A 282,111-nucleotide genomic window follows, 5' to 3' on the forward strand; every position below is an offset into this window, starting at 1 on the left:
ATAAAAATACATCTGAGGTAAAGCCTTAAATCATACAGGGATGAAGGGACACAGGAAAGCATGTGGGTGAGAAATTAAAGAGAGAGAGTGTGAGAGAGGTGGACAGAGAGAGAGAGAGAGCAGGATGGAGTGTAGATGGAAAGGTGCAGGAGGGGGTGATATTTTTAACATGTTCCAATCAGAGCGAGCACATCAAATGTGGCCTGCTGCGAAAAAAGGAAGAAGAAAAATACACCCTCTCAGTTAATCAGAGCGAAGAAACGCAGAGAAAAGTCGGTTAGTGATGCCAGAACACTTCTGTGGGAAGATATGCAGCAAAAAAAAGAGAGAAAAAAGAAAGAGACCAGGATTTGGTGTGTACAGAATCCAGAAATGAGGACAGAATGGAGTAAATGCTTAAGTCTTTTCCACATGAAAGGCTCTTCCTGTGGACTCAGGGGCTTAATAAGCTTGGAGGGGATGTGGTGTGTGTTCAGCCCCATCTTGTCCTCACCCAGTTCAGTTGAGCTGGGGACGGGAGTTTTTTTGTGTGTGTGTGTGTGTGTGTGAGGACACGGTGAGCGCGGACTCACGGAGGATAAACCCGCCCCTCCTTCCGTGTTTGCTGGAGTTCTGCGAGGCTGCGGCTCGAGCCGTTCCCACTCCTCACTTTGTAATCCTGGCAGGTGGAGCTGAACTATGTGACCCACTCTAATGAGTCCCTGCAGATTAGCCCAGACAATTATTCTAATCCAGAAAAGTGAACATGGCCATCTTTGCTTTTTCACCAGGCTTTCACAGAGTAACATTCTATTTCACTTTTCTGCAAATAAATAAAATATAGTTGTGCATTTGTACATTCTGTGCAGAAAATGTTTTTTATTTATTAGTATTAAGTATTAGGCCGGATATGAAAAGTGGGCCGAGTCGTCCAGTTGTCCTGAGGACGCCAATGCAGAAGCAAAAATATACTGAATAGCCACTAGGGACTAACTCTGCTGGTTGCAAAAACAAATCCATTTAAATAGAAGTCTATGGGAAAATGAGCCTATTTCTCACTTGATTTATATCATCAGTAAACCTTTTTTTTCTGGGCAGTTATAGGTCTCACACTCTAGTTTCAGGTCTTTTCCAACAGATCACAATGTTGATTTTGGTAATTAAGTTCCAATTTAGTGGAAAATAGTGTGATTGACAGCTGGTATCGACCAATAGGAGCCTGGTTGCAGATGACGCCTCTCAACGTATATTTGCAAAACATCATGTTCAATTGAAAAAATACCTGAAACTAGTGATTGAGACCATTGAGGGTGTAGACTTCCATTCTCGCTGAGTTCTTACTACAACCAGCAGACGGTGCACCGGTGCGGAGGGCATCAAGCTTTGTTTGAGAATAGACTGCGGACATTGAAGAAACACCGGTTGCAAGGGAGTGACACTTTCATGTCGCCCAGTCAGGTGACTGTCAGGGGTCGAGCACCACATGTACTGTACTGTAGCATTACTCTGGTTCCCCTAAGAAGGAAGGGTACCAAAAAAATGTAATGGTTGGCGCCGGTTATTTTGGTACTATTGAAATGCAAACAAATACCGTACCATACCGAACTGTTCATCGTAAAAGCTACAAACCAAGCTGGAAACAAAGAGCTGCTGGATGTCGTGTCGCGTTCAATGTCTTTGCACCAGTGCGACATCAGGCACAGGCCACTCTCTAGAACACAAGTCTGCCCCCAAGGCTTTACTATTCCAAACTGTACCATACTGTGCCAAAATGAACCATGCCATTATGGAAACACAGCATTAGGATCCTACCAGATAGCAGACATCCTATCTCTGCAGCTCACTGGCGTGCCGCGCGTTTGAATTACAGCCTTGTTTTGAAAATTGTTGGCCCCTGCCTGTTTTCTGTGTCGCATAAATTGTTTCCCCCTGCCTTTTTATGGCTTTGATAAATATTCATCTTCGCTGATGCCTACGTCCTGCTGCAGTGCAGCGTGTTACAGGGATACTGATGAGCTGGGAGTCTGCGGACGCTCAAATCACACAGCAATCAGGCCTCATCATGGCTCCCATGGACAGACGATTAGTGCCGGCTTAGCAGTCAGCTACAGTTTGTGTCCTTTCTTAAAGCAGGCATGACTTCAGCCGGCCATTAGACTGATAAAGCCACGCTCGGAATGGCCGCTGCTGACCGTTCCACATACTGATGGGATGCATTGTGGTGTTTTCTATGCTCTGCTCAAGGGACAGGAAGTTTAATCCAATACAGAGGCATTAAGTAGCATCCAGCGAGTGGTGGGACAGTGCTTTATGCAGTTTTGCTCTTCCAGCCAGTAAAATCGGTTGGGGGTGGCATTGTGCGAGACTTTAAATGCTTCTTTGGCACTGAGTAGTGGAGGTTATTATCCAAAGAATCCTGACAGGAATTCAATAACAGGCTTTTTGTCCTATGAAATTTCACTCTTCCCATAAGAATCCCTCTGTTTCTTCATCCCTCTCCCCTACCTCCTCCCTCTTTTTTTCCTTAGCTCGTCTAGGGGGAATGATTTAAAAGCATAATAGTGAGAGTACTTGAGTGCCGAGGATTCCTCTTGAATGCTAAACAGCCTGATCAAATAGCACACACTGCAGCACAGGATCTAGGGTATGGATGGGCAGCGAGGAGCAGACCTACTGATCATGCATGCAGCATATATTACACATAAAAAGGCTTGCTTGTGTCTGTTGTCTTTGTTTGAGGCAGCACTGCACTGTCCACACATTAGTATTGCAAGTGAGTAAAAAATGTACATTAGAAAATTAAAAAAAAACATTGTCATTGAAAATAGGATCTTGTTGTTGTGGAAAAACCTTCATAAGCTTTTGGGTGAGTGTAGAAATAAAGGCTATAGAACAGCAGCTGTCTCTGTCTCTGTGTGTTTTATTCTTGTTGCAGGAGGAAGAGGCAGCACGGAGCGTGAAAGCTGTCTGTGCAGTAGTTCAGTAGGAAGAGAGTGACTGTTTGGGTTTTTATCTCCTGGAACAGCCCACAACAACACCATGGACAACAGATGGTTAGACAGAGTGTGAAAATCTGCTGATTCCACGCAAAGAGTAGAATGATGGATCCTGCGGAAGGAAAGTTAAGACACATGTCGCTGCAGGTTTGTTATAAGGTTATGAGTTATCAGAATTTGTTATTTTTACACACACACACACACCTCTGAATTTATCCCATCCTATAGTTAACACCAGTCCTCAATCAATCTATTGTTTTGATTTTGCTGACATCATGTTCTCCTCTTAATAATGTATCCTTTTGAATATGAAATGAAAATCAACACAGGATCTTTCCTCTGATTTTGCTCCCATTTAAGATTAAAGCTAATTTCACATGCTGGGCTGACATTGGAATTATGTAAGCAACACATTCATAACCATATGCAGAATTTCCCCAGGAAGCGTTATGTAATTTACTGCTTTATTATTGATAAAGAGCCCCAAGATCCAACTTTGCTTAGGGCATCATGGAAGTTTGGGTCGGCCCTGAGGAAGTGTGTGGTTTACATAGAGGAAAACTAGTTTAGTTTCCAGTCAGACTATCCCTTTAAACCACTAAAGCTGTGAATCCAGCAACATAAAACTGTAAATGAACAAATCAAAAGATACCCGACTAATGTGGAACTATAAAAAGAGAGCACTGACAGCAAAAGTCCTCAGTACTTTTATTCCTTCTCCTAATGACTGAAAGATTTTAATCAGGCATATAAAAGGACAGTTTCTCCCCGTTAGCGGTTCCATGTACTCGCTGACTTTTCTTTTCTTTTAAAATAGGCTGAAAATGTGTGACATGGAAGTGTGAAGAAGTAAATGGTAATGTAGGAACCATGAATCTTCTCTTTATTTGACCTGACAGGTGATTTGTTTTAACCTTTTTTCAGTGGGAGGCCCAGCGGCTAACAGTTAGCGCTAAATGGGGACAGGGAGCTCCCGTTTATGTGCCTGATTAAAATAAAACTCCATTGTAAATTCAGTTTGTGAATGCAGTCATTTACTTTTTAATCTGCCTTTTCAAACACCACATTTCAAATTCCATCATTTATGCATGAATTAACTCTTATTCTCTTATTTATTTTTAATTGCTGTTTTTATTGACTATTTCACATGAAAATCCCTCTTTCATGTGAAGCACTGATTGGAATTCCATTTGTAAATTCTCTTTATACTTTGTCTTTTGAAATATTGTCAGTGTATTTATAAATGAATGTGTGTATAAGTGTATTAATATTTCTATGTTCAAATAATTCCATATATATATATATATATACACACATATATCCTTATATGTACACTGGCCTACAAGAACAATGTATGAATATTCAGATTTTCTTACGTTAATATTACTGTGTGTTGGCATAATAGGTAAATTATTGAGTGTTTATGTGCTGCCTTATGAATTGTAAATGGAAGGATATTAAACAGAGTGGATTTTCCACAGTTTATCCAGTTACTTTCTGTCCATAATGTCATATCTGTTTCCGCTTGTTAGCTCTACTGTGTCAGCTGCACATTTACTGTTTATCAATAAGCCAATGTAGTGAAAAAAGCTGCAGAAAATAAACCAAGCAGTGCAACAAACAAACGTCAGACACACATACACAGTAAAATGATCTGATGAAGTGGAGAGGCCTGACAGTTGATTACAGCTCTGTATCTCTGGGCATTTCCCTCTAAATGAGTTGACTCATTAGTGTTGATGTTCGTATACAAACCAAAACATTAAATATGTGTCAAAACAGTCTCTGGTAAAAAGCTCGGGTCAGTGGAAAAGACTTAAATAAAACATGTGCACGTTTTACTGTAAACCCTGTAAGTTCTTATTTTTGCCTCCTGATAAAGGTCACATTTGTTCACTGGATCCGTCAAACAAACTGTTTTATGTGAAGTATTTTGTTAAAAGTTGGCAGTTTGGCATTTAGAACCGAGGTAACGTGTCACTCTCACACTCACACACACACACACACACACACACACATTTCATCTCGATAATAATCTGCCCACATTGTTATTATCTGAGTGCTTAAATAAGTACAGAGATGTAGTGGGAGTAATAGTCCTGACTAATTGCTTGTACAGGATGGGATGGTGTGTGTGTCAGTGTGTGTCAGTGTGTGTCAGTGAGTGTGTGTGTGTGTACTTGCAACTGACCTTCTCTGCCATAAACACTGACCTTGTCATCCAGTCATTTCATCCAGGGTGAATAAAATGACTGGATAAGACTTTTATTTATCCGTCGCTGTCAGGGCGTGACGAGAATGTCACAAGATGGAAAATAAAAGAGCCTTCTTTTTTTTTTTTGCCGTTACAGATGCCAACCAAAAACCCAGATTAAGACTACAAACAGAAAACTGAAAGTACAAATAGCAAACTTCCCCCTATTTTAACTTCACAGACGCACTCAGCAGGACTTTTGGTACTGTAAGACAAGCTCAGTATAAAGATTTAATGAAACAGGAGGGGGGTGTCGCCGCTGTGTTCGGGTTTAAATATTTAAAAATTGCTATTTCTTGCTGCTACAGCAGGAAAAGTGTGCTTCCTGTGGTAATCCCTGTGTCAATGGTCTTTTCCCCCCTTTTTCCCACGAGCATAAATACAGCAATGACTGCATGATGTAAGCTTTGCATAACCCAAAGGCTGCTGCTAATGCAAAGGGGCTTAATGGAAGAAAAAAAAAAAAGAGGAGGACTAACACGAGAAACAAAACTTGCAAATGCGACGAGCCAGAGATCTATTCAAATAAGCAGAAAAACAATAATTAAAAAGTCTAAAAAAGACAATTTAATCCTTGAGGGTAGTGTGTTATACAGCGTGTGCCGGGATGAGTTGTTGTGCCACCTGTTCGTAGATGTATTTGTGTTCCTGCAGGTTCTCAGTGGAGCTCAGCTCTCACACACACACACACACACACAGACAGGGAGAACACGGAGGCTACGGCTCAGGTTGAAATGATTTCTGGTATCGTCAGGCGGCACAAGAAGAAGAAGATGTTGTGGCAGAAAAACCTGGCTGCAGGCTTAATTTAACATCTAAGAAAAACAGTGGTATTGACATAGATTTCATTTGACAGCCACCACCCACTCACACTCCACTACTCTCTCTCTCTCTCACTTATTTTAACACATTTTCTCTCTCACCACTGTCGCCATCTGACAGATACACACACATTTACAAAATGTGATGCAACAGCCGCCCAGAGCTGTAATCCACGGTGAGCATCCATAAAGAAGGCTTGTTAAGATGTTCAAAGGAATATCACAAGAAGAAAAAAATATGATGCAGGCGTGTGAGCAATGCCATTAACCTGTGTGTGGTGTGTGTGTCTGTGTGTGTGTGTGTGTGTGTGTCTGTGTGTGACTTTCTAACAATAATGTGTGTCTTCAGTCCTCACGACTTCAAAGAACTCTTTGAATTATGATGAGGCAGTTATTTGACATAGTTAAAGGGATCATGCAGATTTTGTTTTTCCTGCAGGCAGTGCATTTACATGTTAAAGGCAGATTTTAGTCGGACTAAAGGCCTTTGTACTCCGGACATTGGCTGCGTAATTCACCCCTGCGTGAAAATGCGACTTTTCCAATGAATTCACAGCTTTTTAACATGAAAAAATATGAGGTCTAATAACAGGCTGCTTTTAGATTTTAGTGCCAAAATCCCAACTAAAAACCCTCATAGAAGACCTTAAGACAGACTAAGGCGGTTTTCTGAGTGTCATGTAAACATGTTAGCACCAAAATTCCCTCTTCAATCTTTGACTTTGAAGTAGAAGGAGATGATGTATAAATGAAGTTCCAAATTAGCCTTGGTTAGAAATCTTACATACAATGCATCTGTGTTGTGTTCATTTTAACAATGTGGGGTTTTTGGGATTGTCCTTGACAAATAAAAATGAAGAAGACACACGTTTGGACTGAAGAAGAGGCGACTTTCATGCTTGGGCAGCTGAAGGAACTAAATATTCCATCTTACTGTTTGCTGTTGTTTGTCTGTGACGTAAAAGGTCAGGAAACTTATTCAACAGCACTCGCTTATAGAGAAATAGATGCTCCAATTTCATTGTACTGCTGTATAATGACAATAAAGGCATTCAATTCAATTCAATTCAAACGTACATACAACAGATTTTTAGCAAATTTACTTAAGGTTCAATCTAATAACATCTACAACTGTCTACTGCTCACACTCCTGCATAAACATAACCTTTGATGGGGTTTGAATGAGGTTTATGTCATTTTATAAAATGTTAACTCCTCATTCCACACACCACTGAAGTCCATAGAGGAAGTTTTTGCTTGTGTGGACCCAGGACCTGCTGGTCTGCTGTTGCCTCATTTAGTGAGTGTGGTATGGATTTTATAGACCAAAGTCACAATCTGTTCAGTAGAATTGGGTGCACGCCGGTCCCTCAGACTGGTTCTCAGCGATAACGGCGCACTCAGTGAAGTCAGCAGTGTATCTTGTTTAACCAGAAAACCTGAACTTCAAGGTAAGGGAAAGGTCTTTGGGGATAAGTGTTCTCACAGAGACAGAAGTGTGACGGCGTGTTTGTTTGTGTTCGCTTTATGGCGCGTTTCCATTTTGTAGCAACCTCCCAAACCTTCACATAAGATTCCAAAACCACCTATACAAACACGGCTACTTTTACAGTTAATAGCACTTATTTGTTTCACAGTAAATCTGTGGCACATGCAGTTCATGTCACTCTCACTTCCACCAAACACAAGTCAAACTGTTTAAATGGCAAAAGTTAGTTAAAGTCAAGAGATTTGTCCAGGTAGTGTCAGAGACATAAAGGCATGAAAAGAAAATGACTAGACCTGGACAACGGACCGAAAAGGGCAAAGTAAACAATCTGAAGCAGAGGAGGACAAAATGAGGCAATGTGGCTGCATGGCACGAGGCAAAAATACACTGAGTTCGTCTATGACGTCACCAAACGAGGATAAACAATGCAGCTGATCAAGGCTGGAGCTGAAGACCTGGATTCTATAGCAGGTGGTGAAGCGTGGCAATCAGTGCACAACGAGCAGCAGGTGTGTTGGTAGGTTTCAGGAGCAGGAAAATGGGTCAGCCACGCCCAGCAGGCACAAACAGACAGTGGGAGACATGAGAGCAAATATGCTGATAAAAAAGGGGGAGAATAACAGATATAAATATAACAGATATATAATATAACAGATATTTTTATTTTATTTAATCCCTGCCAGTTTCGCTCGCCGGGCATTACTACTTCATGTGTCCTCATGGTGTCGCTGCACAAATGAATGACGGGAATTCGGGGTGGAAGTTACCTGGCTTAAGAAGAGGGAGTTTACAGCGGGATAATGGTGGAGGAAGCTACGTTAAGAGATGCTCCATCCATGTTCAATACATAGACTTTATGCACTTTGTTGTGAATAAATAGAGAAATCCTGTTGCAATATATTGATCCTAACAGAATCGTTGTATCGTGATATTATTGGTATCGCGGACCATGTATCGCACATCGTATCGCGAGGTACCCCGTGATTCCTACCCCTAATACGCACTAATAAAATTGACGATGACTCAAAACATAAATAATTATCACACTAAATCAGCAGATATGGGGTTAGGTTCTGCTGGGTCAGCCACGCCCAGCAGGCACAAACAGATAGTGGGAGACATGAGAGCAAATATGCTGATAAAAAAGGGGGAGAATAACAGGCATTGTGTCGGTGAAGGTTCTCTGTCTTCCACGTCATTATCTTCTTCAGTAGTCAGCTGTGGGCGATTGTGACCTCTCATCCAAGAGGCTTCCTCAGTTCTGACTATCTCACCATAGACAGTCGTCAAGTTCAACAATGGTGTGAACGGGTCATTAGGGAGGCAGAGTCCACTCTTGTGTGGGTGTTGGACTTCACGGTTGTCGTTTTGTGTTTGCTTGATTCTTTTTGGAAAAGGTATTGTAGGTGTCTTAGTCCGCCTCCTCAGTTGAGTGATGGTTTCTCCAGGTCCACACAGACGGCTTCCTTCACCCCTCTTCCAAACCACCCGTCTTCGCTGGCCAGAATGTGAACATTCTCACCCAGAAAAGAAACGTATTCAACTTAACTCGAGCAAGTCCACAGCTAACGACTGAAGAATAAAATCAGACAAAGCTAACAGGAGCCGCTCATGTAATTGTCTGTGTGCGTGCGTTCCAATAACGGCAGCCAAATAAAGAACAAACAGGAACATCCGGGTTGACCCATTTAATTGTGTGACGTTTTGTTTGACATTTAATTTGCAGTGAAGCATAATAGGAACGGAAGGAAAGTCATTGTGTCAAGATTGATCAATATTTATACTGGGTAGAGTATACAAGACGTCAATGGTCCGTTTACACGGTGGATATTTTGACAGGTGTTACTGATAATATTAACGATGGCTGTGCGCGAGCGAAATGGAACGCAGTGATTTGATTATTTGCACCTGTTAATTTCTCCACTGTCAAAATGTCTGCCGAGTAAAGACTCCATTCTGACATGTTCTCTTTTTTGTTGGTGTACTTGTTCTCCTCAACATAACAGTGGAAAATACTGCGCATATTATTCCAGTAGGTTTTGCCATTTGACGGCTGGTGTTAATTGGATTTTTGAAAATAATTATATGCGCTAGGCGTCGGTCAAAATATCCATTTGGTGATATATCGTCATCCACGTGCAATACGATAATCTATGCACCAGGGCAATTATCGATATTTTATTTTATTTAATCCCTGCCAGTTTCGCTCGCCAGGCGTCACTACTTCATGTGTCCTCATGGTGTCGCTGCTCAAATGAATGAGGGGAATTCGGGGTGGAAGTTACCTGGCTTAAGAAGAGGGAGTTTACAGCGGGATAATGGTGGAGGAAGCTACGTTTAGAGATGCTCCATCCATGTTCAATATATAGACTTTATGCACTTTGTTCTCTATGTTGTGAATAAATAGAGAAATCCTGTTGTAATTGATTGTAACAGAATCGTTGTATCGTGATATTATTGGTATCGCGGACCATGTATCGCGTATCATATCGCGAGGTACCCCGTGATTCCTACCCCTAATATGCACTAATAAAATTGACGATGACTCAAAACATAAATAATTATCAAACTAAATCAACAGATATGGGGTTAGGTTCTCTACGAAAACTGGAACAACTCGACATAGTTGATAAATATTATTCAAGCTGTTAATTATTCATAACAACTGAAATGGAAAGGTTGTCATTCATGTGCTTATGACACAATGTTTTACACACATAAATGATAACGTCATATCCCAGCTTCCTTGAAAATACACAACTACTGACCAGATTTGTGTTTCTGTCAAGGTGCACATACTGAGAATGATTAATAGATTAGCCGGTGTCCTTCCTCACTGCTGGATTGATCCGAGAGGTCTTAGCTATCGAGCCAACATAATAGCGGATCAATAGGACGCACTCCATGTGATCATCAGAGAGGGTTATGACCGAGTACGAGAATAGATCTCCTGTGCACACACTCTTTGCACTGTAGCGAGAAAAGCTCATATGCACCAGCCACACGCCAACACAACTGAGATTTAAAGCACAAAGTGAAGGCACCGGCGCTGCGTCTTCATTAAAAACGCATGGAAGTGAAACTGTCAGCAAACAGAGCTCCTCAAGACTTTTAATTTATGTGAGCTGCAGTGAGAAGAATGATGAGTACAAAGGCAGGAGAACAACAGAGCCACTGTTCACAGACAAATAATAGACAAAGGCTGGCATCTTCGCTGTTGTGTGTGTGTGTGTGGGCCCATACAGTAACACCTAGTGTATAAACATGCAGTCAGTGCTGTAGTGCCATCTTGTGGTCAAAATTGTGTGCACCTCCAAAGAGCTGCTCTATTTAAAAAAATGATTACATTGCGGAATAGAAAAATTGTGCATTTAAAGATTCCTAATATTTAGCTTTATAGTGGTCTCCGGAAAAGGCAAAAGACAAAAGACAAATAAGACAGACAAATATACCACATAAGAACAGGATATGACTTTTCCACTGTGCCAGTTTGTTTGTTTGTCAGTGAGCAGTAATAACCAGTGTCATATAATCATGTTTGTACAAGACATTTTTTATAAAATAAACCCCTCTGTTTCTTACATGTTTTTCTAATATGAGGGAAAAACAGAGGCAGAACATGTGGAAAATCACCTAAATCCACATAAAAAAAAAAGAAATCATCATTCAATAAATAATGAATGTCTCTGTGACAGTGTGTTTACAGGAGGGCAGGTATGAGCTAAATGCTAATGTGCTCACAACATGTCTTCACTATATTCTTATACATATACAGTATACAGATACTTAAATATCTGTACACGTATATAACTGTATATACATATATGTATGTATATCTCAGTACAGCCGTGGCTAACTATGACAATGCTAACATGCTATTGTTTTGCTATGTTGTCCCCGTTTGCTAGCTTAACTGTGCACGACACATGCTAATGTTTTGCTCACTAAACATGAGGCTGATGCATATTTGGTGATAAACCAGGGGAGCGTTGTGTTTGTTGTGATTTAAAAAATGATTAAAGCAACTATGATAAGAAAATACAATGAAAGAGGTTCATTTGTTGTTTGTGTTGTGGTGACGTGTAGTTATATTAAATGAACTGTAAATTATGAAGTATTTGTCATGAGTGGCATGTTGGTCTGCAGCTGTTTTTAGTTAAAGTTTATTACATGTTTGGCTAATTAATGTTTCATGAGAATATGAGAATGTTTCATGAAAAATAGATTATTTTTATTACTGAAGAAGAATGATGACAGGCAGCAGTCTCAATATTTCCATATGTCCATCGCCGCTTTTGATAAGTTTCACTGCTGTAGAAACATGGCGATATATGGAAACAATGCTCTTGCTTCCCATATAACCTCAAGGGTATACACAAATCTAATTATTTGTATTGCAAAGCAATTATACACCGATACAAACAAACTAATGACTATTATATTCTGCCAATAAACCCACTTGAATGTCACACATTGGATCTTTAACGTTTAGATAAATAACAGATTTGGAAGTCAGACTTGTGAGAGGTTTGTCAAATGTGGTGTTTTAAGTTTCCCTGCAGCCTTTGAGTACTGGCATGAGAAAATAATAAACCAATAAATTTAGCCAATAAACCAGTTATCTCTACAAGCTGAATACAACATGCACATTTTTTTTTCATATTCCTTTATTATTATGAAATAGACTTGGTATCAAAGATTTCAAAAGAATTTGAAGCATCGTTCAGTGCGTGTAGACACCTGTTCATTTATCACTCAACTCATCTCATCGTGTAAAATTTCTACAACCGAAATGAAATGAAATGAGATAAAACATGACATAAAAACACAAACACGTTTACAAAATATATAAAATTGACAAAGGATAAAAAGAAAAAAAAACTTTGGAAACATACATTTGTGACACAATAAATTTACAATCTTTGGCATATCTTTTGTGGATAGTTACAAATACTGGCCTATAGGTGACATAAGAGAACCAACAAAAAAACATTAAAACTCATAGAAAAAGTAAGAATACAACAAGCCTTTCAAATGTCACACTAAACACACCAAAGAAAAAAGACGATAATGAAATATATTACACAGCATTTAAAAAATAATTACAGTACTGTGAGTGTGTATTTGTGTACAGGAAGACTCCTCCAAACTGGCAACACAAAACTACTGGAGTAAAAACTGTTTTGCTCTTTGGGTTGATATTTGATGTGTCGGTCCAAGGCAGAGACAAGCAGATGTCCAAAAGCACGGCGACAGCCAGTCTCCAGTGCCAGATACACTTCAGATATTGGATTTTGGACCGAGGAAGCCATCGTGCCTCAGATCATGAAGGACTGGGCTTGTTTGTAGTGCTTGAGCTGCAGAGAAGGAACGGAGACGTACACTGAGCCACTTCCTTCAATTTGCCAAGGACTGGCGTTATCAGCCGCATTTAATGGCAAACCCAAAAATTCATAGCAGCAAAGAACAACAAGCCGCGACATGATAACACCGCCTTTGATCACTCACGTTACGGGTGGGAGGAAGAGGAGGAGGTGGAGGGTTGTAGGGCATGGTGCTGAAAGACAAAGGGCAGCAGTTGAGCACCAACTCATTACAACTCACACACACAGAGGAAAACAGAGTCGGGCTGAGAAGTGAGACGCTCACCTTTTTGTGTGTTTCCCTTCTGTTCAAAGACACAAAAAGAGACAGAGGTCAGTGAAAACTTTCTACCGTCAATCCACACAAATATTTACCTCTTACGTCTCCTAGTCCTTGGAAATTTCCTTGAAAACACACATTATCGGCTTATATAAAATATGATGCATTCACTGAACTACAGAAGGAAATTGCTGCACATACACAAACTTTTCCAGTTTTACTTTTCTTATTTTTGCCTTCCTGGTTGAAGCGTGGAGCCAAAGACATAAATAAATAATGTGTTGATACAATACTTCCTGGTAGGGCTGGGGCAGTAAATCAATAACAGTGTATACTGTGTGGTGCTGTGCAATATAACAAAACACCAATAAATTGTGCAGTGATATAAACATTTATTTTTATGGATTGCTCAAACACACTTTCAGATACTGTGTAACAAATTTGTGTATTACATTTTACATATCTGAAATTTATTGTCATAATTATCAATATCAGGGATGTGAAGGATGTGAAGTTCTACACAGCTACATTGTAAATGGTGGCGGAAATCATAAAATGATTAGTCATGTTGTTTGATCCTGGAATTTAAGTTGGAAAAACAAGTCTGAAGCACTGAATATCGATAATAAGTGGATGCAATGGGACAATATTTTATTTGTATTATTTTATGTTTGAAAGCGACACAACGTAGGATTTCAACCTTCAAATATTTTTTTTCTACAAATATATTTAATATTAATGATGCTGCTGCCCTCTTGGCCAGGTTCCCCGTTGTTAAAGAGATATTTGACCTCAGTGAGACTAATCTGGTAAAATAAATGTTAAAGAAAATGAATAAATAAATATTGTATGTGTCACACAAACTCACTGTTGCGGCAGTCTCGATGTCGACACACGCACATACAGATGCAGCAAAAGAGGACGAGCGCCAGCAAACCTGCAGCGCCTGCGATCACGACGGTCATGTTCAAGGGATCTAGAAGATAAGGTAGACGGATCATTTCATCGGTCTCCAGTGAGTGGAGCGGGAAATGTAAATAAAACAAAACCACTTACAGTCCGTAACTTTCAGTTGTTGGGCCACACAACTCTTGGGCGCCCCCACACTGTTGGAGGACTCACAGCGGTACATCCCCGTGTCCATTTTGGACACACTGTTAATCTTCTGCTCCAAACAGACCGAAGAGAGGTGGGAGGTGAAGCTGAATCTCTACAGTTTGTGCAGGAGGATGTCTTAGATACTGCGGCGCATGCTCACCAGTGTGCCCTTGTTTGTGTCAATGCTGTAAGGAGTGTCTGTCGTGGCCATCAGCACCTTGTTGTCTTTGTACCAGCGGTAGGTGGCAGGAGGGACGCTCAATTTGTCCTTACAGAGGAGCTCCAGGCCCGAGCCGACAAATATGGAGCTCGGCACCTCGCAGGACGGCACATGAGGAGGCACTGAGAGGACAGAGGTCACAGCTTCAGTACATGTGGATATTCAAGGAAAATGTATTTTTAATTACAAAAACTGCCTGAAAGCATTTAAAATTCAGATCTTTTTTTTGACTGGATCACATCAAATCACCATTTATAGATAGATAGATAGATAGATAAGTTATGGGCGATCAGCTGGTGGGTTGGTTGTATGGTTTATTTTTGGGTAGTATGGGTAAGGTGGTAGTTTGGGTCAGTCTCAGATTGGTTGGTTGGTTCGTGGGCAGAGTTAGTTGTTTTACTGGGTTGAATTGTTTTGTTATCTCGTTGGTTGGTTGGTTGGTGGTTGTTTCGTTGGTTGCTTGCTTGCTTGCTTGCTTGGGTTGTTTCATTGGTTGGTTGGTTCGTTGGGTGGTTGTTTCGTTGGTTGCTTGCTTGGGTTGTTTCATTGGTTGGTTGGTTGGTTGGGTGGTTGTTTCGTTGGTTGCTTGCTTGCTTGGCGGGTTGAATTGGTTGGTTGGTTGGTGTGTAGGGTCGTAAGATTGGTTGGTGGGTAGAGTTGCTTGGGTTAAATTGGTTGGTTATCTGGTTAGTTGTTTGAGTCAGTTGGCAATGGGTTGTTTGGTTGGTGTGTAGGGTTGGTTGGTTGGGTCAGTTGGGGGATGGGTTGTTTGGTTGGTGTCTAGGGTTGGTTGGTTTGAATTGGTTGGGTCAGTTGGGGGATGGGTTGTTTGGTTGGTGTGTAGGGTTGGTTGGTTTGAATTGGTTGCTTGGTTGGGTCAGTTGGGGGATAGGTTGTTTGGTTGGTGTGCAGGGTTGGTTGGTTGGGTTCGGTAAGTTGCTTGGTCAGTCGATTGGTTGGTTGATACATAGATTGATTGACTGACTGACAGACCAACCAGCCTATAGATTCATCGGACACAAACACATACCGAGCACATTGAGGGTTACAGTTGCTTCTCCCAGGCTGACATGGTCTTCACTGGCAGTCACCTCACAGCGATACTCCCCTGAGTCTTTCTGAGTGACCGAATGTATCGTCAGCGTCGCGCCTTCTATATTGGCCCGTTCTGCATAAGGCCCTGAGGTGTAAGATAATATTTCAGAGAGAGAAATTTCAGCAGTTAGGCAAATGAAAAGATGATGGTAAAAAAGAGCAGTGAAAATATTGGAACATTTTCATTTCATTGGAGTCACTCACCAGTGAATTTGTGATTGAAGTACACAAACGTCACACCCTTTCCTTTCTTCTTCCACTCGATTCGAGGGTTCTGGTCTTTTTCTGTCCTGAACTCACAATTCAGTACTGCATCTGTGAGGACAGACAGCACAGAATCACTACCGGATAGTGTTGTTTGCTTTTGATTTTCTGGGGGTTTTTTGTCTAAAAACATGCAGGTTAGGTAAACTTTGAAAACTGCCTGTAGGGGTGGATGTAACCACCGAGGCTTGTTTGTAACTGTGTGTCAGTGCTGTGATGGACAGCTGACGTGTCCAGTGTGCACCCTGCCTCGTGCCCAACATCAGCTGAGTTTGACTTAAAGCAGATGATGGATGGATGAATAGATGGACGGGAGGATCGATAAGAAATTCAAAGATAAGAAAAATATGTCTCACCTGTGTGCTCGTGGACTTCTACATTGGGTTTGCTGCTGCTCACAGTCACTGACAGACAGACAGGACCTGGTGGGACAAAAATCATCAATCAACCTTCTAAAAACAAGAGAAAAACCCTTCGCTTGCCCCATTCTGACGAATAAATGAATGACCTCGCTCTGTATTTAATGCAACACCATGAATTTTTCTGATCAGCTGCATCCACTAGGTGTCAAACTGGCGGCCCACGGGCCAAATGTGCCCCCCAGTTCACAATGGCACAATGGCAATGGCAGCTCACTGCACAGCTGCCATTAAGTCATTATAATATGTTATTCAGTTATAAACATTGTGTTAACATTAATATATTTATTTTGCATTAAAAATAAATGTTTTTATTGTGAAGTATACATCATTCCATATCAACACTTTTACTTTGAAATTCTGTGGAATTTTATCATGAATATATTTATTGTGATGAAAACGCGATGAAGTTGCTCTATAGGAACAAGCTGCTACAGTGAGACGGTTTCCATGGTAATCACATAGAATCGTGCTGTTGCTGAATATCAACAGGTCATATGTGCGACTACTTTGGTCAAGAAATGTGTAGTTAGGAAAATAAAAGTCGACAAACAGGAACAATGTGTGTAAACTTATCATAAAGAAGTGTCCGACACAGATGGTACAAACTCCAAATTAGGCCAACACATCTGCACACACAAACGCGTGCACACACCCACACACACTCACACACACACACGAGCGTGACTCCAACCTATATCCTGGTGGTACCAGGAGCGGTGGTGAGTAGGAATGCCAGTGATGGATGACTCCCTGACAAGCTGCTCTACCCCGACCTGATAACCTCTTTTTAGTAGTGATAGGTCCCTTCAGCACACACACACACACACACACACACACACATTTATACACAGCTTTACAGAAAGTCACTATATCACACTCCCCAAAAGAACAAAACAAACAGACAAAAGAACATGACGTTTCTTGGCTATATCAAGTTGTGTGTGTGTGTGTGTGTGTGTGTGTGTGTGTGTGTGTGTGTGTGTGTTGTGTGTGTGTGTGTGTGTGTGCACATGTCTTTAGTCGGCGGTGTGGACCAAGTGTCAAGCAATCCTATCTTTGTGAGGACATTTTGGCTGGTCCTCACATTCTTACACCCTTCTCACCCCTTAAAAGGCCTTTTTAAGGGTTAATACTTGGGTTTAGGTTAAGGGTTAGGGTAAGGCACTTAGTTGTGATGGTTAAGATTAGGGGTAAGGGGTTATAGGGAATGCATGAAGTCTGTGATGTGTCCTTACGATGAATGCTGCAACGTGTGTGTGAGTGAGTGAGTGCGAGTGTGTGTGTGTGTGTGTGTTTGGGGGGGGGGGGGCATGTTATAGTGGTAACCTTACCCTTCTCAGCTGGCACACACACACACACACACACTTGTACAATGATTACAACATTAACAGTAATCCCTCTGCATCGTATTCTTTACATTGACCTACAGCCTGGTTGGTTGGACCTAAACCTTAACATCAAGACCAGAATTATAGAAATGAATTCATTAAAACATGTGCACTAACAAACTACAGTATTTAAATGTGATTAATAACACTGATATTTCTGATGCAATGAAAGTAAAAAGGCCTCTATGTAGATATTGTGCTGTAATCTTCCACCTCACAGGAAACTGATGATCTTTACTTAATCTAAAGTGAGGATGAAGATTTCATCTCTTGACCCCTGTGAGATCCTCGTGTGTAAAGTCAACAAAGATCAAAAACACACGCAGCAATTATTGACATACTGACAAAAGCCTCTGTGATCCTCAAAGCAAAGCTTCAAATGCATGTTCTAGATAGCAAGTGGCTGTTTTCGTCTCTGTCCAGGGTCATTCAGGGGCCACAATCATCATCATCATCATCATCATCATCATCATCGTCGTCGTCCTCACACTGAAACAGATGGATCTCAAACCTGTCCACTGGGTCATGTGACACGTCGCATCAGTGTGGGGATCTCGGGTTCAAACGGCATCAGTGTTAACACGAGAGTCTTTGACCACAACCACTCCCTGGACATGAAGTCCTGGGACTCCTCACACCTCCTCCTCCCTCCTCCTCCCCCTCTTTCACCTCCTCCTCCTCCTCCTCCTCCTCTGTGAGTGTGTGAGGTCACCCACTGAACAAAACCCCTTCACTTCCCAACACCAGAGATATGCAGTGTATAAAACACCACATCATACGTTTGGTTTTTAAATAAATGGCACAAAAACACAGTTGATTGCACAGAAATCACACAATGATGCTGCATTTCTAAAGGGACTCTATGGAAAATGGGCTTTTCCTCAAATTATATTAAACTCATTAAAACACATTAAAATTAAATGTGTAGGGACATGATAGAGAATATGCTGTGAATGCATAACGACCTTTAATTTTAAGTGTTAAATTGAATCATTGAAATACTGAGGGTAAAGTTATTGTAGTTGTTTTTCTTAAGAAAAATGTCGAAGAAAAAGGTAATAAAGGCAAATTATGATTAGTTTTCATATTATTTATTGCACACTTTACATTAGTTATTTGCAAAACTCCAAAAAACATTGTATTTTTTTAATAAATTAACTAAAACAATCAGACACAATGTTTTAAGCAGTTTATAATCTAAGTGTAGCGATAAAGGTGAAGATAAGGAACTAAATAAAATATTTTAGTCTGTAAGGATGGATTTTGATTCTAAATTATAGCTTTCTGCACGAAACAGAGATTATCTCCCAGATTATTTGCAGTGGCTCTGTTGCAATAAATCCTACTTTTCCCGTTTGTTTAAAAAACGCCACAGTTGACTTTTGTTTTTGTTTTTTTAAAAAAGCAGGAAAGACCAACTCACTGTGCAGTAAAGTGATGACGAGAGGCAGCGTCCACAGCTTCATGTTGTTTCTCATTAAACTCCTGAGCTCAGTGTGTGTGTGAGTGTGTGTGAGTGTCCGCTGAGTCTGGATGGAGACAAGTTTTAGTCCAAATAAAAAACTCCCTGCAGGGTCCTGCACTCTGCGCGCGCACGCGCGTCCACGTGGAGCGGACAACTGACGGGAGCGCGCGCACAGGCGGTATAGAGTAGATGAGACCACGGTCCTCTCTAAAGACTGAGACAGCAGTTTTGTAACTGTAGAACGCTCAAAAAACCCTTAAATATAAGTATTAGCTATTTGTACTTCAGTACGAACTTCTGCTCCATTATTGTACACATGTAGGCTTGTCTAAAGTACCTTAAAGGGATACTTTTACAGTAAAAGTACAAGTATGTTACCAGAAAATGACTTGAGTAGAAGTTGAAGTCACTTTTTTATAATATTACTTAAGTCTCAAAAGTCATTTTCTGATAAATTGGACTTAAGTTTTAGAAGTAAAAGTACTAACAATAGTGAGGGGTTAGACTTGAGCTCAGTGGTAGGGCGAATTGTCTTTCAACTGGAAGGTTGTGGGTTCAAATCCTGGCTGTGCTGAGTCTGTCCTCGAGCAAGACACTTAACCCCATGTTGCAGCGTGTGATCGGGTGAAAACTGTTGTGTAAAGCAGTTCATCAGGACTAGAAAAGCTCTATATAAATACAGACCATAATACCAACTCTTCTTCTTCTGATTTTATTTGGTAGTAATGAGTAACAAAGAGAGTTGGAGGAAATGTAGTGGAGTAAAAGTAAAAGTTTTTAGAAAAATAAATAAAGTAAAGTACAGCAGATTTTACCAAGAAAAACATGATTCTTTTATAAAATGTCACACAATGTTTTCAATTAAGGTAAAGTTACTCACATCCAGACCATCTGCAAAGTTGAAAATACCTAAAACCTAATATACTGCTAATGTAAAGTAATAATTGTGTAGTATATCCATTATTTTAGGTATTTTTTGGGTTAATTCATCATAAAAAAACATATTTGATTATTTATTTATTTATTTGCAAAAGTATTTGAAAAAGTTTCAAAATAAAAAGCATGAGAGGTGAATAAATAAGAGTGGAATCATAAAACTATAAATATATGGTACAGTAAAGAGGATTTTACTTTGACAGTGATGTTGCTGGCTCATTTCAATCCTCAATGTTTATTATATACATATATACACATTTTTTTTCATAATTATTATTAGAAATCATTTGACAATGGTTGGAACTCTTGCGACTTTTCCACACACATGCGTAACCCGAGGTGCAGAGATGAAGCAGCTGCGGCCTGAGCTACTGTGTCCTTGGATATTAGGTTTCTGTCGAGCAGCAGTGGCCACACAACAGAACATTGTAGCTCACGCCGGCTAATGTGCACACATGTGTGCGTCTGTGAACATATGCACACACAAAAGAGCCACAGAGAGACGCATACATGCAGACACGTGTGCACCAACACACTAACTCAGTCAAATCTCAGCTGCGGCACCTGTTCACCATCGACACAAGCAGCTGCCGAGTGTGTGTGTGTGTGTGTGTGTGACCGGGGACACACTGATGTCATGTAACACATGAGTATACATCACACACGTCCATCACAGCACAAGCAGCTCAGTGTCAACATGACATGATTCACATAAATAAACTCTCATATCCACCTCGTGTTCGTCGTCTTATGGACAAAAACATTTTACACAATATATTAACTTTGTTCCATATATATGCAGAAGCTATAAGAATGTGCAACATCGAGTGTCTTACATCCTTTTTTTCATCACAACCAAGGCAATCTTATGAAAGAAAAACACACACACCTGAGCAAAAAAGTACTAAAAATGTTTAAAACCAGACTGAATTTGTGAAATCTGGAAATACGTCACAGTTCAAAGTTCACTTGGCTCGTTTTTGAACAAAAAGAAAAGAAATGGAAAACAGAAAAAAAGGTGTAATTTTGTGACTTTTTTGTGAATCATAACTTGAATATGTGCCTGAATATGTGACTTAGAAACACACACACACACACTAACACCAAAATAACGTCCAAACTACCAAACTTCTAAAAGAACAACACTAACCAGTTTTTGAGGTTTTTATTTTGTACTTTAATACAAACGTCTACACAATTACTGTACGTGTGTGACTCAAATAAAGCTCTTATAGAGCATTTTTTTATAGATTTGATTTAAATCAAGATATTTTACACATTTTTACCAATAAAACATGATTCTTTAATAAAATATTTAAACACAATATTTTCAATTAAGGCAAAGTTAGTGATATCCAGACCAGCTGCAATGTTAAAATATCAAATACTTAATTTATTGCTAACATAAAATAATAATTGAGTCATGACTTTGTTTCTACATAAAGAGCAACAGAAAACACGCTAATTCACAAAAAACTGGAATAAAAGCTTCTTGTGCTGCCTCTGTATGCACACAAACGCTCCCTCAGTTAGGAGCTGATAGTTTTGCTTGACAAATCCTGTATTTTTTCAAATGAAAGACAAAAACAGAAGCAGAATAACAACACCAAATAACAACGCAGTGGAGCTTTGAAAGTTTTGCAGAGTTTGGACATGTTAGTCTAAGCAAATACTCATTCATCAACACTGACGGACATTTATGCTCCTTTTTTGTTATTTACAGTGTCTTTAAATAATGATTAATTAGTGTAGAACAAGTCAGAGTCCACGTTACACAACAACAACATGACTGGAACAGTGTTTTATTTATTACCTTTCAAACTTGACTCTACTTTGTTTCTAGCAGACATTAATGTCTCTCTGATCAATTTTTTTGATTATTGAAGTCACTGCTCTGCATTTAAAGTCAGAAAAAGACTTATTGTTCACCTTTGTGTTAAGGCCTCGTCACCTTGAACGTGAACTTTTTTTGCTGCCTGCTTAATTATTACCGACTTCATGTCATAAGGAAACAACACAGGGCAAAAATAAGGAGCAGATAAGACTGCGGGAAGTTTTTTATAACTTACAGAAAGAGAGAAAAGGGGGCAGGACTGATCAAGATTAACCATGTAAAAGGCAATAAATAGAAGAGAGAAATAAAAGGGTTCGAGAACAGGTGGAAATAAAACGGTTCCACGAGGAGCGTCGACAAAGAAAATATTCAGATTTTTACACTTCTTACACCTGAAGATGAAGACACTGGTGTTTGTCTCACTGTGTCTAACAGGTAAGACGTTCTTTTTCAAGTTTAGTCTCCAGACAGTTTGATTTTCCAGTCATATTTCATTTAATAAGATGATACAATGATTAGGCTTAAAAATGTTGTTTTAATGAGAGCAAAAAACTCGACTTATTCGAGTTATCGTCGTTAAAAAACATAAATAAAAAAAGTGAGGAGTAGCTTTTCCTTTTCTCGAGTGTTGTTGTTGTTGTTGTTGTTGTTGTTGTTGTTGTTTGTGACTGAAAACACACTGATCTCCGAGTCCGATCTTTTCTTATATTCCCATTTTTTATTGTATGTCAACATGGATTTGAGCCTGAGCAGATGTGTATCTGCAGCAGGAAATGAATGTTTGCATGTGTGGATGAATAACAGAGACAGACCAGTGGGTTCTTATAATCTGTGCGATGTGACTGTTGATTATTGATAAATTAATCAGCCGATCGACTGATTGAAACACATACTGTATAGCACAACCAAACTTGACTTAAAACAGTTCCAGTCAAATTTCAAGAGCAGTCAATATTTGTGTCTTTTATGTTTTTTGTAACCTTTATTTAACCAGGAAGTTGAGTTTAAAAGTCCTTTTACAAAAGATTATTTTGAGAGTCTGTGTCTCCATCCACAACTGGACAGGATCAAGTGGACCTTTTTCACTCATTTTGTGTCCGTTGTGTCATAAAAATGCTAAATTATGAAGATCAGAGATATAAAATTACAGCAACAGAGACAAGAGAATGCAGTAAAGGGAAGGCACAGGCAGGTTGTTGATGGATCCAGGTTAGAGAATCTGTCTACCAATACCAAAAATGAACGTTCCTTATTTACTCGACAGTGACTCTTGCCATGCCTCCAAATCCTGGTCTGACTAAGGGAAACCAGAGCCCTCTGGTGGGAGACAAAGTTCCTCTACAGGGTCATGTGGAGGTGGAGGTTCCTGCACCACAGGCTGAACTGAGACCCAAGGAGCAGCAGGAGAAGATGTCTCTAGTGGTGGAAGTAGAGGATGAAGCTAAGCCACAAGTTAAGGTGGAGCAAGAGGTTAAAGAGGAACCGGAGATGAAAGTGGAGTTAGAGCTTGAAGCAAAACCAGAGGTGAAGGTGGAGCAAGATGTTCAAGAGGAACCAGAGATGAAAGTAGAGTTAGAGCTTGAAGCAAAACCAGAGGTGAAGGTGGAGCAAGAGATTAAAGAGGAACCAGAGATGAAGGTGGAGCAAGAGCTTCATGAAGAACCAGAGATAAAGGTGGAGCAAGAGGTTAAAGAAGAACCAGAGGTGAAGGTGGAGCAAGAGGTTAAAGAGGAACCAGAGATGAAAGTAGAGTTAGAGCTTGAAGCAAAACCAGAGGTGAAGGTGGAGCAAGATGTTAAAGAGGAACCAGAGATGAAGGTGGAGCAAGAGCTTCATGAAGAACCAGAGATGAAGGTGGAACAAGAGGTTAAAGAAGAACCAGAGGCGAAGGTAGAGCAAGAGGTTAAAGAATTACCAGAGATTAAAGTAGAGCTAGAGCTTGAAGCAAAACCAGAGGTGAAGGTGGAGCAAGATGTTAAAGAGGAACCAGATGTGAAGGCGGAGCAAGAGCTTCAAGAAGAACCAGATTTTGAGAAGGAGCAGGAACGTATGATGGAGCTAGAGCTTAAATTGAGAAGAGATATGAATGCGGGGCAAGAGGCTAAGGAAGAGCCAGAGGTGAAGATGGAGCAAGAGGTTAAAGAGGAACCAAATGTGAAGGCGGAGCAAGAGCTTCAAGAAGAACCAGATTTTGAGAAGGAGCAGGAACGTATGATGGAGCTAGAGCTTAAATTGAGAAGAGATATGAATGCGGGGCAAGAGGCTAAGGAAGAGCCAGAGGTGAAGATGGAGCAAGAGGTTAAAGAGGAACCAAATGTGAAGGCGGAGCAAGAGCTTCAAGAAGAACCAGATTTTGAGAAAGAGCAGGAGCGTATGATGGAGCTAGAGCTTAAATTCAGACGAGATGCAAATGCAGGGCAGGAGCTTCAAACAGGGCAAGACACTGAAGATGGGTTGGAGGTCGAGGTGGTGCCAGAGGATGTAGACCAACCAGAAGGAGCAGCTCACACTGAAGGTTTGGACGAGCCACTGGACGATGACAGTGTCATGTTCCCAGAGGAAGAGAACGATCCTGCTGATGGAATTCTGCCAGTAGTAGAGGAGGAGGAGGGGCGTCAAGTGAGGAACGCCGAATTGGTTTCAGATGAAGATCCATTCACAGAACTGAAGCCCGAGATGATGAAAGAGACCTTACAAAATGAAGAACACATATCATACATGGGTATCATGGATGAAGGGCCAGCGCTGGACTCTCTGGGTCAGCCGATGTTATCTTCAGAGAGCTATTTCCCAGAGGTGGAGTCGGGGAGGGAGGCCTTCACACTGCAAGATGTTCCTCCAGCAGAAGAACCTGGCCGTGGGATTGTCAGAGAGTTGCAGGTCTCTGATCAGGGGGAGAAAACATCTCAAGGTAAGAAGAAAAAAAAACCTGCAGAAAGAAGATCAGTTTGCTGCTTTTCCTAAACAAGTGATTAGATTAGATTATATTAGATTAGATAGAACTTTATTAATCCCCCTGGGAGATTAAGGCTCCAGCAGCACCATAAAATGTACATAAAAAAAACGAATTTACAACAAAAAAAGAAGAAGAAATAGCAGCACACCATGACATACCCAAACAACGCCCAACGGTAGATATAATATAAGATGTATACGATTTACAGATACATCATTATTTTTTATTAATTGTATGTGTATATATATATATATATATATATATAGTTTATCATATTATATTTAACATATCGTATTTTAATATAAATGAACAGACATATATGTATTTATATCAATAGTAAAAAGATAGATTATTTAGTTTTAACTATATATATATATACATACATACACACACACACACTTTGTACACATGTTAAATCTTTTAAATTATAAACAGCAAAGCAAAAGGATTTAAAAAAATGTTATAATAGATTACAGAAGCATATAAGTGTCACAAATCTTTGTTCATCGTTTTTAATTATTATAATAAATTATAAATCTCTATAAAGACATTATACAGAAACAGTATATAACATAAATGAACACTGCTATTAAAATAAGGATCTTTACATACATACTGTATATTCTATTTACTTGCTTTATTTAGTTTTTAAACAAAAAAAGAAAAACAAGATATTTATTTCATGTCTTGTGATTGTGACTCCTGTGAAAAACAGATCATTAATTATAACTTTAATCCAAAGCTTTATAATTTATACATTCAACCTGGGTTATTATTATTTAAAACATTTCAGTTCATTTGTCTCCATGTTAAGTTTTGTCCATTTAAAATGAACCTCAGAGTTCATGTGTATCATGAGCATGTAATTTCTCCTTTTGGCCACAGGGGGGAGCTGTTCCTCTGGTGTCGTGCTCGAGGGCAAGTGTTACCAGTTCTTCAAGGAACCAAAGGTGGCTGCAGATGCAGAGGTAGTCACCGTGTTCTCCACTATAACACCACAATAACTTTGTTTTACATTATGTTTTATTTATTTGACTAAGATGTTGAATCCTTTGCCTTTGGTTCCTCACAGTTCTTCTGCCAGAGAAGCTTCTCCGGAGGTCACCTGGCCTCCATCACGAGCCAGAGCGCCCACATGGAGATGATGAACTTAATGATGAGACACAATGGCAGATACACGCGCACCTGGATTGGAGGCTTACGATATTTGGACGTGTGTAGTTTTCTCTGGAGAGTGTTATAAATATAAGACAGTGTGAATAACATTAAAGAACCTTATGTTTTGTTTTCAGACCGGTCGCTTCCTCTGGTTGGATGGAGCTGAGTGGATTTATGCAGACTGGCTGTTAGGAGAACCCAGCCACACAGCAAACGTGGAGAATTGTGTGGAAGTTCTGGGTACGACTGTTTTCCTCTGTACAAATTTGGTTGGATTGTAGTTTTCTTCTTTTCCACCTATGGTCCCAGCTCGACTTGCCTCAGCACGGCTCGGTTTATGTTGGTTTTCCACTACAAAAATAAGACCTACTCAACTCAAGATTTTTTATTATTATTTTATTTATATTATTATTTCCCTGGTAATTGTTGGAGATTAAACACGCCATAAATGTATCAAAATAAAGTAGAAAACACAGCAGCCACACTGTGCATCAAGATAAGGAAGTCCTGGTCAAGATAGCAGCACAAATAGTCCAAATTGTGATGGAGACAAAACAATTCTTACAACAGAATATTAACGCTAAATAAAGTAATATGTTATATATTGTTTTCCACCATATTGCCCACCCTTATATCTATGTCTGCACTGTCATCACTACATCATGACATCAGCAAACTGACTTTCCTTCTCCACAAAAGTGGATTTTAGTGATTTTAAATTGTTAAAATGACTCTAAATATCGTGCACAGATGTCATGTTCTGCCTTTCACATTGCTAAACATTGGTCTTTCTCTCTCTGTCTTTCAGCAAATGGAAAGTTTAATGACTTCACGTGTTGGGAGCCTCAGCCTTTCATCTGCTCCTTCCCTCTTCAGTGAAAGTGCAGCGACACACACAGTTTCTTTTCGTGTCCAACAACAAACACACGTACACTTGGGAAAAGAAAAAGTGATGTTATATAACCTCAACTCATTCGTGTTGATAAAATGAATGAATAAGCCTCTGGTTGAAATGACTTGTATATAAGAATTATTTTGGTTTTTATTTGGTTTGGATATTTTCTTTTGTTTTGTGTTTTTTTAAACAAATGTTGTGTTGCTAAAGAAAGCAAGATGGTTTAGTCTTGATTTGTGATTATTTTCCCGCTGAAAAACTCATAATAAACTGAATTTAAATTTGATCCCAACTGCTTTCATTTTATATATCAATGTATTTATGTTGGTCTAGTTTCTAGAAAATAAAACACTTTATTAATTTTGTTCAAATTCTAGTATAACTAATAACAACATTATAAGAGAGAGAGAGAGAGAGAGAACTTATACAGAGATTGAGATGGTAACATCTTATAAGTACCTGGGTATTCACATAAATAATAAACTGATCGTATTGTAAGCATTGTAAGTTGTTTTGTTTGTTTGTTTTAGAAAAAAACAACCTAATTTGTTCCTAAGGACAAAAATAGTCCAATTGAAAAAATATTATTTTTGATTCCACATTTATATTAACATTAAATATTGCTTTTATTTATTTCATGTTGGACTACTAGCATTACATTTTTAGTTTTTATATTTGTCCACCAGGTGGCGCTACCTTTTCCCATTCAAAGCATGTAGCAAAGCTTCTGTCTATTTTACGTTTGGTCTCTTTGTAAATGTGCTGTTATGTTTGTAATCTGGTGAACGTGTTTCTGAACATGTGACACCTACTGCATGTCTGGCTTCTTCCTGAGGGTTCTCCCAGTGTGTTTGTGGAAAATCGATGGTGTCAGACTGTAAAGCTGTGTCTGTGATGTTGGGCTTTGTTGTGTTTAGTCGCGGTGCCACCTGAAAACAGGGATCCCCCCAAATGCCACGGTGCAATTGGAACACCGATTGGCACCATGTTGATGTGTGTGGGTGTTTATCAGTAAACAGTAATACATCCAGGACTCATTTACACCATCCCTCAACTCACTGAGCTCAGGAGACTCCCGACATTAACCAGAACATTTTGTTCTGACGCCAACAATCTGTCATTGTCGTAAAAGTTGCTTAGAATCATATTTGTGATAAAAAAAACAAACAAAATGATACGTTTGTGCTGTAAATGTGTCATCTCCACTCACTGAGCACATTCACAACCTGCTCTTTAACATTTCAGGAGCTTAGCACCCAGTAAGTGTTGGCTTCAAACACTGGCGCTGTGCATGCGGCTACTGTAAAGCCTCACATGTTACTGTGTTTGACTGTGACTCATTTTCCACTGGCCGGCACAAGCTTTCCCCGACCTTTGCACATGGAGATGAGGATTAGCGACACTCAGGTGATGAGTGGCAGCTCCTTATCCGTCTGCTGTCAGTTCTCTTCACAGGTTGTTGAAGATGGAGCTGCTTGGGCAGCGAGAGAAGATGAAGACCATGGACATGAGGACAGCTGGTGTAACAGAAGAGGACAAAGTGGAGATAGATGAGCCACTGTGGCAACCCCTAAGAAGCCGAAAGAATGAGGACACCCTACTCAATATGCTATTAAGTAACCTTAATCTAATAACAATCCAAGTTTTAGCGATAACCTTAACCAGCCCCTCAGAAATAAAGTTCTGCCTCATGAGGACCAGGTTTTGGTCTCCATGAGGACGACCGCTCTGAACAGGGTCAGTCTTAACCTAAACCTAACTCGAAAAACGCTAAAACCAGGTCTTAAACAACCCTGCTAAGGCGTGACAGCAGGTGAGGACCAACGTCTATTTCTTTCCTCAAGTTTCAATAAATCACGTTTGACCAAGTTTGACCAAGTTTCAGCAGCACAACTCAAAAAGTAAACAATAAAAAGGGATGGCATTTTCTGGGGATGTAGGTTATGACCCTCTTCTTCTTCAGCTTCTCCCTTTAGGAGGCACCACAGAGGATCATCTACCTCCATCCTGTCCTCTTCCCCCTGTGTCCTCTTCCATTACACCAACTGTCCTCATGTCCTCCTTCACAACATCCATGAATCTTCTCTGTGGTCTTCCTCACTTTTCCTCTTGTCCACCATCTTCAACATCACTTTCCCTCTTCTGCACGTGACCAAACCATCTCAACCTTGACTCTCCAACTTCATCTCCATCTCACCGTTCAAACTGAGCTGTCGCTGGAATATATAGTCATTTCTTATCCTGTCCATCCTGGTCACTCCCAATGAAAATCTCAGCATGGAGGTTATGACCCAGGTCTCGTTTTAATACTTGTGAGACGGTTATGGTAAAATAATTAAAAACCACTGTCAGGGGATAAGGTTTCTTGGCAAAAACCAGACGGTCATGAGCCGTGATTGACGAGTGACATGGAATCCTGGAGTGGAGATCCTGATGATCTGGAAATAACCTCATTCCTCTGCTGATTATCAGTGTTGCTGTTTACATGCGAGTGACTCAACGCTGCCGTTTGCCATCTGTCAGTTCAAGTCATTTTCTGGGTTCATGCAGCACAACCAGTTGTTTCCTGGCATCCGTGTGTGTGTGTGTGTGCACTGAGGCGGTGAATCCTCCAATCTAAAGCCCCCACAGCCCGGCTTACAAGCAGCGAATGGCCCCCATATCCATGTTCGGTCGTTAGCCCTGCACAGGCAGATGGACTCTGCCAGCGGTTTGAAAAACAGGTTTAAATGTTTACACCATCAGCCTTTTATAGTACAGACACATACCAGGCACCAGACGTTTATCTCCACAGTCGATGGACGCAGCTACGTGAATGGATGAGCGTGAGATTTAGCTGGTTTGAAATGCTCTTCCATGTGTGTGTTGTCAGGTGGCCAAGAATTTGGCGACATGGGTGTTTAATGCACTCAAAGATCTGCACCGCTGTGTTTCTGAGAAGTTTTATTTTCTTTCTCTTTCTTTCTTTCGTGCAGTAAAATCAACGATTTTGAATCACAAGAGTTTTTAATCTAACACTGCCTCTTTCAGTCAGGTCAGTTCTGCTATCCTGTGACTTTAAAATCCCTTTCTCAGATTTACCCTAGTGACATGGATTTACCAAACAAGGCAACAGTAGATTAGCAGCTGCTGAGTCGCTGCAGAGTAAAAACTGATTTTTCCAATGGGCTTTGGTGTGGGAGAGTGAGCCGTTTAATAACTTCAGCTTCCAGCCAGAAACGATGCAAAAAAAACACATTAAGATATCATAAACTTAAGCAGGCAAAGATTTTTTTAGGTGAGCCCATTGTTAAAGGTACAGTGTGTAAAAATTAGTTTCATATTGCAGCTGAATATCCCTCACCTTATTCTTCTCGTCTAAGTGTGTCAATTAGCATCGAAATCTAAAAGATGTGTATTTTGTCCATCGTGGGCTACTGTACAAACATGGTGGTCCAAACCTGCAGCCTCAGTAGAGCTGACCCGGTTCCTGATATACAGTAAATATAAAGGCTAATTCATACAATCAATCAATCTTCAGTTTCTGCCAAATTAAAAATAATTTCACCTTAATCTTACACACTGGACCTTTAAGCGGTTTTATTTAAGTATTGGTAATGTGTTTACTGTCCTTTTAAATTGTTGATTTTAAAACCGAATCCCGAAAAATTGTGTCTTGATACGGACAGTAAAAGATTACATGTGCAAAGAATCTCAAATTAATTTGCTAATTAATTTTATTTTGTAGGGAAACGTGCTTGAAAATAGATTAAAGCTATTTGAGTGGAATATTGACACTCAAACACATTTGAGTCCATTAAAGGAGCTGCATTTAAAACAGATCTGTCGAGCATTAAGTTGGTTTAGAGTATTACTGTCATATGGGCAACATAATGATGGAGCATCTTTTGTTCATGTGGTCAAACAGCCTCATTTTTAACTGTCCACATGCCTGCTGGTGCATCAGTCTGTTCCTCTGTGCTCATGCAGTGGGTCGACATATGTTGTTTTCCTCTCATCACAGTAAGGGACCGTGTAAATAAAAACCAAAAAAAAAAGAGGGCATAATCACAAAATCATTGCAAGACACGAAAACATTAGAAGTTTTGTGACAATCCTTCACTCATCCATGTGGTGGCTGCTCATTGTCATATCACAATAACATGGATTTATGAGGTTCAGCCGCGCTCACTGCTGTAAACATTACACGCCCCGAAATAGTTCCACGGCTTTTCTGACAGTGACACAGCTGCTCGCTGTATTTTAAACCCCTCAACCTCTGAACTCGCCGCTCAGAACGAATATGACGCTTAAATTCTGCGGTTGATGGACGGAGAAAACCAGCGGCTTTATGAGGGAGGGGAGGGAAAGAGATGTAGGATAAACGGATGGGAGGTGTCAGAGGTCAGACCTTTAGGGAGAAGTTTCCTCACCCTGCAGCTGACTACACTGCAAACCATTTATGATAGAACCCTGGAGAATCGGAAACCCATGGTTCTCAAACTGTGGTACGTGTACCACCAGTGGTACGCGAGCTTCCTCTAGTGAAAATCAGAAATACTGTTCTTGCTGTATATACCAGGGAGTTCCATCTTAATCTAATGTCACTATACTAGTGTGTGAAGTATATGCGAGGAAGAGGATGATGATGATGATTGGGAACAAATCTGTGAAATCCTGTGAAAACTTTGCTCGACTATTTACACCATTGTATTTTAACCTTGGTGATAATGCTGTTACTTCAAGAGATATAAACTACAGAATATACACGGTGCGGCAACAAGGGAGGGGTCTGGAATTAGAAATCCATTTGTTTGCTTCTGCCAGTGACACCAGTAAAGCCCAGTGACCTCCACCTCGCTCAGGGGTGTGTCATAGACGATGCTGCTTCTATAAAGACGAGAACACAAACACAGCAGAGACGTGACCACACAAGAAAGGAGGAAAAAAAACGAAAAGGCAGCTGATTCAGACAGGTAAGTTTCACACAAGTTTCCTCAAAGAAATTCAATTACTTGCATGTTTTAAGAACTGTATTTTTCTTTAAAATGATTAATTGAATCTTTCATTTCACACTGATGTGTTATCTACTCTCTGTATCTCTGTGTGCAGCTTTGTTGACCTTAGGGTTTAACCAGCTGTGTTTCTGGGCTTCACAACAGTCAACGCGACAAATGGACTAAATCCAGTCCAACTTATTTATTTATGCTTTATTTTTTATTAGGGACAGATACAATAACATATACCAGTGGTTCTCAAACTTTTTATACCAAGTACTATTAACACCGTTATCACAAACATTAGAATACAGTGGTGTAAATAGACCGAGCAAAGTCATCATCATCCTCCTCTACCTCACATAAGTCACTCACTGGTATAGCGAAATTAGAGTATGATGAAGCGAGAGATGACTTTTACATTATGATTATTTAATTCATTCATTTATTTTGTTATTTGTTTCATTTTCTACTCACGGCGATCAAAATTCCTCAGCTCCACTCTGATCAAATACCGTGGTATATACAGAGGAACAGTATTTCTGATTTTCCTCCAAGTACCACCAGAGGAAGCTTGCGTACCACAGTTTGAGAACCATGGACATAGCCAGTACCTGCCTACAGTTGTCCAGTGCATGCACCATAGTGTTTCTAGCAGATTCTTAATTTGCAACACCTGTCCCTAGAATGGTTTGTATGGCAAGAATTGACAAAGGTAGATGTAATAATATAAAAACAGTTCCAAGAATTGTTCCTTTTACAGAAAAAACTGTCAAAATGTGCAAAATATGTTTCACAGAATTTGATTTTAACTGTTTCCACTCGATGATGCTCTGTCATCCATGGATGTGTTTGCAAAGACGCTGATATATGTCAAATATATGATTACAGGAAATAATGGCAGAGGGTTATTAGCAACATGAGGTTTGATGTGTTTGTGTATTGTTTGTTTTTAGCAGATAAACTTTTGTGAACAAATTTGTTTATCTAACGAGATATAGTTTAATACAATGTGGGGCGGGGGGAACTAATCATTTTACAGAGTGAAATGTGAATATGTACATAAAAACAAGACTTTGCTAGCTTTATTAGCAGCTGTTTGAGGCAGTGCTTAGCATCACAGTAGCAATGCTAACAAGCTGGTATCAACGTTTTATCTCCATTTCATTTATCATGCTATGGCATGCTAACATCTACTAGTTAGTATGAAACCTGTACAAGTCATTAGCAGTAGTTATGGCATGCTAACATCTGCTAGTCAGCAAGTAAACTTGGGAGAGTCTTTAGCAGTGGTTATGGCTTGCTAATATCTGCTAGTTAGCATGAAACCTGGGACAGCATGAGCAGTGGTTATGGCATGCTAACATCTGTATTGTATTCTTTAATGTGTTTATTAATCCCTTCATTTGAGGTATTTTTTGAGAAAGATAAGTGCACGATTTTCTATAAGTCCCCATATTTTGTTCCCCATTAAAATATTTAAACAACTAATCCATAGAGAATTATGTAGAAGGTCTTTTCTGTCACATTCTGGCAGAAAAGAATCTCAAAGTCTGATAAAACATGATGCAATTCAAGGACATTTCAAATAACATAGTGAGGGTTGAAACAGAACGTCAGTCAAACACACAATACAACAAAGGAAAGGTGAATGTGAACCAGTGTGTGTTTTTATACTGAGGCTCAGACGAGTGAATGAGCTGCAGGTGAGAAGAGGGGAGGGAGAGGGTTCACCAGGTGAGGGGAATGAGCTGATTGCATGGAACTGAAATGACAGCAAAGTTAAAACAAAACCAGTGGAAAACAAACTAAGCGTTTTGTGGCATTAAGATATCGTTAGAATTCAGTCTGTCTGGTCAAATTGGGCTACTGTAGAATCATTGCAGGGCCTCTGTAAAGCAAGGCCCTTGCCCTAAGTACATATTAGTAGTATAGTATGTTGAGTTATTGCAAGGCTACAAAATAAATACAATTATATACACATGCATACATACTTATGGAAGATGAAACAATTATACTTAATTCTTAATAAATGAACAATGACTTGATTGTGGTTCATACAGTCATTGTTTCTTGGAATGGTGATGTGAGGAATACTGAGCACCAATAAATGTTGCTAAACTTGACCAACTTTACCTTTAAGCTGATCTGAAGGCATGTCTGAAGAACTAACAGTGGCTTAAACACAATTAAAAGCATGAAATGCAAGTTCAACAGTTGCACGTCACAGCAATCAGTTAATAAAAGCTTAATGTATCATCATTATTTTAGTTTTGATGGAGGGATTGTCCAAAATCTGCCAGCCAGTCGAACAGAAGAATCCTGGAGACCAGAAGGATGGAGACAAGATCCAGGTTGAAAAGCGTCCAGCAAACCAGGAAACCACAGAAGAAGGTAACATGTGAATGAGTTCTGCACTACTCTCACTAGCCTTGTTTCTATATAGGAGATATTAAGTGGATTAACAGAATTATAATCTATCTTTACAGCTCTAACAGACCAAAAAGCCATGGCGGGCGAAGCTCTGGACAGGAGGAACATCTGGGAACCGAGTGTTTACTACTCGCTGGGGAAGGAGTCCTTTTATTTTGCCGGTCATGACATCAGCATCCGCGAGTCTATAGATACTTACGGTGCCCTGATCTGGCCTGGGGTACGTATGCTCTCCGGCAACGACGTCACGTTCACTGACCTGGTTGTTTTTTGATCTGATAATGAGCCTCTGTTGTGTAGGCAGTGGCTTTGTGCCAGTTCTTGGAGAATAACCAGAGACAAGTGAACCTGATGGACAAAGCCGTGCTGGAGATCGGAGCCGGCACTGGACTACTCTCCATAGTAGCGAGTCTGCTCGGTAAGGCCAGGTCCAGTTTAGCTTCACATCGTCAGTGTCATTGACACGATGACAGAGGAAACGCCATCAACGTTTTATGTTCTATGGTGCATAAATATGTCCTGATTATTCTACAGATATCTGTTCATCTTTTGTGCTAAAGCAACGTTTCAGTGGGGTGGTGAAAGGTCGAGCGAAACATCGGGAACGTGCTAAAAACACTGGGACTCATTGTCTGGACTGACCATGACCATCCACCCACTCTAAATGTCTTGCATTGCAAACAGGTCATTAACTGTAAAGAAAGTGTGAAGACATAGGAATGATACTGTCTTCTTTTGGCTTCTCTATTATGCATAGAGGAAACATGCATGTCAATACATTTTATACATATTTTCAGACAACGAAAACCCTACAATTCTAGAATCCATGATTGTTTAACCGTAGATTTGAGGAACACAAGCATTAGTGACATTATTTTGGTTTTCCACCAAAACACTAATCACAAACCTTTGATTTCTTTCAACAAATTAATACACACATCTTTTGTATGTGTATGTCTTACAGAGCTTCAAATAAACACAACCGTCAGAAGTGTTGGTGTATGTTTAAAAACTAGGGTTTTCTCAATCCTGGTCCTGTTTTAGATGTTTCCCTGCTCCAACACACCTGATTCAAATGGTCAGCTCCATTTGAATCAGGTGTGCTGGAGCAGGGAAACATCTAGAACATGCAGGACAGTGGGTGGAGAAACAATACAATGTAGTTTTAAACTACATGAAGTCATGTTACATATCAAGTCCATACAAGTGTGTAGAAATGTGTTTCTTTTGTCTCATCTTTCTATAAAGTGTAGTTGTTGTTTTGTCCTGAAATAACATCTACAGCTTTACACACACACACACACACACGTTGAAACATCACAGCTTCATGTTTTCAGAATTGTGACTTTAAAAATACATGTAAACATGTTAAGGTCCCATTTATACTCAATTTTCTTAAGTTATACGTCCATCGGTGCTTAACTTTATCTCCGTCACTACCCTACATACCGCTGAGCATCTTTTGCATTGTTATGGAAGTTTACGCAATACTTCCTCTAGAGGGAAGTTGCGGGCATCAACGGACATGGCGACCATTGAATAGGTTATTTTGTTGTGCATTGGTGTAGTAGGTGGGAGATATCAATGATGAGCGGAATTTTCAATATTTCTACTTATATGTCCGCTGTGACTTTTGACATCTCACTTCACCCGAGAGGCCCTCAAGTCAAATATGGGACGTGCCAGTGAGAGCAGTCACTTTCCTTTTCCTGGCTGCAGGGATAATCCATCAAGCTCTGGCAGCCAGTTTTAAAAGCCCAAACAGCCTCTTCCTCATCGTTTTCTTGATTGGACTAATGACTCTATACTGCCCCAAGGATTTCTGATGGTGTTGCCAAAAGGCTCCGTCGGTCTCTGCCTTTTGCGTAAAGTATAAATGGGCCTTTAGTCTGACTGAAATTGTACAAAAGTGTCTTGTCGATGTCTTTTCCTAACTGTACCTTGTTTTTCTTTATTTCCAGGAGCTTGGGTGACGGCCACTGACCTGCCAGACATCTTGTCTAATCTGACCTTTAACCTCCTGCGAAACACCAAAGGCCGCTCCCGGTACAAGCCTCAGGTGGCTGCCCTCGCCTGGGGTCAGGACCTGGAGCGTGATTTCCCTTATCCGTCCTACCACTACGACTACGTGCTGGCAGCTGACGTGGTCTATCACCACAACAGTCTGGAGGATCTGCTGGAGACCATGCATCACTTCTGCCGACCAGGGAGTCGAACGACGCTGCTGTGGGCCAACAAGATCCGGTTTCAGTCGGACATGAGGTTCACAGAGTGCTTCACAAGCGGGTTTGACTCCACGCTGCTCATGGAGCTTCCACAGCAGGAGGTGAGGATATACAAGGCCAAAGCCAAAGAGTGAGGGGCGTGAGTGGGCGGAGTTTCTTTCAAAAGTTCTTTGTTGTGTTTTAAAAACTGTTCAAGAAAACAGGAAATTGCATCTCCTCTCTGTGATTTGAATCTGTTCTCATCTGTGTTTACAAGACATTCCTAGATAGCGCTGTGCTTGTTGTTCCACAGAAAGCAAAGAGTTCCTCACTCAGATTCCATTTTAATAAGCCTTTTTTTATTCACCAGTACTTTTTCCATACACTTGTTTCTGATTCTGACTTCATTCACAACTTTTGTTCCACACTTTGTTTTCAAAAATAAACTGATATTATTGTAAACATTTCTCTTCTATTCAAATATGTCTTGTGGTAATAAACCTACATAAACCATATCAATGTCAAAAGTGCTCTGGCTATTAGTGCAGTCAGTATTTATTAACCATAATTAAATATTTAAAAGGTCCAGTGTGTAAGAATTAGTGACATCTAATGGTTGCAGATTGTAACAAACGGATGATTCCTATGGCCTTTGCATACCAGAAAGGATGTAAATACATGCATTTTAAGCTACAAAAACAAAACTATTTTTTGTGATTAAACAAACATACGTATTGGTAGTATATTCAGTTTGCTACCAAAAAAACCCTCCTAAATTTCACCCACTGGACCTCTGAGAACATTTTAACAAACAGCATAACATTTTGCATTTATCATGGTGCCTCACCTTTTGATAAACTGTAAAATATAGCTTTAAAATCTAGGAAAATAAAAGCACTCACTATAAACAGCATACATGCTACATAAACACAATGGAGGGAAATGAAGATCTTAGATGTTCAACATGTGACTGTCACTTAAAAAGCACTGTAATAACAACATATGTACAAAGCCAGTGGCCAATTCAATTCACACATTCACGGTGGAGGGAGCTTTTCATTCACTTTGAATGGTATCAAATCTTGCTGAAGGGCATTGTGAGTGTATTGCTTTGCTTTGCTAGCACTGCCACTAGAAAAGTTTAGCATTTCCATCTTCTTACACAGCACCAGCCAATCAAATATTTAGCCACCAATTTAGCAACATTAGCGACTCTTGCTGCAAAGTCAACAAAGGCAGACACTGGTCTTCTTACTTCTGCCTCCAGAACCAAGCTTCAACTATGTCCACTGTTAAGCAAGTCAAGTGTACGTGTGAGGAAAATGCAATGTAAGGGTGACGATTTCAGATTTTTCACTCTGGGACACGTTTTCCAAAACTAGTAATTCAGGGATCCCAAAACTGCAGTTCCATGTGGATAGAAAGCTGAAAAAATACAAAAACTTTGCAAATTCTGCTTAACTAGGTGTGATTTGTACGGGTGCTAAATCAATGGTTCAGTCCATTCCAGGTAGAAAATCTGCTTTTTTCTGTTCATTGTGATTCTACAATCAGAAGAGATTAGTGTCTGTTCTGAATTTCTGAGTCTTTCAAGACACGTCATTCACTCTACGACGTGCAGCAGGTCGATGACTTTGGCTGCTCTAGTATGGACTCCCTGCGGAGGTCATTTGGGAGGGTGCCGTCAGGACCCCAAATGTTGAGTTCTCTATAAATACCCATGTCAATCATCTCCTCCTGCCAGGGGATGGCGATGTTGCCAGTGGAGAACTCGTCAAAGAAGGTTTTGTCGGGGTCCTCCAAGGCCACGCCCTTCACCGAAGAGAACGCCCCAACGTCATCCAGACTTTTGGCGTACACCACTTTAGGGTCAGGGACAAAGGGAGGCGGTAGAATACCTGAAGAGGTGAGACATGGAGATTCAACATCTTGAAGACATTGTAAAGATCCAGATAGTAGATAGATAAGTTAAAAAGTAATGGATGATACCTGCGTTCAGTTTCCTCCAGTTGATGTCTTTGAAGAATGGGTGAGCTCTGATCTCGTCACAGGATCCATTCTTAAAACCCATCCTCACATCGACCTGTTTGGCCAGCAGCCCTTCACAGAGCGACTTTGCATTCTCAGTGAAATTGTCCGTATAATCCGCCACCCGCGTCAGCACGCGCTCTTTCATCTCCTCACGGTCGACCTAAACAGGAGACAAATAACCTCTCATCCTCCCATTCATTTATTTCACGGCTTCAGTCGTCATTGTGTACAAGCCCAATAAATCATGGGGTGGACTTAACCTTCTCTCCTCTGTTCCTGTACGGGTTCTTAGCAGCTATGAACTCATACAGAGTCACTCCCAGAGTGAAATAGTCCACCGAGGTGTCATATTTCTCTCCTTTCAACATCTCCGGGGACATGTAGCCTGCAGAATTCAAAGTCAAACAACAATGTAGAAAAAAGAAAGGAATTATTATAAAGTTATAAACTAAGACTACACCTTTAAATGCTGATTAACCCACCTGGTGTCCCAGCGTAGCCTTTGGTCATCGTTTTGCCTTCTTTCAGCTCCACAGCAAGACCCAGGTCAGATATACGTACGTTCCCTGTTCAGCAGTAGAACATCTGCCATTAATTACAGACACAGGTGATCGCAAACTCACCCATGGTTAACTAGAAGCGATGGTTTACCGTCATTATCCAGCAGCACATTTTCTGGTTTGAGGTCCCTGTAGATGATTCTTTTCTGGTGCAGGTGCTCCATGCCCTGAATGATCTGAGCCGTGTAGAAACAGGCTCTGGGTTCTTCAAAGCCCGGCTTGGTCTCATCCACCAGGTAGATGTGGTACCTTCAGTCAACACAGGACAGGTGAGCCTCAACTACAATATACAATGACGGTAGGTAGGTAGGTAGGTAGGTAGGTAGGTGAAAGTAAGGAAGCTAGTAAGGGAGGAAGGAAGGAAGAAACAAAGGTGGGTGAAAGGGAAGGATTCTCAGTTAAGGAGATAAGGAGAAAGGAAGCTAGGTAGGTGGGGGAGGGAGTAAGCTAAGTTGGGAAGGTAGGTAGGTAGGTAGGTAGGTGAAAGTAAGGAAGCTAGTAAGGGAGGAAGGAAGGAAGAAACAATGGTGGGTGAAAGGGAACGATTCTCAGTTGATAAGGAGAAAGGAAGCTAGGTAGGCAGGTAGGTAGGTAGGTAGGCAAGAAAGGTAGGGGGGTAGGTAGGTAGGCAGGCAAGAAAGGTAGGTAGGTAGGTAGGTAGGTAGATAGGTAAGAAAGAAATGTAGGAAGAAATCTCAGTAGATGGGAAAGAGGAAGGAAGCTAAGGTAGGTACCTAGGTAGCTAGGTACGAGAAAGTAAGGAAGCTACTTAGGGAGGAAGAAACAAAAGGTGGGTAAAAAGGAAGGAATCTCAGTTGATAAAAGGAGGAAGGAAGCTGGGTAGGTGAGGAGAGGATGGAACCCAAGTTGGGTAGGTAGGTAGGTAGAAGGAAGGTAGGTAGGTAGGTAGGTAAGAAATGTAGGAATGAATCTCAGTAGATGCGAAGGAGGAGGAAGCTAAGGTAGGTAGGTAGGTAGGTAGGTAGGTAAGAAATGTAGGAATGAATCTCAGTAGATGCGAAGGAGTAGGAAGCTAAGGTAGGTAGGTAGGTAGGTAGGTAGGTAGGTAAGAAATGTAGGAATGAATCTCAGTAGATGCGAAGGCAGAAGAAAGCTAAGGTAGGTAGGTAGAGTGGAAGGCAGGAACAAAGGTAGGTAAGAAAGAATTGATATAGGAAGGAATGGGAGTGCAAACCTGTCAGCACACATTAAAATGTAATTGTGGACAAAGTCACTCTGAACTAATCTCATTAGACAGTTATGGTATTTTAATGTTGTAACTCAAAGCTTGAATTGAAATACTCAGGATTATTCTTGTTGTGCTAAAAATAAATGTTGATATGAAGCATAAAGTCAGACTATCCTCAACAGCTGACTGCCCTCTGAATGTTACTGCAATAAAAAAGCAATGAAAATATTATATGACATACAATCCATCTGAATAGCGATGGACAATGAACGAATAATCCATGTGAATGTGATGACACCGTCCTTCAGAACAACCACCGAGAGATTAATTATACTACATTTTCCAGATGGTTAAATAGATTTCAAATGTTGCATCTGAGAGTGAAGTTACTTGAGGTCTCCTCCATTCATGATGGTCATGACCAGACAAAGTTCGTCCTTTGTCTGGAAGGCGTAGGCCAGAGACACAATGAAGCGACTGTGAACCTTCTCCAGAATCCTCTTCTCCACCATCGCACCCTGCAGGACAAAGGTAGCAAATGCACTTTTGAACGATAACGCACAAGAAAAACAAAGACAACAGTAGAAGAAGTTCTGGGAGAGAGAACAAAACATGTGCGGTATGTTTTCATGTCATTGCCAAATGTTTGAGAGGTCAAAGTCCATTTTAAAAACGACCACCGCAGACAAAGTCAAGGGCAAGATACAACTGTGCCAAGGAGTTCCATTCAGAAGAGCTTTTCACTAAAGCTCCCTGTAATCACTCTATCCCTGTGTCAGTGTTTAATACTGCAGGCTAAAGCCCATCGAGGCAGAGGCAGGGACAAAGTGATTAGCACCCACACCTCAGTGCAGGACACTCTCTCTGGAACAAAAACATGTGTATTCATCAAATCAATACGTGATGACGGATCAATTAGGAGAGTTTTGTGTTTTCCCCTTAAATCATGTGGAAAAATTGCAATCATGTGGTGGGTATAGTGAGTAAATGATTGAAAAACAAGAGCCAAACTTTATAATAAGGAAATATTGATGATATCAATAATCTAAAGGATTTTACAGAAAGATATTTGGTTTGTATAGATTATTTATTACATTTATAGACGAGAGAGGTGGTTCTGCAAACTTGAGAAAAAAATCCTCAGGAGAATTAATTTGCTTTAAATATTCATTTACAAGTTTGATTCTACTTTTCCTTTGTTTTAAGTATTTTTTTAAAGGGTTAGGGTTAAAATGATCTCAATCTAAAGGGAGCAAGTTGTCGTCACATAACTTGCTTATTTTTTTAATGAACTTCATTCAGGCTTGGTTTGTTAGCGATTTTCCATTATCTGTGCGTTTATAGGTAAAGTGAGGGTTGAACTGAATAAATTGATATTAATAGGACGTACATCAACTTCAGATTGATTTAAAAGGATGCTGGTAGGTCAGACACTAAAAAAACAAACAATAAAAACCTGCTTTATGTGTTTTTATTGTGTCCTTAATGGTTGAAAATGTTTATTAACGTTGGCACAAATCTCTTAAAATAATATTACTGGACCTAGAGGCATTAAAAGTAAAGTTTCCTCACCTCATAGCCTTTCCTCTTCTTCAGCCTCTTCTTGTTGAGTTTCTTACAGGCGTACAGTTTCCCCGTGGCTTTCATCTGACACGCAGACACCTCCCCAAACCCACCTTTCCCCAGCACGCGGAAGTCCAGGAACCAGTCGGCGTCCATCTGCTGCATCTCCAGCCACTTCCACTGCAGGAACCTCTTCAGGTACATGCTCTCCAGGTAGAAGATGTAGGGCGCTTCCCGCAGGTAGGCCAACGTCGTGGCCAACGCCGCGGCGAACAGATCGTCCTGTACCGACTCCTGGCCTTGCTTCACCTTAGCGATGATGTCCTCAGACAGGAAGGGACAGTAGTGTTTGGCCGAGGGCTCCATGTACCGCTGGACAATCTTTGAGGCCTTGTTCATCCTCTCCGAGTCCTCTGCCAGGTCATAGCTCTCGATGTCCTTCCACAGACGGCAGGGCCCGTGATACTCTGGATTGGCGTCCAGGAATTCCCGAAAGAGGCGCTTGCCAATGGGCTGCTCCACGCAGATGATGTCAAAGGCCAAATCCAGCGTGTCCCTCAGGCCCTCGCACACGGTGATGTGGGGCAGCTTGAGGCGAGAGTGGTACTTTTTGTCCCGGGCTGTTGCGGCGTTGGAGCCGTCGATGCTCCCGCGGGCGTTGATGTAGGCAGAATTTGCCACCACCGTGGTCAGCCCGCCGATGTCCATGTCGTGGGGGGTCGGTGACTGTTTAGGCGACGCAGAGAGGAGACATGGCGCGCGGAAACGGGGGCAGAAGATGACGAAGATGAGGCCGCAGGAGGAGACAAAGGTGGGACAATACGAAGATCTCAGGAACGTCGCAGAGGAGCATGAGAGGTGGAGAGGGGATGGAGGGCTGGTGCCTAAACTAGATCCCAGCACACTTTGAGCAGTGTACCCACACACACACACACACACACACACACACACACACCTGAGTCAACACCTTTCAGTAATCCATTAACACCCTAATGCCCCAGACAAAGTGTGCGGGCACATGCTGGAACAGTACATAGAACAGACAGCATATGCAGCTGGAACATCACCAGTCCACATTTAGATGAATCATATGTGTCAAAAACATTTTTAACAGTGAGGCCTTCAGGAAATAACTCTCATGTCTAGAATAAGTTATATTAGAAGCAAATGTTGTAAGACAAGGTGCTGAACGTCTAACTTAACACAGTAATATCGTACTCCAGTATAAACTTGTCTTGAGGTTTATTGGACCTCTGCACTCTTAAAGAGATCACAGGAGTAACTGTCCCCACAGACCCAAGACTAGTCTTCCTGGATGACTGGAAAACAAACTCATATTTCTAAAAAAAAAAAAATGACCTAACTACTGCCAACAAGTGTATAGCTATGTAATGGAAAGATTGAAATGACAGAAAGGAAACAGGAACTAAGGTTTGAGGAAGATGCGCCTTTTAGCAGATGTGCTTTCACCACTCCTGCCACTTTATTAGGTTTCTTGTGTACCTAATAAAGTGGCCATTGAGTGTAATTTCAAAGAATATCCATTTGATTTGACTCAACTTCAAATCGCCACAGGAAGTGACCGATTTTAAGCAGATATACTATAGATACAAGTCATGAAATAAGACTCATATGTACATAATAGCAGACTCTGGCAGATTAAATGAAGGGTGTGTTAATGTCAGACATGTGTTACACAGAACACTTCGTCTCACTTCTGTCAGTTTCAGAGAATCAGCTGCAAACGTCAAGCAAACGGAAAATTTCCCAGCTTTTATGCAGGTTGATACATATACTGTATATTTATTTTGCAGTATACCTAAATCCTGATGTGTATAATTGAATTATCTGACCAAAACATAAACTATTCTTTTAGAAAACAGGGAAAAATATCATACACTGTCTGAACTTGCAGGATAACCTTTATTTCTGCAATGTTTCAGACCTAGACCTCCATGAGGCAAAGAAGCCATAAAAGCCAATAAATCATACTTTAAAAGACAAAATGAAAATGTTAATCATTAAAATAAGCTTTTTTTTGTCATTAATTCATTATATTTTTTTTACCTCACTGGTCTCTTGCTACTTTAAAACAATGCATTGACATATTCTCTGTGCTTGTGTGTGTGGACAAAGGTTCCCCACAGCCTCCACAGTCCGCCTGTAAACCAGCCCTCGTCTGTTCTCCATGTCAAAAACATTTGGACACCCTTCATTTAAACACAGGCTCAGTGTGTCAGTGACAGCAGTCACACGAGGATAATCCTCACGTTTAAACCTCGAGTTTAAATGAAATGTAACTTTTAACGACACATGAAACTGAGCTGTGGCTGAACGTATGACACGCAGACACGAGTTAATAAGTCGAAGTTCTCACCTCACACGCAGCCACCGTCTTCATGCAGTTTTCCTCCCTGAGACTTTTTTTTGTCCTCTGAGAGACGCCTCCCCAAACCCACCTTTAACCCCCCCCCACATGGAAATCTACTGTACGAGAGGCAGTGAGCTGCACCAGGCACATCATCATCATCATCATCATCATGAAGAGAGCTGTTCAACATGAGTCTCGACTGCAGAAAGAAATAAACATTTTAAAGGTGTCATTTAAAGTCAAGTGTTTAAAAAGAGTCAGATTTTCATTTGGCAGAAATTTAACATGAAATTACAATCACCGGATTGTACGAATTGCTGTTTTCCATCATCTCAGATTAAGCCTTTTATATTTCTATCGAGCCGGGTCAGCTCTACACTCGCCGCCATTTTGGACCAAGCCTTGTTTTGACTGCAGCCTAAATTGGATTTGTAAGCACGATATATCCAATCAGAATCCAATCTTCCCAACCAACATTTTACGTTAAATAGTGCAAGCAATCAAATCTATTGTGCACTTGTCCACACTGACATCGTCTAGTCCGGTCTTACACATGGATTTCTATAATTACAGGCCACGCCCCCAGAAATCCCAAACATTTCTAAATTGATAAGATTTCTAAACTATTCTCAAAATAAAATCAGATTTCATGTGGGGGTTTCAAAAAAATCTGTCCCGATTTAAAAAAAATAAATAAATCAAGCAAGATACAATGTGGTTTAGGATTAGGGCTGCAGGTTAAACAAGGGCTCATATTCGCCAACACACTTGGAAGAGAAGAGTGAGGTGATGGATATTCAGCTGTTGCCAGTGTTGCTACATTTTACACACTGTACCTTTAAAGCTGCTGCCAGTGAATTACTCTTATTAAAATCTGGGATTAAAAGACAAATATTCTGCCTGCTGTCACTGATCTGGAGCATTTGCTCAGTGACATGTGTTAGTCGAGAAGAAACTTCCAAGGATCCCAAAAACACTTCATCCAACTTTAAATGTAAATCCTGATTTGTCAAACTTGTGTCTCTTCAGTAAGGTGCGGTCCTTAATCAGATATTTATGAATCCGATTCATGGTCATGCAAGTCAGAAGAGGGCGTGGCCTCACCTCCAATTAGACCCATAAAAGTTCAGAAATTGGAGGGTACATGTATGGATTAAAATGAAACAGAATGTGTGTATGATCGACTTAATGCGAGAGAAATAAGACAAAGCCATGTTTTGTTTTGTTTTCTATTAGCGTGAGTGGCAGCCATTTTGGAATCCTATATCGGAGTTTGCAATGTTGGGAAATATCCACCGTCAAACTTCCGACGAGGAACTCTGAAATTCTAACTTGTGGAAAACACTAAAAGCCCAACATGAAAGCCATCAAATCTGATTTGTACTGAATCGGAATACAAATCATAACACGGCCAAAGAGGCGGTCAGATGTACATGAATAAAATAATCTAAACATAATTTCCAAACCTATCAGATCACAGGGACAATTCCACTTCTGAGGTTTGGCCAAGGTTCCAAGAATATGAGCCAACAGCAGCTTTAAGTGTCTGATATTTTGAGAACCGTGTTCAAACCTGATTGAAATATAGATGCAAACTTATTAAAACAATCTATATTTAATTTGCAAACTTATATTAGATTACAGAAAAAGGTATTTGGAAGAGTCAGTACATGTGTTGCTCAGTTTTAAAAGAGATCTTTGAAGGGAGCACATCAAGACCTACACAACCACACATTTTTTTGTTACATCAATAATTTTATCTTTACCACTGGCCTCTAAAGGATACTATAAGCTACAATCGTCATAGGATTCATATATGTAATTACAAACAAAGCTTATTTACCTATCAGGAGCCTGGGTTATGAAAGTCCTTGACCTTGCTGGTGCCATTATTTTTGTAAACACTACCAAGGCGTTAACAGGGTGGTGGTGATGGAGAATTCCTCAACTCCAATACAAATACAAAAAAACAAAAAACAAAACAGAACTAGCAAATGAGATCAGAAAAGCAGCTGCCTACAGAACAGAAGGAAGCCAGTCCAACAAAACCGGGGTGGGAGGTGGGGGGGTGGGAGAAGAAACTATCTCAAATTATTGCCCAGAACAGAAAAACAAAAAAGTATCAACACATCTGATGGAGCCCCATCCTGAGATGACGTGGCAACTGTAATCGGGCCTATTCCCGAAACCATGGTTACGCAGACGTCACGCAGACCTTTACGGCCGTCATGGGACACTTTGAACATCATCACGTCTGTTATACGCAACTGCAAAAATAATAGGAAATAACTATTCAAACAAGTACATTATACATTCTCCAACAGCAGTAGGTTTTACAGAGGGTTGTTTTGTTTTTGTTTTTTTTTACTGGGATGGCTTATTGAGAAGTGGATCGGGACATACAAAGACTTCAGTGTGGTGGCAGCCAAGGCCACAGTTCCCTTGGATGACACCACCCCCCCCAGAGCTGTAGTGCAGGTGCACGTGATTCAGGGGCAGGAAAAAGATGGGTGCCATAAACACACCTCTGTTCAATTTTCATGTACACCCCTGAGAAAGCCAGACAGAAATACAGGCATGGGGGAAACAGGGAGGGGCTGAAGAAGCACACACAGGAAGGGGTGTTTTTTTTTTTAGGACTGTGCTTGTTGGAGCGGCGAGAACGCAGACCCGGTCTAGTCTTCGTCGTCGTTCTCGTCGTATTCGTCCTCGTCGTCCTCGTCGCCCATGTACGACACTGGAGTCTCCACGCGGGAGCCGCTGTAGTGAGAGTCGTTTGAGCTGGAGGCCATCGTCCCGTCAGTGCAGCCGTCACTGCAACAACAACGAGGAGGAGGAGGAGACGGTTAGAAAACAAGACCGTTTGGATTGGGAGGGGTTTTGTTTGTGCAATGACAGGTAAGGCTTCTCTCACCTGCTCGCTGGGTAACGCGCTCCGTTTGCCGAGGATCCTCCAGTGATGTAGACATTACTGATGGGACCCTTTGCCATCTCTGAAAACACAATGAGAGACACAAATGCTTTGATGAGACCCAAATTCATCGCTCTGCTGGAATGAAGACCAGCTGCAAGTGATCGCATCACGTTACGTCTTTGTTTTTCGCAATCAGAGAGCAATTAGTAAACAAAATGACAAATCCTCTAGACATTCATCCACAGCAAGTTAAGATTCAATTTCCTTCCTGCAGTTTTTACCCTCACATCCACTTTAAATCCATCAGAAAAATAAGTGACGTTATGTTGTTCTCAAAAAAGGGATTAACTTTGTGACCTTACGTTTTCCTGTGAAAATGGACACAAGCCAACTAAACGATAATGGCGTGAGTATTTCATCGCAATGCATAAATCCATCAATTTTGGAAGGGTAATAATACATAAATGTTATTTTCCATATTCGATTGATCCATCAATTATTTCCTCGATTAGTCGAGTACTTGTTTGGTCCATAAAATGTTGAAAAATGCCTGACCTGTGTTTCCCAAAACTCAAAAATGATAACGTTCTCAAATTCTCAGTTTCAGCAAAGAAACCATACAATGTTTACATTTGAGAAGCCGAAACATCAAGGAGGTTGTTTTAATTACATATATATTATATATTAAATATTTTTAAATAAAAAAACACTCAAACCGATTACTTGATTATTAAAATAGTTGTAGCCCAAAAACATGTCACGTGTACGTGTGTGTGTGCAGGGAAGATTCAAATATCTTCATAAGGAAAGAATGCCACGTAGTATTCAAACAAAAAGTAACCTAATTCCAAATGACGATATCGGCGTCAGCTACGTTAAAAGCGTGACACACAACACGACCATAAACACTTTTTTTTTTCTGTCTGTGGCCTGTACAGATCGTTATTTTGATTCCCCTCACAATTTTTGATTAAAAAGCAAATGAGTGCGTTATGTGCCAAACTAATGTAAACTGAACTGAACTGCTTCTTGTAACTGTTGACGGACCTGCCGTCGGTGTATCACACTAATCGACTGACGACTTTCAAGTGTTTTAAGTGAACTCAGATCAGCGTTACTCTTTAACTTGTGGAATCTGATTCTGATAGTTTGAGTCACTGACAATCGATCATTACGTTTTATCGAACCAATTCACAAACTTATAGCAAGGACAGCGTTTCAGCGGGAATGAAAAAAGCTCCATACAAGTACAAGTGATCCAACAGTACATTATTAAGAAAGCCAACATTGAAAATGAGTCTAGGAGGCACTGACCTATAACATAGGGCTCCAGAGCTTTGGGCACCAGGTTCCGCGCAACCTTCAGATCCTCTGGAGAACACTTTCCCACCTCCAGACCGCAGGCCATACCCATACGCTTCAACACCTCGATGTCGTCGTGGATCTCAAACATGTTGTCGAAATTGAACAAATATTCAAACCTGCGGACGGGAAAAGACAGAAGCCCATTATTATAATAGTTATTTTTAATACATTTATCAGTGAGATAATGAAAAAAACAGAAAACTTCAACTTAACTGAGGTGTTTGGAAACATGTTTTTATGAGCAGTTAAGTAATCGTGTATGAACACAAACAAATCCGGCTGTACCATAGCAATTGCTATCAAACTGAGGGTAAAAACCAAGAAATGTTCTAAGATTATGGGAGAACATGACTCAAAACTAAATTATACATATAACACACACGTTACCTGACACTTAGTCAGGTTCAGGCATTGCACTTGAGAAAAGTGTGGTTGTCTCACAGGTAAATGGAATTGGCGTCTAACTAGTCTTGTTTTCCTGTTCTTATCAAGCCCCGCTGCGAGTCTAAACATGGACTGCTGTGTTTGCAAAAACAACCGGTGTCCAATAAAACTCTTCGACGCAACAATGGGATTGTGAAACTCCCACATAACAGATGATAGTGTTCAGATAAAGACTCAGTCAGTCAGTAAGTCAGTGGTGTGACAACTCTTCTCTCTGAAAAAATAAAAAAAAACAGTCTGGAGAGAGCGCACACAAACCCAAACACGTTTGATTCCAGCCTGTCAACAAGTTAATTAGTTACAGCAGATACACTGTACCAACTGATATTTAGATAGATAGATAGATAGATAGATAGATAGATAGATACTTTATTCATCTCACAGAGAAATTCACACGGCAACAGCGGCAACAGCGAAAATGAGAAAGCTGTGACGGACATGTTTTCTGTGCTTCTTTGCTCATGATTGTTGGTAATGATCGCTGGTGAAAAAGATGGAGATGAGAGAACAGAGGATGTACTTCTTCTACTCCCACAAGGGGAAAAGTTTGGGTCAATTTCCTTATTTAACTGCATTGACACCTGCTCTGACACCAGGGGGAGTTAAGGGTTAAATTGCTATTACAAATTTCAAGTTAATGTAAGGTTTATTTTTCTAAAAAAAGAAAGTGTCCTCTAAAACAGTGTTTCCCAAACCGTCTACAGGGACCCACTTTTTAAAGAAGGCAAACTACCATGGCCCAAACATAAAGCGTGACAACAACACAGTTATGCATAATGTAGCAACTTATTTCCAGCCATAAATAGAAACATCTCATAAATTAATCATTTCCAAGAGAAGATTAATTTAAACCTAATTTATGTATGTTTTTTTTAATATATAATCAGAAATATTAACTAAAAAGTTTGGGGAAATTCAGAAAAACCCAACCCAGTGCTCGGGAATCCCTAATGCAGTCATAAATGAACACTTAAACTACATGAGAGCGCACTATAAAAACATTAATGGCCTTGATTAACATTAAAAGTCAAACATTTTAATTCTCAAATGGTTGTTTTGCGTTAATATCTACTTCTGAGGTTTATAAAGTATTTAGTAGGACAGTCAGGGTTTGACCTTAAACCTCTGGCTTACAATGACCTCATTTACCCACTGTTTTCTGAGCCATTAATGGTTTAACATGTCTGTGTCTGAATGATCAAATGAAACCTGCTGTAAAAAAAACTTTGTTATGAGCTAATCTGCCAGGGGGAGAAAAACACAGATAAATTATTTCCTGTGACATAAATCATGAGGATGTTGCATTTGGTTCTAAAAGGAGAAGCAGCACTGACGTCGCACCCCTGCTGCACCACATGCTGCTGACTGTTTTTCCCAGGAGGTTAAAAAAACATGTTCAATTTAAAAAGCCTGAAAATAAACCACATACTTGTCATTGGAGATGCTGCAGTCGATGACAGTTTTCTTGCTGGTGTTGACGATAATAAAGGGAAGATGGATGATGGAGTTGGGAGGTGGGGATCTGTTTGCCTGCTGTTCCGCTTGTCTGTTCCTCTGAACCAGGTTTTTAAAAGCTATTTGCTGTGAACAAGAACAGCAAAGAAAGATGAAAACTGTAACCGAAAATGTACAATACTGTAATTTTCATGGTACCAACGGCATTTTTTCATGCATGACAATGAGTGAGGGGTTGAGCGAGCGAGAGGCGCAGTTGTGCGTGCATTACGTGACAAGATTTGAATTAAATCAAATAGAATCTTACAGACGCAGATCCTCTTTTTGGAGAAAATTCTTCTTGTGCTACCATTTCAGTTCTGGAACCTGTCAATTTATGCCTCACCACCTGCTATTACTACCACAGTTCAGCTAAGACCTGAGCATGTGTTTCGGTGGTGCAGCAGTGAAAAGGGTCTCCCCTCGAACAGTGTTTTGGTGCGCCATGTTCCATTTGTCATGCGATATACTGTATGAAAAACGTACATCATAAAAAATAAATAAATACCGGTTTGGTAAACTAAAAAGAGTTTGTTTTGGATTTGTTTAACAAAGTAGACATTATTTCTTGAGCCATGTCGGCAAAATCCAGCAACGCAAATGGTTTGTAGCTCTGGATGTTTTTTGGGGTAAATTCTGCTCACACTACAACAAAATAAAATTAGCTTTATGGTAACATTATCAAGCTTTACTGACAAGTTATCACACACATTCTGCCATTCATGAATGCCACGAGGAAAAGGTAGATGTTACAAAACTCATTCAAGTCTTCCTCACCTGCAGTATGAGCTCCTGAAGTTGTGATTGTTTCTGCTTAATTCTCTCGAGCCGCCTTTGTCTTTCCACCTAAAGTTAACACAACAGTGACAGGTGAAAAGAGGGTAAACAACCTCCAAACAAGCCCATATACAATGTGTATTTACTGAGATTATACCTCTAGATTTTGGCACTCCTGTGCTGAGTTGGTGGGCAGGCCAATCCACTTGATTTCTTTTTTCTCTTTAGAGATAATGTTCATGGCCATGAGCACATTGAGAGCGTCGTACACACGCCGCCGAATGTTCTTCTGGTCATACACATGCTACAAGGGAAAAATCAAAGCTTTAAACTTTGATCAATACAAAGGAACCCTTTTTTTAAACATGCGTATAAGATTCAGATTTGCTCACCGAGTCATTGGGCGACATGTGGTTGTCTGCAGAGCTGAATTCTGCCACCAGTTCATCTGCCACCTCATTATAAGTGGTTACTCCTTTCTTCTGCACCTTCTCACATACTTTCATAGAGAAATGCCTCAAGCCCTTTCCATTCTTGTCCCCTTTCTTCCCCCGTTTTCTGCAGGCAGAGCACATCACCCACATTAAACCAATGATTACTTTGTCAAAAAAAAAGGTATAAAGCATGTTAATTACATGTTTCCTAACCTCCACAGGGTTTGGACTTTTTGAGAACTTACCCTGATGACCAAGGGGAGGCGTCCGATGGTTGACTCTGAGTGAGGAATTGGGAACTTGGTGTGTGTGGACTGTTTACCAAAATTGTACTTGATACTGTGGGCCTCTGGGGTGTTCCAATCACCTGCAAAGAACACGAGAAGAGTTGTAACTTTTCATATAGAGCACTGGAAATGTGAGGCTCACAGTATAAAATAAATAAATGAATCCCCAAAATCTGTTTATTGAAGTCTTGGTAAATTACATGGTGTTACATAAGTAAATGTGAGAAAAATCTATTACTTTTTCTGATAAGAAACAATCTACACAAATCTGACCGTGGCTGCTGATCAACTGAAGACATTGCTTAACTTAAAATTCACATCCCTTGTAATGAAGTATCTAAGAGGTGTGATCTATTCCTTCACTAAAGGTGTTATCTAAGCTGATTCCCGTTCTGTATATATTCCATATATACAGTATAATGAGATGATGGGTGTAATCCTGCTGACTGTAGAGTTGATAAGCTTAGGATCAACTGCCTCCACCTACCTCAGCCCGGTCACCTCACAATGATAATGGAGGGGCTTACACAACAGTAAGACACTGCAGAGACACCCAGTGAGCACATCTACACAAACAAACGCATCTGCAGGACACTGACAATTTACAAAGCAGACCTTAAGGTTCCAAACTCCCGACACAAATGGGGTTGTTACAAAACAGAACCCTGATTTTTGTGGAGCATCACTCACCATGTGTGGCAGATGTTGCATGTGTGCAGCAATGTTCACGTTCGATGGCCCAAGGGTTTTGGGGAGTAGCTGTTTGGCCAAAGGTGCAGCTGTGGGCTGGACAGTTACCAAAGATAGGACGCCTAGAAGAAAATATGAGAACACCAGTAATGAGTAGAGCCCTTGTTTGAAACTCCATTGCCCCCTGTTGTCCAACTACTAGCACACCATACTGGACTAACAGAACACACTTTGATATGTCAGAAAAAACTACTTCCAGTAACTACTTTGTACCTTTGCTGGGGCTCAGATTCTGATCGATGAAAACCTTCAACTCGCCATTTGTTTCAATCAGACCAACCTACAAAAGGTAATACGAAGTTAATATTAGTTCAAAATAAGCAGCAGTAAAACAAAGTTATGGCAGATGATTTAAGTGAGTTACAGCAAAGTGTCAAAATCATTTTCATCTAACTTTAGCCACAGTACCCTTAAAATGACATAAAACCACAATGTTTCCCAAATAATTTTCTTTTTTTATAAAGCAATTAAATAAGTACTTACATCTTTTGCCATGATCCCAAAGGACCGGAGAAGTTGAGATTCAGGTTAAAAAAATATTTTCCTCTTTTTTTACTCTTCAAACTCCTAAAGAGAGAAACACAGAAAACAACATTTTGACATCATATTATCTGGTTTTCAACTTAAATTTTTATGCATTTGCTCAGTCGGATGGCAGAATAAAGTTTTGGTGCCTCTGCAAACATTGATGAAATTTCAGAGAACAATATAAATATCCTCAGCTCATCCCACACTTTCCAAGAGCATGAGGGAACTATGGTAGCCTTTGAAAACCACACCGGGTGTAGCTGCCAGCAAGCACAAATAATGTTGTCCATCAGCTGATAAGAATACCATGGATACAGATGTTTTTACATTGGTTTATGCATCAGGTTTATGTTTTTTTTTTTGTTTGTTTGTTTTTTGTTTGATTGTATAGTAAGCTTCTGCTTCAAAATGCATAACACATGCTCTGACTAGTTTGTCCAGTTGGGCCACTCTAGATACATGCCAGTGCAAGATGGCAGCTGCCATAGAGCAAGGTCCTTGTATAGGTTAAGTATATATAAAACCCTTACCCTCCATTAAACAGCTCCAGCACTACTCAGCTCGACTCGATTTTTTTCCCTCTTCCATTATGGATAGTATCTGGTCCCTGTTGCTTTTGTTGGTACCTGCCCTGGCGAGTTTCCAAGCGAGCTGAGCCGATACTAAACTGTGACGCCAACAGACTGCTGGCCACCTATTGATCAGTGTTGTGACTGGAAGTCATGAGTGTGACGTCCGACACAAGAATCAAACCATACAATGCCGAATCAGTTAAAAAGACTTCAAAATCTCAAAACATCCATTAATCTCCAACATTTAGCAAGAACATTTCTAAAACCTTAATATTAAACAGCAGTCTGGTGTATTTAGCGACAGCAGTGCCAAAAGCCGGCGATCGTGAGCCGAACCACAACCTGTTCAGTCGTATTTCAGTTTAGTGACTGTTAGTTCAGGACTGAACTAAACTTTTTAATGAACCGACTCTAATGATTCAATACACTGAAAACAACTGCCTTGCCCGTCACTAGTTTGTGTCGCATATTAAACAACTTTACAGCAGTTTTACACAGCTGTGCTGTGACGACCCCACCCGCTGTGAGGACATACTACATAATGGAAAACGATGTGCCTGATAACCAAACCGAGTCGAAAAGAGCCAAGTAATGCTACAGTAGAACTTTATATGGCAAAAGCGCCATTACTCCATGGCGACATAAATCCAATGGTTTTTGTGCTACAGCAATAATACACTTTTACAAACATGTGTAGTAAATTTAATTTCTGTAAATAAACCCTCCTACATGATACACACTAGTTGCTATTGAATTTTTAAAAAAGATGCAACTCAATCAAATGAGTCTGTATACCTCTTTTCAAGACATTATTGCATTCTGCATGTTTCCCCAATACTCTACAGGCCTCATTTGAAAAATATTTAGTTTTTGCGTATTTACAAAGCAATTAAACTTGTTTCTGAAGTGAGGCCCATTTGAAGTGCTTGCTGCCAAGCACATTGTGTGTGTGTGTATGTGTGAGCTACATCACTGACGTTCGCTTGAGTTACAATGCGAAAGTAAAGGAAATTTCCACATTTTTGAGAACAAGCTCAACCGTGAGTATCTTGCAGGGTGTGTTCCTGAATGCGGCGTGTGTGCAGAAAAACACATCAAACCAATCCCTCGATGGTCACAACTTTTACCAGGCTAAGTGTGCAGGAGGCCTACTCCAGGTACCGAGCACGTCCTCCACACAAGCATCGTCAAAAACTTCTACTACAGGGCGCACAAACGTGCCAACTTCATCACACCGACCGCAAAAACACATTAACGGGATTTAAACGACTACACAACACGGTTACAGACGTGACGGCTGCATGCATTTATGTGGTACCACGTTAGCACTGGACAGTCTTTTGTTGAGTGCAACGAGCTAACAGTTAGCGTTACATCCAGCTTACGGGCGCAAGCTAGCTGGCTAGCTTGTGCACGCTTTGAGGAGGTTTCCCTTAAAAAAATGTAGCATCCCTTGGTACAGTGCTACAAATCCCGCACAAATTGTGCACGGGGTTAACATTTAGGGAGAGTATGCGGCAGGATAAAGTTTAAATCGTGGTTTGTGTGCACTTACGAGTGCACTCTCCTGTTTCTTCGACGGCTGTTGTTGTTGGCATTTGAGATCGGAGGAAGAGGAGGTCTAAATCCCTTCCAAACAGGAAACAAACTAAGTATTGTCGAAGTACTTTTTTAACATTTCTACACTCGTATCAAGGGATAAAATGCCCTAAGTGTGACGAGCACCTGACAAGTGCGTTTATTGCCGCTACAAGTCTGTGTATTTCACTGTTTACTGCGGTCAGAAAGTAAGGGATTATATACTGGCAGGAGGTTGATGAAAAATGGTCGTTTTCAATTGAAGACAGGCAGAAAAATGAATGGGGTTAAAGAAGAGAAATGACAGCTTCTTTATTCCGACTGATTGCTGATAACTTTACAACACTTTTGATCTGTGAGACAAAACACTGTTATTGGAGCATCCAAATACATGCACCTTCATGACTTTTCACATGCTCTAAGTGCATATTTTTGTTGATGTATCACAATATTTTATTCCATATTCTCTGTATAGCTTTGATGTTTGTCCTTGTATTCAATATTTAACTCATCCTTAGTGTAACTGTTTCGTCTGCTGTACTTACATCTTCTTTTATATAGTAGTATTTTATATTTTTTACCATGTTTTATGTTTGAACGGTTCCCTATGATCCTAAAATCAAGCCACTATGCCACTTTTGGGACCAATAAAATACATCTCTCTATCCATATTTAAAAGAAACACCTCACAGCCAATGTCATTCGCACTTTGCCAGAAAAGCCTGTTGCTGGTAATGGTTTATTTTAATGAATATGTGTTTTATTGACAATCTTGGTCGCCGGTTTAATGCCAAATACAGGTCAGTAAATAAAACAGTGGCTTCGCCGCATTGAGTGAACATAGATTACTTTACAAAACACACAAAGTAATTTACGATTTAACATTTTACTACCTATTAAACTGTCCTGTACGTTCAACTTGAAAACAACACCAAGGTATGTGTAACTACGAAATGATTAACGTTACGGGAGTATCCTCTACGTACAAACAAATTGGCAAATTGTCAAATGACGCATGGAAGTTGAACGGCTGTGGATACTGCTACATTAAAGTGGAAAGTAATGCGTTAATTTTAATTTTGTGACGACAAAAACAAGCTATTACGGTTAGAAAAGCCCCGAACACCTGCGCTTTGTTAGCCCGCTGTTGCTGTGCTAGCCTGGTAGCTAGCCGCTGAGCTAACCCCACAGCTGTCATCGACAACACCACAGTTAGCCGGGCTTTCGCCGCGGCTAGCTGCGCGTTACTACGTGGCTTATTTTAACCACAAGTTGACCAAAGTGATTACTAAAACGTGTGCATAAGTCGGTGAACTGTGTTTTAGGCCGAGCTTGGCAGCGAACACGTCGAGAAGCTTGACTTACCGGTGCACTTCGCAAGTTAGCGTCACCCTGTGTTTAGCCCTTTCTGTCCGCTCCCCGTTAGCCTCGCTACAGCGGCGCGTCTCACAATCTGATCTTGGCGGTGCCTCACTTTCGAGCCGTCTGATTGGGCAACATCGACGTGACGTCAGCAGAGCAGTCAAAGTAGTTCCTGCCCACTTCCTGCATCTCCCGGGTACTGGAAGAGCACCAACCGCCTTCTGAATGTATGTACTGCCACCTGCGGTACAGGAGGGTGGAGGTGATTTTTCACGTTTTTTTCAGTTACCCCTTAACCAACCTTTTTGGGAACTACATGCGGGGTAGAGACAGTTTTGCATAAAGAATCTTACCAGAAAATGAATTTGGTAAAAGTTGAAGTCACTTTTTATCATATTACTTAAGTAAAACACCTTAAAGTATATGACATTTACTGTAATGAAGTATTAAAAGCAATCTTCTGATATAAAATGTAACTAAGTTTAAGAAGTAAAAGTATTTTAAAAACTGAGGATTTAGGATTGAGCAATGGTGGATCAGTGGTACGGCATGTTTTCTTTCAACTGGAAGGTTGTGGGTTCAATTCTTGGCTCTGCTAGTCTATATATGTGTCCTTGAGCAAGACACTGAACCCCATGTTGCAGTGTGTGAATGGGTATGATAGATCATCAAGACTAGAAAAGCTCTATATAAATACAGACCATTACCAAGTCTTCTTCTTCTGATTTTATTTGGTAGTAATGAGTAAAGATAGTTAGAGGAAATGTAGTGGAGTAAAAATAAAAGTTGCTAGAAATATAAATAAGAAAGTCAAGTATTTGTGCTTTGTTACATTACAACACTGGGCAGAGGACAATACTGGAGGACTACCATATTATTTGCATTTTACCATTTAAATTATGAACACTATGCAGTAAATTGTGAACACATTATCACAACGATTATCACAAATTTTTTTGTCAACAATATCAATGATATTTTGAAAATAAAAAAGAACCTTAGTTGTATAAAAATAAAAAAGAAAGAGTCATTAATGGTCAGCATTTTGTTGTGAGGTGCAAGTCTTTGCTTTCCGATGGACAATTCAATGAGCGATCACAATAATCAACCAATTATTCACAGCAATTTTGTCATTATTATGCAGCACACTTGTCATAGAAATGTGCTGTGGGCACCTTATTTCACACTCAGTCAGGTCTAGGGTTTACAGAAAATGAACAAAAAAAGTTAAAATGCCTTGGCATCAAGCCAGAGGTCAGAGGAGAATGACCAAACTGGTTTGAGAGGCAACAGTAACACTGTGTACCTAATAAACTGGCCGGTTTTCCACCTGCAGCAGCTTTCACATTATCAGTTCAACAACAAAACAAAAACACTTCACAATCTGTGAATGAGTTGGTATGAATATAGTAATAGCAATAGTTTTCCCTCAGCAGCAGTAGTAGCAATGTAATAATTGTTTGCTGTACATGCTGCTGTGAGGGTGATTAAGTGGCCTTCCTCACTGTAATCAAACAAGAAAAACGAAAGGCTGGTGCCCCCAGATACTCTATCAGCTGTGTGCGCCATTCAAACTTTCTGAAGGGTGGAGTCGTTTTCATGTGAGATAAAAACACAGCTGAGCAAGAAACCACACACTCTCTCACACCCCACGTGTTATCCTGCTGTACTGAACACATGGTCCCAGGATTTTAAATTTGGGCAAACGTAAAACAATATATATATACACACACACACATATATATACATACATACATATACATATACATATACATATATATGTAAGAAACAAGCACAAAAGTGAAACAAAATGAACATCTTGTAACTGTATCTGACAGACCGTGTATAAAAGGTTAGGGATGTATGGTATTACTGACACAATAAGGCTTCAAATTCTATTATCGCATATCAGCAGTTTTGTAAATGACCTTCTCCTTTAGAGGAAAATCCATGATAAAGTGTGGCACATCATCCAATAGGTGTCCTCCTGGTTGCAGGTGAGGTGACGCCTGTGAACGGAGCCACCAACGTATTTACACTCATGTAGTTGTGAGTGGAGTGGAGACGCATTGGAGACTTGTTGCATTCACACTTCTCTTCAACGTGGTCACAATGTGTCTCCGACCACCTCTCGTTACGGTTTGGCAGATCAGATAAGAATCCGTCCTTGTGTGTATTTACATCTGTACGCACATGTGGTCAGGCACTATCTGATTGCAATCGGATCACAGAAAACACATTTTAATTCCAGGTGTAAAGGGGGTCTATAAGAATAAGTGGGTGGAGTTACAGTGAGGTCTTCTGTTGCTGTTGTTCATCTGCTTCCTCTATATACAATGGTTTTAATGAGTGGATATATGAGTTACTGTTGCCAATCAGAATGCTTCAAAAATAATAAATACTGGACGAAAGACTACCCCAGCTAATACTAACACTGTGCAAATGGACCAGCAGTAAATATGTGCAAAAATATTCCATCATATCTTGTTTACAACTGGTTTTATGTGGATTAACAAGCTTGGAGGGGCTTGAAGAAGCATTCAGTTTCACACTAGGCAGCCATACAAGTCTGTGACAAACCTTGGGTGTTTCCTGCACACGACGAACACCATTCTGAAACGAAAGCAGGTCAAAAGCACTTGTCAATGTGCACGGGGCCTCGGACTGTTTTAGGTAAGTGCCTCGAGTTACATAAGCACCTCACTATGAAGTAGGCCTGGCCACAAAGAAAGAAGTTTGCCATTTCAGATCGCGGTTCAACCAAGGGCCTTTCTGTGTGGATTCTGCCTGTTCTCCCAGTCAGAATTCTGACTTTAATCTCAGAATTCTGACTTTAATCTCAGATTTCTGATTTTTTTTTTTTCCCTATATGGTTCCAAAAAGATTTCCACATGTGACCCTTAAGCTCTTCCACACAATTCAAACACTCTTTTTCTTCTCACAAGAGGTGCAATGCTGCCCTCTGAATGTAAATTGAATACCCCTGCTTTAATAGCTTCTTCTTTTGCGCATGCGCAAATGAGCGACAGTCGGGCTACCAAACTGGTCAAACAGCGGGTGTAAAAATGGTAGGTAACCAAAATAAACAGAAACCCAGACATTAGCTTTACCACCACTCAGTCTAACCTTCGCCGCTCGTGTCGTGGGATTAAAGGACGAGCGGTGTTTTATTTTGACAGCGCTCACAGCGCTCAGTTACTTCTATTCGCTGCTGTTAAACAGGGAAGGTCAGTTGATATTTTGAGAGCAGCTAGCTTGAAGCTACACGTCCCCTTTTTTGGCAGTCTATTAACTTGGGGCTGTGAGCGGGTCAGTGCGTGGACACACGCGGGCCGGTCCGAGTGGGTTTCAGGCATGAGCTCAACCGCAGTGGCAGTGTAATCCAGTGTGCGGGTTTTTTTGTATCTCCATTGTTGCTGTCAGTGACACACAGCCCCGGCTAACATGGCTAATGTTAGCCAGCAGAAGTTACTAGCCGGTGGTATACACTGTGTGCCACTATGCTAACCCTGACGTTGTACCTGCTTTGTTGACACATTAATCCGAGCCGCAGGAGTCAGCACCGGCGTTTGACTTCGTATTGGTCCCGTGTCGATGATTTGAATCGGTATCAGTTGGAGAAGTCATTAGCAGCTCGGGGGAAAGTCTCGGGTTTCAGGAAATGCTGCTCTTCATTGAAGTGCAAGTGCTTTACACTTAGCGGCCACTTTATTAGGCACACCTGTTCAGCTGCTCGTGGGTAATAATTCTATCACGGCTCTCAGTATATAGCGATGACATTTTCCTCAGTAGCAGGATATCTGTTAATTACATAGATATACTTTGAGACATGGTGCATCACTACTCTGTGTTTCACCTTTTAAAAAAAGTTTGTTGTTTTCTGTCCAGACAGAAGTTTAAACCCATAATAAATAGTTTACGTCAACTTCCACTCAGGAGTAAAAAATATTTTTTAAATGTCTGACAATAATTGCATTAATTGGCCTTAAAGACTTTTATTGTGACTTTTATAGTCTTCAGAATGGGGAAGACTTGTGATTTAAAGGTCCATGGTGTAATATTTAGGGGTGGGAATCACAGGGTACCAAACGATATATGATACGTGGTCCATGATACCAGTAATATCTCAATACAATGATTCTGTAATGATCAATTTATTGGGAGACAATCCCATAGCGATACATCACGATATCTGTCAAATTAAAGAAAACAAAATGTCGTGAAAAGTTAAAAAAAAAGTTAAAATTTCTTCACAACATGGAGAACAAAGTGCATAGTCTATGTATTGAACATGGATGGGGCATCTCTTAATGTAACTTTCTCCGCCATTATACCACTGTAAACTTCCTCTTCTTTGGCCAGGTAACTTTCGCCAAAGTTTCCCTGAAGTAGTGATGCCCGGACAGTGAAGCTGGCAGGGGCTGTTTACTTTAGATTTAGATTGTATTCGTATCGACGTTAAAACCAGGCGTCAGAATGGGGAAGACTTGTGATTTAAAGGTCCATGGTGTAATATCCAGGTGGATTATTGGCAGAAATTAAACACCCTACTCAAACGTATCTTTGTGTAAGTGTATTGTCATTCAAAATAATATATTTCAGTCTTTATAATTTTACAAAAAGTTTTTTTTAATGTACATTTGCTTTATAGAGGCTACTATCTGTGGACAAACCAGCCAGAGCATGCGTTTCTTTTTGCTATTTATGAAAATTACACAATGATAATAATAATAATTTTTAATGAATTTTTTCCAAGCCCGACCTAAAGTTTGTCTAATTTATTAATATATAATTTCAAAGTTGTTTCTGATTAATTATTCAGGGGTGCAACAAGCAATCATTTTCATCCTACATTAATCAGGCTGCAATTCATCTTTTCAATAATTTATTTGTTGTTTTGTCTATATGCAAACCATCTTTTCCCATAACTTAAAGTGACAAACTCGTGTCTCGTGTTAATGAAGCAAGCACTGAAAAAGATTAATAGAGAGAGATAAACTCGTCAACTGATTGTTTCATCAGTCCGTCTGTCTGAGTAATCCATTAATAAGTCACTCGTAACATTGATGGAGTGGTAATCAGATATAATCTGGAGATTTAAAGTATGACAGTGACTCTTGTTTATTACTGCTCTTTAATAGCTGCGTTACAATTTCATGACACAGTCTCCCAAATTTACTTGCCCAGCACTGACATGTATAGTGACTCAGTGACTTCTTAAAATCTTTTTATATACGTGTCCTATAAAGTGCACATTTACAGACCTCTAAATCTTTCGCAGAATGACTGTGATGAAAGTGAATCATTTGATTTGTTAAAATAAGAACATTCGCCCAGTATTCCTGGCAGGGTGTTTGTGTTACACTCCAGACTTGTTGCACCTCTGGGTCCTGGTGATGGCATCCCTCCCCTCTCTTTCCCTACTCATGTTACATCTATGAATGTAGTTATCTGAGAGGCCCAGAGGGGTACAACATGTGCTTTAAGAATCCACAACATCCCCCTTCAGCCAGTGACTTTACTTTCGGACAGGACATAATTATCACTGCAGCGTCTTGGCTCACCTCCTGTGCCGTGTGCTCGTCGCTGTGGCAGACTAATGTGTGTCGGGGTGTTTTTAAGCGTCTCCTAGTCTCTCCTGTCCTTCTCACCGTTGCCTGAATGCTCGTAGATGCGTTTGTGTCGCTGTGTGTTTATGTGTGCGTGTCGCTCTGTGTTTGTGCGCTGTTGTCTGTGTTGCCCGGTCTGATCGCGCCGGTCTCTGACAGCCCCTGTCCTGTGCTTGTACAGCATAAGCTGAAATCTTCGCAGAGGGACAAGGTACGGCAGTTCATGTCCTTCACACAGGCTGGGGAGAAGACAGCCGTGTACTGCCTCACACAGAATGACTGGAAACTAGAAGTCGCCACCGACAACTACTTTCAGAACCCGGACCTTTACTGTAAGGACTCTATGAAAACCTCAGTCGACCGGAAAAAGCTGGAGCAGCTCTACAACCGCTATAAAGGTGAGTTGGGAAAACTAATCAACTGTGTATACATATTTATTAGAAAAACAAATGTTTTTTTTAATGATTAAAACAAATTCTCTGATTATTCAGCTTCTTAAATGTGAATATTTTCATTATCAAATCATTAAAACTGAATCATTTTTGGTTTTTGGACAAAACAAGACATTTAAGAACGTCGTGATCTCAAGGGAAACACCGATCAACCTATACTATTTAAGTTGTAGAATAGTATCCACTAATACTGAGTCGGTTAGCTGAACCAGTGCTGTGTTTGTTTCTCTACAGGTGGTTTTTGATCGTAGAGCATTAACATTTATATTCTGCACAAACACTGACTAGTGTCGTTGTAAATTGTTGACTTGAGTTCACCAAACCTGACTGAGACGACTGCTTTTTTTTTTGCTCCAAGCCAGACAAATACCGGACACGGTTAGTAAGCTCAAGCAAAATGTCTCTAAATGTCACCCAGGTTGTTGTTAGCCTGTATTTATGGTTAAGGACAAAATAATCATAACATCCAGGAGGAAGCAAATACTAGCCCCAAGAACACACACACACACAGATACACACAAGTCACACACCAGCACATATTTCAGACTCACCATTAACAACTATCATTTCATCTTTATAGACGTTTGTTGAACTTTAACTGCTGATAAATGTTCACATAATCCAACCAATGTGGTTTAAGTTGTTGTGGAGTTGAAGGATATCGTCCACCGTGTGGTGCGTTCAGTGTACTGCCGTAAATGAGTAAATCCTATTTGACTCACTGAAATATTTGAAATTATTTATAAACGTGACCAAACACGAGCCAAGCCCAATAATAATTGCTGCACTTTTGTCTGAACCCAACCCGGGAGAGAGGATAGAAGGAACTGGAGTGGCATCGTATTAACATATAACCCATTATACCAAACGCAGGTTAAATGAAAGGTTACTTCTCTGCCCCAAATAAAGCCCTGCTACAGTCTACAGCTGTTAAAAACACCCAGGTCAGCTCCAATCTAATACTTGAGACTGGGATTCGGACATCCCTCAAGAGTCTGGGCGAACTCTTAAACATATTTACCAGAATAAAAGGGTCATTATTCCTAAATTATCCTAATAATCGCTTAATTGGTTCAATGATTTCCCAGCTTCTTAAATGTGAATATTTCTTTCTGGTTTCTTTTCTCCATATACAAAGAAACAAGATGAATCATTTTGCTTTGTGTGATATCGATGAATGGATAATGAAAATAATCATTAATGTTGTCTTCTTCCCTGACAGATCCACAGGATGAAAATAAGATCGGTATCGATGGGATCCAGCAGTTCTGTGACGACCTCTCTCTGGACCCGGCCAGCATCTCTGTGCTGGTCGTGGCGTGGAAGTTCCGCGCTGCCACTCAGTGCGAGTTCACGAAGAAGGAGTTTCTGGATGGCATGACGGAGCTGGGGTGAGTGTGGACGCGGGCGGCACGCGGACGCCGTCTGAAGTGTCTCGGCACGGTCGGTCTCCTCATGTCGCTCTAGGGAGGGACGGCCGTCTATATATAGACTCAGTGGACCACAGCTAGGGTGTTCAGTGTCTTCGTGGAATCACTCAGGAGAAGCGCCGCTTGTTTTGACTTCCAAGTTTCATGTGTCAAGACAAGAGTTGCCCATGTGTGATCCTTTTGAACCTGTTTACCTGTTTTTGTTTGTTTTCCAGGTGTGACAGCCCAGAGAAGCTGAAAGCTCTTTTGCCAAGGTTAGAGCAGGAGCTCAAAGACACTGGCAAGTTCAAGGACTTCTACCAGTTCACGTTTAATTTTGCCAAAAATCCCGGACAGAAGGGTCTAGGTAAGCAGAGTGACAACAGTATCAGCCTCCTCACTCAGGTGTTGTTATAGAATTAAACAGGAGTTGTGCTTTGTTTGTGTGTTTGTGTGTGTGTGTTTGTACAGATTTGGACATGGCTGTAGCCTACTGGAACCTGGTTCTCTCGGGACGATTTAAGTTCCTCGATCTTTGGAATAGATTCCTTTTGGTGAGTCGGAGTGAATTTAAGGAGGCACAGACTAAATAAAGGGAATCTGGATTGCATCGGGTGGTTAGTTATTTTCTGCTTTTAGCTGCATTCACTAAGACATAGGATAAGAAAACCAGTTTTGAGACTTCACTATTCTACTATTCAGGAAAAAAACAACAGCCCCTCTCCTTTTGGTGCTCTTGTGAAAGCCCCACACGAACCTGAACACGCCATACCTACACACGCTCACACACGTTGAGCGAACCCTCAAAAACATCCTCACTTTCCCCAAAATATCCTCACTCCCTATGGTTTATAAGCTTTTTTTTAATGAAGAACACACACAGAGCTAATTAAGGAACACACTATGCATCTTTCACACACTCATCTATAACATATTTACCTGTCAACGTCGCTTCAGCTGGTGGTGCCATCGCTGTAAAGCGGGACCGATGTTGCTGTCCATCTCTTTTTTTGTGCAAAGCCGCATCAATAAACTTTCTTCAGGTCAAAGGAACCATGAATTCTGTAGACCTGTTGCTGCTTTCACGCGTCTGGTTTAGTGTTTAGTGTTTCCCGAGTCAGGTAATACTTTCACGGGTCGAGGAAGGCCTGGGAAAAGATCGACAAGTACACAAGCCAGTCAATCAAATTTGCGGATTTTCTCCAGACAGTTATGAGATTTGAAAAGAGTTTAAATGAATAAGATCAAATGTGTTTAAGTAACCAATTACGGAGATATAGAATGTTCATGTGTTGTCATATTTGTCATATTATTATTGAGAAAAAAACTTATATCCATTATAGGAACATCATAAACGATCCATCCCAAAAGACACGTGGAACCTATTGTTGGACTTTGGGAACATGATCGCAGACGACATGTCAAATTATGATGAGGAAGGTGAGTGTGAAATAACAAAGGTGATGAATCAATGTTTTGTCCGTGCCTGTGACACTGATGTCGTGTTGGTGTTTGTTTTTCAGGAGCATGGCCGGTTCTTATAGATGATTTTGTGGAATTTGCTCGACCAATTGTAACAGGATCAAAACGCAAAACTCTCTAAATCCAATCCTGACTCTGGGGAAAAAGCCAGAACCTTGTTTCTTTTACAGTGACTTCATAGTTTTTTTTAAAGACTTGTACACAAAGAAAAAAAAAAAATAAAGGTGAAAAATTGTAGACTTCAGAGAGGAAACAGAAGCACTTGAAACTGTCGGGACACCACGTTCATCAGGGAGCTGAGCAAAAACTGTGACAAAAACAACTGGCCACATTCTTTTCTTTCATTTTCTTTTTTTTGTCCTCGCGGGACTGAGGCGGCGTAAGGACATGGACAGATTCACCCTCATGTCTCACCTGCTGGATTCTCAGTATCGTGGACTTCCCTCTGCTCTGCTCTGCTCTGCTCGGCTCCGGGAGGAGCATCACCTGTCCGGCCTCAGCTCCTGTGGGGGGAGGAGGGACTCTGGCGGCGCTGAGAGGACGTCCACCACCTGTGTGTGTGCACTCTGAAAGGACAGGACAGGAGGAAGCGGTGTGTTGTAGGATTCTTTCTAGTCGGCTTTGTTGTGACGTGTGAAGCTCTGAGCGGCTGCGCAAAGGTTCCACCGTTTTACTCGCAAACTAACAAAAACGGGGACATCGTGCTCGCGACACCAGCACCACCAGAACTGCTGCAGTTTTTACTGTACATACTGTATCTATGGAGACAGTTTACAAAGAGAGCTATATGAAGAATAATATAAATATGTTGAGTTTAATGATGATTTCATTTATGTACAGGAAGTGCTAAGATCTCTACGGGGATGCCTCTGTGTTGTGGATGACGATGATGATGATGATGATGCTGTCAGTTTAAACGTTGGTGGATCTGAGTCATGAGCTTCTCATTGAAAGCATGTTGAACACATTTGTTGCTACACTGTCACACACGGGCTGGTTTCACAAATAAATGACAGGAAAGACAGTGCTTTAATTTAGATCCTGGTTTGTGCGGGGTTCAATTGTTGGAACAATCGCAAGTTGGGGGTGCAGTGGGTTGGAAAAAATTCCCAATTATAATCAGTCCCATCCACAGTATTCATCTTTTTTTGTTTTTAATTTCAATAGATAATGTCTTGAGAGAAAGAAGAAGAAGAAAAAAAAGTGTTTTGTTATTGAATCAAGTCTGTTCAGCAGCAGCAGTCGAATCAAATGTAAAGTGAAGACGTCGCGGGGCGTCAGAATTTGCATGGCACATATCTGTATGTAACGGCGGCGCAGGAGCCAGGACACTACAGGGGACGACAAAAGTAAGCCTTAAGAATGAAATACCTGTCTGTCCTGTACTCATGTTTCTGTTCCAGCCCATCTGCTCAGTGTTACTGAAGGTAGTGAAAACACACATATAATGTCGATACATCTTGTAAGTAGTAAGTATATTGTTCATTTAAGGAAGATGAATAAAGCATGAGTTTTTCCATGACCACACACGGATGGAGCTCTTTTGTTGGGGCAATGGACACGTTTCCATTCTTCACTACACTCACTGACCACTTTATAAGGATCAGAGGACACCTTGAGGAAGTCATGTTTTTGCTGACCTCTAGTGGTGCAAACAGAGACTCGTATGTGTCTTGTTGGAGGTGCAGCAGGAAAAGCCTGACCACACCCACCACTGCTGGGTGGAGTTCATTTGCAAAAACAGGCAAAATTACCTTTAAGCCCAACATTAATAAGATCGTCATTGAGCTGATGCATTTATCATGTAACGGTATTTGTTTTGTTGCTTTAGCAAATGCTACAATGACCAGTATACAGTATAATTATTTCACAACCTCCTCATGTATACACATGCAGAAATATAAGTGTCTTTAGTGTTACTGAGTGGAACTCTAATTAATGCCATGAAAAAGGTCTATTTATTCAAGCTTTACATACACAAAACAGCTTGTTAATACACAGGACCAACGTCCAGTCGCATCATTTCAATCCAAGTGCTAAAGATCACAGAATTTGACTCTTGCACAGTCCTGTATTTGTGGGTCGACACCTTTCACACCTTCTTTTATCTATTATGGAGATGAAACTATTGCATATTGCCACGTTCATTAATTAAAGGACTAGTTTGTAAGATTGAGGTGAACTCATTTACATTAATTTAGTCAGAAATGGAATATAATCAGGACTCCGTGAAAGAAGAGTATGTTGTATCTCAATGGGACCGTCCAGGCTAAATAAAGCATAAAAAAATGTTTGCATTGTGTAAAAAAACAATAAACAAACCTATAAACAATTATTTAAATTGGTATCACCTTAAGGAAATTAAGTTCAGCAGTTATATGAGGACAACTTGCTTATTTTGCCAGTTGAAGTCATTTTTTTACCAAACATGTTTTTCCTCCTCCATTTGCTTTGCATGCAAATAGAGCTCGTACCTGTGGACGTTACCTGGCTGCTCCTTCAACATGGCCCCTCCTCCTCTCCCTCCTCCTCCTCCTCCTCCTCCTCTCTGTAAGATGACACGTTGGAAACTCAGGCCACTTTGTCATTTATCTCGACAGCAGCCGGTTCTTTTCCAACTGATAAAAATGGAGTAACCTCCACGGAGCTGGTCGTTTGTAACCTTCAGTGAACTGCTGCTGCTGTTGTTGCAGCATCAGGTGAGCGCCATGATGATGGAGAGGGAAATGAAAGGAAGAGCTGCTCAGACTCTAACGTGTGGCAGTGAAAGGTGAGTCACCTGTTAATGCCTCACCTCGCTCCACCTGTCATCTCTCTTTTATTCAGTTTTTGAATGTTTCAGTAAACGTATATTCTTGCTTTCTGCCTGGATACTAATACTTTACCTCACCTTACCTTTTCAACATTGACCATATTTGTGCAAATATTGTTCCAAAAAAAGATATATATGTATACAGTTGTACCATGCTAATAAAAGAAAGTGTATTATGTCTGAGTGTTTTGCAGAAAAAAATGCTTTTTTTTTACTTTATGCCACCTGAAAGTAATTTAAACCTTACCCATCACTCAAATAGGGTATATGATCTGCCCACAACAGAAACTCTACCCAGCCGAGGCTGTTGTAGTGTCTATTATCAAAGGACAGGTAAACAGAGAAAGAGAGGAGGGGAGGAAAGTCACCCCACTGTCAGCTCTTTCTGCAGCTCTGCGTATTCCTTTGTTTCGTGATAATGGACGCTGAGTTTGTCCCGGCAGGATCGACCCCTACGGCTTCAGGAGACACGATTTCGATTCGTACACGGAGATGATGAACGAGTACGTCGCGGTCCTCAACAGGAGGTCCATGAGGTGGTCCAAGCTCCTCCAAGAGACACCCCAAATAGAGAAGAACTTGACAGGTAGCTACAACCATAGATTTGCTGTATGTAGACGACACATTAAGTGTGTTTGCCTTGTTGCTACCCGATCCATACCAGGGACCTATAACAGGGACTGTATTCAAATACATACACAGGACTTTAATATGGAGTTGCTCTCTCTTTTTGCAGCTACAACAGCTTCCACTCTTCTTGGAAGGCTGTCCTCGAGATTTTTTAGGTGTTTCTATGTCAATTCGTGTCCATTCATTTATGAGGTCAGTCTCTGATGTTGGACCAGAAGACCTGGCTCACAATGATAGAGTTGCAGGTCAGGGCTCTGTGCAGGCCAGTCATGCTCTTCCACACCAAACCTAAAGTCAAACCATGTCTTTATAGTCCTTGCTTTGTGCACTGGGGAACAGTCATGTTGGAATAGAAAAGGGCCTTCTTCAAACTGTTGGAAGCATAGCATTGTCCAAAATGTCTTGGTATACCAAGATAAAGGGCCTAGAGCCCAAAGCCTGATTGAAACACCTTAATTCACTGCTTACTAGGTGCGGCCAAATACTTTTGTCCATATAGTTTAAGTCTATGGCTACAACTTTCAAACACTGTTTTAGTTTTGTTGCCTTGTGCTTGTGTGGTGTATTAATAAAAGTCTATTTCGGAAGTGAAGCGGTATGTGCGTAAAGGAGTGCCTAATGAGCTCCGAGCCACGATCTGGATGGCAGCGAGTGGCGCCCAGGAGCAACTGGAGAGTAACCCGCAATATTACCAGTCCCTGCTGGCCATAGAACACGACCCCAAACTGAAGGACACCATTGACGCAGGTGAGACAAAACTGTTTCCCGTCATCACAAAAACATTCACACCTCAACATCGAAACCTGGGATGATATGCCTTAGTCACAGTACAATTATATCACGGTACTTGGGTGTCAATTTGATTTGTATTGTGATTGAATAGTATTGATTATTTTGCATTGCAGTCACACAGCTTGACATTTACCTACATTGAATGGGACAGTGGAAAAATTACTACGTTTTTTTAAGTACCCACTTCATTTAGCCATCCCTGCTAATTAAATATATATATAATATACATACATATTTTACATACATAAATTGGTGAATGCTACTTTCAGCTGCTACTAGCCCAATCAAGCTATTAGCACCTTAAATTGGCAACTGCTACTTTTAGCTGCTACTGCGTTTAGCTAGCTTGTAACAGCTTCAATTGGCAAAGTTAAATGTGGTATTTTTAGCTGTAACTAGCTTAATTGAGCTAGTAGCAGCTTAAATTGTCAATTAATACTTTTAGCTGCTACTAGCCCACTCAAGCTTGTAGCAGCTTTAACTGGCAACTGCTACTTTTAGCTGCAACTAGCCCACTCAAGCTTGTAGCAGCTTAAATTGACACAACTTTCTTTAGCTGCTACTAGCCTTATTGAGCTAGTAGCAGCTAAATATATCACAACTCTGGGAGAAAACTATTTCTTAAAATGTTGATATAGTACCATACCTTCATTTAAAAGATTCTCTGTCTTTTCTCGGCAGACATCCACAGAACCTTTCCCGACAACGTCCTCTTCCAGAGCAAAGCTGAGCCGAGCCTGCAGAAGGCTCTGAACAACGTGCTCCTGGCCTATGGACACCATAATAAAGCAGTGGGTTACTGTCAGGTGAGGAAAAACACCATCAAAGACAAGACAAGAGACAATTCCCCTGCTTCATAATAATGTCTTTACGTCTGTTTACATGAAGAACAGGATTGAGGACAGGTTCTTGTTCACGCTAACATGAGTTATCTCTCCACGTACAGCAAATTTAGATAATCAAAATCACATGTCAGTGTTGACACGGCATTAAACTAAAGACACAAGTTGACGGCACGCACTTTGGGTAAACAAAGATAAATGTAAATAACTTGCGTTACTCATTATTAGTCTCTATTATAAAGTCCACATTTAACACTGGTTGAATTGTATATAATGTGTTTTTATCACCTCTAATCTATATTTATGTACGGTTGTAATGCATACATTACCTAACATTATCTCTGCTTATTCCAGGGCATGAACTTCATTGCAGGCTACCTTATCCTTGTCACCAAAGATGAAGAGAAGTCCTTCTGGCTAATGGATGCATTGTTGGGCAGAATACTCCCAGGTTTTTAATTCTTCACACTCACAACTGCACAACCGTATGTACCGATAAACAGGTAGATGCATGAAATATGATGAGAGGTCAGCTCAGGTGCGGTATCTCTCCCTCACAGGTGCCACAAAACAAACAGGAGCGTAAGAGTAGATGTCAATCAAAGTCAGCTGGCAGATTCACATTAGGTCCTGACAATCAGGCAACACAAGTGAAAACACCTGCACAGGTGAAACAAGAACATCATTTATTTAAAGTTAAAGGACTTCAGCCTCCAATTGAGGTCAATGATTTTATGTATTTGTTATTTATAAGGGGAAGAAAGACAACTACAACATTGTAGAGACGAGAAAGTAGATAAAGAAGAAAAGAACGGATGAGCTGTTAAGGATCAAATGTGTGGATGGTATCAGTTTACCCAAATCAACCAATTAACTTTCGTAATAATGATACATAGAATCATGTGTCGTCTGCATAGTAAAGCACAAATTAATAGTGCTTGCTCATGGTGATCTATTGGAATACTCGGCCAAAACAAGTTCAGGTCTGCTCTAAATTTGACCTTTTCATAGATATTCATAAACTACATTTGCCATTTGTTTCATAATTGCATTGTTGCGACCAGGTTTTGAGGAAAACCAGATCCTCTTCCAAATCCCAAGAAAAAGTTCACTAAAACAAGCATGAGATGTCTGCTGGCAATCTTAGTCTGCAAGTGGTTCAAGAACGTCATCTGCAGCTGCGATGATCAGGCCTTTTATACTGGAACCTTCTGTACAGGACCAATCAGCTCCCAGGAAAATGAAATTCAAATGACGACACTTGTACTTACGAATGTGAGCCATCAGATCTGTATTGAATCAGAATTTAATTAAAAATGACAATTACACAGACAAACAAACACCAAAAGCATTACTTTTTTGGCGGGGGTAGCACTTGTGGGCCCAGGGTTGAGCCTTGTGATACTTCGTTAACACTTTTGATACTTTAACATGATGTGAAAAAAGTGTTTTTAATAAAGAGCAACAAAATTCACCACCATGTAGAAAATAACAGTGATCTTATGTTAATGTGGGATATTGTAGACTACTACAAACCTTCCATGTTGGGGCTGAAGACAGACCATGAGGTTCTTGGGGAGCTGGTGAAGGTTAAAGCCCCTGCAATAGGACAACTCATGGACCAGTTTCCTGGCATATGGACCCTGGTCGTCTCACGCTGGTTCATCTGCCTCTACATTGACATTCTCCCCATTGAGGTGAGTTAACACAAATTAGATTATCACCGTGATTTTTGGGAAGTAGACGATTTAACAGACATACCGTCCTCGTTTCTTGTCCTTAAAGACAGTCCTGCGGATCTGGGATTGTCTTTTCTATGAAGGCTCCAAGGTTATTTTCCGTGTCGCTCTGACGCTCATCGTTCACCACCAGCCAGAGATCCTGAGAGCTCGCTCTTTGGGCGATGTGTGCACCTGTTTCAAGGAGATCACCTGTGGAGCTTTCACTCTGGACTGTCACGCATTCATGCAGGTAAGATGAGTAAGACTGAACTAAATGGGATCATAAATTGTAAAACTCAGATCGTGTTCTGTTGAAAAAGAGCCGAAACTTGCGAAGGAGAAGTTGGTTGGTTGTTGGATCTTTTGTTGCCCCCTGGTGGCAATTCAATATATTCTTACTTCCAGGTCTGCCTTCATGTGGCAAACCTGGCAACAGAAATGAACAGGAATGTCCTCATTTTCTGTGCCTAAGACTATTTGAGACTTATTTTAAGATAAAGTATGTCACGAGTGAAATACATACATACAGTATGTCCCTGAAATAGTGATGATAAAAGGCGGCAACATGATAGATAACATGATGAGCACAAACAAACACAAATGATGACTTATGTTTGAGTTGTGTGTTAAAGGTTTTTATGCAAATAGAACTTAGCAACCGTTTGTTTAATTTATGTTACCTAAACATCGTCAAACCTCATCCATTTGTTGACAGTGTCAAATTTTCTCTCGACAGAAAATATTTTCAGAACCTGGAAGTCTCTCCATGGCAACCATCGAGAGACTGAGAGAGAAATACAGACAACGAATCCTCGTGGAAGAATCTGGACAGTCGTAAAAGTTTCTGGTTCTGAATCCACCACCGTGTACTTGTTTATCATGATGGACTCACTGACAGATCTGGAGGATGTTTCTGAAGCTCCTTAAATGAACTTTAAATGGCAGGTTTTTCCTTCTTCTGAAGATCATGGTTCAGCTGTGGATCCTTCACGATCATCACCTGCCTGACACTTTGATCCAAGTGTTTACACTCATCATATCAGAGGACTTTTCGCAGTTACCGTGCATATGCTTTTTGCGTTTCCATTAGAAGTAGTAGTGAAATAACCAGCCCCAACTGTACCCTTCCCTGTTTATGAGTAAATTACCCAGATGTCCACTAGGGGCGATTAACTAACTAATGGAAGACCATTGCCATGGAAAAAAAGGGAATTCAGGGTTCCCACATCTTGATTCCCCTCAAATCCAATGACTTTAAGGACTTTCCTGTTCCCCTCAAATTCACTTGGTGAACTTGTGCAAGTGATTGTCTTTTGGATCTTGGTCAAGGTCAGTCTTTGTCATTTTTTTCAGTGAGACAAAGATATCGGAATTTTCATTTCCCAGCCATCTCCTTATTAACTCTCTCTTGCTCAACTTTACTCGCTCATTTTGTTCGGTCGACGGCGGAGAGAGCGACAGTGGACGGTGTCCACAACACCGCTAGTGATTATGACTCAGTGTTTGTTCTGCGTAGGCCTAGTCAAGTAATGCAGGGCATGAAACAGTAGGTGACATCGTAACAAACAAGGCAGACATTTACCTAAACGTCAACTTTACTTCTTCTTACTTCTGGCACAAAATCCAAGCACTTTCAATGACTTTCAATCTATTTAGGGTGATTTTCACAAACTGTCAAGGATTTCAAGGACCTATGAGAACACTGGGAATTGGACTTTAACCTGAGGGTCACTGGTTTAAATCCTGGGATGGGTCCCCCACCCCCATTGCTCCCTGGGTCAAATGGTTCCACACTAATTCCATAATTTGATTTATGGAAATGGTTATTTACATTATTTTTCATATATTTATATTGTTAAAAAGAAACCAGATAATTACTGCAAATCTGTTTGCTCGTTTAACTGAATTTTAAAAGTGGTTACAAACCGGTTGAACTGCTGTAGGAGCTCCGTTGACTGTTGAGCAAAGTAAAGATACACAACATTATAAAAGACGGAAACGTCGAGTTGTAAAATGATTATAAAACAGAATTTAACAATCAAATTCAGAGCTATACTTTATGGCAGCAATAAACATGTAACCAATTTTTGTGAATTACTTCAGCTATGAGCATTAATTTATTAATATTTATTCTATTTATTTAAATGACTATTCCTGCTTTCTTTGCTCCTCTATAATCATAAGCTGAAAGTTTTTGGTTTGTGGACACAACATACATTTGGTGGAAGATATGAGTTTTTCTCCATTTTTGGACCATAAAAAGGAACTGATGAAGAAAATAGTCGTAAGATGATCAGAGATGAAAATTTACTTTATCCAAAGTTAAAAGGTCAAACTGACGACTGAGACATAACTTCATTTTTCCACGTATAAAAGCTGAATTAAGTCTCACATTTAAGGAGAAATAAACTGTATTTGAACATGTCCGTGTGTTAACGCCACTTAATACTCACATCTCTCTTTAAATAATGAACCCGAGTCCAGCGCAGACCAGACCAGAAACAGGTTTGGCAGCCGACTGTAAAAGTGTCTACGAAAGACAAAAGTCAAGCTGTCATGTTTGTTCACTTTTATTGACTTTTCCTTTAGAAAACAGTTCAAACGAATCCACAGAAACCTTTTTAATGTCACTACACAGATATTTAGATGAGGAGGAAGAAGAAAAAAACCATGACATCAAACAATGCATATTAATGGATGTAACAGTACAGAGCTATGAGGGGGACAAAAGAAATATAAAATGAAACATCCCAAATGGCAGCAGTTGGTGTCAATGAGAGCGCGAGTACCTCTGTGAGTGTCAGCTTCAGTCGCTGTGACGTCCAGGTCACAGCTAGGAAGGCACTGATAAACACTGACCACAGCATTTTGGCCATTTTAACCTTTACATGGGGCTTATTTTTCCATTCCTTCTCGGGACTTTAGTGCAATTCCTGTCCCTGCAGCAACCAAAATCCCAAGAAAAGCAAAAAACAACAACAAATAATAATAATAGACAACACCAGAGTGGATTAACAAAGCAACGTTACGTTCTTACGCCAATGTCCTGAGACTTTTTCATGCACCAAGCCAACAGTACTTTTACAGATTGTTTAAGCTGACATTCATGTAACAGTAGAATGCAAATTGGAGACTGTTGTCACTTTGAGGGGGGGAAACCTTTTGTGCTGAGTAAAATAAGGGAAAAAAAAAAGAAAAAAAAAGAAAAAGGTATATCCAACCATGCGTGTGCAGTAAATAAGGACATTTAAGTTCATCTGAGCATGGAACATCCACATACCAGCACCTCAAAAGCTCAATAAAAGAGAAAACGTGTTGAATCCACTTGACCACTGTGCCTTACTGTACAAAAGAAATGTGTTTAAATGTAGTTTTGTAAAAGAGTCTCCCACTGAAGCTTTCAGTTTCCAACTAAAGAATCAACCTCAACTGAAAGCAATTTGTCCATTTTTACTCTTCAGCACAAAGCAAACGCACATAAACTTTAGAGGCTGTAGTAAGGCAAACTAACCTCACAGTAACATGATATTTTAGAATTACGCTGACCTGTTTATAGAAATCTTGGCAACAAAGCAATAAAAAAAAAAGTACCATACGACTCATCTTTAATGGGAAATGGTGAAAGAAAGAAGCTTAAAATGTCTGAAACCTTCAGAAACAAAGGCCCGACGTACATTCCAAGACTGACTGATCTCTGTGGACAAAAATCTCCTCACACTTCCTTCTTACGGTTAGTTCACTGCGTCTTTAGTGTGTTCCCTATAAGCAGTTAGGTTTTTTTCTTAAAAATGTCAGATCTGTACACCAGGTTTTTTCTAACAGCCCAGAGAAATTCCCTTTTTAATAAGAAAACGTTCAGGTGCGACGACTTCAAGTGGGGCTGAACAGATTTTCACCGTTTTCAAATAGAAATCACAATTTTTTTAAAATCAGCCCGTCACAAAAGCTGCTGCTTTATTTGTTCTAGGTCAGTTTAAATTGATTTTGGTATCAATTACTCTCTCTAGGTTTGTTAATGACGTCTTGTGTTAATGCTACGTCGTGTAAATGTAAATTTCTGTCGGATAGTTTACCCAAAATTGTTCAGCCCCGACTTGAAGTCGCCCCCCAAAACAAACTAAGAAACCCCCACAATCCCTTTTCACAGAAATTATAAATAGCACAAATATGACTCTTCTTTTGTTTCTGGACCCTCTGATCAACATCCTCTGCTTTATGTGGCACCAAAAATAAAGAGATATTCTGTCAATCTCTAAAACACATACCCTCCTCCCTCTCCCGCTGTTTATGAGTGGGTCAGTTCAGAAAGCGCGATAATCAATCTCACAAAGTGATAATAACTAGTGTTACTGATGAGCAATGAAGAATGGAGGGAGGAGCAGAGGGAGGGAACACAGGGTGGGAGTGTTTAGTCTCATTAAACAGTGGTTATTAATAATCATGGGTGGGAGTTACAGGAAGGCGAGCCGCCTCAGATACTTTGGTAGCCCGCGTGGCTCCTCTTCCTGCCGATGAGGTAGGCCAAGAGCACGATCAGGACCAGACCCGCTAAAGCTGCTCCGACTATGATGGGGATCAACATGTCGTCTTCGTCCAGCTGGCATTCCTCAGCTGAGAGACAACGACGACAAAATGACTCTCATCATCCCCTCACTCTTGAAACTCAAACAAAAAAGAAGAAGGAGGTGTTTTTTTTACCTGCTCCAAACTGAGTTCCCACCACACCGAAGGGCTGCACCTGCACCTGGAAGATGTTGATGGACAGATTCTGGGCCACGCTCAGCGTCTGTTTCTCTCGGCACATGTACGAGAATCCCAGGGTTCCTCTCAGGTAGTCCAGAGTGTTGTTACGGAACGAGACGGGACTGACTTTAATGTGGAAGACAGAATCGTTTTAAAAAGGAAACGACACAAACATTAAAGACAGTGAACTTTAAAATTAAGTTCTTTGAAGTTCTGGAGACTCAATAGCCAATTTCCAGCAGGGGTGGATGGATACTGAGGAAGTTCTTTTTACCTTTAATGTCTTTGTAATCTTCTTATAATAATAAAAATAGTAGTCTTTAATTTTTTCTGATTTGCCTCCGACAGCTTTACATCGAACTGATGAAAAAGCAATTATTTTCATAATCGATTAACGTGTCTGCACATGTTTGGTTCACGAAAAGTCCAAAAATGCTGATCAGTGTTCCTCAAACCTGGAAATGATGACTTCCTCTTTGTCCACAAACCACAATGATTCAGTTTTAATGATTTCTTTGTTATAAATTAAAATAATCCAAAGTTTCCTCCACCATATTCACTGTTCCTACAATGTAAATATTTACTGTGCAGCAGCGGCACAACAGTGCAACACTAAGATCACATGACCTCAGACAGAGTCATGTGATAAGAGGAAGATACAAACACTTACTTTTCATGTCTGTCCACGCGGCTGTCAGAGACACTTCACTCAGATGGTATTTGCTGGAAGTCGTGTTCTGTAGAAACAAGTCAGTTACACTCAAGTTATACAGTTTACCAAGCGCTGGGTGCCACCTAGTGGCGGTTCCAGGAAGTACTCAACTGTAAGCAGTTAGGAGAAATAGTGCAAGGTTTTTAAGTTCAGGTTTCAAGTGTAAGCTACGCAGTAACTCACCAGGGTGAAGGTAAAATTGAGGTTGGTTTTCTGCGTTTCCGATGTGAGCTGCAGGGAGGCGCTGTCCGTGTCACACGACCCATCGCTCTTTGTCGTATTGGACTGCAGGTTCACAATCTCCTGCACAGTCTGCGTGTGTGCAAGATTATTTAACATTTAGCATTTAAAATCCCACAAATGTGGCTTTACTGTGAAGGAGTTCAGCTCGAGTCTGGTTAAGTACCTTATTCTGGGACAAAGACATGAAGGTGATGTTGAGCTGGATGCCAATTGAAGCCAGCAAACAGGCTGTGCCGTTGGTGCCGTTGACCACGTAGTGTCCTTTGTCGGGGTTGCTGGGTCCTTTGTGCGGTGCCGGGCTGGTCGGGGCAACCGTGGGCGGGGCGTCAGTCGCAAAACTCTGGTGCAGAACAGCAGCTGCAAAAGGTAAACAAGTGTAAATCAAGTGCAACCTGGCTGCAAGGTGTTCAATTATACATAAATACCCACGTGTGACAATATGAAGGACAATTATTTCATTATATGTATGAACACAAACAGAAAGATTACATATTTTCATTAAAAATGTGCTTCAAACTTCATAGATTTTCCTGCAAGCTGCCCTCTGGAACACACGCACACCTAAGCTTGCATCCTGTTCTCTATTTTAAAGAGAATACTTTTTATTCTGTTGTGTTGTTTTTTTATCATCCTTTATTGTCGTTTGTGTATGGTTGTTCTGCGGGAGCATCCTCAATTTTGTTATAATGACAATAGAGGCTAAAATTCTATTCTGTTTTTTCATGTGAAAATGCAGCAGTCCAAATCCTGGAGAACCCACAGTGAGTGCCGTTTGCCACCCGCTCAGGACAGACAGCACTCACCTCGCCTGGGTCCTCCAGAGATTATCCTGCGGGTGTGAACGGGTCTGACCCGTTCCCTGTCCCCACTGGTCAAAAAAACCAACTATTTAATCCCAGGTTTAAACCAGTTTTTAACAGCGGTGATGCGTTTACTCAGCATTTGCTTCTGGGTCAAATGACTCGATCCAATGCGTGCAGGTTTTTAAGCAGCTTCAGCTCAGATTGAGATCATAAGACTCGGGGTGGTGAACACACTTGTTTCTACTTGTTTCTCCTTCTCTGCTTTTGCCAGTGACGTGCCATTTCTGGCACGACGCTGTCGCACATTCACCTTCTGGCTGTCAGCATTAATATTGTAAGTGATCCTTCCTTGGGACGGCGCTCAGTGTCATTTATTTAATCCATGGGATCATCGAAACAATTGAGTGAAAGAGAGACTCAAAGTAAACGATGCAAAATAGTACCTACTGTAACATGATCACCGAGAGTTTTTTTAACCTGGTCTCATCTGCCCTGGTCTAAACAAACTGTACAACAAAAGTCAGGTCTATAATCTGCGTTTTTGTTTATTTTATCCACCTTATTCCTTTGGCCATGATACCTTTTGCGTGAAATTATGGGCGTCACTTCCCACGTGGCCCGCCCGCTGAGGCTGAACCGGTGTTTTCCCATGGTGACTGGACAACAATCACAGAGAGGGATTATAAAACTGAACATGTGCGAACATGAAACCACTACTGAAATTTAAAGACAGATGATGATGTGATCCATTCACTGCCTTCGTCTGCACAGTAAATTGTCCAAAGTGTCCAACTGTGAAAGTAGCGCTGTAAACACGGATTAGGACAAGATACAAACGATTTGTGTTAAACTAAACTTATTTAATGTTAATAATAACAAAGAATTAAATGTACTCCCTCACTACAGACTGTGAAGCTGTGACCAATATGAAACGCTCTAAGGCGTTTCAGTCTTTACACAGCAATAAGGTCAGGTGCAGTTTGTTAAAAAGGAGGTGGGACACGATCTTATTTGTTCAAATACAGCCTTGGTGATCCACATCACCAAGTAATCAGGTGACAGCGCGATCCTGAAGCCACGCAGCTGCCAGCACCGCCATCACGTCTTATTACCGGAAGGAGACCGCATTCTACCGCTTCCCTTTTTTGCTCTGGAAGTTTCACTCAGTAGCGCGTCCAGGAATAAGGCGGATAATCAGAGACCCAGTCTTGAATGGATAATACGAAAGCAGTGACGTTGCCATTTTCTGGTTTCACAAAAAGACCAATCTTGTGAAAGGCTCAGTTCCGTCTTACGAAAGAGTAAGTTTAAGCAAGATGATTTACAAAATCTGAAACTGTTTTTAAAAGAACAAGTAACTCAGATATAGTCAAGCCCAGATTTATCTTTAAGTAGACATGTATGTAAAATTTCAGAGGCAAATGTTACAGTGAATTTGACTCAGTTGAGCTACTGTTCAGTTAAAAAAAACCACCAGTGACAACTTGTTTTGAAAAGCCACAAGAGCTTTAAGTGAGATGGCGATCTTTACCTAACCCAACCCTTAACAATCTTTTGTTAGATATCATTTATTAATTGGAAACGAACATTTTTGTTAGGCTCCACCCTTCTTTATCCTAAGCTTCTGTAGTTTACTTATTACTTTTTTATAGTGCAGATAATTTATTACATTCCTCAGTTCCTCTTCAACTGTAAACTTAGATTCTTATAAAGTCCACTGACTACCATATCATGTGAGCATGTACTATATATGATTATGTATACCAAGAAGCACCTGAGAAAATATTGAGCTCTTGAAGTAACACCATTATCACCAACATTAAAATCCAGTAGTGTACATAGGTCGAGCAGAGTCAGCTACAGGAGACATTTATTTATTCCCAATTGGATAATTTGCCCTCTCATCAACCTGCTCTTCCTCTTATTTTCGTTATTTGTTTCATTTTCGACACACTCCACAGCTCCACAGCTCCATTCTGGTCACAAACCCTGGTACATACAGTAAAACAGTATTTCTGATTTTCCACCAGAGGAAGCTCGCGTACCACTGGTGTTGCCCGTACCACCGTTTGAGAACCACGGTGTAATATCCCCTGCTTTGTCCCTGGATAAATATGAAGCTTGACTTGTATCTCGCTGCTTCCTGAGTCACTGAACTCGGGTTCGGTGGAGGTCATGGCGCCCAGAGAACCCGGCTAAACTGAACCGGGCTAACCTGCTGTTGTGAACTTAAATCACTGACTCATGTTCACGTGAACTCACCGCGGGCCCCGACAAACTGTCACCTTCAGGGTCGATAATTACAACTTACCCAACAGCAGCTGTAACGTCAGCCCCACGATCCCCGACTTGACACCGGTCTGCTTCATGGTTTTCCTCCGGGTTTCTCCGGGTTTCCCTGCCGCCGCTGCTGCTGCTGCTGCCTCTGTCTCTTCGCTGCTCGGGAAACGATAGCTTCAGCTTAGCTCGGTGAGGGGATGTTGTGCTAGCTGGCTAAGCTAACGTTAGCGACACAACAACTGCGAGGGAAACAAACAAAAAAAAACAACACAAGTCAGTAATTAGTTAGGGTAGGAAGGAAGGAAAACAATCGCTGCTCTTTGGAGGGGAAAACGCGATTTCACGTCTCTGGAGCGCACGTATTTAACGCGTGTATGCCGAATAAAACGCTACCTGCGATGTTAGTTTAGCTCCGGACTCCAGAGTTTATCAGCCAGCGTCGCTAGACAGAAGCAGGGACTGACGTCACAGTCATGTGACACACGGTTTAAGAAACACCCAGAAGGTCACGTGTTTACTCAGCCGTCGACTATTGTCTCATGTCATAAACAAACGTCAAAAAAGTGCAAAAACGCTTATTATATTATGATATATGTGTGTGTTTTAAATCTATTTCTCTTTAAGTTTATTTTTTACTGTCAAAAACACATCTGTTATCAATTTTGGTGGAAATTAACAGAGTAAATGTACTCGAGTGCTGCGTTCAAGTACAATTTTAAGTTGTTTACTGGCTACATGAAAGCAAAACAGTGCTATATATCTATATATCCAGTTAAACCTTTTAAAAATTGTACTGAACGCAGCATTTGAGTAAAACCTAATAGTACATTTACGCTAGTGCTGCTATTATGAAGTACAATCATAATATTGTTTTATATGTTATATATATATATGTTGATTTGTTTTTGTGATGCATTCATGTACAATTTTTTAAACTCTTCTTAGACATTTAAAACAACTTAGCACATTTACTAAAGTGCTGTGTTTCAGTAAACAGTTTATGTATCTCGGTATATTTGAATTTTTACATGGTTTTACTGGATATTCAATAGGCAGGTTTACAAGTACTGTAAGTCCAGATTTAAGAGACTTTTCTGCTCTATTTTAAATTAATTTACATCTTAGCGTCGTCGTAATTAATCATATTCTGTATCTCCAGTGTTTGTACTAGTCACTAGACTTATATAATGTTTGTAAATTAAATTTAGTTGCACACAGGGTCCAAAATGCTTGGACGCAGACGTCTAATTAAAAGGTGGAGTTGGGTCAGGCCTCTGAAGTCGCTGAACATTTTTGCACGCGCGTGTCAAAATAAAGTCTTTGTGCAACTTAACCTACTTTATCTGCCTGTGAGTTCAGTGGAGTCACAGATCAGTGCGATTATGCAACTCAGACCAGACGTTACTCACTCTTTGGAAAGATGCACGGCTCGTGTTTTAAACTCATTCCTTCAAACACACACACACTAACATTTGAGTGTCACGCGGCCGACGCCGGGTTTGACCTTTTGAACACGTGGCTACTCAAACGGTTGCCGTTTATGGGCCGTAAATGTCAAATCATTCTCTAGCCTCTAACGTGTACCTTTAGATTTCCTTATCTTTGCTTGACAGCGTACATGACAACACGCTCTGTGTTTTGTTTTTTTTAGAAACCTGTCACTGATGAGAGTTTGATAATGCAGAATACATAAAATGACTTATATTGCTATCTTGTAGGTTAAAACGGGGGTTTCTGACATTTATTCTCATGGCTTATTTCAACCCAAACAAACTTTTGCCTGAACATTAATTTACAAAATGCAATTTTGCAATAAACATTGTGAGTAAAAATAGTATTGAATTCACGTCCATGTGCATTTCTTTCTAGTGTATCTCACACTAATATTACATTTAAATATTACTGCTGTCAAAACACTACAATATGTTAACAAATACACCAATATTATGGATATTATTATAAATATGTAGTTGTTTTAAACCACTATGATCTTCCTCCTCTGACCTCTGACATAAACAAGGCATATTTTCTCTTTTTTGGACCATTTCCTTTTCACCCTTGAGACTGCGACTGTGCATGAAAATCCAAATATATCAGCAAAAAAGTCACTCCAATCACTTTTTCTTTACACATCCTGAGGCCGATGAGGTCATCTTGACCACGTCTACATGAGTCAGAGTCATGTGATTGACTGTGAGTGTAAAATTGTTTAATTATACCCACGTTTTACTTTATTCTACAGTCATTTTATGCTTAGTTTATATTTATTATTTTTTTCTATTTGTAGTTTTCTATACATTTGGGACAACATTTATATAATATACTGCGTGAAGTGTTCAGAGATTATATATTTAATGTATATTTAGATTATTTTAGATTGCATTAATCTGCTTTGGCTGTAATTATGTATAATGAATAACTGTTGTTGTAGTAATAATAATAATAACAATAATAGTAATAATTGTTTAGTTTATATTGTTTTATATCCTGTCTCTTTTATGTTTTTAATGCGACGTTTTGGTCAAATATGTTGTTTTTTAAAAGTGCTATAGAAATACATTTGGACTGGACAATTCACATAAAAAACGTTTTAAGAACTATGTTAATTTGTGTCCATTGACAAAAGGAAAGAACAATTTAAAAGAACACAAAATGTCCATAATCTGAATGAAAGGGTAATCTCATGAAATCCTATTATACTTACAATACTACAAAGAGAATCATGTATCGCACAAAAAAAGGGAAAAAAAACAAAACAATCATACAAATAAAGCGACTGGAGGAAGAGTTTCTGTCAGGTGTTTGTGTTCAACAGTTGGTGACGGCGAGTGTTCTGTGGGCGTCAAAGGTCACAGCCACCATCCTAGAGTAAACGTCAGTCAGTCATCAGTCAGTCAGTCATCAGTCAGTCGTCAGTCAGTCTGACTGTCAGTCAGTCAGTCATCAGTCATCAGTCATCAGTCAGTCAGTCTGACTGTCAGTGAGTCAGTCAGTCAGTCCACTGACACACAGTCACTTCAGCCACTTCCTGTCACAGAGAGAGTGATGAGGAAAAAGTGACAGAGGCAACAGCGTAGACGGAAACAAAGACAGCGTTTCTGTCTGTACACAGAGAGACAGACAGAGAGACAGAGATGGACAAACTGATGACATGTGTCTTTGCGCTCTCTCTTCTCCTAGCGCCTGTTTCCTGTTTAGGTGAGACAAATTCATGTTTTCCTAAATAATAAGGTGTAAAGTCGCATCATGTTTACGCTCTGATGAGAGTGTACTCTCTGCTCCTGTATATACATTAAGTGATGTCAAATTGTACGCTGTGATTTTGTGCTATATAAGTGAAATTCATTTTACATAATAGACATAATATCTAAAGAGGAGTCAAATAATTCAATTAAATCAATCTAGAGAAGCTCATTTCTGAGGAAAATGCACAGGATTGGCTATTTTTTGTCATTCCACGTGTAAAAAAACACAATTAATGAGATATTAATTACCCCGGTGTCATCTCCTATACTTACAAGTAAAAATAAGTTTGTAAAAATGAGTAAAAGGCATTTAATAGGAAGGAAGGAGATGAATTGAGGAGTTCAAGTTTCTAATTGAGTGTCTGAATGTAGAAACCAGGGCAAAATGAGGGATTTAGAGTCGGAAATGTATCCAAAATTGGAATTTGAATTGAATAAATATTCCAATTTGAATATGCTGATTTATTTTAAAGATTTAAAAGTTTAAAGTTTCTATGTTGAAATATGTGGAATGAGTAAACGGATAAATGATGTCACTTGTATCGCAACATACTTTATCTCGACTGTTGAGAACAAGTAGAAGATGTTTCCTCCACACATGGAAACACTAACCCTTTGTGACAGAAACATTGATTATAAAATACATTATTCCATTCTATTTTCTCAGACTGCACAGTTATGAATAATTTCCATGAATTAATAGGAGGCGTTCAACTGCAGTCGCACAGGAAACAAACTAACAGAGAACAACGTACATGTTAAACATGTTCAAATGAATAAAAGTGTGTGAGATTATTTCCTGTACAAAATAAAAGTCCTCTTTTTCCTTAATTAGACAAATGTGTTTCACAGACTTTGTCTTTTATGTCCAAAGATTATAGGAGAAAAAAGTGATGAAAGGATGAAAGAAAATAAACATCAAAGCCAAACTGTTTTCATGATTGAACAGTGCGATAATGGACGTATTATTTTATTTATTAAATATTTTTTAACTTGGTTTATTACTACGTCTGTGCACGTGCAACACAAGTGACCGTCGTTAGATTTATTTCATTGTCACCTATTGATCCCGTTATGTCCAAGACGCCGACTTCACCAACGCTATTGATTCAGAATTTTGTCAGAACTGAAAAACAGTCACAAAATGAGTCAAAAATTATCCCAAAAAAAGTCAAAGAAATTAGTTTCTCCTTTAAATAAAATTAAAATAGGAAACATAATCATATTCTGCACATGTATGATCTATTGTTTTGGTCAAAATATTTCAAATGTGGTTCTATATGCTAACTGAAATATGTAAATAAATGTCTCCAATGTTACCTTATTTTAATAAAATATGGTTTTGGAGACTGCGTTGCATTTACAACAAAGATTAAATGTTTAGCTGTAGTGACATGATGCGACAAATGCAGTTTCTTAATTGTTATTATTTTAATTCATAAAGGTAACCTCAGTTAAAATACTAGTGTTCATTTGAAGAGAAATCTTATACTATTCTTTGTTTTTAAACTTTAAAGCCGTTCTGCTCAACGACAGTTGATTTAAATGTTCTATCGACAGTAAATGAACTGGTTTTAGCGTCACATAAACATAAGATTATAATAATAAGTCTATTTTTTAATCTATAACTCTCTGTAATAAGGTTTTTCCCAAACATTTGCAACTAATCCTTTAATCATAACGGGCAACCCTTTGAAGCTAAACTTTGTTTTTATTTCAAAATCTACATAAGAAAGTTTTATTATTCAGATTGATTATGTGACCATAAAAACCTTTAAAAAAACAAATGATATTCACACAAACAAGAAAACAATAATAAAAACTTGTAATATTGCAACCATTTTTGTCCAGTCAGGTTCATATAACTCTTTCATTTAATAAATCTATGATCTGGAAATAAGAGGCCGTGTGACGTGATGAAGCGGATAAGATCAGATTGGTGTCAGTGAACAAACAGCACTGGCTGTTTTCTCACAACATTTTTATTTCCAACCACACACTGAGATAAACGTGGGCCTCAAGCCCAGGACCACACACACACACACAGCCACTGCACTGACAGGAAGTCACTCTCACTTCCTGTTTCAGAGGTCGAACTATCTCATCTTTACCTCACCCATTTTCCAAACGCATATGTGGAAAATTGCAACACATCTGCACAGTGAGGCACTGTCACTGTTTTCATTTTTTTGCGTTTTGCAAAAGTGTATAACTGTATGAAAAACGTTTATAAAGAATTATAAAGGCTACATTTTCCATAATAGAATAAAGTGGGGGGAAAAAATAACAACTGACCAATTGCTACAGCATCAACAACAGAAATGAACCGTCATAACATGAATAAATACAAACAGAATAGTTCAGATAATATCAGAAATAAAATCAAAAAATTTAAATAATTAAATTCAGTCATCATGTAATGGATGGACCATAACTACGGCCTATTGTATTCACTTCAAATAAAAAAGAGCTATTTTTCTGAATTAATGAGATTTTCAGGAAAAAGAAATCAAATTGAAAATTGAAAATTCAGACCAAGCTAGTGGAAACATTTTTTTATGCAGAGTTTAATAAAAGGTGTTTTTTTAAAAAACAATTAATTTTTTAAATAAATACAGTGGTTCAAACCAGTTGATATTGTTAATGATTTTGATAAAATGTCAGATATTGAATTAAATCCAAATGAAATTTGCTTGAATGAAAGTTAAAGGGTTGTTTTTTTCCACGTTCCACTTGGTCAAATGAAGAATAAACCTAAGATCCTGAGGATGATGATGATACTGCAGCATTTGTTTTATTTCCACGCTCTCGTTAAAGTGCTGGAATAAATCTGAACTGTTTTCAGTTAAGGTGTAAGTGTAGGTTTCTCCTTATTATAACACGTGTAGGGATTTTATTTTACACTTTGATGTCGACCATATATAAATATATCTCAATGACAGGAAATGAGTAAAAACTTGTGCTGAAGTGGCCCTTTAGATTAATTGTGTTTCTAACATCTTTATGGACATAAAACAGTAATTATATGTTGAGTCTCAAAGTGTGTTTGTACAATACTTACACATTAAATGAATAAACAGTATATTATCATGTTAACGAACCATTTTCCTCACTATAGGGGATGAGAAAAATCTAATAAAAGCATACATTTAAGCTCCATTATTATTGAGCTACAGTTGACACTGTATTTATTTGTTGTTGTCTGGAGTTTAGGATCAGTGAAGCAGCTCTTCTCTGAACCTGTTGTCTGTTATGTCCTGGACGGGATTCTGATGGTTTACTGCGTCGTCGCCACCGCGCTCTTCTTCAGAGAAAAAGTCAGTTAGCTATGAGCTATTTTTATTTTATTCTATTTAGAAATGAATTTCCTGTTTACTTTTTTGTTAAAGTGAAGTTATGAGCATTGTAATTTGATACATTTTAAAATAAATAAACACATTTTTTTATGACGCTAACACCATCAAATTCAACTGTTATCATTATTATAAAAAATATAATTATATACAAGTTTATCACATATAGAAATTTACTGGTGATTAATCGTGTGTGTGTGTGTGTGTGTGTGTGTGTGTGTGTAGTTATCCTGTGCAGAATCTCAGTCTGTCGTAAGTCTCTTTTTATCCGTCCGCACACATCCATTACTATAGTAACAGATCAATATTATAAAATAAATAATAATATGTGTATGAGGATATTTTTACATTTTTGTAACGTGTTTCACTCTCACTTTTTTTCGCTCTTTCATTTGTCTGTGAATAAACAGGAGGAAGATTGCAACATTTATCAGGTAAGGAAGATTCTCTTATAACAACCACACACACACACACGATTACTCTGCCACTATAATAATAATAATATATTTTTTAATATTTTCCCATCTAGGATCTTGGGACAAAGGAGCCTGATCCTTATCAGGTGCTTGAACCAACAAAGACCAAGGTAAGCTGCTTTTATCTGTAAATCGGTGTCACTTTTCCACCTGTTCACAACTGTCCGTCATCATCATCCTCATCATCCTCATCATCATCATCATTATTCATTATTGTGTGTTTTTATCTCTAGAAAAAGCCAAAGAAGAAAAAGAAACCTGAGGTAAGGGAGATTCACTCACTTTTTAAAGAATACACAAGAATAATATCAAATAATAAAAATTCACCATGTGTGTAAACAAAGCTACACAGACAGACCTTTGTTTCAGTATGATTTTAACCTTTTCTGCCTGGAAACCGAGTTTCATCAACTAATCACTCTCCTGCACCAAATCCCATTAAGAAAACTAGTCGTTTAAGCTCACATGGATATGAGCTGCTGGTTAACTGCTGCCTTGTTTCATACGTTTTTGTTGCTTAGGTAAACCTGAACTAAGGATTTAAAACACTTAGTATTAAAAAAGAACACTTTTGGACTTCATGATGAAGGATGAAGGCAGCATTGAATCCTGTGTGCCGTCATGTGAAACTGATGATTTTCTCCATGGACTTTGGTGCAGGGAAAGAACTCTTTATAAAACATTGGTTTCCAGCTGGAAGAGTGGTGAATAGTTAGTTAGTTAGTTAGTTAGTCAGTTAGTTAGTTTTGGTCATGTGATATTCATAAATTGACACATATTAAACATATATTCTTTAAATTAAATAGCAGCGTGACTGTGCCACACAAACACATGCATAATCTCTTTTCTACAGAATAAGTGATGTGTGATCACTCATTGTGAATGAAACATGCCGTTTAGAGTGGAAGTGCAGAAATAATACACCGTCTGTCCGTTGTCCCCACAGTCGGCCAAAGTGGAGACGGTTATTGATCAATACGAGACTTTGGCCCCCACCACCTAACCACCGCCTGTGCTTCCACAGTGAGGTCCAGCAGGGTCAACACTGACCTCAGGAGACAGCACAATAATCAATGAGGACGACATGGTTCATTGATTAATCAATACGTTAATAGGCTTACAATTTGCGTCAAATGTATTTTTATTTGTCATGTAGGCAAAAAAACAACGTTTTTTTATTTTTAGTTCACTATTTTATTACAGTTTTCAAATATAATGATATAAAATGAGTCACTTATCAATAAAGCATCACATTTTGTCCAAAAGGTGAAGCTTAAAGTCATGCTAGTGGCTCTGCATTGACTTGGCTGCAAAAAGGCTAATGCTAACGAAGGTTTTTGTTATCATCTACCAAACAAAGTTTTGTTTTGTTAGCATATATGATATTTAAAGATATGTTAGACATGTAAACATCAATCAGTTGTTAAATACACAGTATAGTAAAGACATAAACAGAGATATACGTTTTGTGTTTGTCCTTTTTCTTTGCTAATCATTGTGAAAGCCTTTTAGCTCAACTGCTACAGGCTATTAATGAATCTGACTCGACAGTTTTGTTATTATAACATTACTGACCAAGTCAAAAGTGAAGTTAAGTGCATTCTGCTTCACAAAGAACTTCCCAAGTGAGGTTAAACCAGTAGAACAGCGTGGAGAGAAGAACGTGATGCTAACAGCAGCCATCTTGAACTGTGATTCTAAAACTACAGGTTCAGCAGATGCTTAACTTTAAACTTCCTGCTCTTAACTGTTAAATATGACCTCAGACTACAACCAGCACACAATATCAAAGGACATATGCCGTGTTCCATTTATGTCAGATAAGAAAATAAGGAACGGATATACTTTACATATTGCACTTTACACACATTGCACCCGCTTCCCCTCCTCGCTATGATACGCAGGACTCGGACGAACAATTAAAAGTGTCCTATTTCTGTTGAATAGTAAGGAATGAAGAAATCAAGAGGGCCTGATGGCAACGGGAAGATTTTATTTTCCCCTTGTTCAAAGGGTGCTAAATCTTCATTGGTGGACTGTATCTGTAACTAATACACCTTGCTATAATAGAAAATAACCATTAAATCAGTCATGGCTCCTAATCCGCAATGTTTCTGTCATGGTTTTACACTGACTTGATAAGGAATAAAGTGTGTTTTTTTTTATTTGTTCAATGTAGAATATGTCTCATCTTTCAAACACGGGAAAAAAATCCTTATTTTACAGAACTATTTACGAAGTGCACAGTGTTTTAGCCGAGAAGTTTTAGAGGCGAAAATATCTCGGGCTAGCCATTGACGGCAATTGCGTAAACAAACAACGTAAGCAACACGTCTACAGCTCAAAAATAACCAATAACAGACAAAGCACATGTCAAAACACTTGGAAAATGGTTTAATGATGTTTACAACAAAAGAGAACTGTACAGTTACAGTAAAAGATTATCTTTATATGTGTATAAAACAAAACAAAAAAATAAAATACAGCAGACAAATGCATCAAAATCTACTATGTATCCTGATTCACATACTTAAAACTCCTACACAATCTTTCAGTTCTATGCCGCCATGACTGGAGGCCTTTTTTTTTGTACTTTTTTCCTTTTTTAAATGTTGTAGTCATATTGGAGCAGTGTCCCTCAGTGTTGTAGTCCAGAATGGAAACCAAAGCTCTTTACGTTAGAGTCCCGGACAGTCAAATCTTATCAGACTGCAGAATAAGAATAAGAATAAAAAATAAAAAAAAGGGAGAGAAACGGGGGACACATTCCTTTAGATGAACCCAAGCCTCCAACATGAGTAGTAAATGTTTTACAGAATGCATTTCTGCAGACACATACTGAATATGTACATGGTTGGCATTTGTTTTTGTTTGTTTTTCTTGTCTTTTTGTTAAAAGCCATGGTCACTTGGGCTATGAACTGATAATCACACACATGACACACCCAAAAAAAAAACAAAATACAAAAATACTATATATCTTCAACCTACCAAGAAGAGTAAGACAGTTTTTGTCAGTTAGTTCCATGCTGTGACAGGAAAGAAGAGATATTACAACAAACAAAATGAGAAACAAAAGCTTTTCACGCAAGTTTTTTTCTTTCTTTCTCAGAAATATACCAAAATATACATCTAAGCTTTGGAATTACTGAGGCTAGGACTAAAGCCAGTGCTGGGTTTGTCTCTTAATACACATGCTGCAGGGTGGAAGGGAAGAAGACAAGAGAAAGAGAGAGAGAGACACAGGACAGAGAGATTTCTTTGGTATCTGCATTTGTCAAAAGTTAAATATTTGGATTTTTTTTTTTGCTTTGGGATAGCGCTTGTGAGGTCCTACAAACCTCACCGAGAGTAAAGCATTACACAGAAAAAGTGTCACTGAAGCCCGGTGGCCAGAGGTCTGAGCCGGAGGGACACAGTCCATGCAGAGTGAAGGACCATGATGCATAGTGTCACAGCTGATCAGAGTCTGTAGTGAAGAGACAATGTCAAAGGAGGAGAAGGGGGAGAGGGGGGAGGGGGGGGAGAATGGGACACAGCAGTGAGTTTGAGTGAGCGCAGGATGTGTATTCCTGGAGACAGCAGGGGTAAAGTCCCGGGACTACAGTGTACGAGGTGGCGAGGAAGAAGAGACGAGACGCGGCCGTGAGAGACGGCAGAGACGGCGTTTTCACCACGGGTCCTTGAGAGTGAGAGGGAAGAGAGAGTGGAGCCTCCTAGCAACAAGTGCTCAAAACATACAGAGTCCTGAGCATGTACAGTGTGCACAGGATTAACCCTCAGTGTGTATTCAACAAACACCACCTGACCACTACCACCACCAGACTGGTTTGTGTTTGCCAGAGAGAGAGAGAGAGAGAGAGAGAGAAAAGCCCGCGCTCAGCTCCCATTCAAACCCTGCCGATCTCCGCCCACAGGCACTGAAACCACTGCAGCGGCTCAACGCCGAAACACATTCGCATGCATTAAAAAAACAAACAAACAAACAAAAAAGAAGCAAACTTTACAGTTTAAAAAAAAGACACTTGTGAGTGTCCTTTATGCTGAGCAGTGAGGCGGCGGATCGGTGGGAGATGGTGTCGCACGTTTACAATCAAGTTACAAGTCTTTGGTTAATGTTGGTACCACAGGGAAGCGAGGACGGGCTGCGATGACAGCGCACCGTCGCGTATCTGAAAAACACCCACATATCTGCACTTGGTCAAAGTGGAAGCAAATAAAAAAAGAATAAAAACTTAAAGATTGTCAAACTTAAACATCAGGGAGGGGTGCGGTGGAGGGAGGTGTTAATAAAAGAAAAGAAAAGAAAAGTCATTGATCCAAGTGGTCAAACGAAAACATTTAACTCAAGTTACAACATATTCATTTCAAACCTAATGCTGCATTATATCAGTGTGTGACAAAAACAGCAGACATTCATCATGAGTACTGGTATATATTATGTCTCCCCCTTGTGGCAGCATGTCCCACAACTGTTTACCGAGTACAGGTATGATGACCAGGCTTCTCCACTGACAACAGTTTGTGTTATTTTTTTCAACTTTTTATGTATTTTTTATTTATGTTTTTTTGTTGAAATTTTATAAAATCTTAGTAGATTAAAGCAGGTTGTTTTTTTTACTCAGTCTTGAGTTAGAAATGAGGTATACAACATTACTCCTTTAACCTTAATGACGACGCCTCCACACTTTCCTTTTTTCTTTTGTCAACATTAAACCCCACCCACCCCCAGCAAACCAGTGTGTGGCAAATCTACAGACGACAAACTTCCGATTCGCCAGGGCATTTTTGAAAATCGATCCAGAGGACACCCGCCGCGACTGGAAGCATCAAAACCAATAAAAAGAGAATCTTTGTAGTTTTTATACATTACGAACCAAATAAACTGGCTTGCTTAAAGGCTCTAGTTGATCAGTAGAAGGAACCCTCACCCTCCTGGACAAAAAACAACAAAACATGTCTCACTATTATTGAAAAATCACTCTCAAAACACCTGCTGGAAGATGGGGAAAATGCACCAAGCTGTCTCTCACACACACACACACACACACATAATAAACACACACACCTGCTGGAATTATTAGTAAAGCTTTTCTCACAGGTTACCTCCACCTGTCCGTGTCGCGCCTAAAAAACAACGCCAAAAATGCCCCAAGTACACTGTACTGTGAAAACAATGCACCGACTCTTACTCATTCACTCACTCACACAACAACGCTACAATGCTCATGTCTTCTATGTAACAATAAGGCAAAAAAAAAAGATAATGTTAATCTTTGTCAAACTAAGAAAGCCAGTGATCTTGCCCTCTCACACTATACAAAACAATTAAAGGCATAAAGTAATAATATAATAATAATAATAATAATAATAACGAAAGAAAACTCAAATGATTGTTAAAGACAGCACAGCAAATCAAGTTTACCAAAAAAAAAAGAAAATCTAATGAAAAGATTTAAGATCAGATGCCTCAGATTTTCCTCCCGAACCTCAGGAGCGAACGTCTCCTTTTTTTCCTTTTAGTTTTTTGGTCTTGACAAACTTTTCATTAAAAAAAGAAGGTTTTTGCAATAATAATAATTAAAAAAGGGGGGAAGGTTTAAGGGAGAATTTGTTTTGAGTAAAGCATGGTGAAATACTACATTCAGTCTTGATAACATACGTGTTCAAATATAAAATATGAATATCTTACAAGTGTTTATATATATATTTATATGTATAGAATAAAGGAGAAAGGGGAGAGAGAGAGAGAGAGAGAAGGAAAAAAAGTTTGTTTTCTCTAATTCTTCCCGAGTCTTTCCTCATAAATATTTCAGTAACATCCTACGGTGCCCGACGGGGCAACTGGAATCGACTCCGTAATAACGCTTGCGCGTGCACGTTTCCCGCTCTTTAGTTAACGACGGACGACACTGGAACAGAAAAGGGCCGCGGCCCCCTTTTTTTAAGGCCCTCGTCGCAGTCGCAGCCTCGGCGTCAGGGGAAGCTGTGAAGCAGCGAGACACCTGCCAAGCTACGAGAGAGAGACAAATGAAGGCTTTTTACTTTGGCAAGAGGATCTCAAAATAATATTCAAACCTGGAAATACCCCCATAAATAGTAGTACTAGAAAATAGCAGTAGTAGGTTGTCTAATGTATGTATGTATGGTTCCTGTGTGTGCGGTTTCATCAGTATAAAGTCTGAATGGCAAGCCAGACAGTACTCATACATTCTACACTGTTCGATACACAGAAATGTTTAAGTGCTGCTGAGGTATATTCAGTCGAAATAAATCAACGAGAGGAAAGGAGTACACAGGAGGAGGACGTGCACAAATTTTTGCTGCTTACAGTTTCAGTGATTTTATAATAATTATAATAATAATAATGATGATGATAATCCCTGTGGTAACTCATTGTGTTATTTGGAAGCAGCAGCAGCACAGCGCTTCTTTTGTTTGGGAGTTGGCATGTTTTCAAAGTCAGGGCGCAAACGTTTTAATGCTTGAAAAAAAAAAAAAAGGTGCCGAGAGGAAAGTGTATGCATTTACAAAGGTGAGCCCTGTAGACGGGGTGTGTCCAGACCACAAACCTGCTTTTTCACAGGTTTGGAGTCGTAAAGCTATAAGAAAAGCATGCAGGCCTGTCGACAGCACAGCTCCACCTGGAGCTTCAGCAGCAAGTTGTTAAAGCTAAGTTTCATCCGATCCTTGTCCAACAGCACCGAAATCACCGACTTTGACCGGGGCGTACACACACACGCACACACCGAGTTGAGAGAATAGGAAAATATGTCGCTTTTAGCAGTTGTGGAGGCTGGAGATCTTCGACAGCGACGCGTGTGCTCGGACAGGCACGGCAACTACTGAGGAAAACCACTTTGGTTCAAGCTGTTGTATTTATGGCTGAATATTAGTACAAAACCAAACAACAGAACCTTTTCTTTTATGCTTCAGAAAAGTCCAAAAACTGCTACCAAGGCGGCCACAACTGATTAACCAAAGGAGAAAAAAACAAGAGCCATCAAATGGCTCAGAGAAATCCAGACTCAGGCATCAGGGGCCGGGGCCCTGGTGGAAAAAAATTATATTAAGATAAAAAAAAGGAAATTTCTCATGACCCAAAACTCCAGTCCTTTCGCTTTTTGGTCAGTTGTGCTGCCAATTAAGTGTTGAGCTATGAGACATTTGGTCAAATTTAAACAAAAGTAAAGAAAAAGGTAATCTTTGGAAAATGATCATCAAAATATTGCATTTCTAAAATCTGTTGACAATGAAGAGAAATTCTGTACTCATAAATATATCGAATAGACTAAGCCACACCGACTACACACAGCAATTATTTTAACAAATATTTTTGGTATATCTGAAAGTACGCAAGTGACTGCAGACAAAACAAAACGAAGAAAAAAAGAAGACAGAACTTCATTCCTCCCAAAAAAGGCAGACTGCAGCTCATCAATCCAGTTTTTGGTACAGATACTGTGCACAAGTAGATACAACGGTACTATTTAAAAAAAAAAAAAACACAACAGAATAACCTTGCCTAGTCAACGCCGACATACGCGTAATATGACGACCGTGTCCCGTGACTAGATTTCCTCACAACAGACCAGTCAGCCGCTGAGCCTTTTTTTCCCCCAACAGTTACTGAACTCTCAGCATCTGCCTGAGCTGAACACAACACACACACACACACACACACACACACACACGCGTGCTCCTACGTTCTACCTCTGAATCCAAACATAATGTACACTTATCCGACGGATCGTCGACCTCGGTCGAGACAACGTGTCTGCAGCTCCTTCTTTTAAAACGCAGCGCTTCTATCAGTGTGTGTATGATCCGCGCGTAGACCATCGTTTTACAAAAGCTCGCCGCCGCCACGGCGCGGCGTAAAACTCAGTGTTTCCACAAAGAGAGAGAGACGAGGAGAGACGCATCCCCCCCGCCCCGTCCCTCCGACCCTTAAAGCAATGATAACCTTTATATCGGCCACTTATTACTTGTTTTTAAAGCCTTATAACCACGATTACAAAGTGATAGTTAAATCTTAACTTAATAATAGACTTACAAAGTTCTGAAAAATGTCCAAAAAATAAAAGAAGAAGAAAGAAAAGAAATTACAGACAGTAACAGTAAAAGGAGAAAAGTCTCGAAAATATAACTTTGATATGATTTACATCAAGGCCTGTCAAAAAACCCAAAAAAGAGATCATTAAAGACGGGGTGTGGACACACAAATCCCCATTAGTGATAACGAATATTGTGAAATTAGTAATAAATCTTGTTTAGGCTGAATGTTAAAAGAGGAAAAATCCTAAAGTTTTTGGTTAGAAGTGTTTCAGAAAGTTCTGACCTGGAAAGAGAAGGATATATATATATATATATGTGTATATATATATATATATATATATATATATATATACACACACACACACGCGCGCGCGCACACATACACACAAAATGTGAACATCTTGATGACGGCGAGGAGATTTTCTTCCCCGACACTTCATCAAGGTTCACGAGGAGCGGCAGGCCCAACAACAGTGTCCACTTGGCTACTGTTAGTGGAAAAAACATCCAAGAATCAAAAGAAAAAGAAGAAAAAAAAAATAATAATAAAAGGTCAACCTCAAACAACACGTTTGAGGTTCTTTTCTTTTTGGTGGCAGCAAAAGGATTAAATAATGATAGATATGATAGAAACAATGGTGGTTAGTGAAGCACAGAGCCTTTTTAACGACCTCCCTGTTCCCTACGTGGCGTGATAGAGAGCGTAGTGCACGACATAAGAAGTAGGGCGTTAACGCAGGAACTGGTGGCCCGGGCCGGCTTCACTGGGCCTTGGAGGCAGTGGAAATGGTGGAGGCTGTTACGGGCACGGCCATCGAGGACTGGTGATGGGCATCGACCTGCAGGCCCGCCCCGGTGGACATCAGGCTGATGGGGCTGTTGAGCAGCGACAGGTTCTGCGGGTTCAGGAAGGTCACCATGTTGGACGCGTTGCCGGAGGCGTTGGCGAACAGCAGGTTACTGGCGTCCAGAGAGGTGATGGGGATTGTGCCGTTCGACGCCAGCGCTGTGGAAGGATTTGGGGGGAAAAAAGAAGAAGCAGATGTGTGTTTTTATCATCAGAGGACAAAGCGGTGGACAGGGTTTGTTTTTACCATCATCAAAGCGTATTAATGCGCAGCAGGATTAAATTAGAGTAATTTTCTCTCAGCAGGATTAACGTCACATGCATGGCCTGAATTATTTTAACTAAAATATGCAAATGTGATGCAGCATGTCGTTGAATTTTCAGATATCTGAACCCATTTCTGCTTCAGAGCCGCAACTAACGATTATCTTCATACTTGATTAATCTGTAGTTTAGTCTGCAAAATGTCAGAAAATGTTGATCGGTGTTTACCAAAGACCTGGAAATGATGATGATTAACCGATTAAAATGATTCAGTTTTAATGATTTCTTTGTAACATTCACATTTAAGAAGCTGAAAAATCGGAGAAACGTGTTTTAATTTTTGAATAAAGGATCAAACCTACTAACCGATGATCAAAATAATTAATAATCGCTGCAGCCCTGTTCTGCTTATCCATATTTCCCTCAATTTATTCTGTAATTTCATGTTTCCTGATGATTTCTATTTGGACCTAAGTCACAGATACAAAATCCCACAGCCAGAGACCAAAACTGTGTTTGTAGAAGATGAGAGAATTAATTTGATTTGAAAGCTAAAATCACATGTGCACGAACCGATCATCAGTATGTGAGCTACCTACTGTGTGTGAGTGCAGTTTTTTTCTTTTTACCTTTCATCATTCAGAGGTATGATGAAAGTTGTATTCAGAAGAAGAAATAAAGTGAAGTCACATTAAAGTTATTCGTTATTCTCATTCATCTCAATTGCAAGGTTTTTACTCAGGAAAGTGAAAAACCAACCAAACAAGACATAAAAACAAAGAGTGGTGTCCTCAGCGGGACACGAGCGCTGTCACTTTTTTTAATCCAAAATTCATTCAGATATCTGATCAAACCCATTCAGATTATAAAAATAAACAGCCTAGAAGCTCATCAGACCATTCCAGGCTTTACTTATCTCATTATATGAGTTAATGTATTGTTGTGAGAGCACATACCTTGAATGGTGGCCAGGGTGCTGTTACTTAAGAATGCAGGACTCAGCGCACTGCCGAGGCCACCAGGGGCCAGACTGAGCAGGGCCCCCCTAAAGACACAAGGCAAAGAACATGTATGTCAGGAGAGAGTAGCCATGTAAAAAAGTTCAACAAAACAAAAAGACCATGTCCTATTACGAACCCTGGAGGGAACTGTGAGGACGCCATGAATCCTGGGTTGAGTCCTGCAGCAGCAGCCATAGCAGCAAAACTAGCACTGGTGGGTAACTGGGCACCCTGCAGCGCCGCCGACAGCCCCGGAGACGCCACCATCACCTGACCCGTCCCTAAAGTGGTGGCTATGGATGTGACGGGTAGCGCATGCATGCCGGCCTTGCTCTCCGTGTTCGTGGACTGAATAGTCGTCAACGGCGAGCTGATGGCTGTGGTGACCATGGGTGCGTTGGAGATGACGGACGTGGTGTTTGTGAGTCCAATTGAGCCTTGGTGAAAAATAATAATATTATATATATATATATATATATATATAATAATGTAACCCTTAAAAAAGGTGCAAATTACAACATTTCTGTAGCACAAGACATCAGGAACTCTGTATGTTATCAGAACACCCTACGCTGTCATATTAACTCTCATCTTTTCTGAAAGCTCAGAAAGTTTATGAGTTTCATGTCAAAGTGTCCAGCTGAAGGTGACTGTCTGGATTCACTTCCAGAGAAAAGGTCATTGCTTGGCTACACATGCTTCAGAACAGTAAAGAAATAAGACCAGGGTTAATATTGGTCAGACATTTCCATGACAGAGAGCTCAACACTGACTCCTACTGGTCTTCTAAGTAACGTTTGCATATATTGTTGGCTATTTTTGCAATAAGAAACACATTTTCATGAAGGTTAACACACACACACACACCTGGGAAAGACAAACTGGAGACACTGGTGCTGGTGAGAGGCATCACTGGGTTTATAGTCAGCGTGGTGGGCGTGTTAATGGTTGAACTGCTCACAAGGCTTGCTGGGCTGGCCACCTGGAGGTCAGAATAACAAGCAGGATTGGACCAACGAACTGCAGCTTTAAAATTCATCTGCAGCTATAATCTACATGTAGCTTGACACACAAGGTGTGTCCGCTCTTACCAGTGGGCTGCTGGGGGTGAAGATGGTTTTGATGGGGGTGCTGCAGCCTCCACTGTTTCCACTACTGGGGGGGTTGATCCTCTTCTCTTTCTGCCGGCGATTGCAGAACCAGACCCGAATAACCTCCTTCTCCATGTTGAGCTGGTCGGCGATCATGGTGATCTCTTCAGAGGTAGGTTTTTGGTTCTGCTGGAAGAGGGCAAAGAAGCCAGGGATTCCCTGTCAGCACTGAGGAGACTAAAACGTTCACTGCCTCCACATCGATATATATATATACTAAAATAAAATATAGTTTGGGTACTGTATCCTTGGAAGAAGCCTTTTTATGTAATTATAGACGAGGGTCTTGCTTTAAAAAGACAACAATCTTTTTGGGTTTAACCTTTTGAAATGGTGCCATCTTTTAATAGGTGACAGCCTCCATAGTTTCTTGACATGCTTGGGAAAGGAAGTGGTGTTAGTTGCAATCTGCAGTTTCACCATTAAATGTCTAATTTTGTAAAAAAAAAAACAACAATAAATATCAGTTTCCTCTGCTCAATGTTGGCAACTTGAGTATGTAAGAGTTTCTCACCTCCAGAAAGCTCTTTTCTAAGGCCACTCGGATGTTGGTCTCGATACTGGTCCTCTTCTTCCGTCTGCGATTTATCCCCTCTATTCCCATGCCTGGTGAGCCCAGGGCACTGGGGCTGGACAGGGCCTGGTCAGAAGTCAGGTTCTCTGCACAAACAGTATCATCACAAAGGAAAGGGAGGAAGGTAAAGACAAGGTACTGGAAAGATACACAAGCTGTCTTTTTGCCTTTTTCTATGAAGTATAGAGAATGCACAGTGATCAAAAGCCACATCTCCTTGTGCCATTTTGCTCCTGTATCATTCATGCAGGTGGGTTCAGGGACAAACCTGCATCATTGAGCCACTTCTCCAGCAGTGGCTTCAGTTTGCACATGTTCTTAAAGCTAAGGTTCAAGGCCTCGAAGCGAGAGATGGTCGTTTGACTGAAGTCGTTTCCGTACAGCTTCCCCATGGCCAGGCCAACATCACCCTGGAGACGGACACAGTTGCGTAAGCACGAGCATCACAGTTCCGTTTTGCCAGCAGCAAAGTCTTTCCTTGCTTAGTCCTACTCACCTGCGTGAAGCCCAGTTTAATGCGTCTCTGTTTGAAGGTCTTGGCGAACTGCTCCAGCTCCTCCAGATCACTGGGCTCCTCCAGAGTGGGGGTGTCCAACCGTTTGGGTGGTGTCTGACTCTGGGGCAGGGAGTGATTAGGTGTGGTTGCTGGTGTGCGGCTTGGAGTTGCAGGCTGCAGTGAACATCAAAACACACAATGTGATCACTTAGATCACTTAGAAGAAAATATATGAGGCATATCTGTAATAGGGCTGCAAAGATTAATCGATTACTAAATTTTGATCATCAAATCGGGGTGATTTTTCAGCTTCTTAAATGTAAATATTTTCTTTTTTCTTTTCATCCATATTTCATCCATATGACAAAGTTAAACTTTTGTGATTTCAGCATCTTAAATATGAATATTGATGGTTTCTTTGCTCTTCTTTGACAGTCACTCAATAATATTTAAGGAGGTTGTCGTTTTTAAGGTTTGGACAAAAACATTCGTTGATTAAATAACACAACATGCAATCATTGCCTCAATTAAAAATTTAAAAAATCTAATTTTAGAAGAGATGCTTGTGTCGTTACCAACCTGAGGTGCAAGGGTGATGCTCGGATGACTCTGCAGGAGGTTACCTTGGTTGTGAGGTAGTTGAAGGGCTGGCAACGTGCCAAAAACATGGGAGGGAAGAGCATTTTTAATTACAATCTAATTCTTGACATGCATCTCTTTCGTTTCATTCTGCACACAAACCACAACGAGTGCGTGTGTTCTTCTTACCCTGTTGGGCCGGTGTCTGTGAGATGATGAACTGATGGGGTGTGCCGATCGGGTGGCCGGGCTGAAGCAGAACAAACTGAGGCAGATTCTGCTGCTGTAGCTAATGGAAAGGGGGAAAAAAAAAGGAGTCAAAAATGTGTGTGCTGGAACAGGTTTCTTTGTGGTGATTTGTCTCCTCTGAAACCAAATATGACATATTCCATTTTCATATAATCCACATTGCAATTAGTGAACAGCTGCCACTGGAAAGACGTCAGCAGTGGATTCATGTGGTAGAAAAACAAAGTGCTCGGAGGCCTGCGCACCATTCGCAAAATCTAGAGCACTTGTTATCTGCATTCACTTGCAACTGCAGGAAATGTTCATAGCTGCAAGTTAATTGTGATCCTGATAAACATCTGTTTTTTATTCGTTACTGCGACACGGGAATAAACCTAAAAGTAAACATGTCGTTCATTCTTTTACTTAATATTTTTAAAGCCAGATGCAAACTTTCTTTGATGTTATCAGGTTTTATTAAACCGATTGAAATTAGATACAAGTCCTAGATTACTGAGGAACAGATCAAAAATGTTAGCACTAAATAGATTCCAATACTTTAGGGGACACAGGAGGTTTAGCAAAAACTCCATGCATGCTTGTGTCTTACTTGGGTGATCTGGATGGGCTGTGACAGGGTAATGGGCGTGGCTGCAGTGGCTGAGATGTTGGCCCCGGTGTTGCTGTTCTGCTGGCTGGCTGATTGTTGCACGGCCAGTCCAGCCAGGAGCTGCTGCTGGAACAACAGCTGCTGGTGTACTGGGGTCAGGGTCAACTGAGGAGAAACCAACAGAGAAGCAGACGGGACACAGAAAGCATGAGATTACAGAAAGATGCAGAGGAGGCAAGACAGGAAGACAATACTCTCCGTTTAGAAAAATCACTTTCAGACTGGACGAGTTAGTGTTGTCACAATACTTGAGTTCTGGCTTTGGTACCTATGCAACATCGCAACTATAACACCATGACAGGACGTTACAGGAACGTGTGTTGCAATAAAGACTTGTAACAAATCTTACAGACTGTTCTTGACATAAGGAACATGCCTTCATTAAATATTTTTAGCTAGACAATTAACTTGTTCCCTCTTGGATCCCGTTACAGTGACAGCAGGTGAATTGCTTAGATTACAAACTATTTAAAACTGTTGCTCCAACCACAGCGCCACATATTTCAAGTTCTTTCTCTCATTATTCCAATCGGCGCACGCCCTTACAGAGGATGCCGATGTGGATTTGTATTTGACGTGTCACAAAAGGTTTTTTTTTTTCGAAGCAGCTTTGAAACTTCAACTATCACGGCAACACTAACAAGAGCCCAGGCAAGCAAATGGAGGGAAAACTCATGCAGCTGAGCCAGTCACAAGTACAAATGAGCATGTTGATGTCATGTTCAAACTCAGACATGCAAGCAAACACACACAAACACATACTCCACATGCACAGGGGCCAATCACTCCTGCATTGCACAATAGCAGCCGCATTCAATCTCGCCTGGTCTCTTCTCAACCACATCACAGCCACAGGGCGAAAGATGGATATGAATTGTGTCATATATGGTCGGCCCAACCATGAGTGTGGAGATGCATGTTGACTATGTGCAAACGTCACTCCATTTCCTCATCGCTACGGAGGAGTTTGGACATAGCCTTACAACCACGAGGATGAACAGACACACAGACAGGCAGAGGAGACACCAGCCTTAGCCACAGAATCAGGGCAAGCCAATCTTTCAGCCAGGTTTGACGCTCAGGTGTCACCCCAGAAACACGACTACGACTAGGATTTAACTCAAGGCAGTGAGGCAACAGGCCACTTACTCCTGCAATCTGTCCCCCAGCCAACATTAGCTGGGTTTGAGGCAATACACTCTGCTGGACGGAGGTCGGAAGAGCACTCGAGTCTTCCGACTTTGACTAGTGGAGGGAGGTGAAGCAAAGAGCGGGGCTTAGAGGAGATTTTCCTACAGGTATTACTGACCATTGGTGACAGTGTAAGGTAAAGACAGTGCCATAGCGATTATCATGAATAAAAAGGTTTCAAAAAGATCCAGTGTGTAAGACTGAGCAAAGTCTAATGGGGAGACTGCAACAGGACCAGAAATGATGTTCTTCTTTGAGTGAGTTTCTATTATTATCTATTTGGGATGCTGTATCACAGTATAAAATAAATAAAGTATCACAGCATAAAATAGTACATGTATTGTACGATTATTTTAATCTTAATGTGATTATCCCACTATAAAAACAAACTTACGGGTCGATTATATTATTACTACTGCAAATAAACCCTCCTAAATGGTACACACTGGACCTTTCACTCAAAACCTTTTTTTTTTTTTTTTTTTAATTACCATATTTAAAATGCATAAAACTAAGAATCCAGTTCAAGATTAAATCTCTGAGTACCTGAGAAGCCTTCTGAGCTTTCTTTGAGCAGGGAGTGGAATTTAAATTAAAAAGGAAGTGAGAAAGTGGGCATTGCAAATGTGCTGCAGTCTTCAGAGACGAGAATAGCGAAGGAGGGGGAGTTGAGATGCTAATTAAAATAACTGTTATGCAGTGCATGTAAATTCTGCATAGATTTGCATATTCTCGGCCATCTGTTTCCGAGCAACCGCAGAGCAGCTAATTAGCATATAGGGCTGATTAATCTGCCTCGTTGCCAGGCGACACCAGTAGAGCCTGGCACACTTAAATGATCTGCTTGTGCATGTCTGAGTGCAGGAGCATACCTCTGTTCAAACTTCATACATTAATTCATTGTGAAACTACTATTAAAGTGCAATAATGCTCCAAGACAATATTTTAAAATGCGTCCCCTGCCACAAAAAAAAGGGGAAACAAAAAGTTATTTGAGGTCAAGTGTGCAGCATGTGTTACCTGTTGGAGGAGGGCTTGTGCATGTGCATTTGTGATTGCACTGGTTGTCGCCGTCTGCCTCTGAAGGTCCAATCCATTGATTTGGATTCCTGAAGACAGAAATACAGTTTCATGAAATGTGCCCTCAAAAAGTTCAAAGATATTTTTCAGTATGGCTTAATGTTATTATTTACTATTAAAATAGAAGCTCAGTCTTTAGGGGGAAAACCGCAAGTTGCAATGTAAATGATCAATTTCATGAGGTCTCAAAACATACATTACAAGCATACATTACAATTGATATACTCTTAATGCATCATTACACGACAAATAAATGTAAGCAGTGGAACTACAATGCTCATTTGCATAACTGAATCGTTGAGACGGAGCCAATTACTGTGATATTCAAAGTGGAGACTTGCTTACAAGAATTTTGGATAGCTGCCATTATCTTTTTCAAAATGACCCAGTAAAACAAAACAGAGTGGACATGAGCGAGCTTCTTAAAATTTTAGCTGCAAGATTGTACATTTTTTGTATGTGGATTGGAAAAACCTGTTGAATGACAAGATCAGGTAACAAAGAATAAAAGAAAGAGGTACATGAGAAAAATCTGGAGGTCACTCACCGGTGTTTCCATCACCGCTTTCCATTGCACATTTAGTAGTTTCTGAATGATTATTCACTTTAGCATCTGGAAGAGCCAGACAGAGACAGACGGTGAGACACACCCACACCCACTGCTTTTAAGATCATGACACTATTTCAGTCATATAAAGAGTGGTCTCACTTTTGTCACCTCTATATAATTCTCAACAATAGTATTTTAATCAGGTTCGCCGTTTGAGAGCAGCAGACAACAAGAACAAGCTAAAAACGAATCATCAAAAACGCACCAGCTGCATTTGAAACACTATTCATTGGGAAAAGAAAAACGCAACTGTCACATTAATGGAATTAACTCTTGTGTCAAGTCCTGCCTCACAACAAACAGAAAGCCCAGCTCATGAAAAACTCACCCACTCCTGCTCCACCTGTGTTTTCCAGCATGGCTGCTGAACCTATTAGGGGAAATTGCCTGTGCCGAGCAAACCCACCGACAGGGTGTCCTGCTCTCTGTTCCTCCTCCCACTCCTTCACTCTCCAGTGGTCAACAGTGAGCAGAGTTCAATGTGACCACGGCTACACACAGACACAGTGGCACTGTCCACCACACGGTTCACTGAGCAACACTGGGATACACTCACTGTGAAAGCCAACAGCGTTTAGGAAAACAGCTCCCCCTCTCTCTCTCCCTCTCCTCTCTCTCTCGCTCTTTCATGCCAAAACTGTCTGTACTCCTGTAAAAGTTCACCCTCTCCCTCTCTCGCTGGAATGAAACAAACGACAAGTGCAGCTGGCAGCCTCCTCTACCTCTGCAGCCCCCCAAACCCAACTCTATAATGAAGCATAATCAGTATTCAGCTGATTAAAGCTGTATGCAAATCTGCCACTGCCTCGTTAGCAATGCAAGGCTTTGAAGTCCTGCGAGCGACGCATTTCACACCGGGCCCTGAAAGCTTTCCGCATAATTTAAACCTCTATAAATATTTATCAGCTCATTAGCATATTAATTGGATAGCTTTTGGAGGACGATAAAAAAAAAACAGGGGAATAAGAGCGACACAGAAAAGGGCAGAAAAAAGAAAGTGCTCAAACTAGCACTTGGCGCAGCAGAGGGAGGGGAGGCAGCAGCACAAGACCAATTATTGTGCGAGTGCATGGCTAAAAAGTAATTAGCTAAGAGCAGGTAAATGGCTGAAGATATCCCAGAATGCAGTGTGAGGCCTGTCAGTGGTGGTCTGGCTGTGTTGCATTAGTCCAACATCTAAGACTCTTATGAGTCATGGAGACCCAGTCTAACTGCTAAAAACATGGGGGTACTAGTGGGAGGGGGACTCGCTCAATCGGAAATAAATAACTCCACATTAATCCGACACAAGCCTGTCATTACTGCTGGACCCCCTGTGGCTAAGGCATTCCACAGCCAGCAACTACAGAGAGTGGGTGGCAGGCTTCTGCTGTCTATGTTTATGAAGTGTTTGGGGATTAGCATATTTAGATTAGCTTTACATTCCATTACTATTTCATTTTGAGGCCCTTTTAAATTCATTTCCAGCCTGCTTGGAGGTTTAGTGGGAGGGAAAGTGCTGCACAGGTGTTCAGTGATTCAGAATGAGTGGACTGGAATGCATGACTGTATTGTGGTCTCCAGGAGGAAGGGGCTTACCAACTAAATCCACAAAACTGCTCCTGGCCGAAGCTCTAATCAGTTCCTTCACCTGTCCCTATCTGCCAAACAACAAATGAAAACATTTGCATACTGGCTGACCAGATCAAACAATGCCAAGAGAGCATGGTGGTGATAACATGGCACACACAGACTGAAAAACTTACAGACATTCACCAGCAGTGCCCTGACAGGAGTGGCAAGACTTCAAACAGAAAGCAGCGACGTCGGCAGCTGTTTGTACACAGCAGCGTGATGTCATGATGACACAAGTCTCGGGCCCTAAACCACAGCTTCTAAAGTAATCACACAAAGCTTTTACACGCGTTCAACAGCACATGCATCATCGCTATTCATTACCTTCTGTGTTTGTACTGCGTTACTTTGAACAAACTGCTTGGTTTCGTAGATGTTTTAAAATTAGGTTGACATAATGTGACAACCACCAATAAATATTTAATAAATAATACATGTAATTATTTTGTTATTTAAAACATAATAATCCTGGATATTTTTGATTAAACTTCTTCTATACAATTACCTTTTTTTAAAAACATTTTACTTGCAGTGAAGTTCATTTCAATGTTCCTGCTCGACTTACTTGCCACAAACTTTGAGAGTGGTGGTTTGCGTCAGACTCAGGTTGGTTAGAGGTGTCTTGTGTAATCTGTTTTAACTGCTGTGCATTACCGTGACAATGTGAACACTTCAATTCAGCCTCGAACCAATTTGTAATCATATTGATGTGATTATATAACTTCACACAACAGACTGCTTTTCTTTTCTTATCCAAATCACAAGTAACTTAAATGTTTGTTTGGAAATCTGTCATACCACACTCTACAGCAGGGGTCTCAAACTCAAATACCTGGGGGGGCCACTGAACATCTAGTTTGTTCAGTAGGGGGGCCGATCAAGTGAAAAAAAAAGTCAAACTTTTTGAGAAAGACATAGAAATATTACCATTTATGATGGTATTTCACATTATTTAAAAATAAAAGGTGCTTTTTTTGATATGGAGCGATCAATATTTTCGCAAAATCAATCTTTTAATTCAAAAAATATAAAGAAATAACGGGGGGCCTGCTCTACAGTTTGTCAATTCAAACAGTGTAAAGTTTAGCTACAGCCTGCTCTTTACCAAGGTATCTACCACAGAGTATACACAGTTGGCACACTAGTGTTAAATGTCTACAACAGGTCATCCAAACAAAGTGTGCCTGAAACACAAAGACATTAGCCTGTCTTAACAACATCAGCAAACAAATCATGGAACCAAAATGGGAAAGAAAAGAATGCGATGTGAAAGTAAGAGCAGTTATCAGCACTGCACTTCAACATATATATATAGAGTTTCTTGGTTGAATGGTTTGCAAAAGCCCTGCTGTGGAACAATGCATTACACAAATATCCTGTGAAGAGAATTTTAAATAGGTGTCTCATTAGCTCTGTAATATGGGAGGGCTGACTGAATACTGCAGAGCCGTTAATGTGAGCGGAGACATTCAACACGAGGCTGAGCGAAAACTTAATTAGCACATCCACATTCTGTCCCGATACCTATATTCTTCCCCTTAAACACAGAATACATCATGGCCACTTTTCCACACATCCACCACTCAGAGCACTAAGCAGTTTTCGCAACAGTCCGGATGCGAGGTCACGATACATAATCTTTCAATTTAAAAAACGTATTAACTTTAAAAAGTCCCAATTTAAAGCAAAATCCAACACAAATATCAAAACTATTAGAAAGAGCCTTTAATACTAGTCCATATATACACTGTCTCACAGTAAAAGCCACAAACAGCAGTGCTACACTGCAACGCAAATTAGATCTAAGAGATTGCAGGGTAATCTGATGAAAAGTTAAACCACTGTCAGCTACTGTTTTATCTCCTGAGTGGTCATTAGCCAACTGTCTACGGGCTATGTAGAAAAATTTTATCCACTCAATTAAATTGCAGTTTCTGGGAGGGGGGGGCAGTATTTAACAACTTCCAGCCAGCACATGCAGAGGACAGATATTATTCACTAATACAATTCATGATGGTAAATAGGATGCTGGCATTAGCATCTACTGCTTGTTATTCATGTCTAATTTTTAGATTTTTAACTAGATTCTTCTCCATTTACGGCAACTATGGGCATTTTCCCTCACCCGTTTCTCAAAACTGTAGTATTTAAACTGCAGAATAATCGACCTGTACGTTTGTTAAATTTTTTTGTAAACTCAATATTCTTCTTAAAAAGCAGAGTTTAGCATATGCCGACTATTCATTGCCAGTCCAGGTTGCTACTTTACTATAATAAGTTAAGGGATATATCTGTGACCCACTAATACAGCATCTAATATCTAATAGTTTATACAACATTAATGTTTTATTAGCTGATTGTCTATAATTGTGCCAGCTCACCACACTGAAAACACACAGGGTTTTAGGATTTGACATGTGTATTAGATCCGTAACTGTGTATTTGGGTTCAAAAGTATCACTAATAATAAACGCCCTAGCTGCTTAAACTCAGTCAGAGTAACCTGCCTGATAGGCTACACATTTTTTCACAGAAATTGGGGTGCATAATTTCAACTTTATTATCTATGGTCTTATCTCTATCTCTCTTCAAAGTGATGGAGCAGTTCCACAGGGTGTTGTGTTTGCTGTACGTTTTCAATGTTATGCAAATACATTTTTATGTAAACTTTGTAGCAGAACGTGGCAACATCTCCACTCCCAGACAAAACACAGCTTTTCTTTTGGCACTTTTCAATGATACAGTTCTAGTCGCTACTCAGCTCTACTTGGTTTGGGTATCAGGCAGGTCGTTTTGACTTCATAGTACCTCCTCAATGTGGGCAGGGTCGGCATGTTGTTTTATAGGCTACACAACACAACACAAAAACAATGGGGGACATTGAGTTGATGGTGGCACTCCCTGCTCAGTCTGTATCTTTGTGGACACCAGCCATGTGTACTCGCTGTAACACTTTTAAAAAACGATGGGTTTGATTCTTGTGTTGGACATCTCGCTCATGACTCTTCCAGTGACGACACTCTCTGGCCAATCAGTGGCCGGCAGTTTGTCAACGTCACATTTTAGTCTCGGTTCAGCTCATTTGGAACCTTGCCTGAGCAGGTACGGGGAAAAAAAAGGTACCAGGTACTATCCCTAATGGAGAAGCAAAATACCCGAATAGTGCTAGAATTGTAAAATGGAAAAGCCCTGTTTGTCTCCATGAACCTAATTTAACTTTGTGTAAACAGTGCAGGAAATAGAAGCAGCTGTTATTGATGACAAAACATCGTCACTACTAAAGTCAATGGTTGCATTTGGAGATGGAAATCTATGATTCATACAGACCAATATGTTGTGGTCTATGATCCACAATGAGATAAGACTTGGAGAAAATGAATCCAATTTAGAGACGAGACCTTCAAGAAGTGTTTTTAGACTAGATCTGTTTCAGATAGTACAGCTCTCTCAACGATTTACTAAAAAGAGAGACTAAGACAGGAAATGTAAATGTTAGGGGCCTCTGCCATCTAGGGAAATCATCAAATGTTTCAGCCTCACACTGTACCTGTTACTGTTTAAAATGTCAAAGAGCACTTTTGTATTTTTAGGACAACTATGCAAATTTATGTGAGACGCCATAAATCCAGCCACATATGTAAAGTTGGAGTTCTCATGAAACTAAGGCAATGATTATTCGATGACTAAATTAATCGTCGGCTACTTTGATCATTGGTTTCATTGTTCAATTTCCCAAAGGAATAATTAAAAAGCAAACATTTTGGTTTAGGGTAATGTCATTTACAGCATTCAGAATTTCAGTCACTGAAGTTTCGCAACCATGTGACATGACGTGGGTGCATTAACCATTTTGGGAGGTGTGACATATCCGAGTGGTGCATTCGCAGCAGAGGGGGAATGATTTAATTATTTTCTAGGAAAACAAAATTTCCGGGACATTTTACGCACCATCTCATTTTCCGCCTGTTTGCCATGTCTGGAAAATTTGACAACTTTGTTATAGGCTTTCTGGGACCCGTAGGAACATGTGAGAAGCCTATTAATGTTCATTCTTGATGCAACCGACTAAATCACATTATTGTGTTTTAAAACGTCCTAATTTGTGTAAAGTGTAAAACCAGTTTGTGAGAGTATGACAAACGTTTACTGACGCTCCAAACAAGGACAGACACAGGAGTCGTGCAACGATTGTTTGCATTCATGCAGACCTGCCGCGGTGAAAAATCTCAAATGCTCACTTAGTAGTTCATTAATTCACAAAACAGGTTTTGTGTGTGTTTCTACCAAGTGCCAAGCCAACTCTATAATATATCCTGAAGGATAGGTGTGCTAATTACTGTATTTTAAAGATAAAGGATTTTTAGCGGGATGCTTTGCATTGTTTCGTCAGGAATTACACATTTTAAAAATTGTTTTCAGTTTAGAGCACACTGTTTGTTTTTCATCGGTAGTGAAAAAACTTGTCTGATTGGAGCCTTCATCGAGGCCGTCTCAGTACTTTGAGACGGCATGTTCAGAATTTATTACAGCAAATGATGCATTATTCATAGCAACTGTGTTTACATCAATGAATATTCATGGTGGAACTACTAGGCTGGAATGAGGGTGGAACTGTAAAACTGATTAAATGAGAAAAGTAGCATAAGTATGGGCATGACAGAATTATTTCTCATCTGTTCTTTAAGTAGGCTAGTTTTGAAAGTCAATCCTTTTTTATTTATTTATGGGATCTAATTTTCCAAACTGCTAACAGAAATGTAACAATTTACAACACTTACTATTTAAACTCACTCATTCTGGCTTGGAATAAAGGATATAATTTAGTTGGGTGACTGTTAAAATGTATCACATAATTACCTGAAATGTGTTATTATGCTTGTAGTGGATAGGGTTACCCTGTGCTTCTCATTTTAACAATGGAGTGTTATGCATCTCAAAGAAGAACAACACAGTAGTAGTGCCTGAGACATGAAGCTGAATGTCTTTGTTACAACATCAAATGGCTTTCACTCAGAATCAGACATGGTTAGAACCTATTTTTGAAAATGTTTACACCTTTTTAAAGAGGGACTTTTTAAACCAACCAGAAAAGTTAGAGTTAAAATCTCAACCTGGATTCCATCTATTTATTTTTGCTAATTTCAATCAAATAACAAATATTTGAGCAGTTGAAAACTGGGAGTTAGTACACAGAGACAATCAGTCAATCACAGTCAATCTATGTTTAAAGTCTGTTTCACCAAAGAAGAAAAACAAGAAGGTGCAACTTGATGATGGATATAAAGAGCCCCAGTACGTGTTGATACATGGTTGTGTTCATAGCTGCTTCCATGCATTATAGTAATATTTGACGCTTTCACACAGCTGAGGAAGAAACACTATCCTTATTATACCTCAATTGCACTTACTCACATTTACACATTATCAATATGCTAACTTTTCAACCTAAATTAGTGTGATATAACATTCTTTAATATCAATATCACAAAAGGTGTTACGTTCTGTTCCCTGCAAACACACTTTGAAACACAACGCATAATTGCTATTATAACTTGTGCCTTCGATTTATAAATAGTTTCTCTTTTGTCAATTGATGTCCGTAAAGAATCTTTTACAGCAGAAAACCTTTAATATATCCGACACTTTAATGCTACAATTGCTGATGTGAAACATGTATATAATGTCTTTGATCATATCTGAAAACTGTGATGTTTTAAGAATGTTTCTTATTTAAGTTTGTTTTTCCGTTTGCTAATCACAAGTGTGCATAAAAACAGGCTGATGAAAACCCACCAAGAGCTGACAAAACCTTCTTCAAACAACTTAAATAAATCCAAGCGCAAACATAAGTATACAAGTTTAAATTAAAGTGATGTCAGCCTGTATCAAACCCAGCCATGAAACCTACAAATATAGATGTCAAGTGATTTTAAACTGTTTTATTGTGTCTTGGCTCCTCGCCCAGACCTTCCGTCAAACACACAAAACTATGCAATTTTGAAGTTAAAAAATGTTTTGTTTTGTTTTTTCCACATAAAAAACAGACAACAATACCTTCCTCTAAACTGACTTGAACTTACTTTGTTAAAAGAAAACTAGAGCAAAAGATAAAGTACCAGCGTTTAAAACACACACACAGTCGTCAGGCAGTGTCAAGCTGTGTCTTGCCCAGTAATGAAACCAGCAGAGTGAACAGTAAGAATGCCCTGCCTGTTATTATTGTGGCCTTCCGGAAGTGGGCCTCACTACCCCTCCCCGTGCAGGACGGAGGGGTTTTTTTTACACACAGGTACAATCTTTGTATTCAGCACAGGTCAAAACTCCTGTAACTGATGCCCAGAATAGACAGACACAGACTAAAGAGTTGAGAACAAACAGTGGCACTGAACATGGAGTGATGATAAGATGGAAGAATATATTATAGATTCAAATGAGGTCGATTAAAGACTTCAAACTTGCACTTTCAAAACAAATATTTTAATCGTCTGCAATACTATCCAACAGGGATCGAATTACCTCACACGTGAAATTGGGGGTCTAAACCAGTGGAGCAAGTTAAAAGAGAAAGGTGGTCAACCGGTTCGCCACTCAGATACAAGCGCTTTACATTTAAATTTGAATGACGAGGTCGCTTGTTGTTTTATTTATATTTTTGAATGCGTATTTAAAACAAACGTGGTGTGTTGACACGCAGAGGGAGCGGCGGCTGCTCGTGGGGCTGATATATTATGCTGAAGTCCACACTCTGGTTGAGGCAGGCCCGCATGAATAACACAACAGGCAGCCGGAGCTGCTGCTCTCCTGCGCCGAGCTCACTCACTCACACAAAAGGCTGAGGCAAAAATGCTCTGCTGTAGAAAAAAATCACGACGAGCTCGCTCTATTCACACACACAGCTAACACCAAAGCTAGCTTTAACTTTACTTTGATGTTTCCCTCGCACCGTGGAAAGAAACGAGCGCAGCCACTGCCCGGCTCCCCCCCACCCCCCAGAAAATGAATATGCAAACCTCTTTCAAAAGCTCTACTGTGCATCAACACAAAGCCAGGCGCTAGCCGCCGTGCTAACGCTAGCCCGCTAGCATCCCCCGTTACAATCAGCCCGCGTTCGTCAAACTATCCAAATATGTCAAATACGAACCGAGCCGCGTCGCCGTTTACTAATAAAATATGCTAAACCGTGTTTGTCCGCGGTGGTATGAATATGTAGCGGCGTACAGCCGTCTAATCACACAAAGGGGGGAGGCATGTTTCCATGTAATTTACCGTGGCACTGCAATAGCTCGTTTCCTCCTCTGTCAAATTACAGTTAGCTCGCCCCGAGTGTGCGCTTGCAGAACGGCCCGGCAGCAGTGTGGCCCCGTGAGTCGGCACCCGGTTTTAATACATGTACCGTTCAGTGATAGATTGTGAGTAACGCGGTTTGAATATGAGTATGAATATGTAAAATGCTGTAATCATTACCTGCTCCTGAACTCTCATCTTGACTCGCTGCTCCTCCGTCCGCCATTTTGAATATTTAACCCGAAATCCCAGCCCTGAGCCTGCCTGTGTATGGCACGCGCACACGCGCGCGTGCACGCACGGGTTTGTTTAGCTATTCCTGTGAGGACCCAGCGTTGACTTTTCCTTCATTAGACCAGCTGGGGTTTATGTAAATATACCCGACCTGTGTTTTCTTCAACTTTTTTAGGGGCCCCGTTGGACAGCCACTGTTTGCGCCCCTGCTGTTTTTAACTTTATATGAACATTTGCCATTTTTGCCAAATTGTTTTCTTTTTGTATACATTTTTATTCAGTTTATTTTTTGACTTTGACTCGATTATATTTTTATTTCATATACACTTTTGTACATATTTTGGTTCATTGAAAATAAAACTTTTAATTCTATCAATGCCTATTCATCTATCTCAACATGTCTACTAATGTGTTACAGTTTAAAATAGTATTAGTAATATACAATGAATTCTGTCATGTTAATGTATGAAGGTTGGGACAAAGTAACTTTTAGGGGAACATTCTGGGAACCAAAAGAGAACATTCTGTAAAGGTTGTGACAAAGTAACGCTAGGGGAATGTTGTGGGAACCTATGTAGAGACAATGTTCTCTAAAGGTTGTATGACGGTTGTAGAAAAGTAACGTTCTGGGAACCAAAAGAGAACATTCTCTAAAGGTTGTATGAAGGTTGTGACAAAGTAACGTTCTGGGAACTGAATGTGCAACCAAAAAAAAACTGACGTAAAGGAAACCTTCCATATCACCCACAGGAGAACCTAGGGGGGAACCTTCAGGGAACATTCCCGCAACCAAAAGGCAACGTTCCCAGTAGGTTCTGGGAACTAAAAATTGTTAGCTGGGCAAACTCTGATCATGTGGGAGAAAAAAAAGTTAAACTTTGTGTATATTAAACACATAACGCAATCACGACATTCATGATGATATTTCACAAAATTTCAAAGTAAAAGTGTGTGTGTTATGATATGCAACAATACACAATTTACTCCAAGAGGAACCACAGCTTGAGAACCAGGGGTCTAAACCTAAACCTTATTTCTGACCGTGATATAAACAAAATTCACATTTTAACCCCAACTAACGAGGTTCTGCCTCAGGCTTAGGTCCTCGTGAGGATTACTGACCTCGATAAAGTCAGTATTTATTCAAGTGAAAGTGCCTAAATAGGTGAGAAAGTGTGGTGTATACACACACACGAAAACACAGGTATGTGCTGACTTCCATTAACGTGGACAGCTAACTAAAGACTTATTATTATTATTATTATTATTATCATTAATAAACACAATATTAACTAACCACAATTCACACAGGTTAACTTAATCCGTGCTTAACCAGAGCCTTAGAAATTAGGTTGTTCCTCATTGGAACCAGGATTCATGAGGACTACTGGTCCCGACAAAGTCAGTGTTCTTACATGTGTGTTTACAATGACAACACACACACACAGTCTGACGTCAGTGGATATTACACCGACTTGATATTTGTCCCCACGAGGAAGCCGTGTCCCCATAATGTAACTGTGTGAACAGATTTGGGTCCCCACAAGGTGAGAAATACCTGAAACACACAAACAGTCTGGTCTCCATGCCTTCAGGGAACATTACACTGGCTTGATATTTGTCCCCATGAGGAGGACAAGTCCTCATAATGTGACTGTGTACACAGATTTGGGTCCCCACAAGAGGAGGAATACCTGAAACACACACAGAGTCTGGTCTCCATGACTTCAGAGGACATTGCATTGACTTACATGCATTCCCTTAACCTCATCCTTAGTCTTCACCTTAAAATATAATAATTTACATTGTGGAGACTACAGTGTCCCCATAATTTGAGAGTGTAAACAGATTTAGGTCTCCATAGCATGAGTAATACCTGGAACACACACACACACACACAGAGACAGTGGAGTACAGGGTGGAGTGTGCACTGGGTGCTGTTAGCTGTGACTTATTTACATACTGAAATAATCACATGTTTTCTCTTATATCCCACAAGGACATGGGTGGATCTGTCACAGAGGACAGTGAACACTTTCATATGCTTTATGTGCTCTAGTTACACAACAACAACAACAGCAACAACGGCCAAACATTGAACAACCGATCCCTTAAACAAAAACTGCTTTAATGTTATATTTGTCTATCACCATAACAGAATAAATGTTGCTCCTTAAATGTCTGCAAAACAACAAAAGCTCCTTCAAATTATTGTCATAATCACCATCATCTTTATTTATATACTGATTTAATCCCAGACTGACAAAAGCCCAGAACTCTGCTCTAATTTTATTGCACTATTTTATTTATTTTTTTTGCCTTGTTCACACTGAAAGCGATGGGAAAAACACAGTCAAAATCAATGTGTGCACATACTTGGCCAATAAAGATGATTCTGGTTCTATAATTATTTGATTTTATTTAAAAGGCGTGAAAAAAATAGACAGTTTTTATGTCATAGTTCCAGGAACTGTTGATTATTGTCTTGATTAATGTTCTCAAACATCTCGTTTTGTCCACAGGCCAAAGATTATTCAGTTTTAATTATTTCTTTGTTACATGGAGCAAATAAACTAGAAAATATTCACATTTCAGAAGCCAAAAAAAATCTGAAAACTGTTAAATATTAATTTAATAATCAATTAATCCAGTAATTTTTAAGCCCTACTTTGAATCATGTTCTTATATAGTCACTGTTTGCACCTCAACTGTATTTATTCATCATTTAGAATGTGGGAAATAACAGCCTTGTAACCTGCTTCATCATTGCGTACTCCAATTTTAAACAAAAATAAACTGTATGGAATAAATGATGGAATCCTCTGTGAGTGACCTATACACAACCTACAATTTTCACTTCCCCTGACATGTTTGGATGTGAAGTGGAGCCACATTTCTTTTCATCCCGGAGCCACTTGCAACTGCATTTTTATCCATAGAAATGCAATTTAATCCATTAGTTTACATCATCGTCCTCCGTTTAGGCTGATTAAAAACGTCTTTTTGCAAAAGGACCGCACCAGCAGTTTTGGCATTTTTACACGGTTTTATTTCACTTTCACTGATTATTTTTGCACAACCTGAATAAACTACGCTTAGTATTTTCCCTCAAAACAAATCAAGTTTCTATGTCATTTTCCCCCTCGAGTGACACATTCACACTATTCTCTATTACCGCGCTATGAAAGAGTTTAAAGGCCATTTACTCTCCAGTTACATTCATTATCTTTTTATGTTTGCACACAAGTCGAATGCTATGATCTTGGTGTGTTCAATACAACACTGCCCCCTGCAGGTCAAACTGAGCACAGTACCAAACGTTGATTTTCATAGCATTCAATAGAATCGAAATCAGGGGATTAGTTAACGAATGATATTTAACAAATCAGTAAGTATCTGTGTGCCTGTGAATAACGTCATTTAAAATGCAAATAATAATAATTATTATAATATTAACTGCATTTAATATCTTTTGTATTGTAGACACAAATAAATCAGCTTACAGCGACAGTGCAGTTTGTTGAAAAGGTAAATATTTCTCTCATGAATATTTAAAACGCTGTTTGATTGTTTGATAATGTTTGTTAAAACTGTTGCAACTTAGACATTTGACAGTTTCATGTGCCATATGTACGTACAGTAGGTTGGGCCAGTGGTGACATGTGACCCATAACCATTGACTCATTAACAGGAAGAGTCGACCTCTCCACACCTGGCAGTTTCACCGTGAAGGTTACAGACGTGCTCTCAGGTCCTGGACTGAACGCAACAGTTTTGTGATTTTTCTTTTTCTTTATTTCTTCTTTTTTCTCTCTGTCTCTGTCTCTAATTGTTGGATGTCTTAATTATCTCACAGCGATGACGACAAAGAAGCAGCTTCCATGGCAAAAGCTATTTGTGATACTCACAGGTGAGATTCAAGCCTCATTCTTCCTCTTTCTATGAAGCCCTGCCACACCTCTGTGATTATTACACCTGTTAATCATTAACCTAACGTCTCACCACTTAACCGGGAAACACATGCAATTTGACTCAAAAGAAACCTGTAGATATAACTATTATTATGTTTGTATTTAGGTATAATATATATTTAATACCTTAGTTTGTGATTTTTTGCAATTAACGATTATTTTCATAATTGATTATTCTGTTACCCAATTATTTGAGCACTTGCTTGGTTAATAAAATGTCAGAAAATGTTGATTAGTGTTTGCCAAACCAAAGCAGAAGCCTGATAACGAGCTGTTCATCTGAATCAGGTGTGTTTGAGCGGGCAACATCTTAAACATACAGAGCAGTGTTCCCTGAGGTCCAGGGCTGGGAAACACTGGTATAGACCAAATAAACCATAACATATTCACATTTAAGAAGCTGAAAAATTAGGGAGCTTCTCTGAATTAGTAAATAAAAACACTCGATTACAGATTAATGGATTATCAAAATAGTTGACAATTCATTTTGAATAATCATTGCAGCCTGAGTTTGATTCAATGATTTTTGTGATTTCTGCCTGTCCTCCAATTTTTTTTTTGTACTGTACTTTTTTTTACTAACTATGAGATGTGATTTCAAGTGTGTTTCTGCGTGGAACTTTATGTTTGATAAGGGCTAATGCTGCTGCTGTTCGCCGGTCTGTCTTTGTCTCCTTATGTTAATGGGACATTCCTGATTAATAGACAAAATATGTATTTTATGACACAAAAAACACCACATTAAAGGAGTCTGCTGTGCTAATACCATGGTTCTCAAACTGTGGTACGTGTACCACCAGTTGTATGTCAGCTTCCTCTGGTGGTACTTGGTGGTAAATCTCATCGAGAAATACTGTTCTCCTGTATATACCAGGTATACAGTAGCTGACCCTAATGGTGTAACTTCAAGAGCTATATTTTCTTCAAGAGCTCAATATTTTCTCAGGTGGTACCACTGGTCTAATATGACATATTGCTTTCAGTTTCAGTGCTGCCCAGCTGCAGGACTTTAGAGGTCTCTATTCCACAGGCAGAATACGAGGTAGCGAGTGGCGGTGACATCACCTTGTTGTGTAACTATGCCCCAGCGCGACCTGACTTCTCGACACTCGTCCTCAGATGGGAAGCAGACCCCGACAATGTCGACGATCCAATGGTGAGATGTTCAATTGAAACCACTTGCAAAATATGTCATGATACACAAAGATCATATAAGAAAATATTTTTGCCAAGACAATTTTGCAAATTTTAAGATTAGTCAGACAATGAGTCAAAGTCATTATCTGACTTTCTTCCATTTGAAATATTCACACATTAGAAATATGTTTGAGGACGGTTATTAGAGGAATTATGGTAAAGATGTTGGTTATACTGAAGGCCATCGATTCTACCTAATAATAATAATAATAATAATAGATTTTATTTGTTTTGCACTTTACATTTGAAAAACAAACCTCAAAGTGCTACATTTTTTTAAAAACAAGATAATAAAAGAAATAAAAGAAATAAATTAGCTGTATGCTTTCCTAAAAAGGTAGGTTTTTAGTTCTTTTTTAAAAGCATCCTCCGTCTGTGGAGCTCTGAGGTGGTCAGGAAGGGCATTCCACAGATGGGGAGCGGCAGCTTCGAAAGCTCTGTCCCCCATGGTCTTGAGCCGTGTCCTGGGTGCGAGCAGACGGTGCTGTTGGCCTGACCACCTACCTACCTACCTATTCCTACCAACCTACCTATTCATCCACCTACCCGTCCATCCATACATCCTATCTACCTACCCACCTATTCAACTTCCTATTACTACCTACCTACCTATCCATCCATCCTACCTACCTATTTCTACCTACGTACCTATTCATCCATCCTACCTACCTACCTATCCATCCATCTTACCTATCTACCTATCCATTTATCTTACCTATCTACCCATCCATCAGCACTAACATAGTAAATATAAAGTTCTCTTGAGAAGATATTGTTGTAAGTTGTGTTTTTTATGTCTTCAGAAACCCGTGGCCACTTTCTTTCTAAACACTCCAGTGGACATTGCGCCTGCTTATGAAGGCAGAGCCACTCTGGTGGTGGACACTGACCAACGCGTGGGCAAACTGCACTTAACTAAGGTGACCATGAAGGACAGTCGCAGATTCCAGTGCAGTGTTCTGATCCCCAACGATGACGAGGGAACAACAATCACCTCCACTTCCCTTTTGGTGCTTGGTGAGAATTAACCACAAACCAGATGTGGCTAAAGTACTGACATTATTGTTTTAAGTGGAAGTACACATAAAACAAATAAAAGACTGTGGTAAAAGTAGAAGTACTGTTGAAGGAAGTTGATACAATTGCCTTAAACCATTAAGTTTTTTTCAAATCGAAACTATTTGAGCATGAAGAAAAAGGTTGTTTAGACTAAGTCAAGTGTTTAATTTTAAGGTAACTTTATCAACTTAGTCAGAATCACAGTGTTCTTTTTACATGGTATTCTCCGTTTTCCTGCAGTTCCTCCATCTCCACCGATCTGCAGGATTCAGGGCGAGGCAGAGTACTTTCACGACATCAGCCTCACCTGTGTGTCTGAGGAAGGTTCACCAACACCTACATATGAGTGGAAGAGCTTCACTGTTGAAAATATTTCTAGACAATTTCCACCTAAGACCACTGAAAGTATGTTGGCCTTCCTTCTCACACATCTTGTTTTCATGCAACATTGTTTCATGAATAAAGGCTGAACAAACGTCTCCACATGTTTGCAGAAGACGGAGTTCTGTCCCTGTTCAACATTTCACAGGAGACCTCCGGGTTCTTCGTTTGCTCTTCAACAAATCGAATCAGCACCGCCAGCTGCACCCTAACCTTGGCTGTGATGCCCAGTGAGTGTGATGACATCATGACTCACTTTCCTCTCAAATCTGCAGTTCTGCTCAGCAACTCGGAACTTACCTTACCTTAGAATATATCAATATACACCTCAGCACAGACCTTGGACAGTAAAATCAGGTTGTTCTGGTGCCACCTAGAGTCTTAAAAACAATACAGATGTAGCTCACATACATGTGTTCAAAGTTGCCAAAAGAAATGTTGAAGGATGATCTTAGACCTGGACTATAAAGCCATGTTTCCACCGAGTGGAACAGTTGGGATCCGTATATTACAGTATGTATTTCTTTGCATTTTCATTAGGAATAGTACCAATATAACCAGCCCCAGCTGTCCAAACTTTGGCAGCCTTCCCTTGGGGTACCAGAGTAGAATGGTAGAGTATGGTCAGCCACAAACTGAGAAGAAAAACAGAACTGCTAGATGTCCTCCATTGTTGTCTGTTGTGTTGCGTTAGTTGTTGTCGTTCGTCAATCTCTGTCGAAACGCAAGCATTGCGATGGAAATGCAGCATTGGAAAAAAAAGAATTTCTCTTCTTCTCTTCTTCACAGGTAGCTCAAATACGGCGCTCATTGCAGGTATAATTGTAGGTGTTGTCGCTGCTGTCCTCATTGTGGGGATTATCATCTTCTGTTGCTGCCGGAAAAAGGCCCAAAAGGCCAAGTATGCTGAGGGGTATGTATCACATGTCCATCGTGTTTATGCCACTGCAAAAGCACCACAAAAGTCTATTATAGTACTGACTGTTAACATGACTGTTTGTGTCTGTTAGTGCTCCTGGAGAAGTGCAGTTTTATGACAAAGACGCCCCTGAAGCTGGAGAGGAATACTTGGACGACAAGTCAAAAAGCGAGACGAGGCAGCACAAAGAGGACGAGGACAAAGATGTTGCTCCTCCTCTAAAAAATTACCTCAATGAACCGGTGGGACGCAAATTTGACGATGATCAACACAGTCAAAACAGTGGCAGAGACAGGAATGATGGCCACGGCAGTGATGTTGACTCGCAACGTAACCGGGATAACCAGCGCGATCACAATCGTGGAAGCCGTGATCACCTCGATGAGCAACGCGACAATTACCGTGGTAGCCGGGACCGCCTCGAAGAGCAACGCGATAATTATCGTGGCAGCAGCGACCGACTTGACGAGCCACGTGATCATTACCGTGGCAGCCGGGACCGCCTCGATGAGCAACGCGATCATTACCGTGGCAGCCGGGACCGCCTCGATGACCAACGTGATCAGTACCGTGGCAGCCGGGACCGCCTTGATGACCAACGTGATCAGTACCGTGGTAGTCGTGACCGTCTCGATGAGAAACGTGATCAATACCGTGGCAGCCGCGATCGCCTTGATTACCGTGACGATCAATACAGAGTTTGATTTGACTTACCTTCGAGTTACTGATGCCCCCTTTTTTTATATACTTACATGATATGACGTCCATAAAGGCAGGGTCCGTCAACTATTTCAGAATTTTTTTGTTATATTTCTTGAAATTCTCTTTACATTCTGACAAATAAAAGATATAAAATCTGAGGAAACAATATGGATATAAAATAAACGAGTGTACAATTAGGAATGCATGAATATTCCAACATCTGTCTGTCTGGCTGTAAACCGTGTTAACGGTTTGGTTGACAGACTCAAAACTTGGCAGGTGACTTACTAAGGGCCCCAGTTTGGGTAGTGCTGACATTGACCTTATTTAGATAAGAAATGCAAGAGTTATCTGGAAAAACGTGACAGCAGCCACCCCTAATCACAACAGGTACTGCACTAGAACTTTCAAAATCTGCTTTCATTGGTTTCCCCATAGCTGACAAGACGGCTCCCCAAAGTGAAGTCAAACCACCTTGAGCACCCTTTGGTGGCTGGCAGCAAGATAGGTCATGAACCCCACCGATGCTAGTAAACTGGCAACTGGTTCCATTCATGCTCAAACGAGGGTCAGCATCAGTCAAATCATCGAACATATGCAGACTCAATCTCACATTCTCCTTTCCAGAAGAAATCATATCTCCCTTTTCCCTTTTTTGTATGTTATTGTATTCTTTGAGAGCTGACTTGTACGTGTGGGCTCTGGCGGACTTGGTTTTCCATGGTCTCTTTGGACAAGTGAGCACCACCAACTGGACTGGAAAGTGTTGTCCTATAGGGACAGGCCTTGGAGGATTGAAATGGGCCAAGTGCACTCCAACTTATTCTTAAATTTTTTACGTTTCAGAAAGGTTAAGTTTTGACTCTTTGTTTTTCGTCCTACGGAAATGTTGTGTAACCTCTTTGGCTCCAGAGAATAGTTTGTGTTCCTTTTGCATTTTTTTGGGCATGATAAAATACAATTAGAATTTTATTTGAATTGTATTAAAATAAAATTCTATTTTATACAGTACAAACACTTAATGATGTACTCTGTTAAGATACAGAAACCAGCCTTCTGATTATCCTGACCTGAATCTGCATCAAAATGGCAGAAATCAAACGAATGTCAAGGCACTGTCATAAAAAAATGTATTTGTAATTTCAATTGATTTATTAATTTAAATCCTTATCCAACAATAAGCAAATAAAATACTATTTTTAATCATATGGTGGGAATGTTTTATTCCTTGTTTTTTTATTTTTGTTAATCATATGTAAGCCTATGAGATTAAAGTCAGAATTCTGAGATTAAAGTCAGAACTGACTTTAATCTCAGAATCTCAGATATTTTACATGTGGCCTGAATACTCTTCCCTAGATCATGTATTCTACATTGACTATAATGTATTTATGTAGTAGTAATTAGTATTCAGTAGAATACATTTTGCAGTGTGTGCTGTTAGAAGATTTCACCCCCACCTACTGTACCTCGTGCACCTGGATAGACCTTACTAAATAAAAGTGACGCTGCTGTTTTAAGAACATAAAACCACATTAGGTGAACTGAAAAAACACACACAAAAGTACCACAATCCTGTTGTGTTACCTGGTGCTGAGTCGCGAAAAGTCGTTAGCACTTGTTCTTGTTGTGTTCCTCGGTCTTGGACTCCCCCACTCCACCCCCTCCATGTGAAGTGGTACAGTCCCGTTAGTCGGAGCCTGCGCCGCCTGTTGTCTGCTGCTTCAGTCTGAGGATTATTTCACGGACATGAGCACCATGCGGATAAACTACACTTCACTGTAACACCGGACAATATAATGACCTTTTATCGACTGGCTGTTCTACTGGGAGCATCATGTGAGTGTGGTTGCTTTTCATGAAATCCGCTTGTTAAAAATGTGCAAACTTCACGACAACAGCGCAACAGGTTGATCCCACAATTATCCCAGGCACCGTTAACTTCATACATAACGGAACTCCTGGGAAACAGCTTGTTTGTTTTGCCTTATACATCATTTAAGTTAATTAATATTATATTTTGAATCATGTTTCACCCTATTTCATACTTAATGTACAGAATTTGTTGTGAAATGTAGTTATTGAAAGAAGTCCTAGCTTAAAATCCATAGAACAATATAGAACAGTGCCGGCCCAAGCCTTTATGGGGCCCTAAGCGGAATTAGATTTTGGGGGGGCCCTCCTCCCTCCACCTCGTAGTAGACGATGCTTGACTGTTATTGATACCAACTAACGAAAAAATTATCAGTTTTAATTTTGTTATATGGATAAACGAAACCAGAAAATCTTCACATTTAAGAAGCTGAAAAATCACAAATCTTTCATTCATTCATTCATTCATTCATTCATTCATCCATCCATTCATTCATCTTCTACCACATTACCCTCCACATGAGGGTCGCTGGTGCCAATCCCAGCTGACATTAGCCAAAAGGCAGGGTACACCCTGGACAGCTCGATAGTCCATCGCGGTTAGTAATCTAGCAATCATTTAATAATCGATTAATCAAATAATCGTTGCAGTCCGACCTGTGTAACACTATAAATTGCATTCAAATTCATCATCTCTATATACTTTAAACAACAATGTCTGATTTTATTTTTTTTTCAATCTTTTAAAGCACTCTGTAACAAGTGCTTTCCAAATAAGTTTATTTTAATTTATTTATTTATTATTTATTATTAATAATATTTTAGGGCTAGCCTGGTAATCCTCCTGTTTCACAGTGTTGCAGTTAGAAGCCATACAGAAGCCAATGTTCTGAGTAAAATTGTACATTTTCAATCTAGACGGTCATAGGTTATTATTTATTGGTTATATAGTACATAAAAAATAAATTGGCTGAAGCTCAAGGCTTGTTGTTTATACTTACAATCAAATAAATATCCCAGAATATCTGTAGTATGACACATAAAAAAAGAAAATAATGTTTTACTTTTAAATTTGAATTCATCAGTGAGTTCACACAATAGTTTGACTCCCAGAACTGTAACAGCGTTTATTCTTAACTCGATCAAGGTGTCTAAAAAATGTATTAGATCTAAAACAGATTTCGACAGTAAACTAAACCATAACTGTTCTGATCTTGTGACACGTAGTCATTCTCTGATTCAAGCCTTCAAATATGAAGATTTGATGCTTTTCTTGGTCATTTATGACATCAGAATGAATATTTTGGTGTGCAGTAATACATTTGCCAATTTTACAAATTGATTGACAAAACAATCAATAATTTGCAGGTTTATTGGTAATATAAGTGACCCATATATTCTTTAAATATGCTGCTGCAACTTGTACCTTAGCTGCAATAAGTTGTCCAAAAACTACACTTGTGATGTCATTTAGAAATATTGCACTTCAGAAATGTTCCATAAGGTTGCTGTAACATTTCTGTGAAATCTCTTATCAGACACACAGACTGTTTTCACTCCTATCAGTGTTCCCCCCGTCTTTTGTTTCTTCTTTCTTTTTGGGCTAATGATTCAATGTGAAGGAATGCGCAAAGCAGAAATGGCAGGAAATGTGACAGCGTTGGACAGGAAAAGTCTGGCCGTGTTCAGGAAGCTTGCTGCAGCAGCAGAAGCGGAGCTCTGACCTGGAATACATTTGTGACCTCACACAACTTTAAAAAAAGAAAAAGAAAAACACTGTTTTTGAATGAGGCCTTGTGTGCAGACAGGTGGAGGCGGAGAGTGTCTGTCATCTCTGTTACCTGCTCATTAACGTACAGTGAGTCAACTCTCTGTAAACAGCAGTTAAAGGTGATTCATCCCTCAGTTTCTGTTTGTTTCCTCCAACCTCGTATCAACTCAAACCAATAACAGTTTGGTTTAAATCCTCTGCAGACCATTGGTCTGTTCACACCCAGCTGGAGGAAGCCAGGCAATCCCATTGGTTAGGAGTCTTCGACCTCACCCCTCCTCTCTCTCTCTCCCTGCTCCTCAAATGGGACAGGAGGAGGAGGAGGGGGAGGGCTAACAATGGACTGGCCCATAAAAAAAGAAACAAAGGGAGGACCACTGCTTTTTAATGGGAGGAATTCATAGGAGCTCACTCACTCCTCCTCCTTCTCCTCCTGTAAAATAATTTAGCTTAATCACCCATCATCACTCTGTCTGACTGGGCCCAGGATGTCATTAAAGGGATGAACCTCTGTTTTTTAAAACTCACTGTGGTGCTGTACGAGAGCTGGAGCAGAAAGAATGGATCAATTTAAGTTTAAGTTTCAAACTGAAACGAACACTGACCTGATTATCTAGATTTTGACAGCGGTACCCAAAAGTAAAAAATAAATACAAAGAAAAAAGATACATTTTGTAATTAAGCTTTGAAAAGAATGGGTTATTATTATGTCATTTATAGAACATAGAGTATATTGTTTTGAATTAAAGTACAAAAGTTATTTTCTCGTTGTTTAATAAATTGAGTAATTTAAATAGGAATACTGCAAGCTGATCGTAGAATGTATAGAAACAGTCTGGTTTGTTGCTTGAAGCCAAATGGGAAGTAAGAATGTATTGAAGAGTTCAGACTTGAATGGAAGTCTATGGGAGCAAGGAGTCTAGTTCTCTCTTGATTTACAATGTCAGTAAACATTTTCCTGAGTAGTTTACAGACTTAAGTGCTAGTTATAGGTCTTCTTTAATAGAACATGATGTTTGTTTGGTAAATTATGGAAAAATACAACACATATGAGCTAAGCTTCATTTATGTTCTAAAATCTAATTTTAGTGTGAATGAGGCTTAAGTGTTTACCTGAGTTGTGATTTACAGTGGCCTCCCAAAGAGCAGACATGCATCTATTTTAGATAAACATGATAAACCCACACTGTACTGTATATGTACATCTCTACTTTGTGGTCCGTAGCAGAGGCAGAGTGGTGGACTTGCTTTTGTTTTCATTTCCTGTCTTCTGGGAAATGTTTAGAGCAAGTTCCTGCCCCACCTAAGGCTAATAAGATGAGCACGAGTCGTCTCACCGCTCACTCCACTGATCCCCTCCCTCTGTGATGACAACCCCCTGCCTCTCCCGCAGGACTCCCAGCCCCCCACGCATACTGGAATTTGACCTTCCTGACCCTGGTACCGAGCAACAGAGGAGCCCCCACACACCTAATCTCTGCTGCTCTTTTGTTTTTTGGTTTTATCTCCCCCAGTTTGATATGACGGGAGAAATTATGACTGTATCTCTCAGGTATAGAATCATCATGAATCATCTGCCAAAGACTAACAAGAGACACAACTTCATGATACTGTACATCCTCCCACAGTCTTTTAAACTGCTTTTTTTCTGCACTCATGTCCACTCAGCTAAAACTAATGCAGTGTGAAGAAACAGCCTTGTGAAGTTTTGTCTATCCCAGTTCTTTTATCAACAAGTGTAGACTAAATATATTGAAAACACCTTGCGGCCTCACTGCATGCTATTCATACCAGCTGGGAAGACATACCTTTCCAATCAAAGGGGTCAAACCATCGTCATCCTGAGCAAAAAAATGCTTTCTACATTTCTAGAGAAGTTCGAAGTTAGATTTCCTTTAATGGTACAATCTGTCCATCAAATTGGGCCATAACGTTGGAGGATAATTACTTGACGTTTCTGCTAAAGTCTAAAGGATGAGCATCATATTAGGGAGGGATCACTTCATTTCCAGTATGTGCAGGGGGGATCAAATATAGCAACAAAGAAATGCTGCAGTGTATTTCGGACTTTAGCACGGGAGGATTGTCAGAAGCTAGACTTTCAGCAAAGACTGAAGGATGAATTTAGGACAGTTGTTGTAGACTGCATTAGTTTCTGCTATTTTTATTGTATACATTAACTGGCAACTCAATAAAGCTGTACACATGGTACTGTGCAACGTCAATGAATGTAAACAACGTACATTGACGTTCGTGGACAACGAACAGGACACAACAGACAACAACGGAGAGCATCCAATTGCTTTTCTCTTGACCATGGGTGCCCCAAAACTACAGGGATGACTAACTGCTCGGAAGGGCTCGTCCGGGATTTGAACCCGGGACCTCTCGCACCCGAAGCGAGAATCATACCCCTAGACCAACGAGCCACCTTTTTGCTTATGTGGATAGTATATCACGCAGACAATAGTGAATCCTCCAGCTCCTCTTTTCTGCATGAGTTTTTCAGGAGGTTTTCTTCCAACAACCCAAACACTTTCCAAATATTAGTTGGATAGTACATTGTCCACTGGTGTAAAGGAGTAAGAATGGTTGTTTTTCTCTGAATGTTGATCACATGCTAGTCAGGTGACCTCTCCAGGATGAACCCTGCCTCTTACCCAATGTTATCTGGGATTGGCATGTGGAGGATAAAGCGGTAGAAGATAGATGGATGGATGTTCAACAGTGGAGCTTCTTGGGGTGATGGATAATGTTCTGACAGGAAGTAGCCCCATATCACACATGTTTAGAATATACAGTAGTAACTGTTAAAATGTATGGTGGTGCTGTTGCCATTGTTAAGTATAAGAGCTTGTCGCTATCTCGTGAAATCAACCACTTATTGCCACATTGTGTCCCTGTCTGTTATGTCTGTGTCAGTGTGTGTGTGCGATGGCGTCCACGTCACAGTGCGGGAGAAACACCGGTTCGCGATGCTCTTCCAGTCTGTGGTCCTCCCGTGTCAGTACCAAACGGCCTCCACCCAGGTCCCGGTGGTGCAGTGGTGGTACAAGTCCTACTGTCGAGACCGCACGCGCGAGTCCTTCAGTCTGCCGGAGAATCTGGGCGTGCAGGCCTCCGACCTCGGACCCTCTTCCCACCTGGAGTGCTCCGACAGCAGCCGCACAGTCCGGGTCGTGGCCTCGATGCAGGGAGCCTCCATGACGTTGGCGGAGCACTACAAAGGCCGAGACATAGCCATCGTAAACAGTAATGTGATCATTTTTATCTTCCATAATATATGACTTAAAGGGCTGTGCAACTGTGATATTCTACATTGTAGGCACTCAAAGTGCTTGTTTTTGATAATACATTGCTCAAAGTGTCTGACAACATTACTGACGCACCAGTGTCACTCCTAGAACCCAGTTGGAAAAATCCCAGAATTCCCCTTAAAGGAGAAAGAGCTGCTGCAGCTGTTTGACCACTGCTGCACAAGATTCATCCCCAAGCACAGGAGTCAGAGCTGACTGTGCTTTGTGTTTCCTGTTGTCCAGATAAACTTCTTTTGTCTTTGTCTCACAATAGAGCAGCATGACACACACACACACACACACACACACGTTTGCACAGCTATTCTTGTACAGTCACCACCTCCTGCTCTCACTCCCTGTCCACATCAAGCCTTATCAAGGCACAACAGCTGTCTTCTGTTCTGTCCCAAGTGAGAATGAACCATCATCATGAATCAACTGTTGGTCTTCTACACATAAGTGCTGATTTTGTAATCAGTCATTGAAAAATGTCCAGTTTGTAACAATCTAATGGTGAGACTGCAGATTGTAACAGAGGACTCCTCTACTCAGTGCTTTAGGCTTTCGGGAACTACGGTGGCCTTTGCATACCAGAAAAGACAAGTTCTTTTTTATTTGCATAGTGAAGTTCTGCATCAAAATGCAAAACACATGCCCGTGGCTGGTCTTCTGTTGAAAAATGGTGGCATAAAGTATACTTTAAAGGCTTTTTCCCCCCTAAGGCCTAAAAGGCAATTTTATTTTACTTTTAAAGCAATAACTCATAATGCCAACAAACCCTCCTAAATTTTACAAACTTGACCTTTTAGAATCACTTGCAACAACTTTCTGTAAAGGAAATTCTTAGTAACCACCAGATATGTTTAGAAATGAAATATTAAACTGCAACTAAATCCAGATATATTACATATTCATGCATGAATGTGCATACAGTTGTCTCAATCTGTACAAGCACTACTGTCTGTTTCGTGAATGCAAATGGTCTCATTTGTTCAAAATGCTCCACATAGGAGTCATTTTCATTCCCCTTTCGTTTTTCTTGTCCCGCTGCAGAAGCAGACCTGAGGATCGGGGAGCTGCAGTGGGGCGACAGTGGAGTGTACATCTGTAAAATCATCATCGCGGACGATCTGGAGGGGAAGAATGAAGGCCAGCTGGAGTTACTTGTGCTAGGTATACATATATTTACTGTTAACTTGTTTTTTCCCCCATTGTTACGCATCATACAAACTTTTATTTACACTCAAGAAATCATTTAGGAGCGACCCTCATTTACTGTGATAATAAGGAATAAAAGCAATCATAATGTGGAGAAGGCTTTAAAGGCTTTAAAGAAACCATGAATCCTAGAAATTTGCCTGATCTGAATGACCAGAATGTAAAACTTAAAAATCCATCTTCGACCACTTTATCCTCGATATGATTGTGAATATTGTTCCATATTAAAAACAATCACTTATATTTTGAAATGATCCAATCCAACTTTATTTGTAAAGCACTTTAAAACAAACACAGTGGACCAAAGTGCTGTACAGAATCATGGATAAAAGACAGAAGAAGTAAAAGACAAAAAAGCTCACATGAGGCAATAGACTACATATAAAAAAAGGAATCAATGCGGCATATTGATCAGGTCATTTGAGTTTGAGACCCCTGATTTAGAGTGTCCAATTTACCCTAATCCCAAAATCTGCATGTTTTTGGACTGTGGGAGGAAACCGGAGAACCCAGAGAAAACCCTCACACAGACACAGGAAGAACAAACCAGGGGTCTGGTTCACATTAAACAAGTCAAGTAAAAAAAAAGTCATGCTGGGAGATATATACGATATTCCGTCATGATATTACAATTTCAACAATTTAACAGCATTTCAAAATAGGTGTTTGTTTTGACAAGGGACAAGGTATAGTACACAGTAATTAAAAAGAAAAGTATGATTAATTGAATCTGTAAATAGCAGAAACTGGTGGCGGGCCACATTAAATCCACAGAGGTTTCGAAACCTCATATCTTCACACTATGTTTATAGTGTGTTATATTTAAAAGTCACTGTACACTTGCTGATTAATGGATTAATGATTACATGAAGCTCTTGAAACTCACTGCAAGTGACTAATGTTGTGGTGCCAAAGGTCAGATATTCAGCACCTACTGTTAATGAAACCAGGAGTAAGTAGTCTGTCTGCTGTCTGCTCACTGGGGGAGAAGGAAATTGTGGAGACCATTGTTGCCAAACGCCACTCCTTAAGCCGTTACCGTGGCGACGTGCTTTTTCAAGGGAGACATGAGCACTAGTTAAGGGCCGCCGCTGCTGCTGCTGATGGAAGACATGAAGAGAGAGGAAGCAAGAGAAAGTAGAAAGAAACACTGTGACTGTGAAAGTTTATCCAGGAACAGTTTCTCTTGACACGATGAGCTGGTGTCAAAGTCTGCTCACTCACAATCTCCTCCTCTACTGCACGTTAATCTGATCACAATCACAGGAGAGAAGAACAAAGGACTGGAAACTTGTGAGAACAACAGGAATACACTGCGATGTTGTTTTATAGGCGACACAAACACACAAAGTAGTGACGGTCAAAGCAGATGTTTTCTGTGTAACTGAATCATTAGAATCAGTTCATTAAAACGATTTGTTCACCAAATCGTTCAGTACTTCCTGCATGACCGGAGCAGAGACTCCGTCACTGGACTGAAATACGACAGAACTAACTAAATATTGAGATTTTAGAAGTGTCCTTTGTCCTTAAATGTTGGAGATTAACACATTCTTTTAGGATTTTTAAGTCTTTTTCAACCGATCTACAGCTCGGCATTGTTTGGTTTAATTCTCGACACACTCTGGCCAATCAGTGGCCGACAGTCTGCGAACGTCACATTTTAGTATTGACCCAGGTACCATCAGTGATGGAAAAGCAATAAAAGAGAGTCGAGCCGAGAAGTGCTAGAACTGTAAAATAGAAAAGCGAATGTGGATGAAACACATTCCCACTCGTCGAAAACACATTTTAAAGAGTTTACAGATTATTTGAATGAGTAAAAATCTCATTTTTGTTTAAATGTTTTTTTTTTTTAACCAGTGGGAGTTGGGTTTCAAAGAAAAATCAGCCAGGTTTTATCTGAAACTAACAAAATGTCCATGCACCTCTTAAGAATGACTAACATACTAGATATTGGGTGTTTTTTTAAAAGAAAATCCATCAATAATGTAACAAATCCACACATTTTCCACTCTTCTTTCCTTTCTACTGTTATCTAAAGCTTCAATGCTGTCAGACCATCTCATCTCACCTCACCTCTTAACAAGATAGATCTACACTTCCCCTTAATCTGTAGTTTCATTTTTCTCCCCCCTGACGCCCTCTTTCCTACAAAATCTCCATGACTTATCCCTCGACCTTCCATGTTCCCTCTGCATCTTTCACTCCCTCCCTCCTCAAACCTGCATAGCTGCGCAGCTCTCTCAGGTTACCCGGCGTTACTGAGCGTTATGGTATGTAGACGAGTGTATGCCAGGCCAGGAGAGCAGGATCACTTATTTCATCTCGCTCAGCTCACTGTGGAAACCCATGTGTGAAAGTCTCAGACAAGTGACGAGTCGTCACTCTAATTATAGTCGCCATTCGCCACCTCATGGGAAACACAGTCGAGAATCAGAACCTTTTTTTTAAAATTATTATTATTATTCTTTGACCTGGTTATCTCGTACATCAAGCAACAAAAGAGGCTTTGTTTTCCAGACCGACTGCCCTAGAACGGTTTGTGCGCCCCAGTTCCATCAGCGTACTCTGTCATTGTTGGCATCTGTGATGAATGTGTGCGTTACGTATCGCGGCATTCGCTCAGGTCACTCGCTGCAGGCTGCTTCCTAAATTTAGACCGAAAGGGAAATTCAACCTTTAAACTCTGTACTCTGACGTGGCATTCTCTATAATTATGGGTTTCATTTAACCCTCGTATGAGCATCGTGATAATCAGGCCGCCTGGATTTATTTTGATTTTGTGGTTGTAGAATTGTCAAAAAATGTTCAACGAGTGAGTGTTTCTGACCCTGATATCTGGCAGTTGTTCAACTATTTAGGAATTACGGTACTGAGAAGCTGACGTCACTGTCACGTGACACGCTGGTGAATATTGTCTGTGATTGGACGGTTGTTCCGTGGAAGTCCTGAGGGCTACCGTAATGACAAGTATATGGGTGCAAAGCTCTATTTCTCTGCTTTCCGGTATCCATCCATCGGTCTTCTAATGCTTTATCCTCTAAGAAAGGCCGGGTTTCACCCTGGACAGATCGCCAGTCCCATCGTTTTTGAAAAGTGAGGCATGTTGGGAAACAGAGTTGTGTGTTCGAGCTCTGAGCAATAGAGGGAGGAGTACAGTGTACCTGTTCTTGAGTTTCTGTCGTTTGAAGAAGTGTTTTACAAGCCTCCTACACCTCGGACGCTACATTACTACCAAATAAAATTAGAAGAAGAGTTGTTAAATGGTCTCCATCTACATAGAGGACACATTTTCTATCACACGTCTTTCACTCCCACTCACACGCTTCCCGGCACAGCTGTCAGGAACAACATGGGGTCAAAGGACACACATAGACTGGCGGAGCTGGGAATCAATCCCACAACCTTCCATTTGAAAGACAACGCACTCTACCACTGAGCTTGTGTCGCGCTAATCTCACTGCTTACTTTTAAATCCTAATTGTATATCAGAAGGTAACTTTTAAGACTTAAGTACAGTAAATATCATATACCTTAACACTTTCACTGAAGTAGTATTTGACTTCAACTTTTACTCAAACATCCCTTACTTGAGTAAAAGTACAGATTTGAGCTTTTTCTGTCTAGTAATTCAATTTTGTCAAACACTCACTCTCCCGCACCAAAGTACTGTTGTTGTTGCAGTTCTCTCCGATCACTGCATGACCGTTCAACATTTTGCTCCGCCCCCAAATTTGCCACCCCTGCTTCTTGCTTCCTCTGCCGGCCTTCACCTGTTTGCTCTCCCTCTCTCTGCAGGCAGGAAAGGTGAGCGGGACGATCTCCTACCTGAGTTTAATGTGGAGGTTATGCCAGGTACGGCACTATATGTACTAACCAATCTCTTCCAGCTTCCTTCGTGCTGCCCCCAATATTTGATTCTCACTGACTAACAAAAACTCTGTTTCGCTAACAAATCAGCTCTTGTCAAAACTAAAACGTGAACACACACAGTTTGTAGGTTATTGAAGCAACAAAACTCACAGATTTACACTCGTCCTTTATCTCTGGTCCACATTTGTTGACTAACCGAGGGCTTTGTCACACCCACAGGAAGTGTGTTGTTAGAGTCAGGACGCTTTGATGATGATAAGAGTCACTTAGAGTTCCCCGGAGAACCGTGGAAGTTTACTATTTAGGTATCACAATTTGTTGTTTTGGATCCTGATTTGGAAAGACACACAAACATAACATGGTAGAATTATAGTTAAAGGGGCAAAAGACAACTTAAGTGTCCCTCTAGTGGTCCCTCTGTAAATACACTTTCATTTTTTCCCCCACAAAACTCACTCCCTGATGACAACAACAAGATCTAGGGGATGAATTAATATGCAGATGATGTTGTTTTTTCTTTTTTTTTACTGTTACACTGTGTAATCAGCTTAATATTGTAAAAAATATATATTTTTTCCTGCAAATAAACACGTTAACAGCAGTCAGCAGATAAAACTAACAAAGAAGTGGAAAAGTAAAAATACATATAACCTTTCTAATTACGTCCAAGTTCTAAACTGTCCTTTATGAGGTATTTAACTTTATTCCACTGTGTATTGACACAGTTGTTATGAGACACAGAGCCGGCCCACGGCATAATCAAACTAAGGGGCTGCTTGGGGCCCCCCAGTTGTATGTGGAGGGGAAAAAAAACATTTTAACTTCCATCCCATCCATCCATTTTCTACCACTTTATCCTATTAGAAGAACCGATTAGAAGATATTTTTAGATATAGTTTGCGATCTAAATAGTGTTGAGCTTAAGTTATTTCATTTTGTTTTGTAGTTTACTCATTTTGTGCACATTTGCACATTGTTTTGCACACTTTTTGTGATTGTATTGTCCTCTAAGTTAAACAAGATAAATAACACATCTATAATTACATTTATTTTCATACTAATTTAAAGTGTTACATTGGTATCAATAATAGTCAAACAGCAGCTACTCTGAGATGGGGGGGGGGGCTCTGCTTACGGCCCCACAAAGGCTTGGGCCGGCCCTGATGAGACAAAATAGCACTTTGGTAATTACCATAAACCGTATATTTATCTGTGTCTGTGTGTGTCTCTGTTTCAGAGTGGGCGTTTGTGGGCTCTGTCGTCCTGGGCAGCGTCCTGCTCTTGTTGTTTTTGGGAATCTGCTGGTGTCAGTGTTGTCCTCACTCCTGCTGCTGCTACGTGCGCTGCTGCTGCTGTCCCGACTCCTGCTGCTGCCCGCGTCACTGTGAGTAACGCAAGAAAAAAAACAAAAAACAAACAAAAACACACAAACCAATTACGGCGAGCACCTTTTCCCCCTCACAGTGTACGAGGCGGGGAAGATGGCCAAAGCTGGACAACAGGCCCAGATACCCGTGTATCCCTACTACGTCCCTGGCGTCCCCACTGTGGTCCCTCTTGTCCCGTCTTCCCACATGGATCCAAAAATCACCTCTATCCCCTCAATGGAGAACAACCTGGCTGGAGGTTAGTGCTGTCACACTGAGCAAAGATATTAAAAATGATGTGTTTCAACAACATTGACCTCACTAACCATCATTTATCCACCGTCCCTCATCGTCAGTCTGTCTCTAACGTACAGAAATGTCCGTCAGCCTCCTGCATGTTTGTTTTGTAGTCTAATTGCTTGGGGGATTAAACATTTACATGTCTGTGTTGCATGATTACTGTGTGTTGCTGTGTGTGCTCGAATGTGTGCGTGTGTGTTTACATCCACAGTGCGCAGTGGTTATCGACTGAAAGCCAGTCCAGACCAGGACACAATGAAAGTCCTGTACTACATAGAGAAGGAGCTGGCTCAGGTGCCCCCTGCCAAGATGGCTGCCGCACTCAAACGTAAGCCTGCACAGATGAGGCCGGTCTCTGTGTGGCACATAGACGATAGATATAAAATGTGGACGTATAATTCGAGGTTTGCAGGGTGAGACTGCGCAGGAAAGTAACCGTTTTTAATATAGCCACTAGGGGGCGAAACTGCTGGAGGGAAAATAATTCACTTTTTTGGAAAAATTTGCCTTATTTTCAAGTTTTTCAACCAAGGAATTTATGGTCTGGATTTATAGAGCACTTTTTTCTGGTTACTTTGCACCAAATAATGAAAAATTATTAAAACTGAATCATTCTGGTTTGTGGATAAAACAAGGCATTTGAGAACATCTTCATTTGGAGGTTTGGGGAGAATATGGACCAACCGATTGATTGATTAATCAAGTAAATAATAGACAGATTATGAAAAAAATTATCAGTTGCAGGCATTCTTTCTTCACTTCTGCATTCATAGATTTTTTGATTTTTTTAAACACGTCATACAGATGTGTCATCTACATGCCAAAGTCAGGGATTGAACCTGAAAAGCAGATTATAAAGGACGGCACAAACTGTCCTTATAATCTTAATAAATATGAAATCTTGAGGCTTCAAAATGGAAAGTTTTTTGTTTTGCAACCGGAAGACTACATCCACGTTTTATCGACAGTCTATGGTGTGGCAGTGTGACAGAGTGTGTGTGTCTGTCCACGTCTTCCTCTTCTATGTGCATGTTTTGTGTCAGCGTGTCTCGCGCTAGTGTTTGTCTAATCCTTACATTAATTCCATGACGTCTAATTGCCCTCACTGAGAAGATGTCGGTGACGATGACGGGATTTTCTTTTATCAACGTGTCGCTCCAAACAGCCAGTAGCCTGTCGGAGCTGAGCTCTCTGCACGACGGCGGTACGGCCGACTTCAGACACACCTATCAGAAGGTCCAGATGAAGGCGCTCCCGCCCATCTCGGATCTTGATGAGCAGTCGGTCGTGAGAGCGGCGCCGCGCACGCAGAGCCACAGGCTGAGGCGGGACAGAGCAAACCTCTCAGATGATGAACTGGACAGAAGGTACCGTTTTTGATACGTGTTGTTTACAGTGTTTTTGTGCGTAATACGTGTCTTTACACTGATAAGGTGTGTTTTTATATTTATTTTGCTGCTGCATTTCACCCACGCTGAATAGCAAATATCTCAATCCCAACTGTGATGAATACAAATCCCAAAATAAAACCACTCACAACTTCACACCAGCAGTTCAACTCCATCTTCTTCCCCCCTTTAAATCCACAACCTCAAATCATTGATGACACTGATCAACTCTGTTTTAACCATGTTCAACATCCCATAGTGGCACAAGACCCTTCAGTTAACTTCCACAATAGATAATTTTTCCTTTCACCCCAACCTGTCATGGCAGATGCTGCACATCTTGGAGTCTGGTTCAGTTTTCTTCCTGTTAAACTGATGCCTATTGCTCATGAGGTGTGAACTTGAATTGAATAACAGCGTTAGAATTCAAATTGGTTGTCATAGCCTTAGAAAACTGAAGGCTTGGGCCTTGCTTTACGGCCTAAAAGTGGACAACCCAGCCACGGCTTGTATTTTGTGTTTCAAAGCTGACAAACAAAGAAGAACTACATCCTTTCTGACATTCGACACACTTGGCAAAGGACGGGTTGGTGGAGGAGTCTCTCTTCACTCAGGAACCTCTACATAACTTAGTTTCACCCTCATACACCCTCGTGGTCTCACTCCTCACCAGCAATTCCCTCCATTAAATACCTAAAAGATTAAAGAAACATTTGCAAATTCACCTTATCTATAACACAGCTTTGTTGAACTTAACCATTTTTTATCACAAATCAAATCGCACTCCAAAAAAAAAATCAAAATCAGATATTTTCCCCAGATTTAGCCCTTGTTTTTTCACTGTGTGATGTCATAAACTCCATCTCTGTGGTTCTCCACGATGCTAAAGGTGGAACACTCGCTCAGAGCACATGAAGAGAAAGACGTTGAGCAGACGAGGGCGCACCGGCTCCCTGGACGAGCTGGAGGAATTTGCCCGGTGCTACGGCCCTCCCGGCCGAAGGGGCGAGCCTCCGGACCGGCCCTATGAGCGGGATTACAGCCCGCCCCGGCGATCCTACAGGGATGAGGATGACGGCTGGGGGCGCCGCAGCCCCTCGCCATTACCGCAGAAGAGAAGGGACACCTGGGACAGCGATCGTCCCGCACGGCCGCCTCAAAACCGAGCATACGACGACACCCTCCTCATCAGCGCGATGGAGCGCAAGGCGAGGGGGCGGGGAGGAGAGCGAGGCGGTGGGAGAGCGGACGAGGACAGTGACACTCCGTCCAAAGGCAGCTCCAGAGGAAAGGGCAGCGACAGCTTCTACAGCCGGTCGCCCAGCAACCGTCCAGAAGAGGACGACACTTTGCCTCCGTACTGCGAGCTGGAGGCAGAGCGGTACCGCAGGGGCGACGCGACCGCCGAGCGGTACCGCACTGCAGAACCTCCCAGATCAGAGAGATACAAGACCAGTGAACCAGCTGCGAGGCCTTTCTCTTACACCCGCCCCCCTCAGCAGGGAGCGTCCCTCACAATGCAGGGCGTCAGAGACGAGAGGGACAGGAACCGAAACCTGGTGAGTTACTTGTAGCAGGAACAAGGACTTCCTTCCTTCCTTCCTTCCTTCCTTCCTTCCTCCCTGGGCCCTTCAGGAAAGGAGCCTCTCAGTACTGTAAATAGATCCAGGATGAGACTGTTGATACTCGTCTTTATTCTGACTGGAAACAAATCCAGGAAAAGACCAAAACCATCAATTTGTTCTGGAAAAAAAAATCTAATTATTCTGTTAGAACGACTTAAACCACAAATGTAACCCTCTCATGACCATCCAGGGGCATCCATCCCAAAATGTCCAGGGACTGAGACTCAACAATCAACTGTTTCTCTCAGGACTTGTGTCTTTACAAATGTGACTTTAACGTCCATGATTCGTTTGTCACCTTAGTTTAACTCACCTAATTCATTTTTTAGCAGTGCCAAAATCTACACTCTATAGATTTACGCTACTCAATATTTTTGACCATTCAGTCGGGATTAAAAGAGGTTTGAAAAGTCAGGACAGAGTTGAGGAACATGATTGGTTTTCATCTTTCCTCGAGATGTTTGGACAGTAAGAATAAAAGACGAGTTCAGCTGTTGCGTGCATAAACAGTTTCCGCAGTATTATGTACAGTACATAATCTGATTATCTCTTGTCTTAAATGACTGTGTTTACATGGACAGCAATATTCTGATTCTGAAGAAGGTCATACTCTGAATTAGGTGTAATCTGATGAAGACACATGGTGTATTCGGATCAAGACATAGGATTATACTAAATAGTTGTGTTTTACAATATTACTGCCTACATATTTGTAAGAAAACTAAGTTTTTTGTAAGTTTTCAAAAGACAAAATTACAGTTTATTAAGAATAATTATGAAGTATTAAGAATTTCCCCCAATCACAATTATAACAATCCCAGTATTTCACCACAATCAATTTATTTTTAGTGCTTTTTATCACAATAATCAACATAATATTGTCCACTCCTCCTCCTATTCAGATCTTAGTCTTAGTATGGATTTAATCAGATTATAAAATCTCATTGGAGTTTTCACAGCAGTGCAGGTGCGAGTCATAGTCAGACTATAATTAGAAACTTGTAAAACAGGAAAATCTAACGTCACAATGTCAATATTGTCTTAATCAGATTGAGGTCAGATTACGGGTGTTCATGTAAACAGACAGTCTCTGGATCATGACAGTGTTGTTTGTGCATGTTGTCTTAAAGGTGGCTGTAACGTACAGTAACTGTTTGAATATGAAATGAATGAGTGGATGAATGAATGAATCTGAAATGAAGTGAGTTTACATACAAAAAAAGAAAAGCTTCTTCTGTGTCACAGTCTTTACTAACACGCACGGTCTCTGCGGAATTGCGATTGAAGGTGCAGTGTGTCAAATTAAAGTTGAAATTCAAGTGTTTTTTTGTTTTTTTATTAATTCCAAACAAAGAATACATGAAGATGCAGATTAAATCCCACCTGCCCCAGTTCACAGTCCGACCAAGTCTGCCACCCTTTACATATATTCACGTCCATGCGGTGCACTATTGTCCACTATGGGCCAAACCCTTGTTATTTCCTGTTGCACACATTTCAGTGAAGTCACAGTTCCTCCTCACTGATGCTCACTTGGAAGGAAGGGAAGAACATTAAGATGCAACTTCACCAACAAACAAATTTCACACACTGTACCTTTTAAAGCTTGGACACCTCAGATGTGACACGCCGGACTAACCCCCTCGTAGCATGAGCCGGAATGGCAGAAGCGCCTCTAACGTGTGGCTCTCGGTGTTTTCCCCCCCGACAGAGCACTGCACTGAGCAGGGACTCTCTCATAGTGTGACACCGTTTCCCTCCTGCAGCCCCGTCCACCTGCACAGCCTCCTCCTCCTCCTCCTCCTCCTGCACTGCACTGCCCGTCTGCTCACTTGCGCCACCCTGCTGCTGCTGCAGGAAGTGCAGGCTGAAATGTGTTCTGGAAGCCACTGAAATAACTGTACAGATGGAGAAAATTGCACAAAAGCAGCATGTGCAGCTTCTGTTTCTGGATGTTTTTCTACTAAAGTGCATGAATTACGACGTGTGTGTATGTGGTGTGTGTGTGTGTGTGTGTGTGTGCGTCGTTATTTGTTGAATTGTGCGACTGGATTCACTTCACACCAGTGCCAAGATGTTTTTTTTTAATTTTCAAATAATAATTATTATTATTAGGTATTCTGTAAACTACAGTATGAGCAGAAAACCACCGTCTTATTACTGTCCGACAGTCTTCATTTACTGCAACTCAGGTTCACTCATGAATGTGTGTTGTTGTTGTTGTTGTAAGTTCAGAGTTTTGACATTGTCTGCAGATTTTAATTGCACTGCTTAAATACTTTCTGAATAAAGAAAACTCTGCTGATGTGTTTTACGGTCGTGAATTTGTATATTTTAATCACTACATGACTCTTAAGTGTTAGGTATTGCAAAAATATGACATTTAATTTGTATTTTTGTCTGATAGTTCTCTTTAATTCCATACGTTGCAAGTAAAAACGTCTCTTTGGGCTCACATTTGTTTACATTTCAGTGGTTAATACTCTTTGTTTGTCACAGGATTAGATCTTGAAGTGGCTGTTGTGTTTGATAATGTTTATGTACCTTGGACAAAGCCTATGTGTGTTTAAATCGTAGTTTATCAGTTATACACAGTCAACACAGAGAGATTAACAGCTTCCATCACAGGTTATTGGTCTTGTGAAGATGGTGTCATGCTTGAAAAGGTTTAAATAAAGTATGTTTTAGGGTGTTGTAGTCATTTTACTTTGTCCGTGTTTGTTCTCAACTTCAGGTTCTGTGGTTATTTTGTGTATATTTACAGTCATTTTGTGTCTCTGAGGTCATTTTGTGTGTAGTCGTGCTGCATCTCTTTGTGGACACTTCACTTATATTAGGAATCATGTCATTTTCTGTCATTTCATGTACATATTTTGTCTTGGTGGTTACTTTGTGCCTCTCTTTTAGTGGTAATTCAGTGTATTTTTTTGCAATAATTTTATAACTCTTAATGGTCATTTTGTGTCTCTTTTTGGTCCTTTAAGTAACTTTCAGGACAATGTTTTGTCCCCTTTTGGTCCAGTGTCTCTTTACAATCATTTTGTATGTCTTTATGATCTTGTTGTAACTCTTTCAGGACATTATTTGTCTCTTTTCGGTCCTTTAAGTATTTTTCAGGACATTATGTGTCTCTTTTTGGTCCTTTAAGTATCTTTCAGGACAATTAATGTCCCTTTTTGGTCCACTGTCTCCTTACAATAATTTAGTGTCTCCATTTAGTCATTGCTGTTGTGTCACTTTTAGTCACAATTTAGTTGCATCTCTTGTGGTCACATTTTGTCTCTATCATTTTGGGTCTCTTGTGGTCATTTTACTGTTACCTGATGCATAAATGTTGACATTAACATAAAGTTTCATTACACAAACTGGGTAAGAACAATGCTGGAAACCAACACACAGAAAATAAAAGAAATAGAGCGTCCTCTGGAGACACTGAGACGGGAGGAATTTAATTGAAAAACATAGACACTGATGTGATGGCAAAGCTTTTCATTCGCAGGAACTTGGAGAACACACTCGACACCCACTGAGAGCAGCACTCGAGTTCAGCTCAGACGGGGGTTTGTTTTGTGTCCTTGGTGAAGCTTGCTGGGGTTCACGTCCTGGATAAGAGAAGTAAATATGCCCACATAAAGAACTCCCACCACTTGTCCAACATGACTCATCCCGAGAGTGAACTTTACCCTCTCAGGATGTTTGCCAGAAGCGAACAAATGAAAAGCAGCTTGTCTGTGAAGCTGACCCGCTTCTTCTACTTCATTCAATTTACATTCAGACGGTTTAATTATTCACTCTTTTTGTTTACAGCATAGTGTGATCTAGTGGTTATACATTCATATTACTACTACCACTATAGTTACTATAGTATATAGTATACAGTAGGGCTGTCAATCTTCCTCTATAATCCCATATATAGGGTTATATATATATAGATATATATATATCTATATCTATATAGATATATATATGTATATATATATATATATATATATATATATATACATATATATTAAAATTGTAATACATTTTAACTTGGTATCATGTGGTTGTTATATGTTCTGTCCACTAGAGGGCATACAACATTAAGCTACTAATAAATATTAGTAATTTCCATGAGGTCCATGAGAAGTTAAATTTACCTTGTGAATAGTAGTCTTGAGAATAGTAGTGGGTTAGGAATATCTACGTCATAGTTTGGCGAACTAGCCCCCCAAAGCTACAAACGGCCCTGCTTTCCCCCCCAGTGTGCTGTTTTCTTCCTGCTCCGTTTCGCTTTCCTCCATTTTGAAGCACCTGTCAGAAGGGGGAGTGGTCAATGATGTCACCTGAAGCCGCTGGAGTTGGAGGGAGGAGGGGGAGGAGGTGACTGATGTTCCTCCGCCTCGCCTCGGACTCTTCTCCTCGTCCTCTTCGTCTCTCAACACTTGTTGTCTCTTCCACTGCTGGAAATTAGAAAAAAACAACAGACTTCACTGACTCAACATGTCGTCTTTGACGTGAAGCGTCGCGTAACTATGCAGAGCTGCGGCGCGTACGCGACGTTTTTCCCGACGAGAATCCACGACTTTTAGCGGATTTCGATTCGCTAAAAGTGGATAAAAGAGCGGCGAGGCTTCCGCGGAAGGAAAAAGTGCGACGCGATGGGAAACCTGATACTGACGGTGCTGGTGCTGCTGCACCTGTCCACGGGTGAGTGAGACTTTAACTACACTTTTATACTAAACTCGCGTTCTCTACTTTCTCCTCTTTTACGTTCAGGAATGTGTAAATTGAAGCAACTTAAACAAACAGTATTGAGTTAATTATTATCAACAGTACAAGGCCGACAGGTGGTCACGTGACTGTAGTTCTGTGTACACAATATCTACAATAATAACATGTAAATAAAAATACAACATGAAAAATGGCCTTAAATGTAAGAAAAACAAGACATTTATTTCGATTTTTTTGGCCTGCAACTAACGGTTATTGTAATAGTTGTTCAGTGGTTGATTTCGTTGATTAATCAATACTCGTTTATGCCATAAAATGCCAGAAGATGTTGAAAAAAACTGTTTTTCAAAAACATGTAAAATGTAAAAAAAAAACCTAATGAAAAATAACACGTTTACTTCAGAGTTTTTAAGTCATTATTGTCTTATAGGGCTGCAACTAACGATTGTTGGAATAAATGATTCAGTTGTGGTTGATTTCGTCGATTAATCAATACTCGTTTGTGTTATAAATTGTTGAAATAACTGTTTTTCAAAAACATGTCTAATATAACGTGTAAAATGGCCTTAAGCTAAAGGAAAACATTTTTTTAAATTAATTATTGTCTTATAAGGCTGCAACTAACGATTATTATAATAATTGATTAATCTATGGTTGATTTTCAATATTTGTTTGGGCCAGTGAAAATGTCAGAACATGTTGATAAAAACTGTTCAAAATCAGTATGTTCTCAAATGTCTTGTTCTGTCCACAAACCACAGTTATTTTTGTTTTAAACTGATGAATAAATTATCAAAATAGTTGACAATTAGTTTAGTATGCGATTGAGATTTAGTGTCTTATGTATTTGTTGCATATAGTTTCTTTTTTAACTTAGTTTAATTTATTTAAACGTCTGGAACTGAAGAACGTTGTAAACATGTTATTTGAAAAGTTCTGCTGTATAAATAAAGTTTATTATGATTATTGTGAAAGTTTACATAGTTATTATTGTTAACAACTATAGTACGGTATAACTGATATCCGATATGCCGATATACAGTATATCGGGAGTGCTTGGGCCGATACCGGTGTATATGAATATATATGTGTGTGTTTTTCATGTTCCCAACTGCAGATTTCTCTTCTATAGTGATATCATTTGCTAATGTCATTATTTCAGATAAAAGCAATTTATTTCTCCACCGCATACAATCAAAAGTATCAAATGTCTTCTATAACATCCAACCCAATGTAAGTTTAATTAGTTTTCTTTTGGCCAAAACAAGGGATTTTTATTTCTAGATGTCTACATGAGCCCTGTCCTTTTATTTGACTTTGTTTTCTGTTTATTTAACAACTCAAACAACACAATTATCTAAAGAAAACAATATTCAGAGATAGTGAAATAAAGATAGCGGAGTAAAACTTGGCCAGCAATATACAGACTTTAAATAATCATTTTCTTTATGATGAGTGGTGGTTGCCTTTCATCGGCTTACTTTCCTTTCTCTCTCTAATCAGTGGGTCATGAGTGACAGGTGTTATTACCTGTAATGATATAGCGAGTAGCAGTGGTATGTTCACAGTTAAAGGCTTTTGGAGTAAACTGTTAACCAGTCTGGTCAGATTCTTTCTAGTGCAGCGTTCAACAAGAGCCAAGCATGGCGCAAGGAAACAGCAGTTACATTTGATCTCCCTTTTCGTCTCTCTCTCTGTCTGCTCTTGTCAGAGCTGCTGTCCATCCAGGTCATCGTCCCGGAGACGGAGCGGAGGACGACTCTGTTTGCCTCCGTGATTCTTCGCTGCGACTATTCCACCTCGGCGAACGCCCAGGATGTCCTGGTCACCTGGAGATACAAGTCTTTCTGTAAAGACCCCGTGCTGGAGTTCTACTCCACAGGTGAGACGGCAGTGGACGGGGGACAGGGACGCTTTAGAGCTGCAACTAACAGTTATATTCAGAAAATGTCGAAAAATGTTCATCAGTGTTTCTCAGACCTGGAAATGATGATGTTTTAATGATTTATTTGTTAAAAAATGTTTATATTGAAGAAGCTGAAAAACCAGAAACACTCAGACCGATAAGTCGATTAGAGCTGCAACTAACGATTATTTTCATAATCGATTAACCTGTCGAATATTTTTACGATTCATTGAGTAATTGTTTGGTCCATAAAATGTCAGAAAACGTTAAAAAATGTTGATCAGTGTTTGTCAAACCTGATAATGATGTTTTGTTTTGTCCACAAACCAAAAGGATTCACTTTTAATGATTTCTTTGTGATATGGAGCAAAAAAATGAAGATGATATTGACATTGAAAAAGCTGAAACTATCAGAAATCTTGTTTTAATCTTGAAAAAAGCTTCAAACCGAGTAATTGTTTCAGCTCTAAAGTCGATTACCAAAATATTTGACGATTCATTTTAGTAATTGATTACATGCCAGTGTTTAAATGAATTATTATTCAACTGTTTAGGCTAATAAACAAGACAATGTCATACCGATAAAAGCTGACAGCGATCAGCAGGAGATTTTACTTTAAGTATAGATTTTTGAGTTCAGTGATGACACTTTTACAAAAGAATTAATAAGGTTTTTATCCACTTTGTCTGTGTCCCTGCAGCTTATCAGGCGGCTCTGCAGCTCGGTCAGGATCCCGCCAACGACTGTCCGGACCGGCAGCGCAAAGTCCGCACCGTGATCCAGAAGAGAGGCCTGAACGAGCCCATCCTTGGCGCGGAGTACAGAGAACGCAAAATCACCATTCGAAACAGTGAGTTGAGAAGTGCAAAACACGGAATGGAATAAAATGGACAGCAGTGTAGCGATGAGACACGGCAGTGTGATTCAGGGAAATCATCTACAGCCAGATTTACATGTGATTCAAAGCTAGTGTAACAAAACATAAAAAAGATTCATGATGTTTATTCACCATTTGACAGTCCAGGTACAGAGGAATTTGTGTGCATAATTTGGAAAGACAGCAAAAACATACAAAAATGGGCAAGGCAACAGTGATCCACCTGGAGATTTGACACTACAAAATACAGTGTATATATATATATATATATCATCATCATCATCATCATCATCATCCTCCGCTTATCCGGGGCCGGGTCGCGGGGGCAGCAGTTTCAGCAAGGGACCCCAAACTTCCTTTTCCTGAGCCGCATTGACCAGCTCCGACTGAGGGATCCCGAGGCGTTCCCAGGCCAGAGTGGAGATGTAATCTCTCCACCTTGTCCTAGGTCTACCCCGAGGCCTCCTCCCAGCTGGACGTGCCTGATATACCTCCCTTGGGAGGCGCCCAGGAGGCATCCTCACCAGATGCCCGAACCACCTCAACTGGCTCCTTTCAACGTGAAGGAGCAGCGGTTCTACTCCGAGCTCCCCCCGGATGACCGAGCTTCTCACCCTATCTCTAAGGGAAAAGCCAGCCACTCTCCTGAGGAATCCCATTTCGGCCGCTTGTACCCGCGATCTCGTTCTTTCGGTCATGACCCAACCTTCATGACCATAGGTGAGGATGGGAACGAAGACTGACCGGTAGATCGAGAGCTTTGCCTTCCGGCTCAGCTCCCTTTTCGTCACAACTGTGCGGTAAAGCGAATGCAGTACCGCACCAGCCGCTCCGATTCTCCGGCCCATCTCCGGCTCCCTCGTCCCCTCACTCGTGAACAAGACCCCTAGATACTTGAACTCCCTCACCTGGGGCAAGTAGTCATTCCCTACCCGGAGAAGGCAATCCACCGGTTTCCTGCTAAGAGCCATGGCCTCAGACTTAGAGGTGCTGATCCTCATCCCGACCGCTTCACACTCGGCCACGAACCGATCCAGTGAGCGCTGAAGGTCGCAGGCCGACGAAGCCATGAGGACCACATCATCTGCAAAAAGCAGCGACGTGATCTCAAGCCCGCCAAACCACAACCCCTCTCCCCCACGACTACGCCTCGATATCCTGTCCATGAAAATCACAAACAGGATTGGTGATAAAGCGCAGCCCTGGCGAAGGCCAACACCCACAGGAAACAGGCCTGATTTTGTGCCGAGAACCCTGACACAGCTCATACTTTGGGCGTATAGGGATTGGATGGCCCTAAGTAGTGCCCCCCTCACCCCATACTCCCGCAGCACCTCCCACAGTATCTCCCTGGGAACCCGATCATACGCCTTCTCCAGGTCCACAAAACACATGTAGACTGGATGGGCGTACTCCCAGGCCCCCTCCAGGATCCCTGCAAGAGTAAAGAGCTGGTCCGTTGTTCCACGACCAGGACGGAATCCGCATTGTTCCTCTTGAATCTGAGGTTCGACAACCGGTCGAACCCTCCTTTCCAGTACCTTGGAGTAAACCTTACCAGGGAGGCTGAGAAGTGTGATGCCCCGGTAATTGGCACACACTCTCAGGTCCCCCTTTTTGAAAAGGGGGGCCACCACCCCAGTTTGCCACTCCTTTGGCACTGACCCCGACCTCCACGCAATGTTGAAGAGACGCGTCATCCAAGACAGCCCCTCCACACCCAGAGCCTTCAGCATTTCTGGGCGGATCTCATCAACCCCTGGGGCCTTGCCACTGCGGAGTTGTTTAACCACCTCAGTGACCTCCCTCAGGGAGATTGACGATGATCCCCCATCAGCCTCCCTCTCTGCCTCCACCACAGAGGGTGCAGATGTCGGATTCAGGAGTTCCTCAAAGTGTTCCTTCCACCGTCCGGTTACCTCCTCAGTCGAGGTCAACAGTGTCCCATCCTTACTGTACACAGCTTGGATGGTCCCCCGCTTTCCCCTCCTGAGGCCCCGAATGGTTTTCCAGAAACGCCTTGGTGCCGACCGATAGTCCTTCTCCATGTCCTCTCCGAACTTCTCCCATACCCGCTGCTTTGCGTCTGCCACAGCAGAGGCTGCCGCCCTTCGGGCCCGTCGATACCTTGCAACTGCCTCAGGAGTCCTCCGGGATAACATATCCCGGAAACACTCCTTCTTCAGTCGGACAGCTTCCCTGACCACCGGTGTCCACCACGATGTTCGAGGGTTACCGCCCCTTGAGGCACCTAAAGCCCTGGAGCCACAGCTCTCCACTACAGCTTTCACAATAGAGTCTTTGAACACTGCCCATTCAGGTTCAATGTCCCCAGCCTCCACAGGGATACAGGAAAAGCTCCGCCGGAGGTGAGAGTTGAAGGCCTCTCGGACAGGGGCATCCTCCAGACGTTCCCAGTTCATCCGCACTACACGTTTGGGTTTACCAGGTCTATCCAGAGTCCTCCCCCATCCTCTGACCCAACTCACCACCAGATGGTGATCAGTTGACAGCTCTGCCCCTCTCTTCACCCGAGTGTCCAGAACATGCGGCCTTAGATCAGATGAAACGATCACAAAATCGATCATCGACCTTCGGCCAAGGACACTCTGGTACCAAGTACACTTATGAGCGTCCTTATGCTCGAACATGGTGTTTGTTATGGATAGTCCATGACTTGCACAGAAATCCAATAACAAACGACCACTCTGATTTAGATCAGGTAGGCCGTTCTTCCCAATCACGCCTCTCCAGGTTTCCCCATCGCTGCCCACGTGCGCGTTGAAATCTCCCAGCAGAACTATGGAGTCCCCCGACGGAGCCCCTTGCAGGACTCCATCTAGGGCCTCCAAGAAGGCCGGGTACTCCGAGCTGCTGTTCGGTGCATAAGCACAAACAGCAGTCAGGGCTTTCCCCCCCGCAACCCTAAGGCGCAGGGAGGCGACCCTCTCGTCCACCGGGGTAAACTCCAACACAGCGGCGCTCAGCCGGGGGCTTGTGAGTATCCCCACGCCCGCCCGGCGCCTTACACCCTGGGCAACTCCAGAGAAGAATAACTTCCAACCCCTATCCAGGAGTGTGGTTCCAGAGCCAAGGCTGTGCGTGGAGGTAAGCCCCACCAGATCTAATTGGTAGCGCTCCATCTCCCGCACAAGCTCCGGCTCTTTCCCCCACAGCGAGGTGACGTTCCATGTCCCCAGAACCAGCTTCTGCCGCCCAGGTCCAGTACGTCGAGATCCCCGACCTTCACCGCCACCCATGTGGCAGCGCACCCGACCCCAGTCGATCTCCCTGCAGGTGGTGGGTCCACAGGATATATATATATATATAAAAAAACGATAATAAAGAAGTCTGGAGCTGTCAGCAAGTGAGGAAAATAACAAGTGAGGGAATATTATAATATTGAGTTTTCAGTTATTCAGTGTGTTTGCACTTTAAAGACAAGTAAAGTTTAAAGTGACATTAGCTCAGTGCTTTATTTTGTGACTGCCATCAGTTTCACTGACAGGAAAAACAACTATTATAGAACCTAAAATAGAAACCTAAATGTGTTACAATATAATATAATATCTGTTGTGTTGCACATTTGTATGTACAGTAAATGGTCTGTATTTTCTAGTCTTGATGACCACGTAAAGATGCTTTACACTACAGTTTTGCCATTCACCCATTCACTCATCTTTCATACCTCGGCACAGTCGACAGCGTGTGACTTGTCTTGCCCAAGGACTGGGAGCTGGGAATCAAACTCACAAGCCTTCAAGTTGAAGTAAACAGTGAAGAGTAAGACATACTGTGAGGTCAACTCTTAGGATGCAGCTGTTTTTGTAGATTATTCTGCAGTATAAAACATAACTGGGGGGGTTACCACGGGCCCTTGAGATCCTTGAAAGTTTGAATTTGAAGTTGAATTTGAAAAATGTGGTCATTGAAAGTGCAAGAAAGAAGTTAACCTACCTACCGCCACCTACTGTTTCATGCATCCTGCACTGTTTGATGTACGTAGACTAGGACTATGCAGGATTCATAAATACTCTCTTCGTCGTTGACGTGAGATTCGGTCTCGGTCTCACTAAAGAAAAATCACAAAGACTGACTTTGAACCAAGATCCCAAGGACGATCACTTGTCCGGATGCAGAGGACGCCATGGATGAAAGCGGCTCCAGCGAGTTGCCCTCCCATTTTAATCTGTGTCAACACACTCGGTCCTCAGATTTGGTAGTAATCGGTTCCTGGAAAGTCCTTAAAAAAAGTCCTTGAATTGTGGGAACACCTGCATGACTCTCGTGTTTTTTCCCCCGTGAACAGAGGCTGACCTGGTGATCACCGAGGTGATGTGGTGGGATAACGGCGTGTACTTCTGCACCATCGACGCCGCCGGCGACACGGCAGGCGACTCGGACCGCGAGATCAAACTCATCGTTTACCGTACGTCGGCTCCACTTTTGTGTGAAAACCAAACGTTGTTTTGAGGCGTGATGAATCTGATATCCGTGTTTTTTTCTCTTCAGACTGGCTCACCGTCCTGCTCATCATCCTCGGCGCCCTCCTGCTCATCTTACTGTTTGGCATCTGTTGCTGTCAGTGCTGCCCGCAGAAGTGCTGCTGCTACGTCCGCTGCCCGTGCTGCCCGCGGACGTGCTGCTGCCCGGAAAAAGGTAGAGTTAGACACAGAGGCACTTTATCAAGTACAAGGAGTATATGAAGTAGTAAGAAGAAGCGCATACCTCTGTGGTGGAGGCTAACGCCCTGTTTCATCATTTAAAAAAAAAGAAAAAGAAAAAAAGTGAAATAGAAAATCCTGGATCCGCTTCAAAAGTTGAACTGCTGACGTACACCCAGGAAAACATAATCTGTTTGGTGTACTTGCACTGTTCCATGTTGCTATAATCATATAAACCATAAGTTTTATGTGTAAAGTATAATTTCTTCCTATTAAATGTGGATTTTAAATCATAAGATTCACAAATAAAGTCAAGTAAATGTGCTTTTAGTATACATTCATCATAATTTCCCTCTGTTATTTATTGGCCCAACATTTTACTTCCAATATCAGTGTCGCAAAGGTCCTTTTTACGATATTAACAGCAATAATTCACATTTTATTCTGCCATTTGTTCCATAGACAAGAAATAAAAACACTTATGGAATCCCATTATGTTATCTCTGGTCATGGTGAAGAAAATAAATATTTCTGAGAGTTAAATCGGTTGCTCTGCTGTGGTTTCAGCCGTGATGCAGCACAGGATGATACGGGAGGCTCAGAAGGCGATGGCTCCGTGGGTGAACGGCCAACCCATCTACGCTCCCATCAGCTCCAACGCCTCCACCCACGGCGTCCCAATACTCTATTCAGGTGAGTGACAAAGACGTTGTGGTTCACGAGTGTTTGCTCAGAACTCAAGGTGTGTACTTGTTTGATTTGGTTTCATGAGCGGAAAAATAAGCCTCTCTTTTGAACTATGTGGTCACTAGTTCTAGTTAAAAAAAAAACAACGACTATAGAGTTTATTGTAGTTCCTTCAGGCTTCTACAACCCCAGCCAGCTCCACCTCCAACAAATGGTTGGGGGATGTATTTGTGCGGAAGAAGTCACATACAAGTCACAGTGTTAAATAGCACTACACCACCGGGTTGCCCAACTGGTGGCACCTGACGGGCGGGGGGCCATTTTCAGACAAATACTTTTCAAACGCAGTCGGGTTTAGTTTCAGTCATTCGGTAATTTTTCACTGCACAGTAACCATGGTAACGGCCGGTTGACAAGAACAGGGTAGCACAAACTCATGAGGTTCAAACAGAAAAATGGGATCCATGCAGCGTTCACTAGTCCACTGCGCTGCCCTCTACTGACCAAAAATGGAAATGTATTATAGGAGTCTTTGGTGTTATTTCTGTTTTAAAATGTTTCAAAAGTAGTTCTGAAACTGAGTCCCTTACTTGCAGGCTCGTTCTCGGACCATCCTACTAAACAAAACTTTGCCATGGCTCCCATGCACATGCAGCACCAGGCCTCCCCTCTCCCTCCGTACCATATGAACGGCAGTGCAAACGGCAGCATCCCAGCCCACGGTCAGGTGCTGGATTACCTGGAGAACCAGGTGAGGGGCCTGGATTTAGTGGCACCCCAAATGGGTCCACACGCAGTCCAGAACATGGCTCCATTACAACATCAGCTTCCGCTACAGCCTCAGCATCAGCTGCCGCTACAGCATCAGCCTCAGCCTCGGCGTCATTCTCCCACGGCTGTTCCGTTCACACCCGGGCCCCCGAGCATGCTGTCAGCTCTGGATGAGATGGGGGTGAGAGGTGTGGAGAGGAGGGTGATTACACTGCCGCCAATAATCCACCATGTGCCCGGCTTCTCTCGGAAGGGCCCTGGAGGTGGAAGTGGAGGTGGAGGGGGAGCTCGAGGGGACCCCAGGATGTCTAGTCAGTCCAGTGGGAGTACAAATCCCCCAGGGGCCGGAGCCTACCGCGACAGACGTGTATATAGAGACAGGGACGCCTCTCCTCCCAGGCGGGGGATCCTGCGCGAGTACAGCGACGACTCCGACTGGGACAACAGGCGAGGAAGAGCGCCGCACAGAGGCTCGAGAAACGGCAGAGGAGGCTCGGCTGCGAGGAGAGGAGGCACCGGGTCCAGCGGCGCCCGAGTGCGGCCGCGGAGTCGAGATGATCTGATGGAGGAGCTGTACAGAAGAGCGCCCCGGAGGGAGAGGAGCTATTCGCCTCCTCAGCGCCGCAAAGGCTCCTGGAGCTCCGACGAGGAGGACTACAGGAGACAGAAAGGGGGAAAAGTGAAGGATTGGGCCGAGAAGCCGCCCAGCTACTTCTCCATCGAGCCTGGACAAAGCAACAGTCGGGGGAACTACAACCCACTTTCAGTAAGAGACACACACACTGATACACACTGACACACATTTTTTAATGCTTTTATATAACTACGGTACTTTCACACACCATTTTTATCACCTTTTATTTAACAAGGTTGAACCCACTGAGATCAAAATCTCTTTTCCAAGGGTGACCTGGCCAAGAGGTCAGCAGCACACGCCATAGTGATTTAGGAAACAGGTCCTGAACAATAAACTGTGACAAAAACTAATAACTTAACAGTGTATAAAGTTTGCTTGACATTTAAAGTCACAGTAATAAAGTATAAAACACAGGTGCTGTTGTACTGGTTCCTCGTTGTGTGTCTAATAAGATAGAACAAAAACGCTCCAAGTGAAATCACTTCAGGCAGTTTCTGTTACAGAAGCCTTACAGATTAACAGCCAGTGTGCAAGTTCACAGTGATGACTGAGTCGACAACAACCAGTAACAAATCTCAGGACTCAATGATGTTCAAAGACTGTAAACGTTGGGTCGAAGCACATCGCCATGGTCTTCTTAGGTTCTTAGTTTGCTATGAAATGTTATAGACGCTCATTATTCCGACAGAAGCAAATCTTATTTACTTTGCCGATCTCATGACTTCTTCTTTCCACTTGATTTACATGTTGTGCTTCTTATGAAACGCTATAAAACATTTGTGTTAGCCTCAGGACCAATTGTTGATTTCCTTCGAACTTCCGAGTCCCGTCATGTGACTCGTCATGTCTCCCTCTTTTGATTTTTAATCCTAATCTCTGTCACTCTTTCTCTCGTAGGATAGAAGCTCCCGTAGCGGCACCAGTGTAGTCATCTAAAGCATTTCCATTTTTTTTTTTTTTTTACTTTTTTGTTTGTTTCCTGTTCCTGAATATTTCCCGGTGAGAAAGAAGAAAAAAACAGCAGGTACTTTAATTTGTGTGTTGTGAAAAACTTTGTCTCCTATAAATAAATGAAGAAAACCGGTTCAGTTGAGGCTGTGACGGGCAAATAACATGCTTGAGTTTTTTTTAAATGATGATTACTGCGAGTGATTCTTGTATTAAATGTTATTTGTGTGTGTGTTTTCATTTCGGGTGGTGGATAAGTAAATCCTGTTGTTTGTGAAGTAAACTTTCAAAAAGCTGTTAGACACTGTGAGGTTTTGTTGTTTGTACAGACAGATGTGATGTTTATGGTTCGTTTAGTTTCATTTTTTTTACACACATATATATATAATTTTGTTATTTTTGCATAATTTCTCTGTCTTATTTAAAGTGTCTATACATAGTACCATTGTTACTGTTGCCGCAGTGGAAAGTGGACACTGTACAGGAACTTTTACGGATATATCGTGGACACTTTTTGTTGTACATACTGGAGAAAAGATAATTATGTTTGACATAAATAGTGATGCACTGTTGTGAAGTGTGTGTGTTTTTAATAAACATTTTTAGATACAGCCAATGACTCCTTCTCTTCTGTACTGTGATGTATTTATTTTAATCTAATGGTTCTGACATGAGCAAGAGAGAAAAAGAGAACTTGCATCAACTTCAACAGTCCTTAAACTCGAAACACTACTAAATTTAGGAGCCATGACACGTGTCTAAATCAATGTCCTCATCGTCTGATACATCATTGTTTGTGCTGTGTCATAATATTTAATTACTTTTAACACTTTAAGGCAAAACCAGAGAGGAGAAAACAGGAAATGGAAATTGTCTGAGGAGCAAGGAAACTAGAAAATATTCACGTTTAAGAAGCTGAAAACTTGTTTTAATTCTTAAAAAAAACACTAAAACTGGTGAATCGATTGACAAAATTAATTTGTAATCAAATATTAACATTAACAAGTCAGAAAGTAGAAGTTGTTTTGTACCACATTCTACTGAGAGTTGTTCCAAACTGTTATGACATGCTCTGTCCAGCAGGGGGAGCCACAGGCCATACATGTAAAGTACATGTACAGCTTGTTTCAGTCAGTCTCAGTGTTTATGTGAGTGTGTGTGTGTGTACAGTTCAAGACTAAGTGAAGACTAAAAGACTAAAAATGTGCAGTTTTTTTCTCATGTGGGAGTAAGAAAACCAAAATTACTCCATGAAACTTGGATAATGACAAAAATAGTATTACATTTTCCTATTTATGTTACAGTTTATTTCATGAATAAAGGGTTTGAGTTGGGGTTAGCTGCACGGTAAGTTGTTAATTTTTTGGTTATTTGATATGTGTAAGCTGGGGCTTGGTGTGTTTACCGTTAAATACAGGGTGGTGGTGGGGGTTGTGCCTCCTCCTCCTCCCTGCCTCAGCCCCAGCACCAGCCCCAGCACCAGCCCCAGCCCAGCCCAGCCCTGCCCTGCCCCGCCGCGCTGCTGTCTGATTGGCGGCTGCGTTTCTTTGAGAGGCGGTCTGACCCGCAGCACTGACCGGGGGAAGTGAAACTGTCAATGTCACAGGTTACTGGATTAGCAACTGCTTCATCCACTGATAACACCGGCGATAGAAGGAGATAACCTCCTCCTGTATGAAAACTTAAACCAGGAGCTTCGCAGCAGCTTCTTCACATCGTTTCCAGGTACGAACACATCACCGCTGTTAGCTGCCGGCTAGCTAGCGTTAGCCCCGGTTGCTCCTTAATAAAAACGCTTATTTTAAATTAACCCGCGGATTGTCAACACAAGTTGAGCTGTGTGCATGCAGGCGCTCACCGCGGTGTTTCATTGCGGGTCATTGAACACTTCGGCTGGTGGTTTAACCTCAACAGCTCAATAATTTCTACATTATTACGGTTTTTGCTGTTTTGCATCTTCATTATAATTACACCTGTTATTTGAGGCTGTGACTCAGCTTCTTCTTAAGCTAACACCTAAAGCGGGTTGTTTTCAAACCCACCTGTGTCGTTTTATTCAACTAAAAGTGAGTTATAACGTTATTAGGTGAAGGTTTTGACTCTGAATGTGTTGTGTTATTTGGTTTGTGTTTGCCCACAGGCAGCATGAACTCCCTTCCAGGCAAAGCTGCGCTTTCTCTGTGCAGGCGCACGGCGTCGGCTAGCGGGCTGAGGATCTTCGCCGGGTCACCGGGTCACACTACAGGGATCCTGCCGGCGGACAGAGCCTCTTTCCAGGCTGTGCGGGTCTGCCACAACGGGAAGGGCAGCAAGGGCACCGTCAGCACTAAGAAACGAGGCTATGACATCACTAGAAACCCACAGCTCAATAAGGTAATATCTCTATCAGGGAAGGGATATACGATTTTTATCGTGCATCGCCGTTAGGGCGGTTAATTGGCCGATTGTTTGATCGGTGATTACCAAACCTGGAATATGAATGTATTTTCTCCACTAACCAAAATGATTCAGTTTTAATAATTTCTTTGTTGACGATTAATTTAGTAATTGGTTGATGATCGAATAATTGCAATTATTGTGAATTACCATTGTCAGGAAAAGTATATAGTATTTCACGTGTTTAGTTTATTAGTGCCATATAGTCATAGTGCTATAGTTTTACCTGCCAAAAGGTGGAGCCTGCATCATAATCATCACTCCTGTTGGTAACCTGTTTGAAGCTCCGCCCCCAGTACTCCTGAAGTCATGAATTTCTGTTATGTTACTAACATGTTTTTTTGTAAAATTACATTTTCTAACATTTTTGCTAACATAAAACTGCGTTTCATCTAAGTGGTACAGCACAGATCCGCTCGTCATGACATAGCTTGGAACAGTAAACCAAGATCTGGCTTGTGTTCTCACCTCGGGCTGTGTAGGCTGGGTGTTGATGGCTGCACTGGTTATGGAAATAGTATGACATCATACCTCAGTGTGGCTCGCCAATAAATTAGACAAAGAAGAAGAGGAATGCAGCACAGTAAACACTGCCGCATGCTTACAATAATCAGTGTACATTTTGTGTTTTCCTCATTCCATCCCTGGCTCTACCCTTTAGTTGCTGGATCACTGTTCCCCCACAGAAAGGTTCAAAATAGTGGGATGTCACAGACAGTCACTTGGTGGGAACAGGGCTTTTCTAACATAAATGTATTTGTTTTTTAATCATGTAGTCAAAAAATAGGTCAAGCATACAGTATATTTAAAATAAATGTGCAAATGTGTAGCTTAAGGCAACTCAGAATCATATCTTGTGCTTTGGGAAACTTGTGTCTCTCCACTGCGTTCATGTGACTGTGTCTACTGGGAAAACACGAGGTCTGTCCCACATAGTCTGCACTATGATGGTTGGAGATCCTGTATGACCACAATGAAAACCGTTTTAAAAGCAAGTGCCACATTTATTCAGCACAGGAGATTCACTTGGATGTGGTAAAGCACGTATCTAAAATGAGATAACTGAGTGGCTTGAACTGACAATCTTGTGTAGATTGTCTTTTTCTGCTCCAGTAACACCGAAATATAGATTTAATGTGAATTATTACTCCACGTCATTGTCTCCAAATCACAGTAGCACTATTTTGCAATCACTGGACCTTTCTGGACAGTTAGAGACACAAAATGTTCCTCCAGTTGCACCGTCAGCACCCGAATGTCTAAAGTCATCCACCGAGTTATTCGCTTGCAAGTTGCTGTTTTTTTTTTACTGCCTGTTCTGTGCGGACGTGAGGACAGATATCAAAGCTTCAGCTGAGTTTATTGCTGTGATTGCAGCTGATAGGAGGTTGGACACAGTTCCTTCCTCCGCTCATGCCCAGTCAGCAGTTGTGTCCTCACTCGCAGGTCATCTTCAAGTTAGGGAAGTTATGCAGACAGAAAGTTGTCGGTGTTGGCTCACATGAAATAATTTAAGTTTTGCACATTTGGACATGCTTTGAGCTGGATTTTTATTCTTTTTCCACACCTCGTGTGTGTGATGGCGTTACCTCTGTTTCATTGACCCACTTGTTTTATTATTTATGGACAAACACACTTCCACATCTCCTCATGGTTCTGTGGAGACATAACTGTGCTAACTGTTTCCAGTCACTCAGAATCATAAAAGTGAATCTGCCTTTGTATTTGGGTGTGTATTAATATCTAGACCTGTTCTGTTGTTGTAAAATCAGTTGTTCATGATAAGGTTTGAATGTGACTAATTACAAAGGTCAAATGTATCCTCCTTTTGTCCTCTTTGTCCCCCACTGCCTTCTTTACAGCTGCTGGGTTGTTAAGTGTCACCTTAATTGTTCTTCTTAACTTGTTCTTTCTAATAGGTTTATCTTAATACTTTCTGTCTGTGCCTTTAGTGATCTGTTTTAGTTGTCTGGATTATGTTTGGATTAGTGCTCACACAGCCCTGAGTCTGGCTGTGTGAAAAAAACAACTAATTAATGTAATGTAAAATGCATTGTGCAAACACCATTTGCTTTGAATGTTTTACGTCAAATTTGTGAGTTGTTTTTGCCTAAACTTTCAGTCAGGAACCAAAAAAACAACCTCAAGTTCACTGACATTTCGTATGATTATCAACAATTCCAATTGATTTTATGGATATTATTGAGGAAAATAGTATTTTTGGCCAAATCACTTGGGGCAGAGCCGCTGTATGAAGTCATTATTTCTTGCTCCATAACTAACTACAAAGAAGCACATAAAATGTTAATAAAAGTCAACCCAACTGTATACTGGAAATATCAAACACACATGAGCGAGAGGGGGGTTTATGTGGAGGATGAGTTTTAAAAATACACAAAATACACTTTTTTACAGACAAAAACATAATAAATACTCTATATCTAAATCCTGTATGGATTATAAAACATTAAACTAAAGCGAGATATACTATGACTTTGAACAGGATGTAAAACAACTACAAATAACTACAAAAAGATGCAAAATAAACCAACTATCAGCATAGAGAAGATAAACAACTGAACGTTTATTTTTAAATTGTCCTCCATGTGAACTCCGTCCCCTATGTTTGGTATTTACAGTATCTCTTTATGGGGTGCAGGGCTTTGCTCACAGCCGTCAGTGAATGCTGCTGCTCTTGCGACTTAAACCTGGCCAGTATCGTCAAATGCTCTTCAATGGAGAAGTGTGTACCTCGTGGGCTACCATACAATCAATTAGTTTGTACGCCGTGTATAGTGTTGGTAACCAAATATCAAACGTTGTGTCACGTTTCACACGGGAGTCTATCAGAATGAATCATTTACCAGAGTTCAGAGAGTACATGAAATAAAATAAAACAAACTGTAGACCTTGTAAGGGGTAGTTTCTCTCATGTAGGTCAGTGTTTCCTCACATGTGCAGGAATACAGAGGGAAAATGGAAAGAGTGATGAAGCAGTGGAGGAGGGAGGAGAAGTCGAGCTGTCTGGGGAGGGAGTTCAGGCTCCCACGCTATTGGGCAGAATAAATAGAGGAAACCTCACACTCTCCTCTGATCTCTTCACAGCTCACTCATGTTATTCTCTCCTCTACACACTGAACCTAGCATGGTACAATATGAAGATTTCACCTCATGATAATCTCGCTTCAGAAAGAATTGGGATTCAAGATATTATGGCAATAATAATAAAAATACTACAAATATGTACTTTGCGTAAATTAAAAAGGGTGGAGCCTCCTCTCTGTACTCCACTGTCTTCCAGAAGACGTTAACTTTGCTACAAAAATGTTGTAATGTCACGAAAAAACGTTTGTTGTGTTCCAAAAAACTCAACTTCCATTGTTTTTGGGAGCAGTTTTGATTGGATGTGTAACCCATGTAGCGTGGTACAGTAAATAATTATTATGACATTAAACTTTTCATATTTTCATATGCTGCTTATCTTCAACTCTTTAAATGACTCTAAAACACACTAAAATCACTTTAACTTACATTTTTGTAAGAGACAAACTAGTTTTTTTGCATCACAGAAACAGGATTTGTGTGTTTCTAGTGCACATCTTGGAGTGAAAAAGAAGAATAGTTATGACTATGATGTCCTGGAATGACTGGAAAGATACAGACTCCCCCTTGTGGCATAATAAGCCATTGATATGGATTTTAAGGTAATTTTGGTGAAATATTAATGATTTTCCTTCATTCACCACAATCAACTTCATTTGAGTGCTTTTTAATCACAAGTTGCAGTAGTAGTTTTTTACATAGTTGGAACACTGAAGGACACAGAGTCATTTTGACTCCCCAGCGTTCCCATAAAAGGGCAAGTAATTTGTATTTTGGCTAAAAGTTTGGAAAAACCAATGGGTGTGGTTATGATGAGTCATGTTTCCACTTCCTCTCATGTTTAATATGTGAGTCACCGTGGTCGGTGGTGTGTAACTTGTGGAGTTAACCCAGTGTGGTTTAACTCTGCTCCTCCACTTCCACCCTGCAGGGAATGGCATTCACCCTGGAGGAGCGTTTACAACTGGGCATCCACGGTCTGCTGCCCCCTTGCTTCCTGTCCCAGGACGTGCAAGTCCTGCGTGTCATGAAGAGCTATGAAACACGCGTCAATCCTCTGGACAAGTGAGACAACAGTAACACACGCACACGCACTCTGATGTCTCACTGTACTGCTGCTTGTGGCAGATGTTAAAGAGTTAATTCAGGGTTTTTTTTAAAGTGTGGGCATAAATAAGGTTATTAACTCCACATGCGGCGTGTACCACGTTTCTGTGGACCTGCCTTGGGGCTAGACAACCTGGCTTCTACTGGGGACAGAGTTTAGCTACAACAAAAGGCTCACCTGATTAAAAATCTATGCCCATTTTAATCTACACTGTCTTCAGAATATGTTTCCAGCCATTACCAGGTTGAAATGCATGTTTGTAAGTCTTTCTCTTCCCACACCAAAGTCCATAGAGAAAATGACTGATTGTACATCACAGTACACAAGCTGTAAATCCACTGCTGACTCCATCAGAAATTTCAAATAAATTTATTTTACGATTTAGTTATTTGAAGTTGTGTTAATCTTTGTTTAGATTAACACAAGTGACACAAACTGTGCAAGCGAGGCAGCAGTAGATCAGCAGCTGCTGATCTACTGAGCTAAAAATGCAGATTTTCTCTATGGAGTTTGGTGTGGGAGAGCAAGCGGTTTTCTGACTCCAGTTTCCAGACAGAACAGTGAGATAGAGTGCGAAACATACACAAAGGTGCATGTTAGTGCTTCTGAAAGTATCAGCGTGATGTATATGATTCCTCTGCTTCCATCTCAGGTACATCCTGCTGATGACTCTGCAGGACAGAAACGAGAAGCTCTTCTACCGCTTGTTGACCTCCGACGTCGAGAAGTTCATGCCCATTGTTTACACTCCGACTGTCGGGTTGGCATGTCAGCAGTACGGACTCGCCTTCAGGAGACCACGGTGGGTGAGGGTTCTCAGGGGGCAGTTAAACCTTGTTCTTCTCTTCATGTATCAATGTATGAGAAATTTCATCCTGTTTTTACAGTGGACTCTTCATAACCATCCACGACAAAGGTCACATTGCCACTATGCTTAACTCCTGGCCAGAAGAGGACATTAAGGTACGTCCCTCTGTTTGTGTGAAGTCAATAATGAATCGCTTCAAGGCTGATCTATGTGGTTTTCTGTCTGTGAAGGCCATCGTGGTGACAGACGGTGAGCGTATCCTCGGTCTGGGAGACCTCGGCAGCTATGGGATGGGGATTCCGGTCGGGAAACTGGCACTCTACACAGCGTGCGGCGGCGTTCAGCCGCAGCAGTGCCTCCCCGTGCTGCTCGACGTCGGCACTGACAACCAGGTGAGTGTGTGGTGAGCTGCAGGTAGGCTGTTTTTATGAGCTGCTTCATATCGGCCTCTTATCAGTCGTCACTGATTACATATCTGGAGAGCTTAGAGGAGCGCAGATAAGACCTTAATAATCACTAACTGATAATTACAACAAAAAATGAAAGTTCATTGGAAAGTTGTCGTTCAATGATTCACTGACTGAGCGTAATATTTTTGGGCCAGGCGCTGCTCGATGACCCGCTGTACATCGGCCTGAAGCACAAGAGGATCCGGGGGAAAGAGTACGATGATCTTATCGAAGAGTTCATGCAGGCAGTGACGGACAAGTGAGTGAGAATCTGAAATTCCCATTTTGAAGCCTCCAGAATCACCAATTGCCCGGTTCCATGTTGACACTTTATAGCTGTGTGTCATTCACACTGTTTTCCACTCGTATGCCGTACTTTATCATCAATTTTCCTCTAAATGTGTCCATAATTGACATCAAACTCTATGAAAGAAGACCCAAAACCTTTGATTGAGACCATTAACTCCTCAGGAAAGTGAGAAGTTGAAGCTCCCTTCACTCTTCCATTCAAATGGACCAGCAGGATCGCCCCCTGGTGGTTATTCAATATTGTTTTAAAAAGAAAAGAAAATCATCGATTTTTATGTACGGTCTGTGGTTAAAACACAGCATAAATGACTGGGAGACAATATAAGACAACAGACTGTTTAAAACAAATAAAAGTATCAGTTAATATAAGAAAGTGACACTTTTAAAAATATGTTTTTAAAAAGGGATTTAAAAGAGGGAACAGAGTGTGTCAGGCTCCTCAGGCAGGTGGGAGTTTGGACTGATTAATCCCAGTCCCCCTTAGTCCGTAAGGTGTTTTGGGTCAAGACCAGAATGTGCTTAAAAGATGATCATAAAATGTGACATTAATCAGGAGCCACTGCAGGGAAGAAAAGATGGGTGTAATGTCCTCTCCCTCTCTTTGTCTCTTTCTTGTTGTTGTAATGTCTCTGTCGCAGGTACGGGATGAACTGTCTGATCCAGTTTGAGGACTTCGCCAACAGCAACGCCTTTCGCATCCTCAACAAGTACAGGCACAAATACTGCACCTTCAACGACGACATCCAAGGTACTGAGCACTCGCAATCAAAAAGATCTAGTATATAGTCGTATTTATTAAGTTGTTATTAGTAAGCATCAAATCAGAAGAGGGAGTTGTTTCTCTCTGCATAATCACATCATTATGTTCAGACACAATGACTTTAACATGACAAAATGTTCAAATTGACTTATTTTCTGTACTTAATTATCCTTATTATTTTAACATCCACTTTCATACAATTTGCTACAATTACAGTTGTTTTTTGTGTTTGTTTGTTTTTCTTCTTTCAGGCACAGCGTCGGTAGCTGTTGCCGGGGTCTTGGCTGCTTTAAAGATCACCAAGAACCAACTGTTAGACCACACTTTTGTTTTCCAGGGAGCCGGTGAGGTGAGAAAAGTTTTGTTATGATTCAAAAAAAAAAACTTCCCTTGATCTGTAAGAAATGAGACTGAGCCTCAGGCCCTGATCTGGCCGATCTTTAAGTACGACTTTAAGATCTGTCCTCACCTACACACTGATGTCATATCTGTTCACAAGGCGTCAGCTGAGGAGACGGTTTGCAAGGATGTGGACACATTGTCCTTAAATCACCTCCCAATGTGATTTTTTTTTTTTTTGGTGATTGGATCCGAGGACAGATCAGTTCAGACTTACTACTTAGCGTTGTCTGCATGTAATCAGATTACTCATGCCAGATGTCAATATCACGTGTAAACAGGGTCTCAAATTCAAAGTCGGAGGAAGACTCTCTGTCTTACACGCTGCAGCTCACGTGTTGTTGCCAGTTTCCATGCGACACCGCTGTCATTTTCACACCATGTCGTGTATGTTGTAAATGCACTTGTGTCCATGTCATTGTGTGCAGCTGTTGGTCTTAAAATGAGGTGTGGTTGGCTCATTGCTATCTTGATGCAGCAGAAAGCCACTTTGCCCCGGACCCGAACTAATGATCATTTTCATAATTGATTAATCTGTCGATTATTTCCCTGATAAATCAAGTCATCTTTCAGTCCAAAAAATGTCAGAATATGTTGTTGATGTTCTCAAATGTCTTGTTTTGTCCACAAACCCAAATAATTCTGTTTTAAAGATGTCTTTCTTATATGGAGCAGAAGCTATACACATTTAGGAAGCTGAAAATACACTCAAACTGATTTGAAATAGTTGATGATTAGTTTAGTAATGATCTACTCGTATGCCTTCCCCTCTCACACTAGCAGATCTGTCCACTTGCATTCGGCGTTTAAATAACGATGCCCCACATACACTTGAACCCGGCTTTTAGAGGAAATTAAAAGCCGGGACTCTGCTCGGCATAATTGATGTTAGGCTCAAAACACACGCCAATGAATAATTCAGACTTTAAATAACAACCCCTCTTTGTGCCTCACTCTGCATAACTAGCAACAGTGGAATTGGACAAACACTAATGTGCACACTTGAGACCATTGTTCCCCCATTGATTGATTGAAGACCCACCTTTTAAAAATGACTTTTGGACTGTGGGAGGAATCTGGAGAAAACCAATACACACATGGGTCCTCACCCGGTGTTTGGGAATCACCGCTTTAGACCATGCACTAAAGATCGGCCTGTGATGTAGAAGGAAAGATGTCCAACATCTGTATTTTAACCTTTTCTTCTCTGACCAGGCTGCTCTGGGCATCGCACACCTGCTTATCATGGCCATGGCTAAAGAAGGGGTATCCAAAGAGGAAGCTGCCAAGAGGATCTGGATGGTGGACTCAAAAGGCCTCATTGTGAAGGTGGGTGATCATCAATTTCTTTCTTATGTCTCATCTTATGCCCAAACTGCATCATGTGGAGTTTGGTTTAACTAAAAAAACAACAACTATTTTCTTTGTAAACATTAGGGAAGAGGCAACCTGAATCATGAGAAGGAGGAGTTTGCCCACGATCACCCGCACCTGAAGACCCTGGAGGAGGTGGTTCAAACCATCAAACCCACCGCCATCATCGGTGAGTTTACCCCGGATGAAGTGTGACGTCGTAGCTCTGAACATCCTGAAGTATCGCCCTCAAAGAGCATTATTGTTTTCCCTGTCTTTATTTAAAATCCCCCCCCCCCCTTTTTTTTTTTAAATAACCAACATTGTTTCTTTCATCCAGTTTTGGGAAAACAGAGAAACCTGTTAAAGGTGAAATATTTTTCCGTCCAGCTTTTTCTCACCACAGTAACAACCTAGTAATTTGCTGTAAATCAACTAATTCATTCGGTTTATTTAATTTAAAGGTCCAGTGTGTAAGAATTAGTGAAATGTAATGGTTAGACTGCAGATGTTCATACCTTATTTTATTTGTATGCTGGTTTCTCTTGGCAAAAATACTATTTGATTGGATTATTTGTCATATATTCAAATATTCTAAACTCCCAGTACATGAGAGAGAGTTAAAGGGAACACAGTAGGGTGAGCTAAGAAGAGCAGCTAACAAGATGCATTCAAGAAACGGAGGAATTTATTTGAATGTTCTGTCTTTTCGTCTAATAACCTTTAACCTGTTACATTGTTGCCAGGAAAGCACAAGTTCTCTCTCTCTCTTGGCTCCTTTGCTATCGCTAAATTCACGGTAAGAAATTAACACAATAATCTTCTAACCACAGGACTTCACTTAGCACTGGCTATAGTGATGGTGTAAGCTGCTTATTGGTAGTATATTAAATTTCTGTCAATGAACCCCTTCTTAATATCACACACTGGACCTTAGTAGTTATAGATGGACCTGAAATTCATCCACATGCATGAACGATCAATGTTAAGATTCTTAATCTGTGTTTATTGGATCATCCTCTGACGTTCAGGTTTAAAACTAATTTAAAATTGTAAGATTGTAAACCAGATACAGTACTTGCACATGGCAATAATTGAACCATAAAGACTGAATCCTACAAATGGCACCACTGTTCACGCCTAACTTATTGTTGAGTTACATTTAATCTCTCTCTCTGTCTCTCTCTGAAACTGTGTCTCGAACACGAAGGCGTGGCTGCTATCGGAGGAGCGTTTACTGAGAAGATAATCAAAGACATGGCTTCCTTCAACGAGAGGCCCATCATCTTTGCTCTCAGTAATCCCACCAGCAAAGCAGAGTGCACAGCCGAGGAGTGCTACCAGCTCACAGAGGTAACTGATCCACAGATACAGGATTCAGCATCGAAAAAGAAACTTACATGTTTGAAATATCCACATCCTACAATCATGCAAAATGTTCAAATCCACTTTTGCAGTTATTTTTCACTGTTGTCTTTTAGTAATACATTTTTGATATTGCAGTTATAACATTTATCCACAAATACAGCCTTATTTCATTGGATAGACAGATTTTTTTTTATAACATATATTAGGAAATTTGACACTAAAAGGTATTATATTCCAATAGTTATCACTTTTCCACTTTCTCCAATAAGGAACCAGAACTCCAGTAAAGTCATGACAATTCTTTGTCAGAATGCACCAATATCTTTATAGAAGTTCCTACATGTTGATCTGTACACATAATATATTCTATCACAAGTTGTATGATGTTTTTAAAAAAAAAATTGTAAAGGTTAGAAATAATTCACATATTTTAATTCTCATCCTTACATTAGAGTAGAAAAGTTATATTTAGGTGTTATCGCATGCAGTTAATGCTCCATCAATCAAATATTCAACTGTTAAATGTGTTAAATTACAATCAGTGGCTGCAACTAATGCTTTTTTTTCATGTAATTGATCAGATGTTCGGTCCATAACATGTATAAAAACTATTGATTAGTTCTTTGCAAACCTTGAGAAGACACAACAATTAATCTTTTAAGTTTTTTTAGCTTCTTTAAATTCCCCAGCTCTGTATCATGTAAATAAACTGTCTTCTTCTTCTTCTTCTGTGGTCAGGGTCGGGGCATCTTTGCCAGTGGAAGTCCGTTCGACAAGGTGACGCTGGCTGATGGACGCACCTTCTACCCCGGACAGGGAAACAACGCCTACGTGTTTCCCGGAGTCGCTCTGGGCGTGATCGCCTGCGGCGTCCGCCACATATCTGACGACGTCTTCCTCACCACTGCTGAGGTTCGATCTTTTACTGTAGCTGTTCATTCATGACTGCGATGTTGCAGTGCATCTCAGATACTCCTTTGGATCTTGTGTCCAAAAGTGTCTAAAAGTAGACATTTTATGACACTTTCCCCCCACAACAATATGATATCAAGAGTTGGTCTAGTTAGCAGTTCTGTAAATATCAAACAAAGTGTTCTCCCTCTTCTTGTAAACACTTAGATCTTCATTTCAATCCATTTCAGTATGTAGAAATGTGTACAACAGTGCCCTACAGTGTTTTAAACAGTTACTACTATCCAAAACATTGTAGTAGCATGGTTGCCAGATTTTTATAAAATACACAAAAAAACATAGAGCTACCCATGACCTGTTTTAATTTTATCAACTTATTTAAACCTATTTGGTTAATTTTTGCTGTAAAAACATTATATATAAGTTCAATATACACCAATAACGTGTAAGAGAGACCAAAACCCCAAATGAACATGTATTTTGTAAATATACAGGTTGTACCGTCATTATTAGTGACATCTATATTTCAATTTAATATGTTTCCCTCATCCTTGCTGACATCTCATGCTCATCTTTATGTCTTAATACAACACATGTTTTACATTCTGTTACCACTCCTGACGTTGCCGACAGGATTTGGCATGCATGCTTCTCATTACCGTAACTCCCAGTGACTTTGTGATATCTAGAAAATTCAAAAACTATGGAATGGCGATCGCCCTATGTCAGCTGAGATTGGCACAGCACACCGCGTGTGACCCGCATTCGGAGGATAAAGCGGTAGAAGGTGGATGGATGGACGGACGATACCGGAAAGCAGAGAAATAGAGCTTTGCGCCCATATACTTGTCATTACGGTAGAACCTCAGCACTTCTGTGGAACGACCAGCGCGCCACACGTTTGTGAGGGTTGAATAACTGCCTTTTGTGACAATTCTACAGCCATAAAATCAAACAAATCCAGATGAGGCGGCCTGATAATTATAATGGTCATAAGAGAGTTACATAGTGAAGGACAAAAACTTCCCCAATGAGTCATATGTTCAGGAAAAACCTGTGAACTTTCTATTTTTCTGTCTTTCTCAGGCAATTGCTGACATGGTAACAGAGGAACATCTGGCCCAGGGGAGACTTTATCCTCCTCTGAGCACCATCAGAGAGGTCTCCTTAAAGATAGCCGTGAAGGTAACTTCGTACAATCACTGAAGTTTTCTTAAGCACGTCACAAGTATGACCTAACAATGTACAGTGTGTGTGTTTTACAGTGCACTTAAACCGTGTGTTTTCCCTTCTCTCCATCAGCTTGTCAACTATGCATACAAAAACAACGTGGCCTCGCTTTATCCCGAGCCGCAAGACAAGGAAGCGTTTGTGCTGTCTCACGTCTATAGTCCAGATTATGACTCCTTCACGCTGGACACGTACAGCTGGCCTCAGGACGCCATGAATGTCCAGGACGTGTGATCCCGCAGCACCGTCCACCCTCCGTCTCCCTCTGAATGAAATGATGCTGCCGTGATGTCACGCACAATTTCTGTATCGTCTCCAAACATATTTCACTAATGATTCTTATGCTGTTTTGTTTTTTTTTCTCTCTTCGATTGATAGCTGTCCAGTGGTGAGTCAAACGCACAACGTGTTAATGATTTTATGTCCAGTTTCCAGTGCTGTACTCGTATTTATCAGTTCTCTGAATGTCATGGCTGAGAAAAACACTCGATATCCACACAGCGGCCCAAGTGTTTCCTCTGTGACTCAAAGTCAGTTCTTTAGGAGAGGAATCTGAGCTGGTGTGTGAGCAACAAAGCAGTGGTTCATATTGCAGCACAGTTGTTTTCTTCTCTAGACACAGAGGAACAGAGGACATCATTTATGAAAGCCGTGTCTAAAATAACCTCAGCGGAAAACTCTCCTTTGTGCCTCTTCCTGTGTGACCTCAGGGCATCACTTCCTCCAGGTCCACCCATCCGGTTGATGGGTGGACGGCAGAGAACAGGCTCTCGTATTAAAAAAAGCAGCTGCTCCTTCGTAGTTTACACTCCTGTCGGTGTTTGCACACGTTTGTCCAGAGACACAGACTCTTCACATGGACTTGGACTTGACAATTGACTGCAGTCTGTCTCAAAAATAGACACTTGGACATATTTTGTTATTCTCATACATCAACAGAATCTTTTCTGTGTCTCAATTTAAATTAAATTAAATCACAAACCAAAAATATTCACTTTACTGTGACAGAAATGATGAAAACCAGAAAATTCTCACACAAAAAAAGGTGACTAATGTCATAAGCAATGTAATGCTGCATTAATACTGTTCATGGTAACATTATGCAGATTCAACTCCAGTAGTACATGGTAGAGAAACTCTAGTGTCATTTGTGTTTCTGCAAAGTGTTTTTTTTTTTTAAAACAATTGTAAAAATAACTAGCTGGGACATTTATGACACTGATATCACAACTTTTCTTTTTACCAATAATAATACCAGTCTGATACAATATTAAAAAACACCTGAGCTGTTAAACTAATATTCTGCTTCCAAAAGTAAACAGACTATTAAAATGCTGCTGCTTTTGTATTTGAACAAATTTTCTTCTTTTATCTTCAAACCAGTCCAAACGGCTGTCCTAATCTACTTTTTCCTCTCTCTCTGATATCCGATCCAGAGAGTTTGACTTTCACTGATTCTGATACCGAGTATCTTATTGGCTCATCCCTTCTATGAACTGGACTCGGACTCATCCTCAATGACTCAGGTAATCAGGACTCGACTCGACTGGAGAATCGACTCGGACTTGAGGGTCAGTGACTCGACTACAACACTGGAACCTGAACACTGCGCTGACAAACACTCCAGTTTCCCTCTTAGAAAATCAGTTTTCTCAGTGAAACTGAGTGAAACCATTATATTGTTTTTGGGTTTTTTTGTGGACACTTAATGTGTGTTTTTGCTTTACTTTTGTACAGAGTTCAGCCTGTTGTGTTTCTGCCAAAGTTGTTATTATTAATAATAAAGTGTATCTTACGTTATACTCATGAAGAATACGATGCTTGGTAAAGTTTTAGTACTGGGGGATTGGTAGAAGTTTTCAAAAGGGATAAATAAACTTTTTAAGTAAATCCGTTGTCACAGAATGAGTGGTTTATTATTGAACGCATCACCTGTTTTCCCTGGGATATACTGCTTCCTGCAGGTGTACTCGAGCCATTGTTTCAACTTGAAAACGTGAGGTATGACTGGGATGACCAGGATTTTCTGTACTGATGTTTTCACAACTCCAGGTGACTGATGTCATGCAACACTCTGAACCAAAACGATGCCATTTTGGCAGGAAGCCACACTTTTTTTTTTTTAATCCCTAGATGTATTTGTATATATACTGTGCAATATGTCGGGCAACTCTCGGTCTCTTCGCTGTTTTGTTTTCATTCAAAGTGAAGATGGTGGATAGCTGTTGTGCCCCCAGGATGCTAAAACTATCGAGGACAAGCTAACGGTGAGCACCGAAGATCTACAGGCATCGGATTGTACCTGATATGAAGTGATGACTTCACAAGCACAGATTCCAGCTAATTAAAAGTTTCGAACGTAAACTAACGGCTTAAACGGGCATGGCGTCGTAGATTGGATACTCCGTCAGTATTTGTGGAAGTGTCGTTCTTCCTTTGTCAGTGTTTCTTGACAGTTTGTAATAAAGTTAAGTTAAAAACGGCTGCCCGCCCAGCTTTGTTTTTTCATTGGGTATCAATAACAAGCCCCGCCCCTAACAATTCCCGCGTTCACACAATTCCATCTTTCTGATTGGTTGACACATGCGCGCGCGCCAATATTCAACTTCCTTACTAAAGCTACCTCCGCGTTGACTCCGTCAGTGCAGCAGAGCAGAGGTAACTTAAGTTTTACTTAAAATTATTTAGTATCTACTTTATGTGTTTCACCACTGACAACAGTTGTCAACTTATCGGTAAGAATACGCTCTCATTTGCTGGTTTACGGGTTTTTTTCTGACTCTTTCTTATCGTCTGTAGGCTTCCCTCTCCTGCAAAACCTGGACCGGATACATGGCGGAATTGGGCTGGACTGGATTCGGTTTTCTGTTGTAAGTACAACAGAAATTGTACAAAATCACTACAGTCACAAAACACTTAATAAGGTTTAAACACATGGGGGCATTTTGTTCGGAATGAGTATGAAGTCAAACCTGAAGTGGAGTTTTATGAGTTTGACTGTAAAAATGACAAATCAAATGACTCCAAGTCAAACGACCCAATATGGTTCTTGACCTTCAATGCTACTTAAACCTCCGGTTGAATGAATGTTTTCTCTCAATGTCAAACAAGTTGTGGCAAAAATAAGTTTGAAAAATGCAAGTTGATCTCCACCTGTTAACAAACTTAGTAGTAGTAATAGTAATAGTTGACTTAAATTTGAAACAGGTTTGGGTGACTAATTTTTGGGTCTGGGTGGGGGCAGCTATGGTGGCCCGAGAGCAGACGACACCTGTCCCTGTCTCCAAGGGGCCTGCGTGGACCTTCATCCATCCCTCCTTGGGGTGGGAAGTGGGGGTGGCTGTGGTGGACTCTGGGGGGTGGGGGGGGGGTGCTCTGGACCTCTGCGATCTGCCTGGGCGTGGGGTGACTCGGCCTCTGTCTGTGGTTCTTGCTTTTATGTACAGCTACACTGTTTTTTAAATTTTAAATTGCTAATACACAATTTTTTTTACATGCAGTAAATAACTGCCAGATATTGAAAGTTATTCTGGAAAAATGCACTGAACTCAAAGGACATTTTCTGTCAATAAGCAAAAAAGTCCAGACACATTTTGAGGGTTAAATGATAAAACATACACACACAAATAAAAACACAGTCCTTGTTCTTCATTCAAGTCTTCTTTTAATATCAATTCCACTCTGTGGATCCTCTGCATTTCATACACACAGCACAGCAGCACTGATGAACATGTGAGACGGCTCAAAATTCAAGTCCAGAATAGTTTTTTTTTTTTATCTTAACTCATCACCTGGTGACAATAGTTAATGTGATAACATCCAGTCAGACTCTCTGGTGTTGAGCTATTACACTCTTTGGCTTCATGAAATCTCTCCTCATTAACATGTAGAAGTAATGAGATTAAGAAATGTCATCAGATGGTCGACGTGTTTGTGATCAAAAGAGTGTTGAAACAAATGCATTAATATACACTTTTACCTCGTGAAGTCCATGAAAAATATTATTTAGAGAGAGTGATTGTGACATCTATAGTACTGCACAGACATGTCAGTCCCCGCTTCATTTCACAGTTGGAGCTCACCGTCGGCACATTATGGCCTTGGCTACAAAACACAGCCGCAAACTTTTTAAAAAGTGTTAGAAAAGCAGGACAAAGCTCTGAGACAAACGAGTTCCATATAAAACACAGTAGGCACATTATTGCTTTATCTCACACACCGGGGGAAACAACCTTCACTCTCTTCCTGTTGGTGGACACGTGGCAACAGTTTGCTCGTGTGAAATTAAGTTAATTATAAAATGGAAATAAAAATTAAACGCACAGCGCTGTAAAGGGGCGGACACATTTCCTGGGAAATTTACAGAAACTTTCCGTGGGAGCTTTTGTTTGGGGCTAAATTGGGAGATATTCCAAATCGGAAAAACTTTGAATGACATGCATGCAAAATGATACATTTAAATAACATCATGTGGATTCATTTGCATATATGGATACATATATATGTATATTTATAAAGTACTATCCATAGATGTCTGAAGAAATGGAATGGTCTTTAAAATATTTTACAACTCGTGAACATATTTTTGTATGGTTACAGAAAACCGTCCAGCAGGAGGCAGAAGAAACTGTCGTGATGTAGGAATGCACAGTGCATGAATGAAGGGGACGTGGCCTCAAGAGCCCTGTAAGCAGAAAGTAAGTTTGTGTTACTGTTTTTACTGTATTTGCATCAAATCTGATCTGTTTCAGACAAAGATGGTGCTACAATATATTATTTACCAACTGGATTTTTGGAAAGTTCCCACTTTTGAAAATTCCCCAGGAATTATGCAGGCCTACTCACAGGGAAACCTAACAAGACAACAGTTCCCATGATCCCACTGATCCCCCAAACTAGGTCCTTTCTCATTGTTTTGATTGAGAAAAGCTCTAGTTTACAGCACATGAACAATTACAACAATGAACAACAGAAACTTTAAAAATGTGCAACTTAAATGAAAATACACAAAAATGTGAAAATGTGACTAGGGCTGCAACTAACGATCATTTCCACAATCGATTAATCTACCGGTTAAGTGAACTAGTTTGGGACCATAAAATGTGAGAAAATGTTTGATCGGTGTTTCTCAAACCTAGATATGACGAGTCTTGTTTTTTTTTTTCTACAAACTGAAAATGATTCAGTTTGAATCTATTTTTTGTCGCTTAAGGAGTAAAGAAACCAGTAAATATTCACATTTAAGGAGCTGAATTATTGCAAAAAACACACTCCGACCAATTGTCAAAGCAGTTGACAATTAACTTCATAATCGATGAATCGTTGCGCCCTATATGTGACACACAGTGACTGTGCATAAGTACTTCAAACACAGCTATATCACTTTATATAATGTGTGTGTGTGTTTATACATATATATGTGTATATATATGTATGTATGTATGTATGTATATATATATATATATATGTACATACATATGTGTGTACACATATATGTGTACACATATATAAATATAACCTTGTCCTTTTGTCCTCAAACCTTTGCACCTAATTGGAAGAAATTCCTTCAAGTCATTCTTCAAGTTATCATGTTCACATGAATGGGATGGACAGACTGACTGTTGGACAGATTCACAAACAGACTTGTGGACAGACCAAATCTCTCTGCACACATTCCGATAAAGTCTCTACATTCAGATGTTTGTCTCCTGTTATTATATTATTTATCTCTTTCCAAATTCCCAAATTTTTTAACAACTTGCACATATTTTACCAGCAAAATGTGTCTTAAAATATGACCGAATACAAGCCAACGACAAAACATAAACACATTTAAAAATATAAAATTATTAATGCAACACAGCATCACACTATTTCATTATGTTGCATCAACTTCAGACACAATATTTTAGCAAGTTATCTCAAGCATATTATGGTGATTCTTCAAGACAATGTACTTTTGATACTGGTGACTTTGTCATGTACAGGCCACACCCCCTCTGTGTTTGCAGGGTTTGACTAGAAACAGCCGCAGCTTCTTTAGCTTTTCTAGTGTGATGGACAAATTTTCCTGTTGAATTTGCCAACATGCTTGTAGCTGTATTTGTTCTTTGTAGAAGCTCCCTTTTGTTAACATGCAGGTTTTTCCACTTGTTCTTCTTACGAGCTCTCGAAGCTAAGTGGTCGAGTGTGCACTGGCAGAATTTACAGAACAACATATCACCTGACCCCGCCTCTGAATTTAGTTAGTATTTAATTTAGTTTCTGACAGAACACAACATTTCAGACAAAGCGCTCTGTTTTTAACAGTGGATTTCCTTTTTTATTGCTCCATTCCGCAATTTCCGTGCGAATTGCGATGGGTTAAGGTTATCGAGGGATCATTTAGTACATTTTGGGACACGATGGGAGCACTGGTCGCAAGTCGCTGTATTTTAAACAGAAGTAAAAGACACCGTGACCAGACACAACGTGGCGAGTTTCACCGTTAGCGGTGCTCTGTTTAGTGTTGTGAAAGCACACAAGACTACGGTTTCCACATGAGATAAAGTGTCGTACAGCTCCGAATGGTGATTGGCTATTTGTGTTGTGATAGACGTGATGGGCTCAATTTTGACGCGCACCTATCTCTCCGCTTGGCCCAGCCGCTGCGAGTGTCACGTGTGAGCATTGACTTTGTATGTAAACTTGTTTCATGACAAATTGGTATGTGAACACAGCGTAAATGTGACTAGCAGTTACAACACTGTAATGTCTCATCAATGAGGTAGAATTAACTCAACATTCAAGCTGCTATGAGACAAAATTTGGAAGGAGATATTATTTCACCCATCTTGCTGTGTTGGATTTAGGGTTAGTGTAGTTGTTTTTTGTTGTTTTTGGCATTTCTGGCAATACATACGATTTGTGTGGATCAAAAGAAAAACAGCAGGCAAGTAAAGTCAAGACAAATCTCTCACTGGAGTCGGAGGTGGGGCTACGAGTCCTCCAGGGATGGTACAATTTACAGTGTTATGGCGCATCATGCATCATGTAAACAAAAAAAATCCTTGCAATAAGCGGATCTTCGTAACCTCTAACCTCCTGTTTTGAAGCTTCCAGATATGCGATTTGGCCAGTGCCAAACGTAAGTTCCGAGGTGTCACCTGCCAAATGGCTCCTACTGTACGATAACCAGCGGTCACTCGCACTCATTTGTGCTGTATTTTATTGTCTATTTCCCTTTTCAATTGGAACATAATGTACGAAATGGACATGTGCTATTATAGAAGACCACAGAACAGTGGCGGCTCGTCAATCAACAATGCAGACAAAATGCAGACAGTGTATGGCGTGTACCTAGCTGAATTTAGTTAATTACTGTCTGTGTAAATATTAACATTTCTAAGGCACGGGCGCCGGTAACATGAATGTGCGTGTGTGTGCACGTGTATTTGCTTTTTTGTAAGTAGGTGACATGGGGCAGCTCCCTCATCTCATGGTTCCGTTCAGATCCTCCCCTGCCAATCAAATTATACTTTCAAGGCTGTCATTCAACATCACTCAGCTGGTTTCCAAAGTGACTACGAGTGTACAGGATGCATCCCGCTAATGCTCGCCTGTGACTCATGTGAATAGCTTATCCCTCCCTGTAAACATTACCCGATTAGGACCTTATTCCAACAATTATTATCTTTTTAAAAAACAGCTGTGTTATGACAGTATTGCGTCTGTCAGCGTTGGCACGGGCGACGCGGGTAACGACTGAGTCGATCATGTCTTTTTGGAACTTCTTCACAGTACATTTGTGCATTTGAAACGGCACTATACACTCGCCGCACTACCTTATCCATAGATAACGATGACATCTCGCATAGCAAGAAGCAATGCTCTCTCTCTCTCTCTCCGTCTTTCCTCACCATCAACAAATTTATGTACAAGTAGTGCTAGTGTGAATTGGATGCAATTTCCTGAAGACTTCCATTCAAAGAGACTTCTTTATGCAACCAGTGGAGTCGCCCCCCTGGTGGCTATTCAGTATATTTTTACCGGAAGACTATTGACGCTTTTCCACTATACAGTTCCAGCACAACTCGGTTTTCTATTACTATGGTACCTCCTCATTGGTAGGAATTGCTTTTGTGACATTAGAACATTTTGTAACGTGTTTTTTTTCCTACCATTGTGACACTTTTTTGGTAACAACAACGATGACTTTTGTAACGTTATCGGTTTCCCATTATTATGCACACACAAATCAAATCAAGGTTGATTTCTGACAGAAGGCTCTGCCTGTTAACGTTTAAGAACTAAAAAACATCGGTCCTCATAGCTTCGGGATATGTAGGATTTGTGCTTGTTTGATACCAATCACGTAAAGGTGGATTACAGACAGATTATTAACTCCTAAACTAATGCGGTGATCACTTACCCACTGCTATGTGCTTTTTCCTTCTATGGGCAAATGTAGGACAGAAGCAGGTCTACCATGTTCTTGATAATGGCTTGGGGTGGATGGAGGGCGTGGGGGAGGTGATGTGCTGAAGTCATTTGCCAGGCATCCACCACCATAACACTCATTCCCTTAAACATGGCCCTAAGGACCTTATTCAGCTGCAGCGAATACCAGTCGCTGTTGAACAGGCTCACTTGTTGGTCCAAGACTTGGAGGTTGGCTGAGCGGATCACGACCAGCGTCCCCGGTGCTCGGTCCAAAAGTTGTGCCAGCGCCCGCCGAATGTGGCGTAGCCGCCGTATGTACACCTCAACGGGAAAGGTGCTGAAATGGGACCAGATGCTGAGGACCACGACTGTGTTGGGACCCCCAGCGAGGCCATCCAGCTCATTGGACACGTACCTCAACTCGCTGGATGTGACGCCGGTGAATCGGATGGGCGGGCCGTGGCAGCGATAATTCAAGAGAATGTTGTGAGTGCTGTCCACCGCCATGTAAGGCCCGACATTTTTAGGACTGTGCAGGTCGAACTCCTTCAGCTCTGTAGAGGGAGGAGTAAATAAATGATCCAGTGAGTTAAGTTACGTTCAGAAAATGCACTGAAGCGTTGATATGATTCAGGGATTTGTCCGGTGGGTCTCTTTATGTTCGCAAAAAGTCTAGCGTAAACTTTTAAATATGAACAAATTATTATTATGATTATTTACATGACAGATTAGTCTGTAGATTATTTTAGTGATTAATTGAGTACTTGGTTAGTCCACAAAATGTATGAAAATGTTGCACAGGATTTCCCCAACCTTTTATTGATATATGGAGCAAGGAAACCAGAAAATATTCACATTTAAGGAGTTGACAACAAATAAAACCCCACATGAACTGATCAAATTGATTAGTGCAGTTGTTAATTTAGTAATCAATTCATTATTGATAATCATTGCTGCATTGTCAAATGAGTTCACACAATCCACTGCACATGACTCTCTGTGCATTTCTCAGTCTAGCAGTAGCACTGTCCTCTAGGGAGTCCACACCTCAACTGCATTAAGAAATGTGCTGAAGATTTAACACACCATTTCCACTCCATTATAAATGAAAGACCTCAGTGAAAAATTAATGCAAATGTGGACTGAAATAAATGTGACATTACGTATGCCTATTCTTACAATAGCCACGTTTACATGGACACAAGTAATTGGAATAAAAATGTCAGGTAAACACGCCCAAATTTCCAAGGTCTTTGGAATTTCTGGAAATAAATAGGATTCTTCGGGATATGCGGCGTCTAGGGATAGGGTCGTTTACAATGTTAATACACATCATGACACAAAGCTGGTGCCATCATGTTACTGATCCATGCAGTGTTACGCAGGTTATACTGTATACCTTCTACAATAGGGCCAGGAAATCCGTATAACCACTTAAAAATGCGCATTGATAGGCATCAACTCCTTTTTTGACAGAAATTGCACTCATGTCATTTGTTTTGGCAGATATAGGTGGAGATGATTATTCAGCCCAAATTCCAGGCAGAATGAAGAAATTTAAACATGTAAACATAGCTATTGCCAAGTCAAATCAGGCTGAGTTTTTATTTGGTCGGGCAGTGTGTGTATTGTAAAGGGCAAAGATCCAGAGACTGTCCAAACACCATTATCTGCAGAGCTTACATAATCCCTGTCTGAAAATGGCTTCCAAAGTCAAATGCATATTGAAAAAAAATGAAATACTAAACAAAAAGACAAAACTGACCTGGGAGAAAAGTAACAAGGTACTCAAACCACTGCCTGGCGGTGGAGTCTCCGTACAAGTAGATCATCTTGTCCTTCAAACACTGAGTGGCAGAGGAATTGTTGAACTGATGCATTTTAACTCCGCCCAGCTGCCTCCACGAGTCCCCGTAGTAATATCCAGATGGTACGACCTTAACGGCATCTGATTTTACACTGCCGCCCTTCTTCACCTCCACTTTGTCTGACGCAAAGACAATTGAACGACTCGATAAATCAATCACTGAATCAAACAATTAAACATGGAAGAGTGTGAAGTCTACCTTTCTTAGGAGGCAGCACTGTAACTCTGTCAGGTCCTGAAGCATGTATTTGTACTTTGATGTTCACGCCACTAGAAAAAAAAAACAATTTTTCAGTGCAATGATAATAAATATTCCTGTTACTAAAGCCCAAGTGACAAAAGTTACTGAAACGGCCCATTTATCGGCACATGCTCAAGGTAACTGCCACCTTGCATCGAGATTTCTCGAGTTGAGTGGTTAGTCAAGATTATGCTACGATATATTATTTACCAACTATATTTCAGTTCCCAACCTTCAATTTTGAAAATGCTCATTTATTTCCACAAATTCCCATGGAATGCTTCCAATTTTGAAAATTCCCATTATTTTGCAACCCTAGATGTCACCAATTCTGACAAAGTGGATCCTTAATAATAGCCTTCAGATACAATATAGAGGACTGTCTCACACAGATGATTAATTTATTTTTGGTGGTTGAATAAGAAAAATCAGTGAAGTCAAATCTGACCTATCCCATAATAAAATAAACCATATTACCTTAACCCTTAAAGTAACATTACAAACCTCTGGAAGAGTAAAGCCTCTTTGTTTGTGATGAGGTGTTCCAGGTAGCCTCCTTTCGAGTGGTTGATTCTGGTGTCACAGCCGAGCATTTTGGGCTTGTAGCAGAACCAGGGCTCGCCAGTGTAAAGGTCTGTGAAGTTGCACAGTGGCTTATCATCAGGAGGCAGGCACATGTTACACACGGTGGTTTCAACCAGGTATCCCACGCGGAAAAGGCTCTTAAAAAACACCCGGTCAGGCCGCTTTTCCCTCAGCCGTTTCAGCACTGTGATCGCCTCACTGGAGTGAACCATCGTAATCTCCACCTGTGCAGATCCCTCCCAAAGTAGCGGGAAGAGCGCAGAATAAAATCCATTCCTGTGGTCCAACACTTTACCAGCAACACCTGCACCAAGCTCCGGAGTGTGCAGCCTGGCCAAAAGGAAATCTCCACCGTAGTGCTTGGGGCGACCCTGGAAGTCATGCATTTGGACGAGGACCTCCAGCTGGTCGCCAACGCACCACTCCTTCTTTCCTTTGTTGGGGAGGATGGCAAACAGACTGTGCACCGGGTCGCTCGTCAGACGCAAGGGTGCTGGATTGGAGGAAGTCCGAGGTCCGGGCCAGGCAATGGAGTCCAACAGGTAGCGCTCCTCGAGTTTTTCTTCAGGCGAGGGTTTCTGACCCATGTGAGCACAGAAGGAACTGTTGTTATGAAAAGTGGGGGCATGGACGAAGGAGGTTTGGAACGTGCGCTGTAGCTGGTCGAGGGTGGAAATCCTGTTACAGTTCCACTTCTAAAAGAGAGACAGAGGGGTGTCGGTGTTAACAGGCGACTAACCCGTGACGAGCAGATTAAAATTCACAATACAGTATGGACGTAACTGAGTGTAACGTACAAAGTTGCTCGACCATGTCCCAGTATGAAAGGCAAGGCAACTTTGAAAAACTGTTTCATCTGATTGCTGTTTATAGCCAACCACTTATTAAGTGTATTGTTTAGACAAGAAAAACAATATTTGGATTTTATGTAGTTCATGCTTGAGAAAACCTGCCTGGCATAAGTACATGTATCCAAAGGTTGACATGACTCCAAATGTGTACTTCTTCATGTACACATTACTTTATTTAAGTTTTGGGGAGGTTTTTTAATATGGCATTTAACGTAGACATTGGATGTGTCATTTAAAGCTACAAGGAGCCATTGCAGAGGGGCTGAAGAGCCATGTGAGGCTCTGGAGTCGCAGGTTGCAGACCCCTGGCCTAGGCTATGTGGCTAATAAAATGCCAATAACCTCAACCAGTAGGCTAGTCCCTGGTCCAGTTTCTCATTTTAGGCATTTCAGCTCTTGATGTGGGTCTGCGGTTGAGGAATCAGGGAGCAGTGTCATCCACGCATGACTAAAGGAAGTGACTTGTGGTTGTGGTAAAATTACATCACCCACCCATGTAAAACTAATCCTGGCCAAAAAGTGCTTCACATGTTTTACATGCTAGGTTTTAGTAGGACTAACACATCAACTAGATTTTTGTCCATATGATGTCTGTATGGAGTGTTGAAAATTAAACTAAAATATGTCACCTCCACAGTGCGGATGTTGCCAAGTAGAAAGATGAGTCCGAACAGGGCAAGGGAGAGAAAGACGAGGGCATATTTGGACGGGTTTCGACACATGGTGACTTCCTCCGGTCTCCTATGATCAGGCCCCATTTCTCCTTCTCTGTGTGTTGCTTCCTCTGCTGTCAGTTCATCGAGCCGATGAACACGATGGCGATGAAGAAAAACTGTCAAAGACAAAGACCGAATAAAAAGACAAGCACTGGGACACGTTGTTGGGTTGATATAATAATTTGTTTGGACAAAATGGACAGAGAAGTCGAAGAAGGAACAAAGACTGAGCGATAAGAAAAGCGCAAGATTCAGCTCAAGGAGATGTCTTCGTAATGCCTTATGAAGACACCATGTGCCATATAAATGTGACACTGCCTAAACTTGTAATTGACAAATATGACAGGGATATCAACCAGTGGCAGCATTTTTGGGGACAGTATGAGACAGCAGAGCACAACAATCCCAATCTGAGGATGGTGTCTGGACTGTTCAGGAACTGATGGCCTTCATACAGAAGGAGGTAGAAAACAGGGAGCACACTGTTAACATGATCAAGAGCGCAAAGGAGCGCACAGGTAAGGAACGTGAAAAAGAAACACACGGCGCATCCTGCAAATGCAGCATTTTCTGAGCTGATAGCCTAAAAATGTCACCAACAAGTGATGCATTCTGGCCTCCAAGACACCCTTAATCAAGTAAGAGAGATTCTGGATAATAAAAGGAAGACAAACGATAAAAAGAATTCTACATGCATGTCTAATCAGTCGACAAAGTAAGTGCCTCCTTTTGAAATTACAGGAGTAGATTTTGCTGGACCTTTGTATTGTAAATCTCAAGCTAAAGTTTATATTGCACTTTTCACCTGTGTCGTCATTATAGCTATTCATTTAGAATTAGTGACTGATATTACTGAAAGGTTCCGACTGGCATTTAGATGTTTTGTGTCACTTAGAGGACTTTGTAAAACTACAGTGTCTGTTAAAAGAAATTAAAATGAACGATGAAGAGCAATCCTGATTCTGTCTTCACCTGATGTCTTGTAAAAACACCATAGTATACCCCCCAGTCCAGAATAAAACCAGGGTAAAAGCGGCCTATGCTAGATTATACCCCAGGTATATTATGGCCTAGGCTGCTTTAATCCTGGAGTATAAATGAGCCAGACTATACCCCTCTAGACCAGAATATACCCCTCTTGTGTAAAGAGGTTTTGATTGTATTTACACAAGAATGACTTCATTCTTCAAAAAAAGCTAATTTCAAGAACATGTTTTATTTTACTTCAAATATCCAGTTGCAAGAAAGAGAATGTGAACCCTTTGGAATTACCTGCATAAATTGGTCCTAAAATGGGATTTGATTCTCATCTAAGTCAAAACAATAGACAAACACAGTCTTATTAAACTTTGGTTTCATCTGTCCACAGAATATTTTGCCAGTAGTGCTGTGGAACATCCAGGTGCTCATTTGCAAACTTCAAACATGCAGCAATGGAGAGCAGTAGCTTCCTCCATGTTGTCCTCCCATGAACTCTGTTCTTGTACGTACCATAGATTTGTCAACATAGATGTTAGCATGTGCCAGAGATTTCTGTAAGTCTTTAGCTGACACTCTAGAATTCTACTTCACCTCATTGAGCATTCTGTACTGTACTCTTTATAGGGCAGGGCAACTTTAACCAACACCTCCAACCTGGTCTCATTGATTGGACTTCAGGTCGGCTGACTCCTGACTCCGATTAGCTATCAGAATTTATTAGCCTCGGGGTTCACACACCTTTTCCCAGCCTGCACTGTGAATGTTTACATGTTGTGTTCAACAAAAACATGAATATATCATTGTTTGTGAGGTATTAGTTTAACAAGACTGTGTTTGTCTGTTGCTGTGACTTAGATGAAGATCAGATCCCATTTTAGGACCAATTTGTGCAGAAATCCAGACATTTCCAAACAGTTCCCATATGTTTTCTTGCAACTGTAGATTATTCCAGGGTAAATACATGTTTATAAATATTAGTGAGTGAATATACTGTGTAAATACAATCAAATTCTCTTTACACAAGAGGGGTATACCCCCAGGTATAGTTTGGCCTAGAAATAAACAGCTGCTTCCACAATACATTTGATACTCAAGCTTTTGTATCCTCATCAGACATCTGAAGACACATTTATTCAGCGAACGGACGGAGCCAAATCCCAGTTGACGTAGGGCGAAAGGGGGGGGGGGGGTCACACCCTGGACAGGTTGCCGGTTCATTGCAGGGACAACACCAAAGAGACAACCGTTCACCCTCACGTTTACACCTACGCTCACTCGCTCACTTTAACCGCTTTATCCTCCACATGAGTAAGGGTCGCTGGTGGTGCCAATCCTGACTGGCATCGCCAGGTCGCCAGTCCATCACAGTGCCACACATGGAGACAAACAACCGTCCACTCTCACGGTCAATTCAGAGTGTCCAAATCGTCTAATCCCTAAATCTGTATGTTTTTGGACTGTAGGAGCAAACCGGTGTACCACCACCCCCCCCCCCCCCTTTTTTTTTACATACACTACGCCGCCGTGTGGCCTTATCACAGAGCTCCTATAATCCCGTTTTCTTTTACATCCAAATATAAAAATCCATCTTAAATCCCCATCTTGTCACGTCGTCGATAAAACAGCGACAGCGGATGCGGTGATGACAGGGTCGCGGTGAAGATTTCAGGCGTGTTTGTTTACACGAATTACAACAAATACAGAGCGGGTTTTATACTCACAGATAGCGGCGGCACGTTAGCGTAACATCGGGACAGACAGCTGGAGGTGGAGGCGGGTGCGAGTCAGATTGAACGCCGAGCGAGGCTGGAGCAGCGGTTGGGGACGAACATCAGTGTCCGTGGATATTCAGACTGGAGGGGGCGCGTTCGCTATGGCTCCTGGCTGCTCCCGGTCGGGGGCGGGGCTAACATGACTGCGTCGTAAAAATACACACTTGACACACTTTTCTAACGGAGATAATCTGGATTATGTATTGCAGAAATGTGTAGTTTGATTCCCCTTATTCAAAATAAACATATATAACAGATATATATAAGATATCGGCAGACTTGTATCTGTTTATCCTTGTATCATTCCTTTTCTTCCTTTGTAAGCACCTTAAAATCAATTTACCATAATATGTAAATAATAATATAGACCATTATTATTATTTGTTTTGTTTATATTGTATATATGTGTGTATTTTTTATTTATGTATATGAAAGCACTTTACTTACTTACTTACATGATTTCCCCCTGTCCATAATCACTGCAACCGGAGTGGTGGAGCTGTCATATTGCGCCATCTGACGGTCAGTCACAAAAAAACTGAATGGAAGCCAATTTTTTTTGCCAATGGAAGAAAAATAATTCTTTTCTTTAGTGGTCAAATATAAAGGGAAAAAAATCTTTATTGTCTTTCTTGCAAACAACGGTAAAAGAATAGAACAAGAAAGCAACTACATTTAAATAAAAATGTTTTTAAAAAATAAAGTACAAAAACTTAAGTTAAAAGAAACAAGGATGAGGTTTCTTAGAAAATATTCTAAGTCTCTCTGTCCAGGAGGTGAGAGCATCAAAGATTTGTCCCTGCTTTTCTATTTACTACTGTTATCACAGTTTTGCAGCTAAATCTTCGTTACTTCCCACAGCACGTGAGATTACATCAAATTCACAAACTCTTTCACCTCCCACTTTCTCTAAACTGTCAAAGTTAAAAGTTACAAAACTCTTTCAGGAGCATGTATAAACGGTCAATACCAAATTGGTTATTGGAAACCAAACAAACAAAAACATATAACCCACTATTATTGTTTGAAATAATTGATCTGTTAAGACCTGTTAAGATATAGGTCTCAGAATCTTCTGTAGTAAATATGATGCAAATGGTTTTACAGGGTTAAATGTAGTATTAAGTAGCTAGTGTCTTAAAATGTTTTTAGTCAGAAACAAAAACATGGACGTCGTCTTTAACTTAACTTGTTACGAAGACTTTTAAGACACAAATGAGGAATGGAGATTTAAATGTCAAAGAAGAATTACTGCTTCTTCTTTGAATCAAACATATGTCAATAGTTCATTTATTTTATGTACGTTTACTCTCTGAACCTGGCTTTCCATTACAACAGCAATGTTTTATTTTTAATTTCTCAAACCAAATGTAGTTTCAGTTACTTCTAGCAAATAAAAGATTGTAAAAAATAGAATAAAAGCTTTGAATTCTGTATGAAATTGTAATTTTTTTTGAAGGGAAAAGCATTTTCTTGGCAGCCAGATACTGATGCAGTTGGGCCCGTTTTGGTCCATGGGCCACCAGTTGCCGATCACTGCCTTAAGCTTAATCTGAATTCCAAATTGGGCTAAAATCATGAAAGAATAAGTCAAAAGGATGAGATAGTAAGTTAATATTGAGACAACCAGCACCTCCTTGGTGTGGTAGATTTAGTATTATCTCAGAAATTGGTCAATCATCGCAGACTCTTGCAACGGGATTCTCGACTCAAAAGGTTAACAGAAGGGAATAAATGAGTAAGTGGAGGGAGAGATTTATTGTGCAACAATACAGGTTTGCAGAAATGAAAAACATATGAACAATGAATGTTCACTGATTAAGCTTTAGGGGGAAGAAATAAATCCCCATTTATTCGTTTTGGTCACTCCAAAACATATTTGAAAAACGATCTTCAACCTTCCAATGCACTTGCATCTAAGGAAGTTAGATGTGCAAAAACATTTTTGGATTTTTGATAAAAACAAATGAATTTACACCCAAAAAAAAAAATGTAAAAGCAATAATTTTTATGGCACAACAAATATATATCTTCTGAGCTTAAGGTAGGTAGGATAAATAATCAGCCAATAATCAGTAAACATTATGTTTACCAAGTAAAGTCCGTTTAATATTCTTCTCCTTCCTCATCCTCTTCCTCTTCAAATGAGTCAATGCCCACCTCTTCGTAATCCTTCTCCAGAGCTGCCATGTCTTCTCTGGCCTCAGAGAACTCGCCCTCTTCCATGCCTTCTCCAACATACCAGTGGACGAAGGCTCTCTTGGCGTACATGAGGTCAAACTTGTGGTCAAGACGGGCCCAAGCCTCAGCGATGGCTGTAGTGTTGCTCAGCATGCACACGGCCCTCTGCACCTGGGCCAGGTCTCCACCGGGAACCACAGTCGGAGGCTGATAGTTGATGCCGACCTTGAAGCCAGTGGGGCACCAGTCCACAAACTGGATGCTGCGCTTGGTCTTGATGGCTGCGATGGCGGTGTTCACGTCTTTGGGCACCACATCGCCACGGTACAGCAGACAGCAGGCCATGTATTTACCGTGACGGGGGTCGCACTTCACCATCTGGTTGGCCGGCTCAAAGCAGGAGTTGGTGATGTCAGCCACAGACAGCTGCTCGTGGTAGGCTTTCTCGGCGGAGATGACCGGGGCGTAGGTGGCCAGAGGGAAGTGGATACGAGGGTAGGGCACCAAGTTGGTCTGGAACTCTGTCAGGTCGACGTTCAGGGCTCCGTCAAAACGCAGCGAGGCCGTGATCGAAGACACGATCTGGCTGATTAGCCGGTTGAGGTTGGTGTAGGATGGGCGTCCGATGTCCAGGTTTCTGCGGCAGATGTCGTAGATGGCCTCGTTGTCCACCATGAAGGCACAGTCGGAGTGCTCCAGAGTGGTGTGGGTGGTCAGGATGGAGTTGTAAGGTTCAACAACTGCAGTAGAAACCTGTGGCGCTGGGTAGATGGCAAACTCGAGTTTTGACTTCTTGCCAAAGTCAACAGAGAGTCTCTCCATCAACAAGGATGTGAAACCGGAGCCAGTGCCTCCACCGAAAGAGTGAAAGACCAGGAATCCTTGGAGACCACGGCACTGCTCAGACTGGAAGAAAGTAAAAGAAAAGACTCTTATCAATCATAACCCAGGTAAAGCTGCATCATCATTACTAAAGCATCAAATGAGAAGTGGACAAGCCTGCAGGCATTTAGGCCTATCCTAAACCATTTTTGAACAAGTAATCCAAGAATTGTTTTGGATTTGGACCTTCCGACAATCGTGGGTGCCTTCCGATTTTATGTTGATTTGAACAGATTATCTGGACAAATTATCCTGTAGTTGTGAGGTGATTAGCTGACATGGTTTTAACATCGGACACATCAGAAACTTCCCGATTTCAAATCCTAAGTATTAAACATGTTTGACATTTATGACTGAACAGCGATTTGGGGCATGAGCAGAATCCCGCAAAAAAAAAAAAAACGAGTTAACCGGGAAACCTTTTATCTTTACCATATTTTGCTGCTGTGACAATGTAAATTTCCCCCCATTGCGGCACTAAAAAGAACCATCTTAACTCTTCATCATCGCTTGGCTGAACATGTACACATCTGCATGAAACTAAGGAATGAATGTATGGAATGTTGCTAAAAGGGATGGGGGGTGGGGGTGGGGGACCAGTGTAATGGCGTGTTTCCACCGGCTTGCCTCGACACGGCACGGTTTAGTTGCATGCGTAGCACCTTGTACCAGGTACTTTTTTAGCACCTGCTCTTGCGAGGTTCCAAGCGAGCTGAGGCGATACTATGCGTGACTTCGCCAGACTGAGGTCCGTCACAGGAAGAGATGTCAGACACAGGAATCAAGCCGAACAGTGGATCAGTTTAAAAGACTTGACAATCCTAAAAACATGGCTTAATGTCCAACAATTACCAGGGAAATGTCTACCCTGGCGCTGTATTGCAGTCCAGTCACTATGGAGTCCGTCCTCCGGTCATGGAGGAAGTACTGAACACATAGTTTTAATTAACTGATTCTAATGATTCAGTTACTAAATCACTAATCACTGGTTTGTGTGTGTCGCGTGTAAAACAATGACTCCGCCCCAAGTTGAGTAGGTAACTTTTTTGTAGTGGAAAACCAACCTAAACCATGCTGTGGCGAGGCGAGCTGGGATTGTAGTAGAAAAAAAAGTCTTGTCAAGTCTTACCAGTTTGCGGATTCTGTCCAGGACGTTGTCGATCAGCTCTTTACCGATGGTGTAGTGACCGCGAGCGTAGTTATTGGCTGCGTCCTCTTTTCCTGAGATCAGCTGCTCAGGGTGAAAGAGTTGGCGGTACATTCCTGTGCGCACCTCATCTGGGGAATTCAAGACAAGAGCAAGATATGACGACAGTTACTCAACTAAATGTTTTTGATAATATTGGTTTGCTTAAAATATTTAGTTATTTTTTTCATTGCAATGTTTGGGTTAGATACACTAGCAGACACACTGTTTTTTGACTAGAGCAGAAGAGACAATGGATTTATTTGTTTGCTTTAATGGACTAAAATAAACCATCAAAACCTCAATAACCCCAGCATGGGGTGAGTACACTGTTATACCTGCCCAGGGTACAATAGTAGTTGTTGATTTTGTCAACTTTATTAACATTAATTTTGAACATTTTTTGTTGACAAATGGCCACTACAACATTAAATGTGTGATATCTCACAATACTTCATGCAATGAGCAAGCACTTGGTGTCAGTGGAGAGACATTTCTTGCAGAACCAGACTCAAAAATGTGGGGCATCTGCTTCAAACAGTGCTGCCAACACACCACGTGTGGATCACTGACCTATGACCGTTGGCTCCAGGTCAACGAAGACTGCTCTGGGGACATATTTCCCTGAACCGGTGTTACTGAAGAAGGTGGTGAAGGAGGAGTCGTTGCCTCTTTCACTCTTCTCGGGCATCTGTCCGTCCGGCATGATGCCATGCTCCAGACAGTAGAGCTCCCAGCAGGTGTTCCCCATCTGGACGCCGGCCTGGCCGACATGGATAGAGATGCATTCACGCTGGAAGAGATGAAGGATGATGAGAGGGTTAATAAGGAACAGAGGGAGAGGGGCGGCTGTTCACTTCATGAAAGGCGAATAACCAGGATCTTTGTTTCTGCCACTAGGTGGAAGCAAAGACGTAGGATGGGCTTTTGTGTACGATTTACTGCAGCTGTCACTGAATTTCATCAACTGTCAATGAGCACATTTTATGAACTAAAATGGAGGCCAAGTGGAGATAAGAATCAAAGAAAAAGCAATCTGTCTAGTTTTGGCAAATGCTTCACGTTTTTTTTCCACATGATGCAAGTGACATCCTGTCAATGTCGTTTTCCATGTTTTCTAATCTGGAATTCCAACTCTAAAAAGGAGTATATAATGCCTAAGAAACTCAAAATAATCTTTACATTTAAAACTAGCAATAAGGAATGTTTGGTGACATAATTATCATGCAAAATGCAGACAAAACATTGTAGTTTGGATCAGGAGTTTAAAGAAGAGTAGTAGTAGAAAAGAGTCCACTGTGGCTCATCATGTCAGGCTGCCTGTTTTATTTATTTTGCCCGCACTTTGACCCTCCTAAGTGATAAGACAGATGAGGGAGAGAGCTTTTATGGTGTCCATTAAAATCTCACTTTAATCCACGCGGATCAGTGAGGTTTTTCCACATGCATTCAATATTTCACATGACAAAACTTGGTGACGTTCACTCACACCACCACACCGCCAACCAGACTGGCCTGTTTCATCAGAGAACCCATGCACTGGCTATTTTGAGTTCCTCATGCTAACCTGACACCTAGCAGTAAAGGCTGAGCGACCGTATGAGTAAACAGTGTCAGGCCGTCCACCAAAATAGTGGTCACTCAGTGCCAGGTTCTTACGGTTACCTCCATTCAAAGTAAGGCCTGCGAGCAACTGACTGTTTTCATATTTGATTAATCAGTTATTTCCTTGAAATGTCAGAAAATGACACCAAACTTCAAAATTCATCTGGACCAAAGAAACCATCAAATATTCACATTTAATAAGCTCAAAAAAAAAAATATGTATGTATGTATGTATGTATATATATGTATGTATATATATATATATATATATATATATATATATATATATATATATATATATATATATATGTATATATATGTATATATATGTATGTATATATATATATATAAAATCAGAGAACCTGTTTTAATTATTTAAACAAACACTTGTTTCATGATCTTTGGTTTGTGGACAAAAAGACATTTCCAGGTCTGAAAAACACCGATCAACATTTAAACTACCTAGTATTAATTTGCACTTTTCGTATTAAAGTGTGGTGATACTGAACTGGAATTAAATCAGTTTCACGACTTTAATGTTTTTTTTAAATTAGAAAAGATGTGCAAATGTGCAAAAAGACAGTGGTTTCTCAAACAATTTATTCTTATCCTTTAAATTATTTAAAATGGCGACTGACAATTGTTGAATCACGATGACAATGAGTGAGTAAGTACTCGATAAATGTGGGGCTGAATTCAAAAGTCAAAACGTTTCCACTCCTTAAAACCTGTCCGGGTGTGTCGGCTTACGATGGGAGCTGAGATTATAAACAGAGGCGCCACCTCATGGTCCCAACGTTAGTGACTAAAACACTTATTAATACTCTGCATCTCTCATCTTCTACTCCTCAGTCAGCAATGGAGGGAGGGGGGGTCAATGAGGCTGAGAAAAGGTGAGCAAACATGACAACAAGAGATTCCTTTCAACATGTGACAATCTCTTTACCAGGAAAACACACATAACAATAATAAAAATGAACTATAATGACAAGGAGAGGACAGATTAGTAAATGGAATTTGGTCCACACCCCCACACACTGCAATGTTCATAATTACAGAGTTTTCAGAATTGTTCCACCAAAATTCTACTCTTTTAAAAAAAAAAAAAAAAAAAACTGAAAGATTTAATCTACCAAAAGGACATTCTTTAAGTACTTTCACAAGAAACCCTTTGGGCAGTTTAAATAATTACGCGACAAGTCTCCACACCCGGAAACAGAAATGTTCTCCCTCTGAAAGTCCACCAGAGGGAAAAGGAAACTGGTCCAACTGTCAACTTAACAGGCTAAAAACTTAAATTTTACCAATTTAAAACGAGGGGGGGTGTACATGGATCCCAACATATTGTTGAGAATGAAGAACTGCGGTACATTTAATAGTTAAATGCAACCTTTATTTGAAATGACATGATCCTATACATGTCTTTGTGCTGGTGCTGCGGGGGTGTTTTTCTTTTAAATAATTATCTTCATTTAAGCTCATGAGTTTAGCCTCGAGGATTCTTCTTCAGGGACCTACATACAGTGCGCCGTTGCGTGACGTCAGCTCAGTACAGTCAAATACCAAGCACCTGACGTTAAGAACTACGTTTGTATACAATAAAACATTCATCTATTAAATTTAGAACCATCACAATATGTTTTTCGATGCATCGCACTGAAGTGAAACTCCATTTTGAACGATTTTAGTTGGTTAAAAAACAGTTTAACACTAAATGCATCAGGGCTATTTGATGAAGGCGGACATGCATTGGTAGGCGAGTGAACTTGGTAAACAATGACACCATTTCAGTTTTTCTGGTTTTACTGACGACGCCAAAAAGCTGTGTTTATATTACACTGTGCAAACACAACACAAGGGTGTGTGTGAGTGAGAAAGAACACTTCCTAAAATCACTATATAGACAAGACTCAACAAGCATACTATGTCTTAAATTAATTAAAATCAACCTCATTTGACAGCACTATTTTTATTTTTTATGATTTAAGTGGCCTGAGTCATGTTGTACATGCATTTTTAAATAGTTCACCTTTATTTTAAGTATGTTAGGGAGAGGTACTGCCAAAACAAAGTCAATGCTGGCTTTTTATCGTGTGTGAGAGACAACTAGAAGACATTTGTCCTCACTGACGCAAGCAGATTTTAGCCTTATAACAAAAGACTAATCTAATAAATCTTTGCCTCTTTGAGAATAACTAAAGTAGACGGTGCTTGACTATAGTTGAAATAACTGTAACACAGCTTAGAGAGCAGTCAAATCACAAACGTTTGAGTGTTTTTTTCAATAATTAAAAACAAGCTTTCTGGTTTTTCTGGCTTCTTAAATGTGAATATTTTCCAGTTATCTTTGCTCCGTACGCGACAGTTTGGTTTGAGGACAAAACAAGACATTTGGGAAACATCGTCATTTAATAGATTAATCGAAAATAATCGCTAGTTGCGGCTCTACCCAGTATTAATTTGCACCAAGTGCGGCGATACTGAAATGGAATTAAAGCAGTTTAACGACTCTATGATGGTTTTTAAAACTTCGAACAGACACTAAGTTAGCAAATCTTCAACTCCAAAATAAACTCACATAACGTTTAGATATCTAAATATATCTTAAGACAGTGGTTCTCAAACCACCTTTAAAATACTATGAACTTATATGATATAGTTTGCTTATGTCCAGTCTTGTTGAATAAAAGTACACGTATCTTACCAGAAAATTACTTGGTAGAAGTCACTTTTCTTTTTATAATATTACTTAAGTAAAAGTCTTAAATATATGACACTTACTGTACTTAAGTATTAATAGTAATTTTCTGATATAAAATGTATTTAAGTTTTAGATGTAAAAGTATTAAAAGTGAGGAGTTAGGATTGAGCCATGGTAGCTAAAGTTGTCTTTCAACTAGAAGGTTGTAGGTTCAATTCCTGGCTCTGCTAGTCTAAATGTGGCCTTGAGAAAGACACTTAACCCTTAATGTTGAGCCTTGTGAATGGGTGAATGTCAAAACTCTTCTTCTGATTTTATTTGGTAGTAACAAAGACAGTTAGAAGAAATGTAGTGGAGTAAAAAAAAAAAGTTGCTAGTAAAATAAATAAAAGTACAGATACCTGAATTTTGTACTCAAGTACAGTAAAAAAGTGTTTGTACTTCACTACATTACACAACACTGTACATGTGACTCAAATACAGCTTGTAGTGAATTTTGTTCTACAGATCCCAAACACGTTACAGATTTTTTTTCTAATAAAACTAGAAGAAAAACTTGATAATTTCATATAATATCACACAATGGTTTTGAATGAACCACTCAGCATTGCACAGAGAGGCAAAGTTTGTCATATCCACACCAGCTGCAACGTTAAAATAAAAAGCAAAAGTAAAAGTACATATATAAGTGAATTTTGTACATGAGTACATTACACAACACTGCTTATTATGCCTTAGGGCAAGGCCCTGGCTTATGTGTCATCACCTGACTCGGATTATCTCTTCAATATTCCCACTCTTCTAAAATCACAACATACTCGTGAATTTGAATTTGGAGGGAAAAGCGTTTCCTGTTCTGCAAAAACCAGGAGGGAAAAAACACACTTCCCCGTGCTCTGCACAAACCCTAAACTATTCTCAATCTGATCTGACTGGTTGATGGATTTTTTTTCTTTTTCTTTTTTTAGAGGAGACACACCCAAATTCCTCGCACACCCCGGCGTCAGGAGTCTTATGAGCACAGAAATACTGCAAGATTTGAAGGAATCTAACACTGATGTCTCATCCAATCTGAGAGCAAAAAGACGAAAATAACCCCCGTGACACTGCGAGTGTTTGTGTGTGTTATCTGTCCTGTGCTGCTGAAAATGTGGCCCAATCACCGGCACCTGTTGAGTCAGGTCAAGCAGCTCACTCAGCTTTCAGTCAGTCACACTGACTCAAACGTCTATTTCTGACACAGCGGTCACTGTACCTTTAAATCTGACTACAGCGTTTCAATGGCGCACTTTTTTTCAACCCCCCACACACTCCACCTCCAACTCTCACTCGTTTGATATAAAAGAAACGGTTAAACAGTTAAAATGGTGCTTACCATGGTAGCTTCTGGTTGTTTGAAAGAAGATGGAAAAAAACGGGGGAAGAGGCCTTTAAAGTGTGCGCGTGTATGGGCTCTCACAGCAGACGACGAGGTGGTCCGAGTGAGCAGAAATTAACAGGCGCGAGACAAACTGTCCACTATATTCAACTACAGGCCACGCCCACTCAACTTTAGGACCATCCTACTGGGGGGGCGTTGTCAGGAGCGAGAGGACGCCCTCTCGCGGCCATTTTGAGCACTCTGATAGCCACATTCTTCAAACTCATCGAATCTGCATTTGTTGCCTTGTAGTTAAAACAATAATTACGGCTGACTGTTCGATTAATCGATTACCAGCTTGATTGTCAACTGTTTTGATATCATTAATGAATGATTTTGTCTTGTGAACAAAACAAAACAAGACATTTGAGATGAGAACGTCGTCATTTTGAGGTTTGGGAAACACATTTTATGGATCTAACAAGTACTTGATTAATGATTAAAACAAGGTTTCTGATTTTCCAACTTCTTAAATGTGAATGTGTTCAATTAAAACTGAATCATTTTGTTTTGTGGACAAAACAAGACATTTTAGAACATCATCATTTCCAGGTTTCGGAAACACCGATTGACGCTTTTCAACATTAACGTTAAGTCTCACAATTACAAAAGCCAGTGGAACCTTTACTTATTAATCATTTTTAATTTAGGATTATTGAATAGAAACACATGGTCATGTTATTATCAAAACATTTTTATTTCAGCAGAGCAAACAACAGAACGGGAACGGCTTAAAAATACACAGTAATAAAACGGCTCGTCGTCATCATTAACATTTCACATTTGCTGCTTTGTTCCTTCTATTGCTGTACTTTTTCCAAGTTTTACACATTTATACATGACGTTTTGACCAGCTGGTTATAAGTTAATAAATAGTTTTCACACAGAAGTTTTTTCTTTTATTCACATTCATTCGTTTGTATGCAGATACAGTAAGTGTCTGTGGTTTCAATTTTAACATACCAATCTGTAATCTGACTTATTATGTTATAGTTTAATTACAATAATAACGTTGTAGGGTACTGTGTCAGATTTTATTAGAAATGGGAGGAACCGTCCTCACCGCATGTGATCGAGAAAATTCTTCTGAAGCTACATTACAATCATTGTCTTTACATAAAAACTAAAATAAAGTACACAGGTGGTGAAGTATGAAAACAAACTTCACAGTCATTTAGTGTTTTTCTTTTCTTGACGCAGGTCAGTTTAAGACAAGTGCAGTTTTCAGTAATCGACCAAAGTTTCAAGACATCTCCAACAGACATTTAAGGCTACATCTACTTTCTTTTTTGGCTATGGACAAGCCACATGTCCACATTACCCTGGTGCTATTCAACCTCGACAGAGGAAAGATTTCAAAACGCTTCTCAGAGTGTTTCTCTTTCCGTTTTCGCTTAAAAAGATTACAGGCTGTGTTTCAGTCTGGATGGGAATTGGTTATGAATGAAAAGCTCAGTTAAAATACTAATGCTAGTGTTTTCATTTGAAAATGGCATTTTTTTAAAGATGAAAACCAGCTCCGCCTAGAAGTCATCTAATGCATGTATACCAGTTAAAAACAGGAAATAGATTCTCTCCTGTTGTTTGCTTAGTTTTTCTAAAAGTACTACAAATAAGGAACAAAGTAGTGTTTCAAAGGAGCAAAAATAAATCAGGAAATGAGCAAAAAACTAATTTAAAACACTTCCTCTCATTTCTCTAAGACCTCATCTTTGGTCTTAGAAGTGAAATCCTTGCTCTTACATCTTACAATTGTCGTTTCCCGTAAGTACTACTTTCTGAAAGTAAGTTAACAAACAGCCGAGGAAAACGTTTCCTGTTTATACCGGTACGTGAACTGGATGACTTTGAATACTGTGCAGGTCTGGATCCTCAGACGGGGCTGAGACCGCCTCCATCTGTTCTCTCCACTTCGTCTGCTGCTTTCTGTGCAGGGGAGCCCGACTGTGCCGTTTCACCGGAGCAGACGGGTGAGGAGAGCTGAGGCGTTTCTGTTCTGTCGCTGACCGCCTCCTCGGCCTCCTCCTCCCTCTGCTGCACAGAGGACAGGTACTGCTCCAGGAGGCTGCAGTCCGAGCTGTCCACGCCACCACGGACGGGGCTCAGCGCTCGTACCGTCTTCAGAGAGTCCTCCGTGCCACTGCTTAGGAAGCTGTCGTCCTGCACCGATGGCTGATTGCTTGTCGACTGGAAGCCGGAGTCTGGGAATGACACGTCCGTGCTGGGAGGGTTCTTTGTGCTGGAGGCAACGGGCGGGGAGGCCTTACATAGTCCGGGTGATGAGACCTGAGCCAGGGCGACGGCCTGAGTCATGTTGGCCAGCTGCTGCTCCACAGACGTCTTCCACTGCTGCATAGACTGGAGCTACATGGAGAGCACAGGTAAGGTTCAAGCTCATGAGGCTGTCATGTTAATCACACAAGTTCAGAGTGTTTAAAACAGAGCTGCTCAACATTATGCTCTTCAGTGAAAAGGAGGTTTTTGGTTTGTTTGTGAGTAAAATAACATAACTCAAAACGTTAAGGACAAATAGTTAGTTCTGGGAAAGCAGCGTTTGGCCAAAGGAAGAAATGACTGAACTCTACCAAGTGTTTACCTAAACCTCCTGACCAGTAGGAGGTGTAGTTGCTGCTGATGTGTGCTGTGAAATTTAAATTATACAATGTATTTTTTTAATTTTTTATAAATGGGACTAATCTGCCCTCTCACTCCTTCTCTCATCCTCTTTTGTCCCTCATCTTTTCTTGTTCCATTTGAACCTTTTCGGTTTTGTTGTTGATTGTAGTCTCTTTTATGTTGCCTATTTCATTCTTGTAATGTTTTGTTTGTTATATTGTTGTTTTGTTTTGTTCTTTTGCTGTTGGTTCACGTTCCGTCTTGCTCTTCTTCTCTCCCTTTCCTCCCATTTTATTTCTATTTCAACACACTTATATTATCTTATCTGTCCCCCATTTTTCCTTTCACCCCAATCAGTTGAGGCAGATGCCACACATTTTTGAGTCTGGTTCTGTCAGAGTCTCCACAGTGCTTGCTCATTGTGTGATCTGTTGGGCTTCTTTCTTTCCTTGCCTTACCAGGCAAGACGCCTTTTAATATTTGATTAGGCTTAATCGTTTCTTTTAAGTCAATCCTCAATTCAATATTCACTGTTAAAAGATTTGAAGCTCCAATGTCTGTTCCCCAAGGCGTAACCCACACCTTTCAACATTCTTTTCAGCATCTGAATCAATGCGTAAACACATGTAAACATAAATTAAGGGAAATTTTTAGATGTTTTTTCCCCCAGAGGTCGTGTTAAAAGAAAGCTTAGTTCTCAGTCAATGGCTGCTTAGTTATAGTAGGACTTAATACAGGATATTTCTCGAGATAGAACCAGAAAAGACCTACATTCTATGATAAACATAATGAATGAGACTGAAGCACATGAGACAGCATATTTTTAAATAAATCCACTGACCTCTTTCCACAAAAACTTCACAGCTTCCTCTTGAACCAGCCTCTGGAGTCGTTCTTCCTCGTACTGCCTCTGCACACTGCAAACACATTTGCACATTTTACTTTTCAGTTCCATAATGTTTAAACACGCACTCTTGTGCTTAAAATAAAAATGTTAAACATCCAGCTGCTGCTGCTGCTGCTGCTTGGTCACTGACCTGCCCAGCTTCTCAGACAGGTAGAGGACATGCTCTTGCATCCTGCGCAGGCGGATTTCGCTGCGCACCTCTCTGGCCATGGGGTGACACCATCGGGTGTAGTGTCCCTTCCACCAGGACTGGATTTTCACCGCTGCCTTCTCTGCCTCCATCAAACTTGATTTGCTGACACAAAAACCAGCGTCTTCTTGCTTGGGGGCTTCCTTCATCTCTGCTTTGCCAGAGTTGGAGGACGTTTCCAGATCGTTTAGTGGCGTGCTAACTCTGAACCCTGGGGAAAGAACTGTTGTGGATGCACTTGAAGTAACCTCTTCTTCAGGAGTCTTCCTGTGTTGTTTATCCACTGTGGGAGAATGTTGCTGTTGTTTGTTTGTGCTTTGCTTTTTGGGCTGTGTTGGACGCTGTGGGGCCAAGGAATCGGGTTCAAACGTCTCTGTCTCGTCTTCGCTGTCGGAATGGATCATCTGCGGCTCCAGATGAGAGGGGAAGGGGAGAAAGGTGGACTCGGAAGAGAGCAGACTGTCATTGAGTTTCTCCTCATCTGTCTGAACATCCTCCAAATAGATGTGCTCCTCCCTCAACCTGGGGGAACGAACTGTTGGCAATGATGTGTGAGAAGAATCGCAGCTGACCCAAGTATTGAACTGCACAGACGGCTCTGCAAGTTTAACAAATAAGCAGACTGTGAACATTTAAACAAACAAAAAATACTGCATAAATACACTTTAATAAAAATGAATTATTCATACAAATGCTGCTTTCCTGGACACAGTGTTTTTGCTCTTGGCAATGTAGGCACTGATAATCCTTTGCCTTAGTTTTTATAAGTTTTCTGAGATTAATGTGTTAATTAATTCAGGTCACGTAGCTCCCAGGATTTGGTTGCTTAGTAATGACAGATGCAACAGAAGCACGGCCTAAAGAGCCTCAGTTAAAAACACTTGTGTGTATATTTTTTTTTTTGTGGCCTGACGGAATAAGATAGGGTGAGGGTGAGAGGGGGAGTCCTTAATTTGTCTATGCTCTGCTGTCTCACTTTTAAACGTAAGCGATTCTTAAATCACTGGACGTTTAAGTCATAGCTCACTTACCTTTCTCTGTTACTGATGGAGCATCAGTTGGACCAGTGGCAGTGTTTATCTTCACTTCTCTGTTTCCACCCTGCAGCGCGGCATCTGGAGGACTGTGCTTCTCTACGTCCAGATGAGTTGGACGAGGAGGACTTGGACAGTTTGCCTCACTCTCGGTCTCTTCTAACAGCTGCATTTGGTGAAACCTAAAAGAAGAAGAAGAAAAAATAAAGAGCAGCACAAACACACAAGGTCAGCCAAATCAATATCTTCCTTTGTTTGTTAAAAAACCCTCTCTGTTTCAGTTTACCTCTGCTTATTGAGGATCTTCTCCAGCTTGGCATCTTCTGCTGTCTCCAAGGCTGGCGAAGAGGTCAGAGGGCAAACAGTGGCGAGGTACTGAACGAGCTGCACGTGCTGACCCGGTCGATACGAACGTCCTTTCCCTTGACTGTACAGCCACTCTGCTTTAAGGCTGCGATTGCAACAGAGACAAGAGTACATGATTCAAACACTATTCCTCTGAGAATTCAAACTAATAGTGATTGACATAATTTAAATATACACACCCTTCTTTTTGCGACACTACGTAGCCGTCCAGGACCTTCAGGTTCAGGCACCAACTCATGATATAAGGCCGGTAGTCAAAACCTGGTAGTGACGGGGTGGCCATAACACAGGGGTTGCTCATTATAGAAAGCTGCTCCAGTTCATGGAGAGGTGCCAGGTATGACGCCTATGGAGCAATTAAAAAGAAACAGGAATCCTTTAACAAAGAATTAATTAGAGAATCCCCATTAGTATATTAATACAAGAAAAAGATAATTACTTCATTGAGATCTCTTATCTCGTTTTCTGCCAGGGAGAGAATGGATAAATGGACGGGTAGGTGAGCGGGAACAGTCCGAAGTGTTGTAATGCTGTTTCCATGGAGTAAGAGAGTCTGAAATTTTTAAATAATAGTAATAATAATAAAGGAAACTGACATGATAAAGTTCCTTTATAAAAACAGATATTTTTTTATCGATGCATCAGAGGCAGCTGCACCCACCTTCAACGCCACCAGTTTTGTTATGTCACCGATGGCTGATATGTTATTGTCAGATAGATCGAGATGTTGAAGGGAAACACAGCTGCTGAGCTGCTCGATGACCTGTGCAATAAAAAAAAACAAGTGTACAATAGGTGTGTTAAGTGTTAAAAGGTACAGGGTACAATCGAATTTACGTATGGTTGTATCAGGGTATAAATAGAAATCTGAAAAAACACCAGAAACATTTAAAAGAGATGGATAATAAACACAATAAAACACTTTCAGAGATGGACAGCGAGTATCTTAAAAATCTGTGGATGAAACTCAGCAATCTATTTTTTCTTTGACCCCGCTTACTGCAGCTTTAACGCATGTGCTACAACTAATCTGAACATTGGGATTTTTGTAAGTTATTCATTTTCTGTTTGTAAAGAGAGATTTGTTTTTCTTGATCTCACCTTAATATTGTTTCCAGACAGGTTGAGCCATTTCAGGTGAGGGAGATCTCTTAGCCCCTCGATGTAGCCAATACTGTTATTGGGAAGATTGAGGACTCTCAGCTCCATCAGCCGAGACACACCCATCATCCTCACCAGACGGTTATTAGCTACTGACAGCTGAAGACGGAAAGAGCAGGAGTTAAAACAGAACAAAATGGAGTGAAAACAGCACACATTTTACTGTTGGTACCAACCTGTTGAAGGCCTGGGCTCCTTTCCAGATGGTCCAGCTTCATAATATGGTTACGGTCCAGGATGAGAGTGTGAGTGTCTTCAGAGCAGGTGAAAGTGGGATCCAGCTTCTGCAAACCCTGGGCAGAAAGATCCACCACGGGTCCTTGTGAGAGAAAAAACAAGAGATTATTAAAGTGCACACAAAATCTTAAAGCTGAAACAAATTTTACACAAATGTCAATTTGACTGAAAACACAAATAATCGCCCACGAATTATAAAAAGAAGTGAATTCCACTGCACAAAAAGCCCATTCTTCCAACAGTTTGAAGGGATAAATACCTCTCGCCCCCACGCACCCCTGCACTGCTGATGTATACACACAAACACTCCCTCAGTCAGATCTGATAGTATTGCTCGACAGAGTCCATTTCAGACAAACACAGCACACGAATAATGTTACATTTTTTTGTTAACGAAAACAAAAAAGAGGATCCCCTTGGCTCATCCCTGGGTGTCTTTTACAGATTTTGGGTATATAGCTAAAGTCAGGGTGGGTCAGAAATATCGAGGGATAACGGCAGAGAAAGCTACGTTAAGAGATACCTCATTCACGTTCAATACTTAGACTTTATGCACTTTGTTAGACAAATCCTGCACTTTTCAGACGTTTTGTATTCTTCAGTAAGATGTATATCGTAATGTACCACTATATGCTTGTGTTGCAATATCTTGATTAACACAGAATTGTTGTATGGTGATACTATTGGTATCGTGGACCATGTATTGCGTCCTGATCCTAACCTTAAGTGTGCAAAAGCAAGCGAAAAAGATGCAGTGACGTAACATTACAGACTCCAACTGCCATGAAACACCAAAGAAGTCGATGCTTGATTCTAAAAAGGGCCACTGATTTTGATTGAATCTGTCATTTCAAGTCCTACACCTTTACAACAAGCATGCTTCAAAATTCAGGGGGTGTGGCACAGAAGGAATAGATCCTTCGCTGTAGTAAGAGTTAGTCCTGGGTAAAATTGCCTAAAGGAAATGTCAAAATTAATTATATAAATAGTAATAATAAAAAAAGAATTTACAGTGTTTCAGTCTGATTCTAAAGGTTGGAAGTTAGCACTGGGATGCAGCAATGACATCTGAGGGCATGAAACTTGAGTATTAAGGACAGGACAAAAATCTATAACAGTCTACTGTGTGTGTGTGTGTGTGTGTGAGAGAAAAAGAGAGAGAGAGAGAGGAAGAAATCCTGGGGGAAGCAGTAATTTTGGTACGAGAACTATGGAAGAACTGATAGATTAACTCATAGATTCAGTTATGAGGAGATTAACAAATGCATGCATTGCAAATAAAAAACGTACACGGGGGGGTTGTTTCTTCTACTTCTTGCTGCTCGTAAAAACACCACAAAGTTGTCAAAGTTGGTGGTGCCCTTGTTATTCTAAATTCTTGAATTAAAAATCGCTACGAGATTATTTTTGAGTGTGTCACAGTGTGTTTTGATGTGGACCTTCGCGCGCGCGCACACACACAGCTAACGACGATCCGTGCTACAGCTAACGTTAGCCGGTCAGAAACACAACAACCTGCCCCTAACGGGCATTCATACTAATGATTATCATAGCAAAACAGCCTGCGAGCCACTTACCTGCATTTGTGTCAAACTTTAAATCTGATACCCCCATTCTGTGGTCGCCCGGACAGACAACCAGCGGTTGCTGACAACTATGTTAGCCGCCGACTAGTACGAGAGACAAGAGGGGTCGGACTGTCACTTCGTCGAGCGAAGCATTCTGGGAAATGTAGTGCAAATTGAATACCGCGTCCATCATGGACTGTCGTCTTCCTGGTTCAGAAAGACTACAACTGCTTGAGTTTCTTAGTAGCGCGCTAATGTTTGCGAAAACCGCCAGCCGAGTTGTTCGTAATAACGCGAACGGAGGTAGTTGAAAACCTAACCGACAAAGCGGTCACAAAATAATGCTGCATATTTTTTTATTGTGTTCAGTCTACTCGACCCACCATTTTTATCTTCGTATTTTACAATGTTTGTTTGGTCAGTGATGCGGTAAAACGTCACTCTTGGAAAAGATCGGCAACTAGAGACATATTTGCAGATCTACTCCACATTATGTTGCACACCAGTTAATATAATATAAAACTGAGAATTTAAAGATAAAAGCCAATGCGGTCGTTTTGTTCTACCCGGAACGTCGGATGAAATATATATTTATTAAATTAAATAATTATAGTGAAATGTGTTAATTCGTAAATTATGTATTTAATTTACGTATGTGCGACACGAACAAAATAACATAAAATACAACAATGGCAAAAAAAGAAAAAAGGAACTGTTTATTAGTGATTAAGTAAACGCGAACTCTCCTAAATTCCGTTTCCGCTTCCGTCGTCTTTCTTTCCGGTTTTGTGCCCTCTCGTCGCCATCATGAAGTGAGTGAACGCCAAACTATCAAACTCCATCTTCCCATTTAAATAAACAATTCGACACTGGTATTTGTATTAAAGAGACTTTTGTGTCCTTATCTTTCGGTGATGGCTTATATTTTGTCGTTTTCAGGGTCGAGTTGTGCAGTTTCAGCGGGTATAAAATTTACCCCGGCCATGGCCGCCGATACGCCAGGATAGACGGAAAGGTAACTACACCGGCACCGTGTCTCAACTTTGTCCCCCTACATACAATAATATTAATGTACAATGTACCCCATAATGTCCTCGTGTTGATATGTGTATAATTTCACGTGTGTGTAGCTGTAGAAAAATTTGGTCGAGTACTAAATGTGGCTTGCTAAATAGCTGCTAGCCCCTCTGTGTGTCAGCTCCTGAAGATAAACTCCTGTCACTTACAGGTTTACAGTGGCTATACTGTTATAACGGCTCCATTGATATCTGTTATAGATATAAGTAACTTGCATGTATCTATAATATTGATATTTCCCTTAGCTTAATAAGTAGTGTGTTTATAAGTGCTAGACTTGACAATATGGGTGAATAATACGCCACAGTTTGGTGCCACGGCATGTCCCCAATTAGTTGTTATATATGCGTGTTTAGTGTCGTTATATTGTAATGTCTGAAGCCTCAAATTCATGTTATTTCAGCTTTCAAAATAGTTCAGCATTTATGGAATATGCTTTGTATTTTAACACCTGAATATTAAGTGAACAAGATCTTTTTCATTCATCTAGAAGTGTATCAAATGAAGTTGCTACTTGAGCTCCACCTAACACTACCCATCCTGTTGGGTCTTTTTTCCTGTTTGTAAGAGACAGGCCAACCAAAGCAGTGTGTGCAACATCGTGTCCGTCCAACACTAAGATCCATTGAGTTACTTGTGTACGTAGATCCTGTTGAGCTTAGAAATGTCCTACGTTGTAGTAGGAATTAAAAAAGTTTATATGACGAACAGTAGGAGCTCAGGTCATCTTTCCTGAAGATCTCCATGGTCAATAAATGTGTTTTATCTCAATGCAAGTTAGAAATTTGCACACAACGTTGTGATTACCGGACAAAAATGTATGATATCACTAGACATTTAACTAAGGATACTCTCTTTTGTCAGGTGTTCCAGTTTTTGAACGCAAAGTGTGAGTCTGCTTTCCTGGCCAAGAGAAACCCCAGACAGATCAACTGGACTGTGCTGTACAGACGCAAGCATAAGAAAGGCCAGTCTGTAAGTAAACTGTGTTTGTTCATATTTGAGTCTTAAGCATGGTGTATATAGTGTCTTGAAACTAATAAAAATTGGCTTCAGAATAAGAAGTTTAATTTCTTGGTCAACACTTTGGCTGTGGGTGAACGGTGTGCACAGTGTTGGTCTGTGTTATGTGTTGTTGCCTGGCTGCGTTTTGCAGTCTAGGCAGCAGTGCTCACTCCACACCTGCAGCCATAGAACAACAGGAGATCATAGTACTGGCCTTTGACGTCTTCACTGACCTCCTCACCATCGGCCAGCCTCCAAATTCTCCAACATGCTTACACCAATTATCTGTTTCCTGTCAAAATTATAGAAATATTTGCTGATTGTATTGTTTAAAATTGTTATTTTGGTTTAAAATAATTAATTGTGCACCCTTACTTTAATGGTATAAGCCAGTATTCAACATTGATGCTCACATGCAGGGTGGGGCATAGAAACATGTATGTTAAAATTATTTGGCTCGTTTACGACAAGGAAATGTTTGTTTTCTGACTCCCAAAGGATTTCCCAATGTTAAGTTACATTGGTAAAATGTGTCTCCTTTTAATCGTGTAAACTGAATGTTCCTGTTCTCGATGTCTGAATTATGTCGGACATTTTTGAACAAATAAATTGATGTTACCTTATTTTGTTGAAAACAGGAAGAGGTGACAAAGAAGCGCTCCCGTCGCGCTGTCAAATTCCAGAGGGCCATCACTGGGGCCTCCTTGGCTGATATCATGGCCAAGAGGAACCAGAAGCCTGAGGTCCGCAAGGCCCAGAGGGAGCAGGCCATCAGGTAAAACAAACTGTTTTGGTTTTTTTTAATGCTTATAGTTGTTTATGTGCTTTTTTGAGTAGTTACTCTAGTTAAAAGATCACCTGGTTTTTTTTTTTAAACAGGCGCAGAATAGCCTTCTATCATCTCATCTTTTACATATGCAATGTTGATACTTACAGAGCATCTGTTGAATTTCCGGGTTTGAAAATGGATGTGAAAGTGTTTTTGTTGACTCTGAAATGAGCTGTAAACTCAACACCATCCAAAAATAACAGTTGAAATCCGATTCTCTGTATCTTCTTGGGTGTTAGAAGGATAGAAGTGCCCGGGCGGGTCGACTTTTATTTTCCCACACATGCATCAAGCAGCATAGCTGCTGTGAAGGGGAAAAGTGGTACTTGTGTATATATATATATATATATATATATATATATATATATATATATATATATAACCCACTGTGTTTTGATGACATTTTTAGTTGAGTGTGTCAAATAATTCAGTGAACCTGCTGTAACTTTAGTCATCTCAGAAGAACAACCCCTCAATCGTCTTGGTTTAAAACATGTTATGCTTCTACTATACTTATTTAGACTCTGTTATGGCTGAAACTAATCTATTAAACTGTCCATAATCTTATGGATTAGTTGTTTACAGAAAATGTTTTTGTCCATAAACAAATATTCTGTTAAATGATTTTTGTTATATGGAGCAAAGAAAATAGAAAAAAGTTTTAAGTAGCTGAAAAATTAGAGAACTTTATCCGATTAAAAAGAACACTGAAATGAATTAACCAATGCTCAAAATGCATTTACAAACTTACTTTACATGTTGAACAGTCTCTTAACTTGAGCCTCACTGTGCTCACTGGTACTGTGAATTCAGGACATTGATTTGGAATCAGTAGCTTCTTTATCGGTCTGCAGTGGCGAAAACGTACCAATGTCATCAAGTTAAAAGTGATGACTGGGCAGTATGGTTTTTTTGCTCAACTAAAGGAGACATTTATTTGAGGAGAAATTGAATTTCCATACTCAACAACCTTGAAAATGTAGGGAGCACGACCCCTTGTATCGACGCACAGAAAACCAGGTATCATTTGCTGTTACGTTACTTGAGGATTTAATCGACGTTGCTCACTTGTTCTCAGAAAGTTTGACTGAGTTTTTTGCTTTCACAGAGCCGCCAAGGAGGCCAAGAAGGCAAAGCAGGCCGCCAAGAAGCCTGCTGCTACCACTGCAAAGGTAACTTCTTCTCATGTTTTTCTTGTACTGTTAATGTACTTAAAAAAAGCAGCTTTTAGTTCATCAGTATTCACTGAATTGTTTTGAATAATAAATATTTTTTTATTTTTTTATCTTTAGTCCACCACCAAGGCTGCACAGAAACCCAAGATCGCTAAGACCATGAAGATCAGCGCACCCCGCGTCGGTGGAAAACGCTAAGCCTGACTCGTCATTTATGCTTGTGAATAATAAAATTTTGTGGTAAGCCATAATTGGTGTGATTTCTTATTTGGAATGTTAAGTTGTGTTCTTTTCTCTCTTGCGGTAGCATTTGCTAACTTTCTCACATCGCTTGCAAATCTTTTTTGTAAGATGAGTTTACGTTTAAGTGTGATTTGGAATATTAACATTGTGGGAGAAGGGCTGCAAATAACTATTTTTATATATGTAATTGATGTCTTCTCAATGAGATATTTGGTTAATTAAATGTTGGTCGTTTCCTCAAACCTATGTTTACAAACTATCGATTATTATAGTTTTTAGTAATAAATAATTGGAGTCATTGTAGCTCTTGTCCAGTCTGTTGGCAGTGTAACGATTGAGTTATTAATGAAATAAGTTCAACACTTGATGTTTGTAGGATTCTAAATTTCATGCTATATCACACATTTAACACTCAAAATTATGTGTATAATCGGAATAAATCTCATCTTTTGACATAAACATGGAGATAAAAGTTAATTTTCCTGAACAGCCATGACTTGGTTTCTCTGTAGTACAGAGTTTGGCCAGAAGAGGGAGACAAAGCCCAGCTTTTTTTCTCCCGGTTTGAAGAACTGAGTCCCATTTCCAAAAAACCTAAAGCAAAAAGTTATTTTAAAATAAATTATATTGATATGCTGAAGACATTTTTGAATATATATTATTTATATATATATAGAGTGAAGCACTGACATGAACATAACAATGAAAGGAATTAAAACTGACCTTTGTGCCTTTCAGACGTGGTTTATTGTTGATACTGGAAACAGTGTCTCACATGAATGTGATCAGCTGCTAGAGACGTAAATAGATTTGTTTCAAATCCTCCTGCATTAACTGACCTCTGTGACATCACTAACACTGTTTGCACTGACATCAGTAATCTGACTATGAACCATATTCTGATGAATATTACTTTTTTAATTAGATGTATTTACATGAGCTGTTGATTTAAAATATAAATCAGTCATACTCGCATACTGCTGTGAAAATGCCTGTAGGCCATTATAAACAGAAACATAATGTGATTAATTAAATTAATAGTAATTTCAAGTGTGACTTAATTCTGGTTCAAACAGACAGTAAATGCAGTTTTTAAACAACTATTCCTTTAACTGGGTTGGGTTGTTCTACATATTACATAATCTGATTATATATGTCTTTTGTGAAAACTTCAGATTACATAATGTGACTAACATCTGACTTCTCCACGTTTTAATCCCATTATTGCTCCCATACTGCTCACTATGTTGATATGGACACCGATAATCTGACTATTGATCGTGTTCAGATTAAGATGTTTACGTGACTCGCTCAAAGAATGTTCCATCCATTCACCTTCTTGTTATCGGAGCATAATCTGAGTTAACTCAACTCTACATCACATAGGACATGATAATCTGAATGAAAAGTGAATTTATCTTCCTGTGTTGGATTATTTTAGTCTGAATCTATTCACTTTATGGTTAAGAGAGCATAATCTGACTATGACTTGCGTCCATGTCACATCTGAATGAAAAGTGAATATACATCTTTGTGTGTTGGATTCATTCATTCATTTAAACTCTTTACTCAAATCAACAGGGTGTTAATAGGATTTATTAGCATTTCACAGCCACAGATTTTACAATGATCGACCTTCAAAGTGCCTTTTTTTTGTTCTTTAAACAGTCAGCAGATCAAGAAATATTCTAAAGTAAATAATATTATTGCTAAAAAAAAAATCAAGAGGGGATTATTCAGTGTAGCTACAGTCGTCGATCATAAAAAGCAGCACAGGTTAAGTAATAAACGTGTGGCACTGGTGTAAAACAACACCGTCTTTTTATATAAATGTACAGTCACAATGACAAAAGAAATCCATAAATTAGGATTAGCACTCGCACAGATTAAAAGATTTCAAAGACGCTACGATGAAGGAAATAAAGCGTGATCATGTTATTATTATTATTGTTATTATTATTAACATTCTTCAAACTATGTCCAACACAAATCCAAGAGTTATGTATATATGTTTAATTTTTCAATCTGGGAGATTATTGCCCTGAGGTACTCGAGTGGCTACACGTGAAATGTAACGATGGAAAAAAAAATAAAAGGGACAATTCCCAGTTTGTACGTGATATACAAAAGCATGACATTAATGTACAATCATACAAGTACTAACTGTGCGCTGATGACGATAATAATATTAATAATAATTCTTGAGTGCGTTGACGACAGTTAAAAAAAATATTCATGTTTCTTTTTTGTTTAAAAAAAAACCAAGAAAATATTTGACACCCTGTGGAAATTAGAACCTTTTTAAAGGAAAAGTGCATATTCCCAACAGGGACAACAGGCTGGATGTGGTCGAAACTATAGTTATGGCATGAATGTGAGATGATGGTGGAGGAGGTGAAGGAGGAGGAGGAGTAGGAGGACATGGTCAGTTTACTTCCTGGTGGATGTGAAGTTTTCCCTTTTCGCTCTGTACGAGAAACAGAAATCACTCAGGACTCTGCTGCCGACTCTGCCACCGCCGCTTTTTCCTGTGCCTTCATATCCTGGTTGTGCCTGTGTGTGTGTGTGTGAGGAAAAACAACAATTATTAATAGGAAATATACATGTGATTATCCAATAGAAAAGACCAATTTTTGGGGGTGTCAAAAACATATACAGAACTTAAAGCTACAGTGTGTAACGTTTGTTGTTGTTGATGTTATTATTCTTGCTCCGTTTGGTCTTAGTGAACAAAAATGAAGCGACATCATTTGTTTACCGTGTCCTGCATTTGGAAAAACAGGCTCTGACAAGCAAAACTATCAGACCTGAGTGAGGGAGCGTTTGTGTGTACGCAGCAGTAGAGCAGTGATGTTACACATTTACTTTGACTCTCACTGCATCAGCAACTCGCCTCACTACACATTAACTCACTGCCATGATTTCATATCAGCAACATGCGAGGGACACAGAAGCTACTGTTCACTTATCGCTGGTTCATTATTAGTATTAGTATTATTATTAGTATTATTATTGGCATGTGTGTAGGAAGGGCCTCACCTTTAACACCCAGCATGACCTGACTGCTGATTATATTCTTTTCTGTATTGATTGAAATATTTTTAACTAACCCACTTCAACAATCAGGCAAACTTTTTTTGAAAAAGTGACTGTAGTGTCGATATTTCACCGAATTTCAAAATAAAAGTGTTTGTTTTGATTTGGAACACTATATAGCTCATAATGAAAAAAAACTTATGTATGATGGAAAAACTCATCTATTCATAAAAAGAAAATATACAGAAATAACTGTTGGCCAAATGAAAATTCGGCGGGAGGGCCGGATGTGGCACCCGGGCCGCAAGTTTGAGACCTCCGAGATCTCTCCTCTCAATCTTAAAAAGGCTAAAAAATATATTTACTTAAAATAGACACAAATGTGAGTGTAGAGCTGGGCAATAAAAAGATTTTATAGATTAATAATTTGTGGTTTGTAGTTGAATGAAAATCAGTTTTTCAGCTCTTTAATTTTTACTGCTGACGTTCTCCTTGTACTCCTGTAGTTAAGATAAGATCCTTGGAAGTTGGGTTTGAGTTTGAAGTCAGTAAAGAGCTTGATGAAGTTATAGTTTTGCTGTTGTTTACAATACCAGGGCTAAAGGAAAAAAAAAGAAGTTAAACTTTTTGTAGTTTAAAGGGAAAGGAAAAGAATAATCAGAGATTATATTTTGAAGCCACACTGCCCCCGCCCTATATGCTTGTATGCTGGATTAATATGTGAAAGAGCACCGTGCTGGTTGGTTGTTGAGCAGACGTACACTACGTGCCCTCTCATCGCCTCCCAGTTATTATTATTATTATTGTTATTGATCATTAACAGAGAGAAAGTTAGATGAGGACATCAAACAAAGTTCTGCTTAAACACAAACCTCCAGATCCTGTACAGCTGGGTGGCTCCGGCGCTGCCGACAAAGAAGTTGACGGCAAACAGGTTCCAGTTCTTGGGGATGATGACCAGGGAGTATCTGGACCAGATGAGTCCTGGCGGGGAGAAGAAGCACGACACCGGATTACAGTGAAGGTTAAACCAGAGGTTGCGCACAAGAATAGAGTCTATAGTTTGGCAAATGAGTGACAGATTTGTTTGATGATGACACGTGTAATGTTGCGACAGCGGCGGCCTCGGGGTCACCTTTGGCACAGAGCGGTCCAATCATAAACTAACAATTATGAAACATCCACGACGTCTGATCTCACCTGTGGCCGTCAGCACTGCAGACTGGGAGGTGCTGAGTTTGTCTGCTGGTCGAGTCATATCAGCCAAACCAGCAAAAACCAGACCCTGTAGAGAAGAGACCACAGATTAACCACTATCTTTACACTGTATTTACAGTAGGACACCTGATTTGTTTAATAATGACAGGATTAAGGTGAATGGCAAAGGCTTGTGCGTGTATTTACAGAAGGTTATCAGAAGATAAAGCTTAATTTTAAGATCTGAAATGTGTGAATATTTAATGCACTTACCCATTTAAACACTGGGGCCCAGAAGAAAACTGTCCTGGGACCTGGAATAAAACATAAAACAGGAGAAATTCACTACAACACAACAAAGGACCTACATGTTTTCACTAATCTTAGTCTAATTTATATCCGTTTATAGATCAGTATACAGGCAAATTTGATTAAAACTATCTTGGAACTAAAAGTATTTGCAAAATCAAATTTGCAATATAAAGTTGATTTTATATAACAGTTAGCCACGACCCTGTTGGTTTAGACCAGGACTGTCCAAAGTAGGGCATGCGGGCCAAACTTGGTCCACCAAAGTGTTTCATTTGGTCCACCAGACTTGTATTTTTAAAAACATAGATGCAAAAATAATAATTATTATTTATACTAAAACAAATATCACATTTTGTGCTGTTTTTTTTTTTATGGAAATTTTTATATTTTAAAAAATTTATTAAGCAAAGGCAGAACTATGCTTAGCAGGAAGTCGACTAAATATGTCACACTGATGTTGCAACTGGTCTTTTAGTGGAAGGCAGAAAATAAACAGAGAATTCTTAACATGTATATTTCAGTCTCTAATTCTTTAAAGGTACCTGCACTTTATAAACTGATATTTAATCAAACGGATTTTTTACAGAAGCATAACATGTAAAGGATATTAAAACTAAACGTAACGTTTAATTAAGGAACCTGGCGTTCCTGTTGTTCACAGTAATCCTGTATGTTTACTTTTGACTCATGGCCCACATTTAATTAACATTGTTTTCCCCTTCAGGGGAAACGGCTTGGATTACACACACCCTCAACTTCAGACCTTGAGCCTGACAAAATGTTTCCAGAGCAATAACACCGAACATCAGGGTGATAACACGCATCAGTGAACACACCCAGCCACCATTCTCCTTTTTTTCATAATCGCTTAATCTGTTTATTATTATTTTCATCAATTAATCGATGACTCGTTTGGTCCAGCTCTTTGACGGGATTAGAGTTTGCTGCAGACGATCAAGTCTGAGTATCTTTGACACTGAAACTCACACTTGGGACACCTTTAGTTAACATTCCTGACCAGTGCTGCAGGCTTAAAGCAACAAGGGAGATGTGTGTGTGTGTGTGTGTTGCTGCGAATCATCTCTGAGGGGAGTTCACCTTTTGTCACTGCCCCTTTGTGCCGGCTAAGAAAGTCCTTGTTTTACCCTTGCACAGACAAAAACAATGGCACTGGACTAGATTGGACTGTCCTCAGTGTTATACCTGACCTGTGTGTTGCTGTGTGTCTGTGTGTGTGTGTGTGTGTGTGTGTGTTTGTGCAAGCTGACAACAGGCACCTTAACATTTAAGCTCATAGGAATTCAGACCAGATCTGACACAGTTCACTGCTTTGTCTGTGTGTGTATTCAACTTTAAAATTTAAACCAAATATGTTCAGCAATTTGGACGAAGCAGCAAGTGTTAGTGCAGCAGATTATGCAAAGCAACACAGTTTCGCCTCTTCCCTTCAGTATGCAAACAGGACGAGCGAGTAAAGCTGCACAATGTATACAATGTATAAAACACAGAACTGCAAAAAATGATAAGTTATAGTTTTATTTGACCAAGAACTCTGCATTAAACCTAAACCTTTTGTTTCATAAATTTCTCCCAATATGGAGCAATACTTTACTTGAATCACACCTTATCATATTTTTTAATCCTTTACAACAAGTCATATATCAAAACATTCAGCTCAGTGCTTTCCTGGTAAGCGCTGCAACGATTAATCGATTACTAAATTAATCGTCAACCAATTGATATAATCGACAAATCAGTTTGAATGTTTGTTTTTTAATAGTTAAAACAAGTTTTCTTTATTGTTTCGGCTTTGTAAAAGTGAATATTTTCTTGGTTTCTTTGCTCCATATAACAATAGAAAATATCATGATATCGTATTATGCCCTTAATATCGCAATAATAACGTATCGTGACTTAAATGTCGCAATAATAGCGTATCGTGACTTAAATATCGCAATAAAATTGTATTGTGACTTAAATATCGTGATCGCATCATGACTGAATGTTGTATAATATCATGATATCGTATTAAATACTGTGTTATTACTTAACATTAACTTAAATATCGTGATACTATATGTGACTTACATATTGTGATAATATCGTATTATGACTTAAATATCATGATATCGTATTGTGACTTAAATGTTGTGAAAATATCGGTATAATAAATAGCGGTGTCTCTGGCGATTCACAAAGAAGTTATTAGAAGAGAATAATTTCGGTTTGTGGACAAAACAAGACGTTTGACTGCATCATCATGATTTCCAGGTTTGGGAAACATCGATCAACTATTTGTCAACATTTTATGGACGATTAATCGAGAAAATAATCGTTAGTCGCAGCCCTTGTTCGCTGCATTCCTACTACTGTCATTGTTCGTTTTCCTGCTACTCTTTGCCACTGAAAATGCAAAAAAAAAAAAAAAACGTATTTTAACGAACAATAATATCGCGTGTTTTCCCGAAATGTGTTGTGGGTGAGTGCCTGTCTGACAGTTCACATCTGTCACAGACACGGAGACACGGAGCCGGTTAGCTCTTGGTTTTACCTGCCGGGTGGTTGTACAGGGGTCGCATCTTGGCGGGCAGGATGTGCTCGATCCTGTTCATGATCCTGTGGTAGGAGGCTCGGAGAGCAGCCATGACTGTCGGTGTTGAAGAGAATACTCAACCAAAACTTACAGCTAGCACACACTGAATGCTAGCTACTAGCTTCGCGTCCTTCCCAGAAAGTCACGGAATTTATTTATTTAAAAAAAAAAAACGGACTTCGGCTCCTGCTACGATGTCTACAGATGGAAGTGATTTATAAGCAGCGGACGAATGCGTGATAGAGTAACGTAGAGGCGGATGCTGGTGCTGCTGCCGTCCTACTGTCGACCTTCGCCCGGTGGTCGATCTACAAACACACGCTAACGCAGCCTGTACGTTAGCATTCAGCCGCTTCCTCTGACCGACGAGTAGGTGACTTTCTGTCAACGCAACCGAACGCACGAGGGGCGGGGCTTCCAGCTAACTCCACTCTCCTCATTGGCCGACGTGGCGGCAACGTCAATGTGATTGGTCCACAGGGCACCGTTGCTTTTTAAGACCGGCGTATGCCAATTGGGTGGATACAAAAACATAAATAAATGAATTAAAAACTAAAAATGTTGTTTTTCCCACACCTTTAAAAGCGTTTGAATTATTTCATAGAGATACTTAGGACAATTCAAAATATATTTCATGGGAGGATTAAGGATTAAAGTCTTTGGGTGTCTAGTGTTTAAAGATGGTAACATATCCAATAAAAAGAGCTACAATAAGCTAACCAACAAGCAGAAAAAGTTAAGTTTTTTTAAGAAAATGCCCACATATTTATTAAAATATAGTATATCATGTGGTCAATGTGTTTTGTGTAATTGTTGTGAAGAAGAGTGTGATAAATTGGAAAATGAATGGCGAGAGCACAGATCAAAGACAAATGAAATTCTGTGACCCCTATGACCTTTGTATGATCAGCAGGCATGTTTTACATTTCTGCTGTTCATTTCTGACAGGCTGTACACTGAGAGGTGTGATGCTGCCCTCTACAGTTTGAACCTTTTAATCACAGTTCCTCTCCTATCCTTCATCACAGTCCAAATTCAACATTCCTCTTGAGAACATTCATTGGTCGTCTTTTTCTTCATCCACCTGAATTTTGTTAAGAAAACTCAAATAGATTATACATTAAAACGTGTGTTTTAATGTATAACAGGGAAAGCTGTGTTGATGTTTGGAGTAACTGTGGCATAGAACATTTCCTGACATACTGACAATTCCCCCCCCATTGGAAATGAATAGAGATCAAAGTAGATGAAATTCCAATTTATTTTCCCCTGCAACTTCTTCACTGATCAATTGTTTGCTAGTTATAACAATAAGCAAAACATTATGTTATAATATTCATGGGGTTTCTCCTGCTTCTTCTTCTTCTTCTTCTTCTATCAGAATTACACTGCAAAACTCATCCCACAGTTTTAAGAAAACCCCAAGTAAATTGAAAATGTGTTCACACGGAATTGATTAGGTTAGGTGGGTAGGTAGGTAGGTAGGTAGGTAGGTGGGTAGGTAGGTAGGTAGGTAGGTAGGTGGGTAGGTAGGTAGGTAGGTAGGTAGGTAGGTAGGTAGGTAGGATAGATAGATATCTATATAGATGGATGGATGTTTTTCCAAGTACAGCAATACAAAAAACTCATGCCACTTTTCACTCCGCCCCGGCTTCTGTTCGGTGTGCTAAAACGAGCGCCCCTCTGTGTTTTGTCTCGCGTTGTCAGGACACAGCTGACCGTCGTCTGCAGCAGCACAAATACACCAGGCTAAGCTAACACTGTGGGCAGTTAGCAGCAGCAGCAGCAGCCGCCGCAGCAGCAGGAGGAGCATAGGAACTACTGTCCGTGTGAAGTCAGCAGGACCGCGGACAGACACAGGACCCGGAGCCGCTCTCCCGTTTTTAAACCCGGCCATGCAAACGAGTAGTGTCGGAGCTAGCTAACGTTAGCACAGTCCCGTCGGACGCGGGGACGCAGAGGAGGCGACAGCATCACCGGGGGAGCCGTTAGCTGAGTTTCAATGTTATTGTTAATTTCAAGCACAGTTGCTCACAATGTCCTGCTCTGGCAACCTGGTCTGGGATGTAAATAAACGCTTAATCGGATTCAACGAGCCGAACACCATCAGGACCAACTACTTAGGTAAGAACAAAAGGAGCTTCCGTGATGCTAACAGTCACAGGGACGCGATAAATGACGAAAAAGGTATCATTTTAATCACCATTGTGTGTCCGAAGCACAATTGATATTCTACTGTAGACTGATGAAGTGACAGCGACAACAGCCTCTCGGGGCAATAATAATAATAATAACAACGACTAAAAACAAAGACATTATGGTAACGGTGATGATGACAATGCTAACAACAACAACAACACAACCAAATAATAATATAATTAATTCCAAAGGCTGCAATTTAATTCTATTTTTTGGTAGTTCTATCTTCAACTAAAACAATATAACATACAAACAGTTTTTTTATCTTTATGTTCGGCGCCTTCAAATGAAATCACAATATCTGTGCGGGATAAAATGTATTTACATGTTTTCCTTAATCATTCAGCGCCAATAATAAGATTTCTTTTTTCGATTTTGAATAAATAGTATCTAATTGTTATTATTTTCATATTAGAGGGACTGGTCATATTTACATAATTATTCTCATTTTCATTTGAATAACTTATTAAAAAAGAATATATTTGTGCACATCTGTGTTTTCTTCAGTCTGTAGAATATGATGTGTATAGAAATACTGCACCTCCTGCAATTTGAAAATTGTAATGGCCGTATTGCAATTTTGATTAAAATGTTGATTAATTGTTAAGCCCTAGATCAGATATTGATAAACGTTTGTATCCCAGTAGGATCCAACTAAATATCATAAGCACAGACTGTATAACAGTATGATTTTATTTGTCATAGTATTCCAGATGTTAAATGATGTTTGTTTTAAAGTAGCAGAACATATTGTTGGAATGGTAATAATGCATTTAATACTCTGTATCTGTCGTATCGTCGTGGCAATACTCGTAAAATCACTGTCAGCCTTCCTGACATGACAGAGAGCTGCAGCTCCTTCCTGGAAAGTCTCCCCCCTCCAGTGACGATGATGCAGCCTGAAATTATAATTAACTCAGGTGAAATAAGACGTGAGAGTTTACTGATGAAGAACCAGACAGACTGAGTGTCGTGCAAAATCACTTTTTATTATTGTCTGCTCTGTAGAGAGATGAATATATGCTGCACACAGTTTTGCTGCGTAGATGCAAAGTCAGGGCCTCCTATGGAGTTGTGCTTAAATGTAGGCTGACTGAATGTAAAGAAAATAGAAATAATAATAATAAAGAGAAGCAGAGATCAGTCATGAAGGCACAGTGCTAATATTATTATAAATAATTTCAGAGAAAATGGCAGGTAGTAGAAATGAAACCATCAACGTTTTCTCAAAAACAAATGTTTGTGTCACAAATGTCATTTGCAGCCAAAAGAACAAACTAAAACATGTATAAAACAATTTCAAATAGTGTATCTTTGACTTTTTTCAGTTTTTCAGGCAAAGGGCAGTTAACGCCTTTGACGTTAAGTAACGTTTTGTCGCATATAGATTCATAAAATAAACTCTTATGGAAAAACAAAAAAGCAGGCCAGAAAAAAAGGAATTTCATCTAAAATGATCCCATTAATTCAGAAAAACGGAGCCAATAATTTTAATTTTTTAAGTGAATGCAGTACGCTTCCTTAAGAATCAAACAAAGAAATTAAAATACCATAAATGGCTTTGTCGCAGCAATTCTGATGAAACAATTGCCAGATTATTAACCCATTACTACATTTTGTTTTTTTAGTAAGAATTAAAACAAGTTTTCTGATTATCAGCTTCTTAAATGTGAATATTTCCTGGTTTATTTGCGACATATAAAAATGATGATGAAACCGGTCGTTATTTGCAGCCCTGTTCCCGTACATACTGGCCCGTTTGAAAGCTCTGCAGTCTCCGTTTGAAGCTGCTGCAGCTGTTAAATGTGCTTTAACAAGATAATACAGTGTTGTTGTTTTAAATGCAGGCTCCACATCCATTCACTGCAGACAGTGCTATAAAAATTTAGAGTGGTCCTCAGTGGCGAAGATGGTGAAGATGAGCCTCTCTGTTCTGAGTCTGTGTATTTTGTTGCAGCAGAGAAACAAACGGCTGCTTCCGAGTAACTGACTGCAGAGTAAACAGTGGACACGCAGTGTTGTTGAGTCCTCCTGTCACCTGAGAGTGGTTGAATGACGATTTACAGGCCTGTAGAGTCGGAGCAGGGGCCGCCGAGATTTGGACGGCGCTGTATTTAGCTTGAGCACTGAGATACGGTTGTTATTGTAGTATGATTGATGGATTCATGCACACACACACACACACAGAGAAAGAGAGAGATGTTTTGGTCCGAGCTCTTGTAGGATATTTTTAGCTCCATGTAAGACAAGAGGGGGAGACTGGGGGGTGGGGTGGAGGTTGTGACAGTTAGGGGTTTGATTTCCAACTTACAGACTTCCGGACGGTGAGGTCGAAAGGAAAATGACTTTGTGTTTCACAACTGAACCAGGGCTGCGACGAAGAATCAACTGATTTTTAATAATTAAAGCTTAAATTTGAATATAAATTTCTCGTCTCTGCGCAGAGAAGAAAGTAAAGTATCATTAAAACTGAATAATTCTTAAGGGTATCGGCAGATATTAGCTTTAAAATTAGGGATGGGAATCAGAATCGGTATAGGTCCGATACTGGTCAAAATCATGTCGGACAAATAAAAATGTAAAAGCCGATAGAATACAAAAATCCTATATATCACAAGCTTCACTATGCACAGACTTTACAAAATGTAAATAAAAAAAACAGCAAAAGCATTTTAGCTGAGTCATGTTTGGTGCCGTTTATTTCTTCCTTTATGGGGAACAATATTTGTTACACAGTTGGAGAATGATGTCTTTTAAAATGACTCGGCACAAATGTGTTGTTGACAGCTTCATACGTTCATAAAAGGCCTAAAATGACTGTATCGGACTAATATCGGTAGATATTCGAGTATCGGACACAAAAAATTGGTATCGGGGCGTCCCTATTTAAAATGTAGTGCCAATATGATTAAGTAGAGCTGCACCTAGCCATTATTTTCATAATCGATTATTTTATCTGTTAATCGAGCACTTGTTTGGTCCATAAAAAGTAAAAAAAAACCTTGAAATTATAATGTTCTCAAATGTCTTGTTTTTGTCCACAAACTTAAATGATTCCGTTTTAATGATTTCTCTGTCATGTGGAGCAAAGAAGCCAGAAAATATTCACCTTTAATTAAGAAGCTGGAAAATCAGAAAGCTTGGTTTAATTATTGAAAAAACCCTCAGACTGATTAATGGATTAATTAATTTAGTTATCGATCAATCGTATAATTGTTGCAGCCCGACACATTTTTGTAACATTACATCTGGTAAAATCTTTTGGTTAAGGGGTTTTGTAACATCCACTTATTTTACTCAGGATAATCATAAGAGGTCTCTTCTTGTAACAGAGGATGGGCGATGTAAAAATTCGAACCTGCATCTGCAAGTTTCAGCAGCACTGCGAGGATCGTTCTCTGACAAACGCCTGAATTCATACTCCTATGATTCTATGATTCATGGACTCTTGACAGTCGAGCTTCCATTCATGAGGAAAAGTTATTAATGTCACATATTCAAGTTGTGGCTTTTGCGTTCTAAACCTCCCAAATCCCCGCTTTAACGACGTCAAGCCTGGAGAAAATCCGTTATTCAATCCACTCGTACATAAAACTCGTACATAAAAAAGTTTCTGATTGTGTGGGATTCTTCTCTCACAGTAGGATCTCGGTCTCTCCCTCATTACCTGCTCCTATATGTCCCAGAAACTTTATTCTCCTCGAAAACCTAACTATAGATAACTCTCAGTCTGTGCCTGTCTTCAACTTTAACTATTCTCCCTCTCTCTCTCTCTCTCCACTGTTGGTGTGGAAACAATAACTTGATGAATCGATTAATAATCGTCAGCTAGATTCAAGCTTTTTTCATGATTAAAACAAATGTTGTTTTAATCAGAGTGTTTCAGCTTCTTAAATGTGAATATATTCTTCATTTCTTTGCTCCATAAACAAACATGGACAAACACTGATCAACGTTTTTTTTATGGATTACCTGATTAATGGTTTATGAAAAGAATCGTTAGTTAGTTGCAGCTCTAATATGTATAAACCTGTTTCTTGTGTTACAATATGTGTTTTTCCTCTTTACAGGTAGACGGGAATTTGTGCAGAGGCTGAAACTTGAAGCGACACTGAATGTACATGATGGCTGTGTAAGTGCCCTACATACAGTATTTACCTATGTGCTCTTTGGTTGTTGTTTTTGCGCGCGTGTGATTGTGTGTGTGTGTGTGTGTGTGAGTGTGTGACTGTTCCTCAGCCGGTTTGTGAGGTGTCGGTGTTTGGCAGAGAGCACATCTTTGACGTCAGGTCAGGTCGGGTTGATGCTTCTTGAGGAAACCCGACGCTGTCAGAACAGTCACGCGTCTCAAGCTTATTAGTCTCAGGAGAACAGCAAATGGTTTCTGTCTTTTACTCTAAAGCAGAAGTGCTGCAAAAACAGGATTTTAAAGGTCTAGTTTGTAACATTCAGCAGGCAGAAATGGAATGTACTCTTAAGTCTGTTTGTGTCGGTGTGTAATCACTTTTAAAAATGTGTTTTTCTCTACATTTTGATGACCTAATCTCCTCTTCTTTCACTACATGAGACACAACAGACATTTTTATTACAATATGTGAGTGAACCTGTCTTTGGATGCATTTTCACTGAGAAATCAGCCCCGAGTTCAGTCTGCAGGATGTGGTAAACGATCAGAAGTTAATTTCATCGCCCTGCGGCCGAGTGGTTCTGTGGCAATCAAGAGCAGGCAGCGGTGTGATGTCGAAACACTGAGCGCGTTTGCACAAGCAGCGCTTGTATAAAACATTTCGATGTATAGAGCGATGACAGACACTGAAGGGTGGTTTGTGTGCCGATGGATTATAGTGAACTAAACCATGTGACTGTAACATGACTGTAGCATTAGCTAAGTAAATTCTAATGATAGTGGTGTTTGCTGGATAAGGAAATGTGAATGTTGTTGATTTCACAAATCATCTCTCATCACCTCACATTTGCTTTGTGATCCCTTTTATTTATCTATCAATCAATCACTCAATCTATGCTTGTATATCACCTTTCATTCAGGTTAATGCTGTTCAATGTTCTTTACAAATGATGAGTGAATGAATGAATGAACACAGGGTTTAACTTTTGACTTTAACTGTAAACTTCTCTTTTTTTTTTTAATCCAAGCTGGTATCTCTCTTTCTGCAGGTCAACACAATATCCTGGAACGACACGGGAGAATACATCCTGTCTGGGTCAGACGACACCTTTCTGGTCATCACGAACCCGTACAACAAGAAGGTAGGTTCTAACAGAACAGGAAGGTAGGTTCTAACATAGAACAGGAAGGGAGGTTCTAATATAGAACAGGAAGGGAGGTTCTAATATAGAACAGGAAGGGAGGTTCTAACATAGAACAGGAAGATTTGGTTCTAATATAGAACAAGAAGGTAGGTCCTAACATACAAGAAGAACATAGGTCTTAACGTACAAGACGAACATAGGTCTTAACGTACAAGAAGACCGTAGGTCTTAATATAGAAGAAGAACATAGGTCTTAATATAGAAGAAGAACATAGGTCTTAACGTACAAGAAGGTAGGTCCTAATGTACAACAGGAACATAGGTGCTAATGTACAAGAACAACATAGGTCTTAACGCACAAGAAGAACATAGGTCTTAATGTAGAAGAAGAACGTAGGTCTTAATATAGAAGAAGAACATAGGTCTTAACGTACAAGAAGGTAGGTCCTAATGTACAACAGGAACATAGGTGCTAATGTACAAGAACAACATAGGTCTTAACGTACAAGACGAACATAGGTCTTAACGTACAAGAAGACCGTAGGTCTTAATGTAGAAGAAGAACATAGGTCTTATTGTACAAGAAGACCGTAGGTCTTAATATAGAAGAAGAACATAGGTCTTAACGTACAAGAAGGTAGGTCCTAATGTACAACAGGAACATAGGTGCTAATGTACAAGAACAACATAGGTCTTAACACACAAGAAGAACATAGGTCTTAATAGGTTTTTGCTTCTCGTCTTCAGGTCAAGAAGTCCATACGTTCAGGTCATCGGGCGAATATCTTCAGTGCCAAGTTCATGCCACACACCAACGATCAGGAGATCGTGTCATGCTCTGGAGACGGCATCATCTACTACACCCACACCGAGAAAAGTGCAGAGTTCAACAGACAGTGTCAGTTCACCTGCCATTACGGGACAGCTTATGAGGTACGGACCACCGAGCAGGATATGGAGACGCGTCGGTGAACGCGACACATTTAACATATTTTTAACCTCATTTGTTTTTCCCCCCCCCCAGATTATGACGGTACCAAACGATCCATACACATTTCTGTCGTGTGGCGAGGACGGCACGGTGCGATGGTTTGATCTCCGCACAAAGACGAGCTGCACTAAAGAGGAGTGCAAAGACGTACGGTGACAGCTGTCGTAGCATTTCCCCATTTTAACCAGTGATTTGTGTCAAAGTTTGAGGGTGGGGTCAATGTTCATTTAAAGGTCCAGTGTGTAAGACTGCAGATTTTAACAAATGGAGGCCTTGTTCATCATCATTTGCATGCACAATCTGGCAGTTGTGTTAATTTGAAAGTAAATATACAATCATAATTATGGTAGTATATTAATATTTCTGCCAATTAAGCCTCCTAGATGTTACACACCAGACCTTTAAATGGACAATTTTAGATGAATGTGTTTAGATTTTACATTATTTGATCCAGGATTCATTTTTTAATTTCCTGTACTTTATTTTCATATATTTTATACAGTTTTTTATTTATGATTTTGTCTTTCACTTATCTGTGTGTGAGTGACAGTGTGCTTACATGTGTGTGTGAAAGGGAGAGACAGAGGGAGGAGATCACTGTTGCAGCTTCTTGTATTTCAATCCTCAAGATCAGCACCTGTGACCTTAAAACTATCAGACTCTGTTGCCTCTCAGCCTTAATTATCCCACAACGGGTCCATGTGTCCCGTGAGCACGTCCACACAGCTGTGAAAACACAAATCTCGGCATCATTTATTTTTTTTAGGATTTCCTCAAATTGTCCTGTCTGTCCGTAGGGATCTGCAGTTGCTTTGAATGCATAGAACTCCTACCTTTTGTTTACTTAATATTGAAATTGGTCCCAGAGACAAAGTCCTGGACATACTTCTCTGAATAATCCAGTATTGTTCAGCTCCACCAAACCTGGTCTCAAGAACATAACATTGAATCAACTCCCTTTCAAACATATTAACAAAACTTGAACATTAACTGTAGGATTTCAGGGTTGTCATATTTGCTCTTCTCACTTTAAAAACTCAACTTTTTACTCCTGCTCTTTTAATTTAAGTCTAATTTTATCCCAAATTTTATTTTTTTAGGCTAAGTTTGAATTATTTATATGAAGAGGGGAGACTGGCAAAGTAAGAACTTTATTGCATAGTCCAAACCCCTGTTCTTTTCATACTGTACATATTAGAGTTGCAACTAAGTTAACTAGTTGCATTATACTAGTTATATAATTGTTTCATAAAATATGAGAAAATGTTGATCTGTGTTTCCATGTCTTATTTTGTCCACTAACCAAAGTGATTTCTTTGTTTAAGATATTCACATTTAAGAGGCTGAAAAACAGAGAACTTGTTTAAATTATTAACCAAAAAACACTCAAAAGCAATGAATCGAGTATAAAAAATAGTCGGTAATTAATTTAGTAATTGAACTTGATTTACCTAATAAACAGGGGCTAAATTGCAGAGTGCAGAGCAGAGTTAACTTCACATGCTCTCTCATCGTCTTCACATTTGTCTTCAGGACATCCTGATAAACTGTCGGCGGGCGGCGACCTCGATATCCATCTCGCCGCTGGTGCCGTATTATCTGGCCGTGGGCTGCTCCGACAGCTCGGTGCGAATCTACGACAGACGTATGCTGGGAACCAGAGCCACAGGTAAACCCCGATTTAATGAAGTGGACAAGTCATGTTGTAGCTTCGAAATATTGAAGTTTTAAGGGTTCAAATGTCCTAAATGATTAAATGTATTGTTTTTTTTTTTTTTTTGTTTTTTTTTTACTCGTTCTTACAGTTTGACTTTGCAGTTACCTGCACTTATTAATTAGGAGGTAATGCAGCAAACCTGAAGGTTCTTATCACTGTCGTTAGATACACTGTGCACTGTACAGATTACATGCAGTGTTTTCAAATACGTATTATTGTAATATTTGAATAGAAACTTCAAACAAGGCACATAATCCATGTCTTTTTTTGTTTAGATTATTCAATTTTGTCTTCTGTTATGACAAAAGCAATTGTTTGATGGAAAAGTAAATTTAATTCAATAAAAGCCAGTGATAATTTAGTAAAATGCCAAAAAAAATTGTGTTTTTGAGAGATTTTTCCAGATTTATGCAGTATAAAATCTGGGTGTTGAAAGCAGAACTGGTGCAGATGATTTGAAAGGTCTAGATTAGTTTATATTATAGAGATTATTATAGAGACCAAAAATCTGAGCGCAAGAAGCTGTGAAACATAGTTTTTGGTCTTCGTAAGCCGAAGTTTAAGATGCTCTTAGAGAAGGAAGGAAAATAAAACAATACTTATAGATAGATTCTTCTATTTAATAGATTAAAGGTGTAAAAAAAAAAAAAAAACAAGGTCCAAAAGACAAGTCTGACTGAGATTATGTATTATGTCGAGATTACAGTTTAAGAAAAGCATCATCGGTTTTAAAAAGACTAAACCATGTTTTAAATCGGAGGAGCGACGTACAGAACCTTGTCAGTGAAACAAATAACCAGATAATCCAACGCGGCTTCACCCAAACAGCTCAGCTGACTCCGTGTCGACCTCTGTGACCCTTCCTCAGGTAACTACACGGGTCGGGGGACGACGGGCATGTGCGTTCGCTTCGTCCCCGCCCACCTGTCCAACAAGTCGTGCCGGGTGACGTCTCTCTGCTACAGCGAGGACGGGCAGGAGGTTCTGGTCAGCTACTCCTCCGATTACATCTACCTGTTTGATCCCAAAGACGACCAGGCCCGCGAGCTGAAGGGCCCGTCAGAGGAGAGGAGGGAGGAGGTGAGAGACATCACCCGTCGCTTTCGGGAGCTGCAGCTTCTTCTCTTTCTTTTTTTCTTAACCATGGTGCGAATAGTCGCCCAGCTGGCTCTGCTGTTTGCTTATTTTAGCTCTGCTTGACAGGAATAACCCGAGGAGTTTTGGATGGATCACTATGACATTTTATACACATTTGCAGTGCCCAGAAAATTAAAACAAATGACTGCGGACGTCTTCCCATATTTGACCACTAGCGCCTCCTGGAGTGAACTAGAAAACAACTAGAAAGTTCTCTGAGAGCCCACACTTCAAACAACACTAACTAAAATCTTCATCAATAATATTCTTTAATCTACATTAGATTAGATGTTGTCATATACAAGAATATACAATGACGATTCAGGTGCACTGTCACGATATATGAATATATACATTAACCCCACAATCATTCAGTCAGTGCAGCCGTATGCATTTGGGAGGTAATTGAGTTAAAAATGTCAATTTCTCTTTAAATAACATATTTATTGCGTATAATAACACTGCAGTAAAAACCTGAAGTAAGTAAAACTTACTGGGTTTTTTTGGGGTTTTTTTTATCCGAGTTTAGCATGTTAGCGAGTTAGCATGCTAACCTTTAGTTCCGATTTTTGCAGAACTTAAAGACGCCTCTTAAACGAGAGGTGGAACATCTTCAACTCACAAGTCTCAAGTGACGGCTAAACACTAAAGATGTCTATGGCCTGGCTGAAGGAGAACATTCATAGAAAATGACGTGCTAATAGTTGCTAATTATCGCTAAACATGAGGAGCTGATGGGAACGTGATGGTCGTAAACAAAAATATAATTTGTCATATGAGTCGGTGGGATACAATAATGATACTTTAGACTTGTATACTACATTTCAAGCCACTGCTTTACAGAAGGAAAAATAATCTAATCTATTATGAGTAATGACTTCCAGTTTTAGAAGGTATTTGTGAACAGGAGGCTACAACCTGTAGGGATTGTGAACGGATTGTTTTGTTGAGAACAGAGTGGACCTTGTTGTTGTTGTTGTCGTCTGCTTCTCTGTGGACGTCACACAGACGTACAGACACTGGCTGATGCAGTAAGAGATAAGGAGGAGACGGGGGGAAGCAAATCATTGATGGAAAAACCTAATAAAAGGATGACGGTGGTGGAGATCGGATTATCAGTAACACAAAGTAACGTATCTGTGGGTCATTACATCTGTTTAGTCGAGGGCATAGTTCTGAACACGGGCGAACCGATCCCCAGAAGAAACTGGGGCTTAGATAGCGCAAAGTGTTCGGTGTTGTAAACCAGTCGCCGCTGCTCATGGAGACTGAATGTGCTGGATCACGGTGCCAGTGTTTGAAAGCCTCGTGGTGAGTTTCAGCTGTGTTCAGAGATACAGCCGCCACACGCATTCCTTTCCAAACTCGGCGACTGACGCAGGCAGCGTTCCTCTGTACGCCAAAATAGTTCAGGTGGAGGGGATGAGGGGGGGCGGGGGTGAGAGTGAGTGTGTGTGTGTGTGTGTGTGTGTGTGTGTGTGTGTGTGTGAGACAGCCAAATAAAAGCTTATCAACCCCCCCCCTCTTTCCTCTAGATGTGACCCAATGTGTTCAGGGTCTTTTTCCTCTTTTATCAGTGCTACCGTGTCATTCATCAGCCGCTCTGTTTCACCACCTCCAGTTCATGAGTGCAGACCCGATGACAGTTTCTAACTAAAGCAGTTGATAGTCCGTGAGATTAGCGAGGCTCCCCTCTTTTCTATTTCTGGCTGTCGGCCTGTCGCCCCTCACAGAGAGAGAGGGGGGGGGAGGCAGGAGAATGAAACGTGAAGGCAACTTCAGCGAGGGAGGACGGGAGGAGGGAGGGAGGGAGCTTAAACTGCCAGACATGATCAGTGTTGTTGCTTTGGCTGCGAAGCTAATTTTGACCATGGTGTGTCTGAGAAACTGCTAATATTGTGTGTGTGTGTGTGTTCCCACAGCTGAGGCAGCCTCCAGTGAAGCGTCTCCGACTACGCGGCGATTGGTCCGACACTGGACCCAGAGCTCGCCCCGAGAGCGAGAGGGAGAGAGACGGTACGGTCGCGGTGCCAACACTGACATGTGTTTGCTCGTGTCTGTTCTGTTTGAAGCACAGGTCTTAAATTACACATCTGTCCCCTGAAACAACTTCCCCAGGACCCCCTACGTATGAAGAATCTATTGCAATAGCTCATTTACCCACTCAGTCTGGAATGACAGACACCTAATGTAATAATAGTTTACTTTAAAACTGTAAAGAGGATGACCATCTCAGGGCTTTTTTTTCCTCCTTCTCTCTTGCAGGAGAACAGAGTCCAAACGTGTCTCTGATGCAGAGGATGTCGGACATGTTGTCTCGCTGGTTTGAGGAGGCCAGCGAGGCTCAGAGCAGCAGAGGAACACGACCACAGGCACGACCCAGAGGTGAGGGGGGGGGACGGGGGACGTCCTGTCTGACGCGGCATACTTCCACTCTTCTTATGTCCAGTAAAAATAACTTTGTAAGGTCCAGTGTGGAGGAATTAGTGACATCTAATGGCGAGACTCCTTCACTCACCGCCTCCCTTTCTCAAATGTATTAGGAAACTTACTGTGGCCCCTATAAAAACTAGAAAGTCACTTTATAATCCCACATATAAACAAATGCCCAAACTGCTTTCTCCTCTCTTCAGTCTCAAGCACAAAACTGATTACAGTAGACAATTAAAACCTCTTCTTTTCTGACACGCTAACCTTATTTTATTACACTTTTTAATTTTGTATTAAAACACCTTGATTATCTAAGCTGCCTTTAAACTATGAAGCTGTTTACAACACACATGTGCCATTTTAAGCAATTTCAGAGACCCTCAACTGTGTCAACAAATACTCTTCTCTCATAAAGAAGAACAACATGACTCAGCTGATTTTTATTTACATTTTTACATAGTGAAGCATTGGATTTTTTAATGGCATCAGATTATCAGCCAATATCGCACCCATACTTGGTATCGTATCGGCTCGTCCCTACATGAATGTAGTAAAGGAGGCGTCTTTGGGTTTCATGGGCGACGTCTTCCCCGTGTTGCTTTGTGAATTAAGCCCCTAAAAACTCTTCTCGGTGAATCCAGAAACATGTCTTGTAGAGTTGCCCCTGAAGCCAGATCTAACAACTTTTGGAGAACACAGATGACATCATATCTCATCATTTCTTCAGGAACTGCCATCCGCCCAGAGGTTGTGTCAAATCCACCGGCTGCTCCTGCGGGAGCCTCCAGTCAGGAGTCCAGCGCCCCCGAGAGGCCTGTGGGGACAGACACTCCAGAGGAACCTGCGGCTGCCACCTCCACAGCTGCTGCCACAGCTACTGCCACCGCCACCGCCGCCCCCACGATGCCCAAGTCCACTTCCTCCTCCTCAGGGTCGTCGTCGTCAGCAGTCACAGCACCTCCTCCCTCCACCTCGTCATCAGTGGAGACTTCAGCTCCGTCCTCCTCGTCCCTCACCTCCTCCCCAGACTCGGAGCAGAGGAGTCGGACAGACGCGAGTAGGACTCGCGCGCCTCCAACGTCCGTGTCTGCATCGGCGTCCACCTCAGAACCTGCACTCTCAGGTAAGAGGCTTCAAAACTGTCTCAAAGACACATGTCCCCTGTCCCCTGTGTCCAAGGCTCAATCCCATTTCACTGCTAAGTCCTACTCCTCCATTTTGCACATTAACATGTAGTCGTAGTGTGTCCCTCTTTTTGTAGAAGTAGAGTGAAGTGAGTCCATCTGATAAAATATCATTATTAAATGATAAGAAATTACACAACAATGGCTAGTCTCTCTAATCTACATTTTATGTCACAGTATTTATAAATATTAAATACATGAAACAGGTCTTTAAAAACTAGCGTTTGAATGAAAAATATCACTTTTTTCCCCCTCGACGACGTCATATTGAATCCACTTATGTGTCATGTTCTTTTTGTTGGGGTAGATTTTATCTCAAGGTTGGGGGATGATGGGGTATAGAAGTAAGAATAAGAAATGGGATTGGGCCTAATTGTGTGTGTGTGTGTGTGTGTGTTGGAGCCACTCCACTCAAGCAGCAGCCTCTCACTCCACACTTTTATATTCTCACTTCATCATCCTGTTTACTTCCTGCTCATTTTTTTCTTTGCCTGCCCCTGTCCTCACTCCCTTCCTCCTCCTCCTCCTCCTCCTCCTCCTCCTCCTCCTCCTCCTCCTCCTTCTCTGTCCTCTAATCTTCCGTTTACTCTCTTTGTCAGAGTACGGTCCTCACCGACTTCCCATAAGTTTAGTGTGTAGGCGTTTGCAGAGGTTACTTCGGCTGGCCGACCCTCCAGGACAGGGTCCGCGAGCAGCCGCTGCTTCTTCTTCTTCCTCCTCCTTCTCCTCATCCTCCTCATCCTCTGCAGCCCCTACGAGACAGTCGCAAAGAGACGCTGCTGCCGCTGCGGAGACGCCCCCTCGTACAGGTTACCTCCCCCTCCACAGCTCCCTGTCCCTGCAGCAACCATTACCCGTGCCACCCTCCCCTGCCGTCTCAGGCCTGGGTCATACTTCCCGAATTTTTGCAGATTTCTGCTTTAGTCTGTGTCATGTCAACATCGTCATCCGCCCGTTTTTCCAGTGCACGCGAATGTGATCACCTCCACTTACTGTGAGGGCTGCGAAGGGGCGGGAACATTCCCAGCAAATTTGCTAAAAGCTTTCCATATATATAGATAGTTTCCAGATTAGAAACTTTCCATGGGAATTAGTGGAGATTTATGAGAAGTACCGGAAGTGTTTAATTTAAAGGTACTGTGTCATATACAAATATACACATTTTGATTCATTTGTATATACATAGCTAGATACATTGATAGTTATAAATCTTAGTGTATATATGTGTGTGTGTGTATATATGTATATGTATATGTATATATGTATATATGTGTGTGTGTATATATATATATATATATATATACACATATATATATATACACAGTATATATATATATATATATATATATACTGTGTATATATATATGTGTGTATATATATATATATACTGTGTATATATATATATGTGTATATATATGTGTGTGTATATGTGTATATATGTGTGTGTATATATATATATATAACTATCAATGTATCTAGCTATCTATATAGAAATTAATCAAAATGTGTATATTAAGTCTCAACTTGATTTGAAAACGCTAGTAAAATCATTTTCCAGAGGAGTAATTGTCTCAATCTCTAGTTTCAGCTCTAGCTAAATAGCTTTTAAATCGTTTTTAAAATTACGCTCCCATTTAGAGGAAAATAGATGATAAAACACGGCACACGTAGGGCTGTTGCGATCATTTTAAAAATAAGTATAAGTATCGCTGTATGAATGAGACAATCGCTGATACTGCACATGACGTCACCTCATATTAATACTGGTTCAGTCTTGAGATAATATTGCATATGGTGATACTAAGCCGCTCAAAGCTGGTTTGACCCGGTTCTGAAGTGTGACCCGGGCCTTACACGTCCCGTCTATGTCATAGTGGAAGCATCGCTGTTTGTCTTCGTGCTGTAGAACTGACCACTAATCCCACAGTGATCCTCTTTCCATTTTTCACGAACGCACCGTGTGTGTGTGTGTGTGTTCATTAACCTCTGACCTGTCTCACCACTGTTCTCACCACCACCACCACGTGCTGCTTGAGTTTATTCACCGGCGAAAACTTTGCAGTGGGAGTGGCACCAGCTGACGCCGCTAACACTGTGGCTCACGCGGTTGTTGTTTGATGATGCAACCCTGTGTGTTTCTCACCCGACAGTGACCATTAAAAAATACAGTTATTTCTGTATTCTATAATCTGCATTACAGACTTAAAATGCAGTTGTTAACATTCATTTTAGCTCTTATCTGGGGTATTTTCTTGCCTTTTTAAGGTCTAGTGTGTAAACTTTAGCCAACGTTATTTCAAATTTACAATTACACTTCATATTTCAGAATCATGTTATATATCAATGTTATTTTTTACCACACATGTATATCAGGAGCTGGGTCAGCTCTACAGGTGCCACCATTTTGGACTACCATGTTCTTACAGTAGCCCACAATGAACAGACTAAACATCTTTTACGTTTTGAGGCTACCTGAAGGCTACATCGGTTCTCCAACACCCTTGGAAAGGAAGGGAAGGATGAGTTGTGGGATATTCAGCTGCTACATGCAACTTCACCAATCAATGTTGCTAATTTTACACATTCTACTATTTAAATGCCTATAAATATGGTCAGATTCTGCTGTAACACTAGCCAGGCTTTACATTTCGTATATATTTTTGTGGATTTCATGCATTTTTAATCAGTATTTAAATTCATAACATACCATTTGACTCAATGCCTCAATATCAGCGCAGCACCAGCCTTTAAAACCAGGGAAAGACACGACAGATGTCATATTGTGATCAGATCTCTCTCTGGAGCGCTGATTCTTCAAACACACACACACACACACACACACAGAGTTTAAAAGTCTTTATAACCCGGTTGATGTGTGAAGTCCCCAGGAGTCGACGACGTCTGTGTCCAGTGTTGAGAAAGTCTTGTGTGTGTCTGTGTGTGTGTGTTGTGTTTCAGATTCACCCTCGTCTGTCGTAAACAAACAGCTGGGATCCATGACTCTTGACGAACAGCAGGGTGCGTTTCCCAGACAACCACCACCACTGACACCAGCTCCACCTCCCCTGTCACTCACTTTTGTCGCCATCAGACACACAAACACATTCCTCATCTCAAACGTCCTCCTGCTTTGTCCTTCAGTCCTTTCATACTCTGTTTCCATGGCTTATGGGAGTTATAGTGATATTAAGTCTTAATTTAATCCAAATATTGACTTAATTACATTGTTCTGATGTTGACGCAGGTGTCGGACCCTTCGTTTAACATTTTAATATTGATTGACAGCCACGTATATATGAATCTATTCATTTGATTTAATATTCATCTTTTCATTGTTTATTCTATGTTCTTGTTTCTGTGCTAGTTCTGCAAAATGGGAATTATTTTTGGCCCAAAAGAAACCCAGAAAACCTTTAAATCTAAAAGTCAGAAAGAGTCAGAAACAAGTTACATACGCAACCATCGTCTACTTTGTACGTGAGATATGAATGTCACACTTTTTCTTTTCATTTAAAGTATTAAATATCTGAGAGTAATAACATTTTGGCCAACTTTAAAACACCCTAATCAATTCCTTTTTTGGCATTTTAGCTTGAAAATATACTTTGTGTTATTAGGACGAGTCAATAATAAATGTTCCCCTTTATTGACTAATTTATTCTTCAAGTTTTCTGTCAGAAAAGCCTCACTTTGACATGATTGTTCTAACTGAGGTGTACGTGAATGATTAAGACATTGATTGTGTCTCTGTGGCTGCTGCTCGTTGACGTGTGTCTGTAACTCTTCCACCTTCATCCGTCTCTTTCTTTGCCACGTTTCCATCTCTGTTGTCAGTGATGCAACACACAGTTGAGACATGTCCCATGAGCACGTTTCTGCAAACGTCGGCTGGCGTTTTGTTTTAGTTTTCATCTGCACTGATGTGTTTCCTTGCTTGTCTCTTCCTCTCAGGAGGAGCAGAAACCGTAGGTTCACTCCCCGTTCCTGCACCAGCTCCTGCACCCGCTCCTGCACCAGCTCCTGCACCAGTTCCTGCACCAGCTCCTGCACCAGCTCCTGCACCAACTTCCTCCTCCTCCTCCTCCTCCTCCTCCATCAGCGGCACCAGTCGTCCCAGTACCGCAGAGCCGGTCCTCAGCCTCCACTACAGCTCGGAGGGAACCACCACCAGCACCATCAAGCTGGACTTCACCGATGAGTGGTGAGTGAGCAGCACCAGTCCACTCACCTTCACTCTCTGAAAATCACTTCTTCTTATTATTGTTATTACTGGTTAAAATGAAATCAACATGCACTTTACATTAGTTACACTAATAACACGATAATAGTATGGTGATATTTTAGTAACGCCACCTTATTTCTGATGTAATATCCACGTAATAGATTAATAACATGATGTAATAGTCTGGTAAAACTTTACAGAAACAGTTCAGAGGATGTTATCACACACACACACACACACACACATGTTCACTCTGATGTCCTTTTAAGGACAACCTAAACAAAGCCAAAACCAGAAATGAGATTATACCTCATCAGGTCAGTGTTTATGCCAGAAAAGGTCCAAATACAAGTAAACAAATAACTTAATTATATGTAGTATATTCCCATGAAGCACAGTGTATTTAAAATCTGTTCACACAGTAAAACAATTGTTACGTTCTCTGTTTTCCTACTATTTTTTAATCTGTTTATGACCACCTTTTTTATATACATATACTGCTGACTGGAGAAGCCTTTGGAAAAGTTCCTAGGCACTCGTAACTGTAAATGTGTGCAAATAAAAAAGTGTTACCACCAGGCAGACGCTTCACAGCTGCCAAACACACCATTTTTCTTCCCCCACGGCTGTCGGTGCACTAAATAAACCAAAAAAAAATTAAATAAACAATAATAGCTCTGCCATACATCCTATAAGCACTTTAAAGGCACTGTAAACACTTTAACTCTTATTTTATGGCGTGTCCTGGGTGTTGTGTTTTTATGGCTTAATGGTTTTAGATAAATCATTTGAGGGTCTCAATCTCAACTCTATTCCTATTAGAGCTTTTCCATTACATTACATTACATGTCATTTAGCAGACGCTTTTATCCAAAGCGACTTACAATTGCATTTAAACATTTGGGTACAAGTAAGAGCTGCAGCGATTATTAGTCGATTACTACATTTGTCAAATATTTTAATAATCGATTAACCGGTTCTCTGATTTTTCAGCTTCTTAAAAGTGAATATTTCCTAGTTTTAACAAAGAAAATCATTCAAATTGAATAATATTTTCATTTGTGGAGAAAACTAGACGACAAAACCAAAGAATATCATCGTTTTCTGACATTTTCTGGACCAAACGATTACTTGATACTTTACTGAGTAATTGACTAATCAATTGCAGCTCTTATTCCTATGCAATAACAATAATGGCTTTCTGATTCTGATCCATGGTTATTTACTACATAGAAGTGACCACAGTGGTTTTTCCACTGCATTAACACAAAGTGAACGGTTAACCATGTTATTACTGAGCTGTAATGTGACGGAGAAACAAAAGAGGTGGATACAGACGTGTTGTTTACTGAACAACAGTTAAAAACTTTCTTCTTCACTCTCTTCTTCATTTTGTCTGTGAACAGGAGCAGCACGTCAGGCACGATGAGCGGCGCAGCTCACAAATCCTCCGAGGCAGCGGCCGTTCAGAGCAGAGAGAGTCTGCCGACGGAGAGCCAGGGTGAGTCCACTCCTCCTTCAACCTGCGTCGTTATTTATATATATTTTCTTTTTAAAAGGTCCAGTGTGTGACATTTAAGCGGGTTTATTAGCAGAAATTGCATTTGAAGAAGTTAATATGTGGAATCTACTAACACTCGGAGAGCCATGTCATTTCTCCAAGACAACAAAAACTTTATTATTTACCATGAAATATAACGGATAAACAATATAAACTGTATATCAGTTTGGCCTAATATTTGTCTTCTTCATGGAAAACCAGATTTTTGTTATTTTTTACCTTTTTCCTTCTTAAACGCATGGTTCTCACACTGTGGCTACGCAAGCTTCCTCTTGGTCTAAAAAGTTTGAGAGCTCCTGATCTGAACTATTCAAAATTGTACAAACATTTACAAATTTAAGAGATTGTGTTGGTCTTAAAACTGCTCCTTGACTCAGTTCATTTATTTTTCCTGACTTCATTCATTTTTGTGAAGAAAAAGCAAACAAAAAGATAAGAAATTGGATTTTTATATTTATATTGGATATATTAATGCTGGCGGGCCAGTTTTGGCCCACGAGCCGCCAGTTGCTGACCACTGCGTGAAGCAGAGAATCTCTATATTTGCCTGACAGGAACCAAATAAACCAAATGTCTTAACTGTACAATAAAACCTTTTCTATTTTTTGCTTAGGAAACATGAAAACATTGTAGTTGTCAGAGTAAACAAATGATACCTACAGTAACGAATGATGACACAATTTTCTTTTGGGCCAGATATTAATGCTAGTTAGTTGCTGACCTTTGCTCCATGGAAACTACATAAATTGCACATAGTAAAAGTACAAAAGAAAGAATGAAATTCCACAGATTGTAAATACTAACCAGCAGCATGTTGTCTTTCAGGTCCCTCAGAGGCTCAGAAGCAGCCAAGTTTGTCGACCGCTTCGACAGAACCCACATGCTCCGCCTCAAGCTCGGCGGCTCCAGTAGCAGCGGCGGCGGCGGGGGCAGAGAGCTCCTCACAGGGGGACGGCGCGTCCTCGCTGCCGCAGAGGAGCCAGCCGGAGGGTGCAGAGGACACGTCGGGAGGCTGCAGGAGGACGGAGCCTGCCGTGCCCTCAGTGTGGGAGGGTCAGAGTCAGCCCGCACGAGCCAACCAGGACTCGGACGACAGCGACGACGACCCCATCCTCATCCCGTCGGCAAGGCTGCGAGGACAGGGACAGAGGTACGGCGAAGGCGAGACGAGACGCGGCGTGCTTAAATGCAGACTTTAAAATCTCTTTTCTTTGATTTGTGTCGCTTTTGCTATTGACTGTTTTACCACAAATTTTAGATTTAACACCAGAGGATCTGCAGTAGGAGATAGGATGATCAGGTAAAACATGTTTGCTCCGTCAGGTGTGAGCATCAAGACAACGGTTTGTGTGTTTGTAGTTTCACTAACACACACACACACAGCTAACTAGTGTCAGAATGCTGTGCATGTTAGTACTGACTCCACAAATGCTGTGGTCATTTTTGAGTCTGACCGATAATGGATATTAGAGTATATTTCTGTTTTTCTTCTCTCCTTCATTCCCTCGTCCCTCAGAGTTTTAGATAAAGAGCTTTTGTGTGTTTTTGCATCGAGGTTAGACAAAGACAGTCGTGCAGGAGCAGGTGCACTCGCTCAGAGTAAAGGGTTAACTGATAATAAAGCTCGCTGAGGGGCTTTTATGTCATTACGTTTCGTAACCGCGTGCGTCATCGAGCCATATTTATAGATGCTACAAACTGCTTTCAGTCTTTACTCCACTGTTGTAGTTGTTCTCAGCTCACTATTCTCTAACATATGCTGTGAAATGAAAACAAATGCACACCCGTTCTGCTTTGGAAACATCCACGTATTAGAGTATATTAGAAGTCGTACGTGGTAGAAGACGTCACAGCGTTAGAATGGCAAACGTATCTCGGGCTAGCCCTTGTTAGCGATACCAGTCGAAAACAACGTAGTATACAAGTTATACTAATGTTAACAAATGACACAGTGGTTTTTTTTGGTATCGTCTACTGTAAAAACAGACACGAATAACAAATGTGTGCATGACGATGTGAAGTCTGGCCTTTAATGAACTCGTCCAGTCTGTATAATGAATGGACGAGGCTTGACATTAACAACGTTAAACCACTTCATCAACATCGTCTCTTTTTTACGCGTTGTTGTTGTTTTTTGTTGTTTTTTGTCGTTTGTCAGACGCTCGGCAGCCGCTCGTATCCAGGAGCTGTTTCGCAGGAGGAAAGAGAGGAGGGAGATGGAGGAGAGCGAGACCCAGAATATCAGGAGACCCTCAGTCAAGATGGTCTACAAGGGCCACCGCAACTCCAGGACGATGGTAAACCTCCGTCTCTTTATACTGATGAGGCATTAGTCAAAAAGAAGATTTACTTCTCTATTAATTGTTAATACCCATTGCTTCCCATGGGTTAACCACTAACTAACTAACACAAGTGTAATTAAAAGGTGTGAGTGTTCACTAGCAAACAAAGTCTTCATCATGCTAAAGTTAGTCCTGATGTGCTGAACTTGTCTAGTTTCAGCTCTCTTCTCTCACCATCACTAGATGCTGACCTTGTTTTGTCTGGACCTTCACATTTTCAGCTGTGAAAGCTACTTTGGACCACGATTTGGAACAGTGGACCTAAATTTAGTCTGACTAAAAACTAGATAAAAGTATTCCAAGTCGCTTTCATGTCCTTTTTTTTTTTTATTATTATTTGTAGATAAAGGAGTCGTGTTTCTGGGGCAACAACTTTGTGATGAGTGGCTCGGACTGCGGCCACATCTTCATCTGGGACAGACACACAGCAGAGCACCTCATGCTGCTGGAGGCCGACAACCACGTGGTCAACTGCCTGCAGCCGCACCCCTACGACCCCAGTAAGTCCCAGACTCACTGTGGATCTCGCGTGAAGGCCAAGTGCTGATGCCATTGTGTACAACAGTGTTTCCCAATCAATCCTGGTCGCCATGGACACACTGTCCTGCATGTTGTTCAAATGAATTGGTCATTGTTGTTTGCTGAGCTTGATGACGATGTCATGATGATCAGTCATGACATAAAACCACTGATCTTAGACTAAAATAGACAAGTCTATCGAGGATTTGGAGGTTTGTGACACCCCTAACGTTAACTGTTAAAAATATTGTGTTGTGTTTCAGTTCTGGCTTCTTCAGGAATCGACTACGATATCAAGATTTGGTCGCCGCTGGAGGAGTCGCCGTCTTTCAACAGAGTCCTGGCTAATGAGGTGAGATGACGATCACTAGGATCAGTTTGTCCTCTCTCTGCATGTGAGCGCTGTGTTGCTTATTTACTGTGGAGACGACGCTGCTGCTGCTGCTGCTGCGTTTGGATCCATATGAGCTGATCCTTGATTGGTCACACAGTGAGGAAAATTAGCTCCAGAGTAGTGAGAGCAGTCGGCGTCCCTTAACCTTTATAAGTCATGGTTTCATGTTAATATTCCAATCCTAATGTCAAAATAACACAAAGAAAACATTTCCATCTAAGGGTCAAATAAATGTAGTAAAAATTAAATAAGGCTGCTTGATGATGGCAAAATAATAATCAATACGCTATTATTAGGGTCCAAAAATGATTTGTCATTGAAATTATTGCACCTAAAAACTGTTATTAAAAGTGACATTTTGAATGAACTTTAAAATGACTATAAGTTGTTTATATCTTTACTCATGTGATGTTTTTAACCCAGAGATTCCACTGAATGTCCGTGTTCTGTTTTTTGTTGCATGACAAGCGAGACAGGAAGTCTGACACCATTGCAACATTAAAAGCATTATTTTTCAGAATAAAAGCCCCCATGATTGTAATAATTGCACAGCCCTACAATTGTATTCTTTTAAGCAGGTAAAAGAAATCTGGTTATTATTTGTGAATAAATTGCAGGCATAAAACACTCATCAACATCATACCAATTTGATTTTAGTGTGGATTTAAAACATTTAGCTGGAATAATCACTTAATTCCCCCCCTCTCTCTCTCAGTTCACTCCCTCACATTTGTATTCACACTGTCTCTCGTTTGTCTTTGTCCTCTTTGAAGGTAATAACTCGTAATGAGCTGATGCTCGAAGAAACAAGAAACACAATCACGGTCCCGGCCTCCTTCATGCTGAGAATGTTGGCCTCGCTCAACCACATCAGATCAGGTACAATGGAATCATTTGCTTATTTTCCCAAAAAAATATGACTTTTGTCCAGAAACTCGAACAATGTCAAAGAGATTGTGTTGCTAGAATCGACTGGAACTAAAAGTGTGGTTTGAAAACAAAAAAAAAAAGTGAAAGAAAGGCTGCATAGAAGTTCTTGGAAAGATGGTGTGCAGAGGTGGATCCAAGTGCATGGGAGGGGTAAGCTAAGTGCTAGGACAGAAGTTGCTCTTGGAAGAGCAGGCTTTTCAGGAGCTTCTTCCTTGGATGGATGGAGTAGTCCAGGGGTAACATAAGCCTTTAGGAGAGCTTTTAAGTGGCACTTTGTTGGCCTGCATCAGTGCTTAGAATTCGATGTGGGCGGCTAACAGTAGCTAGTAGAGCACAATGAACAGAGGGGTGATTAAGGCTGACGGAAGACCAGGTGTGCTGCTGTGTTGTGGACCATCTGTAGTGGTTTCACAGCACATGTTTGGAGGCCTGTTAGCAGGTGTGTTGCAGTAGTTGAGGCTAGGTGATATCCAGAGCCTGTAGTAGGAGCTTGGTTAGGTAGGGCTGGATTTAAGTTGTACGCAATACTGCAAAGCGACATGTCTGGGGAGACAGAAGCAACATGATCTGTGAAGGTCAAGTGATCATCAGTCATGACACCCACCTAGGGTTGTAGCTGTCTTGGAAGGAGCCAGAGTTAGCATTGTTTCCAGGATGTCCAGTGACAGGGGGTTGGCGTAGGGCGAGCGTGGCCTGCGGTGGCCCTGCCTGGGTGGACATGCGCAGGTAGACATGCTGGTCTTTACCCGCTACGGTCTTCACACGAGAAGGGCTAAACGCGGGGCTGCACGCAGGGCTGACGCTTCCGCTGACGCTACAGGCTCTGCCCCTTTTTCAAATGCTACAGCTATTGCACACAGCTGTTCGTGCGCTTGGCTGATTGATTGCACCTGGCTAAGACCGCCCACCAAGGGTCAGACACTGGTCTCACCCACTGATAGGTTCCTTCTACTTCCACAATTCCCACAATTTTGCAAACCTATTTAAGACTTTCCCCTCAACCTATGGCGACACATAGTGGTCATTTCTATTATTTAATCGGTGTTTTCTTTCCCCCCTCTCGTAGATCGACTGGAGGGCGATCGCTCTGAAGGCTCAGGGCAGGAGAACGAGGACGAACACTAGCCTGACGGGATTTTAATTTTCAAGAAAACACTGTTTCTTTTTTTGGCTGGAAAAGCACTCAGAAGAGGGGACACACACACACAAACAAACAAACAAACAAACAAACACAGAAAGAGAGACAGAGCGCAAGACATTTGTACAAGTGGAGTGTAGAATATTTTCTTTTTGGATATTAGTATAATTTCTATCCCCCCCTTGTGTTTGTTTCTCTTTTTTTTTTAAAAAAAGATGTATTTCTTACTGATGTTTCTGTACGAGGATTAAAAAGTACACCTGTGTGAATGCAAAGGGCAGAGACGTCAGTGTATACAGTAAATATATATATATTAATATGTGTGTGTGAGAGTGAGCGAGCGTCATGGCGGTGTGAGGAGTGTGAGTATGTTCAGTGCAATATTATTTTGTTTGGAGACAGTGCGCTTTGATCAGTGTTAACGTGTGACATGATGGATTTCTTTTTTTGTAGCACAAAGTTAAGAAGACGTGTTGACGCATGTGAACAAGGAGTTTTCAGTAAAAAAACAAACAAAAACACATTTGGAAAATGCTTTGACTTATTTTGGTCTGTTTTTTTAGATAGAATCCAAGCTGTGGTTCTTTTCCCTTAAAAAAGGATCACAATGCTAAATTATTTTCTTTTTACAAAAAATAAATTGGAAATACAGTGGCATCTTACATGTGTCTGCACTTGTGTGGAAGATTAAAAAAAAAGGGGGGGGTAGTGACTGTTTAATGAATTTAAATTAAATAAAAATAAAATACACGGCTGTTTTTGGTAGCTGTTCATAAAGATACTGATTTTTTTGCAGCTTCACTGAACAGATTAAACTTCAACAACAGTTAATTTTGACTAAACTTCATTATTTTGTTACCCTAAACATCAGCTCGCGTCGACTCCGATCTATTCAGTTATTTGTGAAAGTGTGGCTATTTCCTGTTTTTTTTGGGGGTTAGAGTTTTAGTAGTAGCTTTTCACTCATGGGTACAAAACGGGGTTTCCGGTACAGATCTGTGTGGTAGTGACGGATCCTTTTTATATTTATATCAGGAACAAGGTCAGCTCGACAGAAGCCACCATTTTTGGACCGGGATGTTCTTCAACACACTTGGGAAGGGAAGTTTGAGGTCAGGGATAATAAATGTTGATACCTTTTACACACAACTTTTAAAGTTTCCTGGTCTTATTGCTCAAAAAATACTTAGAACTTCTTTCTGTATGCTTAATTACTTTTGAAAAGTACTAGTGCAGTAAGTGAGAGAGGAAAGTTGTTATTATTAATCAATGACTTTTTTTCAAGAATTTCCTAAATAAACACTGGAGTTTTGCCATATATACACACGTTAGACAAAGACTAATGTTTTTCAGACCACAGGAGCAAATAAACACTTTGTAAAAATAAATTCGCATTTAAAAATACGCTTTAATAGACTACTTTTAATACAAAACTTTAATACAAATATTGGTTTTTACTGTGTGGTGAAACTCAGGATTACATCAGGTGTAACAGCGTTTTCCTCACATACGTACTTATTCAAACTCAAGTACGAGGTGAGACCGAGGCACCAGAGTCGAACTCGTTTTCTATCTCACGCGTCCTTTAATACAAAATAATGAAATGGAGTGTATGAATGAACTGAGGTAAACATCAACAACATTATCCTTTTTCATTAAGACTCAATTCGTCACGATGGCACAATATTGAGAAACAATGTACCTGAAAACGTCTCTCACCCGATTTTAGCTCATTTGGTTCTCGCTACTTCACTGCCGTCGTACTGTTTTACAAAAATGACCGACTGGTCGGTACCGGTCGTCTTTTCCGAGTGGTTTCCATGGAAACAAACATACACCGCGTATATGTTCAAGTGCAATTACTGTACTGCTGTGTGTCCTTCTCTAACACTCGGCAGGTATCTACGCAATAAGTAACACTAACAGATACTGGCCACACACACACACTTGTGTTCATATGGTGAAGCTCGGCACTGGTTCACACCGACATGGTAAAAAAAATAATTACTTCAATTGTGCCCACGAAATGGCAATAACATGCGCACAAAATACTATTTTGTGGCCACAAAGTAGGTATAATGTGCGCACGAAATACGAATTAATAATATCATCATTCCTGGACAGTTGGGTAAGCAAATCAAGCGCACCTCCTCTAAGGTCAAAGGTAATCATAGGTTAGTATGTCGTTCAAAATTTGACAAAAAAGTCATAAGTCACTATGTCGTCCAAAATACGACAAAAAAGTCATAAGTTAGTATGTCGTCCAAAATTTGACAAAAAAGTCATAACTTAGTATGTTGTCCAAAATTTGACAAATATGTCATGGGTTAGTATGTCCTCCAAAGTTAGAGGCAGTAGAGTGGCTAAAGCTACACGATGGACAGAGTTTTATTTTATGCTGGGAATGAGCTACAAAGACATTCTGAAAAGCCTGTCATTGGCATTTAAACAGAATATTGAGAGGCAGGTTTCTTTGCCGGCGCAGGTACGACAATAACAACACAACACCGCTTGATTTGCTTACCCAGGTGTCCAGGAATGTTAATATTATTAACATGTGCTCGTTATACTTATTTTGAGGCCACGAAGTAGTATTTCGTGAGCACGTTACCGCTATTTCGTGGGCACAATTTATTCAATTATTTTACCCCGTCATGTCAGGGGCTCCGTAGATTCAGGTTTCGCAGCCTGACAAATGTTGTAAGACAAGTGCAGAAAGAGGAATGCTTTGTTGATACTGGCTATATTTCATCACCCCAAAGAAATCACTTAATATTCTCATAATGTTCAGTAAAAATCGGTAAACGACAAGTTCCAGCTAATTACTCTGTTCAGCCTGTAAGTATTTACAGTATTGCGAGAGCTACGCAAAGTGAATTTTTCCATGAAATAAAATGCGAGCTCGGACGAACTATGTGGGATGTTTACTTCGGAGCCAGTGTGATGGTTAAATGTCTTGGAGGCTCCTGGAGTCTCCACTGCCCCCTACTGTCTGTTAACGGAAAACCAGCCGCGAAAGATCAGGGCCGACAACCCCGGAGTCCTCAGAATCAGGTGGTGGAGCAAAGACGATGGATGGATGTTCACAGGAAACTGTAGGGGGCGCTCCGCTGTAGAGTTCAAGGCTGTGTCGTTTTTTTTTGGTAGATACAGACGTGACTGTAATCTTTCATTCTGCCGAGCCCTAACGACGCACGCGTTAATTCTGACGACGTACAATAACATTAACGCATAGTAGTAAAGAATTTACTACTAACAATCAGGAAATATAAGTTACAGTAGTTAAAGAATTCTTATTCGATTACATGAACGCGTACAAAAACACTTGGAATGAATACTGTACCTCCGCGTGTTTCCTAATAACTTCAAGTATTGCGTTATCCATTTGGAGCAGGACTTCATGATCTGTACCACAGAGCAGGACAGACTTTGCTCTGGAAAAGTCGCGAGTATATCAGTTCACTAATAATAAACCCAGCATAGTGCGGGCGAGTCCGACGGGTCTACGGGACGAGCCGCGCTCAGGCCGGTTTCTCCTCCGCCTCGCGCTCCTCTTCCTCCCGGTCGTCCTTGACGATGCCCTCGTCGATGCTCTCCAGCCTCAGTCTCTGACCGTCCAAGTATCTGGGTCTCGTGGACGCCCTTGTCAGGAACAGTGTCCCCGGCAGAGCCACGTCGTCCCCGAAAAGGGAGAGTTTGGCGTCTTTCTCTATCGCCTTCGCCAGGCCGGCGGCAAAAATGTCTAAAGATTTGTGAACCTCTGCGTGGACTTGGACTGAGGACGTGTTTTCAGCTGAGGAGAGAAGAAAGAAAATAGATGCAGACGCTGAATGACTTTGACCTGCGGGGGGGAGGGGCGGGAGGATGGGATGGGTGGAACTGAGGAAATGAGAGGAAGAATCCGGGAGGAGGGAGGAATGAGGATGAGAATGAAGGAACACTTTGAACTGTTTTTTCTATCAGAAGAATGAGGACAACCTCATTTCTAATTGTTACCCCGTTGAAAGTGAGGGTGAGCGCACATGAGAAGAATCACATGAGCTTTTCATCCACACGGAACCGGTATTTTGGGATGCCTAAAGGAGTCCCAGAGTGGACAAACCCTTGCGTTTGTGTTTACAACAAATACGCAACATGGGAAAGAGCCTCACATCTCTTGCTCTTCTTCTTCTTCTTCTTCTTCTTCTTCTTCTTGTATTTGGAGTTTGTACCCAGCATGCAAGCTCCATGTTGTCGTCTTCTGTGGCTGTGTTACAGCGCCACATACAGGACTGTTTTTGGTTTTGTTTTTTGGGAGCAGGGTTGTGTGGAGGAAGACATTTCTTGAAACAACGCCACGTTTACGGAAGACTACTTTAAAAAGAACAAAGAATAAGTTCTGCTATGTTGTGTCGTCAATGTTCGGAAATGATAGTGTGGTTACATTAGTGTCTTTGGATTCTGTTAACCTGGGAAACATCTCATAACCCTCAGATTCAAATGTGCTCATGAAAAATCTAATTGTGTGGTGAACCCTCTGTGTGTGTACAAAGGGAACTTCCCTCCTCTCTAGACTTTTGTGGAGCGGGCCGGGAAATGACAGATACCTTTGGAATGCTCCACCTGGTCTTCAAAGGTGACCGAGCTCCTCCTCTTCGCGGACGGATTCCCGTGCTGCTGTGCGTGGGAGGAGCCGTCGGTGGAGAAGTTATCCAGCAGCATCACGTCTGTGCCTGTGGGGGGGTAAGAAAACATGCTCCTGGTTAACTTCATGAAGAAAGAAAGACCTCAAGAAAGAACACAAGCGAGTGGAATCATCATCATCATCATCATCTAACATTTATTTGTGTAACACAAGACATTACTTGTTATAATAACAATATCCTGACATTAAAATGCGGATTGTGAAACGTGAATATGAGGCTGAATGTTACGCAGCTGAACAGGGCTTTCAAAAATTAATCTTTACAACTTTATCTTCATAGGTTTAATGACTGTTTCTGATGCTCAGGTCTCTCACACAGGAAACACAGTAACAGAAATAAACACAACACTAAAACAAGGTTTGAACTTAAAATAGCACCAATTTCACAGCATCAAGTGACATGTACGTGAAATTATACACCAGTGTGCAGTAGAACATTGCCCTTTACATTAATGTGCTATATTTAAAGTATCACATCAGTGATGTAATTTAAAAGTCAATTTGGAGGAATCCTTGAGACACACATCCCACAGACCAGTGACTCTCAATCCTGGTCCTCGGGACCCACTGATGTTTCCCTGCTCCTCCAACACACCTGACGTGAGCAGGGAAACATCAAGGACCAGGATCGAGTCTGAGGTTCCCGTCTCCTCTTCACTGTCTCGGTTTAAATAACAACAGATAAACAGCAACACTTACACGAGTCCTGGGTGAAACTGAAGCCAGTGTCTCCTGTGCTGCTCCCAGGAGCCAACAGATGTCCTCCTCCTGCCAGCATGGCAGTCAGGTGAGGGGACATGCCCAAGTCTGCAGCAACACAAGAACATCCAGGTCAAACAACAATCGCACAAACGCAACTAAAAATAAAGACTTCCGATTATTTATACAAGTGATTTATTATCCTACCTGTTTAAAATTTTAATTATTATATTATTATTTATTTATTTATTTATTTATTTATTTATATTTAAATTTAAATTTAACTATATTTAACCAGGTAAAAAAACAAACATTGAGATCAAGACCTCTTTCAGAAGCAGCACACGTCATAGTTAATAAAACTTTGAAATAAAAAAGTGCAGGTGTTATGGTTGCAGTAACAATTAAAAATAATAATTGGCCGTTTATTACTTAATAAATCTTATTTTTAACTTAAGTTTTCACATTTTTGTTCTCAGAAACTTGATTAATGCTGCTTTAACGCCCTTTAATATACAAAGGTTTATTTGACAGTTAAGTTGTTTGATGAGCCGCTGAACCATGTATGTGATATTTAGTTCATACTGATTTTTTATTTTAATATATATATATATATATATATATATATATATATATATATATATATATATATATATATATATATATATATATATATATATATATATATATAAACATACATACATACATATACACATATACACATATACATATGTATATATACATATACACACATACACACAAACACATACATATGTATATATACATACATATATATATATAATATATACACATATATACACATATATATACACATATATACATATATATGTGTATATATATATATATATATATATATATACATATATATGAGAGCGCTGCAGTGCAGACAAAAAAGGCAGTTTGGAGAAACAGAGCACATGTGCGACTGTATAAATGATTGTTAATGTTGCACAATTGTGTGTATCATTTGTTATAAATTAACTGTTAAATGCAGATATATATCAGGAAAAAAAGAAAAGCAGAACAACATCATACCTCAGTCACCTGCTGCCTCAATTTTTAAAGATTGGCATCAATAATAGAAAACAAATAATCATATCAGTCCACCCACGTATTAATATTAATGTTCTTGTTTGCTGATCTTTATTTGAGCTTCAGTTATTGGTCACTTTACTGATTAATCAATCAATAAAGGATAATCATAGATACTTTGGCTTCTAAGGTAAATTCTTCTGCTTTTTTGGACCTTTTGTCAAATCAGAATACAACATCATGTTGCGCTTTAAGAAGTCAAAGCACCACTACTAAAATAATTTTAAATAACACTCAGACTGTCCCACCTGTGATTCTGTTGGAGATGCTGAAGAGCCGGGACGTCCTGTGCCGGGTCGCAAACGACTCTCTGTAGTAGCGGTCGCCAAAGCACATCCCCAGCAGCTCCTTCCTCACCGTCTTGTTCCACAGGCCGTAGATGAGCGGGTGGCACGCGGCGCTGCAGAAGGACAGCCACGACACCAGAGTCTCCAGCCCCTGAGAGACGCTGCCCTGTCCCCACAGAGCCTCGCTGCACACCACGCAAGCATACGGCCCCCACGTCACCAGGAAGGTGCCGATCACCACCAAGATGGTGACGAAGGCCTTGCACTGGCTGCCCGCGTACACGAGACTCCGCCGGCTTCCGTTAGACGACGTGGACGTGCTCGAGTTCTTGCGTCCGTTTTTCTGAGCTCCGTTGGAGTCTTCGTGAGCGACGACGACGGTGCCACAGTGGACTTTGCGGGCTTTCATGCGGGCCACGCGGAAAATGACACCGTAACAGGCCAGCATGACCAACAGGGGCAGGAGGATGCACCACGTGACCCAGAAGGCCGTGTAGCTGGGCTCCCTGTGCCAGGACGCCACACAGGTCCACTTGAAGCAGTCGAACTCGAAGGAGGACCAGCCGAACAGAGGAGGCAGACAGCCCACCAGAGAGTGAAGCCACACGTACGCAATCACCACCACCGCCCGGTTTCCTGTGATCTTCATGGGGTAGATCATCGGGTAGAGCACTGCGTAGTACCTGTCGCAAAACAAAAACAAGGAATAATGATGTACAGTGAAAAGATTTGAATGTGAAATACAGAAATTCATGGCTGTACTTTTCCTGCCTACAGTACTGTGAGGGGATTTCTGAAAAGCCAGAAACTGAGGAGCTCGGGAGGAGAACAAAACCCACACTGTTAACTATAATTCCCAAAGGTGCTCGGGGTAATTAGGACAGCACTGTGAACAGTGAGGGTATGTAGCAGAGAAACTTTACAGTAAGTCTTAGTAACTACATTTTACAATCCTCTGTGCTCCCTGACAACAACAATTACTGATAAATAAATATATCATTTCAATAAAATTGGATTTACGGCCTAAATCCTTTATTAGACCTTTGTTTGAGTGCACTGTTAGGTTAGGTATGATCCCGTACGATAAATTGATTAATAATACATAGATAGATCCTTTATTGATCTCCAAAACAAGGACTGGGGCTGCAACAATTACATAATCGATTCCAAAATGTATCACCAACCACTTCGATAGTCTTTATTCTTAATAATTAAAACAAGTTTTCAGATTTTTCACCTTCTCAAATGTGAATATTTTCTTGTTTCTTTGTTCAAAATAACAAAGAAAAACAAGACATTCGAGAACATCATCTACAGCATTCAAATAAATGGCTTGTTACTAGGCTTTTATAGAGCTGACTATTTAATTGGGTGTGTTGGAGCAGAGAAACATCTAAAACATGCGTGAGGATTGAGATAGAGAAACACTGATTTACAGGTTCTAAAAACACTGATCAATTTCTGACACTTAATGGACCAAACGATCAACCAAATCGATTAATCAAGAAAATAATCAATAGTTGCCATCATAACTGGGATGTTTTTGATTTTTGTTTGGAGGCTAATTACTCCATAAATAACAAGATACAATATAGACAAGTGAAGTTGTTTTGTTTAAACTCTCAACTGAAATTTGTTCTTCAGAGACAGCGCATGCCACTTTAATTCACTTTTTTAAATACATGATACATTTGAGTGGTATGTAGAACACAGGCAATTTCTCCGAGACGAGCTCTGCTTCCTCTAATTTGTCACAAATTACACGGTCAAATATGTTACACTGCATTTACATTTCATCACTAAAAAGTGCGCTAAGGCGTGATCTACTATACAACTAGTAAGTAAGAATCAGCCACGGTGCAGCACAGTGTATAGAAACCAGTGGAAGCTCAGCTTCAATTGATCTCTATGAGAAAGCACAGAATAGTTTTGTTGTTTGTTTTTTTTACTGTGGTGAACGAGACAGTGATTGAATAAAGTAGCTTTCCTTGCTTCAAAGGCCAGCAACCACCACTGATAGCTCTATAATATGACTGGAGCTTAACTGATTATCCGTGTACTGGATAAAATTGAATTGTAAGTAGACGTTTGTATATAACTTTATCGTGTAAGTCTGTCTCATGCTTGTCACTTGAGCTGGGGAAAAACACCACAACTTACAAATGCTGTTAGCTAATCTTATTTACAAAGATGCCTGAAAACAGGAACCATAGAAAAACTCTGAGACACAGAGCAAAAATATATATATATATATATATATATATATATATATATATATATATATATATATATACACACACACACACACACACACATATATATATATATATATACACATACATACACATATATATATACACACACACACATACATACATATATATATATATATATATATATATATATATATATATATATATATATATATATATATATCCTTTTCTCGATTAATCGATAATTTGTTTGGTCCAGAAAATATTGATCTATGTTTCCCAAACATTGAAATGATTTGACCAAAATGATAGCGTTTTGTTGATTTCTGTCTTATACAGAGCACAGAAACCATAAAATATTCCCCTTTAAAAGGAACTGAAAAACAAAGAACTTGTTTTAATTATTGAAAAAAAAACACTGCAGCCCTAGTACAAATATATGTGCACAACATATTTGATTGAATATTGATCTAAATATTGTTATTTTTCTGAAAGATGCAAAACAATGATCACTCAGGTGCCAGTGAGTGTAAATCAAGATTAAACACTGACCTGTCGATGGCGATAGCTCCGAGTGTGAGCATGCTCGCCGAGCTGATGAGCAGGTAGAGCAGGGCGGTGAAGTTGCACCACACCACGCCAAACACCCACTCCCTCTTGGCGGAGCTCACGGCCACAAAGGGCAGCACCAGCGTGGACAGCAGCAGGTTGGACAGCGTGAGACTGAACACAAACTTGTTGCTGGGCGTGAGCAGATAAGGCCTGCGGTAGAGGGTGGCCACGACCAGGAGGTTCCCCAGGCAGGCGAGGAGCGTGATGGTCACGATGGAGACAGACTCCAGCGCGGCCAGACCATCGCCGTTCCCCCCTGCTGCCGCCGCCGCTGTGCAGTTTCTACTGGTGTTCATGGTGAGAGACTGGGCCACCGGACAGGTGAAGGAATGGTGGGAGGCTGTTGAAGAACAAAAACACAACAAACCTTGATTAAAAAAAATCTTCTGTTAACCTGCCATTTCAGTTTGTTTACGCACTTTCAGCTCCTCTAAAATCATTTAATCTGCTGGTTATTTCTTCAGTAAATTATTTAGATTACATAACTTGAGCTGCAGAATTTACATTGGATTGTATGAGATTTTACATTTTATGTGTCCAATATCAGATCCAGTGATTTTGACCAGTATTGGACTGATACTGACCAATAACGATTCCCATCCCTAGCTTCCTCTGGTGGTACCAAAATGTTCACATTTAAACATATTAAAGAAATCTAGATATCATAACATATATTTAGATGTCCATAACATGTTTAAAGTAATTTAGTTTTCTTTTGGAGTTAAGAAGTTTAAACAAAATCTTTAAAATCTTCTGTTAACCTGCCACGTCAGTTTGTTTACACACTTTCAGCTCCTATAAAAGCATTTCATCTGCTGGTTATTTCTGCAGTAATATATTTAGTTGGCATAAATTGCAGCAACAGCCATACAAACATTAAATAATGACAGAATAGAAGCTAAAAAAGTGACAAAAAAGTGAGTACTGTATAAAATATATGGAACAAATAAAAGTATTTTTTGTCCAACAAACGACAAACAAATCAGTTTTTTTTCAATTTCATTTAAAAAAAACAAACACTGTTTTTGTTGGGTTTGTTTTGCTTCAAAATCAAATGAAATAATGATCAAATTATCTAATCTAAAATAGTATGTCGTTTCAACTATGATGATAAATTCTTGTCAACAGGATATTATTAACTGTGATTAAAGCCACCACAATCCTTCAGTTTAACACAGGATATGAGACATTTTGAAATCGTTATATAATATGAAATTGTGTAGCCTGGAGCTACAGAGTTTTATATTTTAAAATAATAGCTTTATTTTAGCATCATCTATGATCACAAGTCATATGTTAACCCTTAGGAAGTTTATATTTCTTTAAATTAGGGTACACTCACATTGTTGGTTTGATTTTTGATTAATTTGCTGTACTTTTATCCTCATGTTTACTTTTCTTTTTGCTGTTTTTAATTGTATTTAAAGCACTTTGGGTAGTTTTGGGTTGTTTTAAATGTGATTATATAAATAAACAAAAAAAAGTCGTTTTAAAAACATGCTAGTCTCTTCAGTTAACATGTTTATTGCCGCATTTGCACGGTTTAAGTTTCTAAGAGTGAAACAACCATGTGGAAAAGTTAAACACTAAAACACAATGTTTAACAACATTTTTAACTTTCTGTAAAGTATAAACTTTAAAACTTGTGAGGAGTAGTCTACACAGCTCGTTAGCATTAAGACTAGCTACCGTTAGTTAGCCTGGGTTAGCTCAAACTTTCTCCCTATTGTCCCGCTCTGAAACACGGTCACTTTATCCCCCTTTACCTGCTCTGATTCGGCTCCGTGGCTCCACATTTGCTCCCGTGCGGCGACAAAAAAACGTCCATCCTGTTTGTTTTAATCCCCACTCTTATCCGATAACTGAGGTCCGAGCCCCGGGGAGAAAGAAGACGCTGGTTGCGGTGGAGTTTGCGGAGTTTACGGGGAGACTTCAGACTGGAGCTAAAGGATCAGTTCAGCTGCGGGTGCGATGCACGGGTTGCCAGGTCTACGTGACGAAAAACCGGCCCCAATGTTTACACACCAACACTATTACAATACTGTGTGAACTATAAACACGAGATGAACAAAGTGAAACATCATATTTTAAGTAAACGTAGTTTATAGTATATCTATATATCTATTTAAAATATAACTTTGCTGTCAAACCCACGGGGGTTTATCAGAGCATGATGATTACGCATGATATTAATGCACAAGGAATATCGAACCGCATATTTGCCCAAATGATGGATAATGTCTGCATCTGTGAGTCTGAATAAAAATCATTACAACTTAAACTGCTGTGGACCAAAATAAACCATTTAATTCCCCAAAAGTAGACTTATTCCGTGTTAAAAAAAAAACACATCTGGCAACCCTGCTGCCCCTCCTCCTCCTCCTCCTCCTCGCTAACAGCAGCAGACTGTGGGTGGTCGCCGAGCACAACTGTCTTGTTTTCACGGCCTCATTGTGACATTATTAATGTATTTAGCGTTTGCATTATCGTATTGCTGTGTTTTTGTTGTTTTTCAAAATCACCATGACAACACATGTAAACACGGACCGTGAACGCATCGCGGCTTCGCTATTTATTCGCGTGTGTGTGTGTGTGTGTGTAACATATGTGTTCGTGTTTATTTCTGTGACAAAAAGCAATTTCTGTTTGTGTTTCTTCTGGACCACACACGTGGATCAAAGCTCCACACAGACACACACAACCTCGTCATCTTCCCCTTAACCAATGAGAACCATCTGAGGTAGTATCGACCGTGACCGCGTGGTGGCGCAGCCTGACTCCACAAGTTCACCATAATTTATTTATGTGTGGGGTTAATTTAATTAATTTACATCAGTGGGGTTCTAATCTGGTCAAAAATTGAGTATAAAATACAAGTTTAAAATTATAACCAAACATCATATCACAATAAAGACACATATATGTACACACATGTTTATAATATATAATACAAGTTTACCCACCCATATGTGCTTACACAAGTACCTTTTTTTTTTTTTTACAACTATAAACTGAAATGATCTACAATGAGTGACATCTCTCATACATTCAACATTATAAAACATGTGAAGGAGGACACATTTGTTTTATTATACAGTTTTAGTATACATTTGTTTTTAAGATATCTACAGCACCTGTGCTTAAAAGCACATTTAAAGCCAAGACGTGAAAACACTAAACGTTTGTATCGTAAACACAAAAAAGTCAGGGAGGATAGGGGTGTGGGGTACAGCATTCTGTTGTTGTTGACAACATTTCACTTCAAATCTAGAATCTTTACCACATATTTGTCGCTTTATCTCGCCATTAGACAGCCATTTCCAACAGGAAACTGAAGTTTGTCCATTTGTAAACTCACTCACTCACTACTTGCACTAAAGTCCATAGAGAAAATCAGCAAATTTCACCTCACAGCACACAGGAGTAGTTGATCCACCTGTGCCACTATGAGTCAGTTCAAATGTGTGATTCTGATACTTCGGTGTCTAAAATCCCTTGTTTGGATTTACTTACGTGACACAAACTTACCAAACAAGGCAGCAGTGGACAAGCAGCTTCCATGTCCTGAGGGTTAAAAACGCCTGATTTTCTCTATGGACTTTGGTGTGTGTGTGTGTGTGTGGGGGGTAAAATAAATGAAAGGTTAAAACTTCAGCATAGGGGTCTGTGGAGTGTAGTCGGTCAGAAGAGAAACCACCAGACCCTGAAAGAGAGAAGAACCATGTTCATTGATACGCAGCACATGATGGAGTCGTCAGTAAAACAATTATAGTTTTCCATCTCACCATGATTGTCCATTTCCTATTCTCAGCCTCGGGGAAGACGAGGGAGCGCGAGGAGTAGAACACCTCGTCGTCCACCTCCTCCATTTTACGGGGCAGGCAGTGCAAGAAGGTCCAGTCTGGTTTGCATACACTTCCTGTCTAAAATTGAAAACAAAAGTTCTACATGGAAATGTAACACAAGGGGTAAATAAACCAGTGTACAATCAATGTAAATGAATACCTTCATTGTGATCTGGTAACCTTCAAAGTCTTTGAGCCTCTTCTTCTTCTCCTCCTCCTGTCCCATGCTGACCCAGGTGTCGGTGACCAAAACATTGCTGCCGTGGGCGGCCTCCATGGGGTCGGAGGTCAGAAGGAGCTGGGTCCCATGCTTAGACAAATAATCAAACATTTAAACACACTCCATACGACCACAATGTGACACCTGCGAGAGGAGCTCACCTCTTTGGAGAGTTTCTGTGCTTCCTGAATGACACTCTGCACCGGCTCGTAACCCTGTTAGCGACGGTACAGCTTTAGCTCAGCGTGCGATAAAGAGTTCCTCAAGACTCATTACAACGTAGGACCACAAACGCAACACTCTTAAAGTAAATAATTGGTGTTAAAAGAAGTGGGGAACCTTCGGTGTAGCGATCCTGAGGTGAACGCCCAGTTTGGCAGCAGTCATCATGAACGAGTGCAGGACGTTGTTGCCGTCTCCAATCCAGCTCACCGTTAATCCCCGGAGGGACCCATAATGCTCCTGCAGGAGAGCGGCAGAAGTTTTGAATACGCTAAAACCCACCTCTTCACCAAGTTGTACAGTTCTATCAACTAGAAATAACTGAAATAACCTACTCCTAAAGGGTGCGGGCTAGACATACTGCGGTCTGTCGATTGGTCAACAGCGGATGCTCTTCCTGACGCAACCTTCCCCTTTATCTAGGCTTGGGACCGACACAAGGAGTCCACACCAGATGTGGGTCCCCTGTGGCTTGGGTCATTTTAGAGAGTGCAAATAACAATGAGCAATGGGGATTGGGTACCTCACTCAAGGGTACCCCAGCCCTTGACCTGGCAGGGACTCAAAGCGGCAACCCTACTTTTAAAAGCCAATTCTCTTTCTGATTGGCTATGGGCTGCCCCAAAGTTCGCTAGTCTTTAATTGTCGTACAAATGTCAGATCTTCCTCTTGGAGGAATTAATTGGCAAGCTATTTACGTAGCAAGGTAGCTAGAGTGTACCAGCTGAACTGAACTGCACCAAGTGGTAGAAACAAGGCTGCTTACAGTATGTGGACACCATGTTTTTGTTTGTTTCATTCACCTGAGTAAAAATATTTCAACTCGAGATCAGACTCAGAAAGCATCGGTGGGACAGAAAGTGAGCAATGAAGTTTTCCTAACTGGTGACCTCTGAAAGTGTTTGCCTCATTTTATTCAAGAACTTGACTATGAATGCAGTTAGCTTAGCATAAACCGCAGTTGAACAGGTGTGGGTTATGTTCAGTAAACAAGTAAACAAAGAGTAAGGACTGCTTTGTATTTGGGGTGAACGCACCCCATGTAGATCTTTGACTTAAGTTAAAATATTTCAAATTGTGCAAATGAAGCAAATGAATTGCATCTATATTAACTTTGACAAAACATTACTGGGTAAAACAGCTGAGATACCTGTAAAGTGAGGAAGTCAGCCAGAATCTGGATGGGGTGGTAGAGGTCAGAGAGGCCGTTGATGATGGGGATGGAAGCCGCTTTATCCAGCTCCTCCAGCGTAGAGTGACTGTACACTCGAGCCAAGACAATGTCGCAGAATCCTGACAGAACCCTGAGGAGAAACCATACTGGGGCAAAAACTGACATTGGGAAATTTGAGCTTTCTGCGATATACACTAATTTGTAGTATACACTATATGGACAAAAGTATTTGGCCTTCAGGGCTTCAGCATCAACAGATTGAGGAAGACCCTTTTGTGTCCTTTTGAGTTTGGTGTGGAAGAACTTGACTGGCCTGCACAGAGCCCTGACCCTCAACCCCATCGAGTACCTTTGGGACAGCGTGTCAAACTCACCTGGCTGTGTCACTGCAGCTCTCATTCACTCCCAGGTGAATGTCCTGAGAGGTGAGGAAACAGGGGTGTCCACCGAGCAAAGAGAAACCTGCAATAACAATATTAATGCAACTTTAACTTTTTTGGACAGTGTGTGTGTGTGTGTGTGTGTGTGTGTGTGTGTGTGTGTGTGTGTGTGTGTGTGTGTGTGTGTGTGTGTGGATGCTTTGTTGCTTTTGTTCCTGAACATCAGCACTTCTTTTGTGTCCACGTTAACAATGATTTTGATGAATAGTACAACGTGAGGACGTATTTGTAAAGCAGAACACTTTACAACTTTTTGTTTCACACAAAGTTTAAATACATCAAGTAAAGACAGAGTCAGAGACACTTCTGTCCTGATTCTGGACACAATTCTACCCTCTAATAAAAATACTTCCCCGAATTGTTCTCACTTCCTATGGTTTATAAGTTTTTTGGTCCTCACAATGATATAAATACACACACACACACACGCACACACACACACACACCTGTCTCTGTGGACATTCTTGTTCGGGTGCTCCTCTTCTCAAATATCATTGCAATCGACTTTCCTTGCAGGAGAGGAAGATACTGAAATAGAAATGATAGTTTGGTGTTATTTTTCTACGGTGGCCCTGGAGGGCCAAACACAACAAAATGAAGCACTTTAATTTTTTGTTAATGTGCTTTTATAATTTTTTTGTGTTTAATGATATGTTTTCATTTTAATGTTTTAGCATTTTCTTAATGTTGTAGTGTTTTATTCATAATGTGTAGTGTTTTCTTCTCAATGTGTAGTGTTTTCTTCATAATGTGGAGTGTTTTCTTCTCAATGTGTAATGTTTTCTTCATAATGTGGAGTGTTTTCTTCTCAATGTGTAGTGTTTTCTTCATAATGTGTAGTGTTTTCTTCTCAATGTGTAGTGTTTTCTTCATAATGTGTAGTGTTTTCTTCTCAATGTGTAGTGTTTTCTTCATAATGTGTAGTGTTTTCTTCTTAACATTTTAGTAATGTTGTAGTGTTTTTTTCTTAATGTTTTAGTGTTTTCTTCTTAACATTTTAGCGTTGCATAAAGTTTTAGTGTTTTCTTCTTATTTTAGCGTTTTTTTAATGTTGTGTTTTCTAAAATGTCGTAGTGTTTGTCACTCCAGGGCCACCGTATTTTTCAGTGTCGTTACAGTGACACACACACACATTGTATGAGCACAGATTAAACTATGACACACACAGAAGTGATGACACTACAGAAGAAAAACTGTAGAAAACCTGCTGTTGGTGCTTGATGCGGTGTTTGAGGTCTCCTGAAACCCACAACAGTCTCTGGATTTCATCTGAGCTGAAATCCTTCAGTGTGAGGAAACTGCGACCCTTTAAATTGACCGCAGCGCAGGAGGAGCTGCACACAACACAACAAACAATAATGCAAACACACCAGAATCCAGACCCACAAACGCAACTGAACTATTGTCATCTGTGTGTAGTCTCTTACCTGAAACTTCGTGAAGAAAGTTTGAGTAAAGTTTTCAAACTGTTCACAGACACAAGTTTAACAAACATCTCAGTTGCTTTCAATCAAAATCCAAACAGAATCGCAACCTCGTGTCAGTGTTTCGTCAGATTAAACTGCGGAGTTTTGACGGTCCTGCTGCTGACGACGTGCACCAGGAGCGACCAGCCAATCAGCAACGACGCTGCTGCCTACGTCACCTCAGGACTGCGGAGGAAGGGGGCGGGGTATTAAACTTATTTAAGTTTATGCACATCAGTTTTTTTAATCAAAATTGACTCTGTCTCTAAAACATAATATTAAAAATAATCTTGTTTTTGATTTAGTTTAATTTATTTAAGTTACAAAGATTTAGTTATTCATATCTACAATATGCTTTAAATATGTACTTATTAATTCATATAACATATTTAAAAGATAGATTGATAGATGAGTGGTTTTGATATACATTGATTATTGTTTTGCAATACCCACAAACTCAAATATTAGCCGATGTTTTTTTTTTTTTTTAAATGAACCTTATTAATAAAAATATCAATTATATAAAAAGCCCCAAGCACAATTATAAATTGAACTTAACTTTCACCATCAATTTTACACTTAAATCCAATTTATCATAGGAAATTATAGTTATATGTTACTGGAAATAGGACTTAGTTAGTTAGTTTTTATTTCTCTGTCGTAAAAATGTTGTCCCTCATGGTTTCCCTCTTTATATATGATTGTGAACCAGATATTTAACTGTACCATGTGTTAGTTAAATGTCTTTAAATGTACTTGAGTTGAGTTGTGCACAAAACCTGCTACCAACTTCAGATAATGGTAATCCTCCTTTGAAGCCAGCAGGGGGCAGTGTTGCACAGAATGTGGCTCTGCTCAGGGGCCACTTTGCTCACTCCATAGATATGAATGAAAACATTGGCGGATAAAGAGTCTGGACAAAATATGGAAGTAAATAAAGATTATTAAGTGGCTTTAAAATGTAAAGCAGTGCATGAGATTAAAAACAAATGTATTAAATAAATTAGAGAAAGCACTCTGAGAACATAAATCTCCACCAAGGCTGCTCAGTTTAACAACACACTCCTTGCGCAAGGTTTAACACTTATCTTAAATAATCCTGAGGCTAATGTTACTTGTGGGATTCCGCACAGACAACCAGTTCCTCACCGCTGCTGCTAAAAGTTTAATGTTTTTAAAGTATGGTGGCCTTGGAGGGCCAAACACTACAACATTTAAGAAAACACAACAACATTAACAAAAAACTAAAACACACCACAAATAATAACATTAGAAACTATAAAACATTACAAACATTGTGTTTTCTTAAATGTTGTAGTGTTTGGCACTCCAGGGCCACGGTATTAAAGTTCAAAACAAAGTGTTTAAACACGGCAAGACTAGTGAAATGTACACACTCTTTACTAAACACCATGATTGTGTGCATTAGATCTTCTGCATATATTTAAAAAGAATCAAAAGAAACCTTTTACACAGTCTCCTGTCTTTCAGGAAAGCTCTGTGGAAATGTTCAGGGAACTGTTTCAGAACCTCCCACGTTTCAATTCTGGCTTCCTCAACTCCTCCTGGCAAATGTCCTGAAATATCTCAAACCCCAAAACACCGGAGAAGAACGTTACCACGCCTCCCTCGTCTCTGAACGTCCTATTACATAACACCAACGCCATCTCTGTCCTAATCCTCTGTCCTAGTCCACTCGTATCTTTTAAACCACTAAGCCTATATGTTCTCAACCATCAAAGAAGCTTCAGGAGAACTCTTCCAGAGCCACCTCCTCTACGTCCTAATCCACAGACCTTTCATCTAATCTTCTGTTACTAACCCTAACATTATAGTCTCCTCAGAGAAGAGAAGATGGCACAGAAAACGAAATGTAAACTCTTTTATGACCTAAAGAACCACAAAGCTCCATCAGATGTCCTCACTCATGTTCCTGACCAGAGGAGGAGAATCTTCTCAGACCACAAACACGTTGACAGGATTAAAGTTACCACGTTAACAGGTTTAGAGAGTATCTGTGGAGCTGAGCCGAGGTTTATCCTGGAGATCCGTCTGGAACCTTACAAAGAGAAAGCACAAAAAAAAACTAAAATCATTGCTTACAGCAGCTTTATTGACTCTCATCTAATCTTTCAGAGAGGCAGAAAGTGTTTTGGAGACAAATGATCACAGGAGACGAGGAGGAGAAACGAGTCAAGTGTGAAAGAAGTCGTTTGTCTAAAGCTATTTCTGCCATGATTTGAGAAATACAAAGCGTTTACTGACGTAAATGCATAGTTATTTTCCACCGTAGGCTTGTTGGTTGTGTTCTGGATTATGAGCACTCCAGGGCAGCAACACTGAACACTCCGCTGACTTTTCCAGGAAATGTGCATAGCTCAGCATACATTGTGTGTGTCTGTGTGTCTATGTGTTTTTTAGTCTCTCAGTTTTTCACATTTATTTGCTTTCTCCAAGAACGTCTCCAGTGAATCTCCTAAAACCAGATTGATTCTGCTAATTACACCAACGTGTTGCCAGTCACACACACACACAGCTTTGGAAATGTTGGCAGGAACTTTGCCACATCTCATCAGTGTTTCCACTGCCAGGGATGAAGCAAGCTGTGAAGGAGACTCTTGCATCGTAGTGTGTCACAGTGTAACATGTGGTGCTCGCTAACCCATTCATGACCAGGCTGTGGCGTTAAAGCTGCAGTGTGCAACTTCTTGAATGCAAACAAATGTCAGATACAAGTTCAAACAAAGTGGAGCAGGCTCATCAGCCCTGGGAATCAAACCCACAACCTTCAAATTAAAAGACAACTGACTCTACCACTGAGCTACCATCACTATCTCTGTTTAATCAAGCTAAGGCCACCATAGTCAGACTAAGACAGGCAATCGGACAACTTGCCGAGTACTTTTACAATAAAAGTAAAGTTTTAAAGATGTAAAGGTAGCCGTGTTCTACTTTGTATATCATCAGTATCAGTGTTTTTATACGGACACACACATTTTTAAAGATTACAAACTATAAATGTGACAAGATTTGTGCTTCGTATTAAAATGATGAAGCAGTTCAAAATGAAAAGTACAGAACCTTTCAAGTTATTGAACATTTAAATCCCTGACAGTATCCAGAACATCTGCTGTGACTGATTAAATAACACCTCGCTGACCCCCACGTTATCTTTATCATCTGTTTGTCACAAGTAAAGAAAGATCTCTCCTCCGTTTCTCCACATCGACGTGGTTTCTCTTCCACCCACTGACAACGTCTGATGACAGATTTGTTGACGACTGACTTGCGATGCGTGCCCACCAGGCACATATGTCCAGAGCTATTCTTGGTTTTACTTTTGAAAATAGACCTGTATTTTTTTTTTTTCTTCCATATTCACGTTTGAAAGGATAAAACACGACATGTACTTATCCAAAACATACACTGCGAATCGAAAGATCACCAAAATGTGAGGTGAAATTTACCATAATTACATGTCGCTGTTCCACATTTGACCGTTTCCTGCCTGGTTTATTTTCAATTTTTTACTAAATCCGCTGTTTTCTCTTTGATTTATTTTCAGGCAGAGAGAAAAAGGGCCGAGCTCTTAGCAGAACTACAAAAGGACCTGAGGAGTTTGCTGAACAGCTCCAGTCCAAAGGGAAAACCGGGATCTGATCTTCTGAAAGACTCCAGCTCTTTAAAGAAAGAAGCATCTGCTCCAGAAAAACAACCGCACAGTCACATCTGAAGGAAAATAGAACATTACCAGTCCAATAAAATCACGAAAAATCACGAAGACAAACAAGCTCAAAGGGGTGTGATTCCCTTTTTTAAAATCACCAACGAATAACAAGAGCGAGCAATCCTTCAGAAGAAAGTTAGAGCTACAGCATCAGAGAGCGACTGAAGGGAAGGAAAATACCAGAAAGAAATAGAAATCTGTAGGAATGTCTTAATGTAAACAAGCAACTCTTTAAGCAAACCGACAGAGGAAGCTTTGGCATCAGTATCTCCTGATATCAGGGCCAAGAAAGGACCTGAAATAACCAGCAAATATGTCCAAAGTGAAAGATCAAGTGAAGACATCAGGAAGAAGGACGTCTTCAGACACCTTCAGAAGATCTGCACGAGGTTAAGTCCACCAGGAGAAGGTCAGAGTCAAATGCTAAGGGCGCGTACACACGAAAACGAGTTTAGTTTTGTAGCCCCTTAATTTTAGTAAGTCACATCAGACGAGAACATGTGGTATCGGACTATCCCTTGTATTTAAAATACTTTATAGTGAGGTCAAAAACATTTCACTCAAAAGGCTTGATCCTTTAAAGATCTTTGAGAAAAATAAACAATTAGTACATCTCAGAAAACTAAAAGTCAAACAAGCTCTTAATCTGAAATAAGAGTCTATGACACCACATCAAAGTGTCACATGAATCCCTCAGAGCCAGGTGAGCCAAGATGGAGGCAGTTAACACTTTAATCACGACGTTTAAAGTCTCTGAAGTCACATAATCACACACACACGCACGCCTCCTTTTCCTGTTTCCTGTCAAGACAAAGAATGTCTTAACACCTTCAAGTGTGGACTTGCCACCACACACACACACACACACACACACACACGCATGCGCGCGCGGCCCATAAACCAACCTCATGCTTGTGGATAAGAAAATTACAGAGTGATTATTCCTTCAACATCACTGTACTTTCACCTCACTGTGAGTGTTTTTGTGTGCAGCTCTTATGAAACATTAGAGCTGTACATGAACATATTCTATATACAGCGATTAATTCTAACATTTGACCTTTGTTAATGTATACTGTATATTCAGTATATATATAGTGTACTGTATGCAGCTCAGCTCACTATAATCAGTCCCTGTGCAGCTTTTATATCAGTGATGAAACTCTGGACCATGTAACTGTAACCGTCCAGGGGCTCATTATACTGGTTATTCAATGCTCATAATGACTTTTATAATATAATGACATCTCAATTAAGTCATTCTATGGACTGTTTTTTACTGTATAACAAAGTGCTTCCATAGCACAAAGTCGTCTTTCTTTCTTTCTTTCTTTCTGATTGTTAAAATTGTTCATATCATATTGTATTGAATCACATATCACGTCAATTCACATACATAATATTGTCATCTCATATATGATATATACAGTATATGCATAATATATGTATAATATATAACGTCATATCATACTATGATAATAAATCATATAATATATTGCACATGACACATATAGTGTCATGTCATATCAAGTGTCATAATGCAAAAATGCATTGTATCATATTGTATCATATCATATTGTGTCATATTGTATTGTATACTATATCGTATTGTATCAAATTATATTGTATTGTCTCATATTGTCATTTCATTTCATATCATATCATATCATATCATATCGCATCGTATCATATCATATCATATCATATCATATATCGTATCATGTCATATATCGTATCATATCATATTGTATCATTTCATATCATATATCGTATCATATCATATATCGTATCATATCATATTGTATCATATCATATCATATATCGTATCATATCATATTGTATCATATCATATCATATATCGTATCATATCATATCATATATCATATCTCATATCATGTCATATATATCATATATCGTATTGTATCAAATCATATTGTATTGTATCATATTGTCATTTCATATCATATCATTTAATTATCGCATTGTATCATATCATATCATATATCGTATCATATCATATTGTATCATATCATATATATCATATATCGTATTGTATCATATCATATTGTATCATATCATATAACGTATCATATCGCATCATATTATATTGTATCACATTATATCATATCATATTATATCATATCATATATCGTATTGTATCATATCATATAACGTATCATATCGCATCATATTATATTGTATCATATTATATCATATCATATTATATCATATCATATATCGTATTGTATCATATCGTATCATATCACATATTTTTTCTAATAAATGTGTTGTTGTCTCATGGTGTACATACAGTATATCTACATAATTATGTCCAGCCTCAGCGTTGGTCCTGACTCACAGTCCCAGCGGTGTAGTCCTGACTCACTCTCTCACTGACTCGGTGACTGAGTGACTGTTTGCCTGCACACATGAGGAGAATCCTCCCTTGTTCGTGGACCAGGAGGCGGACCTTTGAGAGCAGGAATGCGCTGCTGGAACTTTTCCTCCCTTCAGCAGCTCCACTTCTTCACATGTTCAACAGCGTCTGCCCTCGCTCCTCGCGCTTATTATGGACATGTGGCTGCAGCTGCTGCTCCTGTTTGTCCACCTCTGGTTCTCCTGCTCCGCTAATGAAGGTAAAATAAATGAATAAATATAATAATAAATGAGTATCATCTCTAATGTCTTTCACACACTTTATAACTTTATTAACCCAGCAGCTCTTCTTCTTCTTCTTCATCTTCTCTCTGTGAAGTCTCTTGAATTGTCCAAGTTTACTTTGGGAAAAATACTTTTTTGTGTGTGTGGCTTTATTTTTAAATCACTACTGCTTGTATTTCTTTTTTTCTTCTTGTCTTTGAGTGAACCGCGGTGGTGTTTACGTGGAGGGGGTGAGTGAGTGAGTGCGGGGGGAGTGCAGTGTGCATCTGGGGGACGTTTCCCTGCACACAGAGCTCAGTCTGTGACTGTGGCTCTAATGAAAATCTCTCGTGCACTGAGGGAATTTCATTCTCCTCATGTTTTTTTACTTTTTCTACTCTTTTTTTGTATTGTTGTGTTTTACAAGAGAGATTTACCAGAACACCAAAACAGTTGGATTTAACCTCCACAGAAACACTTTCACAGCTTCTGACTGTGGCTTTGGAGTTATTTACTGTACTCTGCTGCTGACTGAGTAAACACTTGCACTGCTATTCTTCTCAGGACCAGTCTTGTATATAGTCCTTTAAAAGTTACTAGAAAATCACTTTAGTAGAAGTTGAAGTCACTTTTATATAATATTACTTAAGTAAAAGTCTTAAAGTATATGACATTTACTGTACTTAAGTATTAAAAGGTAATTTTCTGACATAAAATGTGCTTAATTTAAGGATTGAGCCAAGGTGGCTCTCTAACAAGTTGTCGTTCAAGTGGAAGGTTGTGGGTTCAATTCCTGGCTCTGCTAGTCTAATACGTGTCCGTGAGCAAGACACTTAACCCCGTGTTCCAGTATGTGAATGGGTGAATGGATGAAAACTGTGGTGTAAAGCAGCTCATGAAGACTAGAAAAGCTCTATATACTGTAAATACAGACCATAATACCAACTCTTCTTCTGAATTTATTTGGTAGTAACGAGTAACAAAGATAGTTAGAGGAAATGTAGTGGAGTAGAAGTTGCTAGAAATACAACACTGCTCAGGACGCTGCATTGACTTAGCCAGTGAGGTCCTGCGGCATTAGGACCAGGACCAGGTTTTGCTCTCCATGAAGACTACTGGTCCTGACAAGTTCTGTGTTTATGCAAGAACACTTGTTTTAAAAGTAAACATCATCGTCTACAGGGCTGAACATTTAATTGAAATTTGATTAAAATCACAACATGGCCTACTGCAATTTTCATTATTCAAATGTAAATGCGAAATAATTATGTAAAAAATGACCATTCCCACAATCACAATTTCAAGTTCTGGTTCTGAGAAGGCTGCTATAGTTTCCTCATAGGCTTGGGAAGTCTCACCACTAGATGTCACTATTTCTTACGCACTCGTGCTTAAATGCTAACTTTAAAACCTGGTCCTAATGAGGCAGAATATCATTTCTGAGGAATTGTGGTTAGGTTAAGGTTAGGGTGAGGCAAGAACTGGTTATGGTTAAGGTCAGGGATAACGTTTTGCTTAGGCCACAGGTCTCAAACTTGCGGCCCACGGGACACATGCGGCCCTCCAGTTGATTTCCCGTGGCCCACCGCTTCATATAATATATTTAATTTCTTTAATGGCAAAGATTAATTTTACATCAGAAATAAATTTTTATATATTGTTCCATATCAAGACTAGCTTTGAAATTCATCAAAAATATTGTATTGCAATATGTTTGATATCATTTTCATATTTAGTAGCTTTTTTCGCCAAAAGTAGGGACGTCCCCCGCTACCACTTTTTTGTGTTTCCGATACTCAAGTATCTACCGATACTGATATTATTCCGATATTACAGTCATTTTAGACCAAATAAACTGAATTTTCTAATTGTATCTGATTCTACATTTGTATCTGTCCGATATACGATCCAGTAATTTTGACAAATATTGGACTGATACCGATACTGATACCAATACCGATTCCTATCCCTAACAAAAAGACTCAATGCTCAGTGACCCCCTGGTTTAGTCCATCCAAGTGAATGGAAGTCAATGAGAGTCCTCACCAGGACAGCCGGGTGAGCCTGTGTGTGTGTGTCAGTGTGTATTGTATGGCGTTGTGTGTGTGTGTGTTTGTGTGTGTGTGTGTGTGTGTCTGGTATGAGAGTGGCTCACCGCGGCCGTATGATCATACAGGCTGAAACATGAACACAAGCTGTACAACAGATTTACACTGACTCACTGAAAACTGCCGACAGTCACAACTCTGCTCTGTACTTCTGTGTGTTTGTGTGTGTCTGTGTGTGTGTGTGTGCATTAGTGTGGCGTACGTGCGTTTACGAGGAGTTTATTTCACCGCGGTGTGTGTTTGTGTTTCTTCTCGGGGTGAAGTGTCTTGCTCAAGGACACATATAGATCAGCAGAGGAAGGAATTGAACCCACAGAACTTCCACTTAAACGACACCCCCCCCACCATTGAGCCTCCATGGCGCCATCATAACTCCTCACCTTTTTTAATACTTTTACTTTTAGTACAGTAAATGTTATATACTTTAAGAATAAGTGACTTTAACTTCTACCAAAGTCATTTTCTGGTGACATACTCAAGTATCCCTTTAAGGTACTTTTAAGACTGGCCACATTTTTATCACCTTATAAGAGTGATTTGGACTTTTCTGTTTTTTAACATTATAGTGACATTAAAGTTCATTTTAGGTTCTGTTTTTTTGCGTCCAATACAGTTAATGATTTCACAACCTTGAGTATCGACCAATATTATGACCAACAAATCCTCCGCAAGCCTCCATGAACATGTCCTTGGATATTACACTGCAAAACTTTTGTTCCTTCAGGCCTTAAAAAGAACTTGAAAATGCACTCTTTTATTTTGCCTCTTATTGACTACAAGCACTAGAAGGTTGAAAGTCCTCCTGGATTCATCCATCTCTGTCTTTAGTAATTATTTAGTAGTAGTTATAATGCTGTAGGTAATGGACACGAGGAGCAGTTCTCCAGTTGACAGTTGATCGTTATTAAAAAAAAAAAAGGCAGCAGACGTGTAACTGGAGCAGAAATCATTAGTGCCATAAAAGAAGAATTTAATCGCGGTGCGTTGAATGAGCTCCGCGATGCTCCGTTAGCCCCGTAGCCATACGTCAAACCCAGGAGAGAGAGAGAGAGAGCCAGTCTCCGCATAATGGCAGTTAGTATCACAGGCCCGCAGAGGAAAGCTAATTGGAGGATCATCCTCTGTGATTTAATGTCTCATCGCTCCCAGAGGTTTTTTTTGTCTCTTTCTTTAAAGCTGCCTGCTCTCGTGCCATTTTGACATCCTGTCCTCGCTAAGAACTCATGTGAATATTCGGAGAGCGTCGCGCCAACCCCATCATCAGTCTGGCAGACTTATTAGGAGGATGATTCTCGCATGGCATATGCCGCCTATCGGGAAATCATTGGATTAGGAAGGACAGTTAAATTAAAAACACAAGACTTATGTCTGCGCCACCTACAGGTAAGAAGCAGAAGCAGCAACAGCCTTTCAGGATATGCAGGAAATAGGAAGGATGTCAAAATGGCAGCTTTAAAGAAAGAACAAAAAGAAAAACCCTCGAGAGATTAAATCACAGAGGATGATCCTCCAATTAGCTTTCCTCAGCAGGCCTGTGATACTAACTGTGATGGACTGGCGACCTGTGACCCCGTCTTTCCTCCTTGTCAGCTACTGAGGATATGAGATAAGACATCATTTCATCCACTTTTATGTAACTTGTATCCTCAATAGCTGACAAGGAGGAAAGACGGGGTCACAGGTCGCCAGTCCATCACAGGGACACACATAGAGACAAACAACCATCCGCTTCCAGATTCAGGTTTCTTTTTCCATGCAGAATTCAAAGCCTTTTATTCTGAAAAAAAGTGTCAAACCGTATGTGACAAATTCAAGGTACTTTTTTTAAAACCATCGTCTCTTAAATTTGCCGATCCCTACAAGAGAACAAAAGATGGTAGAGAAAAAGGGAGGTTTGCCCGATTAAGACATGGTGTTTTGGCCCAGTATTCAATTTCTGAGAAAAATATTTACTTGCCGACCCCTGGTGTGGATTAGGGTTAGTGTCCAATTTGCCTAATCCCCAAATCTGCATGTTTTTGGACTAAAAACACAAACTTTTCATATCATCAAAGGAGAGTTTTGTGCTTAATACTTCACACATTGTCATGGCTACGATAAAGAAGAGGGCCTGAAGTTTATTGAATGTTCCTTCCTCGACTCTGTTTTGTGTGTAGTGTTGTTTATGCATCTGTTTTGTGTATTTGATGCTGGAGGGAGAAAAATGTGATTTATCGCATGAATCTGTTCGTAGCGTGACTTGTTGATATTGATCACATGTCAGAGATGTGAGATTTATTGCGACCGTGCTGGGAATAATTCCCCCTTTGTGTGAAGAGGTTCTGTAGATGCATTTTACCGGGCTGTTCTCATTTAATATTAAATTTAATACCTTGTTTTATCGATTCAACAGGAAAGACGCGTATAATCACTTTTACCGTTTTATTTAAATGTCACCAGTGCAGTGTCAGGAGCAGTTAATCTGCTGCCGTTGTCCCATTGCTGTCTTTTCACTGTTGTATCTTGAACCGAATGAAAAACAACTAATCAAATGTTTCTTAAAGCCAAAATGTGTGTCAAATTACCATTTTTTAGATTGAATATTGTCCGTATTCTAACATAAACATCTTCGTTTCTCACAGATCTGCACAGATATTACACAGTTCAAATATGTTATTGAAACGAAAATGAATAATCACAATTAGATATAATATTGAGTGTTGTCCCAAGTCGTAAAAAGCACATTCACCTATAAATACTAATTGCTGTTTTTATGCTAAATGTGCGTCATGTTGTCGTATCGCAGGACTTTGCATCGACGCCAAAAATGGAAATTAGCATGTTCACGTTGACCAGTTTAAACCCATTTAACCTACTTTAACGTGGGTTTAAATAGGGTTTTTGACCAGTTAAATGTGTTAACTGCTACATTATATGAGAAAATAACTGTCAATTGTTCAACTGACTTTTGAAATGGTTGCATTGACTTCCATTCTCCGAAACTAAACTTTACTAGTTCTTCAGAAGTTAAATTCTGCCTCATTAGGAGCAGGCTTTCAGTGTTTATGCCAGAAAAGGTCCTTAAGTGGTCACAAATACCAGAACACACACACCTGTAATTAGTTTTCCATACCCCTCTCTCTCTCTCTCTCTCTCTCCCCCTCTCTCGCTCTGTGCCTGCCGTCTTTTCTCCATTAAGAAGCAGACTCTGAAGTTTTCCCATTAGACCTCTAAATATGACTCACTCAGTGTGTGTGTGTGTGTGGGTTTGCTCCGTACAATCCACACGGTGTGACGTGACTGTTAAAACCTCAGAGCTTCATATTTGTGTGTGAGTGTGAGAGTGTGTTTTGTGTATCGTAATTTCGAGGCAGAAAAAGCCATGATGAGAAATGTGGACTGGGGTCACGAGACGTAGCCCTCAGTATCAGATTCATTGATCGACATGCGGCGCTGAGATCTGAAGCCCGAGGAGGCGGAACAGAGGACACATTCACACACTGAGGTTCATAACATCCCGAGGCCAAGGTTGAACTCCCCTCCTCCCCCTGCTTTAACCCCTTTCTCACCCCTCTTCCACCTTGTTTTTATTGCGTTCTGACCTGCTGCCCCTTCCATATCCTTTCTTTTCTCTTTCCTAAAATAATCCTGCGTGCTCATCACGACCCCCCCCCACCACCACCACCACCACCACCACCACCATATTTGTCTTTTAGCAGTTCTACTCAGCCGTGTCCACCACCAGCTCTGCTGCCACGCACAAGCAGTTTACAGATTTTTCAGCTTCTGAAATGTGAATATTTTCTGGTTTCTTTGCTCCATATAACAAAAGAAATCATTAAAACTGAACAATTTTGGTTTGTGGACAAATACAAGACATGCAAGAACATCATCATTTCCAGGTCTCTGACATTTTACGCACCAAACAAGTACTCGGTTAATCGATTATGAGAATAATCGTGAGTTGCAGCCCTAGGAACAATCATTACTGCACGTGTAGCTGCAAACATGGCAGCCTCTCTAACAATTTTGACTGTTTTCTGCATATTCCTTGACATTGTGACTATAGATGCTAGATTTTAAAAAATGCATATTGTTTTCTGGGTCTCTGCTGAAGCCGACCAGGAAATAAGAGTGTATTGAATAGCCACTAGGGGCCTATTTACAACTAGATTTATAACATTAGTAAACATTTTTCTGAAGTATTAATGGAATTGTTGTTCAGATTTAGAAGAAAGTAGAAGATAGAGTACAGTATATATGAGTGGACACATGGAGTTGGCCAATTTGCAGTTCTGGAGGAACAGCTTTCAAAAACAGGATGTTTTGCCTCTTGGATGTGACCTGCCAGGTCATATTGATCTTCAGTAGTGAGCTGAAGGCAACCTTGAGTTGAGTTGACAATGTGTCACTTCTCTTCCAAGACGGTTAGGATGACCCTAATGACCCTCTTTCACACCTCGACTCAGGGTCCAGCCTTTAGATGGTAAAAAAAAACTAAACACAAATTATAACTGAGAAAGTCTCCCGGCTCAGATGCCTACAGCAAACTCCTGAAGGTACAGGCTCATGATCTATGAATCGCCAAGTAAAGAAAGAATATTATAGTAATATATCACTGTCATTGTTTCAAATATTTGTTACTGGAGGTCATCCAATAAAGAGTATACTACTGGTGTCAGGCTGGAAAAGGAAATGAATGACTAGAGATTGTTGTTTTTTTGTGTTAGGGGTGGGAATCACAGGGTAGATCACACCCCGCTACGATAAGCGATACATGGTCCACGATACCAATAATATAATGATACAATGATTCTATGATAATCATCTATGATAATGATTCTCTCAAACTGAAGACAACAAAACGTTAACGTGAAAAGTTAAAAGTGCAGGATTTCTCTATTTATTCACAACATAGAAAACAAAGTGCATAAAGTCCATGTATTGAACGTGGATGGAGCATCTGTTAATGTAGCTTTATCCACCATTATCCCGTTGTAAACGCCCTCTTCTTCAGCCCGAGACATGAAATAGTGACACATGGCGAGTGAAACTGGCAGGCACTGTTTACTTTATAGCGCCTTCATTTGTTAATTAAAAACATCAATATTTGAATCGATTCTCGTATTATTGCACAAGGAAGGACGATGATATATCACCACATCGATATTTTGACCCCTAGTCTGTGGCTTGAGAAGCTTGTTACTGCCCAACACTGCTAATAAGACATTTTCTCTTCTTTAACCCTGCTGTTTCACAGTTATGAATATGTTTTGCTCCGTTTCATAAATCTATTCAAAGGTGTCTCAAAAGGGTGGGATTCCTGTCCACGGTAAGTATGATGTATGGGAGTTGTTTTGGAACAAAAACGTTTCAAAATAATTGCTTTTTCATTTCTACCAAACACAAAATGGGGTCAGAGAGTGAATCAGGATCGTTTAAAGCGATCATTTTTTTCCCCCAAATCAGCAGGGAAAACAGGATCTTTTCAGCTTTATTCTTTCTGCATGTGTCCTTTCTAAAAGATCCTGATCACCTCCCCAAAGCCCCAACTTGAGTCTGGTTCAAATGAAAAGTTAAGCAATGCTTTTTAAAGCCTGATCCTGGTGTTGTTTTGCTGAAAATCCCAAAAAAGTCCCTCAGGTCAACCAAGGACAAAGCTTTCTAACATTGCCTAACATCTTGGATGTAGTTCTCTTCATCGTATTAGTTGCTTTTTCTCTTTTTCTTCTCTCACCCACCCCCCCCACCCCCCCAGGCTCAGGACAGTACTCCTACGGAGATGATGAGGACTGGTATTCTCGTCGGTATAAAGGTGATGACATGCACTGACACTTACTCCAGAGTCACAGAAATGAAAGTTAGAGGGTCTTAGTCTTCTGTAATGTGAGATGTTTGCGAGTGATCATGGGGGAATTACATTCAATCCCTTGGATTTTAATGGATTTCATAAGTGCTGACCAGCACTGTTACATCAGGAGGAAAATAATGAGGAACAAATGTTGGTGTTTTTGGACTGCTCTAGGTTATTACACTGCACTCACACATGGACAAGTCAACTGAAACACTTTACTCGTTCACTCAAGCTTTGCCGAACTGCATTGTGGGTCCATTGCTTTGCTTTGCTAATTCTACGTGCAGCAGATGTTGAGAAAAGTTTTTAACTTTCCAAGCTACAACCTGAGCACAAGCCAGTCGAATCATATACTCACATTATAAACTAACATTCCAGCACAGGTGTCAGCCAATAAAATACTGTTAGCACAGGTGCTAGCCAATACAGTCATGTTTTTTGCTAATGTAGCACAGGTGCTAGCCAATAAAATACTGTTAGCACAGGTGCTAGCCAATATGATCATGTTTTTTGCTAATGTAGCACAGGTGCTAGCCAATAAAATACTGTTAGCACAGGTGCTAGCCAATACAATCATGTTTTTTGCTAATGTAGCACAGGTGCTAGCCAAAAAAAATCACTTTATATGGTTGTTTACAGCACATGTGTCTAGCTAACTAGCTAGCTAGTTAGTTAATTTATTGTGTTGACACATATTAAACACATACTTACACATTCTTATTAATTAAATAACAGCATTCTGCACATAAAGAAATAGAGTATATGCTATTATTTAAAAATAGCAAGCTTAACTAGTAACAGTTTATTAACAATCATCTTAGGAACTAATACTAACATCGCCTATAATGTCAGGATTTTTTATTTTACGATGAGTGTAGTGTTTTGGATTTTGTATGATTCATTGAAACAAGGCATTATTTCTCATTTGGAATTATGTATAAATGATTAAAAAAAAAGAAGAATGTTTTACTCCCTCATACAAGTTTACTCTATGTAGTTCAAGATGTGACCGGGAGAAAAAAAAAGAAAGAAAAGTATTTTTTTATATAAATACTCAGACACAAAGGATTAAAATTAGAATAACTGTGTTGTTTTATTTCACTGTTTCTTTAAAGAGCCATCATTTAATACCAGGTAGTTCAGCCAGTTTTGTAAACCGACAGCGTTACGTCAAAGTAGCCTCGAGTTTCAGACACAGGGTCACTCAGACACGGAACATTATCACTCCGGCCAAACCAAACTTTCTCCCTGGGTAAAAGCTGAAATGTAGATTTATTTTTCTCTCTTACTCAGTGACTCTGGAGACTTTGCCAAGGCACACACACACGTAGGGAGCGAGGGAGGTTTGCTGTGTAATGAATTCTCATTTTCATTCCAAATGGAAATCAGCCTAATCTGGTGTGTGTGTGTGTGTAAATACACATGTGTGTGTGTGTGTTTGTCCTGAGCCAGCAGGAAATAAACTGCAGGTTTCTGATTTCCGTGACTTGGAAAAGAATCTTGTGGCTTCTCCAACTTGGCTTCAAAGGAGGAATTTTTACACAAGCGTTGTCGGGATGGCAGTCGTGTCCAAAGAGGGGAAACAAATAAAGTGAGACTGATAGATCTTAAAGTGATAGTTTGTTTCCTGCACAGTCAAATTCAGTGTAGCACATATTTTGGAGCCAAACATAGAAGTCAAATTTTGACGTTTATACCAAGAGTTTGAGGAAATTATGTTTTGTTTACTCAATGTGCTGCACTATTTCTTGCCCCTGCTGGATATATATCTCCTATAAAAGGGTGCTTTGTCATTTTTAGTTGTGGGCTTTTGTCTGGAATCTGCCCCAGAAGTGGATTATAATATTATTTGACAGATTTAAAAAATGTTAAAATACTTATAAGACAGGTTTTTATGCTTGTTTGAGGTGGAAAAATGAAATTATTTGATTATACATAATAACAAAAAGCAACAAAAGAGGGGGGAGTGGGTGTTAAATTAAGGTAAGTAGGTACAGTAGGTAGATACCCTACGAAAATGCACCGTTCAAAGAATGTTAGCCCATGGTTCGCCTAAGGGTAGTTACAACCAAACCAAAAACTAACGTTTGGAGAACGTTCCCTCAAGGTCTAACATTCCCTAAACGTTGAGAGAACCAAAAAGTGAAAGGTTGTGACAAAAGTGGCTACGGGAACATTCTAGTAACCAAAAGAGAACGTTCTCGAAAGGTTGTATGAAGGTTGTGGCAAAGTAACGCTCAGGGAATTGAATGTGCAGCCAAAAACAAACGTTAGGGGAACATTAGGAGAACTTTCCATGTCAACCACAGGAGAACCTAAAGGGGAACATTCAGGGAACATTCCCACAACCAAAAGGTAACGTTCCCAGAACGTTCTGGGAACCAAAAATTGTTAGCTGCGTAGATAAATAGATGGATAGAGGTAGATAGAGAACAGACTGTGATCACAATTATGTTAATGCAGTAAATACCTCTTAATATTCTCTTTAACAGCAGTGGGTGTAAATGTGCATAATTCACTTTAATTTTGACTCTGCTGTGCAAAAACATAATCTGTTTCCAGTCTAATCAGCGTTATTATTTAAGAGATAAAACACTGGAGGGGGGAACAAGTAAATGTGAGGACGACTTAATAGCAAGAAATGAGAGTTAAATTTCAGTGCTGTGATAGTTCAAGTCTAAAAACAGGTGTGTGAGGACTATTTTTACACCTCTTAACACACACTTTTAAGATTTAAGTACTCTCTCTCTCTCTGCACATCACTATCTTGCCTTTCCCTCAAGTGTGACTATCTCCTTCAGCTCAGCAGACACTTGGATTAAGGGAAGTTGCAGATAAGGTAATGAGAAATGCGCCGTATCCGTCTGAACTCAGACGATGATGGGCGGGTTTTCACACTTTCACACTCACAGTCCCTAATAGTCGTCAGGTAAGAGCTTGACGTCTGACATCAACAGCCTTCTCTCCCCATTTTGGTGTCACCAAATTGGCAAACATATCGATATTATATCAAAACTGTGACATGAGACAAGAAATTTTGTTACTGTGAAAACGTGGGTATTAACCTGTGAAACCTATGTTTTTAGTGTGTAATGTAGATCATTAACAGCTAGAATACAGACATTACTGTGTGTTTTAGAGTAGATATTTTCCTTTAGAGTACAATACAGGATATACAGTATTTTTATATAGGGATGTAGGCAAAACCCATGCTTCTCAAACTGTGCTACGTGGTATCACCCAGCTGCAGGTTGCTCCTTTATTAACTCCACATAATTGCCTGCAGTGCAGTGGAGGAATTGTCAGTGTGGCTCATCTTCCCTTCTGTTTGTTTTTCTCTTCTTCAGCATCTCCGTGGTGTGCACCCATTAAGGTGAAACACGGCGACGTGAGCTGCCGCACGCCCAGAGGAGAGCACCACAAGAATGTGATGGGCACGCGCTGTAAAATCCGCTGCAAGCAGGGATACGAGGTCCAGAGCCCCGAGGTGGTGTGCATGGCCAGTAAACACTGGTCGTCCAACTACGCCTGCAGAGGTAAGTGTGAACCACACGTCACACCACGTCTGTCAAATATGAGTAAACATGAATGAAAAGGAGGAGTAAGAAGATAATCTTATATAAACTCAACAAAACCTTTAAAAACAAGATTATATAATAAAATCAAATCAATATACAGTATGATATCATTTCCCACATCCGACTCAAGGTGTGCCCCGTTATACATCTTTAGCAGTACTATTTTAATCATTAATTCATTAAACCATATCTTCAATTTTTTTGTAGTTTAGTTTCTTTATCCACATCTAACACGTGTACAATATTTTTTCCCCTGGTGAAAGAAATGTAGCGTCATTTAAAACAGTTTGGAGGCATTAGCAATGTCATTCAAAAGCAAAATGAAACATTTTAGGCCCAAGGACTGAGCCCTGAGGTACACCCCACTTTATATCATACAAGTCAGATTCTGTCTTTCAGGGTAACTTGCTACCCACTGATATCCCACCCCTCTTATACCATATTTACTAATTTTATTAAGAAATATTTCATGATCCATGGTGTCAAATGTTTTTTTTTTTGTTTCTTTCTTTTTAATAATTCAAACATGTTTTCTGATTTCTTTCAGCTTCTTAAATGTGAATATTTTCTGGTTTCTTTGGTCCGTATAACAAAGAAATAATTAAAACTCAACATTTTTCAACATTTTCTGACATTTTACCAGAGAAACATTTGATTTATTGAGGAAATAATTGTCAGATTAAACGATCGTTAGTTGCAGCCCTGAAACAATCACATGGGTGCATTGTTTCTCACGGGATTCGATTCTTGGCAACATCTGTGGAAAGAAATACTTCCCCCAATGTGCACTAATAAAAATTTAATTACTGCCATTGCTGCTGAATTTATGCTGCTCCACAATAAGGAATAAACACATTTCACAGACGGTGTAGCAGTGATGATTTGTGATGGAAAAACACAGAAGAAGAAGGCCCACACTGATGATTGCTGCTAATGAAATGTCAATATGTTGCAATTAGTGGATGAATGTGCAAACATTTATCTTATTATTTATACCTGAAGACAGAAAAACAATTAAATTGTTGAACCTGAACAATAATTTCACATCAAATGATCTTAATCAATGTGACTCACCCTGCACTCAGTTTATAATTTAAATTCACTGTAGGCAAGGAAGTCACCAGTGAAAATCCACAATAATCTGCCTGATTTTCAGAGCCGGACCAAGACAGAAGTGAACTAAGGGGCTGCTCTGGGGGCCCCCCAGAGTCTACACATCTTCATTTATATTTAGATATCTAAAAAAGTGTTGCGCTTAAGTTACTTGGTTTTATTTTGGAGAGGGAGGGAGGGGTGCCCCCAAATCAGAATCCTCTTAGGGCCCCATAAAGGCTTGGGCCGGCCCTATTGTATACGTTTATTCATGTTTGACTGATTAAGAGATGGCCACTAACTCAATGAACCTCCTCTCTGTCCAGAGGTCCGCTGTCCCAAGCTGAGCATGCCGGCTAACGGCGGCTACAAGTGTTCGGACGGCTCCTACTTCAACTCCCGCTGTGAGTTCTTCTGCGCCGCGGGATTCGACCTGAAGGGTCACAAGACGGCGACGTGCCAACACACCACGGCGTGGAGCGCCGCTGTCCCCACCTGCGTCGGTAAGACTGTGCGGGTCGTGTTCTTCCGTGGGTTTCCTGTTTGTTGTTGTCGTCTCTCTTTTCCGTCCCAAACGTTATCTCCGCGACTATCTGAGCTCCCAAGTTTACAGGCATCGACAAAACTTCTTTCGGGCAAATAGCAGCTGCACAGCATCTTTTCTTCCCTCATCCACTTGTGATATTTTATCCGTGTATGAAGATGTTTAGTCGTCTGAAGTGGACTCAGAGCTGCACTTGGGTGATTGTGTAAATAACCGAATTGCCTTGGTTAACAGCTGGTCTTCTTCAGATCTCGGTGCAACAACACTCAGTTTTGGCTCAACACAGAGTCTCCTTTGAATACTTTGAACACGAATAATCAAAATAACAAAGCACTTTATAGGTCACAACTTTGCAAAACCTTACATTTTGCATCAGCAGCACTCTTCCCAACTCTCGTTTCCATGACTTCAGAGGACATTGCATTGAATTACATTCATTTCCAGGAGACTTAATCTAACCTAATCCTAATACTGATTATTGGACTATACTTATTTGGACTTGATTTTTTTCCCCAAAAGGAAGACAAGTCCCTATAATGTGACCGTGTAAAAAGATTTAGTGCATGGGTGTCAAACTGGCGGCCCGCGGGCCACATGCGGCCCTCCAATTGATTACATGTGGCCCGCCCACCACAAAATTAATTGGCTAGCAATATTTCCTATCATAGTAATAGACATTCGGTTGTAATTATTGCTTTATTAAATGTATTACACTCAACATTAAATTACAAAAATGTAAGCTGTTTTAATAATAGTTATCCTCGTCATTATTTGCTATCTATTTATCATAAATAGGTTTTTATTTTGAAGTATACGCAATTTTATATCAAAACAAGCTCTTTTACTTTGAAATTCTGTCACATATCATGAATATCTTATATTGCCCACCCCGCTATGGAACACTTTTTTTCTCTAGACCGGCCCCCTCTTGACCAAACTAGATGCTAATTGGCCCCCAGGTCCTTTGAGTTTGACACCCCTGATTTAGTGGAACCAAAAAAATAGCAACATGTACTATCGCTGAGGGACAACACATAATAAATGACTAGCCGAGTAGTGCTACAACTGTATAATAGAAAAACGCTGTAACTTACATTTGTATTAAAACATTTCTTTCTCTTTGTAGATAATGAGCCGCCCAAAATAAAGTGCCCTAGTCTGAAGGATAAGTGGGCAGAACCTGGGAAACTGACAGCGAGGGTGACATGGGACACACCGGAGGGTGTGGACACAGCAGATGGCATCCTCACAGAGTCAGTGTCATCTCTTTTAATCTCTTCTGTCCCGTTTGTTACGTTGTGTGATTCCACCCCCGAAGCAGCGCAGGATTAAGAAAGTGAGCCTGTCATTTTTGCAGCGTCGTCCTGAAAGGGAAACCTTCAAAGTCCCACTTCCCCGAGGGCCTGCACAAGATGTCCTACACTGTGTTCGACCGGGCGGGAAACAAAGGATCGTGTCGCTTCACTGTCAGAGTGCGAGGTGAGAGCGACGCGTTTGTGTCAAAGAATCTGGATTCATGTCGCACTTCTTAAATCAAAGTTAAGTTTTCATTTAAACCTCTTAGGACCATCATGATGAAGTAATGATGTTTATCTTTAATTTCTTTCTTTCCTTCATTATCTCTTTCAAAGTGAACACTTTATTTTTAAGGGATCAATCCCGTCCTCTGAAATACTATGTTTACGTCAAATGCGATATTAAAAGAGTCCCAGAACCTGACATTCCCAGCACTTAAAAGAAGTCATTTGTACTTGATATTATAATTATAATAATTATGAATCATAATTATGCCATGCCATGAACTGTACATAAAATCCAAGTCCAAATTTCTTAATATTTATTTCAAAGAGGTAAAAAAACAGTAATGAAATGTCAACAGTTTTCTTTTTCTCCTTCATTAGATTTCATAAATGCAACAGTATGAGTATAGTATATCTATATAAAACTGTATATACAGTACAGGATGTTATCGTCATTTTATGGATCAGATTTCCAGGTTTTCAGGCTGCCGAATTACATTTATTTGGGTGGAGAAGGGACAAAAATGGCTCTTTTAGTACGGCCGTTCCACGGAAGTCCCGAGGGCTACCGTAATGACTAGTATACAGGCGCAAAGCCCTATTTCTCTGCTTTTCCAGCATCCATCCATCCAAAACTGACTCCATCTGTCATTATTTCCTCTGACAGAAGTTCCAGAATCTTAAAATATTGGTACATCCCGTGTACAATCAATCCATTCATGAAGCTCAGATTGTATAAGGGGATTAAAAAGTGGATGAATGGCTGATTGTCTTCAGACCAGAGTGAAGCAGGGTTTTGGATAAAGAGCACAGAGGTTGGATGAGGCAGAAGATCCCGGGGCAGGAGAGAGCAGGAGATTAGCTCCAGACCAAAAAACATCCAACTCCAACAAAAACTGACAAGGTCGTCTGAGGTCGGTGAAATACCTCAGGGTTTGTGAAGATGTGAGAGTGGTGATTATTGTGTGTGTGTGTGTGTGTGTGTCTCTGTCAGTGCGTCGCTGCAGTCCGCTGTTCCCGCCCGACAACGGCTACATGAAGTGTGACAGCGACGGAGACAACTACGGCGCCACCTGTGAGTTCAAATGCACCGGTGGTTACGAGCTGCAGGGCAGCGGTGCCAGAGTGTGTCAGTCCGGACTCACCTGGTCCGGCACGGACACGACGTGCACACGTACGTACGGCATACTAATGTACACACACACACACACACACACATGTTTTTACATGGTATTGAGGACACAAGGGCCTAACCTTAACCTAAACCCAGAGGTGGAAAGAGTTACTGAAATATTCTACTGAAGTAAAAAGTACCACATGATAACTCTATAACATTTTTACTTAATTACGAGTAAAAGTACTGGTCTAAATGTTTTACTCAAAGTAAAAAAGTAGCTTGTTTAAAATACAGAGTAAAAGTTCCTTTTTTAAGTTATCTCTTGTGTCGTGCAAAAAGGACAAGGGAACACAAATCTCACATGAACTGTTTATAATTGACAGAAAACTTTACAAATCAAAGTGCTGACAAAATAAGATATTTAAACACATAATGTATCAGTCAACATGGGTCAAAGGTCACATATGTCACTCACCCAGGGACCTTAATTAACAGCAAGTCACCTGTCCTTGTCATTCACTGGTCCTCATCATTCATTCATCTGTCCTCGTCATTCACCTGTCCTCTTCATTCATTCATCTGTCATCATTCATTCACCTGTCCTCGTCATTCATTCACCTGTCTTCTTCATTCATTCACCTGTCCTCATCATTCATTCACCTGTCCTCATCATTCATTCACTGGTCCTCATCATTCATTCATCTGTCCTTGTCATTCACCTGTCCTCTTCATTCATTCACCTGTCATCATTCATTCACCTGTCTTCTTCATTCACCTGTCCTTTTCATTCATTCACCTGTCCTTTTCATTCATTCACCTGTCCTCATCATTCATTCACCTGTCCTCTTCATTCACCTGTCATCATTCATTCACCTGTCCTCATCATTCACCTGTCCTCTTCATTCATTCACCTGTCATCATTCATTCACCTGTCCTCATCATTCACCTGTCATCATTCATTGACCTGTCCTCATCATTCACCTGTCCTCATCATTCATTCACCTGTCCTCTTCATTCATTCACCTGTCATCATTCATTCACCTGTCCTTATCATTCATTCACCTGTCCTCTTCATTCATTCACCTGTCATCATTCATTCACCTGTCCTCTTCATTCATTCACCTGTCCTCATCATTCATTCACCTGTCCTCATCATTCATTCACCTGTCCATCATGCATAACAGATGTGATTTCAAACGTAGTGAAGTACAGTACTAGTAAAAGTAAAATTACACATTTTAAAAAGTACACAAAAAAACCTACTCTATTACAGTAACGCGAGGAAACCCAATGCTAACCCTGATCCTAAAACCAGGTCTTAACACTGTGCTCTGTGTCGTTTTCAAAATGTTTTATGTTTTTTATGCTTTGTACTTTTATTGAGTTCGAGTAACTTTAGGCTTTAATTGTACATTCATTTTCAAACGTCTTTGCAGCCATGAACATTAACGTTGGGGTGCGGACGGCCGCGGCGTTGCTGGACCAGTTCTACGAGAAGCGGCGGCTTCTCATCATCTCGGCTCCGACGGCCGCAAATCACAACTATCGCTTCCAAATGACCAACTTACAGGTGAGTGAGAGACACAGAGACACAGAGACACAGACACAGAGACACAGAGACAGACAGAAAGAGAGGAGATTGTCTCCTCTCACGCTCAGCAGGAGGTCCACACACAATGTGTGTTTAGTTGTCTTCCCCGCTGCTCGTGTGTCACACAGATAAATAGCAGGAAGCTGCTGCTGCTGCTGCTGATGAACAGAAAATGTCACAGTGATAAATAAGTGATACAGACACTGGATTCTGATAAGAGTCTGTGCTGCGGACGGATGTTTCACCACTTCATCATAAAAAAGCCCCCGATCTTTCAAGGTGACAGAGTTAAAATCTGCTGAAAGATAAAAGAAATCAATCACCGTTTTTAAGAACAACAACAACAATCCATAAGATTTTATATCACGGCAGTTAAGTTGAAAACAAGCAACTCACACCCTGGACTGTGGAAATAATGACTCTGCAATCATTAAATGTAAGAATAATGACATTATAAATTAATTACGTGACAGCAGAAAGTAACATTCACTGCTACATTGTGACAAATGTGGAAAATAAACATCCTTGAGTTGTGCAATACTTAATATTAACATTTTAATGATTATATCTTATTGTAAATTGTGCATTTTATGACTTTAATGTCATCATGCACATATTAGAATACATGTAGGTGTTGATTCATATTCATTGTTAGCAAATAACTTCACCTATAAGGATATTTTTACACCTTTTACTTTAGTTAAATACTATTTGGCCACATGTTTTTTAAAGCAGCTTCTGCTTGTTATCGTCATCATGAGCAGCTGTAGTTAAATATCAGATCTTTACATGAATAGATCCAGCACACAGCATGTCAAAAATCTGCAGTTATAGGGTATAAACAGTGTTTCTTTATATTTTAATTGAATGCAAAGCCATTGAAGAGTTTACAACTTATAAATAGACTGATATCAAACTTATTTATCCAAGTTACAGTAAAAACGATCATTAATTGCAGCCCCGGATCGACTGTTGTTGGAGTGAACCCAGAGTTTTGTTTGGGCTGCAGTGGAGTCGATAACAAAGCTGTAAACACACGGATGAGTCTGTTTTCTTGTCTCTCTCTCGTGGGAACAGCACGCTCAGTGTGGACTGGACCTGAGGCACGTGACGGTGATTGAACTGGTCGGAATGTATCCGGCACAGATTGGACGGATTCGACACAGGCTGCTTCCTCCAGGACTGGCCCTGCAGCTCAGGTACACAAACCGGCCACTTTATTAGGTACACAGGTCACTTTACACAGTGGCAGCACTGGCACCCTGTAATCCTGAACAACTAATCCTTAGGTAATCATAATTTAAAGCAACTTAATTGTTCCGTTTTTGATTCATCTCATTTTTACAAATGTTACCATGTGCATGTTTGACACAAGTTCTTTACTCGTTAATATTTTGGTTTTAATGCCCCATCTTGTTTTAAATCTATTTCACAGTAGATATTAAAGATTGATTTAAAAAGTGCAATTAGAACATCTGTCAGAATACTTAAAAGTAGATATTTCCCCCCCAAACGTTCAAAATGTTTCTTATTCAGTCTCTGACCTGTGGCACCAACAAAGCAATTCTCTTCCAGAAAACTGCTGCTCCCTGAATATTTTCTATTTTATCCCAGATGATTTCTCTGTAAACCCCAGAGATGCTTGTGTGTGTGTGTGTGGGTGCCAGTAGATCAGCAGTTTCTCAAAATACTCAGAGACAAGATTATCTGGCATCCAGCATCACAAAAAAATGGTACAAAGCAAAGAAAAAAAAGCACAATTCAATCACAGGAAAGGTTTATAAGAG

At 40.4% G+C, this 282,111-nt stretch overlaps 23 protein-coding genes and 2 non-coding genes across 39 annotated transcripts in view; 13 read left to right on the forward strand and 12 right to left on the reverse strand.

Moving 5' to 3' along the window:
- Window positions 1–12,194: 12,194 nt before the first annotated feature.
- jam2b (junctional adhesion molecule 2b) lies at window positions 12,195–19,198 on the reverse strand. Its single transcript, XM_058654428.1, has 10 exons — window positions 19,093–19,198; window positions 16,216–16,281; window positions 15,800–15,910; window positions 15,531–15,680; window positions 14,441–14,622; window positions 14,239–14,347; window positions 14,051–14,158; window positions 13,189–13,207; window positions 13,048–13,096; window positions 12,195–12,896 (listed from the first exon to the last, which is right to left on the reverse strand). Exons 1-10 carry the CDS (start codon window positions 19,145–19,147, stop codon window positions 12,858–12,860), a joined length of 888 nt encoding a protein of 295 aa, XP_058510411.1. The 5' UTR covers window positions 19,148–19,198; the 3' UTR covers window positions 12,195–12,857.
- Window positions 19,199–22,206: 3,008 nt separating this feature from the next.
- Window positions 22,207–27,199, forward strand: si:ch211-160b11.4 (probable inactive protein kinase DDB_G0270444). The gene is made up of 6 exons (XM_058652455.1): window positions 22,207–22,339; window positions 23,169–24,815; window positions 25,746–25,828; window positions 25,933–26,073; window positions 26,153–26,258; window positions 26,827–27,199. Exons 1-6 carry the CDS (start codon window positions 22,303–22,305, stop codon window positions 26,895–26,897), a joined length of 2,085 nt encoding a protein of 694 aa, XP_058508438.1. The 5' UTR covers window positions 22,207–22,302; the 3' UTR covers window positions 26,898–27,199.
- A 4,019-nt stretch (window positions 27,200–31,218) lies between these two features.
- Window positions 31,219–36,988, forward strand: mettl21cb (methyltransferase 21C, AARS1 lysine b). The gene is made up of 6 exons (XM_058652567.1): window positions 31,219–31,400; window positions 31,852–31,868; window positions 34,161–34,283; window positions 34,379–34,542; window positions 34,623–34,740; window positions 36,284–36,988. Exons 1-6 carry the CDS (start codon window positions 31,219–31,221, stop codon window positions 36,679–36,681), a joined length of 1,002 nt encoding a protein of 333 aa, XP_058508550.1. The 3' UTR covers window positions 36,682–36,988.
- A 524-nt stretch (window positions 36,989–37,512) lies between these two features.
- LOC131477654 (rhodopsin kinase GRK1-like) lies at window positions 37,513–44,306 on the reverse strand. Of its 2 annotated transcripts, XM_058654854.1 has the most exons (8): window positions 44,247–44,306; window positions 41,879–42,773; window positions 40,697–40,824; window positions 39,209–39,366; window positions 39,040–39,123; window positions 38,818–38,942; window positions 38,516–38,717; window positions 37,513–38,424 (listed from the first exon to the last, which is right to left on the reverse strand). In XM_058654854.1, exons 2-8 carry the CDS (start codon window positions 42,575–42,577, stop codon window positions 38,135–38,137), a joined length of 1,686 nt encoding a protein of 561 aa, XP_058510837.1. In that variant the 5' UTR covers window positions 42,578–42,773; window positions 44,247–44,306; the 3' UTR covers window positions 37,513–38,134. The 2 variants fall into 2 exon arrangements, with proteins under 2 accessions (XP_058510837.1, XP_058510836.1); XM_058654853.1 differs by lacking the exon at window positions 44,247–44,306 and having other exon boundaries at window positions 41,879–43,116.
- Window positions 44,307–45,836: 1,530 nt separating this feature from the next.
- tfdp1a (transcription factor Dp-1, a) lies at window positions 45,837–56,907 on the reverse strand. 3 transcript variants are annotated; one of them, XM_058654855.1, is made up of 12 exons: window positions 56,749–56,907; window positions 53,189–53,272; window positions 52,919–52,985; window positions 52,646–52,767; window positions 51,914–52,035; window positions 51,627–51,792; window positions 51,392–51,538; window positions 51,235–51,303; window positions 50,393–50,544; window positions 48,469–48,635; window positions 47,155–47,233; window positions 45,837–47,054 (listed from the first exon to the last, which is right to left on the reverse strand). In XM_058654855.1, the coding sequence occupies exons 2-12, from the start codon at window positions 53,198–53,200 to the stop codon at window positions 46,916–46,918; spliced, it is 1,242 nt and encodes a 413-aa protein (XP_058510838.1). In that variant the 5' UTR covers window positions 53,201–53,272; window positions 56,749–56,907; the 3' UTR covers window positions 45,837–46,915. The 3 variants fall into 3 exon arrangements, with proteins under 3 accessions (XP_058510838.1, XP_058510839.1, XP_058510840.1); XM_058654856.1 differs by lacking the exon at window positions 56,749–56,907 and adding an exon at window positions 55,361–55,459; XM_058654857.1 differs by lacking the exon at window positions 56,749–56,907 and adding an exon at window positions 53,764–53,936.
- Window positions 56,908–59,663: 2,756 nt separating this feature from the next.
- On the forward strand, window positions 59,664–66,734 carry dcun1d2a (DCN1, defective in cullin neddylation 1, domain containing 2a). Of its 3 annotated transcripts, none has more exons than XM_058654859.1 (7): window positions 59,664–59,813; window positions 62,536–62,752; window positions 64,029–64,197; window positions 64,452–64,582; window positions 64,687–64,769; window positions 65,559–65,655; window positions 65,739–66,734. In XM_058654859.1, the coding sequence occupies exons 1-7, from the start codon at window positions 59,811–59,813 to the stop codon at window positions 65,816–65,818; spliced, it is 780 nt and encodes a 259-aa protein (XP_058510842.1). In that variant the 5' UTR covers window positions 59,664–59,810; the 3' UTR covers window positions 65,819–66,734. The 3 variants fall into 3 exon arrangements, with proteins under 3 accessions (XP_058510842.1, XP_058510843.1, XP_058510841.1); XM_058654860.1 differs by lacking the exon at window positions 59,664–59,813 and adding an exon at window positions 59,892–59,972; XM_058654858.1 differs by lacking the exon at window positions 59,664–59,813 and having other exon boundaries at window positions 62,407–62,752.
- A 1,560-nt stretch (window positions 66,735–68,294) lies between these two features.
- On the forward strand, window positions 68,295–74,591 carry LOC131448474 (growth hormone-regulated TBC protein 1-A-like). Of its 2 annotated transcripts, XM_058620986.1 has the most exons (8): window positions 68,295–68,467; window positions 68,953–69,095; window positions 69,728–69,886; window positions 70,613–70,737; window positions 71,128–71,224; window positions 72,298–72,470; window positions 72,559–72,744; window positions 73,231–74,591. In XM_058620986.1, exons 1-8 carry the CDS (start codon window positions 68,406–68,408, stop codon window positions 73,330–73,332), a joined length of 1,047 nt encoding a protein of 348 aa, XP_058476969.1. In that variant the 5' UTR covers window positions 68,295–68,405; the 3' UTR covers window positions 73,333–74,591. The 2 variants fall into 2 exon arrangements, with proteins under 2 accessions (XP_058476969.1, XP_058476980.1); XM_058620997.1 differs by lacking the exon at window positions 68,295–68,467 and having other exon boundaries at window positions 69,026–69,095; window positions 69,733–69,886.
- Window positions 74,592–75,048: 457 nt separating this feature from the next.
- LOC131448484 (lysosome-associated membrane glycoprotein 1-like) lies at window positions 75,049–81,763 on the reverse strand. Of its 2 annotated transcripts, XM_058621008.1 has the most exons (7): window positions 81,669–81,763; window positions 81,307–81,514; window positions 78,356–78,549; window positions 78,133–78,261; window positions 77,908–77,974; window positions 77,193–77,363; window positions 75,049–77,105 (listed from the first exon to the last, which is right to left on the reverse strand). In XM_058621008.1, exons 2-7 carry the CDS (start codon window positions 81,362–81,364, stop codon window positions 76,966–76,968), a joined length of 759 nt encoding a protein of 252 aa, XP_058476991.1. In that variant the 5' UTR covers window positions 81,365–81,514; window positions 81,669–81,763; the 3' UTR covers window positions 75,049–76,965. The 2 variants fall into 2 exon arrangements, with proteins under 2 accessions (XP_058476991.1, XP_058476999.1); XM_058621016.1 differs by lacking the exon at window positions 81,669–81,763 and having other exon boundaries at window positions 81,307–81,662.
- Window positions 80,209–90,514, forward strand: LOC131448497 (high affinity immunoglobulin epsilon receptor subunit gamma-like). Of its 2 annotated transcripts, none has more exons than XM_058621036.1 (7): window positions 80,209–80,296; window positions 87,734–87,837; window positions 88,099–88,125; window positions 88,284–88,307; window positions 88,403–88,459; window positions 88,583–88,612; window positions 89,296–90,514. In XM_058621036.1, exons 2-7 carry the CDS (start codon window positions 87,793–87,795, stop codon window positions 89,350–89,352), a joined length of 240 nt encoding a protein of 79 aa, XP_058477019.1. In that variant the 5' UTR covers window positions 80,209–80,296; window positions 87,734–87,792; the 3' UTR covers window positions 89,353–90,514. The 2 variants fall into 2 exon arrangements, with proteins under 2 accessions (XP_058477019.1, XP_058477011.1); XM_058621028.1 differs by lacking the exon at window positions 80,209–80,296 and adding an exon at window positions 84,234–84,473.
- A 6,226-nt stretch (window positions 90,515–96,740) lies between these two features.
- pou2f1b (POU class 2 homeobox 1b) lies at window positions 96,741–114,247 on the reverse strand. Of its 2 annotated transcripts, XM_058616647.1 has the most exons (15): window positions 114,176–114,247; window positions 105,035–105,100; window positions 104,428–104,516; window positions 103,366–103,461; window positions 102,157–102,321; window positions 101,508–101,607; window positions 101,319–101,386; window positions 100,740–100,913; window positions 100,512–100,653; window positions 100,184–100,329; window positions 99,610–99,798; window positions 99,386–99,500; window positions 98,655–98,955; window positions 98,474–98,562; window positions 96,741–97,412 (listed from the first exon to the last, which is right to left on the reverse strand). In XM_058616647.1, the coding sequence occupies exons 1-15, from the start codon at window positions 114,219–114,221 to the stop codon at window positions 97,168–97,170; spliced, it is 2,031 nt and encodes a 676-aa protein (XP_058472630.1). In that variant the 5' UTR covers window positions 114,222–114,247; the 3' UTR covers window positions 96,741–97,167. The 2 variants fall into 2 exon arrangements, with proteins under 2 accessions (XP_058472630.1, XP_058472639.1); XM_058616656.1 differs by lacking the exon at window positions 103,366–103,461.
- A 3,684-nt stretch (window positions 114,248–117,931) lies between these two features.
- On the forward strand, window positions 117,932–123,664 carry LOC131449878 (cell surface A33 antigen-like). The gene is made up of 7 exons (XM_058622167.1): window positions 117,932–118,139; window positions 119,184–119,356; window positions 120,201–120,414; window positions 120,697–120,861; window positions 120,951–121,067; window positions 121,627–121,750; window positions 121,848–123,664. The coding sequence occupies exons 1-7, from the start codon at window positions 118,088–118,090 to the stop codon at window positions 122,458–122,460; spliced, it is 1,458 nt and encodes a 485-aa protein (XP_058478150.1). The 5' UTR covers window positions 117,932–118,087; the 3' UTR covers window positions 122,461–123,664.
- Window positions 123,665–123,895: 231 nt separating this feature from the next.
- Window positions 123,896–141,476, forward strand: LOC131455291 (immunoglobulin-like domain-containing receptor 2). Of its 3 annotated transcripts, XM_058622836.1 has the most exons (10): window positions 123,899–124,297; window positions 129,024–129,353; window positions 130,451–130,570; window positions 134,417–134,473; window positions 135,729–135,875; window positions 135,956–136,117; window positions 136,370–136,486; window positions 137,324–137,525; window positions 138,436–139,105; window positions 140,883–141,476. In XM_058622836.1, exons 1-10 carry the CDS (start codon window positions 124,258–124,260, stop codon window positions 140,916–140,918), a joined length of 1,881 nt encoding a protein of 626 aa, XP_058478819.1. In that variant the 5' UTR covers window positions 123,899–124,257; the 3' UTR covers window positions 140,919–141,476. The 3 variants fall into 3 exon arrangements, with proteins under 3 accessions (XP_058478820.1, XP_058478819.1, XP_058478821.1); XM_058622837.1 differs by lacking the exon at window positions 134,417–134,473 and having other exon boundaries at window positions 123,896–124,297; XM_058622838.1 differs by lacking the exon at window positions 136,370–136,486 and having other exon boundaries at window positions 123,907–124,297.
- On the reverse strand, window positions 128,459–128,530 carry trnap-cgg (transfer RNA proline (anticodon CGG)). The gene has a single exon. It is a non-coding gene; the product is annotated as a tRNA-Pro (tRNA).
- A 1,968-nt stretch (window positions 141,477–143,444) lies between the features above and the next one.
- On the forward strand, window positions 143,445–154,986 carry LOC131455162 (immunoglobulin-like domain-containing receptor 1). The gene is made up of 8 exons (XM_058622613.1): window positions 143,445–143,860; window positions 145,596–145,766; window positions 146,492–146,641; window positions 150,978–151,097; window positions 151,181–151,327; window positions 151,900–152,025; window positions 152,616–153,556; window positions 154,325–154,986. The coding sequence occupies exons 1-8, from the start codon at window positions 143,812–143,814 to the stop codon at window positions 154,361–154,363; spliced, it is 1,743 nt and encodes a 580-aa protein (XP_058478596.1). The 5' UTR covers window positions 143,445–143,811; the 3' UTR covers window positions 154,364–154,986.
- Window positions 154,987–155,889: 903 nt separating this feature from the next.
- Window positions 155,890–170,499, forward strand: me3 (malic enzyme 3, NADP(+)-dependent, mitochondrial). Its single transcript, XM_058622830.1, has 15 exons — window positions 155,890–156,100; window positions 156,516–156,748; window positions 160,845–160,978; window positions 161,674–161,823; window positions 161,909–161,984; window positions 162,060–162,221; window positions 162,434–162,537; window positions 163,226–163,335; window positions 163,599–163,696; window positions 164,962–165,075; window positions 165,184–165,289; window positions 166,310–166,452; window positions 167,206–167,379; window positions 168,466–168,564; window positions 168,682–170,499. The coding sequence occupies exons 2-15, from the start codon at window positions 156,521–156,523 to the stop codon at window positions 168,841–168,843; spliced, it is 1,860 nt and encodes a 619-aa protein (XP_058478813.1). The 5' UTR covers window positions 155,890–156,100; window positions 156,516–156,520; the 3' UTR covers window positions 168,844–170,499.
- Window positions 170,500–172,250: 1,751 nt separating this feature from the next.
- On the reverse strand, window positions 172,251–184,138 carry nxpe3 (neurexophilin and PC-esterase domain family, member 3). 2 transcript variants are annotated; one of them, XM_058622652.1, is made up of 7 exons: window positions 183,993–184,138; window positions 181,204–181,406; window positions 179,643–180,418; window positions 179,097–179,167; window positions 178,796–179,017; window positions 177,020–177,584; window positions 172,251–173,293 (listed from the first exon to the last, which is right to left on the reverse strand). In XM_058622652.1, the coding sequence occupies exons 2-6, from the start codon at window positions 181,330–181,332 to the stop codon at window positions 177,043–177,045; spliced, it is 1,740 nt and encodes a 579-aa protein (XP_058478635.1). In that variant the 5' UTR covers window positions 181,333–181,406; window positions 183,993–184,138; the 3' UTR covers window positions 172,251–173,293; window positions 177,020–177,042. The 2 variants fall into 2 exon arrangements, with proteins under 2 accessions (XP_058478635.1, XP_058478634.1); XM_058622651.1 differs by having other exon boundaries at window positions 172,251–177,584.
- Window positions 184,139–185,782: 1,644 nt separating this feature from the next.
- Window positions 185,783–194,109, reverse strand: LOC131448511 (tubulin alpha chain-like). The gene is made up of 4 exons (XM_058621049.1): window positions 193,974–194,109; window positions 188,866–189,085; window positions 188,236–188,384; window positions 185,783–187,130 (listed from the first exon to the last, which is right to left on the reverse strand). Exons 1-4 carry the CDS (start codon window positions 193,974–193,976, stop codon window positions 186,150–186,152), a joined length of 1,353 nt encoding a protein of 450 aa, XP_058477032.1. The 5' UTR covers window positions 193,977–194,109; the 3' UTR covers window positions 185,783–186,149.
- A 587-nt stretch (window positions 194,110–194,696) lies between these two features.
- On the reverse strand, window positions 194,697–202,573 carry cep97 (centrosomal protein 97). The gene is made up of 11 exons (XM_058616610.1): window positions 202,107–202,573; window positions 200,469–200,611; window positions 200,233–200,391; window positions 199,793–199,894; window positions 199,571–199,684; window positions 199,311–199,477; window positions 199,052–199,216; window positions 198,763–198,947; window positions 197,672–198,329; window positions 197,476–197,551; window positions 194,697–196,382 (listed from the first exon to the last, which is right to left on the reverse strand). The coding sequence occupies exons 1-11, from the start codon at window positions 202,141–202,143 to the stop codon at window positions 195,891–195,893; spliced, it is 2,298 nt and encodes a 765-aa protein (XP_058472593.1). The 5' UTR covers window positions 202,144–202,573; the 3' UTR covers window positions 194,697–195,890.
- Window positions 202,574–202,778: 205 nt separating this feature from the next.
- On the forward strand, window positions 202,779–206,434 carry rpl24 (ribosomal protein L24). Its single transcript, XM_058616622.1, has 6 exons — window positions 202,779–202,909; window positions 203,037–203,112; window positions 204,039–204,149; window positions 204,818–204,954; window positions 206,117–206,180; window positions 206,301–206,434. The coding sequence occupies exons 1-6, from the start codon at window positions 202,905–202,907 to the stop codon at window positions 206,379–206,381; spliced, it is 474 nt and encodes a 157-aa protein (XP_058472605.1). The 5' UTR covers window positions 202,779–202,904; the 3' UTR covers window positions 206,382–206,434.
- On the forward strand, window positions 204,270–204,451 carry LOC131455682 (small nucleolar RNA SNORA23). Its single transcript, XR_009239831.1, has one exon. It is a non-coding gene; the product is annotated as a small nucleolar RNA SNORA23 (small nucleolar RNA).
- Window positions 206,435–208,002: 1,568 nt separating the features above from the next.
- Window positions 208,003–213,936, reverse strand: mpc2b (mitochondrial pyruvate carrier 2b). Its single transcript, XM_058616635.1, has 5 exons — window positions 213,523–213,936; window positions 210,933–210,973; window positions 210,663–210,747; window positions 210,335–210,446; window positions 208,003–208,979 (listed from the first exon to the last, which is right to left on the reverse strand). The coding sequence occupies exons 1-5, from the start codon at window positions 213,614–213,616 to the stop codon at window positions 208,916–208,918; spliced, it is 396 nt and encodes a 131-aa protein (XP_058472618.1). The 5' UTR covers window positions 213,617–213,936; the 3' UTR covers window positions 208,003–208,915.
- Window positions 213,937–215,271: 1,335 nt separating this feature from the next.
- On the forward strand, window positions 215,272–240,748 carry dcaf6 (ddb1 and cul4 associated factor 6). 2 transcript variants are annotated; one of them, XM_058654750.1, is made up of 21 exons: window positions 215,272–215,688; window positions 219,834–219,895; window positions 220,939–221,031; window positions 221,782–221,967; window positions 222,059–222,172; window positions 223,559–223,694; window positions 224,611–224,822; window positions 226,802–226,895; window positions 227,145–227,264; window positions 228,037–228,432; window positions 229,093–229,302; window positions 231,452–231,511; window positions 232,445–232,694; window positions 234,122–234,216; window positions 235,102–235,426; window positions 235,535–235,576; window positions 236,435–236,573; window positions 236,962–237,118; window positions 237,401–237,489; window positions 238,305–238,410; window positions 239,528–240,748. In XM_058654750.1, exons 1-21 carry the CDS (start codon window positions 215,601–215,603, stop codon window positions 239,584–239,586), a joined length of 3,033 nt encoding a protein of 1,010 aa, XP_058510733.1. In that variant the 5' UTR covers window positions 215,272–215,600; the 3' UTR covers window positions 239,587–240,748. The 2 variants fall into 2 exon arrangements, with proteins under 2 accessions (XP_058510733.1, XP_058510734.1); XM_058654751.1 differs by lacking the exon at window positions 235,535–235,576 and having other exon boundaries at window positions 215,273–215,688.
- Window positions 240,749–242,671: 1,923 nt separating this feature from the next.
- On the reverse strand, window positions 242,672–251,193 carry gpr161a (G protein-coupled receptor 161a). The gene is made up of 6 exons (XM_058654753.1): window positions 250,974–251,193; window positions 249,148–249,547; window positions 246,344–247,065; window positions 244,983–245,090; window positions 244,186–244,311; window positions 242,672–243,392 (listed from the first exon to the last, which is right to left on the reverse strand). The coding sequence occupies exons 2-6, from the start codon at window positions 249,501–249,503 to the stop codon at window positions 243,121–243,123; spliced, it is 1,584 nt and encodes a 527-aa protein (XP_058510736.1). The 5' UTR covers window positions 249,504–249,547; window positions 250,974–251,193; the 3' UTR covers window positions 242,672–243,120.
- Window positions 251,194–252,273: 1,080 nt separating this feature from the next.
- otc (ornithine transcarbamylase) lies at window positions 252,274–256,696 on the reverse strand. The gene is made up of 10 exons (XM_058622141.1): window positions 256,536–256,696; window positions 256,313–256,442; window positions 255,555–255,636; window positions 255,043–255,130; window positions 254,645–254,798; window positions 253,612–253,734; window positions 253,434–253,487; window positions 253,213–253,362; window positions 252,993–253,130; window positions 252,274–252,910 (listed from the first exon to the last, which is right to left on the reverse strand). Exons 1-10 carry the CDS (start codon window positions 256,601–256,603, stop codon window positions 252,851–252,853), a joined length of 1,047 nt encoding a protein of 348 aa, XP_058478124.1. The 5' UTR covers window positions 256,604–256,696; the 3' UTR covers window positions 252,274–252,850.
- A 6,107-nt stretch (window positions 256,697–262,803) lies between these two features.
- Window positions 262,804–282,111, forward strand: part of srpx (sushi-repeat containing protein X-linked) — a 21,068-nt gene continuing 1,760 nt past the window's right edge. The window contains exons 1-9 of one of the 2 annotated variants that reach the window (XM_058612382.1): window positions 262,804–262,937; window positions 270,787–270,843; window positions 274,230–274,418; window positions 275,879–276,055; window positions 277,223–277,349; window positions 277,454–277,575; window positions 278,611–278,790; window positions 280,170–280,303; window positions 281,402–281,523. In XM_058612382.1, coding sequence (XP_058468365.1) covers window positions 262,871–262,937; window positions 270,787–270,843; window positions 274,230–274,418; window positions 275,879–276,055; window positions 277,223–277,349; window positions 277,454–277,575; window positions 278,611–278,790; window positions 280,170–280,303; window positions 281,402–281,523 — 1,175 coding nt within the window. In that variant the 5' untranslated portion in view covers window positions 262,804–262,870. The remainder of the gene's footprint in view (window positions 262,938–270,786; window positions 270,844–274,229; window positions 274,419–275,878; window positions 276,056–277,222; window positions 277,350–277,453; window positions 277,576–278,610; window positions 278,791–280,169; window positions 280,304–281,401; window positions 281,524–282,111) is intronic. The other variant, XM_058612383.1, reaches the window with a different exon arrangement.

Source organism: Solea solea, chromosome 2, assembly GCF_958295425.1.
Source record: "Solea solea chromosome 2, fSolSol10.1, whole genome shotgun sequence".
In the NCBI taxonomy this organism is placed as follows: Eukaryota; Metazoa; Chordata; class Actinopteri; order Pleuronectiformes; family Soleidae; genus Solea; species Solea solea.

What these genes read in the sequence shown, in the direction of transcription:
- LOC131448474 (XM_058620986.1), top strand. Translation starts at nt 68,406, where the DNA reads ATGATGATGGAGAGGGAAATGAAAGGAAGAGCTGCTCAGACTCTAACG. An exon ending in CTAACGTGTGGCAGTGAAAG is followed by an intron (nt 68,468 to 68,952) that starts GTGAGTCACCTG and finishes TTGTCCCGGCAG; the next exon opens with GATCGACCCCTACGGCTTCA. An exon ending in GTTGGGCAGAATACTCCCAG is followed by an intron (nt 71,225 to 72,297) that starts GTTTTTAATTCT and finishes GGGATATTGTAG; the next exon opens with ACTACTACAAACCTTCCATG.
- cep97 (XM_058616610.1), bottom strand. Translation starts at nt 202,143, where the DNA reads ATGGGGGTATCAGATTTAAAGTTTGACACAAATGCAG. An exon ending in GGAGCCCAGGCCTTCAACAG is followed by an intron (nt 200,392 to 200,468) that starts GTTGGTACCAAC and finishes TTCCGTCTTCAG; the next exon opens with CTGTCAGTAGCTAATAACCG. An exon ending in TGTCTGGAAACAATATTAAG is followed by an intron (nt 199,895 to 200,232) that starts GTGAGATCAAGA and finishes TTTATTGCACAG; the next exon opens with GTCATCGAGCAGCTCAGCAG.
- me3 (XM_058622830.1), top strand. Translation starts at nt 156,521, where the DNA reads ATGAACTCCCTTCCAGGCAAAGCTGCGCTTTCTCTGTGCAGGCGCACG. An exon ending in GAAACCCACAGCTCAATAAG is followed by an intron (nt 156,749 to 160,844) that starts GTAATATCTCTA and finishes TCCACCCTGCAG; the next exon opens with GGAATGGCATTCACCCTGGA. An exon ending in AGTGCTACCAGCTCACAGAG is followed by an intron (nt 166,453 to 167,205) that starts GTAACTGATCCA and finishes TTCTGTGGTCAG; the next exon opens with GGTCGGGGCATCTTTGCCAG.
- dcun1d2a (XM_058654858.1), top strand. Translation starts at nt 62,407, where the DNA reads ATGCTCGTAGATGCGTTTGTGTCGCTGTGTGTTTATGTGTGCGTGTCG. An exon ending in GCTCTACAACCGCTATAAAG is followed by an intron (nt 62,753 to 64,028) that starts GTGAGTTGGGAA and finishes CTTCCCTGACAG; the next exon opens with ATCCACAGGATGAAAATAAG. An exon ending in TTTGGAATAGATTCCTTTTG is followed by an intron (nt 64,770 to 65,558) that starts GTGAGTCGGAGT and finishes TATCCATTATAG; the next exon opens with GAACATCATAAACGATCCAT.
- mettl21cb (XM_058652567.1), top strand. Translation starts at nt 31,219, where the DNA reads ATGGACGGAGAAAACCAGCGGCTTTATGAGGGAGGGGAGGGAAAGAGA. An exon ending in GTGCCCTGATCTGGCCTGGG is followed by an intron (nt 34,543 to 34,622) that starts GTACGTATGCTC and finishes TCTGTTGTGTAG; the next exon opens with GCAGTGGCTTTGTGCCAGTT. An exon ending in CATAGTAGCGAGTCTGCTCG is followed by an intron (nt 34,741 to 36,283) that starts GTAAGGCCAGGT and finishes CTTTATTTCCAG; the next exon opens with GAGCTTGGGTGACGGCCACT.
- jam2b (XM_058654428.1), bottom strand. Translation starts at nt 19,147, where the DNA reads ATGAGAAACAACATGAAGCTGTGGACGCTGCCTCTCGTCATCACTTTA. An exon ending in CGTCATCACTTTACTGCACA is followed by an intron (nt 16,282 to 19,092) that starts GTGAGTTGGTCT and finishes TTGTCCCACCAG; the next exon opens with GTCCTGTCTGTCTGTCAGTG. An exon ending in AGAAGTCCACGAGCACACAG is followed by an intron (nt 15,911 to 16,215) that starts GTGAGACATATT and finishes CTGTCCTCACAG; the next exon opens with ATGCAGTACTGAATTGTGAG.
- LOC131449878 (XM_058622167.1), top strand. Translation starts at nt 118,088, where the DNA reads ATGACGACAAAGAAGCAGCTTCCATGGCAAAAGCTATTTGTGATACTC. An exon ending in GCTATTTGTGATACTCACAG is followed by an intron (nt 118,140 to 119,183) that starts GTGAGATTCAAG and finishes TATTGCTTTCAG; the next exon opens with TTTCAGTGCTGCCCAGCTGC. An exon ending in CACTTCCCTTTTGGTGCTTG is followed by an intron (nt 120,415 to 120,696) that starts GTGAGAATTAAC and finishes GTTTTCCTGCAG; the next exon opens with TTCCTCCATCTCCACCGATC.
- tfdp1a (XM_058654855.1), bottom strand. An exon ending in GAATCTGAGCCCCAGCAAAG is followed by an intron (nt 52,768 to 52,918) that starts GTACAAAGTAGT and finishes ATTTTCTTCTAG; the next exon opens with GCGTCCTATCTTTGGTAACT. An exon ending in TGCAGCATCTCCAATGACAA is followed by an intron (nt 48,636 to 50,392) that starts GTATGTGGTTTA and finishes TCCCGTCCGCAG; the next exon opens with GTTTGAATATTTGTTCAATT.
- rpl24 (XM_058616622.1), top strand. An exon ending in CAGAGGGAGCAGGCCATCAG is followed by an intron (nt 204,955 to 206,116) that starts GTAAAACAAACT and finishes TTGCTTTCACAG; the next exon opens with AGCCGCCAAGGAGGCCAAGA. An exon ending in CTGCTGCTACCACTGCAAAG is followed by an intron (nt 206,181 to 206,300) that starts GTAACTTCTTCT and finishes TTTTATCTTTAG; the next exon opens with TCCACCACCAAGGCTGCACA.
- si:ch211-160b11.4 (XM_058652455.1), top strand. Translation starts at nt 22,303, where the DNA reads ATGAAGACACTGGTGTTTGTCTCACTGTGTCTAACAG. An exon ending in TGTCTCACTGTGTCTAACAG is followed by an intron (nt 22,340 to 23,168) that starts GTAAGACGTTCT and finishes TTTACTCGACAG; the next exon opens with TGACTCTTGCCATGCCTCCA. An exon ending in GAATTGTGTGGAAGTTCTGG is followed by an intron (nt 26,259 to 26,826) that starts GTACGACTGTTT and finishes TCTGTCTTTCAG; the next exon opens with CAAATGGAAAGTTTAATGAC.
- LOC131455291 (XM_058622836.1), top strand. Translation starts at nt 124,258, where the DNA reads ATGACCTTTTATCGACTGGCTGTTCTACTGGGAGCATCAT. An exon ending in TGTTCTACTGGGAGCATCAT is followed by an intron (nt 124,298 to 129,023) that starts GTGAGTGTGGTT and finishes TGTCTGTGTCAG; the next exon opens with TGTGTGTGTGCGATGGCGTC. An exon ending in CTGCTGCTGCCCGCGTCACT is followed by an intron (nt 135,876 to 135,955) that starts GTGAGTAACGCA and finishes TCCCCCTCACAG; the next exon opens with TGTACGAGGCGGGGAAGATG.
- LOC131448497 (XM_058621028.1), top strand. Translation starts at nt 84,410, where the DNA reads ATGGACAAACTGATGACATGTGTCTTTGCGCTCTCTCTTCTCCTAGCG. An exon ending in CGCTCTTCTTCAGAGAAAAA is followed by an intron (nt 87,838 to 88,098) that starts GTCAGTTAGCTA and finishes GTGTGTGTGTAG; the next exon opens with TTATCCTGTGCAGAATCTCA. An exon ending in AAGATTGCAACATTTATCAG is followed by an intron (nt 88,308 to 88,402) that starts GTAAGGAAGATT and finishes TTTCCCATCTAG; the next exon opens with GATCTTGGGACAAAGGAGCC.
- dcaf6 (XM_058654750.1), top strand. Translation starts at nt 215,601, where the DNA reads ATGTCCTGCTCTGGCAACCTGGTCTGGGATGTAAATAAACGCTTAATC. An exon ending in ACCGCAACTCCAGGACGATG is followed by an intron (nt 236,574 to 236,961) that starts GTAAACCTCCGT and finishes TATTATTTGTAG; the next exon opens with ATAAAGGAGTCGTGTTTCTG. An exon ending in GCTCAACCACATCAGATCAG is followed by an intron (nt 238,411 to 239,527) that starts GTACAATGGAAT and finishes CCCCTCTCGTAG; the next exon opens with ATCGACTGGAGGGCGATCGC.
- otc (XM_058622141.1), bottom strand. Translation starts at nt 256,603, where the DNA reads ATGTTTGTTAAACTTGTGTCTGTGAACAGTTTGAAAACTTTACTCAAA. An exon ending in TCAGGATCGCTACACCGAAG is followed by an intron (nt 253,488 to 253,611) that starts GTTCCCCACTTC and finishes CGTCGCTAACAG; the next exon opens with GGTTACGAGCCGGTGCAGAG. An exon ending in ATAGGAAATGGACAATCATG is followed by an intron (nt 252,911 to 252,992) that starts GTGAGATGGAAA and finishes TCTCTCTTTCAG; the next exon opens with GGTCTGGTGGTTTCTCTTCT.
- LOC131448511 (XM_058621049.1), bottom strand. An exon ending in CCTGGAGCCAACGGTCATAG is followed by an intron (nt 188,385 to 188,865) that starts GTCAGTGATCCA and finishes TGAATTCCCCAG; the next exon opens with ATGAGGTGCGCACAGGAATG. An exon ending in TGGACAGAATCCGCAAACTG is followed by an intron (nt 187,131 to 188,235) that starts GTAAGACTTGAC and finishes ACTTTCTTCCAG; the next exon opens with TCTGAGCAGTGCCGTGGTCT.
- mpc2b (XM_058616635.1), bottom strand. Translation starts at nt 213,616, where the DNA reads ATGGCTGCTCTCCGAGCCTCCTACCACAGGATCATGAACAGGATCGAG. An exon ending in CCTGTACAACCACCCGGCAG is followed by an intron (nt 210,974 to 213,522) that starts GTAAAACCAAGA and finishes GTTTTATTCCAG; the next exon opens with GTCCCAGGACAGTTTTCTTC. An exon ending in GGGCCCCAGTGTTTAAATGG is followed by an intron (nt 210,748 to 210,932) that starts GTAAGTGCATTA and finishes TCTTCTCTACAG; the next exon opens with GGTCTGGTTTTTGCTGGTTT.
- pou2f1b (XM_058616647.1), bottom strand. Translation starts at nt 114,221, where the DNA reads ATGGCGGACGGAGGAGCAGCGAGTCAAGATGAGAGTTCAGGAGCAG. An exon ending in CACAAGCCCTCCTCCAACAG is followed by an intron (nt 103,462 to 104,427) that starts GTAACACATGCT and finishes TCCCTCCACTAG; the next exon opens with TCAAAGTCGGAAGACTCGAG. An exon ending in GAAGTGGCTCAATGATGCAG is followed by an intron (nt 100,330 to 100,511) that starts GTTTGTCCCTGA and finishes CTGTTTGTGCAG; the next exon opens with AGAACCTGACTTCTGACCAG.
- nxpe3 (XM_058622652.1), bottom strand. Translation starts at nt 181,332, where the DNA reads ATGGGGCCTGATCATAGGAGACCGGAGGAAGTCACCATGTGTCGAAAC. An exon ending in AGTGCTGCCTCCTAAGAAAG is followed by an intron (nt 179,018 to 179,096) that starts GTAGACTTCACA and finishes TCTTTGCGTCAG; the next exon opens with ACAAAGTGGAGGTGAAGAAG. An exon ending in CCTTGTTACTTTTCTCCCAG is followed by an intron (nt 177,585 to 178,795) that starts GTCAGTTTTGTC and finishes CTCCCTCTACAG; the next exon opens with AGCTGAAGGAGTTCGACCTG.
- gpr161a (XM_058654753.1), bottom strand. Translation starts at nt 249,503, where the DNA reads ATGAACACCAGTAGAAACTGCACAGCGGCGGCGGCAGCAGGGGGGAAC. An exon ending in GGAGCTATCGCCATCGACAG is followed by an intron (nt 247,066 to 249,147) that starts GTCAGTGTTTAA and finishes GTTTTGCGACAG; the next exon opens with GTACTACGCAGTGCTCTACC. An exon ending in CCAGGTGGAGCATTCCAAAG is followed by an intron (nt 243,393 to 244,185) that starts GTATCTGTCATT and finishes TTCTCTCCTCAG; the next exon opens with CTGAAAACACGTCCTCAGTC.
- LOC131455162 (XM_058622613.1), top strand. Translation starts at nt 143,812, where the DNA reads ATGGGAAACCTGATACTGACGGTGCTGGTGCTGCTGCACCTGTCCACG. An exon ending in GCTGGAGTTCTACTCCACAG is followed by an intron (nt 145,767 to 146,491) that starts GTGAGACGGCAG and finishes GTGTCCCTGCAG; the next exon opens with CTTATCAGGCGGCTCTGCAG. An exon ending in GTGCTGCTGCCCGGAAAAAG is followed by an intron (nt 151,328 to 151,899) that starts GTAGAGTTAGAC and finishes CTGTGGTTTCAG; the next exon opens with CCGTGATGCAGCACAGGATG.
- LOC131448484 (XM_058621008.1), bottom strand. Translation starts at nt 81,364, where the DNA reads ATGAAGCAGACCGGTGTCAAGTCGGGGATCGTGGGGCTGACGTTACAG. An exon ending in TGTCTTTGTCCCAGAATAAG is followed by an intron (nt 78,262 to 78,355) that starts GTACTTAACCAG and finishes GCACACACGCAG; the next exon opens with ACTGTGCAGGAGATTGTGAA. An exon ending in TCAATTTTACCTTCACCCTG is followed by an intron (nt 77,975 to 78,132) that starts GTGAGTTACTGC and finishes TTGTTTCTACAG; the next exon opens with AACACGACTTCCAGCAAATA.
- LOC131477654 (XM_058654854.1), bottom strand. Translation starts at nt 42,577, where the DNA reads ATGGACATCGGCGGGCTGACCACGGTGGTGGCAAATTCTGCCTACATC. An exon ending in AGGCTACGCTGGGACACCAG is followed by an intron (nt 38,943 to 39,039) that starts GTGGGTTAATCA and finishes TGAATTCTGCAG; the next exon opens with GCTACATGTCCCCGGAGATG. An exon ending in ACAGGAACAGAGGAGAGAAG is followed by an intron (nt 38,718 to 38,817) that starts GTTAAGTCCACC and finishes TCTCCTGTTTAG; the next exon opens with GTCGACCGTGAGGAGATGAA.